The sequence below is a fragment of the Pseudorca crassidens genome, chromosome 12 (assembly GCF_039906515.1).
Source record: "Pseudorca crassidens isolate mPseCra1 chromosome 12, mPseCra1.hap1, whole genome shotgun sequence".
Lineage (NCBI taxonomy): Eukaryota > Metazoa > Chordata > Mammalia > Artiodactyla > Delphinidae > Pseudorca > Pseudorca crassidens.
The window spans coordinates 77,129,498-77,408,526 of NC_090307.1; the positions used below are offsets into that span (position 1 = coordinate 77,129,498).

The 279,029-nt window shown below is 52.0% G+C and overlaps 10 protein-coding genes, 1 long non-coding RNA gene, 1 other non-coding gene and 1 pseudogene across 32 annotated transcripts; 6 read left to right on the forward strand and 7 right to left on the reverse strand.

Moving 5' to 3' along the window:
* Positions 1-918: 918 nt before the first annotated feature.
* RITA1 (RBPJ interacting and tubulin associated 1) lies at positions 919-21,838 on the reverse strand. Of its 5 annotated transcripts, XR_010933305.1 has the most exons (5): positions 21,487-21,838; positions 20,393-20,758; positions 7,408-7,594; positions 2,427-2,501; positions 919-1,298 (listed from the first exon to the last, which is right to left on the reverse strand). XR_010933305.1 is itself a non-coding variant. In XM_067700678.1 (4 exons), the coding sequence occupies exons 3-4, from the start codon at positions 20,701-20,703 to the stop codon at positions 17,143-17,145; spliced, it is 819 nt and encodes a 272-aa protein (XP_067556779.1). In that variant the 5' UTR covers positions 20,704-20,758; positions 21,174-21,313; positions 21,487-21,769; the 3' UTR covers positions 15,316-17,142. The 5 variants fall into 5 exon arrangements, 3 of the variants coding, with proteins under 3 accessions (XP_067556779.1, XP_067556778.1, XP_067556777.1); XR_010933306.1 differs by lacking the exon at positions 2,427-2,501 and having other exon boundaries at positions 922-1,298; XM_067700678.1 differs by lacking the exons at positions 919-1,298; positions 2,427-2,501; positions 7,408-7,594 and adding exons at positions 15,316-17,650; positions 21,174-21,313 and having other exon boundaries at positions 21,487-21,769.
* IQCD (IQ motif containing D) lies at positions 7,274-14,861 on the forward strand. The gene is made up of 4 exons (XM_067700675.1): positions 7,274-8,002; positions 11,080-11,313; positions 12,993-13,064; positions 14,405-14,861. Exons 1-4 carry the CDS (start codon positions 7,274-7,276, stop codon positions 14,717-14,719), a joined length of 1,350 nt encoding a protein of 449 aa, XP_067556776.1. The 3' UTR covers positions 14,720-14,861.
* Positions 21,839-22,002: 164 nt separating the features above from the next.
* Positions 22,003-42,930, forward strand: DDX54 (DEAD-box helicase 54). The gene is made up of 20 exons (XM_067700664.1): positions 22,003-22,211; positions 24,876-25,005; positions 28,259-28,329; positions 28,931-29,119; positions 29,240-29,289; positions 30,391-30,432; positions 30,558-30,653; positions 31,341-31,462; positions 31,572-31,633; positions 31,711-31,842; positions 33,004-33,214; positions 35,345-35,479; positions 36,452-36,682; positions 36,769-36,842; positions 37,445-37,648; positions 38,782-38,924; positions 39,013-39,126; positions 39,742-39,846; positions 40,145-40,257; positions 42,318-42,930. Exons 1-20 carry the CDS (start codon positions 22,038-22,040, stop codon positions 42,548-42,550), a joined length of 2,631 nt encoding a protein of 876 aa, XP_067556765.1. The 5' UTR covers positions 22,003-22,037; the 3' UTR covers positions 42,551-42,930.
* Positions 42,931-43,862: 932 nt separating this feature from the next.
* On the reverse strand, positions 43,863-53,521 carry CFAP73 (cilia and flagella associated protein 73). Its single transcript, XM_067700680.1, has 7 exons — positions 53,331-53,521; positions 51,665-51,773; positions 50,649-50,753; positions 50,129-50,329; positions 49,370-49,610; positions 48,947-49,122; positions 43,863-44,230 (listed from the first exon to the last, which is right to left on the reverse strand). The coding sequence occupies exons 1-7, from the start codon at positions 53,384-53,386 to the stop codon at positions 44,153-44,155; spliced, it is 966 nt and encodes a 321-aa protein (XP_067556781.1). The 5' UTR covers positions 53,387-53,521; the 3' UTR covers positions 43,863-44,152.
* Positions 53,522-63,203: 9,682 nt separating this feature from the next.
* On the forward strand, positions 63,204-93,528 carry RASAL1 (RAS protein activator like 1). 8 transcript variants are annotated; one of them, XM_067700665.1, is made up of 21 exons: positions 63,210-63,829; positions 67,909-67,965; positions 70,430-70,543; positions 70,702-70,763; positions 75,781-75,910; positions 78,197-78,278; positions 78,422-78,553; positions 80,343-80,431; positions 80,691-80,808; positions 80,942-81,095; positions 81,473-81,537; positions 81,830-81,942; positions 84,004-84,196; positions 86,896-87,033; positions 87,595-87,739; positions 88,946-89,118; positions 89,983-90,354; positions 90,442-90,577; positions 91,312-91,432; positions 92,412-92,488; positions 92,749-93,528. In XM_067700665.1, the coding sequence occupies exons 1-21, from the start codon at positions 63,765-63,767 to the stop codon at positions 92,886-92,888; spliced, it is 2,676 nt and encodes an 891-aa protein (XP_067556766.1). In that variant the 5' UTR covers positions 63,210-63,764; the 3' UTR covers positions 92,889-93,528. The 8 variants fall into 8 exon arrangements, 7 of the variants coding, with proteins under 7 accessions (XP_067556767.1, XP_067556768.1, XP_067556766.1 ...); XM_067700669.1 differs by having other exon boundaries at positions 63,214-63,829; positions 90,217-90,354; XM_067700667.1 differs by lacking the exons at positions 92,412-92,488; positions 92,749-93,528 and having other exon boundaries at positions 63,209-63,829; positions 90,217-90,354; positions 91,312-91,877.
* Positions 93,529-94,512: 984 nt separating this feature from the next.
* DTX1 (deltex E3 ubiquitin ligase 1) lies at positions 94,513-131,799 on the reverse strand. 2 transcript variants are annotated; one of them, XM_067700674.1, is made up of 9 exons: positions 131,541-131,799; positions 113,411-114,089; positions 98,654-98,715; positions 98,133-98,294; positions 97,769-97,830; positions 96,980-97,138; positions 96,718-96,879; positions 96,538-96,627; positions 94,513-95,831 (listed from the first exon to the last, which is right to left on the reverse strand). In XM_067700674.1, the coding sequence occupies exons 1-9, from the start codon at positions 131,797-131,799 to the stop codon at positions 95,607-95,609; spliced, it is 1,860 nt and encodes a 619-aa protein (XP_067556775.1). In that variant the 3' UTR covers positions 94,513-95,606. The 2 variants fall into 2 exon arrangements, with proteins under 2 accessions (XP_067556775.1, XP_067556774.1); XM_067700673.1 differs by having other exon boundaries at positions 98,654-98,736.
* Positions 131,800-135,272: 3,473 nt separating this feature from the next.
* On the reverse strand, positions 135,273-135,867 carry LOC137203823 (small ribosomal subunit protein uS8 pseudogene; annotated as a pseudogene).
* Positions 135,868-146,068: 10,201 nt separating this feature from the next.
* Positions 146,069-174,021, forward strand: PLBD2 (phospholipase B domain containing 2). 2 transcript variants are annotated; one of them, XM_067700681.1, is made up of 12 exons: positions 146,069-146,432; positions 157,062-157,155; positions 159,273-159,431; positions 161,237-161,337; positions 161,556-161,770; positions 167,396-167,493; positions 170,178-170,338; positions 170,934-171,029; positions 171,290-171,361; positions 172,025-172,180; positions 172,799-172,961; positions 173,065-174,021. In XM_067700681.1, the coding sequence occupies exons 1-12, from the start codon at positions 146,143-146,145 to the stop codon at positions 173,230-173,232; spliced, it is 1,773 nt and encodes a 590-aa protein (XP_067556782.1). In that variant the 5' UTR covers positions 146,069-146,142; the 3' UTR covers positions 173,233-174,021. The 2 variants fall into 2 exon arrangements, with proteins under 2 accessions (XP_067556782.1, XP_067556783.1); XM_067700682.1 differs by having other exon boundaries at positions 146,070-146,432; positions 172,028-172,180.
* A 2,738-nt stretch (positions 174,022-176,759) lies between these two features.
* SDS (serine dehydratase) lies at positions 176,760-184,937 on the reverse strand. Of its 2 annotated transcripts, none has more exons than XM_067700684.1 (8): positions 184,799-184,937; positions 180,988-181,142; positions 180,652-180,691; positions 180,316-180,452; positions 180,126-180,217; positions 179,146-179,373; positions 178,223-178,347; positions 176,760-177,523 (listed from the first exon to the last, which is right to left on the reverse strand). In XM_067700684.1, exons 2-8 carry the CDS (start codon positions 181,135-181,137, stop codon positions 177,315-177,317), a joined length of 981 nt encoding a protein of 326 aa, XP_067556785.1. In that variant the 5' UTR covers positions 181,138-181,142; positions 184,799-184,937; the 3' UTR covers positions 176,760-177,314. The 2 variants fall into 2 exon arrangements, with proteins under 2 accessions (XP_067556785.1, XP_067556784.1); XM_067700683.1 differs by having other exon boundaries at positions 180,316-180,455.
* Positions 184,938-194,442: 9,505 nt separating this feature from the next.
* LOC137204267 (small nucleolar RNA SNORA70) lies at positions 194,443-194,579 on the reverse strand. The gene has a single exon (XR_010933502.1). It is a non-coding gene; the product is annotated as a small nucleolar RNA SNORA70 (small nucleolar RNA).
* Positions 194,580-196,400: 1,821 nt separating this feature from the next.
* On the forward strand, positions 196,401-207,227 carry SDSL (serine dehydratase like). Of its 6 annotated transcripts, none has more exons than XM_067700689.1 (9): positions 196,401-196,494; positions 199,456-199,578; positions 199,871-200,115; positions 200,256-200,295; positions 201,584-201,723; positions 202,887-202,975; positions 203,710-203,937; positions 205,667-205,791; positions 206,820-207,227. In XM_067700689.1, the coding sequence occupies exons 3-9, from the start codon at positions 199,942-199,944 to the stop codon at positions 207,011-207,013; spliced, it is 990 nt and encodes a 329-aa protein (XP_067556790.1). In that variant the 5' UTR covers positions 196,401-196,494; positions 199,456-199,578; positions 199,871-199,941; the 3' UTR covers positions 207,014-207,227. The 6 variants fall into 6 exon arrangements, with proteins under 6 accessions (XP_067556790.1, XP_067556789.1, XP_067556786.1 ...); XM_067700688.1 differs by having other exon boundaries at positions 199,921-200,115; XM_067700690.1 differs by having other exon boundaries at positions 196,425-196,494; positions 199,499-199,578; positions 199,921-200,115.
* A 14,531-nt stretch (positions 207,228-221,758) lies between these two features.
* On the reverse strand, positions 221,759-230,327 carry LHX5 (LIM homeobox 5). 2 transcript variants are annotated; one of them, XM_067701443.1, is made up of 5 exons: positions 229,810-230,327; positions 227,733-227,956; positions 226,755-227,032; positions 225,888-226,053; positions 221,759-222,126 (listed from the first exon to the last, which is right to left on the reverse strand). In XM_067701443.1, the coding sequence occupies exons 1-5, from the start codon at positions 229,980-229,982 to the stop codon at positions 221,759-221,761; spliced, it is 1,209 nt and encodes a 402-aa protein (XP_067557544.1). In that variant the 5' UTR covers positions 229,983-230,327. The 2 variants fall into 2 exon arrangements, with proteins under 2 accessions (XP_067557544.1, XP_067557543.1); XM_067701442.1 differs by lacking the exon at positions 229,810-230,327 and having other exon boundaries at positions 227,733-228,308.
* Positions 230,328-230,483: 156 nt separating this feature from the next.
* LOC137204175 (uncharacterized) lies at positions 230,484-278,274 on the forward strand. Its single transcript, XR_010933450.1, has 3 exons — positions 230,484-230,540; positions 275,384-275,545; positions 277,185-278,274. It is a non-coding gene; the product is annotated as an uncharacterized lncRNA (long non-coding RNA).
* The last annotated feature ends 755 nt before the right edge of the window (positions 278,275-279,029 follow it).

The following is a 279,029-nucleotide window of genomic DNA, read 5'->3' on the forward strand; positions in this document are numbered from 1 at the left end:
CCCTCAACATATAATCATCATCATCACTCCCCATTGAAGAAAGCTTTTAACACTCCAAAGGGCTTTCCTGTCTATTAAACCATCCCTTCTCCACTCAGCTCCCTTTTGATGTGGCTAAGACAGGTGTTGTGTCACCAGGTGCCAAGGAGATAAGGGACTTGCCTAGACTTATTCCAAGAGCCCCTGACAGGAGAGAGTCATGCACCCAGGGCTCCTAAGACCCAACTTGTGAATCTGATCTTGATTCTGTAACTGATGGTGGCTTTAGATGGTGCTGAGGTCGGCTCGTCAGACAGAGCTGGGCTAGGCTTGGGCATGCCTTCCTTTGAATCTGGATAGAGCACTGGACTTAGCATGGGGGAGGCCAGGAGTTTTACAGGGAAGCCAAGCTGCTGTGGTCTGGACCAGTGGTTCTCAACCAGGAGCACCCCACCCACACTCCACAGGGACATTTGGCAACGTCTAGAGATATTTCATCTCCACCTGATCAGAGCTAATGGTGGGAGAATGGTGCTACTGGCATCAAGTGGGTGGAGGCCAGGAATGATGCTAAACATTCTACAAACACACAGGACAGCCTCCACAGGAGAGAATTATCTGACCCAAAATGTCAGTAGTGTGGAGATTGAAAAACCCCGTTCTGCACTGGTATTTTCACACAAGACAAGTGCTACACACACACACACACACACACACACACACACACACACACACACACACACACACACCCCTTTTCCCTTCAGGCCCTAGTTAGTGGAACTGAAAGTAAAAGGGATTGAAAATCAAGACCATTTGAAATACAGAGCATCAAGGAAAAGTATCTCTTTGACCTTAGCTCTCAAATAATCACAGCAGGTTATATCCTATGACCAATCAAATGCCTTTAATATGGGGGCTTTTGAACACAAGTTGTTTTTGTTTTTGTTTTTGCCTTTTTGGCTGCGTTGGGTATTTGTTTCTGCGCACGGGCTTTCTCTAGTTGCGGCGAGCGGGGGCTGCTGTTTGTTGCAGTGCACGGCCTTCTCATTGCGTGGCTTCTCTTGTTGCGGAGCATGGGCTCTAGCCGCGTGGGCTTCAGTAGTTGTGGCTTGCAGGCTCTAGAGCGCAGGCTCAGTAGTTGTGGCACACGGGATTAGTTGCTCCGCGGCATGTGGGGTCTTCCTGGACCAGGGATCAAACCCGTGTCTCCTGCACTGGCAGGTGGATTCCTAACCACTGCGCCACCAGGGAAGTCCCTTTTTTTTTTTAACCACAAGCCAGACAAAGAAATACATTTTCCTCCTTGATCCAGCAGACGCCTGTTTAAATACAAAAGAATACTTACTACATGCAGTGCACTATGATATTTTCTATTCTATTTCATTTATTTTTAATGCTAGTCTCAACAGGCAAATTGATTCCACCACTCACTAAAGGGTCATGGTTTAAAAAAGACTCTCCTACAACATAATCTGTCAGTCAGGAAAAGCCAGTGTTTTACATTTGCTAAGATTACGATTTAAATACATATGTATATTTAAGTGGGGGAAGTTTATTTTAGAAGAATCTAAATTCACTGCTAAGAAATTCTTCCTTATGTCTGAAACAACCTAAGTGATACTATCCACAGTTGGATATGACCAGAAATAAACACATCGAAAACCACACTGCCAAAAGAGGAATCAAGGATTGTGATGAATTAATTTGTAAGGGGGAAGAGTCTGGAAAATGGTGAGCAGTTTAAGGGATCTCTGTCCTCCTCCATTACTAACTGAAAGTCATGAATAATGCAGAAACCTGCAAAATTAAAAACAGAAATAGTAAAAAGGAGTAAAAAATGGATCCATGTTGGCTCTTTATAAACCTTTCTGCACAAAAACAAATATATATTATATTTGGAAAAATACATGTTCTATTTTTAAAAGTATTCAAATGTTAATATTAAATTGTATCATTTGGAAGGTCATCCTAAAATCTCAACATGATTGAGTCAGGACTTCATTTCACACTCACATCAGTTTTATCAAGCGTGGGTTCTGTTACTGTCCCCACATTACAGGTGAGGAAGCCGAAGATGCTTAGAGACGTTCATTGACTTGCCTGAAGCCACACAGCAAGGAAGTGTTGATCCCCTAGGACTGAACTTCAAACTTGCCTGACATGGGAACCCACAAACTTAATCACTGGGCAGCAGGCTCATGTTTTCCCATTCAGCTTCAGAGATGAGAGTCCAGAAGGTCAAGTGAATTTGCTCAGGGCTATAACCGTGGCCAGTGGCCAGTAGAGAGTTGTTCATTATAACCAGCAGCTTAGAGATCTGTCCCTGGGAGCACATTCCCTCCCAACCTCAGTCACTATTCAGGGTCCTCTGTCGCCAAAGCACAGAATAACGCTGGAGCCTGCGGCCACAGAGCCATCACCACCGATGCAATCCAGTCTGTTAATACCTGCAGTGTTCACTGCTTCAGCTCCAGCCCCGGAACCTTCTGCAAGCCAAATGTCATCCATGAAACATGGGTTCTCTAAAAGGACAAGATAGGATTGGGTAATACTTCAAAAGCGGTGATAGAGGGAATTCCCGGGAGGTCCAGTGGTTAAGACTCTGCACTTCCACTGCAGGGGGTGCGGGTTTGATCCCTGGTCCCTGGTCGGGGACCTAAGATCCTGCATGCCGCACAGCGCAGCCAAAAAAAAAAAAAAAGTGGTGATAGGAGAAAAAATGCAACTAAACCATGAAAAAGAGAAAACAAAATATATTTAAATCTTTTACCTTAAAATTCCAAGCCCTGCGTCCAGGGATGGGAAACAACTCATATAGGCCAGATCTTGGCCCACCACTTTCACTATTGAAATGTGACACTATTTTCTGGTTCTAATTCAGGACAGAACATATCTTGTGAAATAACATTATCCTATGATGCCAACAATACCCTGTGGGGAAACAGAGCTGTTGTTGAAGCTGGGTTTGCCATCTCTCCATTTATTCAATAGTGCTTTCCTCAGCACCTACTGTAGGATAGTTGCTTGGGAGATAGCAGTCTTCATCATGAATGTCCTGCCCTTTCCAGCCCCTCACCTTCCCCGCTCTAGACCTGGAAGGCTCACATAAAGCCTAGAGCGTTCTGAAAAAAAGCTAGCTGGGTGGTTCACAGGCCAGTTGGATCTTCCTGAGGCTGAAAGGAAAAGTGCTGCTGCTTCGAAGGCAAAACCTCTGCCCATTAACCCAGCAGGTAGGTGGAGGAATCGGGACTAAGCGACCAAGAGTCCCTTAGCCATCAAGGACTCCTCTGAGTCATAAGCAGAACATCAGGATACAGGTGAAAGCACGGAGTGTAGGTCTTGAAGTCGTGGGGTGGGTGAGAATTGTGCCTCTCAGAAACATGGCAGAACTGTCAAAAGCACATGAAGTCAGCTAAGCAAATTATAACATCCACAATGTGTTATCAAATTGATGGCCATAAAGTTCGTACTATTCCTTTGTTATCATTTTAACATCCACGGGATCAGTAGAAATGGCCCCTCTTTCTTTCCTGATATTAGTACCTTGTCTCTTCTCTCTTTTTCTTAGTGTGTCTTTAACATCTCCCTACCGCTTGCTAATCTTGCCTTTTTAGCAAGACGGAGATCTGGTCTCAGACCCATCCTTCCTGGGTCACAGTATCTAGCTGGAATGAAATAACACCAGGATGTAGACATTGTTATCTCTGTTTCATGAAAGTGAAACAGATTTTCCAGTTATAGCAAGGTATAAAGTTTCCTTTTTAAGGAAAAGTACTTAAGGAGGAACATGAACATGTATTTAAAGAAAACAATTGAGTTGATAATAGTACAGCTTGGTCTAGAGATTTGGCAGAAATCACAAAGGTGGCATTCCAGCGAGAGAGATTTGGGCAACACTGAATTAGAACCAACCATCATGAAGGCATCTTTCTTGCCCCATCAGTTCTGCTCCAACAATCCCCATGTCGTGATCAGTTACGAGGTATGTCTTGGTAATTCGCTGATAATAAAGTTCCAAAGTATGTGAATGATTGACTCCAAAATATAAAAATCAATGAGAGATGATTCAAAGCTTACCCTAAAATAATTTAATCCCTCTCCCTCCTTCACCCGCATTCTGATAAGCTTTTTTTTTTTTTTTGCCACGTGGCTTGTGGGATCTTAGTTCCCCAACCAGGGATCGAACCCAGGCCCATGGCAGTGAAAGTGCCGAGTCTTGACCACTGAACCTCCAGAGAATTCCTGATAAGCTTTCTTAAGTGAGGAGAAAGCAATGGGGTGGCAGCTCTGCACTGTGAACTGTGTCTAATCCCAGGTGTACCCATGGGAACGTGACACCGGGAGGAAGACTGTGAGGCACTAGACAGAAAGGTGAATCAAGTCTAGCATTTATATTTATAAGTAGTATAATATAATATGAAGTAATGCAATATAATATAACGTATTATATTATATATGCACATATAACAACAAATATGCATATTCGTGTTAAATAGATTGAATGCTATAGGAATCGAGTTGTGAACCCATCTCTTCTCTACACCTCTACTTAACAGGACTCACTGAAACTGGACCAGCAAAGAATTAGTCTATAAATCATGATTCTAATTTTTCCACCATAGAAGTCAATCTTAAAATCAAGAGGCTGGACAGAATAGTGGTTATGGGATGCGGACTCCTAAGACAGACTGCCTGGGCTGAAATCCCAGCTCTGTGACTTACATGCTGTAAACTAGTAGAAACAGCTAACCTCCCTCTGCCTTCCTTTCCTCTTCTGGAAAATGGACGTAATAAAAACACCTACCCCAGGAGGCTCTTGTGAAGAATAAAGGAGTTAATTTGTGTAAAGCATTTAGAACAGTGGTCGGTACATAGTAAGTTCTCAAGAGTTAGTTCGTTTTTTTGTTTGTTTTTTGTTTTTTCGGGGCCACACCGCGTGGCTTGTGGGATCTTAGTTCCCTGACCAGGGATCAAACCCAGGCCCCTGCAGCGAGAGTGTGGAGTCCTAAGCACTGGACGCCAGGGAAGTCCCAGGAATTAGCTAGAATTTAATGGCATTTCTTAAAATGAGATGCTCCCCACCCCCACATAAACCTCTCTTTCTCCCTCTCTCCCTCTCCCTCTCTCTCTCTCTCCCTCTCTCTCTTTCTCTCTCCCCCCCACCCCTCTCTCCCTCTCTCTCTCCCTCTCTCTCCCTCTCTCCCTTCAATTTGTTTTTTCACACCCTCTGACTTCTCCATGGACCAGTGCTGGATTTGCAGGGTACTTGTAGGGTAGTTGGGTTTTCTTCTCCTTTTTCTCCCCGGGGGAACAAAATATAATTTACCTCAAACCTTTTTTTTTTTCTTCAAAATGTTCCGAGAGGGAAAGTAAAACATCCAACAAGCTTATCTGAGTGAAAACAGGTATAATTTGCATGATAAAGATATATTTCCATTTATAAAGTTCATCAGCAGAATTAATGACAAATAAAGGGAAGATCCAATTAAAGTCCCCCCTCCATTAACAACCTTGTTTCACTCTTAGGGCAAGAATTTTAAAAGGAGAGGCTTAAGTTGGAAATGACTGAGATATTAAGGTTCGTGGCATTAATGAAGTGATCATATTAGAATTCAAGGAAAGGAGATTCTCCAGTGATTTTTGTAATCAGAGTCAGATGCATTTCCCCCAATTCCAGTTCCACCAGCTTTTTCTTGTTCACCCAAATGAGCTGTCAGGAACTGAGGGGCGTCATCATAATCAAAGAAAACAAGTTTGCCCTTTAAAGCAAAGAGGTAATTTGGCTGAAAGCAAATTGGAAACATTTCCCATAACGTTGCATTTGCAGCCGCAATCTCTAAAGAATTTGAGAGTTTTGATTTATGCTTGAGAGCCTTGGGGGACCATGGGGAGAAGTGAGTTCATTAAACACTTGGTTCACATTCATTCTGTGGCCCATAGGGCAGAGATCCTTCATTCCCCGGGGAGGCTGAGGAAGCTCCATGGCTGTCCCTAAAATGTTATTTTCAGGAAAAGCCTTAAGGAACTCACAAGATTGATTGGGGAACAGGAAGCAGGTGGGAATCAAGGAGATGCAAGATAATGCCCTCTGCCCCAGTCCTCAGCCCCCAGAGGCTTCTGGTTTGTTTTTTTTAAAAATAAATTTATTTATTTATATTTTTGCATGCATTGGGGCTTCGTTGCTGCATGCGGGCTTTCTCTAGTTGCGGCGAACGGGGGCTACTCTTCATTGCAGTGCACAGGCTTCTCATTGTGGTGGCTTCTCTTGTTGTGGAGCATGGGCTCCCAGCGCACGGGCTTCAGTAGTTGCGGCATGTGGGCTCAGTAGTTGTGGCTCGTGGGCTTAGTTGCTCCGTGGCATGTGGGATCTTCCCGGACCGGGGCACGAACCCGTGTCCCCTGCATCGGCAGGCGGACTCTCAACCACTGCGCCACCAGGGAAGACCCCCACCCCGATTTTTTTAATCCATTCTTAAAAGCCAATGCAAATGCGCTGTGCTGGTCCTCATGCTGTTCGCTCTCGGCACCATTATTTGCTTGTCCCTCTTCTGCTCTGTCTCCAGCTGCTGACCCCTGCGGGCTGCATTGCCCAGGCTCCCTTGTCGCTGGTTTCCCACTGGATTTGGTCAGTGGGAGGCACTGATGTTAGATTGGAAGGCTGGACAAAGGGAGAAACCAGATTTCTCCTCTTCTCTCTGCTTTGGGCTGCATTTCCGGCAGTGGCCACAGCTCCACTGGGGCTATAGTGACTCCTGGACAGGAAATGGCTGTGGCTCCAGCTTCCCCTGGGTGGCCCTGATCCCCAAACCCACCGCTTCCTCCTCCTCCACAATTGTCAATTGTGGTTTCCTGCAATTGACAATCGCTGGGTGGCTTTCCCTTCCCCTGATTGGCCTCTCAATTCTTCCATCACCCACGTAACTGGTTGCTGTGTTTGAATACCTAGAATGATGTCTGTATTCCTGGTTGGTCCCTGCCTGACACATGTGCCTGAGACCCAGCTCCACATATGGTCCCCTTACCCTTGGGGCCCTGAGCACTGTTACAAAGCTAAACGCGGCTTTCCTTGAGAGGTTCTGTGTAAAGGCTGCAGAGCACCTAAGACAAACTCTCCACGTCAACAGTTTACGGCTGCTGTGGCCACACCAGCCGTCCCGAAGTCAGCCTGACTCTGCTGACTACCTACTCCTTCCTTTTTCAGGGTTGCCAGAGACAATAAAAGCAGGAAGCCCAGATAGTCTACCAAAGTCTCAATCTCTCAGGGCGTACAAAGGCGAAGAAGACCGCTCATAAAATGGCTTTGGACATCCTTGCCGTGGGCCCTCTCTACGAAGACCCTGACGTCAACAGAGTAAGGCTGATAGCACAGACAACCAAAAACTCCACCGCCCCGCCAAAACGCTTGCCTCCTATCAGGACCAAACTCACCACCATCGAGACCAAGAGGATCATGTCCGTCCTGGACGAGACCATTCACAAGGTGGAGTTGGTGACCCTGCTGTCATACGTGGCATCCAGTTCCAAGAATTCGGAGGGGATGCTGGGGGAGGACATCATGAAAGCAGTGAGAGAGCACCAGGACCTTTGCCAGATCCTCGTGGATCGTGTCAGTTACCTGCAGGAGGAAGAAAGGCAGTTGCAGGAGGAAGAAGAGTTCGAGGATGAACCGTCGTTCCGAGACCGTGTCCTCTCCATAGAGGTGCAGAAATCCCACCTCCCACCCCTTATGCAGCAGATCAAAGGATCCACCAAGAACATCGTGAGACTCCTGCTCAGTAGCCCCCAGGCTGCCAGGCTGTTGCAGGTGCAGACCCTGGGCAGAAGTGTGGAAGCCCAGAGTTTTATTGATAGCCTGGTAGAACTCCGAGGTTTCCTGTTTGAGAAGCTACTCACTAGTCCCATGGAAGCCAGAGACAAGACTCAGTTCATCCAGGACATCACCAGACGGAATCAGAGGAACCAAGAAATCATCGGTACTCTGGAAAATGAATTGGCAGCCTGCGTGAGGAACAGGGATGCAGAGGTATCACTGCACAGTATTGGTCAGGTTATAGGAGGAGCCCCAGGGAGGAGTCCAAATCTTTTGGCAGTTGGGTTTTTTCCTCAGTGATTTAAATAGCTGTTTTCATTCTTTTACTCCATAAATATTGTTTTGAGCACTTACCGGATGCCAGGTCTTATAAATGATGAGTCCACATGGTCCCAGCCTCATGGAGTTCATGATAGGGAAGGTAGGTCTTAAAGAGCTGATTTAATTACAGTTTTGAGAAGTACAAGGAAGGGTAAGTATAGGATGCTATAAGAGAGTGTTATAGGAGACCTGAACTTGGAACTCAGGGATGTTGAAGCCAAGACATGGAGAATGAGAGGGAGTGAACCAGGCGAGTGAGGTAGAGAGAGACCTTCCAGGCCAAGGCTGGGTAGTAAATACTTAACTTAAGGCTTTGCTCGCAGATTACACAGGGCCTTTGAGGCCTAATCGAGGAATGTGGTCTTTGTCCTGAGGGTAAGGGGCAGGTAGGAGGGGTGGAAGCTCTAGAAGAATTTTTAAGAGGGGAAAGGATAACATGATCCCAACCTAACAAGACACATACTACGTGTTATTCTTCTTTTGCGGAGCACAGGCTCCGGATGCGCAGGCTCAGTGGCCATGGCTCACAGGCCCAGCCGCCCCGCGGCATGTGGGATCTTCCCGGACCAGGGCACGAACCCGTGTCCCCTGCATCGGCAGGTGGACTCTCAACCACCACCAGGGAAGCCACCAGGGAAGCCCCTATGTGTTATTCTTTACACACATTTTCGCACTAACAGCTAGCAAAGTCCCTGGGAAGTGGCGTGTAAGTATAGGTTTGGCTGCTAAATCAGAGACCCCAAATAATAGTGGCTTAGTCAAGCTGGTGGTGTATTTCTGTTTAACAGAGAGCTGGCATGGAAGCTCTGCTTCATAAACTCGTCAGGGGCCCAGGTTCCTTGCTGCTGGCTTCTCTGCTGCCCCCCACATGGGGCTTCTAACTGTGGACCCAGAAGGTTGCTCCAGCCTTCCACCGTCATGTCACCACTGGTCCAGCCAGCAGGAAGGAGGAAAGGGGAGGAGGGGACTTTGTCCTACCCTTTTGGGACATCACCTAGAAGCAGCGTTCATATAGTTCTTAGCTACACCCAGTGCTAGAGATGCTGGGAAAGTGGTCTGTAGCTGGGGCCACCTTCCCAGTGAAACATTCTGCTCTACAGCCTTTCTGGGGAGAACAGGTCCTGGGGGACAGCCAGCACTGTCACATTTTCATCGCCCTGTGATAGATGAGAGATCAAGGCCACGCTCCCTCCCTGATGTACTAGCTCGGGGGGTCCCCCCTTCCTTATGTTCTCTCCGACTTTGTCCTGTACAGCATTCATCAGGGTTTGTTGATGACTGTGTGATGATTTGATGATATGATTGGGGTCTGGCTCCCCCACAAGAGAACAGGGACCTTGTCTCTCTTGGCCCTCCACTGGGTCCCTAGTGGGCCTGGCACAAAAAGGGGGACAAGGTAATTATCTGCTGAGTAGAAAGATGACAGGCTCCTGGGTGCTCAGGGGAGACCACTCATAGGTTGGAGGGGTGTCACCTAGGGAAAGGAAGAGGACTTCCAAGTGGCTTTGCTGGTCTCATTCGGGTAGTGGAAACAGCTTGGGGCTGCCAAGTTGGACAGATCTGGGGTCAAATTCCATTTCTGCCAGGTGGGCAGATTTCATCAGGTCACTGGATCTCAGTGTAAAATGAGAGGCTGACACCAATAAGGCATGTTGAGGGGTCCACAAGAAAAGCTCTGACTGCGAATAGTACTGCCTGCTTCAAACCCAACCCCTGAAGGCTGAAGACTTGCCCACAGGACAGGCTTGCCTCAAACCCCTCCCCACCCCGCCTCCCACTCCCTGAGTACAGGAAGTGAGCTCAGACCCGCTGCAGCCCTGCTGCCAGCTGCCCCCAGCCCGAGGCTGCTGGCCTGAGCCAGCCACAGCACCGGTGTGTTCAGAGGGACACCCTAGCACTTGTGATCAGCCTTTGGAGTTTATTTACGAAACAGCGGTGCCCCCCAACCCCAATTCCTGTTTTATTTTACTTTATTTTATTTTTATTTATTTATTTATTTTTAACATCTTTGTTGGAGTATAACTGTTTTACACTGGTGTGTTAGTTTCTGCTTTATAACAAAGTGAATCAGTTATACATATACATATGTTCCCATATCTCCTCCCGCTTGCGTCTCCCTCCCACCCTCCCTATCCCACCCCTCTAGGTGGTCACAAAGCACCGAGCTAATCTCCCTGTGCTATGCGGCTGCTTCCCACTAGCTATCTATCTTACGTTTGGTAGTGTACATATATGTCCATGCCACTCTCTCACTTCGTCCCAGCTTACCCTGCCCCCTCCCCATATCCTCAAGTCCATTCTCTAGTAGGTCTGTGTCTATGCCCGTCTTACCCCTAGGTTCTTCAGAACCTTTTTTTTTTTTTAGATTCCATATATATATGTTAGCATACGGTAATTTTTTTTCTCCTTCTGACTTACTTCACTCTGCATGACGGACTCTAGGTCCATCCACCTCACTACAACCAATTCCTGTTTTAGAACCGACTGAGGGTCACGAGCCAAGCCAGGCCCTCAAGGGGAGAGCGGGGTGGGGGGGGCAATCCCTGCGGTGTGTGTTTATCTCACACTTTCATGCATCGCGCCAAGTGTCCCTGGCAACTAGGCACTCCCCTGCTGTGCCCCGGCAGGAGCGTCGCGCTGTCGCAGACCTCTCCTCCTGTGACCCCGCTCAGGCGCGCCTGTGCACTTCACACACGCCGGGAAATAGAGGACGGTGGCCAGACAGCCTGTCTGGATCAGACAGACCCGGCTTCAAATTCCATCTCAGCTGCACAACCCCAGACAGACTCAACCCCCGTGAGCCTCAGTTTCCCGGTCTCTAGGCAGGCTGTCCCCGTCCTCCGGGGCCAGGGCTGGGATTTGGTGAGGTAGTAGCGCCCCGTCCTGAGGGGGCTGCAGGCACGCCAACCTCTCCTGCGATGGCTCATGATCGCGGAGGTATCCTGGAGCCTCTCTTCTTCCTGGCCCAGGTGGAGAAGGAGAACGTCGTGATCCAAGAACTGAAAAACCACCTGCACCAGCTGCCCAAGCTCTCAGAGAACAGCCTCCTTCGCACCAAGAAGGAGGCCAAGAAGCAGCAGAAGGCGGACTTCCGGGCCTCACAGGCCCGGGTGGCCAAGACCCAGCAGGAGATCCTGCTGCTGCAGGCGCAGTTCAACAGCCTGGTCATGGAGAACTGGGAGGCAGAGCAGGCGCTGAGGAAGGTGCCCCGGGGAAGCGGGGTGGTGGGGGCAATGGGGCCACTGGGGCAGGGGAGGGGGCGAAGGGAGGGCCAGGCGCAGGGCTTGGGGTGGGGGGCAGGGCTGCTTCAGCCGCCCGGGGTGCAGCTCCCTGGGGAGAAGGGTGCAGGGAAGCCCAGGATGGACACAGTATCCCTCGGGAGGCAGGAGGGAGCAGCACACAGGCCAGGGACTGGGGGCAGAGAGATCAGGTCCTGCTGCAGGCCAGCTCTGTGACCTTGGGCAAGTTCCTGAACTCCTCTGGGCCCCACAAGGAGGATGATACCCACCTGTCCTGCAAAGGAAATGAAGGCGCACAGAAACCTCTGGCAAATCTCTTAACTCCCTCTGAGCCTTAGTTTTCACATTTTTAAAATGAAAGTGATTGAATAGGCCTTAAAGAGTTGCTATGAGAATTAGATGGGATGATGGGTAGGCAGCTGGTAGCACCTAGTCGGTGCTCAATAAATATCATTTTTTCATCTGCCTTCTCCATCGTCTCAGCCAGGACCCAGGCCCAGCATGCACCCAGTTTGCTTCCGAATCCCTTTCCTCACAAAGGGCACCCTTTCTAACACTTGTTCTCAGATTCGTTTTTGTTTCACTACACTTTTGAGCATCTAATGGAAGCACCGGGCCTCTCCCCCATGAAAAGGCACAGAAGCACATACCCATGGGGCAATGCTTGGGTTACAGGCCCCCTGAAGCCAGCCCATCCGTGGTGCCCAAGTTATGACCTCTTGCACTGTAGGACTAAGGAGCTGATTTTTTTTTTTTAATTGAGGTGAAATTCACATAACATAAAATATAACCGTTTAAAGTTATTCAGTGGCACTTAGTATATTCACGATGTCGGACAACCACAACCTTTATCTAGTTCCAAGATATTTTCATCACCTCCAGATAAAACCCTGTACTCATTAAGTAGCTTCTCCACCCGCCTCCCCCCAGTCCCTGGCAACCACTCATCTACTTTTTATCTCTATGGATTTGCCTATGCTGGACTCTTCACGTAAATGGAATCATACAATATGTGGTCTTTCGTGTCTGGCTTCTTTCACTTAGCCTTGCACTTTCAAGGTTCATCCACGTAGCATTTACCAATACTTCACTCCTTTTTATGGCAGAATAGCATTCCACTGTACGTACAGGAGCTGATCTTTTAAAAACAAAATTAGATCACGTTCCTCCCCTGTCTCTAAATCCACCCAACAGCTTCCACTCTCCCTCACGTTAGACACCAAACCCCTTGCACTGCTGACACTCCCTCTGTGACACAGCTTCTCACTCTGAGCTCAGTGGGACCATTCTCCTCCCCGGCCACGCCATTCCAGCCACACTGGCTCAGTTCCTACTCTTTAAACATCACCAGCTTGTTCCCACCGCAGGGCCTTTGCACCTGCTGCTCCCTCTGCCTACAATGTTCTGGAGCTGGACTGCTGGCTTCAAATCCAAGCTCCACCACCCATCAGCTCTGTAATCTTGGGCCAAGTGAGTTAGCACATCTGATCCTCCGTGTCCTTGCCTGTGAAATGGAGAACATACCTTGTGATGTGGATTCAGGAGGCGAGGCGTGAGGCAGGGCCTGCTGACGCAGAGCGGGCTGAGTGCTTTTTATTGTTAATATTAGTCCATCACACAATGACTAATTGAATTTTTTTTAGAAAAAATATAAAGTGGAAACGGAAATTGAGAACTGGATCCAGAAATACGATTTGGAGATGAGTGAAAAGCAGGTATCTGTCTGCCTAAGTCTCTCTCAAGTGTGTTTCCCAAGATCCTCTAGGAATGGGGGTGAGGGGTGGAGAAGAGAAGCCCTAGTATGGTCCATGGTCTATGCCAAGTTCTGGGCCTCTCCAGAGTGGCTTCCCTGCCCCTTCCTTAGGCTCAAGGGTTTGTCTAGCCTGGGGCAGTAAGGGGAGCCATGGGAAAGGAAGGAGCCAGAAGCTGTGAGCCACTAAGATGTGCTTGACACCAGGCCCGAAGATCCTGGCTCCATCTACTGTCAATATCCTAGACTCCCTGTTCCCTTCTGCTCAGCTCCTGCTAGCAGCCCCCTAAGCCGGGACTCATCCCCATGGGGTTCAAGCATTCACCTCCACCACTTCACTCAGGAACTTTCTACCGAGTGTTTAGATGTGCCCGGTGCTGGGCTCCAGCGGTCAACAAAGTCCCCATTGTCATCTGGAGGTTCTACTCTAGTGGCACTTACTCGCTGTGTGACCCTAAGCAAGGAACTTGACCTTTCTGAGCCCATTTCTGCATGTGATCACAGTAACACCCACGCTGGAACCATGGTGGGGATTTAACGAGTCACTGTTGTCACAGGTGCTTGTACAGCACAGGATCTGGCCTGGAGGGGGTGCTCCAGGGAATAGTAGCCTAAAAACGGGGTGCCCTTAAGCCTCCACCCAGCTCTGTGATAACATCGGTGGCCCACAGCCCCGACTTTGGGGCAGGGAGGCCTGGTGAGCACTGGAAGTGACATAGCCTCTGAGTGGTCAATGTCAGGTGTGCTGTCTGATCCTGAGTGCTCTATGAAGGGGGAGACTGGAGGCTGGGCTCTTGTTTCTCTGTTCCCAATGAGGGTGGTGGGTGAATGATGGCAGAGACCGAGTCCACTTAGCTCTGTGTTTTCTGGAAGTACTTTTCTTCTGGTAGATGCCTGGTGGGAGCGGGGGGGATGGACGTTGCATCCATCCTGTCATTTAATCCTGGAAATAGCTCCCACCCCTGCTCCTGGGTTTGGAATTGTCCCCATGTTTCAGATGAGGAAAAATGACGGCTTGAAAGGTGAAGCCCCTCGAGATGTGGCTGAGCTGGGATTGGAAGCCCAGCCTGCCCAGCCCACGAGCCGTGTTCTTTCCTCCTTCCTGACCTATTTCAGCTGGGTCCCACCGCAAACTCAGATGGACCGCATCAGCTCTCCCTTTCTCATCTGGGCCTCAGATGCAGAAAGGCTTAGCGTAGGCGGTATTGCTGGGGGCGGAAGCGCCTTCGGGAAGGGTGGGAACAGAAGAGGGTGGCAGGCGGTGCTCTGTGCCTGGAGACACCTACCCCCTGCCTGTCACCCCAGGATGAGTACGAGGAGTTGGATATCATCCACAAGGAGGAGAAGCTGCAGCTGGAGGAGCTGAAGAGACGGCATGACGTGCTGGTGGAAGAGTTCTCCCAGATCCAGGCCGAGCAGGAGATCAACACCAAGAAGAGGCTGGAAGCCGAGCAGGAGATGGTGCACATGGTGCGGGCTGCCATGCTCATCCAGGCCCTGTGGAGGGGCTACCTGGTCCGCTCCATGCTCAGGTCCAAGAAGAGGAAGTGGAGCAAGAGCAGAGGGAAGAAGGACAAGGGCAAGGGCGAGGGCAAGGGCAAGGGCAAGGGCAAGAAATGAGTCCCTCCCCCCAGCCTGCCCAGACCCCTGCCCTCACCAAGATCTTACCTCTCACTCAAGAGCCGGCCTGGAAGCCCCTGGGATGTGGAGCCCTGCGATTCATGGCCTTAACACTTTTTCAAAATTAAAAACACTTTTAAACCACAGCCTACAAATAAACTTCACTTTACCCAGGGCCATTGGGTGCGTGTCCATGCTGCAGGTGCCGTTTCCACGAGGGGAACACACAGGCTGGGTGTCAGCACGTAACCATTCCTTCCTTTAGCCTCGCTGGGAAGCTGGACCTTGGGCTGCATCTCCCTCGGTCCCAGCCCAGAAGCTGCCATGAGTGCGATGGACACATCACCCACCAGGACAGCTGGGTGTGGGTCACAGCTGCCCACAGGGGAGGGCGGGGCAGGCAGAGAACTCCAGGAGGAAGAGGGAGGGTTTCAGGCTGCACTCTGCCCCTGCTCTGGATATCAATTTGCCCACAACCTCTCCCTGGTTTAGCACCGTGAAAGCTCAGGGGTCCTGAGGTCATAAACCAGCAACCTCACATTAGCCTTATTTGGTGTCCAGGTAGTTGAAGAATATATTTTTTAATTCACTACTGGTGTTTTTTTTTTAAGTCTTTATTGAATTTGTTACAATACTGCTTCTGTTTTATGTTTTTGTTCTTTGGCCGTGAGGCATGTGAGATCTTAGCTCCCTGGCCAGGGATCCAACCCGCACTCCCTGCACTGGAAGGCAAAGTCTTAACCACTGGACCACCAGGGAAATCCCCACTGCCGGCATTTAAAAAATCAGAGGCTACTGCTTAAAAATGACTTTTCTGGAAAAATCTCATCATTCAGATAGCCCGGGCCTGCGTGTCTTCTAAAGGTGAGGAGCGCCCCCTTTGGGTGGCAGACAGGTTGTCCCAGTCGCCACCACTCCCAATTGTCTTCCAGCCATCATGGCCTCAGCGTCAGTCACCCCTTATCATCATACTTGGGCGGTTGCTTCCCTTTTTTAGTACGGTTTGGAGGAAAGAGGTATTTGTGGCCAATGTCTACTAAAACATAGGGGCAAGGGATAAAGGCAAATGAGAGCTGAATGTTTCAAGTAAAACTGAGGAGGGAGGGAACTAATTCTTTGCAAGTGTTCTAGGAAATTTAAACACCCTACATGTTTAAAATGCTGTCTGTGCCAAGAGCATGGCTCGCTTGCATCCCTCACGGCCCACCAGAGCCGTGTAGGCGTCTGAATGTGCGCCCCTGGTCCTAGGCACTGTTGGTCCCTCCCAGACTGTTCCCCGGGAGTGTCTGCTCTTCCCTTCCCCAAAGGTGGAGGCACAGAACCAAAGATGTGGCTTCCAGCTGGCCTCTCTGGAATCCCGGTGCTTCCTGGAGGTGCAATCCACCAGGATGCTGGGATTCTGGGTGCAGCTCCATCAGAACAAAGGCTTTGCTGTTCCTCCTGAGGGGCCTGACCCAGGATGGTGCGGGGCAGGAGGCAGGCGGGCCCTGACCACTTAGGCTTCCTCCCCGAGTGCTCTCCAGGTGCCATGTGAAAATTTCTGGTCTTCTTGGACCCCTCAAAGTCCAAGCAAATCCTAGTCACTGTGGGTTTTTTTTTTTTTTTTTTTACGGTAGGAAATGTATATCATATATATATATATACATATGATTTCAAAACAAGTCAACTATAGCCCATATTCTGAGCTCAGGAAGAATCAGCTAACCCCCCAATTAGTGGTATTAGCTAGAAACCAACACAGGAGGATTAGTTGCCCACCTGCCACTGTCATGATTGCTATGTTATTTACCTTTGTTATTTAAATCAACTCAGACCTAACACTGGCCTTTATCCTAAGGAAAAAATTAGCAAAACTCACGGCTTCGATGAGCTGATATATTTAATACATGAAAATAAATACATGACTATTAAAATTTTAAATGTCCACCCACATATCACCTTGTGTTCCCTGCTGGTCCACATACTGTGCCTGGGAAAATTCCTGAGGCGTCCAGACTCAGCTGGAAACTCATCCTGAGCAGAAGCTTGGCTTGAAGGGAGGGAGAAGGAACCCTCCGGGTTGGCGATCATACCATTTATTCACACTTGGTGGCGAGACAATGTTGTGGGTGTGATGGAGGGAGTGGGGGGACCCTCCCGGGGGACACCCCTGGGTTGGCACTGATATGCCGTGTGGCTATGACAGAACTTGAAACAGGGATCTCCAGAGGCGGCCCTCATATCCACACCAGCGGCAAAAGCAGGGAGCAACCAGAGGTTGTCAGAAGAAAGGGCGGCACTGCCCACCCTCTCTCTGTCTGCCCCCAGGAGTGCTTTGCCAATGCCTGGTGGTCTCCCCAAAGGCCCGCCCACCAGTGCCATCCTCTGAAACTCTGCCCTTTGCTGTGACCCCATGGGCAAACCTGCAGAAAGGACCAAGAAATTCATTTCCAAGGTGGCTTTGGTTTCTGGATGGCTCCGCCTCGTCGGGGGGTAACTGGCACTGAAACACTGACTGAATGAGCCCTGGGAGTCACCAGGGGGCTCCGGAAGGTCACTCCTGACGGGGAAGGTCTGGGATCTCGAGGCCCATTTGTGCAGGGGGTACTGGTGGGTGGGTGACTCGTGCTGGGGACATTAAGGTGGGTGAGGGAATAAGAACGCTCCCGCCTCGGAGGGCGTGGAGAGTCTAACCCGTCCACGGACAACCTCCGGGAATCTGCCACCACCCGGCGCTCTGTCTTTGAGGGACTAGCTGGGTGAATGGCTCGCACTGGAGTCTCCCTGGGGCGGGGTGAGTGGCTGCCCCTAGGGGTAGCTGGGGGTGTCCAGAAGAGGGCATGGAGCTTTGCAGCATCCCCCTTCGCCATCCACGAGGCCTCCCAGCCGGCGCCCTCAGGTCGGGAGCCAAAGAGCGACTCATCGCAGTAAGAAGGAGTGTGGCCAATCAGTCTGGCAAGGGAAGAGAAACAGTGAGCTGGGGAAATAAACCCTAAAAACCTTGCCCACACCCACCCGCACCCCCTGCCAGGCGGCTGCAGCAGCAGAGGGTTGCCTACAGGTCCCAGAAGTCCTTGTCTCCCAGCCTGGCACCTGCAGCGAGGCCACAGCCCTCATGTACCACTACCCCCATCTCTGCTATTTTTCCCCTGCCAAGTACCCAGTCCCCCTGCATCCTGCCCCACCCCACCCCCACTCCCTGGCATGTGCCCCAGGCCAGGCCAGTTTGCATATCCCATCCTCCTGACCACACTGATTGGCTCAGGAATAACCACATGACCCATTCTGCACAATAAGGGTCTGCCTTAGGACCTTTGCAGAAACTACTAGGAGAGAAATGTTTTTCTTCCACCTAGCCCTGAAGAACTGGCAGGATATAAGGGCTAAGCACCAGTGGCCATCTCCCCTGGGATGTGTAGGGGAAAGCTGCACTAAAACAGAGACAAAATCCCAAGAACGTTTTGAGCCCCTGTTATATGAGCCCCAAATGCCCTTTTTCTGCTGAAGCCAGTTTGGGTAAGTCTTCTGTCACTTGCAACCAAGAGTCCTGATTAATATAACCTTAGTCTTTATAGCTTTCACTTTTTCTCTTAACCCACGACTTTTCCCTTTTTGTAGTGGCCTCGTCAGCGGAACCCTCTGCAGTCATGTGGCCCTTCCAACTATATTTGAAATTGCACAGCCCAGCACCTGGCATGTAGAGGGTTCTCAGTTTGAACTTCTGTGGTCTGGCCTCACCACCAGAGCAGCTTTTAAAATTTTTGCATATTTACTCAGGGCTTTTCATGTGTAGGTCCAGGACTCAGCATGTCACTTGTGTGTCATCTCATTTCTCACAACACCCACAAGGAGGGCGATATAATCCCATTTTACAGACAAGAAAACTGAGGCATAGGAAGGGTAAAAAGGAGGGTACAGACAAGATTCAAATCCAGCGCCCTGCTCAAAGACCCAAGCTCTTGATCACTAAGTCAGACTTAAGTGCCTTCTAGGCCTCTCACCTTTAATTAGATTCATTCAGCAATTTTTTTTTTTTTTTTTTTGCGGTATGCGGGCCTCCCACTGCCGTGGCCTCTCCCATTGCAGAGCACAGGCTCCGGACGCGCAGGCCCAGCGGCCATGGCTCATGGGCCCAGCCGCTCCGCGGCACGTGGGATCCTCCCGGACCGGGGCACGAACCCGCGTCCCCTGCATCGGCAGGCGGACTCCCAACCACTGCGCCACCAGGGAAGCCCAGCAATTTTTTTTTTATTAGTCCCACAAATATTCATGGCATACCTATGAGGTGTCAGGTCCATGGTTTTTGGCCAGGACTAAAAGTGCTTCCATTCCCAAACTGCAAGTCTTTGAAAAGTCACTTGATTTAGCTGTTCAAAACCATACCTGGTTGATACCTATGTCTGTCTGGTACCAAAGTTGCTGCTCAATAGCATCTCTAACTCTTACGTACCTTCTAACTTGACACCCTCTACTTGTCAGCGTCCAGCATAAAACTCCATCCTCCAGGAGAGCATGCGGTTGACTGTTATCTGCCTTGTTTAGGAAACCATACTTCTGTTCATACAGCCTACGCTGACACCAGCGTTTTCAGCCATGTTGTAGCTGTCAGTGCCGCTAATGTCAACCTGAGCCTGCCTTGTGGTCCACGGCAATTGCCAGGTGGACATGATAATAATGGGGACTTGCTTTTATCTCTGTTGAATTTTATCTACTTAAATAAACACTATTCCCATTCTCAACTACTATATGTGCCTCTTGGCTCAGAATGGATCCTAAATATGATTGGCTAGTTATTATGGACTGAATTGCATCCTCCCAAAATTCATGCTGAATTTTAAAGAGGTAATTAAGGTTAAATGAGGCCATAAAGGTGAGGTCCTAATCCAATAGGATTTGTGTCCTTATAAGAAGAGGAAGAGGCACCAGGAGTGTACATGCTCACAGAGAAAAGCCCATGTGAGTTCCCAGTGAATAGGTGGCCATCTGCAACCCAAGGATAGGTAGCCTTCAGGAGAAAGCAGCCCTGCTGGCGTCTTGACCTTGGACTTCAAGCCTCCAGAACTGTGAAAAAATAAATTTCTGTTGTTTAAGCCCCCCAGTCTATGGTATTTTGTTATAACAACCCTGATTGACTAATATACTAGTCTTCCATGTTTTAGTTCAAGACACTGATGACAGTAAATAAGACAGAGCCCTGAGACCTCCCTCCAGGCTGATATTAATCGAAATAATCCAAATAATCTAACTGGAACCTACAATAACCACTGGCATTAGATCCTGTTTTTCTAAATTGTTCGTGAAAATGCAGCAAGAACCATTTTCAAAATGACTTGCTGAAGTTTGGAATCATCACATTTATGTCATTTCATGGATCAACCAAACTAATAATTTCATGCAAATTGCTGTGTGATCTTGGGCAAATCACCTGACCCCTCTGGGCCTCAGAAGCCCATTCTAAGACATTTGGGGATGGGTATTCCACCATCACAACCATTATCACTACCATTTACTGAGAGCTTCCTAAGTGTCGGGTTACCGTGCCCAGCACTGTACATGTCTCATCCCATTTAACCTTGTCAATAACCCCATCAGGTCCCACCTTCCACTGTGAGGAAACTGTGGCTCAGAGAGGTCAAAGTGCTTGCCCAAAGTAACACGACATGTGAACAACAGGGCATCTCCCCATCCTGTTACCTGTATTTGTTCTTCTTCCTTGGTGCGAGGGTCAGGGTCTTGTCCCTGGAGGAGGTAGTCTCACAGCTCCCGTTGGCCCCTGAGGCCTGTGATGCCCCTGTACCCACTCCTCTGGTTCTGTTGGCCTTCCCCATCCACGGTGGGTCAAAGGCTGGTGGTGTGGGCTGGGTGCCTGCAGGACTGCCAAACAAAGTCTCATCCACATATGACGGCCTAACCTTGACCCGGCAGCTGCCCCGGCAGCGGTGCTGAACGTGGAGGGTCTGCATCCCACTCACGGCCAGCTCCACCGGGGTCTTCACGCTGTTCATGGTCCTGGGTGACAGCAGGTGTGCTCTGCCTGCCAGCCCCTGCTTCCAGGTCTCCCTATGAAAAGTGGTCACGGTGGCAACCATCTGTCATCAGCAAAGACTGGCAATCTCTTAAGTCCCCGTCCCCAGGGCAAAAAGGTCACGTTCTCCCTCAACCAGTCCTCTTCAAAGGGGAGCTGCCAATCCCAGGGGACATTTCGGAAAATTGACTTTTTTTGAGTTGTTGTAATGACGGGGAGAAGGGTGCTACTGGCAAGTATTTAGTGAGTAAATATGCATTCCTAGCATACAGTGTGTACTCAGTAGATATTTATAGAATGCTAAGGGGGTGAAGAATAGATTGGGCCTGTGCCTACTTTAGCACCAACCAGAAGACAAACTATGGTGGCGGGGGGCAGACAGGGCAGGCTCCTATATCCTGTACGTATCTATGGGGCAGGAATAATAACCTGCATAGATCCCGTGCCTACCTCCTGCAAAGATCTCTACAAGTATTCTCATTTAATCTTCTCAGCAGTCCTGTGAGGTAGCTTCCACTATGTCCATTCTACAGATGACAAAACTGAGGCTCCAAAGGATGAAGTCACAAGTTTAAGTCCCACCTATAAAGCTAAAACAGTGGAAATAGAATGTGAACCTGATAGGAGTCTAGAGCTTGTGTACTTAACCATTCTACTACTGGGGGATTACACTCAGCCCGCCAACTGCCCCACATTCACCGATCCCCAAGTCAATGTCCCGGCTGATGTTCGAGGTGCCCGCATTCTGGAGTTATTTTCCTACCTGAGCATCTTGGTTGGCTGACGTCGGCGGCCACCCACAGCGCCCCCTCCCCCCAGTCCAGGCCTGGACTCCTTTGCGGGGACGTTTGGGCACCTGTGGAGCGCGGTACATCCGAGATCTGCAGCTCTGAATCCCGGGAGCACGCGACCCCTGGCAGCTCAGGCCGCCCCCAGCCCCCGCACGGGGGACCGCGCGGGCCGACCCTTCCCGGGAAACCCAGCCCTAGCTATGTATGCTCCACGCGCGCATCAAACAGCAACCCGCGAGCGGTAAGGCGGGGCGGGGCGGCCAGAACCATTCTCTCCCGGGGGGGGGATTAGGTCACCCTGTTCCGGATGCCCCCGGAGCTCCCCAAAGCCTCGGAGAGGGGTCTTCCGCGCCAATGAGAGGAGTGTGTGCGTATGCGTGCATGCATGCCAAGCCTCCGGAGGCTCCAGAAGGTGAGGGAACGCAGTCTGGGGCGCGTAGAGGCGCCCCCCCCACGTCCTGCAGCACCGTTGGTACGTACCCTCAAACTCCGCCCCCTCCCGGTTCCCTGCGCCCCGGCCCGCATGGCTGGCGGAACGCGTCCGGCGGCCGCACCGCGGTCCCGAGCTGCCATGGCCCAGTGGAGGAAGAAGAAGGGGCTCCGGAAGCGCCGGGGCGCGGCCTCTCAGTCCCGCAGCAGTGACTCGGAGGACGGCGAGTTTGAGATTCAGGCAGAAGATGACGCCCGGGCCCAGAAGGTAGTAGCGCTGGGCTTGGACATACGTCAGAGCCGGAGTCCCGGCTCCGCATAGCGTCCCGCGGCCTCAGTTTTCCCAGCTGGGGAGTGGGCACGGCTGAGGGTGGGGAGAGGTCGGCTGGCCGGGGGTCGGGGCAGGACCTCCGGCCTGAGCACGTGTTTCGGTGTCCGACACGCCCAGGGTCCTGACGTCCCGAGCCTCTGTGCTACGGAGGCTGGGGCCTGCGGGCCTTCCGGCCTTCCGGGCCGGCTCTTGGTCTTGCGCTTCTCATTGGCTACTTCCTGGCCAGGGGCGGGTCCCGGTTCCCATTCGTCCAATGAAAAGTGCGGGTGATGAAGATCAGACTTTGAGAGGGGGATTCTTGGGAGGATGAATTAAGAGAAGGCTGCACCTCTTGGCTTGAGACAGTGACGCCCCCAAACCTCTGGGAAACTAAGTTAAACTTGGGTTTGTAGATAGCTTACAGTGTGCTATCCTCCGTGCTAAGAGCTTTGCAAGCCTTATCATTTAATCCCCACACCAACCCTGTGAGCTAAGTAGTCACACTCATTTTCCAGAGGAGGAAACAGAAGCCTGGAGGGGTGAAGGAACTTGACCAAGACCTCACAGCTTGTGAGTGGGAGAGCCAGGATTCAAATCCCGGACTGTGTGGTTCCAGGCCCTGTGTTATTTCCACTACTGAATGCCAACTGTATGCAAATGAGGGGGGGTCAGGTGTGAGCACCAAGGGGGCAAAAGAGTTGTAGCCCATTATTTCTCACAGCCTTGTGCTTAGCGGGTACCTGGCACAGAGAAGACTCTGGGTAAGTAGATGAATGAGTGGGGCTTTATATGAAGAGAGAGGTCTACGCTCCTCTGAGGCAGGGACCAGATGGGGACCTTATTCCACACCATCCGAGTCTCACACAGTAGGTGCTCTGTAAATATGGACCAAGGCACAGCCCTGTGTTCAAGTTCAACCCAACCTTGTACTGGCTGTGGGACATGGGAGAAGTTGCTTAACCTCTCTGTGCCTCAGTTTCCACATGTGTAGAAAGCTGTTGATTATGCCTCAAAAACTGTGGAAAGGATGGAATGACAGTGTTCACGCATTCTACTCTACAGTAAATATTGCTGGGGCACCAGTGTGTTCCAGGCACTTTGTTATCATGTGTCTAGAATGGGGGTTGGCAAGGTTGGCAAGCTTTTCCTGTAAAGGACCAGATGGTAAATATTTTGGCTTTGCAGGGCCATATAAGGTCGCTGTCTTCTTTGTTTGACTTTTTACAATCTTTTAAAATTTAAAAACCATTCTTACCTCACAGACTGTACAAGACAGGTGCAGCTCTGACCTAGAGGGTTGGTGGAGGACCATAGAGGGTCTCATAGGAAAGAATATAGACTCCGAAGCCAGGGTTCAAATCCCTTGCTGGCCGTGTGACTTTGGCAGGTCACTTCACCTCTTGTGCTTCAGTTTCCTTCTCTGTAAAAGGGACTAAGTAATAGCACCTACTTCACAGAGTTGTTGTGAGGATTAAGTGGGTTAATTTATTTTTTTAATTTATTTTATTTTATTTTATTTTGGCTGCATTGGGTCTTTGTAGTTGCACGCGTGCTTTCTGTAGTTGTGGCGAGAAGGGGCTACTCTCTGTTACAGTGCGTGGACTTCTCATTGTAGTGGCTTCTCTTGTTGCGGAGCACGGGCCCTAGGCGTATGGGCTTCAGTAGTTGTGCCTCGCGGGCTCAGTAGTTGTGCCTCGCGGGCTCTAGAGTGCAGGTTCAGTAGCTGTGGGGCATGGGCTTAGTTGCTCCGCGGCACGTGGGATCTTCCCGGACCAGGGCTCAAACCTGTGTCCCCTGCATTGGCAGGCAGGTTCTTAACCACTGCGCCACCAGGGAAACCCCAAGTGGGTTAATTTATATGAATGCTTAGCACAGCACCTGGCTTATAGTAAGTACCAGGTAAGTTTTAGCCATTATTATGAATTAGTGCTTTTATAAATGTTATTTCTGAGAAGAAAGGGACAGCGCTGTAGTCCAAGAAGACTCCCCAGAGGCAGTGTCTGAGTTTGATTTAGCTATTGCTAGAACAAGTGGGTGGCAGAGACGAGGACAGGAATGAGAGAGACCAGAGCTGGGGAGGGATGATGGATCAGAAAGGGGATTGGGGAGAGGGGAGCTGGGCAGATTGGAAGAGTCTAGTATCTCACACATAGTAGATGCTTTGATTGGCTCCCTAAAGTTTGGAGGGCTTTGAATGCCAGGCCAGGATGATAATTATGATGATACCACCACCTGGGCACAGTTCTAAGCTTTACACGCACCCATTTAGTCTTCACAACATGCTATGAGGCATACGCTCTTGTCATCCCCATTTTCCCAATGTGGGAACGCAGCTCTGGGAGACGAAGTCCCTGGTCTGAGGTCTCACAGCTGGAAGTGACAGAGTTGGGATTGAAACGCAGGCTGTCTGTCTGCAGAGCCAGCTCTCTGACCCTGTGCCCTGTCCTGGTCCGGTCAAAGGAGAGCCCTTTAGCAGAGAAGTCATGTGATCTGGCAGGATCATCATCATCTTGAATGGAGCAAGGTTAGGGGCGGGCACTGGCAACAGGACAGCCCCCTTCCTTGCCCCAAGTGGACTCACTCTACCTGGAATGATGCTGCCTCTCTGTTGCTCCCTCCCAGCTGGGACCCGGCAGACCCCTACCCACCTTCCCCACCTCGGAATGCACCTCGGACGTGGAGCCGGACACACGGGAGATGGTACGAGCCCAGAACAAGAAGAAGAAGAAGTCGGGAGGCTTCCAGTCCATGGGTGGGTGAGCCAGGCATCCGGGGACTCTGTGTGTGGGGAGCAGTGGGGGCTTATGACCTTCCGTGCTCTGCTCTGGACCCAACACTGTGATGGGTTTGGGGGGTTGGAGGCAGCAGATAGTCTCCAAGCCACTCACGGCCTTCTCGTGGGGGCAACGGGCCTGACACGATGAGAGAACAGTTAGGGCCGGACTCAGGGCGATGCTGGTGCAGTAACAGGCTCAGATGTCTGGGGATTGAGCGGCGTGACAGAGCCGCATTTCAGAGCCGAGGGTAAGAGATGAGATAGTTGGGTGCTGTTGGTACACCTGGCCAGCCGGAAGGAAAGCCGGACTCTTTCTTGGCTCTTTACATATCAGTAGCATCTGGAGTGAAGATTGAAACATCAAGGTGAATAGTTGTATAACCTGAAAGGAAAAGAAGCCTAAGTGTGACCTGAGCACTGTTTTATTTGACTTTTTTTCTATTTAGATGTGTGTATGCCAAAAAAACACTGTAGACTTAAGTAAACACTGTACCAGGAATATATTTGCAACTATGGGACAAAGGGCTGATAACCCTAATATACAAAAAGCTTTTACAAATCAAGAAGAAAAAGACAGACACCCGATAGAGAACTGGGCAAAGAAAATAGCTCACAAAAGGAATCTAGACAGCCAAGTGTGCTAAAATTCATCAAAATCAAAGGAAAAAGCCAAAACATCTACATGTGGCTATTTTTGGCCTTTCTGAATCTCTAAGATGAAGGATTGACCAAAAAGCAGCTAAAACCATGGTGCTTCCCTGTCTCCAGGCCTCCCACTGTCCTCCCATCTCCACAAGCCCAGGTCACATGGAGGCTCCAAAGGCCACCTTCTCCCTCTCGCAGTACCACGTGCTTCAGCTGTCACACCCGTGCCTGCACCCATCACAGGCCCTTGTCACTTAAGATCCTTTTCTTCCTCTTTCCTTCCTTTCTTTCTTTCTCCCTCCCTTCTTCCCTTTCTTTCTTCTTTCCTTCCTTCTTTCTTTCTTTCTCTCTCCCTCCCTCCCTCCCTCCCTTCCTTCCTTTCTGTCTTTCTTTCTTTCTCTTTCTCTGTCTCTCTCTCCCTCCCTCCCTCCCTCCCTCCCTTCCTTTCTTTCAACTTTTTTTTTCTTTTGGCCACGCTGCACAGCATGTGGGATCTTAGTTCCCCGCCCAGGGATCGAACCCGTGCCCCCTGCAGTGGAAGCATGGAGCCCTAACCACTGGACCACCAGGGACTTTCCGACACCTTTTTCTTTTAATTATGAAAAATTTCAAGCATATAAAAATTAGAAAACAGTGAGTCTCCACATACCCATCACCAGCTTCAGCAGTTTTAACCACTGGTGTTGTTTTATCCACACCCTACCCACTCATGGCCACCATCCCAGAGGATTCTGAAGCGAATCCCAGGCACCCCCTCCTTCTATCCCGAAATACTTCCCACCTGCCTCCAAGAGAGCAGGACCCTCCTACACCTAAAACAAACAACAGTTCCTCAGTATAATCCAAGGTCCCATCAGCATTCAGACTCCCATTGTCTCATGGCATTAAGAGCTTTCAAATCACAGGAATAAAGACGCAGACGTAGAGAATGAACTTGAGGACACGGGGAGGGGGAAGGGGAAGCTGGGACGAAGTGAGAGAGTGGCATGGACTTATATATACTACCAAATGTAAAATAGATAGCTAGTGGGAAGCAGCCACATAGCACAGGGAGATCAGCTCTGTGCTTTGTGACCACCTAGAGGGGTGGGATAGGGAGGGTGGGAGGGAGACGCAAGAGGGAGGAGATACAGGGAAATATGTATATGTATAGCTGATTCACTTTGTTATACAGCAGAAACTAACACACCATCGTAAAGCAATTGTACTCCAATAAAGATGTTAAAAAAGGGCTTCCCTGGTGGCGCAGTGGTTGAGAGTCCGCCTGCCGATGCAGGGGACACGGGTTCGTGCCCCGGTGCGGGAAGATCCCACGTGCCGCAGAGCAGCTAGGCCCGTGAGCCACGGCTGCTGGGCCTGCGCGTCCGGAGCCTGTGCTCCGCAACGGGAGAGGCCACAACAGTGAGAGGCCCGCGTACCGCAAAAAAAAAAAAAAGATGTTAAAAAAAATTATTAAATGACACTAAAATTTGAATATTCTAAGGAAAAAAAAGATGGGCTTTTTTTTGTGTGTGTGGTACACAGGCCTCTCACTGCTGTGGCCTCTTCCGTTGCAGAGCACAGGCTCCGGTTGCTCAGACTCAGCGGCCATGGCTCACGGGCCCAGCCGCTCCGCGGCATGTGGGATCTTTCCGGACCGGGGCACGAACCTGTGTCCCCTGCATCGGCAGGCGGACTCTCAACCACTGCGCCACCAGGGGAGCCCAGGCTTTTTTTTTTTAATGTAAACTTTTGACTTGAATATAACATACTGACAAAAAATGCACAAATCATAAGTGTCCAGCTGAATGAAGTTTTACAAAGTGAATGCACTTGTGTAACCACTATCCAGATCAAGATAAAGAGCATTACCAGCACCCCAGAGTTTCCGTGGCCCTTCCAGTTATTACTGTCCATCAAATGTAACCACTAGTTCAACTTCTGTCACCATAGATTTGTTTTGCCTATATTTGTAACTTTACATAAAATGACTCATTCAGTATGTGACAATTTACGTGTCGCCTGTCTCTTTCAAACTTAGGTTTGTGAAATCTAACCATGTTATTAGCTTTTTCAAACTGTTCAGTTTCATTGATGTATAATATTTCATTTTATGAACATAGCACAATTATTTCTCAGCACAGTGAATGAAAGTTCCAGGTGCTAATACCTAAAATTGTGATCTTTCTTCCTTTTAGCTGTTTTGCTGAGCGCATAGTGGTAGCTCATTGTGGTTTTCATTTGTATTGATAGTTCTCTAGTGACTAATGATGTTGACCAGCTTTTCATATACTTATTAGCCATTTATACAGCTTCATTTGTAAAATGCTTATTAAGGTGGGTTGTTTTTGGTTTGTTTTGTCCATTAAAATTGTTATGTCAGTGAAAAAAAAAAGCTTTCAAATCAGAATCCAAATGTGGTTCATACCCCACAATCAGTAGATTTGTTTTCTAAGTCTCAGTTAACCGATCAGCTTTGCTCTATCACTTTTCTCTTTTTCTTGCTATTTATTTGTTGATGAAACTGTCATTTGTCCTGTGTAGTTTTCTGTCATGTGTCATAGGGGCTCCTCTAGCCCCCTGGCCATTCCCATGTCTTTCCCAGGCTTGAGCTACCCAGTGTTCAAAGGCATCATGAAGAAGGGCTACAAGGTGCCAACACCCATCCAGAGGAAGGTACGGGGCGGGGAAGCTGATGCGGGTCGGGAGGTGGGGATGGCCAACCTGGCCCTCCTGCCTGGCCTCTTGACCTCCACCCCTTGTCCCATCTGTCATATCTGTCGTCCCCTCTTACTCTGGCCGAAGCCCCAAGAGCCTGCCCATTTCACAGGTGGAGAAAGTCAGGCACGGCAGAGCAGAGGTTCGACCCTGTGCCTCTTTGCCACTTAAGCTGCCCACTGCTGAGTCCCTGCCCGGGCAACTCGCAGGCACCCCATCATCACCTGGGTCTCATCTTTGTTGTCCTCAGACATTTAGCCAAGAGAGAGATAACGTTTCTCTGGGATCCTGAGGAGGGTGACTAGATGGGGAGATAGAGTCTGGCTTAACCTGAAGAAGGTTGTTCCAACAGTAGAAAGAGTTGGGGGTAACAGGCTGCTCATCCCCGGAGGTGTGCAAACAGGCTTTAGCAAGAGTGGGATCGGGGCTGGGGGACAGGCCCCATCCCTTTCGCTGAGATGCTCTGGTTTGCCCACTCCCTGCAGACTTGAAGCTCTGGATCATGTGGTGCTTGGGTGCAGGAGCTGACCCCTCCCCTCCCCCACTCATTCCCCTGCAGACCATCCCAGTGATCCTGGATGGCAAGGATGTGGTAGCCATGGCCCGGACAGGCAGTGGTAAGACGGCCTGCTTCCTCATCCCCATGTTCGAGAGGCTCAAGACCCGCAGCGCCCAGACCGGGGCCCGCGCCCTCATCCTCTCACCCACCCGAGAGCTGGCCCTGCAGACCATGAAGTTCACCAAGGAGGTATGTCCGGGCGCAGGGACAGGGTGGCTGGGCTGAGCTGGGACCAGTCAGTGAGGCCCGAGTGGGCTGAGTCAGCTCCCATCGGTGGCTCTCAATCTCTCTCTTTCTTTCTCTCCACAGCTGGGCAAGTTCACTGGCCTCAAGACTGCCCTGATACTGGGCGGGGACAAGTAAGAGCCCCCTCGGTGCCCTGTGCAGTGGTCCCCCAAAGCAAACATGCCCCGTGCCTCCCCATCAGATGGACTGAGCTTGCGCTGCTCATTAATAACAGCAACTTCTCTGCATATTCTTAAAGTACCAACAAGGGGAAATATACAGTAAAATACTGAAAGGAATTTCACACACAAAACTCTGACACAGGTTCTGATGCTTCTAAAAGAGAGCTGGTAGTGCACTGGGTCACCCAAATGGGTCACTTAGTTGTGTATGTTTTAATATGCTTGATTTGGGGCTATTTAAAGTGGAATGCACACAGATGGAGGACGTTTGTAATAGCTCAAATCTGCAGAATACTATATTTTTCCTCATGTGCTTGCCCCATCCTTCTAAGGTAGCAGGCACCACACCTGTTTTACAGATGAGCTAACTGAGGAAGTGATGGGCTCAGAGAGCCGCACAGTGGTCTGGTAGTAGAGCTAAGATTAGAACCCCTGCGCCCCGCCCCACAGTTTCTCCCTCAAAGCGCAGCCCCTTCCTCATTCTTTTCTCAGAATATCACTGTCACCAGTCGTTTTTGATTCTCACTGAGAGTGTTTTGTTTTTCAGTGCTCTTTTGCCTACATTATAATTTATTATCTCTATTGTTGTGACTGTCAGAAATACCTCCATAAGCTGGACCTGGCCCAGAATTCTGACTCCTGGTTCCTACAGGTGTCCCAGGGGTGTTTTCAGAGGAGAACTAAAGTTAGGGATGTGTGCTCAAACGGTTTGGGAACAAGGACACAGATCCAGGAAACCTGCTTCTAGGTGGAGCTGGCAGTTCCAGGGTTAGTTGCTAGGTGGTGCTGTGGGTCAAAGTATGAACGGAGTGAATGAGATGGGTTCCGTGGCTGAGTCTATCTTTGGAGAACTTTGTTGTTATCAGTCCTTTTGTGTGTTTGAACTTGTAGTTCTTGTCAGGGCAATGCTTTTGCCTAGTAGCTCAGCAATAGCTTTTCCCCATTTCTGAGCCTGGGGTCAAGGTGTGGGACTCAGCTGAGCATTTGGAGATGGGAAGGGAGAGAGATAAAAGAGACCTGTTCTATCAAGCTAACACCTCTTCTTCTTCCTAGGATGGAAGACCAATTTGCAGCCCTGCACGAAAATCCCGACATGTGAGTGTGTGGATTGGGGAAGATGCTCTGGGGTCCCTTCCCAGATGGCCAGGGTCTGGGGAGTGAGAGGAGGGCTATGCTGGTGCCCTGGCCCTGGGTGACCTGGCCTGCACAATCACTTCCAGAATCATTGCTACCCCTGGGCGCTTGGTCCATGTGGCTGTGGAGATGAACCTAAAGCTGCAGAGCGTGGAATATGTGGTATTTGATGAGGCTGACAGGTAAGGCTGCAGGTGCATCCCCGGGCACTTGTGTCAGGGTTGGCCAGGAGGAAGGGCTCTGCCAGAAGAGACCTATGCAGTCGAGATCAAAGCAGCGTTTCCCCAAAGAGGGCCACAGACTGTAGGCAGTGCCAGAGCTGATGGGGCTCCCTGGACCAACAGTTTTTTTCTTTTGTATTACTTTTAGGAATATTGAAAAGAATAGTAAAACAACAAACACATGATTTGAAAGAGATAAAAAATAGCACAAGGTTGAAAGCACAGACTGGAGCCAGACAGGTGGGATCAAATCCCAGCTCTATGAACTTGGGTAAATCCCTGAGGGTCTGCAGGCCTTGGTGGCCTCACCTACAAAGTGGGGATAAAATAGCATGTACCTCACAGGGCTGCCGTGAGGACTAAAGGGGTTGATATTTTATAAAGTGCTTAGAACCATGCCTGGCCCAGAGTGAGGGCTGCTGTCATTTATTTCACCATGAATTTGTAAGAAACATAACTGAGAGCAGACCTAAGATTTCAAGGTCATTATTGCTTAGGATGAGGTTGTTGAATAGCGAAAAAGTGAGCTGAGTTTAGGAAGCACCTGTCCACGTAACAGAAAGTGTGATGGGGGCAAGGATGACAGGTTTGGAACTCATTGGAATGGAAGCCCCTCTCCTGACCCTGCGCTTCCCTCTGCCCTCCCAGGCTCTTTGAAATGGGGTTCGCAGAGCAGCTGCAGGAAATCATTGCCCGCCTCCCTGGGGGCCACCAGACTGTCCTGTTCTCTGCCACGCTGCCCAAGCTGCTGGTGGAGTTCGCCCGGGCTGGTGAGGGAGCCACAGGAGTGGGGCCGGGGGCTGGGACGCGTGTCGGCGCCTGGGAGGGGCTTGTCCCTCAGCGACTCCCCCTCCCATCCTCCTCTCTTGCCCACTTCAGGCCTCATGGAGCCCGTGCTCATCCGGCTAGACGTGGACTCCAAACTCAACGAGCAGCTCAAGGTGAGGCTCCACCCGTGCCCCTTCCCGGCCCATGGCCTGGACCCCGTGAGCCAACCGAGTGACCCTTCTCCCTGCAGACCTCCTTCTTCCTCGTGCGGGAGGATGCCAAGGCTGCTGTGCTGCTCTACCTGCTGCGCAGCCTGGTGCGGCCCCAGGACCAGACAGTGGTATTTGTGGCCACCAAGCACCACGCGGAGTATCTCAGTGAGGTGAGCTGGGGGAGGCCCGCACCTGCCCCGGGCCTGGGGACCAGCACGGACTGCATCACCACCTCTGAGCTGCGGTTCCATGCTCAGCCACCAGAGAGCAGCACCAGAGCAGGGCTGAGGCCTGGCCAGCGCTCTGTGCTTTTTTATTCTGTTAAGTTTTTCTTATAAAAAATTTCAGACATGTAGCAAAGTCAGAAAACAGCATAATGAGCTCTCAGGTACTCAGTTATCAACTCACATCCAGTCTTGATTCATCTAATATTCCCTGTTCCATGCAGGGTATTTTGAAGTGTATCCCAGCCGTCCTGTCATTTTTCTGTAGATATTTAGTGTCCCATGTGTTTCACGTTTTTCAATTGAGGAATAGCCTGCACGCTGTAACCTGTGTAAAGTGCCCTGATCTTACATGAGCAGCTCGATGAGTTTTTCCACACGTGTATATCTGTGACCCTCCTGGGAAGAGGTCCACGAACCCCCAAGGCTGCCAGGGCCCCTCCTGAGTCAATGCGGCTGCCTTGGGTCAACCACACCTGAGTTCTGTTATCTGAGGACACAGTTCACTGGGTTTCACTTATATGACACACATTTACCGGTGCTTCCTCTGTGTAGCTGCTGGGGTCACTGATGAATAAAACCAAAGTAGTAGTTTTTAAAGAGCAGTTAACACTTTCACAGTGCTTCCTGTTTTCCGGGCCCTCTTCTCAGCACTGTGTGTATATTGGCTCATTTAATTCTCATAACAAAGCTACAGAGAGGCAACTGTTATTCTCCCTGTTCTACCGACAAGGAAAGTGAAGGCACAGAGAGGTTAGGGAACTTGGGCAAGGTCACAAAGCCTGTTAGTGGCAGAGGCAGGATGAGACTTGTGTCTCGGGGCGGCACTTGCAGCCTCCCTGAGGGAGACCTCTGCACGTGCCATCTTTTTTTGACATTCAGACAACCCTGCAGAGGTGAGAGGTGATATGAGCCCCATTTATACTGATGAAGACCAAACCGAGGTCACCCAGCTGAGCTGGGGTTTATATTGAGGGCGCCCGACTCCAGAGCCCGTGGTCTTACCGCCATGTCGTGGCGCCCACTGCCACGGCCCAGCCTCCTGTCCTCTCCCCTGTCCGTCTCCTCCTCACCCCTTTCCCTCCCTCTGGTCTTCACTCTGGGCAGCTGCTGACGACCCAGCGGGTGAGCTGCGCCCACATCTACAGTGCCCTGGACCAGACGGCCCGCAAGATCAACCTGGCCAAGTTCATGCACGGCAAGTGCTCGGCCCTCATCGTGACTGACCTGGCAGCCCGGGGCCTGGACATCCCACTGCTGGACAACGTCATCAACTACAGCTTCCCCGCCAAGGGCAAGCTCTTCTTGCACCGCGTGGGTAAGGAGCCTGTGGCTGCACTGGGCACCGGGGGGGGGGGGGGTCCCAGCGGGAGCTGAGGGCACAGGGCTCAACTCCTGCCACTGCAGGTGGGGAGCGTGGCCCAGGCCCGTTCTAGTGGGCAGCCCTAGACTCTAAGGAGGGGATGCTCCCGCTTTCTGGGTTCCCCAGGCTGGTGCTTCTCTTTCCCATCAGGAACTTGATGACGCGGCCCCTCCTCCCCACAGTCATCTCCCTACAGCTCGCTCTTTCTAGCTCCTCTCCTGGGAGCAGCCTTTAAACAGCATCCCGACCCCCCTCTGCCTCCTGCTCCATCAACTGCAGACAGTCTCCTGACTCCCGGCCTTGTCCCGTCAGCCTGTCAGGCCCCACCTTCCCCTCAGCCCACCCAGGCCAGCTCACTCCATTTAATTTTTCAGTTATAAAAGTAAGGCCCGCACGTAGTAGGAAAATTTGAAAGTGGAGCAAAGCACCGAGAAGGCAGGAAGTCACCCTCCCCTCACTGGTGATGTGACGGCCACAGGTGCTCACCCAGCACTCCTGGTGGGCCCTGGTCCACGTGTTCTACTTGCTCCACTGGTCTTCACAACAACCCTGTGCAGTGGGTATCAGCAGCGTCAACTCCATTTTACAGATGAGGAAACCAAAGCAGGGAGGTTACGAACTGGTCAGGTGTCTCAGACGTAGCAAAGTGGGGCCACTGGCATTCTTTTCTTCAATTGTGGTGAAATATACATAACATACAATTACCATTTTTACCACTTACAGGTGTAAGTTCAGTGGCATTTAGTACATTCATACTAATGTGCAACCATCACCCAGCTTCCACCTCTAGAACATTTTCGTCTTGACAAACTGAAACCCTGGACCCATTAAACTCATTCCCTCTTCCACCTTCCCCAGCCCCTGGTAACCACCAGTCTACTTTCTTTGTCTTTTTTTAACTCATAAATGCGCGTGCCATGTTTATAAATACAAGTAAGTTAAATAAGTGCGTGTGAGAGAAGCATCTGGCGGGCAAGTTCCTTGGAATTGTTCTGCGGATGACTGAACATCGTCAAATGAGTAAATTCTGGCTGCCCACAGTGGGCTGGCCGTGGGCAGACCTTCGGGGTGCGAGGGAGGCCTCCACCTGGGTCTCCAGCCTCTTCTCCCTGTTGGCAGCTGCATGCTGTGCCCTGAATTCTGTTGCTTTGGGAGGGCTGGCCCTGCACATCCCTGAGGCGTCCTCAGAACCCCCAAAGGGAATTTCTCATGTGCCGCGTGACCAGCAGTGTGAATCGGACTACCGCAAACGAATCTTCCGAATGTGGTGACACTTGGTTTCTGCAAGATGCAGAAACAAGCCAAAGCGTAATGCTATTCATGGACTGACTGACCACAAAATTAGAATCACCCTGGACATTCTTCTTGCCTCTGTATACATCATGCATGTTTTTCATTCACCATTTAAGCATCATTCTGTAACAGGGGTCAGCAAATTGTTTCTGTAAAGGGCCAGATGGTAAATATTTTAGGCTTTGGAACCGTTTAGTCTCTTAGAGATCTCAGCCCTGGGAGCATGAAAGCAGCCACAGGCAATATGTAAATGAAGGAGCACAGCCGTGTGCCAATAAAACTTTATTTACACAGGCTTGCGGGGGTGGGGGGGGGGGCGCTGGATTTGGCCAGGGGCCACAGCTCGCAACTCCTTTGCTCAGCTGTGTAATTCCCACCATGTGGTCATCAGCTAATTAACTAACGCTCTGTCCTTAAGTCTTTAAGTGGTTTCCATTTGGGGGCTGTTCTGGGCAGAGCTGGAGTAGGTGTCCTGTGGGTGAATCTTTGCACCCTGGGTTATTTCTGTGGGTAAAAATCCCCCAAAGTGGGGCTGCTGAAACTTGTGATGCTGATAAAGAGCAGTGTCTTGCCTCTATTCCTGCCAGCCTCCCAGAGCACCATGTGGGCTCACGTACTCTCAGGCAGGTAGCCCTGGTGACTGTCACTGCCTTGCCCTCTTTTGTAGGTGGGACACTGCTCAAGGAGGTGGGGCTGTGGCCTGGCTTGCACCTTTAGGGTCTGGCACGTGGGACTCGTGCTGGGCTGTGGGGTCCTTTGCCTTTGCTCCTGCTTGACTACCTTCTCCCGCAGGCCGTGTGGCCCGGGCTGGCCGAAGCGGCACGGCCTACTCCTTGGTGGCCCCAGATGAGGTCCCCTACCTACTGGACCTGCACCTGTTCCTGGGCCGTGCCCTGACCCTCGCCCGTCCCCACGAGGAGCTCTCCGGTGAGTGGAGGCTGGGGAGGGGCTGGGGTCCCCCCTGGAGTTCATGGTATGGATGGGGGTTGGAGGTGGGCCAAGCTGTCCTGGCTTGGGAACTTGACCCCAGGGGAAGATCCCTGTTGTTTTTTTTTTTAAATTTATTTATTTTATTCATTTATTTTTGGCTGCATTGTGTCTTTGTTGCTGTGCATGCAGGCTTTCTCTAGTTGCGGTGAGCGGGGGCTACTCTTCGTTGCGGTGCGCGGCCTTCTTATTGCGGTGGCTTCTCGTTGCAGAGCATGGGCTCTAGGCGCGTGGGCTTCAGGAGTTGTGGCTGGCGGTTTCTGGAGCGCAGGCTCAGTGGTTGTGGCTCACGGGCTTAGTTGCTCCGTGGCATGTGGGATCTTCCTGGACCAGGGCTCGAACCCGTGTCCCCTGCATTGGCAGGCGGATTCTTTTATTTATTTATTTGTGGTACGCGGGCCTCTCACTGTTGTGGCCTCTCCCGCTGCGGAGCACAGGCTCTGGATGCGTAGGCTCAGCGGCCATGGCTCACGGGCCCAGCCGCTCTGCGGCACATGGGATCTTCCCGGACCGGGGCACGAACCCGTGTCCCCTGCATCGGCAGGTGGGCTCTCAACCACTGCACCACCAGAGAAGCCCAAGATTCCTGTAATTTAAAGTCAGTAAAGAGCCAGATAGTAAATATCTTAGGCTCTGCAGATCACATGATCCGTGGCAGCTCCTCACCCGTGCCCTTGTAGTGCAAAATTAGTCACAGACAACACAGAAATGAGTAGATGGGGCCATGTTCCATAAAACTGTACTTGTAAAAACAGTAGGAGCTGCTCAGTAAGTGATGGTTTCTGTTGTGGGGATTATTTTGTAATTCAGGACCCAGAGTGGGGCTGGGGAGGGGAGGTGGGGCCCTGGGCAGGTGGCTGGGCCGGAAGGCCTCTGACCAGGCCTCTGACCGAGCTCCTGGCGTGGAGGCAGGCGCGGGCGGCGGGGACGGCGTGCTGGGCCGGGTGCCGCAGAGCGTGGTGGACGATGAAGACTGCGGTCTGCGGACCAGCCTGGAGACGTCGCTGGAGCTTCGGGGCCTGGGCCGCGTGGCCGACAATGCCCAGCAGCAGTATGTGCGCTCACGGCCGGCGCCCTCACCCGAGTCCATCAAGAGGGCCAAGGAGCTGGACCTCTCGGGCCTGGGCCTGCACCCCCTCTTCAGTGAGTCCCTGCGTCAGGCGGGGGGGGGCTGGCGGCAGGCCCCGTGGAGCCCACTGCAGCTTCACGTGTCCCTCCGTCTCCCCCAGGCTCGTGCTTCCAGGAGGAGGAGCTGCAGCAGCTGCGGCTGGTGGACAGCATCAGGAACTACCGCTCCCGGGCGGTGAGTGCGGGGCCTCGGGGCTCCGGTTGAGCTCCTGACCCCCTGCAGGTCCCCAGCAGGGATTTTCTCAACCCGCGGCTCTGGCCGTGTCAGCACCTCTGTAGCCACCCCTTGTTCTGGAACCATCCCTGCTGGTCCACAGCAGGTTTCCCACCCCTTCCATACAGTTGGGTAGACTGAGGCTCACAGAGGGCAGTGACACACCCTAGGCTGTCAGAGGCCTGAGGAGCTGGCTTTCGATAGCCTCTTCTCTCCTCCTGATTCCCTTCGGGTGCCCCATCTTGTGCCTCTGGGAGGTGTACCCAAAAGCAGGAAAGGCCTGCCAGCCAGCGTCAGGAGAAAGGGGCTGGAGCCTGTTGTGGTTAAGGGCACTGGTTTTGGAGCCAATGAACCTGGGTTGAAATCCCAAATCTGGCTTGTCCCAGCTGTGTGACCTTAGGCAGGCTACTCGCCTTCTCTGGGCCTCCCTTTGTAATTGTGAAAAGCAGGTAACTAGTGTAAGGGAATTGGGAGGAATGCTGGACAGAGCACACCAAGCTGGGGAGGGTAGAGTTGGGGAAGAAGCGGCCAGTGGGTGAAGGCCTTGGGTGTCCCCTCCACAGACCATCTTTGAGATCAACGCTTCCAGCCGGGACCTGAGCAGCCAGGTGATGCGTGCCAAGCGGCAGAAGGATCGTAAATGCATCGCCAGCTTCCGGCAGAAGCGGCAGGAGCAGCAGGAGGGCCCGGCCATCCCAGCCCCGAGCCTCCCAGCACCGCAGGAGGAGCAACCTGAGAAGGAGGAGGCGGCAGGAGACAGTGTGGAGGTGCAGGCCCCACCCTGGGGACCCTGGAGTCTGGCCTGGGGCTGGGGGAGCAGTGGGTCAAGTCCCAGCAGCCCGTGGGGCAGACCTCAGGGCTCTGAGCAGTCACTGGGGGTGGATGCAGTGATTCCAGTCCAATCTCCGATGCTTGTGGAAATCAGTGACCCAGCCTCAGCCTCCCCATCTGCGGAATGGGATCATAGTCTCGTCCACCATTCCTTGCCTGAAGCCCTGGGGGCCAGATGTGATTCGGGATTCAGAATCTTTACGGTGGGTCCACTGTGTATGATGTAACACCCTCAGCAGGGTCTGGGGTGTCACGGTCGTCAAATGCATCAGTTTCCACAGTGAGACCCACACCGAGAGGATGGACAAAGCCTCTTTTCAGCTCAGGTCAGCTTTTGCCACCAAGTGAATCTCAGGAAAGTTTGTTTTCAGAATGTTGTGGACTAGGGCTTTGCAGCCAACTGACTGTGGTACCCGCTCCTGGGTCCGCTGGGCAGATTCAGGATGGTACGTGGAGGATTCCCACAAGCCTAGGTAGCCCTGTCATTGTCATCATCATCGCCTTGCCTCAGCTTGGGGTCCGGCAGGTAGGAAGGGGCAGAGCCGGGACTGTTGGTGGCAGTGGGGGCATGACTCAGGCAGGGTCAGGCACTGGGTCTTCATGGCGAAAAGCAGGGCTGGGGGGCCAGAGTGTCCCGTTCGCCTGGTGGGTAGGGCCCTGGGCCTGCTCGTCTTATGTTTGATTTGGACAGAGGGTACAGTAGGCAAAAAAATGCACTTGAAAACCCCTGGACTAGTCCACGTCATAGAGAGCAAGTCCAGACCCAGAGAGGGACAGGGCCTTGCCTTGGTCAGATGATCTGGGGGACCAAGCTGGGACTGGAACGTGGTGGGTCTCATCCTAGTTGGCACTCTGCCCTCCCCCACTCCCACCTGTCCTGCCTCTGCTGGTGCTTGAGGCAGGGGTTGTTGTGCTGCATGTGCAGATGAGGAAACGGAGGGTCTCAATGGCAACACCAAGCTTTCAAAGTCCCAGCAGCCCCTGACCCTCAACCCTAGCTGGGCTGGTGGGTGGGGAGGCCAGTCCACTCCCTGGGGCCTACAGGTGACACTGGGCCCCGGTCCACCAGGACCTCTTCACAGAGGTTGTGGGCCGGAAGCGGCAGCAGCCAGGACCCAACCGAGGAGCCAAGAGGCGGAGGGAGGAGGCCCGGCAGCGGGACCAGGTGTTCTACATCCCCTACCGGCCCAAGGACTTCGACAGCGAGCGGGGGTGAGTGGCCGCTGGTCCCGGGTGGGGCAGGCGGGCCTGATGGGCCCCCCTCCCAACCCCGTGGTATCTCCCCACCCTCCCTCTGCAGCCTGAGCATCGGTGGGGACGGGGGTACCTTCGAGCAGCAGGTGGCTGGCGCTGTCTTGGACCTGATGGGGGACGAAGGCCAGAGCCTGACCAAGGGCCAGCAGCAGCTCAAGTGGTGAGTGAGCCAGTGGGCACACCTCTTCCATGCCCGCCTGTCTGCCGCTTGGTCCCCACAAAAGGTGACCCCCTCCTATCCTAACTCCTGTTTGATCCCCTAGAGCAGGAATTATGACATCCTCACCCCTCATTTGGTCCTCAGCACAGATTATGACGCCCACCCTGTCCTGCCCCCATGTGGTCATACACAACAGGGATCTTGACCCCATCTGTCCTTTTGGGGGGCTAGTCTTGCTAGACAGGGGCTCATGACCCAGTTTGCCCATTTGGACTCTGGTTCTGGAGAAGTGATGTGGCTCAACCCAGGGTCACAGAGCCAGGAGGCGGCCAGGTGGGGGTTGGGAACCCTCCAGGGTCCCTTGTCCCTGACCCAGGCCCCCAGGTTGGAGCTAATCCCCTGACTGCCACACTGCCTTTTGAGACCTGGGCTGCCAGGGAGTGGTGAGGAGGGCCAGGGAACGGGCCTTTATGGGGCACCTGCTGCCTGCCAGACGCCCGGCACGCTGCTTTCCTTGAATCTTCCAACAACCCAATGAGAGGGTCAGGGGGAAACAGGCCCGGAGGGGAAGCGGGCCACCTCCCTCCACAGCACACCTCCCAACTCTTCCCACAGGGACCGGAAGAAGAAGCGGTTTGTGGGACATTCGGGACAGGAGGACAAGAAAAAGATCAAGACGGAGAGTGGCCGCTATATCAGCAGCTCCTACAAGAGGGACCTGTATCCTGGAGCGGGGTGGGGGGCAGAGGGGGTGGAGCCAAGCGCCTTCTATATCCACATCTATTGTGGGTGGGGGGCGGGGTCAGGAAGGGGCGTGGTCTGGCTCCTCAACCACCCCAGCTCCTACAGGTGGGGGCTAGAGGGGGGGCGGGGTCGAGCGGATTCAGCCACCAGACCCCCTATAGGTAAGGCCTATATCCTCTGGGGGGTGGGCGGGGGCGCCCTGCTCCCAGCCCACGGTTGTCTAGGGCATCTTTCTCTGGATGCTGTACGCAGCTTCCTTAATGCAGCCTCCCAGCTACCAAAAGTGGAAACAGAAGCAGAAAATTGATGATCGTGACTCAGAAGAAGAAGGGACATTTGAACGGCGTGGCCCAGAGCGAAGAGGTGGTAAGCGCGGCCGAGGGCAAGGTGAGAGCCGGGGTAGGATCGTCCTTAAAACGCAGGTTGCCAAGTAGCACATTTGGTCATCTTGGGGGCTTGGTCCTCTTGATCTGGCCTGGGTCCCTCAGTGGGTGACACGCTAAGGTGGGATTTGAACTCAGCTCTGCTGCAGGAGCTTGTGCTCAGTGACCTCGGCTTGGGCCAGCTGCCCCGCGTGCCAGGACCTCGGTCAGCCCCTCAGGGCAGAGGAGCACCTGGGGAGTGGTGACACTCGTGACTCTGAAGGGAGGAGACTGGAGCCTGGGTCCGTCCCACTGCAGCCCCACCTTTGGGGCCAAGCTTGCTGTCAGAGAGGGGCTCCCGCTTGCTGTCTGGGGCCAGGCTGCGTGCTGGAGCCTCGCCGCACGTGACCTGGGGGCGAGAAGACTTGAGAATGGCCGGCTTTCAGGCCAGGAAACAAGTCGCAGTGACTGGCCCTGGGTCCCCCGCCTGCCTGCTGCCTCCCCCGGCCACCCCTGCCAGGGTTGGGGAGCTTGAACCTGTCCTGGGCCTCTTTCCGCTGGGCCCTGGCCCTGCTTGTCTCCCCCGAGCCCGCAGGGCTGCTCACTGCCTCTTCAGCATCCGAGTCTGTGTCCTTCAGCCTGGGGACGCTGTCTGTCACGGCTCCAGGTGGCCCTCTGCTCTGCCTCTCCCAGGGCCTCCTCTGTTCTCTGCACGTTCCCCCTGTCCTCGTTGACATTTCCTCTGACGGTGGATACCTCTTCTGTTTCTCCCTGTTTCTGTCTTGGATTTTCTCCGACGCATCCTCTCTCTGTTGTTCTGTAGGTCTTTCTCTCCAGGTCTCTGTTTCTCTTTTTGCCTCTGACTCTGTATCCCTGTCCATCTCTCTGTCTCTTTCTTTGTCTCTGTTTCTCCCCATCTGTCTCTGTCTTTCTGTATCTCTCTCCATCTCTCTCATTGTTCCTGTTCCTTTCTCTCCACGCACACACGCACACGCACACACATGGGCGCACACACACACCCCTCCCAGTCTCTGTCTCTCCTCCTCTCTTTGTCTTTCTGTGGGCGTGTCCCTGCCTCCCCCGGACCCCCTCATCCCTCAGTCCTCAGCTCCCAGTTTTATCTGGAGTGAAGCCGGCTGCTGCTGTGGGCTTGCTGGACCCGGGGTGGTGAGGATGGCCTGTGAGCTTCGGGAAAAAGCAGCTGTTCTCCCCCTGTGCTTTGTCCTCACTGTGTGTGTGTGGGGGTCCCTGACAGGTGGCCTGGCCCCTGTGGCCGCCTTAATGGCCATCTGTGTGGGAGCCCTGCAAGGCCACTGCTGTGGGAGGGGAGGAGCTGGGTGAGGCAAGTGAGTACAGAAGAGGAGGGGCCAGGCCTTAGTGGGGAGCCAGGGGCTGGGGGGCAGACCTGCCCGCCCAGAGAGCCGGGAGGTGGCGGGTGGGGCCACCAACCACTGCTGCTGCTGCTGGTGCCGCTTTGCTGGGTGACCTTGGATAAGTCCCTTCCCCTCGCTGGCCTTCTCTGATTTCTCTCCTGCCAGAGGGAGGTTAAGCTACAGCCTGTTTTCATCTAACAAGCCTAGAGCATGTAGTCCAGAGAGACAGGGTTTAGAGTCTGTCTGGGTCCCCAGTGCCTGGCATAGAGGAGGCACTGAAAAGCCTTTGTTGAATGATTTATGATTGTAATAGTTACACTTAGGAGGCCATACTGTGGGCTAGGCCTTGTTCTGAACCCTGCACACATAGTAACCCATTTACTCCACATTAGGACTTATGAGGTAGGTGTTCTTATTCGTAATTCATAGGAGAGGAAACTGAGGCACAGAGAAGTAAGGTAGTTGGCCCCAGGTCCAAGAGGTCACAGCTGGGACTTGATCCCTGGCAGTTTGGGCTAGAGGGTCCATGCTATTGCCCATTACAGTAGACTACTTAAGCTTTATTAAGCACTTACCATCTGCCACATGTTGGGGCCACAGCAGTGAACACAGAACGAGAGCGGGGACAGGGGAGCATCCCGGAGGCTTCTGGGAGGAGGAGACATTGGGAGTCGACCCAAAGCCTGAACTCCCTGAATCTCCATCCTGGCAGGTGCATCCCAGCCCCGCACCCCTGGTGCCCCCACAGGCCGCGTGCGCTCAGAGCTCAAGACCAAGCAGCAGATCCTGAAGCAGCGGTGCCGAGCCCAGAAGCTGCGCTTCCTGCAGCGTGGAGGCCTCAAGCAGCTCTCTGCCCGCAACCGGCGCCGCGCCCGGGAGCTGCAGCAGGGCGCCTTCGGCCGGGGCGCCCAATCCAAGAAGGGCAAGATGAGGAAGAGCCTGTAAGGAAGGTGATACAGCCCCGTGGTTCCTCACCTGGTCCAAGCGTGGACATAAGCAATGTTCCCCGTGTACCACTGTGTGCCTGGCCCTGAGCTGGATGCTGGGGGGCTCCCTGCAGAAGCCGTGGTCCATGCAAAGGAGTGCTTGCTATACGGCCGCAAAGGGGCAGCAGCTGCCTCTGCCTAAGACAGGGCACGTTTGAGCAGGGTGTTGAAGGGTTCATAGGAGTTTGCCAGCAAGGCCAGGCAGGCCACGATCTGAGTTGGCAACTCGGCTGCTGCTGCTGTGTTCTGGATTCAGAGGTGGTGGCCACATGGGTGTGAGCCCTGAGTGCCTGAGGCCTAGTGATGTATTTTTAATGTAATAAACCTTTATTGAGCACCTCCAGTGGACCAGGAGCATTGAGTTGGAAGGGACAGACCCGGGTACTAGAGTCCCAGCTAGTGTGCGGATGAGCCGAGAGCATGTGGGCAAGTCCCAAGTGGGTTCTGCTGGAATCTCCATTTTGCAGATGAGGAAAGTTAGGCTCAGAGGGTGGGTCGGTTGCTCAGATGGGAACGCCCCAAAGCTGGCAGTCAGTCCCCTTCCTCCCACCAGGACAGGCTTGCAGCTGGGACTGGACGGTGGGAGGGAGACAGCACGTAGAGTCTGGGTGCAGAGGGTGCAGTGTGCTTCCTGGATGTGAAGGAGTTCACACTGTCCCCACACACCCAGAGGTCAAAACCTGTCCTGGCCTCTGTCCTGCTTTAAGCCCTGTTCTCCTCAGCCCCTGTTGGGGGTCCTGGGAAGGTCAAGGGCAGCCTCCAGTAGCTGGATTCTCAGAATGGCCATCACTCAGCGCCAGTCCACGACGGAGGAGCCTTTGTGAGCAAGCGCCCCAGGATTGGGTGTCTGCCGTGTGACCCTCTTGCTGGTCCTCCTTTATTTTACTTTACTTACCAAACACTCATCTAAAATTTAGCAGAAATTTTGCACCAGGCCCCATTTCAAGCATCTGACAAACATCAGCTTGTTTAAATACCCCCAACTGGGACCTCCCTGGTGGCGCAGTGGTTAAGAATCCGCCTGCCAATGCAGGGGACATGGGTTTGATCCCTGGTCCAGGAAGATCCCACATGCCGCAGAGCAACTGAGCCTGTGTGCCACGGCTACTGAGCCTGGGCTCTAGAGCCTGTGAGCCACAACTACTGAAGCTCGTGCACCTAGAGCCTGTGCTCCACAACAAGAGAAGCCACTGCAATGAGAAGCCTGCATACCGCAACAAAGAGTAGCCCCTGCTCGCCACAACTAGAGGAAGCCTGTGCAGCAACAAAGACCCAATGCAGCCAGAAATAAATACGTAAATAAATTTATTAAGAGGAAAAAAATCCCCCATCTGCCCTGGGTGGGAGGACCAGGTCCCAGGTCCCATGGTGGATGTGGGATTGGTGCCCTCCATGTAGCCCACATTCACTTAGTATTTGCTGTGTGCTCCTCATGCCCACCCCACTGCAATCTGAGCGGGCACAGCCCTCCTGTCTTTCTCGTGAGAGCCACTCAGCCCGTACCCCGCAGGAATTGTGTACCTCCTGGGGGCCCCTCCCCCACTGCTCACCTGGGTCAGGGTCAGGAGGCGGGGACGGCGGGCTTGGCCTGATGGAGGCCGGCCAGCATGGCGGAGAGGTCCAGGATGAAGAGCTTCACCTGGGGGTTCCAACACAGCCAGAGTCAAATCCCAGCCTCTTGAGTGTCCAGTACCCACCCACCCCCAAAACCCCAGAGGCTGCAAAGCAGGGGTGGGGGATAGAGACCCTCATTAGACAGCAATGATGGTGGTTCCCTGGGGCAGTGAACCTGGCCTAAACCATTCTGGGTTTTTTTGTTTTTGTTTTTTTTGGTGGTACGCAGGCCTCTCACTGTTGTGGCCTCTCCTGTCGCGGAGCACAGGCTCCGGACGCGCAGGCTCAGCGGCCATGGCTCATGGGCCCAGCCGCTCCACGGCATGTGGGATCTTCCTGGACCGGGGCACGAACCCGTGTCCTCTGCATCGGCAGGCGGACTCCCAACCACTGCGCCACCAGGGAAGCCCCCATTCTGGGTTTTTGAAGCCTCAGTCCAAGCTTCCCAAACAGTTGATTCGCGGGCACCTTCAGTTTTCTAGATGGCTATCACCTGTATTATAGTTGAATTAGTATTTTCACTTGCATCAATTTTTTTTCCTTTTAATTGGATTAGTCATGTTCACTGGTATATGACCTACTCTTATCTTCTCCATGGGGCACCCTCCTTTATTTTAATTAACCTATTTATTGGTACAAACTTAGTGAACACCCACGGATCCACTGCCAAGACCTAGAACTTGATGCAAACTTATCCTTGGGCTCTTCCTTCACATTTGTCACCGAAATAAACATCTGACAAGGAAACTCTATCTCTACCAAAAGTGGAAAGAGATTAAATTACTCCTTGCCGTAAGTAAGGGGTAACTGGAAAAATAACGAAATGAAAATGAAGCCTGGTTACTCAATTCTGGCAGCTACCATTACCCACAGAGGGTGTGAGCCCCCAGGCCCTGGAGACCAGGGAGTATTATGAGGTTAAAGGCATAGTTGCTGCCCCCCCGCCGCCATTGAACCTTTCTCCTTGGTAAGATCAGATGGTTGGTTCAAAAAGCACTGGCTTTCCATCACTCTGATACCAAAACCAGAAAAAGATATCACACAAAAAATTATAGACCAATATCACTGATGAACACAGACGCAAAAATCCTGAACAAAATACTAGCAAACAGAATCCAACAGCACATTGAAAGGATCATACACCATGATCAAGAGGGATTTATCCCAGGGATGCAAGGATTCTTCAATATACACAAATCAATCAATGTGATACACCACATTAACAAATTAAGGAATAAAACCCAAATGATCCTCTCAATAGATACAGAAAAAGCTTTTGACAAAGTTCAACACCCATTTATGATAAAAACTCTCCAGAAAGTGGGCATAGAGGGAACCTACCTCAACATAATGAAGGCCATATATGACAAACCCACAGCAAGCATCGTACTCAATGGTGAAAAAGCATTTCCACTAAGATCAGGAACAAGACAAGGCTGTCCACTCTCACCACTCTTATACAACATAGTTTTTGAAGTCCTATTCACAGCAATCAGAGAAGAAAAAGAAAAGGAATACAAATTGGGAAAGAAGAAGTAAAACTGTCACTGTTTGCTGATGACATGTTACTATACATAGAAAATCCTAAAGATGCCACCAGAAAACTACTAGAGCTAATCAATGAATTTGGTAAGGTTGCAGAGCACAAAATTAATGCACAGAAATCTCTGGCATTCCCATACACCAACAACGAAAAATCAGAAAGAGAAGTTATGGAAACACTCCCATTTACCATTGCAACAAAAAGAATAAAATACCTAGGAATAAACCTGCCGAAGGAGGTGAAAGACTTGTACTCAGAAAACTATAAAACACTGATGAAAGAAATCAAAGATGACATAAGCAGATGGAGAAATACACCATGTTCTTGGATTGGAAGAATCAATATTGTGAAAATGACTATACTGCCCAAAGCAATCTACAGATTCAATGCAATCCCTAGCAAACTACCAATGACATCCTTCACAGAATTAGAACAAAAAATTTTACAATTCGTATGGAAACACAAAAGACCCCGAATAGCCAAAGCACTCTTGGGAAAGGAAAATGGAGTTGGAGGAATCAGGCTCCCCAACTTCAAACTATACCACAAAGCTACAGTAATCAAGACAGTATGGTACTGGCACAAAAACAGAAATATAGATCAATGGTACAGGATAGAACGCCCAGAGATAAATCCACGCACATATGGCCACCTAATTTATGACAAATTACAAGAACATACAGTGGAGAAAAGACAGCCTCTTTGATAAGTGGTGCTGGGAAAACTTGGACAGCTACATGTAAAAGAATGAAATTAGAACAATAAACATAAACAAAAATAAACTCCAAATGGATTAAAGACTTAAATGTAAGACCAGACACTATAAAACTCTTAGAGGAAAACATAGGAAAAACACTCTTTGACATAAACCGCAGCAAGATCTTTTTGACCCACCTCCTAGAGTAACGGAAATAAAAACAAAAATAAACAAATGGGACTTAATTAAACTTAAGAGCTTTGCACAGCAAAGGAAACCATAAACAAGACAAAAAGACAATCCTCAGAATGGGAGAAAATATTTGCAAATGAAACAATAGACAAAGAATTAATCTCCAAAATATACAAACAGCATACGGAGCTCAATATCAAAAAAAAAAAAAATCCAGTTAAAAAATGGGCAGAAGACCTGAATAGACATTTCACCAAGGAAGACATACATGAAAAGATGCTCAACATCACTAATTATTAGAGAAATGCAAATCAAAACTACAATGAGAAACCCCCTCATGCCAGTCAGAATAGCCATTATCAAAAAATCTAGAAACAATAAATGCTGGAGGGCTTCCCTGGTGGCGCAGTGGTTGAGAGTCCGCCTGCCGATGCAGGGGACATGGGTTCATGACCCGGTCCGGGAAGATCCCACATGCCGTGGAGCGGCTGGGCCTGTGAGCCATGGCTGCTGAACCTGCGCGTCCGGAGCCTGTGCTCCACAACGGGAGAGGCCACAACAGTGAGAGGCCTGCGTACCGGTTTAAAAAAAAAAAAAAATGCTGGAAAGTGTGTGGTGAAAAGAGAACCCTCTTGCACTGTTGGTGGGAATGTAAATTGATACAGCCACTATGGAAAACAGTATGGAGGTTCCTTAAAAAACTAAAAATAGAACTACCATATGACCCAGCAATCCCACTACTGGGCATATACCCTGAGAAAACCATAATTCAAAAAGAGTCATGTACCAAAATGTTCACTGCAGCACTATTTACAATAGCCAGGACATGGAACCAACCTAAATGTCCATCAACAGATGAATGGATAAAGAAGATGTGGCACATACATACAATGGAATATTACTCAGCCATAAAAAAAACGAAATTGAGTTATTTGTAGTGAGGTGGATGGACCTAGAGTCTGTCATACAGAGTGAAGTAAGTCAGAAAGAGAAAAAGAAATGCCATATGCTAATGGATATATATGGAATCTAAAAAAAAAAAAAAAAAAAGGTACTGATGAACCTAGTTGCAAGGCAGGAATAAAGAGGTAGACATAGAAAGTGGACTTGAGGGCACGGGGTGGGAGGGCGAAGCTGGGGCGAAGTGAGAGTGGCATTGACATATACACACTATGGAATGTAAAATAGTTGGCTGGTGGGAAGCAGCAGCATAGCACAGGGAAATCGGTGCTTTGCGATGACCTAGAGGGGTGGGATAGGGAGGATGGGAGGGAGGCTCAAGAGGGAGGGGATATGGGGACATGTGTAGGCATATGGCTGATTTGCTTTGTTGTGCAACAGAAACTAACACAGTATTGCAATTATGCTCCAATTATGCTCCAATAAAGCAATTATACTCCAATAAAGATTATACTCCAATAAAGCAATTATACTCCATAAAGCTCTATTAAAATAAAATAAGATAAAAAGGACTGGCTTTTGCCTGTTGCTTCATATCAAGCCTCTGTCCCTCCTAGAGTCGTCTTTTGTACCTTGGGGTACCCGGGCAACACTTGAGAGAACAGTGGTGTACATACGAATCCACCCGACTCAGGATGTGGCACAAAGGTAGGCTCTGGGGACCCAGTTCTTGGCATTTGGTTGGAATTCTGGCTGCAGGACAGGAGTGGGATGGGATGGGTTAAAGGCAGGGGTGTTTCCTCCACTTCTCAAAGGGGCCATGCTTTGGGAACCCACTAGAATCAACAGAAGTGTCCAAAGTCAGAAACCCCCTGCCTCTGTTGTAAACCATGTCACATGTTCTACCACCTTGCAAACCCGAGTGAATAGAAAAGCCGGGCATACTTGGTACACAATGACATTTGTAATGCCATCGTACAGAAAGAAAAACCACTGTACAACGCTGCCCTCACGCTTCCCAGGGAAGCCAAGACCTGACTGTGTGGGAGCCAGAGGGTCAGGGACTAATTAAAGGTGAGTCTCCATCTCCTGGTTTCTTGTCGATGTCACGTTTGTGCTTTTGATCCTGAGACAGAAGAACTCTTGGCATAACTGTATTGTACCCATCAGTATATACCCCGGCCTCCTGCACAGTGAGGGCACTGAGACCCAGAGAAGATCTTCTGACCTCATAGCAGGTGACCAGCAGAGCCGAGACCAACCCAGGGCTCCCGGGCAGGGGCCCGGGCGGCCACGGAGCTAGGAGACTGGGCTCTGATCGCAGAGGATCGCAGAGAAGGCGGGATTTCAGGCACCATGATGTTCCCAACCCTTAGGGGGCAGGAGGTGACATAAAGAGAGATCCTCACCTGCTCCAGCTGCCCCTCGGTGTCCTCGATGTCCAGGGCAGGTGGGCGCCTCTGGTGCTGGCACACTAGCTGGAACAGGTTGAGTGCGGCCATCCTGGTGCGTCCCAGGAGCAGGGTCTTCTCAGCCGCGGTGTTCTGGATCTGAATATACTTGGATTCCTGGAAAACACCGCCCCCTTCCCCATTAAGGTGTGAGCTGGCCTGAGGAGGGCTGGGACCACATTCGCGTCCACTTCCCACCAGTCATAGATGCCCCTAGGTGCTATCAGGGAGAGGAGTGCTGGACTCGGGTGTCAAGTTCTCATAGGAAGGGCCTCCTGCGCCCTAAAGTGCTTTCCGATGCCTGAAACCTGCCCATGAGCGTAGCGTTGCCCCATATGGCACTCCTCCCGGCGGTGGGAGGCTGGGGTCCCGGGCGCCCACCTCCTCCCGGCGGCGGTACCCAGTGCAGCGTGCGCTCCCGCGCCGCCTCCAGTTGCTCCAGCAGTTGCGCTCGTCGCTGGCCCTGCCGCAGCAGCTCGTCCTGCCAGGTGTCCCGCAGCCGCCGCAGCCGCGCGCGCGCCTCCTCCAGCTCCGCGAGCCGCTGGCGCTCCGTGAGCCTCAGCGCCGCCTGCGTGTCGGCCAGGCCGTCGAAGCGCGCCATCAGCTCGGGGACCTCTTGGAACTGGGATGGGGTCGGGAGGGGGACTCACCGGGACTGCAGCCCCCCTGCCCTTCCTCGCCCTACCATCCCCCGCGCCTCCTCATCCCAACTGTGAAATGGGGACATCACACAGCCCCTGCCCCAGAAGTGTGATTACTCCGGCCCCTCCCCACCTCCACCATCAAACCTAGCTAAGCTTCACTGCCTGTGATTAATACTAAGTCACTGTTTCATTCAACTAATACTGAGTGTTTGGATTCCCCCTCCCCCCACCTGCCTGTGTGTCCTTGAGTAAGTTATCTTTCTGAGCCTCAGTTGCCCATCTGTAAAATGGGGTTGGCAATAACAAGACTCACTTCACTGGACCTTGGAGAGAATTCAAGAACAAAGCGTGTTCCTGACATACAGTTAGTGCTCAATAAGTGGTGACTCCTGGCATACAGTTAGCGCTCCAGTAGTGCACACTTCCAAAGCCGTCCCTGAGGCTGCCTGGGGCTGCACGTGGCGCTGAACACCAAAACCTCCTGCAGGGCGCTCACCTCGGGCAGCTGCTCCAGTACTTGCCCCAGCAGGCGCGCGCAAGGCTCGAGGCGCCAAAGCAGGCGCTGCAGCCGCGCGCGCTCCCGCTGCAGCTCCTCCAGCTGAGCCCGAAGCCGCAGCGCCTCCGCCTCCCGGCGGCCCGCCAGTTGCCGCTCCTCCGCCGCCCTCCGCAGTGCGCGGCTGCGCCGGGCCTCCGCATCCTGGGAAGGAGGGATGGAGAGGAGGCGACGACCCCCAGGACTTGGGAGCCTGCGGAGCTTGTCGCATCCACTCCACCCCAACATTCGCACGCTGAGTCACGGGTTGCAAATAGATGGCCCACGGGCCAAATCCAGCCAGAATCTCTGATTTTGGTCCCACTCCTCTCCCACGCTTTTTAAAATGCTTCAAGCAGTAGTGTGTATTTCCCACCACTCCCTTTTGTGTTGGTAAGCCCACTTTTTAAGTTTACGTCTGGTTCCTTTAGGATTGTGACTTTGTGACCCTCTGCCCTGCCTCCCCCCAGCAGGCTCCACCTACCTGCAAAAATTTTTCAAAGCGGACAAAGGACCCCTTTAACTCCTGCTCTTTCTGTTCCAATTGTTCCCACCGCTGTTTCAGGGATGCCTGCATAGTCTGGAACACCTGGGGGGTAAGGAGTGGGTGTCTGTGTTTGTTTGGGGTTTCAAGTCATCCAGCGCTTTCACGCTCACACTTAACCTCGCTCACCTTTTGCCCTTAATCTTTTTTTTTTTTTTTTTTTTGGCTGCTGCCTTGCCGCGTGTGGCATCTTAGTTCCCATGCCCCCTGTGGAAGCGCGGAGTCCTAACCACTGGACCACCAGGGAAGTCCCTTTTGCCCTTAATCTTGTCACTGCACCCTTGCTCAAATCCACCCGTGGCTCTCACCACCCACGATGAAACCCAAATTCCCTCCTGTAGCCCCTGCGTGTCAGCATGCCTGCTCTTCCTTGGGGCCTCATCTTACCCTCTCTCCTCTGACACTGTCTTCTAGCCTCTTACCCACCTGTGTTTTGTCCTTGCCTTCCTGTCTTTGTATATGTTGCTCCCTCTGCCTGTTTCTCCCTCCTCACCCTGTCCCCCTTTGCTGGATAAGCCGACTTGCCCTTCAGCATTCCCTAAGACATCACTTCCTCCAGGAAGTCCTCCATGACCACCCCTGTGTAGAGATAGGGGCTTTCTCTGGGCTCCCACAGCCCTTGCTCAGTGCTTCCCCCCTCACAGCCATCACCACCTGGACGCTTGTCTGTCCGCTTCTCTAAGCTGTGAGCCCATGAGGGCAGGGCCTGTGGTGAGACCTCTAGATCCCAGCGCAGTGCCCTGCATGCAGTAGCTGCTCAGTGCATATTTATTTGCACAAACCACTGATCTCATTTGATCCCCCGTTTGACAGACGAGGAAACCAAGGCTCAGGACGGTGATTTGTCTCAGACCTTGTAGGAATAAGTTGGCTCCATCACTTTCCCATCTTTTTCTTCCCATCTTTTTTTAACTTTTTGTCCCCAAAAGTTTCAGGGACTGCATTGAGTGGCTCACCTCCTTCTGGGCCTGAAGGCCCTGGTCCGCATCCACCAGTTCCTGCCTCTTCTCCAAGAGACGCAGCAGTGGCGGTGGGACGTGGTCCACATTCTGCCCCTGGATCTTCCTGGAGGGGCTCGAGGAAGAGGTGAGGGTGAAGGAGGCAAGAGTCAGGGCCCCCAAACTCCCCACTGGTGCCTGACATACCCCAACTAGCTACCTCCTGGCTGTTGAATTTTTCATTCATTCAACAAATTGTCCCGAGCACCTACTCTGTACCAGGCACTGTTCTGGGCACTGGGGATGCAGCCCTGATCAAGACAGACAGATCCCTGCCCTCCAGGAGCTGCCGTCCTGCTGGGGACCACAGAAAAAAAGCTAGCAAATAATAATAAATAATGCTAGGACATGGCAGGTGCTAAGATGAAAAATTCAGCAGACTGAAGGGACTCTCTCAATAGGAAGATAGAAAAGTCTCTGTGGGGGGGACATCTGAGCAGAAGCTTGAAGGGGAAGAGGGAGGGAGCCATGAGGATACCGCAGGGAACAGATTCTAGGCCGAGGGAATGGCCTATGACAAACCCCGAGGGAAGGACCTTGGTGTGTAGAAGGAGCTGCCAGGAGGCCAGTGCAGTTGGAGGGGAGGAAGGAGCAGAGAGACGGGAACTGAGATCAGGGAAGTTGTGAGGGTGACTGCGGTGGGCCGTGATGAGGGGGTACTTTGGCCTTGACTCTGAGTGAGGTGGGAGGCCTGGGAGGGTTTGGAGCAGAGGAGGGAATCCCCTCTGGCTCCTGTGGGGAGCAAGAACAACAGGAGGGGCAGGGCAGCTGCAGGGGACCAGGGACGGGTCACAGGATAATGCGGAGAGGATGGGGCTCTGATCTGGGTGGGTGCAGTAGAGAGGTAAGGAGGGGGCGGTTCTGGATACCACTGGAGAGCAGAGCTGATGGGGTGACGAGAGGGGGAGAAAGGAGTCGAAGGGGAACCTAGATGCTGGAAGGTCGTTGCTGATAGCGGGCTGAGTGGGAAGCAGGGAGATCAGCTCTTCGCTAAGGCCAAGTTGAGACTGAGCTGCCTATTGACCTCTGCGGGAAGGATCCAGGGGGAGGCTGGGATCTGGAGCCAGGCTCACAGGGGAGAGGAGGGGCTGGACACAGCTCCGCAGGGTCGGCCCTGTAGGGAGCAGAAGGGATGCACTGCCATTCCACTAGGCAAGGCTCTCCCAGCTCTGGTCCAGGGGAAACCCTCCCATTTTACTGATTCTGAGACTGAAGATGGGACCCCCGGCCACACTGCTGAAACAAGGCAGGCACCGGACAAGCTTCCTCCACTCTTCCTTTAAAATGCAGTTTGCAGTGAGAGGGGGCAAGAGCTCGAAGAGTAATTCCTTCCCACCTTGGATCAAATGATATAATCTCAGCTGGATATCAACTAGGGATGGGGATCGAGAACAGGTTAGAGACCTGGGCCTTTGACCCAGCTCTGCCCTAATTACCCCTGAGACCTTGAGGAAATTGCCATTTCCTTCGGAGCTTCAGTTTCTTCCTCTATGAAGTGGGGGCAATAATCCCCCACCAAGAACTGCCCGAGGAAGCCAGAACCCAGGGGTAGGGGGAAGGGAGGGATCTTCCCACCTGCTCCTGCCCTCCTTTCAGCCCCCCCCTACCACCCCACGCCACTCACGGAGACAGTTTCTCTTGCAAGGCCAGTCGGAAATATTTCTCCCAGGGCACTGCCATTCTCCTGGCAATTGCCCCAGGCTTGCTTTCTTTCTGGAGTTTGCACTAGCCTAGAGGAGGCCCTGGAGGGTTCTGATGGAGGGTTTGCACGCTCAGTATTCCCGGAAGGCAGCCACCCAGCCAGCCTCGGTCGCCCGGGCAACCAACGACACAACATTCCATTGCCTGCCTGAGGCCTGGAGAATCCACCCGGAGAGGGAGAGAGAGGGGGCTGCAGGGAGGGGAGCATCTTCTGCCCGGTCTGGAGGAGGCTTGAACTCCCAATCTAAATTGGGGTGCAGTGAACAGGACGTGGGTCTCTTGGCCAATAATTTGCCCCTCGGTGCCCCACGTCTGGTCAAACCTCTTCCTGCATGGGTGGGATGGGGCCTCACTAATGTGGCTGTGTGCTCAGATGTCTGTTCAAATGAGTAATTATTGGACACCCACTGTTTGCCAGGTCCTTGGGGGGCAGGCATTCACTCCCTGGCAAGGTGCTGAGGTCCTACTATGTTCCAGCCCTTTGATGGTCCACTCCCATTGCTGGCTACCCTAGCCTTGTCTCACGGAGCCCCCAGCCTGGTTAGGGAGATAAAGCAGAGGGGCCATCAGCACTACCCTGTGGAAACCAACTTGGAGGGACCCAGAATCTGCATTTGGAGGATGGGGGGTAGGGGAGGAGGTGACATAGCTTGCGCAATTACAGTGGGTCAGACACTGTCCTGAGTACTCTACTTACGGTATCTAATTTAATCTTTAAAACAGCACTGCCGGGAGTGGTAATAGAGAAAAGTACCCAGAGTAATATTACAAATACTCATGCATCCGCCAACTGGAAATAACAAACACGAGCGTCTTGTCCTCTTTGCTTCCAAGCGTCTTATTTTTCCTTTTTAAATAATTTGTTTTTTCATGTAAGGAAATGTATTTTCTTTTTGTAGAGTAACACTATTTAAAAAAAAATTTTATTGAGGTATAAGTGATTTATACTGTTGTGTTAATTTTTCTGTACAGCAAAATGATTCAGTTATATATGATTCAGTTGTACATATATATGTATACTTTTTCATACTCTTTTCCATTATGGTTTATCACAGGATATTGAATATAGTTCCCTGTGGTAGGGGAACAAAGTAGGACTTTGTTGTTTATCCATTCTATATATAATTGTTTGCATCTGCTAATCCCAAACTTCCAATCCATCCCTCCCCTACCCCCCTCCCCTTTGGCAACCATAAGTCTGTTCTCTATATCTGTGGGTCTGTTTCTGTTTCTTAGATAAGTTCATTTGTGTCATATTTTAGATTCCACATATATGTGATATCATATGGTATTTGTCTTTCCCTTTCTGACTTATTTCACTTAGTGTGATAATCTCTACGTTCATCCATGTTGCTGCAAATGGCATTATTTCATTCTTTTTTATGGCTGAGTAGTATTCCACTGTATATATGTACACCACATCTTCTTTATCCATTCATCTGCTGATGAACATTTAGTTTGTTTCCATGTCTTGACTATTGTAAATAGTGCTGCTATGAACACTGGAGTGCATGTATTTTTCAAATTAGAGTTTTGTCCAGATATATGCCCAGGAGTAGAATTGCTGGATCATTTGGTAACTCTATTTTTAGTTTTTTGAGGACTCTCCATACTGTTTTCCATAGTGACTGCACCAATTTACGTTCCTACCAACAGTGTAGGAGGGTTCCCTCTTCTCCAGACCCTCTCCAGCGTTTGTTTCGGGTTTTTTCCATAAATTTTATTTATTTATTTTTGGCTGCATTGGGTCTTCATTGCTGCGTGCGGCCTTTCTCTAGTTGCAGCGAGCAGGGGTACTCTTCATTGTGGCGCACGGGCTTCTCATTGCGGTGGCTTCTCTTGTTGCAGAGCATGGGCTCTAGGCATGCAAGCTTCAGTAGTTGTGGCACTCTGGCTCAGTAGTTGTGGTGTGTGGACTTAGTTGCTCCGCAGCATGTGAGATCTTCCCAGACCAGGGCTCGAACACATGTCGTCTGCATTGGCAGGTGGATTCTTAACCACTGTGCCACCAGGGAAGCCCCAGCTTTTTTATTTACAGATAATTGTAGATTCCTGTGCAGTTTAAGAAATAAAAAGAGAGATTCCATACTGCTTCACCCAGTTTCCCCCAGTGGTGACATCTTGCACAGCAACGGTCCAGATCACAATAAGGATATTGACATTGATACAATCCCCCCACCTTATTCAAAATGCTTAGTTTTATAATCACTTGTGTGTGTGTGTGTGTGTGTGTGTGTGTGTGTGTGTGGGTATTTAGTTCTATGCAATTTTTACAATTTTATTTATTTATTTGGCCATATAGCTGGCTTATGGGATCTTAGTTCCCTGACAAGGGATCAAACCTGGGCCCCTGGCAGTGGAAGACCGGAGTCCTAACCACTGGACCGCCAGGGAATTCCCTCATTCTATGCAATTTTATCACATGTCCATTCCTATGACTGCCACAGTCCAGATACAAAGCATTCATCACGAGGATACTTCAAGCTAACCTTATATAGCCATACCCATCCCCTCCCTCCTGCCTTCCTAATACCTGGCAACCATTCATCTGTTCTCCATCTGTATTACTTTGTCATGTCAGGGGTGTTGTATAGTAATTGGAATCATATACTATGTAACCTTCTGAGATTGGCTTTTTTCAACTCAGCATCATTCTCTCTCTTTTTTTCATGGATGAAGAAATTTTATTTTTTAAAAAATATTTATTTATTTATTATGGCTGCACTGGGTCTTCACTGTGGCACGTGGAATCTTCACTGCAGCACGTGGAATCTTCACTGCAGCATGTGGGACCTTTTAGTTGTGGCATGTGGAGTCTTAGTTGCGGCATGCATGTGGGATCTAGTTCCTCGATCAGGGAATGAACCTGGAGCCCTTGCATTGGGGGGCATGGAGTCACCCACTGGACCACCAGGGAAGTCCCTCAACATCATTCTCTTGAGATCCATGCTGGTTGTTACAGGTGTTTGTTTTTTTGATTGCTGAGTAGCATTCCATGGGATGGATATGCCTCAGTTTGTTTAATCACTCATGTTGGAGGATATTTGGGTTGTTTCCTATCTTTGGCTATTATGAATACGGCCACTGTGAAGATTCCTGTCCTGGTTTTTGAGTGAACGTAAGTTTTCATTTCTCTGGTATAGAAGCCCAAGGGCACAATTGCTGGGTCATATGGTAAGTGCCTGTTTAGGGTTTTTGTTTTTGTTTTAAATTAAGAACCTGCCGTATTCTTTTCCAGAATGGCTGTCCCATTTTATATTCCCACTAGCAATGTATAAGTGATCCAGTTTTTTCCTACATCCTCGCTGCCATCACTATTTTTTGTTTTAGCCATTCTGATCGGTGTGTAGCGATATCTTTGTGGTTTTATGTTGCATCTCTCTACTGGCTAATGATGATGAACATATTTTTATGTGCTTATTTGCCATCTGTATATCCTCTTCAGCAAAATATCTGTTCAAGTCTGTTGCCTATGTTCTAACTGGATTTTTTTTAACTGTTGAGTTTTGAGACTTCTCTGAGTATTCTAGATACGGGTCTGGGTGTTCCAGATAGCCCTCTCTTGGATATTTTCTCCCAGTCTGTAGCTTCTCTTCTTATTCTCTTCACATGGTCTTTTGCAAAGTTTGAAATTGTGATGAGATCCAACTTGCCACTTTTTCCTTTGTGGATTGTGCTTTTGGTGTCAAGTCTAAGGTGGGTTTTGAACTCAGTCCATCCGGGTGTGGAGTCCACCCTCTTAACCACAACACTCCACATAGAGTTGAGCCCTTTTTGGATCTTGTCCTCCTTAGACCCATTCCCTTCCTTCCATCCCTAGAGAATACCATCATCTTGAAGCTGGTGTGAATCTTCCCTTCTTAATTTCTCTTCTTTTAGAGGTGTTTTTTTTTTAACAGTGTTTATTGAGCACCTTCTATGTGCCAGGCACTGTGTGAGGATACAGCAGTGGATAAGACAAAACCTGTCTTCATGGGTCTTAGAGGCTAATGGGGATGCCAGATGAATCAAATCGCCCTGCAAATATGTCATTACATGCTGACAGGATTGCCAGGGGAGGTGCAGAAGTGCAAGGAGGGAGTCAGGGAGGCCTCCTTGAGGAAGTGACATGTAAACCCTGAAGGGTGAGGAGGGGTGAGTAGAGGAGAGGAGGGGTATTCCAAGTATTGGGAACAGCATGTGCAAAGGCCCTGAGGCAAGAGGATATGGCCCCTCCTAGAAGAGAACAAAGGTCTGTAGGTTGGTGTGCAGAATTCTAGGATGAGGGTGCAGGTCAGGACTGCACAGGGCCAAGGAAGGGCAATACCTGGGCTAGAAGTGACAAACAGGGGATGGTGGTTCAGCGGGGATAAGTGACTCCTCCGAGAGCACACAGGCTGAGAGGTGCTGGGCCCTGGAGTTTGTTTATATAGAGATAACCCATCCCTGCTTTGGAACTGCTCATGGCTTGGAGGAGGTGAGGTCCCTACACACTTGTCTTCAGAGGCTGGAGCTGTGGCTTTAGCTCTGCGGCCAGTGGATCTACCTCCCCACCCCAGGCCACAGCATTCCTCTCTGTTAAATGGGGCATTGCTTCCAAACGCTTCCGGGGCTCCCCTGCCAAGCTGCTGAGGCAGGCCTCCCCCCTGTCTCTGTCTCCATGTCCTGGGGGATGGGGTGGGCGGAGCTGCTGAGTGACAGCAAGACACAACTTCTCAGCTGGCCTTGCCCTTGGCCACAAAGCCACAAGCTCTGGAAATATCCACTCTCCCCACCCCCGCATTCCCCCAACCCCCAGTCTCACGCTTGGGCAGCTTCCCCCTTCCTACTTCTCCATTCCAAAGCGGGGGCAGGGGAGGGCACTTTGTGGAGTAGGGCTGAGGAAGGAGGAAGCCGGGGTGCAGCCTGCAGACGCACACCTTGTCTTCAGGCTGTGGGAGGAGGGGACTTACAGGCCCTGCTTCCTGGCAGCCAGCCCGCAAGAGGGGCTTTGGAAATCCTGCCCACTCCTCCCACCGCCACCTCCTGTCCCACGTGGCTTCCTGCCCGGAATCGTGCCTGGCACTCACCAACGAGGCTTTGTGTTCCCGAGATAAAGAACACGCTCCTCACCCCCAAACTGGTCCCGGGTTGGTCTGTCTTGTCCCGATCTTGGTGGTCTCAGAAGGGATGGTGCCACTTCCCAGCAGGGGAAACCGACGTCTAGAGATGCACAGGTCTGCGGAGCCAGAGGAGGGGTCTGTCTCCCGCTTTGGGGGTGAAGGTGTAGCTGAGAGGTGGTGAGTTGGCAGTGTTAGGGCGCCGTGGGGAGAAAGGAAGTAAAAAGGAATATGACCATTGCCACAAGGAGAGAGGCCAGATTCCAGCCCTCGAGGGGAATTGGATACTATGCAACCCAGAGAGTGTCTTTTGAGTCCTTCTTATGTGCCAACTGGTGTGGGAGGCACTGCATGAATCAGTCATTGTCCCTGACATTTAGGAGATAAGACAAGCATGTAAATCCCCACAAAACAAGAGAACAAGAGACCAAGGTCACAGAGAGGTGCCAACAGGCGGGCAGTGGGGGGCGGTCAGCACTGCCTTCCCTGCCACCTTCCAGGCTTCCCGGAGGCTGTGAGCAGAGCTACAAAGCAAGGGCAGCGGGGCTTTCAGAGACCAGAGGAAGTACGAATTATTTTCTGATTAAAAAGAAGCACATGCCATTATGTCAGAGAAAGCCCTCCAGTTCTGTGCTTGCTGTATTGTCTACATATCACTTCGTACTGCCCACTGAGAGTCTGTTCCTAGCTGCCCATTACTTTTGTCTGTATCACCCTCCTGAGAGCCCATGAGAGCAGGGCTGGGCTGTGTGTACCTCATTGTATCCCCACTGCCTAGTACATAGTAGGTGCTCAATACACATCTGTTAAATAAGAAGAGAATTTCATATATAATATGTAAACATTTTATATATATGAAAGGAATAATACAAGAAAAGAATTTTATATATATATATAATACTTTATGGCATCAGTATCATGCCTATATAAGGTTGTATATACTGTGTTTTTCCCACGACTTGCATTTCTTTTTGGCTGCACCACTCTGCTAGTGGGATCTGAGTTCCCAGACCAGGGATCAAACCCATGCCCTTGGCAGTGAAAGCACGGAGTCCTAACCACTGAACCACCAGGGAATTCCCTATGACGTGCTTTTTTTTTTTTTTTAAAGCACTTTTCCTGTTATTAAATAGTGTTCAAGAACATAATGCCATTTGCAGCTATATATAGCTGGGACTTCCCTGGTGGTCTAAGACTGTGCTCCCAATGCAGAGGGCCCGGGTTCGATGCCTGGTCAGGGAACTAGATCCTGCATGCCGCAACTAAAGATCCTGCATGCCGCAACAAAGATCCCACGTGCCACAAGTAAGACCTGGCGCAGCCAAATAAATAAAGAAATATTGAAAACAACCCACACAGCTATCTAGTGTTCCATGGCACTGCTCTTACATTATCTGCACTTTATTTCACCCCACCCGTCCTAATTTTTATTTAATTGTATCTGTGGGACTTAAACCAGGAAATAGATAGATAAAGGGATGTAAAGGCTTTCCTGGTGGAAGGATAGGGCAAAGGTAGGATCAGGGGGTGGGCTGGGGGTAATATGAATAAAATCTTAAAGGTGTTGAATTCAGGAATGGGGTCGAGAGGGCCATGCGGCCAGGGAATCCTGGACCCAGTGGTGTGTTGTTAAATTGCCTCTCCAAAACAAATTGTAGTGTTTATTTGCTGATTTCCATGGTGCAAATTCTCCTCCTGTGGTTGATTTCAGTTTCCTGATGCGGCATTGCTGAATACGGGGTTGGAAGGGCGTGGGCGCAGCCGGCTCTCAGGGACCAGTAGGCGCAAGCTTCAGCACAGCCCTGTCAGTGCCCAGGCCTGATCCCCACTCTGGTATGAGGAGGCCTCTCCACTCTGTGTCTGTGAGCCCTCCCTGGGCCCCAGGCCCAGCATCTCAGATGAAGGGGGTGGGACTCGTCCTGGGTAGTGAGGCCCATCGGGGTGCAGGAGCCCAATCTTGAGATCTTGCTATCAGATTTCACAGCTGGGATGCAAACCCCCAGATTCCCCAGCTCAGCAACTTGGAGCCGCACTGGCTCCACTGAAGTGTGGCTGCTCCATCCATCCCTGGAATTTAGGGCTGGGCCTGGTGCTCTGCTCCAGCCACAGAGTCCTTAGGACCCAGCCTCAGAGCTCAGCCACCCAGTGGGGCTCAAGGTCAGGCACAGTGGTGGGATCAGGATGTTCCATTATGGCCGTGACGCTTATGAGCACTTGCTGTATGCCAGGCTGTGCTGAACGTTTGACGTTTCATTCATCGCATCTTCACACCCAGCCTATGAGGTGGGCGCTGGTTTTATTCCCAATTTACTGATGAGGAAACTGAGGCACTGAGAGGGTAACTCACTTGCCCAAGAGCATCCAGCTCATACCTGTAGGTGCCAGGATTCAATCCCAGGTTGGCTGAACGCTAAAACCTCTGCTCTTAAATCCTCAGCCCAGTATCTCCTCCCACTTGGCTTTACGAAGCACCTGCTATGTGCATCCCGTGGGCGGTAGACTGTACAGAGTTGACAAGAAGATGATAGTGGGTCTGTGTTGAAGAGGCTTAGAGGATGGGGAAGGGGAGGCAGCTAACCATTTCTTGAGCACCTACTATGTGCCAGGAAAGATGCCAGGTGCCTTACACAGCCGTCTTGATTAACTCTACAACAATCTCACGAGAAAGGTGAGACCCTTTCCACGTGACAGCCCAGGCCTGGGCTCTCAGGAGCCTGTCTTCTTCTTTCCCAAATGGCCTCTAGCAGGTCACACTCCTCTGGGCCACATTTCCCCCTCTGGTTCCTTGACAGGAACTGCCCTAGGAGACCTCAAACCCTCTGCCAGTTACAGGTCAAAGCTTCTCAGAACAACAGGAGGTAGCCAGGCCATTTGGAAAGTATGGAGACTGTGGCCACAACTCCAGGCAAATTGCAGGGCCAGACGCTGGATATTGGATAGGTGACAGAGCTAGCTCCCTGGAGGCCTGGCTGGCACAGTCCATAGCCTTTGTAACCCCCCTGGGAGCCTGGGGAGGGGCGTCTGGGAATGTGGCTTCCTGCTCAGCTCCGGAAGTTGGGCCAAGATGGCTGGTGGTGGTTTGGTTGGCATCCCAGGTGGCCCTAGGACAAGGCCCCCAGGTTCCATCAAGGGTCCCTGGGGGCTGGATAGCCTATCTGAGGTCTCTTTTTAAGAAGAAAAGATTTCGCCACAAGCTCCCACCTAGGTGAGTGGGGGCGGGGAGAGGCAGGACACCTGTCTTGAAGTAGCAGTCGCATAACAAGTACCATTTTCCCCTCCTGAGGATCTGGGGTAACTGATAAAGATTATGGGAGGGCTTTAACTACTCCTCAGGGCTACCACTGCTCTGGAATCAATGGTGCATCACCCCTCATACCCTGTTGAAGGATGTTGCAATACTTCTAAGCCTTGGGGCCAGCCCTGCTAGGCCCATTTCCCAGATGGGGTAACTGAGGCCCAGACTTTGGAAGGACTCACCAGATGGAGGCCAGCCAGGGAAAGAGTTCCAGGGATCTGAATTCCTCACCAGCCTGGCTGGGGTGCTGGGTGGGAAGTCAAGGAGGGAGACGGGGAAGCAGATCACGGGGCTACTCCTGTGGCTGGGCAGGGCCCTTCCGGAATTGCCAGTCTGGGCATTGACTCCTGAAATCAGTAAGTAGAGCCTTCGCGTTGGTGCCCAGCCCTGGGTTGACCTGACCGGAAAGAGTCCCTTCTGAGAACTCTTAGACAGGTAAACAACAAACTCATGGGGAGAGATAGTGTGTGTGTATCTGTCCGGGACAGGCCTTTCCAGTCACATTATCACATTTAAAACTCGAAAACTGTGCAAACCTGGAGCTGTGGGAGCAGAGAAAAAGGGGAGAAAACCTCTGCCTGGCATGGGAGGACATCCCGGAAGACTTCCTTGGAGAGGTGATATTTGAACTATGCCTTGAAGAACAATAATAATAATAGCAAACACTTTCTGAAAACTTCTTATGTGCCTGTCGGTGTTCTGAGATCTGTATCTGCTTCCTTCATATCTGTTTTATCTCATCTAATTCTCTCAAAACTCTGTGAGCGAGATACTATAATAACATATGAACCGATGAGAAAACCAAACCAGGGCACAGAGAGGTTAAGAGACTTGCCCAAGACCACACAGCTACCAATGGCAGAGTCAGCATTCAAATCCAGAGAGGCAAATCAATGACTGACTGTAAGACCTTCCGAGTGCTATTTAATCCCTCTGAACCTCAGTTTGTGTATCCATACAAGGGGGGGGGGACTAGTACAATAGTAAGTAATGCATAGAATTATTGTGAGGACGAAGGTGAGCTAATCCTTGTAAAACGCTTAGAACAGTGCCCGGCACACAGTAAGCGTTCAAACAATTGTAGATGACTTTTATCATTGCCGTGGTGATCTTCAAGCCCTCCCCTCCCCCTCCGGCCGCGGCTTCCTCCCCCGCAGTGCCAGCCAGTGACGCGGGATCTGCCACACGCACAGTCTGGGTTTAATTGGAAACTAAAAGAGATGGAAGGGGATGTTCGCGGCCCCTCCCTTGACTCTGAAAAGGACCCCCAGGGAGGGTGTGACTCTCTCTAGCGACGCCTCCCGCCATCTCCGATACTGCTCCGGGATGGGACAACGAGGTCGGACCGAGAAGGCGGCGCCGGGATGGTAGGCAGGGGAGAGCCGGGGAGGTGTGAACGTGCTGGAGGCAGGGCAGGCAGGGGACATACTGTGTCTTCTGAGCCCGATGCCAACTCACTAGGAGCCTGCGGCCACGCCCATCATGGCCGTGGGCGGCTCTCCACCTGGCAGTCACAGCCTCCAGGCGCCCGGGGCTCCGAGGCCGGTGCGCTCTGGCACGCTTGGCTGGGGTGCCGGCAGAGGGCGCGCGAGGGGGCCCGGGAACTGGCGGGCGGGGTGCCCCGCGGGAGGCGGGATTGCGGGGAGGGCCCTGGGCCGCCCCTCCCGCCCCCTGTCCTCCCCGCCTGCCCACCGGGAGCGCTGGACTAGGAGGCAAGGGCTGGCGGTGTCCCCCGCGCGCTCAGCCGGCTCGGCGCCCAGCTCCTACCTGTAGAGTCTGGCAGGGGCGCCCCCTCCCCGGACACCTATCCTTTCTCCTCCTTCGGAAACCACTCGCTCAGCTACCCGCGTGTCGGACAGGCGGCGCTGGGATCCCGGGACAGGGTGCCAGGCTCGCTGTTTGTGACACGTAGACGCCCTCCCCGCCGCGGTACAGCCTCGGAACCTGGACGTCCTCCTGGCCGGAAAGTTTGGGGCTGGGCGCCATGGCCAAGAGCAGCTCCCTGAATGTCCGTGTCGTGGAGGGCCGGGCGCTGCCCGCCAAGGACGTGTGAGTACCCCCGGGGCCAGTCGGGGATGGGGGGCGTTCCAGGCATGGGATGGGGCGGGGGTCGCTCATTCCGCGTGCCAGGGAAGGTCGGTGAAGTGGGCGGGGGTTCTTGTCTGAGACCGAGTATTGAGGCAGATCCACCTTCATGGGGCGAGAGGCCCCACGCCTATCGCTTCATGGTGGGAGGGGACACCAAGACTTAGCAGATGCCCCGCCCCGCCCCCAGGAAAGGGGTGTCTTTGTTCCTGGGACGTGCTAAAGGGGGTCTTCCAGGGCTTCAGCCCTGGGGATTAGAGGGTCGGATTCTGTCAGAGCTGGGGAGGGGCTTTAGGGGTGGGGGGCTCTCTTTCTTAGTCCAGGCAGATGTTGGAGGTGGGGTTTCTCCAGGCCTGGGTGGGCACCTGTTAAGAGAACCCTGGGGAGGAGCCCCAGAGGGCCTGGGATCCAGGTGGCCCCAGGATTCCTCTGTGTGCATCTTGTATTTAGGTTTGCAGAGTGTCACCAAGTGGCCCACCGGCCAGGCCTGGGGGAAACTGGGGTCCTCTTGACCCAAAACCCTAAGCTCCCCAGCCAGCAGCTCCCAGCCCAATGGGGACCTTCCCTGGATGCTAAGCCGCTTGAAGAGCCAACTTCCCCCTGCAGCCCCCTCCCTAGCCAGGTGTGATGGGGCTGGAGGACCCTCAGGTTCCCCTTAGTACCAGTCCTCGCTGTGCTTCCCTCAGGGCTAAGTCAGCAGTTGCCGAGTCAGCAGAATGGGGGGAGGGGGCCCCCTCCTGCCTGGCCTGGAGCCCAGAAGGGGCTCTAAGGGTGTCAGCACCTGAAACAGGTGTGGGATCCTTGGCAGGACATTGGCTGTATGACCTTGAACCTAGTCCTGTTTGGGTTTGGATTTCCCATCTGGGCAATGAAAACCCTGGACAGGAGTCTCCAAGCCGCATGCAGCTGAGGGTGGAGAACCTCTTAGCATTTACCTGCTGGCCAGGTGAGCAGGACCGTGGATTCTGAGCCTTCGCACAGGCTGGGGCTTAGCTGTGCTCTGACTCCCCCAGCTGTGGGCCCCCAGTGAGGAGTATCCTACCTTTGACTTCATGAACATCCCCCCTCCCCAACCCTGCAGCTATGTCAAGGGGGAAGCTGCAGAGAGCAGTTCTAGCTCCCCGCATCCTCATCAGCGACCTCAAGAAAACACGCACCTGGGGAAGGCAGAGAGCTCGCTTGCTGTGCAAATGCAGCATCTGGACGAGCCCCCTGATTCCCCTCTTATGAGATGCCCTCTCAGAGCACCCGACAATTAGTGATTCTGGAACTGTCGAGGCAGTGAGGTCAGGACTGGGGACCTGCCAGCTGCTGACCTGGCCAGCTGCTCCGGCCCCTCCACCAGTCCCCGGTGAGGGCCATGAGGGAGTGACGGATGTTGTCCTTGGACCCGGCCATGGCTCGCAGGGCTCCCTCTGCCTCTTCTGCGGAGGGAGTTGACTCATACCTGGTCCCTGCGTCTCTTGGCCACCCCTCCTCCCCCAAGTTCCCGGGCCAAGGTGAGCTCTGAGGTGGGCCATGCCCCAGAACCAGAGAGGAGAGTGACTAAGCCCCAGTGGGGGATCCAGCCACACTGCCTCAGTTTCCCTGGCTGTTGGTGCCCTTCAGAGGGGCTCCCTCAGAGCGTGCTGGGATCTCCATGCCTGTGGGGACTCTTAGATGGATATGTCCTCTCTTCCCTCTCCTAAGGGAGAGGGCCCAGATTCTTCCTGAAGCCTCACCCGGTTTGAGGGGGTTTGGGCCTGGCTTGGGAGGAGGCCTCAGCTGATAATTTGAGAGTTATTTCTGTCATTAATAATAGCAGCTGTTATGTCTTTGACGGCTTCCTATGGGCCAGGTCCTGTGTTTAACACTTCCAGTAGTCCTATTAGCATTTCCATTTTACAAATGGGCAAACCGAGGCTCAGAGAGGCAAAGTCACTTGCCCAAGGTCACAGAGCTGGGATTTGAACCCTGACTGCCCCCATGCCCCAACCAGACTGGGCAGGCAACGGCAGATGGGCCTGCTTTCCCATGCTTGAGGTGGGGCAGGAGCCGTGGGAGAGGCCAAGGGTCTAGAGAGATTGAGGGTCTGGAAGGGGCAGCTCCCTTCCGCCACTGTTGCCCCTGCCTGATAGGAGCCTGATAAGGCCCTTGTGCGTCAGAGTCCTGGAGCTGACGTGCTTGGCTCCCATGAGGGACCCAGGGGTCAGGCTGGGTAGACGGGAGGAGGCGTGGCTCCCAGCCCTTTTCTATGGATCCCAGCCCATTTGCCCCACATCTGCTGCTGGGGAAACTGAGGGATTGGAGCCCGCCTAAAAGAAGCTCAGGGAGAGAGGACCCAGAGAGAGAAATGAGATAGAGGGGGTTACCAGCCACGGGCATCCAGGGGGGTGGAGCCCGATGGGAAAACTGAGGCTCGCAGGGTTACTCCGCCCAATGGGTTTGGGATAGATCAGATGGGAAAACTGAGGCCTGGGGCACTACGCAGAAGGGAGGTCAGAGGTAGAACCCAGAGAGGAGTTCAGGGACACAGGACACCAACCAGTCTGAGGTGTGCAGGGATGGAGAGCAGATGGGGGAATGAAGGTACACCCGGCAGAGGGAACTAGAGGAAGGAGTCCACAGAGGGAACCGAGGCATGGGGAGGGCTCAGCCAGCAGACGAGGTTGGAGCAGCTCCCGGTGCCAGCGGCCCTCTTCCTGGGAATCCCCGAGGCATTTGTGGATCAATGACAAACGGAGCTGAGAGAGGGGGCAGAGAGAGGTCGGGGGCTGGGGTGTCAGGGGAGGGGGCCATCTGGACAAGGGATCGTGAGCTGGGGTGCAGGCATTGGTGAAGAACATGTGTGCCGAACCCCACAGACCTGGGTTCAAATTCTGACTCTGCGGTGGTGGGAGGAGGTGAGGGTGGGGAAATACAGCTCCTCCCCCCAGGAAATCAGATTTCGGAAGTTGCAGGTAGCCATGGAGACAGACACTAAACGGAGAGAAACGGAGCAAGATGATTTCACATGCTCAGAGGGATCGGAGATCAATTTTACACTGTCTACTGTTGGAGGACAGTGGTGATCAAGGACCACCTCTCTGAGGCGGTGACTTTTGGGCTGAGGTTTGAATAATAGGATGGAGCCAGCCATGACAAGATCAGGAACAGAGCGGGTGTCTTAGTTAGGTGGAACAGCAAGTGCAAAGGCCCTGAGGCTGGACTGAGCTTAGTGGAAGACAAAGGAAGCCTGTGCGATGGGAAGGGGGCGGGGGTTGGGGAAAGAGATGAGGGCCCCTGGTCGATAGCTTGGGATGGACTAGTAACTCTTACTATGAAGCGGGGCTGGAACTGGCTTTGGTTGGCCTATGGCTCATGGCTACTCAAGGGGATGGAGCCCATTTCTCCTACTGGTTGAGTTTTGAGGTCTGGGTGCCCTGGTCTGTGCCTGCAGTGAGAGCAGCTGTCCATCCTCGCTGAAGGCTGAGCTATGGGGAGTCCCGTCCCAGGGAAACTCCCAATGGAGAGGGCAATGCTTACCCTGAGGGTGGCGTTCAGGCACCTGTGGGAAAGCTCTGGGGTCGGCCATGATGCATCGCACCGTGCGTTAGCTTCTTTAGCTCCTCCAACCACCCTAGGGGGTATGTGAAAATATTACACCCGACTTACGGAGCAGAGAAACTGAGGCCCACAGAGGGAAGGGGTCTTGCCAGGGTTCCACAGTTAGTAAACTTGGGGCCAGGGATGATTCCCTAGCAGAGCACGTGCTCTGGACCACCGCTTTGGGCTTCCTGTGACCGGGACTCCAAATTTTCTGGCTTCATGTCTCAATGTTCTATTTCTTTGGGTGGAAGCCCAGGGCCCATTCAAGGAGGTCCACAGTGGGTGGGCTGGACAGCCATGACATCGTCTGCTGGTCCCCAGAGGTCCTGCCTCCACTGAACTTGCTGTGTGACCCTGGGCAAATCCCCTCCCCTCTCTGGGCCTTAGTTGCCCCCATCTGTAAAATGAAGGCAGATTGGGATCCCCACCCACGGCTGCTCCCCCAAGCCCGCTCCCCAAACCTCCTCCTTCTGCAGGTCTGGGAGCAGTGACCCCTACTGCATAGTGAAAGTGGACGACGAAGTGGTGGCCAGGTAAGGAGGGGAGGGCAAAGGGAGCAGGGCCAGGGGACGGGGCTCCATCTTGACCTGGGGAGTCCAGGCACAAGAATTCACGTTGAAAAGAGGACCTGGGGGAGGGCAACATTTACCCCAAGGGGATACTCGCGGGCCTGATGGTGGGTGCTTTGTACCCTGGCCATGGGCCCAGACAGAGGGGGCGCCGGCTCCCCTCTCCATCTGGTCCCACCAACTGGCCGACATCTTCCCCCTTCCCTCTTGTCCTGATGATGTCCCTGCTGGCGTCCTGGGCTGACTCAGTGGCGGCCAGATTGTACCTTCCGCAGTGGCCTCCCCGGGGATGGGCATCTCACGCTTGGCTGGGCTGGCTGGTTCCGGGCCTGCTGGGTGCTGCGGGCACCGGGGTGTGTACGTGTGTGTGTGCGGGGGGGTGGGGGGGCGTGCATGTGCGCCCGGCTGGGCCTGCTTGTGAGTGTGTGTCGGGATGTCGGAGGGCTGGTGTGAATGCCTGCGACCACTGGTGCGTGTCCCTGGGGGTGTGCAGGCTCAGAGGTTCATGTTGTGTACCAGCGTGGGGGGGTGTACGTGTGTGTGCACACGTGGGCTGCCGTGTACATGCACGTGTGCACCAATGCCTGCTTATTTGGGTACACAGGCGCCACTGTGAACACATGTGAGGATGTGAAGATGTTTGGTGTGTGTGAGCGAGTCTCGGGCTGGGGAGACATCGGGCTGTGCTGTGCTGGGCTGGACTGAAGGACGGCTCTCAGCCCCCGCAGGCCTGAAGGGTGTGGGTGGGCCGGCGGCTGAGGCCTCGGTTCCTATGGAGACAGCAGGATTCAGCATCCTCCTGGCACCAGTTCTGGTCCAGATGGGCCGGGAGCTGGGGGCAGGGAGCCCGTGTGGAGAAGGGTAGCCTGCAGCGCACCAGCCGACCAACCCCCATCATTCTCTCTGTGCTTGTGTTGCCCCTTATCGCATGCTGTGACCCCACCCCCAAACCCACAGACTGACTTTCCGTGTGACCCCAGGCTCTCACCCCCTCTGGGCTCTGAGGAGCTTCTCAGCTCGGGGGCTGGGGAGCCTGAGGGGCCTTCCAGCCGGGAAGAGGTCAGGGTAGCGGGAAGAGGGTGTTTGGAGAGAAGAGTCCGTCCGATGCTGGGGCCCTGGGCTGTGTGTGTGTGTGTGTGTGTGTGTCCACGTTCATACTCTTTGCTGGGGAAGGGTGTGTGGAAGGAAGGAGGAAGACAGTGGCAGGTGTGCAGACCAAATTTTGCAACCGTAAATTTTGGTGTGTCTTCACTGGGCAAAGTAGGTTCTTTTCTCCCCATTGTGTAAAGGGAAGTGCATCTGCAGAGGTGTTGGGGTGAAGATGTATGTGTGTCTGTTTCTGGGTTTGTCTTGGTCCCCGACCCTCCCGGGGTTCCCCTTGCTTACTGAGTGCTCTGGCCTCTGCTGACTTCATGGTCTCCTGGCCCCTCACACATCCCTGCCTCCCAACCACCATCTTCTTGTTCCTCAAACTCACCATTCCTGCCTCAGGGCCTTTGCATGTGCTCGTGCTCTTCCAGCCATGCGGAATACTTGTTCTCATCCTTTCTCCCTGCTTTGCCTGACTAGCTCCTGCAGGAAGCCTTTTCTGACCCCTCCTGTCCTCACCCCAGTGGGCACCACTGAGCTAACCGATCACAGAACTTCTTTCACTGTGTCACAAGGGCTCAGGAGGGAACACCAGTCTGCTGAGCAAGGCTCTGTGGGGGTGGGGACCTTGGGTGGGGACCTCTGATTCTCCATAGCCCCCAAGACTTGGCACATAGGTCAGGGTGAGTGTTTATGGAGTGAATGAATGAATGGATGGATGGAATCGTGTGTCTTGTCAGTTACTGTGTGACAGTGTGATTCTGCGTGTGTATCTCTGCTGCATATCACCCTCTGTATGTGAGTGTGTGTCTGTGGGTCTATGTGTGTCTCCATGTTCGGGCATTTCTTTTCTCTGTGTCTCTGTGTGAATGTTTCTGTTTTCTCTCTGTGTGTCTGCATGTGTCTATATGTAGAAACACACAGATATGTGTTTCTAGAAAATTTTGAGGATGCATATGTATATCTGTATATGTGTGAATGTGTCTCTTTGTGTCTCTGGCTTCCTTGGTATATCTGTGAATATTTCTGTTTCAGTGTGTATCCCCATGGGAGTGTGTGGTGTGTTTGTGTGTGTGTGTGTGTGTGTGTGTGTGTGTGTGTGTGTGTTGAGGTCCCTGGGTGTGTGAGGGTCAGGGTTTGTGTGTGTATTTGTGTGTGTTTCCATGCCTGGATTCTTGAGTGTATGAGTGTGTGTGTTTGTAGCTGTATTTGAGTGTATTTGAGTAGCTCTGGGTGTGTATGTGTCTGGATCCCTGTGTGTGTGTGTGTGTGTGTGTCCCCAGGTATCTGCTGCCTGTGTGGCCTGAAGGCCCCCAGCCCCCCATGTCCCCTTTTGCAGGACAGCAACCATCTGGCGAAGCCTGAGCCCCTTCTGGGGGGAGGAGTACACAGTGCACCTGCCCCTGGATTTCCACCATCTGGCCTTCTATGTGCTGGACGAGGATACCGTGGGGTGTGTGTGCTGGGGACCCAAGCCTGGGCATCTGAGGGAAGGCGGGACACCCTAATACACAGTACCCACCCACCCAGCCGTTGATGCCTTGCCTCCACCTCTCCACGGGCGGGGCAGGGGTCGCTAAGTTGGACCCTCATCTGCCTGCCTTTCTGCAGGCACGACGACATCATAGGCAAGATCTCACTGAGCAGGGAGGCCATTACAGCTGACCCCCGAGGTGGGTGAGGGGCACTGGCCCCCAGCCGGGCAGAGGGCAGAGCGGGTGGCAGTTGTAAGGGCGTAGCCAGCAGCACGGGGCAACACAGAGCCTTCAGGGGAAAATTATTTTGGTTGTTGCTTTTGTATTTCATTTTAATTTAGTTCGTGTATTGAGCGGTTAGCTTATTTACATAGGTCAAGATTCAGAAGATACAATTAGCCATGAAACTGTCCCTCTTACCCCAGCTACTCCATTCTTTTTTTTTTTTTTTTGGCCACACTGCATGGCATGCCGGATCTTAGTTCCCCAACCAGGGATCCAGCCCACACCCCCTGCAGTGGAAGCGGGGAGTCTTAACCACTGGACTGCCGGGGAAGTCCCCCCAGCTACTCCATTCTCATCCTCAGTGTTGTCAGTTTCTTGTATGTCCTTCTAGGGACATTTTAAATATATGCAAGCAAGTAACAATAGTAATAGCAGCAAACACTTATATAGTGCTTACTGTATGCTGAACACTTTCTAAGTGCTTTACACGTATCAATTCACTTAATTATCGTGATAACCCTAAGAGATAGGTACTCTTGTTATGCCCACTCTATAGGTGAACAAACTGAGGCACAGGGGGTTAAATAACTTGCCCAAGATCACAAAGTTATTAAGTGGGACAGCTGGGATTTGAACCAAGTTGTCTAGTTCCAGAGTCTGTGATCTTAATTTTAATTAATTTATTTATTTTGGCTGTGCTGGGTCTTCGTTTCTGTGCGAGGGCTTTCTCTAGTTGTGGCAAGAGGGGGCCACTCTTCATCACGGTGCGCGGGCCTCTCACTGTCGCGGCCTCTCTTGTTGCGGAGCACAGGCTCCAGACGCACAGGCTCAGCAGTTGTGGCTCACGGGCCTAGTTGCTCCGCGGCATGTGGGATCCTCCCAGGCCAGGGCTCGAACCCGTGTCCCCTGCATTAGCAGGCAGATTCTCAACCACTGCGCCACCAGGGAAGACCCAGAGTCTGTGATCTTAACTCTATACTATATGTGTTTTTATTCTCTGCTTATAGGAATGGTAGCCTATTAAACTCATCTGTTCTGTACCCTGTGTTTTCACTTCACCATGTACCTTGGAGATCTTTCCCTAATGGTGTCCCCAGAGCTTCCACATTCTTTGATCTTCGTATGACTCCGTGGCGCTCCATTGTGCCACCCAGTGCTGGCTGTGCCATCATTTATTTGTCTGGTCCCCTCGTGATGGACACTTGGGTTGTTGACAGTCTTTTCCTAGTTCAAACAATGCTGCAATGACTAGCCTTGTACAAACGTGACTGCACACATATATGCAAGTTACATCAATCAGCTTGATAAATTCCTAGAGGTGGATTTGCTGGATCAAAGCGTACCCACATTAGCACATTTGATAGTTATTATAGTAATTAAGTTACCCTCCCTGGAGGAGTTAACAGTTTAACCCATCCTGTACCCTTGCCAACAAATACCAAACGCTTGGATCTTGTATCTGATAGGTAAAAAAAAATTGCCTCTTAGCGTGGGTTATTTTGCATTTCTCTATGAGTGAGATTTTTTTTTTTATTCAAACAGAAAGTCACAGAAATTATAATCATCCTCATCAGTTCACTGAGTCCCATGTAATTAAGTTTTTTTCATCTTGATCTTTTGTTAGCACTTTTATGAATTCATCAGTTTTCCATTAGAGTTCTGAATCTATGAGTGAGATTGAAGACCTTTTTATATATTCAAGAGTCACTTTATTTCCTTTTTTGTCTATTGTCTATTCACATTGTATGTGTATTGTTCACCCACTGAGTTGTTGCCTTTTCTTACTGATTTGTAGGAGCCCTTTACATGTGAGGAAAATGTCATATTAGCTGCAAAATGTTTTTCTCCCTTGTGGCTTATATTTTGACTTTGATTACAATTTTTTCCAGAAGAAAATTTGTTTCTTTTTTTGTAGTCAACAATTTTTTTTGGCTTTTGATTTTCTGTGATACCTAAAAGGCTTTCTCAACCCTAAGATTAAGACAATTATTTTTTACATGATTCTTTCAAGCAACAATTTGTTTCCTTTTTTTTTTTTTTGCCGTTAAGTCTTTCATCTATTTGGAATTTACCCAGATACAAAGTATGGGGTAGGGACTAAACTTTACTATTTTTTGTCTAGATGACTACTACTTGTCTTGACACCATTTATTGAATAATATAATAATATATTTTTTCATTAGTGAGCGTTAGTTGACAGCCTATGTGCCAATCATCATAATCATCACTCCTATTTAATGAGGGCTTATTATGTGCCAGGCACAATGCTAAGTACTTTACATTTAGTCCTCACAACACCAAATGAAGTATGCACCAGAATGATCTCAAATTCACAGCTGATGGGAAGTGAGGCTTGGAGAGGTGGGGTGACTTGTCCCTCCTAGATGTTGCAGAGGTGGGAATTGACACCAGGCTGTGCCTGCCTCCTAAGTCTGTGTTCTTAACCTGTCCACTGAGCTGTCCCCAGTGTGCCTCAAACATCCACCCAAGGGGGTGGAATTAAATTAATGACATCTAAGGCTTAACTTCAAGGAACTTATGGACAGATAGAAAAATAAAACACATTTACCCAGAACAGGGAGGAAGAAAAATTCGGAACTGTCTTGTGTCTGTGGGTGCCTTTTATTTTTTAAAACGACTGCAATGTGGGGTGGAGGTATGTGAGGCATCACTGGCATGATAGAGGGCAGTGAGGGCTAGTGTGGTCAAGGAAGGCTTCCTGGAGGAAGGGGAATGAGTTAGTTCTTAAAGATGCTTTGGCAAAGATGCTAAGGCACATCTCCATGGATCCTCTTCTGAGGTCAGGTGTGAGCCAGGCCAAATGGAATACTCGATGGGGGTTGATTGGGGAGGAGGCCAGAGTCTGGACTTTCTTCTGGAGACACTAGGGAGTCATCGATGGTGCCTGAGTAAGACAGTGAAGAGATTGGAGCCATAATATCAGAGGATGCACTGACAGAAGAGATTAGATACATTTTCAGAAGGTTTCTGTGCTGCTGTGTGGATATGGGATCACAGTGGGACAGGAGTAGATGTGGGAGATCAATTAGGTATCTGTTGCAATAATCAAGTGAGAAAAACTGATGGCATCCTGGACTTGGGGGTAGCGGTGGAGCTAGAGAGGTGAGATGCAACTTACACTTCCAGCAGCATGAGGGAACTAGATCCTCAGAAGGGCCCTCCTGCCACATAACAGTGAGATCCGGAATTACATGCAATTCCTAATACATTGTTGGAAGGATGTAAAGAAGGAAAAAACCCTCAGCATTCCTCCCCCCACCTCCTGCAAATCATGAGCTAAAACCTAATGGGGAGTGGTGAGCAACAAGAAAGGAAATCAGGAAGGAGTTCCCTGAAAGTAAATGTCAATATCAAACTCACAGTCAACAAACAGACTGAATCTTAGGCTAGGGGGAAGGCAGATATTACTGAATCTGAGAATTCCCCATTAGATTGAGACCCTTAAAAGGTTCCAGAATAAGCAGCCACCACTGCCCTCAGGGATAAGCATCTTCACGTTGAATTTCCCACAGAGTGAGCTCCAACAAGCATGGCTTCACAATCAAAGAACACCACACACTCAAGGAAGTGTGCCATGCCACCATGAGCGAGAGTCAGCAGAGACAATGGCCCTCAGATCTAGACCCATAAAGGCTTTAGATTCTGTATTTATGATTATAGAAATTTAAAAAATTCAATAAGTTAATCACCAGAAAGGGCCAGCAATAACCATGATAAATTAAAGCAATACCTTAAAAAAATAGACTGACTTGGAAAAGAACCAAATCAAACTTTTAGAGATAAAAAGTACAATTGTTGACACTGAAAACTGAGTGGCTGAGTTCAACAGCAGATCGTTCATTCAGAAAGAAATTATTTAAACCTTAGCGCAGAGAAATGAGAAGGAAAGTACAAAAGAGAAGTTGAAGGCATAGAAAATAACTGAGAAGGTCTAACATTCATTTAATTGGAGTCCTAGAAGCAGAAGATAGAAAAAGCTGGGGAGAGGAAATGATAAAAAAAATTGACCACATGGAATTTTCCAAAACTCAAGGAAGGGCATGAGTCCATAAGCAGGAGAAGCACAACCTGTACTAAGCAGGATAAAAAAAAAAAAAAAAAATCCTTACCTAGACACATTGTGGGTAAACTGCAGCAAACATCAAAGCCATAGTCCTTAAACTTGGAAAAGATAGACTATTCACACAAGATCAATTATTAGGCTGAAATGACTTCCCAATAACTACAATCAAAGCTGGAAGTCAGTGAACAATATCTCTAAAGTGTTGAGAGAAATGAGGGAGAGGGAGAAGGAGAGAGGGAGAGGTTAAGACTGAGACTAAGATTGACTTGATTGATTCAAGCAGAGAGCCTGAATGAAGGCTCAGAGATAGGAATGTCCAAGTTTTTTTTTGTTTTTTGTTTTTTTCCGTGGTACACCGGCCTCTCACTGTCGCAGCCTCTCCCATTGCGGAGCACAGGCTCCAGATGCACAGGCTCTGGACGCGCAGGCTCAGCGGCCATGGCTCACGGGCCTAGCCACTCTGCGGCATGTGGGATCTTCCCGGACCGGGGCACGAACCCGTGTTCCCTGCATCGGCAGGCGGACTCTCAACCACTGCGCCACCAGGGAAGCCCCCAAGGTTTTTACTGAGGGGGGAGTATATTGGGACTAAATGATGCGGGGCTTTATGTATCAGGATGAAGAGTGTGATAGTACATGGTTAGGGGCATTGGCCCTAGAACTATACTGCCTGTGTTTAAATCCTAGCTCTGCTGTTTACTAGCTGTGGGATCATGGGCAAAGCTCCTTCCTCGCTGTGCCTCATTTTCCTCATCTGGAAGTAGGGATAATTACAGTACCTACAACAGAAAGCTAACATGAGAGGTCCAAGACTCAATACCTTTTTAATGTTAATTGAATTTTTAAGTAATGCACTGTCTAGACCACGGTAGGTGCTTAATGAATGTTAGTGCCTGCGCCCTCCAGGAATTGATAGCTGGATCAACCTGAGCCGTGTGGACCCTGACGCAGAGGTGCAGGGTGAGATCTGCCTGGCCGTGCAGATGCTGGAGGATGTGAGGGGCCGTTGTCTTCGCTGTCACGTGCTCCAGGCCAGGTATGGTCATGATGGGGGATTGGATGGGAGGATGGTCTGGGATTGAGCAGAAATCCACTGGGTCCTCCTGCCTTGAGACCACCTCTCTCCTGGCACACTTCTGGGCTCACAACCAGGATCCTTGGCAGGCAAACGGTCCAAGCTCACCAGGTTGCAAATTTCTTGGGTTAAAGCACAAACAAAATCTTTGTTGGGGCCCCAGTGACTAGCAACCAAAGGCCAGATACTCAGGATGACCAGACAGATGAGTGTGGAGGTGTATTAATCAAATTGTAAGTGATAGACACCCAGTTCATACTGGCTTAAGCAGATTGGCTTGTATGAATGGCATGTAGCTTCAGGCATGGCTGGATCCAGGTGCTCCAACAGTGACATCAGGACTCTGTAGAAATAGATTCCTTGGATGTCTTTTGTATTAACTTCATCCTCAGACAGTCTCTCCCCCAGGTAGGGGCAAAGATGACCCCAGAAGCCCCAGACTGGCATGCTATCAACTTGGCAGCTCCAATGGAGAAAGAACTTCTGTCTTTCACCATTTCCAACCAATATCCTGGGACTAATTCTTATTGACCCAATCTGGGGTACATGCCTATCACTAAACCAATTACACTGACTCTGACTGGTCAGGCCTGAGTTCCAAGCCCATTCCTGCAGTGGAAGGAGGGATCAACTCATATAAGTCATGTGGACTGGGAGAGAGGGAGGGATAGGTCCTGTCCCAAAGAAACATAAGAAGGAAGACGGATGCAGGACCAGTAAAACCCACAGATGAACCTCCAGGGGCAGCAGCTTCTGGGATATTCATCTTCCTTCTTGCCTATTTATCACTCCTCTCTGTTTCTCAGCTCCCCCATTCCTCTATTTCCTTAAATACTTCCACTCCTCTTTTCCCTCCCATCTCCTGTCTTGTTTTCTGCCTTTTATTTCAACACCTTACTCCCTCGACCCTTACTTTTAGGCCAGTCCTTGCCCAGGTTGGGCTGGATCTCTGTTTCTAGTTTGCTCTGTGACCTTAAAGCCCTATCTTGCCCTCTCTGTGCCTCTCCTACAACCTCCAGATTTCTGTCCCCAGCTGGGGCTCCCTGGAGTCTGGATGAAGTAGCAGGCAGGCATAGAACAAACAAAAGGACTCAGTATGGGGCAGGGACACCTCATCTGCTGTGTGCCTATGACCTCCTCCCCAGCCACAAAGCTGTGCAGGATCCTTGCAAGCAGGAGAGGGACTGATTGCAGTCGCTTAGCAACTAGGCTGGCTCCTAGGAAACCAAAGAAGGCTTTGGATGCCGAGCAGGGGTGGGAGAGGAGCAGCGGGAGGAAACAAGCAGCCCCTGGGTGTGTGTGTGTGGGAATGTCCCTGGATTTGGGGGACCTTGGGAAGGAGGGGTGGGAGAGGCTGACTGGGGTGAGCCTTTGAGTTGTCGTGGCAACCAGAGGCAGGCGGTCCCTGCTTCATGCCTTTTCTTCGTCCTAGGCACAGTGTGGGCATGAGTGTTTGTTGAGTGAATGAGTGAGCTGAGCACTTACCACCTGCCGGCTGCTATGCTGAGCCCTTTACACATATTGTCACATTTAACCCTTGGCCCTGTGACGTTGGTCTGTTATTACTCCGATTTTCCAGATGAAGAAACTGAGGCTCAGGGAGGTGAAGTAAATTTTCCCAGTGTCACCCAGCCAGTGAATGGGAGAGTCAGGTTTTGAACCCTGGCATCTGGCATCTGGTCTCCCATCCAGGGGCTCCAGGGAAACTGAGGCTCCCTTCCCCCTCCTCACTGCACCTTCACCTGCTGCTTTGTGATGTTCAACTTGACCTTTCGGTGCCTCAGTTTCCTTCCCTAGAAAATAGGGGCGTAGTAGTGTGTCCTCGTAGGGTAGCATTAGTCAATAGGGAGATACTAGGGGCATAGTAGTGTGTCCTCGTAGGGTAGCATTAGTCAACAGGGAGATACTAGGGGCATAGTAGTGTGTCCTCGTAGGGTAGCATTAGTCAATAGGAAGATACTAGGGGATAGTAGTGTGTCCTCGTAGGGTAGCATTAGTCAATAGGGAGATACAAGGGGCATAGTAGTGTGTCCTCGTAGGGTAGCATTAGTCAATAGGAAGATACTGGGCTTGGATGGCTCTGGTGAGGGATGTTCCTCACTGGATCCCTACAATGGGGTAGTTCGTTGCCTTGGAAACCAGCAGCCTTTGAATGGTCTACCCTGAACCCCCTTTCCAAGGTCCAGCTTGGGTCTTGCTCCTCAAGGGTCCTGTGACCCCCCCACCCCTTACTTCATCTGTCCCCAGGGACCTGGCCCCCCGAGACATCTCCGGCACATCTGACCCATTTGCACGTGTGTTTTGGGGCAGCCAGAGCTTGGAGACTTCGGTAAGTGGTGTAGCGGAGCCGGGAGAGTGGGGCATCAGGTGACCTTGGGAAAGCCACTTAACCTCTCTGAAGCTCAGTTTTACCATCTGTAAAATGGGGACAGTGGTCGCATTAGCTCTCTCTCTCACTCCCTCCTTTCCCAGACCATCAAGAAGACTCGCTTCCCACACTGGGATGAGGTGCTGGAGCTGCGGGAGATGCCAGGTCCCCCATCCCCGCTGCGGGTGGAGCTCTGGGACTGGGACATGGTTGGCAAGAATGACTTCTTGGGCATGGTGAGCACGCCCCCCCCCAACACCCCCCTCCCCTGACACCCTCCATGGCTTCCCATTGCCTCCAAGGGGGAAGGGGGAGATGGGCTGGGCATCTTCAGGCTTGCTTGGAAGGGTAGATGTGAAGACTGCCTCATCAGGTCCCCTGGCCAGGCCTGGGTGATGGAGTGCCATTGTTCCATTGGTGCAGGAACCTGTCCAAGGTCACAGGGTGGGCCCAGATTCTTATTCTGGGATGAGAGTACCCAGGATGACTGTGTGCTAGCCCTGTGCTAAGTGCTTCTCCAGCATCACCTCATTGGTCATCATCACCTGATGGCCACTGTTAAGAGGCTAGGACCATTGTTGTCCCCGTTTTACAGATGGGAAAATGAAGGTTCAGAGAGGTTAAGTGGCTTTCCCAAGGTCATATGATTAAGAAATGGCAGAGTCAAGATTTGAGTTCAGGTCTCTCTGATTCCAGAATCTAAGTCTAACTCTTACTCCTGGAAGCACTGGGCTCAAGGTCTTTCTCTTGGAACCTCAGTCTTCCCATCTGTAAGATGCGTGATTTTTCTTGCCTCTCAGTAGTAGTGGATGTATACTCAGACTTGACAGTTTTTGGGTTTTTTTCAGCCGCACTGCGTAATCAGGGGTTGAACCTGGGCTGCGGCAGTGAAAACACTAAATCCTAACCACTAGGCCACCAGGGAACTCCAAAGGCTGACAGTTTTTAAAAGGAGGCAATATTAGAGCAAATAAGAGGAAGACTTGGTTATGCACTCCTGGTGGGACTATAAAATGGTGCAGTGGCTTTGGAAAATGGTCTGGCAATTCCTCAAATGATTAAAGATAGAGTTACCACATGACCCAGCAGTTCTACTCCTAGGTGTGTACCAAAGAGAAATGAAAATTTATATCCACACCAAATAGGTTACATTAATGTTCATAGCAGCATCGTTCATAATAACCAAAAGTAGAAACAGCCCAAATGTCTATCAACAGATGAACGAATAAACAAAATGTAGTATATCTACACAATGGAATATTATTCAGCCATAAAAAGGAACAAAGTACTGACACATGCTACAACGTGGATGAACTTTGAAAACACAATGCTAAGTGAAAGAAGTCAGTCCCAAACCTCCCACATCTTATATGATTTAATTTATATGAGATGTCTAATACGAGCGAATCTATAAAGACATAAAGTAGATAAGTCGTTGCCAGGGGCTGGGGGATGGGGAGTGATTGCTAATGGGTATAGGCCTTTTTTTGGTGGGGGAACTGATAGAAAGCGGACTGAAATTAGTGGTGATGGTCACACAACTCTGTGAATATACTAAAAACCACTGAATTACACGCTTTAAATCAGTGAATTGTATGGGATGTGAATTATATCTCTGTAAAGTTGTTATTTAAAAAGAGAGGGAGGTGGGGCTTGCGGGCCTTCTGGACTGTCTTTATTATTTATTTAGTTACCTTTGGCCGCGCCACTGGACCACCAGGGAATTCCCTTTATGCCTTTTGATAGATGCAAGTTTCGTCCCTAAACAGAGCTGAAAATACACTCAGTCCAGACATGCTGTCTCTAGCAGCTGTGTCACCTCGGGCAAGTCACTCCACTTCTCTGAACCTCAGTTTCCTCAACTGTAAATTAAGTGTCCCCTGGAGGCCCTCAGGATACGGTATGGGAGGAGGAGGTAGCCCTTGGCGGGCTTTGCCGCCCCTCCTTGGGTGGGCAGCCCGACCTCTTCTTCCAGGGCTGGGTGGGGCAGAGCTCTGCTGAGGGTCTGTGTGTCCCCCCCCACAGGTGGAGTTCCCCCCGCAGGTCCTACAGCAGAATCCGCCCAATGGCTGGTTCCACCTCCTGCCCTTTCCCAGAGCGGAGGAGGATTCTGGGTAAACGTGGGTGCAGAGGGAGGAGGCTGGGCTGGAACCATGTTGGGTACCACCTTCAGCTTGTATTATTACAGTATTTATACCAGTTGATATCTGTTCACACCTGTTTATACTGGCCACACCTGCCCACACCTGTCCACACCTGTCTTGTTTTACAAATATCTATGCTCTTTACCCGTACTCACACCTGACTATCTTGGCTCACCGCGCTGGCCCATACATACTTACGTTCCTTCACCTGTGATCTGGCCCTGGCCAGGGGGAGCCTGGGTGCTCTTCGGCTGAAGGTGCGCCTGACCGAGGACCGCGTCCTGCCCTCCCAGTACTACCAGCCACTCAGGGAGTTGCTCATGGAGTCTGTGCTGGGGCCGGCAGAGGTGGGTGCGTCACTGCGGGTGGGCAGGGATCTGGATCATGGCCTCCCCTTGCTTCAGGGATGTCTAGCTGGGCTTTTCTGCTTTGGGGTCCCAGGGCCCCAGGCCACCTCTCCTGCCTCCTGTCCTTGTGCAGGAAGATGCTGCCAGCCCCCTGGCTGTCCTGGAGGAGCTGACCTCGGGGGACTGCCGCCAGGAGCTTGCCACCAAGCTGGTGAAGCTCTTTCTTGGCCAGGGCCTGGCTGGGCCCTTTCTGGACTATCTCACCCGGCGTGAGGTGGCACGGACCAGTGAGTTGCCTGCATGACCCTCATGCATCACTCCCCAAGGATGAGTCTGCAGCGCGTCTCTGGGAGAGAAATGGGGGGGCCTCAGGCAGAGGGCAGGGGCTGCTGTGTCTGTATGTGTCGGAGGTGGCACGGGCTGTGCACTCCCAGTCAGCTGGGAGCATGGTCCTGGGTTCAGGCCCTGGTTTTGCTACTCATGAGCTGTGTGACCCTAGGCAGCTCACTTAACCACTCTGGGCCTTTGTACTGTGAACGGAGTTGACGTTGCAAATCTCCTCAATTCCTGAGGCTGGAAGAATCATGACCCCCACCTTGGGTGGGTGGGGTGAGGTGGATTCAGCCACCCAAATCCCAGCAAACACTTCCCTCTGTCCTCCCAGCTGACCCCAACACCCTCTTCCGTTCTAACTCCCTGGCATCCAAGTCAATGGAACAGTTTCTGAAGGTGAGTTGGTGAAGGCCTGGGGGGCCCGACAGCAGCTTCCTCAAGGGAACTCCCTTCCCAGTGCTTACTCGGACCCCAGAGCTTGGCCAGCCTCAGGTAGCACTGGGTGACTGAGCTGCGGTGCTGGTGGCTGGTGGCTGGCCTAGCCCTGAGTCGCACCCCAACCCCAGCCCTTGGGCAGGCCCCCGCCTCGCTCTGAACCTCTCCCTGCGCGGTCCCCCTGACCCTCGCTCACGGGCACACCCTGGCCTCGCCCTCAGCCCCGCCCCGTGTGGTGCCCCCCTGCCCCCAGCTCGTGGGCATGCCCTACCTGCACGAGGTCCTGAGGCCGGTGATTAACCGCGTCTTCGAGGAGAAGAAGTACATGGAGCTGGACCCGTGCAAGATGGACCTGGGCCGCACCAGGTGAGCCAAGCCTGAGGGGTGAACCGTCCACGGGCCCCTTGTCTGCCTGCAGCCTTGTCAGGCCGGGTCTCTGCCGACTGCCCCCCACCCCTCCCTCCAGCACGACTGCTCAGGAGCCCCGCATTCTACCTCAAAGCCTCCCCTGCAAGCGCCCAGCCCCTCAGACGGTGTCATGCAGTGGTTATGGGCAGGACTCTGAGACATGAGCTCCCGGGGTCCAAATCCCAGCTCTGCCACACCTGCTGGGCAAGTTACTTAAACCCCCGTGAATACCTACCTGATGGATTGTCATGAGAATTAACTGAGTTATATACACAAAGCCCAGCATTAACTAATACTCCATAAGTACTAGTTATTTCTGTTATCGTGGTGGTGGTGGCTGAGGCCCTTGGGGGAGGGCCCCGCGTGGGTCTGCGAGCAGAGGTGGCATCCTGCAGCGCTCGATGACATGGGGTTAGGGAGCAGGGCAGTGACGGGGTCAGGGGAGTCAGTTCATGCCTCCCTGGGCTCCTCCTTTCTTTTTTTGTTTTGGCCGTGCCGTGCAGCATACGGGATCTTAGTTCCCTGACCAGGGATCGAACCCGCGCCCCCTGCAGTGCAAGTGCAGAGTCTTAACCAGTGGACCGCCAGGGAAGCCCATGGGCTCCTCCTTTATTGCCAGGACTTTCCTCCTCCAGCTAGGGCGGGCGGGCTTGTTCCTGCCAAGCCATCCGAGCCGGTTGCTGGGCAGTCCATTGGGGACCATGGTGGAGGCAGGAGAGGGTCTTTCCTTCACTTTGGGCCTTGCCCAACAAGTGCTGCCCTCACCTTCCGACCACCCCGGAGGCAGGTATTAGGACCCTTTTTACAGATGAGGAAACTGAGACTCAGAGAGGGGAGGTCACCTGCCTAAGCTTGCACAGTTGGGAATTTGCAAAGTGGGGATTTGAATCCAGGCCCTGAGCAGAAGGGCAGAGTCCATCTGTGAAACCCCTAGGCCGGGCTTTTTCCAGCACCCCTGGCAAGGATGGTGGGAGTCAGTGGGCGCCCGCAGGGAGCTGGAGCATCCAGGAAACTGGGCAGACTCTGGAACCGGCAGTCTTGAGTTATAGTCTCTGTTCTGCCACCTATTTGCAGGGGGACCTCTCTGAGCCTCAGTTTCCTCATCTGTTAAATGGGAACAATCAGCCTACTTAATCTAACATTGGGTTGCCATTAGGATTAAATGATTCAATGCCAGAGACAATTAGTTCAGGGCTTAGCTTGTTGGGTCCAGGGCACAGTGGGGCTGAGAACCCCCAGCCTGGCTTCCATGGAATTCACAATCTTAGGGTAGGCAGGACAGACCCTAAACCTGCATGGGGACAGGAAGGAAGGCAGCAAGATCATTGCAGGTAGAAAAGTGCTATTCCATCGTCTATTCAACGAAACAATTGTTAAGCACCTACTATGTGCCAGGCACTGGGCTGAAAGCTGAGTTCGTAGCAGGGAGAAAATGGACACAAGTCCCTCTTCTCGGGGGAGACAGATAATAAACTAAAGAAGAAGGTTATTGCAGGCGATCAGTGGAAAGGAGGGAGATAAAGTGAGGGAGGGTCCTGGCAAGAGCCAGGAGCAGGGGAGGGGCTTGCGATATTCCGTAGGGTGTCACAGGGACAGCCTCCCAGAGAAGGGGACATGGAAGCAAAGACTTGGAGGAGTTGAGGGAGGGAGTTGTGCACAGATCTGCTGGAAGAGTGTTCCAGGCAAGGGGAACCGCAAGTGCAAAGGCCCTGGGGCAGGAGTGTGTGTCTGGCAGGTCCATGCTGAAAATGCACTGAACCAGGGTCCGTGATGATGAGCAGTGGGGGAGGGATGGCCTCTTTGAGGAGGTGATTCCCAGCAGGGGGATCAGCAGGTACAAAGGCCCCAAGACAGAAATAAGCTCCGTGTGTTGAAGCAGCTGCAGTGGAATGGTAGGAGGGGAGGCCATGGAGATGGGATGGGAAGGTGGGTGCTCTCTGAGCTCAGTTGGGGCCCATGGAGGGTTTTGAGCAGGCAGATGCCAGGCTCTGAGGCGGAGCCCTCCACTTGCTCCCCCAGGAGAATCTCCTTCAAGGGTGTGCCCTCCGAGGAGCACGTGCGGGAGGCCAGCCTGGGACTGCTGACGGGCTACCTGGGGCCCATCGTGGATACCATTGTGGGCTCCGTGGGGCGCTGCCCGCCCGCCATCCGTCTCGCCTTCAAGCAGCTGCGCCAGTGCGTGGAGGAGCGCTTTCCCCAGGCAGAGCACAAGGTGGGCCAGGCACTCCCATTGGGCAGATGGGGAGACTGAGGCTGGGGAGGGGCAGTAGCTTGTCCAGGGTCACAGGGAGAGGAAGGGCAGGGGCGGGACAAAACCTGAGCTGCCTACGCTGAAGTGCTGTGTGTCTTGGCAGAAGTGGGGACAGTGTTCTGATAGGATCTGGGACCCAGGGGTGATGATGATGATAATGATGATGATGATGATAATAATAGCAGTTAACACTATATATAGCCCTTTCTAGGAGTCAGACCTTGTTTTACGTATTTATTACCTCGCCTAGTCTTCACTTCCACCCTACGAGCCGGGTGCCAGTATTATTCCATTTTACAGAGGAGGAAACTGAGGCCCAGGGAGGTTAAGTTACACAGCTAGGAGCGGGTAGTGATGGGATAGGCACCCACCCAGGCAGACTCCTGAACCTGTGCTCATGACCACCAAATAATACAGTCTGGCGCAAAGCAAGTGCTTCTTAAATTCCAGCTATTAGAGAGACAGGGAGACAGAGAGACAGAGAGACAGAGATGGCTGGCACACAGGACTCAGTAGCAGACACCTAAAATAAAGTCTAAAAAGAAATCCCTGCACATGCTAGTGCTTTTCCAATACTGATACAAAAGCTGAACTCTAGGTGCTGTAGGGTTCAGGCAGGTGAGGTAAATGAACAGAGCAGTCAAGGTGTTGTACAGTAGGGAGTGGTAGGGACTGTGGCAAACTGGAGCTCCCACAGCTTGTCTTAAAGGGGCAGATCCAGACAATCAATTATTGCCATGTAGGAATGGGGACCCAATATTGCCTGATCTTCAGAGTTTTTTTGTTTTTTAATCCAACAGTCTGGATTTTATGTGTGGAATCTTATTTTTTAAATTTTGGCACTAGTTTACCTAACAACAATAACACAACAATAATACTTTGAGCCAATCATTACACGTTTGCAGCTGGACTGGCCTGTGGGTTGCCAGTTTGAGACCCCCAGGTTTAATGCTCAGCATGCCTTCCGAGGTGGCAGTCACGGTCCTTGCTTACAAATGACACCGAGTGAGGCTAGGTCTTACGCAGCACTGACATAATAGAAATGCAGACTGGGGTTCGCTTTGCAGAAAGATCTAGGACCCGCTAAATGTTGGAGATGTAATGGCCCAACCCCTAGAGCCTGGGTTAAGAGGTCCTGATTTATGCCACACCTCTCCCCACTTACAGATGGGGAAACCGAGGCCCAGAGAGGTGAGGCACCTTGGCCAAGAGTCGTGGACTCGAGGCTAGGCCTCCAGACCCGCAGTGGGAACCGCTTCCTTCTTCCCTCATCCCCACCTGCGGATTGAGCTCTGGGCCTCCAAACTGGGACATGGGTGATTTACCCCACAGCTGCAGGGCTCTTGCCTGGGTTGCCAGTGGAGGTGCTAAGTGGGACACAGCCAAGGCAGGGAGGAAGGGAGGGAAGCGGGAGGCCAGCGCCCCAGACAGCCTGGCCCTTGTGGGAGGAACCAAGATCAATGACACCCAAGTGTCGCCCAGTTTTCAGCCTCCATGGTAGGCAGAGGCCACGGGCAGGGAGCAGGGACTTCCTCAGGCCCACGAGGATGGGTGGGGTCACAGGAACCCAAGGGAGCCCCTTTCTTTGCCGCTCTGATACTTGTTCCTCCTTAAGAAAGGAGGAAGTTGATGAGCTGATATCAAAGGCTAAAATTACCCTGGAACATAGTGGGCTGGGGGGGCAGGCTTGGGAGCAGTTCAGGGTTCCAGATGAGTGGGACCTCCACCCTCACCTCTGGGCAGCTCCAGGTGCCCAGCTCCTGTCAGGGCTCACTGTCAACTCAGAGGTGCTCCCAGGAAGTTGGCACACACCCAGAGAGGGTATTGTCTTATGTGTGAATACAACCCCTAAATAAACACTGCAGCACATTCTCGGGCTAAATATAGCTTGGTGAGTGTGAGGGGTAGGTGAGGAGGCCCCTGGGGGGAGCTTGCACCCAGGATAGAGAGACACCTTCTCCCCAGGTCCCCTCTGCTGGAGCTGGGGGCACCAGCCTTACGTGCATGCAGGTGGGCCAGGCCTGGGTCTCACACAGAGGGGCGCCATGCTTTACAGTTTGCAGGGGGCAGAGGCTGGCAAGGGAGCCAGCTGAACTGGGTTCACCACTGAGCCTCAGTTTCCTCATCTGGAAAACAGAGATAATAGTATCTACCCCCATGGGATTGCTTTAGGAGTAAAGGTGACAGTTCAGGCTTAGTTTTTGACACTCCATAGCTAGTGTTGAATGCAGGAGAGTGTGGTGAAGAGCAGAGTTCAAATCCTGCCTGGGTTCAAATCCTGGCTCTGCCACTTATAGCTGTGTGGCCTTGGGCAAGTCACCTGACACCTCTGAGCCTCTGGTTCCTCAGCTGTAAACTGGGAATAATGATGATGCCTCTTTCATAGGGCTGTGCCCGTAGCACAGTGCTTGGCACAAAGCAGACTCTGAGGCTGTTTGGCTAATTCTGATCGTGCAGGATTGGTATTATTACTCCATTTTCCACGTGGGGAAACTGAGGCCCAGAGAGGAAAAGCCTCCTCGGCAGACCAGGACGGCCTCCTGACCTGTCTCCCATTCTACTTCCCCTTGTACCACCAATCTTTAGTCCTTGCTGCCTCAGTTTCCCCAGCTGAGAAGTGGATTTGAGGGACCCCTCTCACCTGCCGCTCCTCTCCGCAGGATGTGAAGAACCTGGCCATAAGTGGCTTTCTCTTCCTGCGATTCTTCGCTCCTGCCATCCTCACCCCGAAGCTGTTTGACCTTCGGGACCAGCACGCAGATCCCCAGACCAGACGCTCACTGCTGCTGCTTGCCAAGGTGCCGGCAGTGGAGCCCCCCCATCTCGGGTGCCCTTAGCCAGTGAGAAGCATGGGAGGAACAGAGTGGAGGCCGGACCCATGGAAGACCCAAATGAGGCCCAGAGAAACCTCTGTTTGAAACGGCACCATTAGCTTTCCATCCTGAATGTGAAAGCATTCATTTCTCTTTCTAATTCCCTCTTTGGAACAAAACCCCTACCCTTCCAGGGGGAAAGCGGGAAGCAGGCTAGCAGTCATTTATGCCTTAGTATGAATTAGACCATCCTTTGCAAAGGGGCCACATTCTGAGGTTCTGATGGGCTCGAGTATGCATGATGGCATCAAGCAGTCCTGAATGGGGTTATCTGGGTTCAGGAGGGGACAAAATAAAAGCACTGGGGATACATATCTGTGCACAGAGAGGGACAGATACCGTCTAAAGCAGGTGCTGCTAGGAGTTTTCTCCTTTTCTTGAGCACTGATTTGGGAGCCAGGACTCTGGGGCTCTGTTCTGGGTCTACAGAGGGCCTTCCTCACTGCAGTGACCTTGGTGCTGGCATCCCCTGCTTCTTTGCTCCAGGCTGTGCAGAGCATTGGAAACCTGGGCCAGCAGCTGGGCCAGGGCAAGGAGCTGTGGATGGCCCCCCTACACCCCTTCCTGCTGCAGAGTATTTCGCGTGTGAGAGACTTCCTGGACCAGCTGGTGGATGTGGATGGGAAGGAGGGTGAGTTCCTGTGGCCCTGCCACAGCCAGCTTGTCATTCCACTGGACCCTCGGGACCTGCCCTTCTACCACCCCTCCCCCACCCCTAGCACTGAGACCGTGGACCTGTGGGTCAGCTAGTCAGTCAACAAACATTTCCTGGCACATACCGTGCTAGGTCCCACAGACGAACAGACTCAGGCCCTCCAGACCATTCCAGCCCGTGTGGAGATGTGAGTGGGAATCGTGGCATGGTACTCATGCAATTGACAAATATCTATTAAGTGCCTACTTTGTAATAGCCACTGTTCCAGGTGCTGGGGAAACAGCAGTGGACGAAACAGAAGAAAGTCCTGCTCTCGTGGAAGTTTTATTCTAGTGGAGACAACAAGCTGTACACAAGATTAATTACCAAATCACATGTGTTAACGGAGTGATAAGTGCTTAGGAGAAAAAATAAAAGAGAGAAGGGAATATTGGGCTGGGGGTGGCAGGTCATTCTTTTAGAGAGGGTGGCCAGGAATGGCCTCACTAGGGTGATATTGGAATAAAGACCTGAAAGAGGACAGAGAGCAAGCCATGAGGATCCTGGGGAAGTGTTCCAGGCTGGGCACAGCATGTGCAAAGGCCCTGAGGTGGGGACAGAGAGTGACAGTGAGGGGGCCAGTGAAGAAGAATGAATGAGAGGGAGTGAAAGAGAGATGAGGGGGGCAGATCATGTGGGGTTGCTGGAAGGATTTTGGCTTTCACCTGGAGTGAAATGGAACTACGGGATAGTTTTAAGCAGAGGAGTTGGGGGTGAGTCTGTATCAGAGTGTGGGGCCCGGGTTATGAGACAGTTGGGTCCAAGTCACATAGGAGCAGCCTGTCCAAATGTGGAGGCCTGGTTGTGGCCTGATGAGGTCCCTGTGTGCTGGGGAGGGCCTGTGTCTGGACCCCTAAGGGTGGCTAGATCCAGGGCACTCCCTGGACTGACTCCATAAGGCGTGGCTCCCCCTGCTGGCTGCCTGCACATCCCTCAAGCTGGAAAGGGATCGCCAAGGCCAGCTTTGGGCCCCCCACTCTCTGACACCCCCAGCCCCCATTCCCTATGGAGAAAGTGGAGTCCAAAGTCATCTTCTCCATCCTCCTGCCTCTAGGGGAGCCAAGAATCACGCTCCTCCATGAGGCCCTCGGCAGGTTGAGCCTGGGTGGAAAGGGTTCACAGTCCCCCCTCCCCATTTCCCAGAGCCTGGGGGCCCAGCCAGGGCCCTGGTCCCGCCCTCGGTGACCGTTCGAGAAGGCTACCTGCTCAAGCGCAAGGAAGAGCCCGCCGGCCTGGCCACACGCTTTGCGTTCAAGAAGTGCTACTTCCGGCTCAGCGGGGAGATGCTCTCCTACTCTAGGAGTCCTGAGTGTCAGGTGGGGCTCCAGCCCACTGTGGAGGGTTTTCCAGGGGTGGCTTCACTCATAGAGCTGCCTCTTTGTACCCAGGGAGATACTGAGGTCCAGGAGGGGACAAGGACTGCCCAAGGCCCCGTGGCAGCTTAGCAAGTCCAAACTCTGAGGCCAGGCTCTGCTCATATCTTTGGGTCAGTGTGGGCACAGGACACGGACAGGCAAACGCCTACACATAGCATCAAACATTCTTCAGAACAGGCACCTCTGGTGGCTGGGACGTATCCTCCCAGATGTGGACATGCACAGGGCATGGACACTGCTGAACCCCACTCAGATGTGACCACCTAGGTCTCTGCCCACATACCATAGAGACTCACAATTGGATCTGTTCACCCAGAGGTACATGCCCGGCTGGACAGGCACTCACATCCAGACATTTGTTCACTCATTCATTCATCCATCAGGCATTTATTCGAGCACCTACTGTGTACCATGCAGTGTTCTGGTCACTGGAGATACCACAGTAAACAAGACATAAACTCCCTGCCCTCATGGGGCTGCCATTCAAGCCTAGCACAAACTGAGACACACACTGGATCTACCCATTCTGTGTCTGCACATGTACAGACCATAATAGCTAACACTGGAGAGGGTGCCCACAACTTACTCTTTCTACTTTATCAGCAGAGTGTAGATTCTAGAGTTCAATTCTCTGGGTTTCAATTCTGGCTCCACCAGCTGAGTGACCACAGGAGGGTCCTTTAATCCTCTTGTGCCTCAGTTTCCTCATCTATAAGTTGGGAGGAATAATAGACCCAGCCTCAGAAATGTGTTGTAATGATGAAATAAGTTGAGAAATGTATCGTGCTTAAACTACATCTCAAGCGCTGTGTCGGGGTTGCGATGGTGGAAACTGCTGTCCAGAGACGTTGTCACTTAGAGAGTGATGGGCCGGGACTGCAGGACTCACGGAACTGCCAAGTGGACACGCACATAGCACAGATGCGCGGGGTGAATGTCCCCACGCCAAGGCACACACCCACAGGAAAGCTGTCCCTGGGCACAGCCACGCCAGCCCCAGCCCCCGGCCGGCCCGGCAGCGACAGTCCTCTCTCACAGACGCGATCCTCCATGCCGGTGTCGCACATCCGCGCCGTGGAGCGCGTGGACGAGGGCGCCTTCCAGCTGCCGCACGTGATGCAGGTGGTGACGCAGGACGGCGCGGGAGCGCTGCACACCACCTACCTCCAGTGCAAGGTGAGGCGCTGCGAATATGAGGGAGGAGCGGAGGGAGCCCCTTGGGTCAAACCCCACCTCTGACCGCCCCCCACCAACTCCCTGAAGAACGTGAACGAGCTCAACCAGTGGCTATCGGCCCTGCGCAAGGCCAGCGCCCCCAATCCGGACAAGCTGGCCGCTTGGCACCCCGGTGCGTTCCGCAGCGCGCACTGGACCTGCTGCCTCCAGGCCGAGCGCTCAGGTGAGGGGGCGGGGAGGGGCGGACTCAGGCCCCGCCCTCCACACCTGTCTATCAGAGAGTGTCCCACCTCATCTGGGTTGGCGCTGCAACTTTGGGCGAGTTCCTTAACCTCTCTCTTGCCTTGAAGTCTCCCCAAGTGTGAAATGGGGTTGATAATAGTGTCCACCTTGTAGGGCTGCTGTGAGGAGTAAATAAGTTGACATATGCAAAGCGATTAGAGCACTGCCTGGCACACAGATACCTTTCAAGCACCCACTAAACACCGGGCGTCTAGTGGTACACAGACATCAGGCTTGCTCTCAAGGAAAACAAGTGAATAACCAGACCATTGTAATACAGTGTTACAAGTGCCAAGGTGTGGCTTTTGAGACTCCAGAGAACACCTCTGACCCAGCCCCAGGGTAGGACAGCAAGAAGGGCTTCCTGGAGTAGGTGCCACTTAAATGTGACCTGAGAAGGATAAGAGTTAAGTAGTGAAGTTGGAGGAAGGAAGAGTGTTCCAGGCAGAGCAAACGTGGGCTGAAGGATTGAAAAAGGTCTGTGGCTAGAGCGTAGAATGTGGGAGGGGGATGGAGAGAAGTGAGACTATGGCTCTTCTGGGCGAAGGTTGAGGCGGTGGGGCTGAGGGAAGTAGTAGGTTTGAAGGGTGATTTTAGAGGCAGAGGGGCAGGGCTTGGCCATGGGGCTTCTGAAAGGGGAATGGGAGGTTAATGATGATGCCGTGTTCCCCTCAGCTGCCGGTTGCAGCCGCACACACTCAGCCGTCACCCTGGGGGACTGGAGTGACCCGCTGGATCCCGACGCTGAGACCCAAATGGTGTATCGGCAGTTGCTTCTAGGGCGGGACCGGCTCAGGTGGGTCCTCCCCACCACTCAACCCACTTCACTATGCCCTGCTGGGGCAGCTACCCACTGTGCCCTCCCACGTCCACATGTTCTTTCTTTCCATGTGCATCTGATGAGCTTCCGGGGGCGCAGGCTCCAGGGAAGGACAGGGAAGCATCCTCAGGCGGACCCTAATGTGGAACTGGATCTTGGGATCTTTTTTTTTTTTTTAAATTTTTACTTTTTGGTCATGCTACGCAGCATGTGGGGTCTTAGTTCCCTGACGAGGGATCGAACCCGCACCCACTGCATTGGATGCACAGAATCTTAACCACTGGACCGCCAGGGAAGTCCCATGGATCTTGGGATCTTTTGATACCCAGGACTCCAGAGACACAGGGCACAGAGCTTGGATGTGTCCCTCCACCTTGCTGGCTGGCCTCAGGATCACTGTCATTCAGTGACGGAGATGTGTTCCAACTCATAGTGTGGATTCTGAAGCTGGCCTGCCTGGGTTCAAATCCTGGACTGGCTACTCACTGGCTGTGTGATCTCGGGCGAGTTGCTTACCTTCTCTACCTCAGTTTCCTCATCTGGAAAATAAGGGTACCAATTGTACATACCTCATGGGGTTGTCCTAAGGAACAAATGAGTTAATACAGGTAAAGCACTTTGTAGGTGCCTGGCCACATAATTAGCTTTCAATAAAGGGTAACAATTATTATTATGCTCTGTGACCTTAGGTAAGTTACATTACTTCTCTGTGTCTCAGTGATCATCTGTATAATGGAGCTAACAGTAAGTACCTACATGTGTTTTGTGCTAATTAAATGAGTTTAAACATGTAAAGGGCTTAGAATAGGATCTGACATGCTATAAATGTTTGCTGTGATGATGAGGATGGTTTAGTGGGAACCTGTAATGTCTCCGTCAACCAGCAGAATCTCTGGGTTCGAGAGCAGCATTGGGACTCAGGAACCAGCTTGCTTTTCCCCCTCTTAACTTTCAGGATGAAATTCCTGGAGGATTCCATCCTGGATACGACTCCCGAGGCAGACACAGAGAAGGGCTCCAGTGCCACGGAAGGTAAGGGGATAAGGAGGTCCCTTTTCTTTGCCCTCTCTGATACCTCCCACAACTTGCTCAGCACCCCGCCCTGTCCTCCCCTCCCACTCTCCTCTTTCCAGTCCACCAGCAGGCCAGTGGCTGTGTGTATGCGGCCCAGGCACATTTTAGGATCTCAGGGCACCAGGCACATATGGGGCCTGAGGAAGCCACTGGATCTGAATTACAGCAGCCTGCCCTGGCCTCGCTGAGCCCCTGTGGCCTCCTTTTCTTTCTCCCAGGGGCCTGTCCTGCTGCCCTGGCTCACCAGAGAGAGGCAGCTGCCCGTCTGCTGGAGGTGCTCGCAGACCTGAATCAAGCCCACGAGGAGTTCCAGCCTCAGGAGCAGCGGAAGGTGGCCCCGGGCCCCCTGAGGCCCTGAGGACACGCCAGAGCCAGCCTGAAAGGAGGCGAAAGGAGCCGGTGGGCCCTTCTCAGCGTCCCCTGGCCCAGGAGTCTCCTCGTGGCTGTCTGGTACCTCGTGGCTGCTGTGGCTTGCAGGCTCCTGGAGATATCCTAATCCCATGTGTCCTAAGCTGAGAACCCAGGCATGGAAACCCTTTGGCAGGGGACCATCCTTGCACTGAATGAGTCTTACCCTCTGGGTTGAGGCACTCTGGAGTGGATGGAATAAGGAACCTGACCCACTTGTCTCCGCCTGAGGTTTCTGCTTCACAGGACTGGCCTCTGCCCACACTGACATGGCCAGCCTGGCCCTGAGCTGCTGGATACGGCTGTACCTGAATCCCTGATGCCCATGTGGCCTTGTTGGCCCAGATAGGCACTAAACAGGCTCAGCCCTTCTGTTTTCATGTCTGCCAATCCCTGTAGCCACATTGATCCTCCTGAACCCTGTCCTTGGCCGAGAATCCTAACCACAAGCCTCCAGAATCAGGTGCCCTCGGGAATAACTGAGGCCGAGAGCCCAGCGTGCGTGACTCAGACCCTCGGGAGACTTTGGACCAGGCTCTTTCCCTCTCTTTGAGCCTCAGTTTACCCTGTATAAAATGAGGAGGGAGTGAGTCTAGATGTGTGGTTTTCAAAATGGGTTCCATGGGGATAGCGTGGGAGCCAGGGAGGGATTTCTCAGACTGTGGTTCAAAGCCCACCCTCAGGTTGTCTGCTAGAAATGCAGATTCCTGGCACCGCCTCCAGATCTCCTGAATCAGCATCTGAGGGAGCGTGAGGGCAGGAATCAGGGTTTGAAACAAGTTCCACAGGTGATGTGGTTGCACATGAGATTTGAGGACCATGGGGCTGGGTGGTTTTGTATATTGAGGTGAGATTTTGTTTGAGAATTAATCACAGAAGGTAAAGTGTTTGGGAACACCCAACTGGCAGAATTGGAAGGGCCTCCAAAGACTCATTTCCAGTTTTGTGTGACTAGAGGGTAGGACAGAAACCTAAGCCTATCTGGCTGGGGGAGTGGGGTGTGGTGGCGGTAACATGGACCAGATGCAGTGCTATCCTGAGCGTGGCCGGAAGGGGTCGCCTGGAGCCGTGGCGTCCACCACAGCTTCCTAGCATCCTGGGATGTTGCAGAGACTGACAGGAGACTTGCTGCAGATCCCGGGATACGTCCCTGTCTCTCTCTAGACAGAACCTGGTCCTCCTCCCTGAGGGCAGAGGCTGGGGCGCTGAGGTTCCAACGAGCCGATCACGGCGTCTCCCAGCTCCTCCATATTTTCCAGGAGGCTGGCAGCTCCCAGCCTGAGTTCCTGGTTCCTAGTAATTGTACCAGGGAGCAGCTGTGTGCATTGCCGTGCGCGTGCTTGAGAGCAGAGCTTTCACCTGTGCCCTCTTGGGGACTAGGATTGGGAGGGTCTGCCTCTGCCACCATCACACCCCCTGCCTGCCCCAGGACAAGAGAAGTATGGGGACCCTCCATCTCCAGCTGCCCAAGGCTGACGGGGCAATGGTCCTGGGTCATTTTGTTGCAAGCGCCCCCATGGGATGGACCGAAAGCCCCCAGAAACAGAGCCACGCACACCCCTTCTTGACAGGAAAAGACCCAGCGGAGGAGGAGAAAGACCATTTATTTCTCCATCCACAGTGGGACTGGTAGATTTTCAAAAGAGCAATCACTGGCGTCCCTTTAAATCTTGGCTGACTTCCGCCGTGGCAGCCAATCAACAGAGGCAGAGCTGGTGAGTTGCCTGGGCAACAGGCCCCTGGTTGGCCGAGACCATCAGCCACCCCGCTGCCCACTTCCAAGGAAAGGGAAATGGACTCTTTGCTGTCCGGTCTGCTTTTTAAACCTGCTGGCCTAAGCCAGGCCCTCCTTGTCTCACTCCTGAAGCCAGATGCTCCAGCCTTTGGATCTTGACATTGGGAGCGATTTGGTGGAGAGAATGGGGTGGGGAGGAAAGGAAAACAGTGCCTTTATCAGGGACAGACATAAGGCCTGGGGATGGCAGGGGAGAAGAAGGAGGTCAGGGTCGCAGAAGGATGAAGAGACACAAGCACAAAATAAGATTCTCCTCGTCTGTCTCCCTGGCCCGCCCCTTTGCAAAACTGCTGAATATTCTGGGAGCTTCCACCCTGTGGGCCCACAGCTGCCCATCAGCGGGTGGCAGAGATGGGGGGAGGCTGAGGCTCCCAAGTGCCCCCTTTTCTCCCGGACCCTCACCAAGCCCCCAAGTGCTTGACCCGAGTCCTTTTGTTTGCAGACAAGCCTGTACAGATGTGATAGAGACACAGATGGGAATCCACATGGAGTATCATCACAGGGGTCTTTCTGTCTCTTCCCCCCCAGTCTGGGGGTAAGTAGAGGCACGTGGGTGTGCGTGCATGTGTTCAACAGGACACGTGTGTTTGCGTGAGGGGGTGGGGCTCTCTGTCTTTTTGGTAGGGAGGTTGCTGTGGTTTCCGGTACACCCTTGCGACCCTCTCAGGTAGCTAGGGTCGAAGCCGGCTGGCCCGCCGTCCTCCCATCATCCCAACTGCTACAAGCCAAATCCCGGGAACGCTTCTGGTTCCTCCTGCAGGCTCCTCCCCAGCCCTGAACCTGGGCCGCCAGGACACACCTGGCAGAGGGAGGCATGTGCTGCATGTGCTGGACCAGGGGCAAAGCAGGAGGGAAGGTGGACAGCCTTGGGCCTCAGGCCTTGGCCACAGCCTCGGACACACCCTGGGCTGTGAGCTCTGCCAGCACGTTGTCTAGGTAGCTAGCGTCTGGGTAGCCGTGGCCCGTGAGGTTGGATCCAAACTCGGTCTTGTGGTGGATCTCGTTCCACACCACGGTGTCCGACTCGCCCGTGGTGTTGGATGTGCCGATGGTGAAGATAAGTCTCCGCTCCCAGGCGGTGATGAGCAGCCTCAGCACCTGGAGGGCGGGGCAGGCAAGGGTCACAGCCAGCCCCACCCACAGCCTGAGTCCCTCCCTGACCACACTGTGGCTCCCCTGCAGGATTCCCTGCGGCTGCCCGGCTTGGCCACTTCCTTCCCTAGACTGGCTCCCACTCTGAGCTCCCTCAGTAAAAGCACTTTCCATGTTATCAGCCTGTTTCTCTGGGGCGAAGGGTCTCAAACTGATGGCCCTCAGCTGTGTTTGGTTTGGACCTCATGCTGTATCAAAGAGCCACTTTGTGACTTCGTTGGCAATATTCAAAAACCTGGGGATTTCACGTGAAAATCAGAATTTCTGGCTTCTCTTGAAAAACAAAAAGTAAAAGCAGACAGTCTCTAGCGTGGCAGTGAAGAACCTAGACTGCTTGGGTTCAAATCCAGGCTCCACTGTTTGCTAGCTGTGTGACCTTGGGCAAGTTACTTGCCCTCTCTGAGGCTTTGTTTCTTTATCTCTAAAATGAGGTCAAGACCTTGACTTCAGCGGGCTGGTGAATGAGATGAGGTGTGTGAGGCGACTGGCAGGGCTAGACACACAAACACAGACACACAGACACACACACACACACTGGGTGGTTATAGTCAGTGCTGGTGCAGGGACTGGGGAGAACGGGGACCACAGGTCCAGCTGATGGCGGCTGGGGGCCCAGCCTGCTCCCACATCCCCGCGCCCTCACAGCACCCACCTTCCGGCCCTTCTCGTTGTTGGGCAGATAGCAGTGGCGTGGGAAGCCTCTTGCAGTGAACTTCTTGCCTGGGTTGGGGTGCTCGGGGCCCTGTGGGAGAGGCAGCAGGGGCTTGAACCGCAGACAGCGGCGGTGGCGGTGGCCTCGGGAGGGCTCAAAGCTAGGGGCCTGGGGGCTTACCTGGATGCCTGTGGGGATGTCGTAGACGATGCGGATGGTCTGGGTGTCAGCGAAGCCAGGCAGCGAGTGGGGGATGAGGTGAAACTCCATCTTCCCGGGTGGCTGAGTGCCCGTCTTCTCCCCATAGATGGCCTTGCAGGTGGGGCACTGCAGGCTGCCATCCTGGGGTGGGGGAGAGTGGCCGTGAAGTCCCCAGGTGTCCTAGCCCCGCCCGGCCCCCCCCCCCCCGCCTACTCCCCACCCACTGCCCCACCCAGCCCACCTTGTTGCCATTGGAGTACATGGCCACGAGGCACAGCAGGTGGTACATGTGGCCACAGCGGCCCAGGCGGCCCACGAGCTCAGGTCGCACGCCCTTGTGCCGAAGCACGCCCTCGTAGCCGGAGGCTGTGACCAGCCGCTCCATGCAGATGGTACAGTCCTGGGGGAGGGGGCACAGACGGGAGACTGAGGACTGGGGAGGGCGGGACACCCTTCCCCAGTCAGCGCTGCTCCTGGGCAGGGGCCAGACCCCCTATCCCCCAAGGGCAAGAGACCGCCCCCTCTCTGGTCCCCATCTATCAAAAGGAGAGGACACCCCCAGGTACTGAATTCAGACACATGCAGAGGAAGAGATGGCTTGCTCACACGCCCCTCCAGAAGGATTAAAGGCTTAACGATCAAAAGCAAAACTTAAACACATTTGGTGGAAAATATGGGTAAAAATAAGCTGCAAACAGGAGGGGCTGCTGCGGTGAGAGGCCTGCGTGCCGAGGCAGGAGTGGCCCCCGCTCGCTGCGGCTGGAAAGGACCCACGCGCAGCAACGAAGACCCAACGCAGCCAAAAAAAAAAAAAAAAAAGCTGCAAAACTAAGATTGATCAGTGTGATTCTGTTAAACGTAGCATTTCTGTTCATCAAAAGACGCTGTAAGAAAGTGAGAAGGCAAACCCACAAACTGGGAGAAGAGACTGTAACACCTAGAACCAGGTGAGGAGGTGAGGGCTGGGCTCTCCATCTCTGGAGGTGAGGCTGCCTGTCCCCCGCACAGGTACCCTCCTCTAGGGGCTCACCTCATCAGGTGGGTTCTTCACCTTCTGCATGTACCTTCGGACCACATCCTCAGGGTTCTTACCTGCAAGGACAGAGTGGGGGTGGGCTTGAGGGTACCCAGAGTCTAGTCCTGAGGGCTTGGCCGAGGACAGGGTCACGGGTCAGAGGGGTGGGGTCAGAAGCTGTAAGGGTTGGCAGGAGTCACATGTCAAGGGTTGCTCGAGGTTTGATGTAATCGGAGTTGGTGGCGAATGGGGTCAGGGAACCAGAACTGAGATGGGATCACAAGTCTTTAGACCAAACTGGAGTTGAAGGGCCCGAGGGGTTGCGGTCAAAGGTTAGTGGGGTCAAGTTCGGGGTCAGGATCGGGCGCGGGAGGCATACTCTTCTTGAGGTGCTTCTTCTTGGTCTTGCGGCACACCCCGGGCACGCCTGGCACGGGCTTCACGTCGCTCTTGCTCACGGGCGGTGGGTGCAGGATGGGCTTGGGGGCCCGCGTCAGGCACACGGGCAGCCCCGCAGCGCAGAGCAGGATCCCGGTCATCCCTGGGGGGCGGCGGCGACAGTCAGGGGGCGGGATGCTCATCCGGGTCCCGCCCGCCCTGCTCTCCCAACATCGCGTGGACCCATGGGGTCTCTCCCCAGACTCCGCCCATCTGGTAAGCCCAGGAATCCTCAGATGGGTGGGTGGGGTGCCCGATGGGCCCCGCCCACTTTAGCTCCCACCCAAGGTTGAAGCCGAGTGGAGTCCCTTCTGCGGGCCCCATGGACCCCAGTGTTATGGCCCAAAGGCAGGGGGTGTGTGCTCTTGGCCACGCCCTCCAAGGGGACGGGCCAAGGGGCCGAGAGGTGGGGCTGCCACCTTGTGGGCCCCGCCCTTCTTTCCCGTCCTGGACTGGACTCACCTGCCAGGGCCGGGTGGACTGGCCCCGTACCATTCAAGTTCTTCACCGGGAGCGCAGGGACCCTGAGGGGAGAAGAGAAGAGGCTGCAGCCCCCCCCCGCACCAGAAGATCAGGGGACTCTGCTTTGCCTTCTGGCTCTGGCTCGTGGCCATACTCTGACCCGTTTGTGCCTGTCCCAGTTATCTAGAACGACCACCAGGGAACTCCATTCCTACTCTGACATCCTTCTATTATGGAGTTCGGTGTGAGCAGGACCTCCGCGCCTGTGATAACGGAATGAACCCCTAGACTTAGTACTGACCCTCCCCTACTCCACAGCTGGCCTCCTCCCTGGTGAGAGCACTTGGCTCCCAACTGCTCCCTTTCATTGGCCACTGTGCCTGAAACCCAACTATTTGTGATTTAGCCATTCTAGCTGCTCTCAAACTTTGCTATATGGAGCACTGATCCCCATAAAAGGTTCTGGGAAAGGAGGATTTAGGGATCAGTTAGGAAACACTTCACTGTCCCACTTGGAAATTCACAACACATATGGGCATATTAAAGGCTCTGATAAGTCCTGCATAAGGAAATATGGTTAGCAATGGTAAATCCAGGTTTCCCAAAGACATTTGATGATGAACATTTCCCCCCTCTGGAATATTTACTGATGTCAGTTCCTGTGACTAAGGCACTGTCACCTCTTCAAATGAAGAGGCCCTAGGAAAATGTAGCCTGCTTCCCCTCTTTGCCCTTCCCTCCAAAGAGGCCTGGCTTTTGGAATCATCCAGAGCTACTTTCATATTTCAGCTCGACCGTTGAGCAGCTGGATGACACGTCATCACACCTCTCATAAACCTGTTTCCCCATCAGTAAAATGGGGATAATGTGGCGCCTTCCTTAAGTTTGCTGTGAAGAGTCAATGAAATTCTGCATGTCAAGGGCTGAGCACAATTCCTGGTACCTAATAAAGACTCTAATAGCTTTAACCATCGTCACCACCATCATCACTATCGCTGTGTAATCCTGGCTAATTTCACCTCTCTTGCACCTGAACCCAGTTAAGTTACAGTGTAACTTCTCTCCATCTTGGATAGGAAACCATGAAAGTATTGCAGTGATAAGCTTGGGAGAGTCACTTAACCTCTGTGATCCTCTGTTTTCTTATCTGTAAAATGGGGATGACAATAAAGGAGAAATCTTGTTGTGATCTGTACAGTGTGCCCGCCTGAGTCTAGACTTCAGGGCTTAGTTTTGTGGATGAACTGGTATCTTCCTGTTGATGGGCATGGAAGGGTGAGTTTTGATGAAGAGAAGGAGTGTAATAAAAGCCACAGGGCAGCCTGAGGGGCTTGGGGATGTGCCAGGAGGAAGTGCAGGAAGGGATGCGGGCAGTGACAGCTGGGGAAGGAGCTGCTGCAGCCCCCTTTGCCTGCCTGCTCAGGTCTGAGCCTGGCCAGTGCTGCCTGGACACCTGCCCCAGCAGGTACAGTCGGCACCAGGAAGCTGGCTGGAAAGTGTCTTTAAGCAAATAGTACGTTTGGCAGGTTTTCATGCTGCTGCAGTGGGTCCAGAAACACACACACACATACCCCTGGGGAACATGGGCTATATATACATGCACACGTACACTTGGAGAACACGCCAAATGCACAAGGACACACACACACACACACACACACAAACACAGACGGAGAACACTGCTCAAACAGGCACACACTCCTGAAAACATGCCCCCCATGCATGTACACACATGCTCCAGGGAACACACGATAGATACACGCACACACAGGCATGCACACACAATCCAGGAAGCCCCCTCCCTGTACACAGATACAGACACAGGCACACATATACTTCGGGAGCGTGCCACACACGCTTGCATGCAAACACACACACACACCAGGCAGTACACACCATGCATGCATACATACAGAGGTACACAGAGACACACCTCAGGGAACACACCCCATGAACACACACAGGTTCATAGAGATACACACACCTCTGCATGGAGAACACCATACAAACATGTACACACACACTCCAGGGAACAGCACACACAGAGATACCACGTGCACACACCATGAGGACAATGAACTGGACAGGAGAAGAGTCAATGGACTCTTCTCGTGCCACAGCCGCCCCTCCCCCAAATTCGGGGTAAAGGCACCTTGGTCCTCACAAGCACCCAGCAGTCTGCAGCCTGCAAAGGGACCCTGCCACCTGCACGTGGGGACACACAGACACCATGACCCATGCTCCCCAACAATGACAGGTAGACGCTCGGCTGGGGGACTTCCACTTTACACACACAGTAACACACGCACACGCACTACACACAGCCGTCCACTCTGTGGCTGCCCAGCGGCACGGGCTTACACCTGGTCGGCCAGGGCACTCCTCCCAGACCCCTCTTACTGGGGGTGGCAGCATCTGGAGCAGACATCAGGGTCACCAAACACTCTGGTGACCCAGAGTTGTGAGGGAGGTGCAGCAGAGGGTAAGTACCCCTGGGGGCCCCCAGGGGCTGGACAGCTGAGGTGTGGGGGGGGAAAGATGCTGTGCCTCGGTTTCCCCATCTGTAATGGGGATAGAGTCTTGTGGAGGTTCAATGAGTTAAAACACATAAAGTTCATAGTTTGGTGCAGGGGTGAGAGCGGAGGTGTCCTAATTTTCTCCTTCAGCAGCCTGCTGGGACCCAAGGGATGGGGGCTGAGTACCCATCTGCCCCTTCACAGGGTTCGTCATAATCCCCCAGGACCTTCCTTGCAGGGGCATTACCACCCTAGTCTCATCCCTCCCCGTCCTCTTACAGGAAAGCGTGGAGGCACCTCCAGCTTCTCCTCCTCCTGAACTGTCCTTCAAAACACTACTAGTGTATTATTATTTTATTTATTTTTAAAATTTATTTATTTTTGGCTGTGTTGGGTCTTCGTTTCTGTGCGAGGGCTTTCTTTAGTTGCGGCAAGTGGGGGCCACTCTTCATCGCGGTTCGCGGGCCTCTCACTGTCGTGGCCTCTCTTGTTGCGGAGCACAGGCTCCAGATGTGCAGGCTCAGTAGTTGTGGCTCACGGGCCTAGTTGCTCCGCAGCATGTGGGATCTTCCCAGACCAGGGCTTGAATCCGTGTCCCCTGCATTGGCAGGCAGACTCTCAACCACTGTGCCACCAGGGAAGCCCTTCTAGTGTATTATTATTAGGCATGCAGGATCTTAGTTCCCTGACCAGGGTTTGAACCCATGCCCCCTGCGGTGGAAATGCATAGTCCTAACCACTGGACCACCAGGGAAGTCCCTAAAACACTTCTAGTGTAGACACACTGTTAAGGTCCTCTACATATCCAGGTCTTCCCATCCCCTTCCTTCCTTCATGTCTATCTCATGAGAAAACATCCTTCCTTCTCTCCAGGGCTATCTGTAAAATGGTGGAAAGAAAAGTATTTGGCACAAGTACTACCACTTCTTGTCTCCTACCTGTGGCAGGCATCACTAATCCATCACAGCACTTTCTCAAGCCAAGCAGAATCATCAGCACAGCTCTCCAGGCAGCCTCTACCAATCAGCAAGGACAGTTGGCTACCCCAGGTCTATATAATGCCCGAAGTCTGGTCCAGCTCATGACACTGGTCTTGCTGAGCCTTTGCCAGGGAGTTAGGCAGGAGGGACCCCAGAAGGGGAATATTTTAGATCTTAGCAGCCCTTCAATCTCAGGCACGCTTTAAAAACCATGGAGCCCTGGGTTACAAAAGTCAGTCTTGCTCCTGGGAGGAGGGTTGTGAGTGGGGCGTGATGGTGGGGCTGTTTTTTATTTACCCGTCGGCAAGCTGGGGGACAGTCCCCAGGTGGCCCCCAGCGTCTCTCAATCTGCGGGCCCCCTGCGAGAACCCAGGGTTGCTGGGTTCCCACGATGCCAGAGCGTGGGAGCCACCCAGGCCCCTTTTTGATGTGGGATGCGCTGTTTCCTCCGAGTCAGTGAGAACATCCTCCTGCCCTGGACAGGAGACTGCTGCCCACAGGCCTCCCGGAAGGGGGGCCGGCCTTCACTCTCTGCTCCGCCCTCTTGAGGCCCTGCCTGGCAAAGGGTCAGAGGAATCCTTCAGGCCTTGAAATCTGCTCTGACCAGAAGCCAGCCCTGGCCGCCCCAGGGCAGGGATGGGTCCCGCTGCCTTGCCCACCCCTGCATCAGATCCTGTTCCTCCCGCTGCCCTCAGCCCCCTGTGGCTCTTACCTTGCTTAGAGTAAAATCCAACCTCTTTACCACATGCAGTATAGCCAGTACCTACCCCTTGAACTCTGTTTCTCCTGTGCTCACCCCTCACCCACTCCACCCCAGCCTCCCTGGTCTCCCTGCCATTCTGCAAACATACCAGGCCCATCCTCACCCCAGGGCCTTTGCACTCGCTCATTACTCTCCCAGAATGCTCTCCCCCAGATTATCCTCATGCTCTGCTCCCTCACTTCACACAGGGTTCTGCTCAAATGTCACCCTATCCGAGATCTTCCCTTCCACTTCATTCTAGAGAAGCCCTCTGCCTTTGCCCTTACCTTACTTAATGTTTTTTGTCATTGCATTAATCACAGCCTGATATTATAAAGTCTTCAGCATGACCAGGCCCTCCCTGCCTCTGTGACCTCATCTCCTACCCCCTCCATCTCTCTACTCCACACACCTCTGCTCTAAAATGCTGAGCCCTTTCAAGGCCTTTTCACTTGCTGTGCCCCTCCGCCTGAAGGCTTTTCCCGCAGATGCTGAGTGGCTCCCTGAGGTCTGCTTCAGCGCTGCCTCGGTAGAAAGACCTTCCTCACCACCTGCCATCGCCGCGAGTACATGGCACATAGTAGATTGTCAAGAAACACTTGTTGCACGAAGGAAGGAAGGAAGGAAGACTGGATTTTGCGGGGATGTTCCAAGCCGATGACTCACGCTCACGTGCTCGGGCGCCGTCTCCCCGTGCATTTTTTGCACACGTTGGAAGTGAGCCTTGAAGCAGCTGCCCCAGAGAAGCCCCTCTGAAGCCTTTAGCCCTCGGAGACTCTGTGCCAACTTTCATTCTGAAGTGAGCACACTAAGTGGGCATCCGTGGGAACAGCACGAGCAAAGTTTCTCTAAGAAGTTCCCAGAAATGCTCCCCATCCCACTCAAGGCAGAGCTTCCATGGCAAGGTTTGGGGGAACCCAGACATTTCCCGGAAACTGTCTCAGTGAACATGCCACACAGAGATGGGCCAGGGGTCAAAAATTCCAAGAGCTCGCTATGTCCCAGACTCTGTTGTAGACCTTCCCTCCCTCATCTAATTGTCCCAATAAGTCTGTGATATCCCATTCTACAGAGGGGGAGACTGAGGCCCAGAGAGATGAAGTAACTTGCCAGTAAGTGGTAGAGCCCAAATGTGAGCCCAGGATGTCAGACTCCAGAGTCTATTTTCTCAGCCATGTGACACGAAACCAAGTTCTCTCACCCTGGCTCAGAGACTGAGGCAGGAGGCTGTTATCTGAGGAAAAAAATCTCCCCAGGACGACTTTGGGGAAGAGGGTTAGGGTGTTTGGCTTCCCTCTCTTTCTTCTGCCACAGAAGAGCAAACAGAGATGCCTCATACCTGCCCTGGCTGGGAGGCAATGTTCAAAGGCAGGATGAGATAACTTGGGGAGATTTTCCTAGTTGCTGTTCCTCACACTGTTCCCTGCCCTTTCCTGTCTGCGTACCTTTGTCACACTGTTTCCCCTGCCTGTCCATACTGTCTATTCCCAATTCGCATCTTCCCTTTGAAGACAGGTTCAAAGGTCACTGTCTTCATGAGGCTTTTTCTGATCGACCTCAAGCAAATACATAACCACTCCTTCTTTGAATTCCCAGGGGACTGTGTTTATCTTTTGTTTTTTTGAGGACACATTTCCTGTCTTGCTTCCTAGTTGTGGGGTTCCACTCTTATCTCTTCCACCAGACTGTGAGCTTCTGACCCAGTCCTGTGACCCCAGGATTGAGGATGAAACGTGGTGCAAATCGGTACTCAGTAAGCACTGAATGGAGGAGTTGAGCCAATTAAGGAATCGGTCTACTAGTTCTCTGGTCTCTTCAGAGGGGTGCCTCGTGTCCTTAGAAACAGTAGTTCTTAAAAATAGAACTACCATATGACCCAGCAATCCCACTACTGGGCGTATATCCAGAGAAAACCATAATTCAAAAAAACAAGAGAAGCCACTGCAATGAGAAGCCCACGCACTGCAACGAAGAGTAGCCCCCGCTTGCCACAACTAGAGAAAGCCCGTGCGCAGCAACGAAGACCCAATGCAGCCAAAAATAAATAAATAAATAAATTTATTTATTTATTTATTTTTTAAAAAAACAAAACACATGCACCCCAATGTTCATAGCAGCACTACTTACAATAGCCAGGACATGGAAGCAACCTAAACGTCCATCAACAGAGGAATGGATAAAGAAGATGTGGCACATATATACAACGGGTATTACTCAGCCATAAAAAGGAATGAAATTGGGTAATTTGCAGAGATGTGGATGAACCTAGAAAGCGTCATACAGAGTGAAGTAAGTCAGAAAGAGAAAAGCAAATATTGTATAATAATGCATAAATGTGGAATCTAGAAAAATGATACAGATGATCTTATTTGCAAAGCAGAAATAGAGACTCAGATGTACAGAACAAATGTATGGATACCAAGGGGGAAAGGGGTGGGAAGGGAGGAGGAATTGGGAGACTGGGATTGACACATATACATTATTGATACTATGTATAAAATAGACAACTGATGGGAACATACTGTATAGAACTACCTAATGCACTGTGGTAACATAAATGGGAGGGAAGTCCAAAAGGGAGGGGATATCTGTACTCGTATGGTTGATTCATTTTGTTGTGCAGTGGAGGCTAACACAACATTGTAAAGCAACCATACTCCAATAAAAATTAATTTAAAAAAAAGAAAAAAAGGAAAAGAAAAAGAATCAGTAGTTCTAACACCAAATGTGCCCCCAGAGACAAGGTTGGAGCAGGAATGGCAAATACATGACATAGATACCATTACTGCCTATCTAGCACCCATGGCAGGCATCACCAATCAATCCTAGCACTCCTTTCCACTAAGCTAAAATGCAACTTCAGAATCCTTGTCAAGAGTGCTCCAGGAAGTCATTTCCATTCAAGCAGAGCCAGCCCAGGAACTGAAATCTGTTTGTCATTTATCTTGCAAATGATCGGAATGAGGCCCAGAGAGGGGAAGTGGCTTCACGATGGTCAACCAGCTGGTTAGTGGTCCTGGAGTTTCTGAGTCAGAGGCCAGAGCTGAGCCCACCAGGAGGATCTGTGGGGTCACCTGGAGTTGAGCCAGCCTTCTGAGCCCTCTGTGCCCTAGAGGTGGGCCAAAGCCTTTGACCTGGACCCTGGAGCTGGCTCAGGTTTGGGGGGCCTGCATTGAGGGCTTCACGAGTGGATACATTTGCCTGCTCTGGCCACTCCTCTCTGTCCCAAGCAACAAGGGGGTTCAGGACCCCAGAAACGCAGGAAGTCACAACCTAGGCTGGCCTCCCTGTCCTCTCCCTCTCCTCCATGCCCCTGGCAGGCCCCAGGCATGTCACATTCTCTGATGGTGGTTTCAGGTCCTCTGATTGGCCTCAGATGCTCTCCAGACACCTGGCACTTACCCCATGGCCCCTTGGGGAGCCTCTGGAGGGTCATGCCTCAGTCATATGGGTCCAAGTGGGTGAGGAGGGGGCAGAAGTGAGAGCGCCATGTCATGGGGAGAAGGAAGTTGAATAGTGCATGGGCCCCACCTCCCCTGTTCCTTGGGCCTGCTCCTGTCACCTGCCCCCATTCAGTGCCCACTCGTCCTGTACCTGAACCCCTGACCCCCACAGTCCGGGGTCAGCGAGGTCTGCACCCCCAACCCCTCTGCAGAGCCTGAGAACATCACGGCAAGCTCCAGGGAGACAGGGTGCCCCATGGGTCCAGCAAAAGCCACAAACCATCAAGCGGCCTGGCTCGCTTCCCCTTTCCTCGCTCCAGCCATCCCCGCCCACCCCCTGCCTGAACAAGCTGCTGAGCTTCTATGGGCCTCAGTTTCCCCTCTGTCAACTGGGACCTCTCACCCCTGACCCCGTCCACTCCTAGGGGTTCAACGGTACTAAAGTCCCCCTAGAGCGATATTTTGAGGGGTGGCTGTCATTTAGGGCCCAGGTTTATCCAGAGGCCTGGGGGCTCCGTGTCACCCTCCCCCACCCTCCTGGTCTCCCTGCTCCGTCGGCGCGGCCCGGGGTGGAGCCCAGGCAAGGGAAGGGAGGGGAGGGGCGGGCTGTCGGTTGGTTCCCACGGCCGGGCCGGGGGCAGACACGTAGACAGGAGTGTGTGGTTTGGCCTCCCAGGGAGCAGGGCAGGAAGTGCTTCAGGTCTGGGGGGCGGGGGAATGGGGCAGTTTGGTTTGACCTTGCGGTGAGGCGCTCGGGGAGCCCAGCGAGAGGAGAGGCAGGGTGACAACCAAGGCACTCCAGCCAGGACAGGAAAAGGGGGAGGGTGGGCAGGCCAGGGGCCCCCTGAGGACACGGTGAGGGTGAGACTTTTCATGTTGTGCCTTTCGGGACTTTGTTACTTTTGAAGCATTTAAAAGTAATACCCAGGAAAGAGCCGGAGAAACAAAATGTGGATTCTTTAGAACATAAATGCAAAATCACTGCAGGAAATAAAAAGAAGAAGGAAAACACCCAAACACACCCACCACATCAAAGCCCACCTCCCCACCTATTCTCCACATCCAGACTGAACCTGTGACAACAGACTCACGCCAGTCTGGCTCCAGCTCCCAAGCCCGCTGGCTACCATCCCACGCAGAGTGAAAGCCGAAGTCCTCAGCACAGCCTTCGGGGCCCTGCAGGACTGGCCCCATTTCATCTTTGGCCTCTTCTCCCACCCCACATCCCCTGTAGCCTCTCCAGCCACACTGGCCTCCTCGAACATACCAGGCCTGCTCCTGCCTCAGGGCCTTTGCACAAGCTGTCCCCTCTGTCTGCAATGCTCTCCCCCCAGTTCTCTGCGTGGCTTGCTTCTCAACCTCCTTCAATCCTTTCTCAAATGTTATATTCTCAGTGAGGCCTTTTCTGACCTCTTCGTTTACAATTGCATCCCTCCCACCACCCCCTACACCCCTTCCTTTCTTTATTTTACCTCTGTAATCATGACTACTCTCTACCATACTCTAGAATTTATTTATTTTGTTTATTGTTTGTCTCTCACTAGAATGTGAGCTCCAGGAGGGCAGGGATTGTCTGTTTTGCTCATGGTTGTATCTCCAGGGCTCCTAACAGTGCCTGGCGCACAGTAGTTGCTGAACATAAAAAGATTAACTAATTAAAAAGCAAACATAGGCTATAAAGAAGATAAAAAGAAATAGCAAACTGGGGAAAGATGACAGTTAAAGGGTTAATACCCTTAATGCAGGAGAAGCGCTTGCAAATCAATAAGGAAGTAATAGAGAGTCCAAGAGAAGGAGACGCAAAAGAAAGAAACAAGTGATTGGTAAAAGAAGGAATCACTGGTGGCCAGTAAACAGGAAGAGGCTCTCAGGCTAAGAACCAGAGGTATGAAAACTCAAATGGCAGGACTTCCCTGCTGGTCCAGTGGTTAAGAACCCGCCTTCCAATGCAGGGGACGCAGGTTCGATCCCTGGTCGGGGAACTAAGATCCCATATGCCGTGGGGCAACTGAGCCCATGCGCCACAACGAGTGAGCCCACGTGCTGCAATTACAGAGCCCATGCGCTCTGGAGCCTGCGCACCGCAACCAAGAGCCCATGCACCAGAACGAAAGATCCCACATGCGGCGACTAAGACCCGACGCGGCCAAAAATAAATAAATAAATAAATAGTTAAAAAAACAAAACAAAACTCAAATGGCATCTTGATGGCGCTGATTAGGGTGGCAACACTGTAGTCTGATAGGGACGTACGGGCAGGGCCAGATTTGAAAATGCAGGCGCTCTGATATCTGCCCCCACGTTGGTCTTTGTTGCCAGCTCCACTCCATAGGTGCAAAGACAGGTCCAGAGAGGGCGATAAGCTCCACTGGGGTCACACAGTGAGAGGAGACACAGAAGCTGGGCCCAAACTCAGCCTCTGTGGGTCCATCTACTCCCTGGACTCCACAACACCTTGTAGAATCAGGGCCAGGTCTCTCTGGGACCCTGGCTGGAAACTTGGAGTGGGCAGACAGCGGGGTGGGGTATCCCAGTACCGTGGCCGACTGGGGTTTTTGAATCAGAGTCCTAATCACGTGACCTTGATCAAGGGCCAGCCTTTCAGAGCCTCAGTTTCCTCATCTGAAAAATGGGGATAATAGGACCTGCCACCTTGGGTTTCTGTGTGCATCAAGAGAGGCGATGCATGTAAAAGCCGTGAGATGGAGCCTGGGACGTACTGAGCGCTCAGTAAATGGAAACAGGCCTGCAGCTGTCCCCCTCCCTCTCCCCTCCACCACGTGGGCTGGAAACTCTGAGTCTGTCCCACAGCTGTGTTCCAAAGTGCTGGATGCTGCCCTCTCAGGTGACAGGGTGGGTCTTTCCCACCCCTCTGTGTCTGTCCCCCAGGCCCCGGCTGCCAGCTGGCTTCTCGCCCCGTCACAGGGGGAGTGGAAAAAAACCCTGGCCGGGGGACACTCTGGCCCCACTGGCTGTGTGGCCTGGGGGCAAGTCAGTGCCCCTCTCTGGACCTCTGTCCTGAGATGAGGATGGGAGGTAAGAAGGATGACAAAGAATGATGTCAGAGTTCACCCCTCCCTTGCACACGAATCATGTGCGGTGATCTGAAATGCATTTGCACGCGCATCAGCTCTGCTGAGCCAGCACGTGTGGACTGGGGCGATTTTAGCTCCGTTTGGCAGATGGGGAAACTGAGGCCAGGGAGGGTGAAGCCATGCACCTCTCTCGGCAGGAGAGAGGTAGGGTGGAGGGAAGGGAGCAGGGGAGGGAGAGAGCTGATGAGAGGGAAAGAAAAAGGCAGGAGAGAAGGAACAAGAGACAGAGACAGACAGAGACAGGGAGACACAGTCACAGGGAGAAAGAGAGAGACTGAAAGGGAGGCTGAGACTCAGAAAGTGTAACAGGAAAGTCACAGACACACGGCTGTGGCTTGAATTGTGTTCACCCCAGAACTCAGGTGTCGAAGTCCTAACGCCCCCCAAGCCCCCAGACACTTTGGAGACAGGATCTCTGAAGAGGTGATCAAGTCATGAACAAGGTCATTAGCTTGGGTCCTAATCAATATGGCTGGTGCCCTTATAAAGAGGGAATTTGGACACAGGGGTACAGAGGGTAGGTGATATGAAGACACAGGGAGAAGGTGCCCATCTGTAAGCCGAAGGAGAGAGGCCTCACCAGAAACCCACCCTACTGACACCTTGATCTCAGACCTCCAGCCCCCAGAGTGCGAGACAATACATTTCTGTTGTTTGGGCCCCCCAGTCTGTGGCAGCCCAGGCACAGTGACAGACAAACACAGAGGCAGAGAGACCGTGAGAAGGGCCATGAGGGGCTCTGTGGGGTTTGGGGATCAGGGTGGAGTGGGGGGCCTGGCTGCCTAGCTCCTCAGAGACCCCATCCCTTTCCCATCATGGGCTGCGCCAGGGCCTCAGTTGCCTTGGCAACGGGAAGCTTCAGTCTGGAGGAACCAGGGTCTGCCATCCCCATGCCTCCTTCCTCCCACTCCCCTCACTCAACAGGAGACTCCACGTGTCCTGTACCTACCCCCCCACTCTGAACCAGGGGTATTTTTAGCTGGAGTTCCTTGGAGATGAGGGTTGGGGGGCCTCCACCCAGGCTTGTCTGGCTGGGGAGGGTCTGTTAGAGGGGCAGGGGTGAGACTGGGCAGGGTCTACATGGCCAGGGAGGGACGAGGGAGCCCCATCAGTCCCCCATGTCCCCTTTTCAGGCCAATGTCTGGTCTCAGAGAGGGTCAGAAAGAGCTCCCAGGAAGGGGAGGGGGAGTGATACAGACTGGGTAGGGGGCACATGGCTGGGGAGAGCAGGGTGCTGGCAGGTCAGAGGAGGACATGTTTAATGATCAGCAACCCCAGGGAGAAATCTTTCTTCTCTCCAGAGCCCTCGTGAGCTCAAGCACACTCTATAGCTCCCTCCTGCTGGCAGCACCAAGCCCAGGCCCCACCTCAGGCCCTGCCATCTGGCTCCGTACTCCCAACATGGAAAAAATCTCAGCCCCTGCCGTTCCACCTCCATCCCTGCGCAGTCTCCAGAACCTGCTGGATTCATTCTCACCCCCGCCCCTTTGCACTTGCACTGCCCCTGCCTGGGATGCCCTTTTCTGTTCTCACTGGCATCTCACACTCCAGGCCTCCCCACACCTCTAGCTCTTCTCTAAACGTGCCGTGTCCTCTAAGCCCCATTGAAGCTGTGCTTGCTGTTCCCTCTGTCTGGAACGGCCTTTCTCCAGGCCCGGCTGCCTACCTCCTCGGTGGGGTCTGCCTTGACTATCCCGTTCCCTCTCAACCACACCACCCCATCCCACCACCTTCCGTAGCACTTCCCTCTCTCTCCAGCAATTGTGTTCATTTACTCGTTTGCTGGCTGTACGTCTGGCAGTTTGGACCCTGTTTGTCTTGTTGGTCTCTGTAAACATGCACCCACAGTACACATGTGGAGAACCGATACTGAGCAATTCCCAGCTTGCCCTAAGACAGTGGCTTTCAAAACTTTCATCAGTGACTAAGAAATTCATTTCACCTGGCGACCCATTAAACACATGTAGAAATCATGCGAAAGGTTCATGGAACAATTCTTACTGTTACTATGTATGACACATGCCAATATTTTCTTTTCTATTCTATTCTATTCCATTCCATTGCCAGGAAATTCTGGTTACAACCTTCTGATTTCATAATCCACTAGTGGGTTTCAACAATATAGCCCCAGAGAGAAGGTTCTTGAATTCTTGCTGCAAAGGCCCCTGGGACTTTCCCGCTTCTGCCCCCTCCTGCATCTACTCCAACTTGCTGTTCTACTCTTCTTGTCATTCTGGGGCCCTCCAACCCTCTCTTTTCATAGGGGAGCCAGAGCCAGGTCGCAATTTACAAGGAGCCACAGTGAAAACCTGTCTGTGATCCCCAGATGGGTAAGTCCCTCCCGCACTGCTTCCCCGAGATGCTTTCCCTGACCTCCTCAGGGCTCCTCTCTGTGGGCACTGGGACGGTCGGGCCATAGAGGAATGGCCTGGAGGGGAAGGTGGCGAGGAGGGGAAGGGAGGGCGAGGCTGGCAGGCGGTGGTTGCTGTAGTCCTTCCCATGGAAAATCACAGCTCCCCTGCCCCCCACACCAGCCCTCCTCCTGGATAACAATGGTAGTCCTGGCTGCCACTGCAGGACTATTGCGACACAGGTGCTACGATCAGGCACACAGCTTCCATTTCACAGATGAGGAAACCGAAGCTCAGTGAAGGGGAGGGACTTGCCCCAGACCTCACGGCTCGTAAGTGGCTGCCAATAGGGGATCTGAACCCAAGCAGTCAGATTCTCAAAGGTTCAGAAGGGCAGCCTAATTCAGAGTCCCTTCCCTTCCCCAGGCCTCAGTTTCTGTTGGTGAAAGGGGAGACCTGGATACGGTGACCTCAGAGGTTGTCTCCATGCCTGGCCTTTGCTGAGGTCAGATCAGCACGGTCGCTCTCCTGGGCCGTGCCAGAGGAATTAGAGCAGAGCTGACTTTTGGTGCCCGTTCCGCCTTTTGGGCACCACGACCCACACCCCAGCTGCTCTTTTCCCTCTGGTCTATCTCAAGGTCGAGGTCTTTGCCCCTCCCTCTCTCTCCCACCACTTCAGGGCCTGGTCCTCTGCTGAGATCAACTGAACCTGGGCTCCAGGGTGGGGAGCTGACAGGCTCGCTGGGTCCCCATCCCGGGGCCTGGATGCCTTAACCCAGGGACTTCCAAAGTTGGTGTGAGCCGGGTTCCCTTCCTCAGTGAAATCCTGCTGGGAAAGCCAGTTCACAAAAGAGATTCCAAAAAGGGCTGCTCTGGTTAAAACAAGAGCAGAGAGGCTGGCTCTTGTGTGCCTGACCTCTTAACCACCACCCTCTCCTGCCACTATCTCGGGTCACCCCAGGAGTCCCTAAAGCCCAGCTTGAAAATCACAGTATTAGCCCCAAGTGATGGTGATATTTAGACGTGGCCTATAGGGGAAATGTTTCGGACAAGGGCCTAATGCTTGCTTTGAGCCTCCACATGAGATGGGTATGGACTGGGGCAGGGGTGGAAACCCTCCAAAAATTCGAAGACAACACAGCACAGAATCCTGGAATTGGTGTGAATTCCAATCCCTGCTCTCCACCTGGGTGGCCCTCAGAAGGCGCCGTACCTCTCCCAGCCTCAGCCTCTCCATCTGTAGCAGGGGCATGGTGGAATTTTGGGGTGTGTGTGTGTGTAATAAGTGAGGTGGTGTAGATAAGGAGTTTAGTAAATAATAAACATGGACTGTACACCATTATAGTTGCTGCTATGGACCCATCACTGTGAATTGTGCGATCTGGGAAATGTTACTAACTCTCCCCGTGCTTCAGTTTCCTCATCTGTAAATCGGGGATGATGACTCTCCCTACGTCACAGGGTCCTTACGCCTGGAGATAAATGAGCGTTAAGGTGCTTAGTTAACGCTTGGCACAAAGTGAATACTTAATAGATGCTAGATATTACTTGTGGTTATTATAATTATTATTGTAATTCTTTGTTCCTAGCCCCAGTGGGCAGCTACCCCTGCGCCCAGGGCCCGGCTTACCCCGGCGGGATGGAGGCGCGTGCGCTCACGCTGGTGGCGCGCTGGGGCCCGGGCCGGTTGAGGTTGTTCTGCCCCGGGGTGGGCGCGCCGCTGGGGGCGCTCGGGCTCCGCGGGGACGCGCTGAGGGGCTGCGCGGGCTCGGCGGGGCCGGCGGCGGGCGCGGCCCAGAGCGCGGCGCCTGCGAAGGTGGCGCTGGGGCGCACGGCGAGCGTGCCCGCTGGTCCTCCGGGCGGCGGCTGGGGCGGCGGGGGCGCGGGGGGCGCCTTGCGGCGCTGCGAAGCCAAGATGGCGTTGGAAGCGGCGCGCGTGCTGTTGACCAGCAGGCACTGCTGGCACGAGCAGGGCTGGCCCGAGCTGGCGCCCACGGGCCACGACTGCGACTTGGGGATGGAGCCGACGGTGAGCGGGTAGGCGAGGTCCAGGCGGCGGCGCAGGCGGCGGCGCCGGCGCGTCTGGCGGTTCATCTGCGACATGCTGTTGAAGTAGATGAGGTAGCAGAAGCCGAGCGACGAGAGGTCGAGCCACGGGTGCTGCTTCTCGTAGGCGTTCTGGATGGTGATGCAGATGTCCATGTCGTAGGCCGTCCACGCGCCGCCGTCGTTCTCCCACTCCCACACGATGCCCTTGCCCGGCGCCGACGACGGGTCGTAGAAGTTGCGCCGCACCGGCCGCATGGTGCCTGTGCTCACAAGGGGGACGGGAGTCAGGACCGGAGGGCCGTTAACATCCGCGGCCAGGGGGATCGGGACAGGCCGGAGGGGCGGGGGACAACACCGGGGTCAGCACGGGCTGGAGGGTCAGTACGGGCAGGGGCGAGCTTGAGGGTCAGCACATATGGGTTGGGGCGAGAGGAGAGCGGGCCCGGGGAGGGGGGCGTGGAAGGCAAGGAAGCGGGGTGTCAGGACGGGGATGCAAGTCAGCAAGGGGGGCAGGGGTCGCAAGCTGCCCCCACCACTGAAGGGTCAACACAGGCACTGAAGCAGTGGCCCATCACAGGCCCTGGGGGAGGAGAAGGGAGAAGGAGGTGTGGGCTGTTCAGACAAGGAGGGGGTGGGAAGCAGAGTCAGAGCCTGGGGTGGGAGCCGGGATCCACAGAGGCCACGACCGTGCCGACACTGACGGTCCTTCTTTCCTTCATTAGTTCACTCATTCAGTAATCCGTTCATCAGCCCATCCATTCATTAATTACTTCAAGCACAAGTTCATTTATGCATTCCTTAATTCTTTCATTCGTGCATTCCTTTATTCATGCCTTCCTCAGTTCATTCATTCAATAATTCTCTCAGCTCATTCACCCGTGCCTGCCACCATTCATACCTGCACTTATTCTCCTTCAGCAACTTTATCCATGATTTCAATCATTCCCTCACTTACGACCACCCTATATAAAAATGTGCACCCTTCCACATTCCTACTTTCCCTTCTCTCCTTCCCTGTTCCATCTGGTATACTTTATATGTTACATATATATCTTGCTTTCTGTCTGTCTCCTCCCACTAGAATGTCAGTGCCACAAGGCAAGGACTTCGTTTTATTCACTGCTGTATCCCCAGCGCCTGCACACAGTAGGTGTTCACTGGATATTTGCTGAATGTGTGAATGAATTCATTAGTTCAGATATCGATCCATTCTGAGTTCGGTTATTTTATTCTTTCATGCCTTTTGCTATCCTTGCATTGGTCCATTCCTTCATCCACTTATTTATTCCTTTTTTCATGCATCTGTTTGTTTATTTGTTCCTTCTTTTAGCAAACATGCTGCCTCTCTGCTCTGTGGAGGGCTTCGCGCTGAGCGGTCATTCAAAATGAACATAACCACGTGACAGCCCCAGCCAGGTGGGTAATCATGCTCCCATTTTAAAAACAGGGGCCCTGAAATTTGGCTCCCAGCCTCTGCTCCGTGCTTCCCAATTCTAGATGCTTTCTGAGAGCAAGGCTCCATGGACACTGGGTTAAAAAGAGATGAACAAGGTCCAGGCTGCAAGACTTTTCAGTGCCTTTAGGCTGCCCTGTGCCTTGGGGCCAGCGTGGAGAGATTCTTTTGGTTCACGTGGCACACCGGCAGGAAGGCTGCACGCTTGACTGCTCCTCAACTGTGGGCAAGTCCCTTAAGTCTCCCTAAGTCTCGGTGGCCCCATCTCGAAAATGAAGGTGATGGTAATCCATGAGCCACCCCTCCCCTCTCACACGGGGCTGCTGGGAGGATTTGGTGAGAAGAGCCACAGAGCACAGGGTCTGGGTGGGGCACCAGGGCTGGGAGGCAGACAGACCTCATTTCAAGCCCCAACTGCCCAACTTTCCAGCTGTGTGTCTGTGATCAGGCAACTCAATGGCTCTGAGCCTCAGTTTTATCATCTCTAAAATGGGCACAAGCACACCTTCCTTATAAGGTTGCTAAAAGGATCCATCAAGACAAATAGTGTCTCTACTCTGATGATTCCAATGTCCTCTGCCCTTAGAGCCAGACTTGTGTATCCAAGTGCTCCCTCTGCACCTTCCGATGCAGGTCCAATGGGCTTCCCAAACTCAGCTCTGCCATAGCAGAGCTGTGGTCTTCCTCCACCCCAAACCTGCTCCTCCTTCCTTGTTGCAGTTACTGGCAGCTCCATCCTTCCTTTTGCTCAAGCCCCAAACCCCCAATCCTTGGATCCATCCCTGACTTCTCATGTCATGCCCCACGTCCAGTCTATCAGTAAATCCAGTGGTCTCTATCTTCAAATACATCCCACATCTGACCACTTCTCCCTCTCCCCATCGCACCAAATCTGCCTGGTCCAAGCCACTGTGTTTCTCTCGCCTGGACTATTGCAGTAGACTCATTACTGGTCACTGCTGTCCTTGCCTTCTGTCGTCTCTTCGCCACACAGCAGCCAGAGGGATCTCATTCAATGCAAGTCAGATCACGTTCTTCTTTGACTCAAAATTCTCCCATGGTTCCCTGCTTACTTGGAGTCAAAGTCAAAGTCCTGGCCATGACCTACAAAGCACCACATTGTCTATAAAGCCTCTACAAAGTCCCACGGGTCTATAAAGCCCACCTCTCACTCACTCCCTGGCCCCACTGCTGTTCCTCAAACAACTGAAGCAATGTCCAGCCTCAGGCCCTTTGCATTTGCTGTCCCCTCCCCCTGGAATATGACCTAGCCACTCCCAGACGTTCTCACAGTTTTCCCCCTCCTTTCTTTTAGGTCTCTGTTCAAACATCCCCTCGTTGGAAACGCCACCCTTCCATGGCCCTCCATTGCCACCCTCTTCCCTTGCTCTATCTCTCTTCCTGGCACTCAGTGCTACCTGCATGATACATGCATCTGCAGACTTGCTTTACTCTCTGTCTCCCCCGTACAAGGTCAGGGATCTTGTCTGCTTTACTCCTGGCTCTATCCCTGCGCCTAGCACAGTGCCTAGCACGCAGTGGGCCCTCCCTACGTGGGGAGTGTTTCCACTGTCAACTGGCACAACCCCAGGGTGCCTGGCCCTGGAATCTGCAGCCAGATGGATGAGGACCCATCATGGTCCATCCTGAGGACCCCCTCCTTCCCCTGCCTTGCTTAAGCTTCTCTCTCCTGGGCACAGACTCTATCTGACCTTCACTTGGGTCCTGACCCAGGGCCGAAACAGCTAGTCCTCTGCTCTCACTGTTTGAATCCCAAGGGCTATGGGCTACCCCCTGCTCTCTGTCAACCTCCCAGACTCCGAGAACTGGGGAAGTCGAGGCACAGAGCTGTAGCTGTAATGAGAGAGGCGTGGTGGGCGTGGAGTCCCCGGGCTCCTGTGCCAGTCAGTCGTATGAAAACTCCCCCCTCCCAGGCCTCCAGGGCAGCCTCATTCTCCAGTCTGTTTATCGTTTTAATTTAGCGTGTGCATATTGACTTTTTCCTTGACGACGGTGTTCTTCCAGGGCAGGCCTGAGAGGGGATTAGTTAGAGGGAAAATCTGGGATCCTGTTCCCATCTGCTCCCAAGTCCTGGTCTTCCCCTCTCAGAGCCTCAGTTTCCTCATCTGCAAAATGAGGGCTCGTGACAGATGATCTTCAGGTCCGATGTGTCCAAAGTACCACCATTAGCCTCCCAGTTAAGGGTTGGGGTGCTGTGTTACATGGAAGGTGTGACCCCTGAATGGGAAGGCAGGGGGTGGGAACTTGCTATATTTAATCACCTCCGTGTGCCAGGTCTTGAGCTGGGCAGGGCAGGGTCAGGGGCGGGAGGGGCAGAGTGAAGTGGTTGAGAGAAACAACTCAGAAGTCTCACAGGCCATGTGCCAGTCCTGGCTCCACATTTAGCCTCAGTGTCCTCATCTGTCAAATGGGGTATTAATACCCACCCCCAAGGGATGACTGTGGGGCAAAGTAAGATTATGCACATCACAGGTGCTTGGCGGAGCGCTTGGCTACGGTAAGTGCTTGAGGAATGTTAGCTAAGACGCTGTTATTAGTATATACATTACCCACCTTTTCCCAGCCCTTGGTCACTTGGCAAACTCCTATTCACCCAAAAAAACCCTCTACATGCCCACCTCCTCCAGGAAGCGCTTTTCCGTTCTGCTGCTATAGCTAGCACATGCTGCTTTTTACTGCATGTATATCTTTGCACTATCATTAAGTGATTTGTTTTTGTTCTTAATCTCCCTCACTGGCTGATGACTTTCAGGAGGACAAGGACCAGGTCAGATCTATGTTTTTGTTCCCAGCACTAGGCACAAGGCGCAAATGAGGCATCTGCAACTGAAACAGGCAACCTACTTGGCATAGGTCGGGGCTCAGAGGGAGTGGGAAAGAGGAGGGGTTGGTCTTTTTTTTTTTTCTTTTCTTTTTGCGGTACGGGGGCCTCTTACTGTTGTGGCCTCTCCCATTGCGGAGCACAGGCTCCGGACGTGCAGGCCCAGCGGCCATGGCTCACGGGCCCAGCCGCTCTGCGGCATGTGGGATCTTCCTGGACCGGGGCATGAACCTGCGTCCCCTGCATCGGCAGGCGGACTCTCAACCACTGCGCCACCAGGGAAGCCCGGAGGGGTTGGTCTTGCTAGAGAGGGAGTGCAGACTGGAGCAGAGGCCAAAGTGCACAAGGGGTCCCCAGGGAAGGAGGGACAGGGTTCCTAAGGTCAGCATTGGCCAGCTCGGTAACAAAGGACTCTGGGAGCTCCTCCCAGCCAGCTCAGGGCCAACCAGCCCAGGCGTCCCTCTCTCCAGGGCTCTATTTAGCCGGTATTGATTTTCCTGCCTGTTTACTGGTAGTTATTAAAGGCTGCGTCCCTGGGGTCCTTTTCAAACGAGATCGGAACCTGGTGAGCTGGAGTAATTAGGGCAGCTGCCGTCCTCCCCGCTGGGCCCTGCACCCTGAAGCGCCCAGTGTTGCCTGCCTGCCTGTCCGTCCACCTCCCAGCTCACGCTGGCCGTGGACCAGGCCGAGGGGGGCCAGCTGGTTCCCTGGTGACCTGCCTGGGCTGCGATTTCGAGATTTCCAAGGGAGCAGCGGCGGAAACACTCTTTCTCTTCCCCAGTGGCCCTGGCCTAGATTTTTGGCCAGAACAATGGGTCTAAGATGAGGCTGGAGGTTCCTCAGCCTGGGAGATGGGAAGGGCCTCAGACTGGTGGCCTGAACGCACGGCTGGTCTTTCTAACATGGACCGGCTCTGCTGGGTCCACTCCCCTTCTCTGGCCTCACGGGTACCCAGCTGCACTGGCCACCAGGGTCCGTGTCCCCATGGCAGTTAGGAACCTGTGTCAAGCACGTACTATTTCTGGGCCTGTTTCTGTGTCTGCTTTTGTTCCCTGTCCCCCCACCCCCTCCTTCGCTTCTTAGGAATGTTTGGTTGAAAAATTCCAATCTTGTTCCAGATGAACTGAGGGGAAAGGGGCTTTGGCCAAATGTCAGCTGGAGGATTGCAGGAGCTGGGCCCCTGGAGACCGGGTGTGGGGACGGCCGCGGCCACTGCAGCCAGTGACCAGTTCGTGCCTGGGGCAGAGACAACCAAAGAGAGATCGAGACACAGGTGGGGAGAGCAAGAGACAGGGAGAGAGGGGACTTCCCTGGAGGTCCAGTGGTTAAGACTTCACCTTCCAATGCAGGGGGTGCGGGTTCGATCCCTGGTCAGGGAGCTAAGATCCCACATGCCTCGCAGCCAAAAAAACCAAAGCATAAAACAGAAACAATATTGTAACAAATTCAATAGACTTAAAAAAAATGGTCCACATTAAAAAAAAAACCTTAAAAAAAAAAAAGAGAGGGAGAGAAAGGCACAGAGACAGAGACACACATGCACAGAGGGCCGAGATCAAAATGGGAAATGCTAAGGCAGATACAGGAGAATGGGGGGCAGAGAGACTTAAAGAAACAGAATCCTAGGACTTTCCTGGTGGTCCGGTGGGTAAGACTCCACGCTTCCAGTGCAGGGGGCCCATGTTCGATCCCTGGTCGGGGAACTAGATCCGGCATGCTGCAACTAAGACCCAGTGCAACCAGAATAAATACATAAATAAATAAATATTAAAACAAAGAAACAGAATCCTGAAGCCTAGAGACTGAGACAGTCAGGGACAGTCAGGGAGAATGAGAGAGCTAGGCCAGGAAACGGAGGAGCAGAGAGGGGGGACGGGGTGGGGGGGAAGACCGCAGCTACAGCAATACCAATAAAGCTAACGTTTACTGAGTCCCCACTCTGTGCCAGAGGCTGTGTTCAGTACTTTCCTTGCACTAACTCATTTTATCCTCACACGGTTCCTTCTAGGGAGGGACCAGAATTATTCCCATTTTACAGGAGACAACTGAGGTCCCAGAATAGTGAAATCTTGGGAGGGTTGGGGATAATGCTTTATTCACGGAGCCAAGGAAAGGCCAGGTTAGACTGGTTCTAAGGGGTTTAACTCAGCCAAGTGGTAGCCCAGCCTAGGATACCTCCAGCGACAGGGAACTCACTACCTCAGCTTTGCCCTCAGTTGTTTTGCTGTGAGAGGTTTCTGGCTGGAGAACGTGGTCCTGATCTGACCCCTCTGCCTGAAGGCGGGGTGTGTGGGTGTCTCAGCCCTCCAGCTTTTGGCTTTAAGAAAAAGCTGACTCTGTAGAGAGACGGGAGGGTTCTGAGCCCTCCTGTCTGCCTCTCTAGTCTCCAAAGTGTTCCTCCCTGGGCTGAGCCAGTCCTAAGGCCCAGCAACAAACCACTCCCTCTGGGGGTGGCTTCCCGGAGGGAAGTGACCTCAGTTTGGGGGCACCCAGACCCTGACGGGAAGGGGGGCCCGTGGGAGGCAGTCATGGGACATCCTGTCAGGTGGGGGGAGTCCCGCTGCTGGCTGAGGCCTGTGACTGGGGGTTGGGCAGTGGGTTAAGCATGAGTTCAACACCCACTGGATGCCAGGCCCCAATGGGGTAGTTTCCTGATTCCTCCCCCAACCCAGAAGTCATCATAACCATCATTCTCGCTCAGAGAACACACTTTTGTGGCCCAGGCTCACGTGAACTCATTTAATCCTCACAGTGGCCCTATGAGGTAGGGGTATTACCATCCCATTTTATTTCTTTTGGCCGCGCTGTGGAGCGTGAGGGGTCTTAGTTCCCTGACAAGGGATGGAACTTAGGCCCCGGCAGTGAAAGCGCCGAGTCTTAACCACTGGACTACCAGGGAATTTACCGTCCCATTTTAGAGGCAAAGAAATAGAGACACAGAACAGGGTAGGAACGTGTCCAAGGTTATCTGCAAGGAAGTGGTCCAGCCAGAAGCCATCCCAAGACCACCCGGTTCCAGACGTTCCCTTCACTGCTCCACTTGTACTAGCCCATGTTCCAGGGGAGGAAACTGAGGCACGGAGGTTACACAGTAAGTAAGGGACACAGCTGAGGTTCAAACCCAGACTGTTATATGGCCTTCTGGAATAGCGGCCCTCTCCCTTAACCCCTCGACAGATTATCTGCGTGGCTGGCCAACCCCCTGACAGCAATAACAGTAACCATCCTGCTTTATCGAATTCTTCTGTGCCAGCTACTGTGCTAAGGGCTTATGTGCGCCCTCCAGTCCTCGCAATAGCCCTAGAGGTTTTGTGCACTACTGTTAGCCCCATTTGGCAGATGGGGAAACTGAGGCTCCTTGGGAGGACTTGGAGGTCCACCTGGGGGTGGTGGCTGGGCTGGGATTCGAACTGCAGTCTGCGGACCTGGGGCACCTCCCTCTCCCTCCCGCCCTGTGATCAATAATCCCGCAGTGTTCTGTTTCCCTCCAGACTCTCCCAGGGGACTTGTCAACAGAGCCACGGCCCATTAGCGGTTTCTGCACATTTGAAGCTGGCCCAGGCTCCCCAGGGTCTGCTGGCAGCTGGGCAGGCGAGGGGAGGGGGTCTCCAGCCCTGCCTGGGGAAGGCTGAGGGGCTGCACGGCACTCGGAGAGGCTACCACCTTCAACTTGGTTTCAAAAGGCCCTCGCTCTGGAGGCTGCTGGCAGCTGCAAGCTGGCTTTGCCCACTTTATGGGCTGTGTGTGTGTCTTCCCAGTCACCTGGCTTCCAGCACACTCGGGTGCAGACCCCCAGGCATGGCAGCAGCAGCTGAGAGATGGAAACGAGAGGGTAGGAAGCAGAAGGAGCAGAGAGTCCTCTATCCCCTGGAGCCCTCATGGTGTTGGGCAGCTGCCCTGACCCTGCCAAGCCTCTGCTTCCTCATCTGTGAAACAGACATCCTCATCATCACGATGGTAAACACTCACAGAGGGTCTGCTCTGTGCCAGGTACTGAGCTAAGTGTTTCACATGTTAAATCTTTTTTTTTTTTTTTTCGGTACGCAGGCCTCTCACTGCTGTGGCCTCTCCCGTTGCGGCGCACAGGCTCCGGACGCGCAGGCTCAGCGGCCATGGCTCACGGGCCTAGCCGCTCCGCGGCATGTGGGATCTTCCCGGACCGGGGCACAAACCCGCGTCCCCTGCATCGGCAGGGAGACTCCCAACCACTGCACCACCAGGGAAGCCCCACATGTTAATTCTTAATCCACATGACACTCTACAGAACAGGTACCATTATTATCATTGCCTTGTACAATTGCCAAAACAGAGAGGTGAAGTGATTTACCCAAATCACACAGCTAAGTTATTAAGCCAGGATTCAACCCAGCCAGATTTGAACTTCTCCCCGCTTCCACTGCCACCACCCTGGTCCAAGCCACCATGACTGCCTGCACAGACTACTGCAGCAGCCTCCGTCCTATGTCCCGGTTTCCACCTTTCGCACCCCGTAATGCATTCTCCCAAGGCAGCCAGAGGATCTTCCACAGACTCAGGTCTGACCACATCACTCCTCTGCCCAACACCCATCAATAGCTCCCTAGTGCCCTTAGGAATGAATCAGTCTAAGCTCTTTAGCTCATCTTCAAGGCCCATTACAAGCTGTCCGCACAGCTTCACACTCTAACGACACCAAACTTCTAGTTATTCTCTGAACACATCACGCATGGCTATGCCTCGGTGTATCTGCACATGCTGTTCCCTCTGTCTGGAATGTCCTGCAACCCACACCACCCCACTTCCCTCCCTGCCGAGTTCCTACACACTTGTCACGGTTCAGCTCAAGCACTGGCCTCTTAAAATCGTCTCTGCCGCCCTCAGGGAGAATCACTTCCTCCTTGGGACTCACACAGCACCTTCCACCTACAGTACCGCCCTTAAAGCACAGAGCTCACTAAGTGTTGAGGCGTCTGTGCCCTCCAACTTGGAAGCCTCTCAAAGGTTGGGCTGGCTTTCAGCCACCTTAGCATCCCTTTATAGCCAGGAGCACAGGGAAGTAGGTACTTGGAAAATGCTAGCTAAATGAATGAATGAGTCAGTGAATGAATGAATGACCGAACACACACAAGTGAACCTACCTGAGGACTACAAATGACTCGGCTGGAGATTGCAAGTTGAGGGGGAATTTGATATTGTCTTGGGCGCCACGCTATTTGCATCTTGTAAATATAATGACGAGGCATTTAAAAACTGGGGTGGACTCACTCAAGTCTGGATTTCAAAAATCACCAAGTATCCAAAGAGGCAGCCCCACGGCAACAGTTAGCAGAAGCTGAGTCACAGTCACTCCGTTCATGTTCTCAAGTATTTACTGAGTGGCTACTGTGTACCAGGCGCTAGAGAACAACAGTTGAACGCCGTTGCCTTCCCAGCCACGGCACACACTTCTATTGGCTGCCCGGGTCCTGGAAGCATCTGAATTTTCAGCCTCTTTCTAGATGGAGAAATTGGAACCCAGAAAACGAAAGCGGCTTTGTCCAAATCACTTACAACTTAGAGATAGATGTTGACCCCAGGCTCCTTGACTCTTATTTTCACAGCCCCAGGTGACTAACGCCTTGGCATGAATGAACCTTTGTTCCCTAGAAGAGAGGAACCTGGGGAGGGCTCCATAACGTGCAATTTCAGGTGAACCCTACGCTTCCCCTGGCGTGCCCTGCTTGCTCTGCTTGCAGTGGGCAGGAGAGGGCACAAAGGCTCAGTGGCGGCGGGGCCCAGCCTGTCATCGGCAGAAGAGGTGGCTACGCTGCAGCTGCTGGCAGGACTGTCCCGGTCACCAGCGCTGCCTTCTTTTTTTTTTTTTTTTTTTTTTTTTTTGCGATACACGGGCCTCTCACTGTTGTGGCCTCTCCCGTTGCGGAGCACAGGCTCCGGACGCACAGGCCCAGCGGCCATGGCTCACGGGCCCAGCCGCTCCGCAGCATGTGGGATCTTCCCGGACCAGGGCACGAACCCGTGTCCCCTGCATCGGCAGGCGGACTCTCAACCACTGCGCCACCAGGGAAGCCCCAGCGCTGCCTTCTTTGATTGCTTCCTCCTTTGTTCTGCATTTCAGGGCGTTCAGCTCCACGGCCCAGTGCCAGACTCCCTCCCATTGCCCATCACCCGCCTGCCACTCCTATTCAGGCAGGTGGAGGTGGCAGCCTGGAGCAGCTCCAGAGGGACGATGGGAGGAGCCCAGAGAGGGAGAGGTGCTTGGCCAGGGTGACAGAGCAAGGATGCAGCTACACAGGACCTGGGGGAGACTCAGTCTCCAGCCTGCCTGCTCCTGGAGCCCAGAGGTCAGGAACAGCCCCATATCCCCGACCTCCTCGGCGTCCGGCCACCTGTATCGTGCCCATCACCCCTACCAAAACACAAGGGCTTTGAGGCCAGCGATTTGTATGTGTCCTGTTCACCGCTGCATCCCTAGTGCCTAGGACGGTGTCTGGCCCATAGTAGGTACTCATTAAATTCCTGCTGAATGAATGAACAAATTAGTACTGACCACAATCCCATGAGAGAGTCCTGCTGTTGGACCCATATTACAGAGGAGGAAACTGAGGCTCATGGAGAGAGTGTGGTTTACCCAGAGTCAAAAGCCAGCACCCCCTCACCCCCTCACCCCACCCCACAGTTACCAGAGGGCTGCGAAGGAGGGAATCTAGAGCCTGGGCCGCACCAACAAGGCTCCCTGAGGCAGCCAGTTCCAGATTTGGGGCCCCCTGTTCTCAGCTGGTATCAGCAAGGGCAGCTGGCAGCTGGTGGGGTGCCTCTGTGGACTGGGAGGCCAGGGGGACTCATGGTGGGGGCAACTGTCTTGGGACCTGGAGTCTGTCCTGCAGAGTGGCTACCACTGGCTGTGATGCAGGAGTGAGAGGAAGGAGGGAGGCCCAGGGAGACACAGGTGTGCGGGGAGGGAGGCGTGGGAGGGCTCTGGGCACCTTCCATACCCTGAGAATACCACCCTGAGGAGGGAGCTAGGGATCCCACTGCCCACAGCCTGAATGGGCAGCTCCACTGTGACCAGTCCTGCCCCATCACCTCCCCATCCTGGCCCCTCCTCATTACCCTCCCATCACATCCCCCGTCACCCCCTCTGTAGAACCCCCATGCCTCCCCCTTCACTCCCCTCCATCACAGCCGTTATTACCCTCCCCATCACGGTCCCCTTTATCACACCCCCAACTCCACCCCACCATCAATGGCCCCAGTCATGGTCCCCAACGCCTCCCCGGCCCCTCCCCCCTCCACGGCTCTCATCACCTTCCCTATCACCTCGCCTACTCCAGCCCCACACTTCCGCATCACAGCTTCCGTCACCTCCTTCATCTCTAGGTCAGACCCTAGCTCCCTTGGACGGATGCGGGGGTGGGGGGGCGGGGGCGTTGGAGAGAGCAGGAAAGGATGGAGAGGGGAGGCAGGGTACATGAGAGGAGAGAGAAGAGGCTATGGGGAGGATTTGACCCGGGATCTCTCACACCCACACCCCACAGGACTGGTCCAGCCGTGGGTGGGCGCTGTCCAAGGTGCTGGGGCAGCCAGGCCTGGCGCAGTGGGCGCTGCAGACCACCTAGATCTGAATCTCTGATCCATCTCTTCCTAGCTTGGGCAGGTGGCTCCCCACCCGCTGAGCCTCACCTTTGCTATGTATAAAATGGGTCAGGAAGGGCCTACGTCAGCCCCTGCCCAGCCTGCTTCAGCTCTGGCCTCCAAGGGCCCTTGATTAACGAGGCTGGTCCTGCAGTGTGACTCTGGGTCCCCTGGGGCCTGGCCGCTAAAGGGTGACAGCTGGCAGCCCGGCCATGCCCGGTGGGACTCAAGAGGCCTCCCTTCCGCTCCTTACCTCTTCCCACTTCTGTCACTGCCTCCGTTTTCCACTCAGGCCTGGGTTTCCTCTAGCCAGAAGTGTTCCTTAAACCATACAAAGTCTTGGAGGATTCCTCCTCCAGGAAGTCCTCCCTATCAGAGGCCCCAGGCACACACTGCCCACATCACTTGGCCAAGGGTAACCTGTACCTCTCCTATGAGGTACTTAGATCTTTTTCCTACTTCAGCATGAGTACTACGAGCAAAGCAATATTCCCCATGCTTTTACCTACATTACCTCATTCAGTCCTCACGGTAATAATCCTCTCAGGTAGGAACTATTCTTATTCCCATTTTACAGAGCAGGAATCTGAGGCTCAGAGAGGTTAAGGGGCTTGCGCATGGTCACACAGCCAGCAAGGGGCCAGGCTGGAATTCAGATCTATATCTGAATCCAAGAGTTCAACTGCCGTTCCCATGATATGTATTGATATTTGTCTTTGCCTTCACTAGACCCTGAAATCAGTTTGGCAGCGGCCTTGTCCTTCTTTCTGAGTTCCTAGGAACCAGCCCAGGGCCTGGTACTGAGCAGGCACCAGTGACTGTCAAATAAAAGTGATGATGAATTTATGGTACCAGAAGAGACTCCAGGAGCCAGACAAGCAGCCAGAGGCAACAGGATGGGTCTGTAAGGGTGGAGGTGCAGGCAGTGTGACAGGTGGTGGTGGGAGACACCCCCGTACGGACTAGTTGGACCTGCGGCCACCAGTGGACGGACCCTTCCCAGTCCAAATGCACATCCTTCTTGCCCCTGGTGTCAGGCCCGGCCCCCTGGGGCCCTCCAGGTTGTCTGCGAGAGGGTCCCAAGGGGTCCTGTAACCGGGTAGCTGGGCCCTGGAGGCCTCTGGGGTTGCACAGGCTGTTTCTGCTTTGGTACAGAATCCGGCAACAAGCCAGAGCTCTCAAGGGAGAAGGGGGAGGGGACTCTCTCAGCTGGCTCGTTGAATGTCACCTTATTCTCCACCTTGAGACCTGTCTGAGAGGCCTGGGTTCCAGAAGAGTGATCGACTGTGTGACTTTGGGCAAGTCACTCACCCTCTCTGGGCCTCTATCTCTCCATCGATACAACGACCTGCCTAGGAGTCTAAGTTCTGGCGGTGCCTTCCCCAGTGATGGCTGCTCTTCCCACTGGGTGGCCCCACCTGGTCTCCAGCAGCCTAAGTGTGTCTTCAGACAGGATGTTCCCATAAGGGCACCAGGGCTGAGTGGTGCTCCAGCTACCCAGAGAAGGGATGATGTAGGCTTGGAAGATGCTGAAACCAGCCGCCACCTGTGACTCCAGCCTGACAGCTTGGGAGTGCCAGGCACAGCTGTGCTTTGAGTCGTGGGGACAGTAGTTGTGGATGGTCCCCAGCCTGGCCTCACCCAGCCTCAGCTGTCCCATCTACAGAATGGGCAGAAGGCTGCCATAAGTGCCCCCAGCAGCAGTGGGAGAAGAGAATGGGCGTCGCCAGTCAGTCGGAAAGGTGGCCCTCCCTCTGCCCCCAGCCGTGTGAGCTCAGGGAGAAATCTGGAAATTGCCTAGGAATTGGTTAGGTCATATGCCTGTGAAAGGAACACCAGGGTCACAGCATCCCTGCCACTTGGGTTCCAGACCTGCTGGGCTTCAAAGGGAACCTCACCCCCTGTAGAGAGTGATGAAAACAGCCCAGCAGGGGAGAGGTGACGGGGCACCAGCTGAACAAACAGCAGCCCCCATGGGAGCAGGCCTGGCCCTTCCCTTGTGGTCCAAGCCTGACATGTGGTCCAAGCCTGACATTCTTCCGCTGGCCGCATGACAGGCATATAGACAGGGCGTTTGTGGGTCAAGCAGATTGGTGCTGTGTGCGTGTATGCACACACGTGTGCACCTCGGCACACACCACGAGGGGAGTATTTCTGTACAGGCCACACTGGGCATGCCGTGGGACCACCGCTGTCCTACCCCATGGGCAGCTTAAAAACGTATTAGGGCAGGGGTTGGTGAACTGCAGCCCGCGGGTCAAATCCACCCACTGCCTGCCTTTGCACAGCTCACGAGCTGAGTGGTTTTTACATTTTCAAATGTTTGGGGAAAAAAAAAAAGAGTTCATGACCCGTGAAAATGATATGAAATTCAAATGTCAGCGGCTGCAACTAGTTTTATCAGGACACAGACACATCCATTCATTTGCATACTGTCTGGCTGCTTTCAAACTACAGCAGGAGAGTTAAGCTACAGCAGCAGTTACAATAGAGACTGTAGGGCCCACAGAGGCTAAACTATTTACTATCTGACCTTATCAGAAAGTCTGCAGCTCTGAAGTCAGGGCACTGGGGCATGCTGCTACCTCCCACAAAAACTTAAAGTTTGGCTTCAATGAACCTATCGAGAATTTTACAATTAGAAAATCTAGAGAGAGGTTGTGTCCATTTCAGTACATGCATGTGAGCTTTGGGTTTTACAACTTTATATTGTTTGTGCGTGTGTGTGTCTGTGTACCATGATCTTCAAGATGCAGGATCTCCGACTCATCTTTCATGCATCTGTAGTGTTCAGCACATGCTAGGCTCATGGTGGGTAATTAGTTAAGGTCTGTGGGATAAAATAACGTGTGGTTCTCTCCATCAACTCAACAGTCCTGCTAGCAAAGCGATACTCTTGCCCATTTCACAGATGTGGAAACTGAGGTCTGGACAGGTGACAACGCCTGCTTGAGGCTCTTTCCTGGACCATTAATTATGAGGACAAGATGTCCTTCCTTGACTTTGTATTGCTCCTGGGAGAACTGGGCGATCATGTTATTACACGTCTGGTGGGAGACATCTTGCCCCTCCCTCTAGCAGTTTTCCAGGCATCCTAGGTCCCCTGCCGGCCCCGTAGGTTTCCAGGCCTTCCTCCCTTGTTGGGGGTCTTGGCAAGCTCCCAGGGGCCTGTGGAGGGATGAGTATTTTTTTTTCCCTTTTCCGGCAAACAGGGGGCAGGTGTGGAGTGAGCAGCTCCCGGAGGGGGCAGTGGGAAGACGACTGAAGCTGAACTTCTGGGGGATCCGGCGAGGCTGACCCATAAGAGGGGTGCCATTGAGAGTAAGGGACCTGCTGAAAGGGGGAATGGAGGGAGTTTGGGGCGTTAGGAGCCCAAGTGGGGGTGTGGGGATAGAAAAGGAGCCCCGAACAGGAGTGTGGAGATCAAAGGCAAAGTGGCCAAGTTGGCAACCTTGGGTGGGGCTTTCGCTGCTTCTGAGGGACCATAAGTCACGCCCTGGAAAATCCGCCCCCACCCCCCCAATAGCTTTGAACCTACAGAACGCAGACCACCGAGCCAAGGAGAAGACACACTCCTTCTGCTGTCAGACCCCCGCCCTCCACCAGAGACGGTTCCAGGATAAACCAGAGAGAATGGGGCAGGGGACGCCTAGCAATTCGCCACCAGGGACTCTGCCTCTCTGGAAGGATTGGCACCAGGATTCAATGGTGACTTCCTCTACTCTCAGGATAAAATCCAAAGCCCTTTTCACGGCTGTCCAGTGCTGTACGTCTGGTCCCTGCCCCAGCCTCATCTTTTACCACCTTTCCCTCATCCACTGCACTCCAAACGCAATGGATTTGAACGTACTCTGCTCCTTCCCACCACAGGGCCTTTGCACTGGCTGTTCCCTCTGCTGGGAGCACTGTCTCCCACACTCATTCCTTAGATTTCTATTCAAACCTGACTTCCTCAGATTAGCCTTTCTGACCACTCCTAGACCAAGTTCATTTCATGTTCTCAGACCTGCAACTGATTATCTGTGTGGTTATGTGTTTGCCTGCTTACCGACTACATTGGAATCTCCCGCATAAGTCCTCCACAAATAGACCTCTACTAAGGACCCTGGCTGTCTTTTTTTTTTCTTTTTTCTTTTGGCCGTGCTGCGTGGCTTGCAGGATCTTAGTTCCTTGGCCAGGGATCGAACCGGGGCCACGGCAGTGAAAGCACCAAGTCCTAACCGCTGGACCACCAGGGAATTCCCTGACCTTGGCTGTCTTGCTCCTTGCAGTATTCTAGGGCTTAGCACGGGGTCGAACACACAACAGGAGGTCAGTAAATCGATGATGGCATGAATGAACGATTGGTACCACCAGTGACTGCTGCCAACACCTGGTGTTTTGGAACACAGACGTACTGAAAAGTAACATCAACAAACCAGCTGTTATGATTTTGCCTGTGTTTCCACACTTGGTGACCACCCTGTAGGCACCAAGCAATGGTCTAGAGCAGAGCTATCTACTAGAGCTTTCTTTGGTGATGGTGATGTTCTGGATCGATGCTGTCCAATACAGTAGCCACGAGACACACGCAGCTATTGAGCACTTGAAATGTGGCTAGTGGGACCGAGGAATTAAATTTTACTTAATTTTAATTAAATGTAAATTTAAATTGCCACGTGGGCTTAGTGGCTACCATATTGGACAGCCCAGCTCTAAGAGAGAAGGAAAGTGTCCTCCTGTCCCCAAGGTTGCTACATGCAGTTTTGTCATCTAGGGATTCACTGTAATTCCCTCAAACCTCCATCAGCTGGTCCTTGGGGGTGAACATGCCAAGGATTCCTTGGTAGCTTCCATGAGGCAGGACCTCACCATTCCCCACTGCCCACCGAGCTTGTCGTAGAGACCACCAGGCAACAATGACTAGGGAGATCTCCGCAGTGGTGGCAAACAGAAATGCTGAGAGTGGGACATCCCCATTTTTACCACCATCATCACCTGTCACACAGCACCAAGACTGCCACCAACCTTATCCTCTCCATCATTACCATCACACCACTCCCAAGACCACCACCAACACAGCCATCAACACCACCACCACAAATTTCACAATCAATACTACCACTGACACTATCTTCTCCAACATTACCCGCCCCCCACCATCAAGACCACCAACACCCTCACCCCCCCATCATTACAACCACCATCACATCACCCCAACAATACCAATACTTAGAGCCAATATAAGATACCAGTTAAGAGTTTCGGTTCTGGAAATCAATTGGGCTTAAATCCCAGCTTTAAGTTTAAATCACTCAACTTCTGTGAGACTCAGTTTCTTCATCTGTAAAATGGGATGGCTACTACTACCACTACTACCACTAACATAATAGTGAGACTGGCTGTAACAGTTGGAAAAAATCAAATGAGGAAGTGCATGAAAAGCCTTTTTACTATGATGATTGAGTGCTAATGATCTTCTAGGTTCTTTGCTCAGTGAGCACAATTTTATTGAACCCTCACACAGCTGTGAGAGACACTGACCCATCCATCTTGCAGATGAGGAAACTGAGGCTCAGAGAGGTGATGTAACTTGCCAACAGCCCCACTCCTAATATGAGAGGCTGGACTGGAACCCAGGTCTTCAACAGGACTTTGCTAGACTGTCCCTTTTGGGGGGAGGGGGTCGGATTAGCAGATTGGCCTTCCGCAGTTCTGTGCTCCCTCTTCAGGGATGCCGGGGGGCATTTCAGCATCCCGCCATGAAAGGCGGTATTGTGGTGGTGATGGTGGTGGTGGGGTGGGGAGGGTAGCGAGTCCACTCACCTGTGTCCTGGCGAAACTGGTGCATGGACTGCAGGTCGATGATGTAGGGCACCAGCTGGGCATCCACTTGCCCCAGGACCACAGAACCACGGGCATCCTCCTTGAGCACGTTCTCGATGTGGTGGCACACGGTGGCTGTGTAGGGCCGCCAGCGGCTGTGCTCATTCAGCCACTCCCACACCACCACCCGGGCTACATTCTGCGGTGGGAAGCCCAGCCCGTTCACGGGCATCATCACACCCTGGCCTGGTCGTGACATGGCCGCTGCTGCCTCAGGGGCCAGGACCCTACTGTTACTGGCTCAGCTCCTCCTGGGCCTGGGAGCAGGTGGGGAACTTCCTCTCTCCCCAGGGCGGCAGCAAGGACTCTCCGGCCTCCTTTCTAACTGCCGGCCCTCTCTGAGGCCCAGAGGCCTCAGTTAAAGGCGTGTGGGCTGGTGTTCCGGGCGCCAAGACCCCTTCCCGCAGAGCCGTCTCAGGTAAAGGTGCTGCTCCGGAGAGCGAGTGTCTTTCTTACGATGGGAAACGGTGCTCTAGATTCCTTGGTCCCCTGGGCTCCGATAAGGGAGTGAAGCAGCCGCCTCTACTCTAGGTCCGGGCTCTTTACTGCTGGTCTCCCGTTCTTCCTGGCCGAGCAGGGCCTGTCACCAGGCGGCCCGGCCCCGGCCCTCTGCGCTCCCCACTGCGTCCCAGACCCTGCGCCTGGCTCCAGTGGGGCTGCTTGCCTTGTCTCAGGTCCGCCCCCCCCCGACGGCTCCCGCTGAAGGGGGCGTCCCTGTCCCCGTTGTCCCCGATCCACGGCGTCCTGGAAGGCCTGGGTGGCTGAAGAACGCACGGGGGAGGGATGCGGCGCGTACTCCCTGCCCTCCGGCCGGGGCTGCGGCTCCGGAGCTGGGCTGGGGGAAGAGGGGGGCGGGGGCCCGTGGGCACGCCCCACCCCACTCGTGCTCGCGACCTGCCAGGAGACAAGAAGGGGAGAGGGCCCTTTAAGAATAGAGCGCGGCACCCCCTCCCCCCTTCCCGGGAGAGCGATGGGTTGAGAACAATGGGGAACAGATGGGGGGGGGGCAGCAAGGGGGGCTAAAGGGGGTCGCCTGGTCGCGCTCCCTTGGGGCAGGCCTGAAGGGAGGGCTGGGGCCGGGGGCGCGATTTCCCGAAACTCCTCGCCTGCTGCGCCCCCTCCTCAGTTCCCTGAGCGCTCCCCTCCCCCGGGGCCCGCTCCTGGCCGAGGGATGCAGGGTGCGCGGGGATGTGCCAGGATGCGCGGCGCTGCAGGCTCGGCCCAGGGCCCCTCGGGGGTCGCGTCACCGAGGAGGCGAAGCCGGGAGCTGGATCGTCTATGCCTCCCTCCCTGGGGGAACAGCCCTCCTTCCCCAGCCCAGACCTCCCCAGAGCGCGCGCGGGCCTCCCAAAGGAGCCGGGGGTGGGGTCCCTAAGCGCCCCGCGCTCTCACCGCCTCTCCTCTGCTCTGCCTCGTTCTCCGGTTCACGCTTCAGCACCGCCGCCTCCTGGGCTCCCCCCGGAGTGGGAGGGAGCCGCTGTCCCCCCTCCGTGCCCTTTGCCTCCCAGGCCGCGCACCGGGGCGCTGGGCTTTCCGCACGCTTACAGACTACCTCGCCGACCGACGGACGCGTGAGCCTGCTGCCGGCCGCCGGGATCCCGCGGGTGGGAGGCGGCCTCGGCAGTGCTCAGGGGAGGGAAGGGGGAGGGGGCGGAGAAGGAGGAAGGGGAGGAGACAGATCGCGGCCCTAAGCGCCAGCGGCGCTGACACGCGAGTCGCCGGGCGCCCCATATCCTCGGCTAGGCCCACCTGGGACCCCGCGAGGCCTCCTGACCCAAGCAGGATGCAAGGCATGGAGTGGGGTGTCCACTGGAACGCCTGCTTGAATCTTAGTCATCTTTACATTCTAGTTGCCCAGTCCAGGGCCTGGTACAGAATAGATGCTCAATAAATGCTTGAACGAATGGAATACGATCCAGAGATTGTTTGAAGAAAGATCTTAAAGCGTTCTAGGGTAGGCTTCTTTTCTCCTTCCACTATTCTGGGGGAGGGGAGTGAGGAGGGGCTGGCAGAGGGAATCATAGAATCTGAAGTGTAAGTATGGGACAACTGAGGCCCATAGAGGGTAAGAAATAGGCCCAGGATCACACCGCAGCTTGGGGCAGTGCCCAGACAGCACCCTGCACTGATTCTCCTCCCAGTACCCAATTAGCCAGCCGAGAGCCCACTTCCCCAAGGCAACAAACCCACTCCAGGTAAGTGTGATGGCAACAACATCTTGCCTTCAGGAGGGTGGGGTGGACCTAGGCCAGGAGGCAGAGACCTCGGAGGAAGGTAAGGGTAGGCCCTCCGTCATCTCATTAAGGGATGCCTGCAAACAACAGGTGCTCGATAAATGCTCGGTGAGGGTTGGCTGGATGGAAAAGGAGGCAGGTGGTGGCAGCAGCTCAAGTGTTAATGGGATGACCAGCTCTCCCTCCTCTGGCAGGCTGAATGCAACTGAGAACACACATCATCTTGGAGGGGGATGGACCACCCGGGGCCCGCGGGTGTTTAGATTAGGGAAGATGAAGGATGCGTCCGGGAACTCCAGCCTGGGTGGCAGACGGAGGTCAGCGGCCTGTTTGGGAGTCTGTCCAGAGCAGCCCACGCTCCTCTTCCTCTCCAGGGCAGCTGGTGATAAACTAGAAAAGGTCAGGGGCAGATTGCTCAGGGGAGGTTTCCCAGAACCGAGTTCTGACTCCCCAGACAGCTGGAGGGATCTCCCCCCGACACCGCGCCCCGGGGCCCCTGCTATCTCCTGCTGTCCAGTGCTCAAGGGGCTTTTCCCGGTTGGGCATGATTCTCTTTGCTTCTGCCTGCTGCAGGCTAAAGACAGAGGCTCTGTATAGAGCCAGCTCTGCAGTGCTACCGCTCCAACAGGATGGCTGAGCTCTGGGATTTTAGTCTAGGGTTCACCGATGGCTTTGCAGGGGTCCACGAGCCCTGTCCTCCCATTTACAGGCAAACTTATATGTCTGTGCATTTTTTCTAGAAGGGCTCTGGCTTTCATCAGATTTTTCTCAAAGGAGGCTGTGACCCAAAAGATTTGGAGCTGATGCTAAACAACCTTATGCTACAGAAGGGGATCTGGACCTCAGGGTAGAGAAGAGACTGGCTCAAGGTCACATGGAAATTTAGCAGCAAGTTGGAAAGAAGAAGCCAAGACTCCAGACTGTATAATGCTATTTAAGGTCTGACTAAATGTCACCTCCTCCAGGAAACCTTCTCTGAACTCATCCCATCTTCCTCTGTGTTCCTTTGCACATACCTTGATGTGACACCCTATATCACAACTAGCCGCTTCAGTGGAATCTGTCCCTGCTAGAGTGAGACAGCCATGAGATCAGAGACTGTGTCTTATTCATCTTTGTGTGGTGTGGCTGGTGTGTATTACATAAGCATTGTCGTTTATTGAGTGCCTATTATGTGCCAAGGCACTTACATAATGCTCACTCCTCTTCGCAGTTGTCCTGCAAGGTAGGTAATATTGTCCTCATTTTACAGGTAGAAAAAATCTCCTGGAGCTCAAAGGGGTTAAGTGGCTTGCCCAAGTTCCCACAGGGAGTGAGTGGCAGAGCTGGGATTTGAATCCCAAACCCTTTGGCACCACCCACATCACCATACTGCCATGGTGTCTGTTCAGTGACGAATGAATGGCAACCACCTGAGGATCTGGTGCAGCGTGGCCCTCATGGCCCCTCTCAGCTAGATTGTGGAGCATCTGGAAGTACAAAGCCCTGCTCCCCAGGCATCCTGGGAGAAAGGGATTCCAAGGAGGGGAAAGGAACCTGGCCTTCAAGGAGCTCACAGTCCACTGGGGAGATACTCAGACACCAGTGGGGAAGCCAACAGAGGAGAAGCAATCCATCATGAACTCTTTTAAAAATGTATTGTATGTATGTATGACATCCCTAGTAGAAGAATCCCAGGATTTTGTCTTCTGTGTGTTTCTGTCTTGCTTCCTTGAGGCCATGATACTAGCTGAGGTCATCAGTACAGTGAGTTGGGAAAAGATGATTCTGCCACTTTTCCAGATCTTTGAGTGACACGTCAAATCCGAGGCTGATCCCACTTACTTAACCTGTGTGTGAGTTTCACACTGACTTACTTGCTCTGTGATCATCAGTGATTTCAAATTTGCTGATGTAGCCATGCTTCATCATCACAATTAGAAACCAGACGATGACTCTGGAGCATGACCTAAAGGAACTTGGAGTTTTTCTTTCTTCTCAGCATTGTTGATGCTCTTAAGAGCATTGGCCAGGATGTTCATGTGCACCATTATAGCAGCATGGGAGTACGGCAGAAAGAGATGACTCACTTTTTGTTCTCCTGTCCATCCATCTGTCCATCCAACCATCCAGCCATCCATCCATCCATTCATCTGTACAAGTACCCTCCCTCCCTCCCTTTCTCCTACCTACCCATCCCTCCATCCATCTATCCACTCATCTATCGGTCCATCTATCCATCCAAAAAATACCAGACCCAGCCCATGAGCCAGGCACTAGGCTATCTAACCCAAATAGCATGGTTCTTGCTCTCCTGTTTCTCAGACTCTAGTGGGAGAGTGAGCTGTGAATCAAAGAATCACATAAAGTATGATTAAAAATTTGCAAGAGCCATGAAGAAGTTCAGGATATCATGAGGGCCTCTACCAGGGGTCCTACCAGGTCTAGGGAGTCAGGGAGGGCTTCTCAGAGGAGGTGACATTTCAGCTACTCCCCGAAGGATCCATAGTCTTAATGTGGCTAAGCCAGTGGGAGGAGGAGCAGGAATGTGCGAAGGCCCAGAGGTGGGAAAGAGCTTGGTGTGTTAAAGCAACAGAGAGGAGGCTGGAGTGGCCATTGAGAATGGATCAGGGGTGAGCGTGGGGCAAATCGAGGTGGGCAGGGCCACCATGCAGAGCCTAGCATGGGTTTGGGATTTTTATCCTGAGAGCCATGGGGAGTTACTGAAGGGGATTTAATGCAATCTGAGTTGTGTCTGAAAGAGCCCGACAGTAACTAGACTTTATTGAGCACCTACTGTATGCCCAGTGCTGGGCTAAGTGCCCCAGAGGGGGAAGTGAAGATGTGGGAACCGTTTTCTCTGGGACACAGAACAGGATGGGTGACCCTGAAGACCATACCAAGGTCAGGTATAATCGGGGCATGAGTCCTGCGAGGCAGATGGCACCCCTGCCCTGCACCCCGAAGGGCCAAGTGAGTTCAGACTTTTCCGAATTCTTCTCTCCAGCTCCCTACATCCTGGTGCGTGGACCAGCTGTGACCTTTCCTACAGCAGCGGGGGGAAAGTTTAAGTGGGAAATAAGAAACAGAGCAAGAAAGATTGTTTGGGTGTCTTGGGGACTGAAACAGGGCCCCTGGAACTCAGAGCGTTCTGCTGAAAACAGGGGACTTCCTCCGGCTTGCAGGATGCAGGTGGGGTGGCGAGTGGTACAAGGTCATTTGCTGCCAGCCGAGAACCGGTGGTGGAATTAGAGAAACCCCAGAATGGTAACATACACAGCTGGCCCTGGTGGGCGAGGAGCGTCCACGGGCACAGCGGCCAGGGTGGGAGCTGCTCTGATGGCCACACGTCCAGGTCGTGGGGTTGCTGCCGGGTGAACACAGATCCCTGAGCTTCACCCTAACATTTGGATCCAGCGGGACTTGCGTGGGGCTTGAGTATCTCTCAGTGAGACAAATGGCTTACCTTAGAGCTCTGGGCCTCACTCCGGATGCATAGGAGAATCTCCTGGGGAGTGGTTAAAAACTATCCATGTCCCAAGCCCCACCCTCAGGAACTCTGAGTTAGTTGGACTGGGGGTCCTGGCATCAGTAGTTTTTGGCCAGTGGTCCTTTCCTGGCTTGGGGCGATTGAAACTGAGAGAGGGTTAAATCAGCCCAGGTAACTGGGCCGATAATACATAGTATGAGCTCTCAGCTCTCGTTCTGGGCCATCCGCTTGTTCGTCCAATCAGAAGATGTTTATCGAGCATCTACTATGTGCCACACACTGATCTAGGCACTGGGAATACAATAATAAACAAAAGAGTCAAAAACCTCTGCCCTCCTGGTGCTGACATTCTAGTGGGGTGGAGGGCAGAGATAGACAGTAAACAAAGACATAAGTAAAATACATAGTATATCAGAAAGTGTAAGTGCTGTGGAGAAAAATAAAACCTTCTTAACATCGCTGGTGGGGATGTGAATTGGTGCTACTGTGTTGGAAAACAGTCTGGCTTTATCTCCTAAAGCCGAGCATGTACGTATCCTATGACCCAGCAATCCTACTCCGAAGTAGGCACCGTGGGGAAATGCTGGCCCATCGACACCAGGAATCACCTGGAAGAATATTCATAGGGGCGCTGTCCACTAAGTGTCCACAACTGGGAAACACCCACATGCCCATCTATGGGAGAGCAAATGAATAAATTCCCATGATGAAATATTACTCGGCAGTCAAAACACAGGAACTATAGCCACACATTGCAATGTGGATGGATCTCTGAGAAAGAATAGCCAATGAAAAATGTCCCATTACATAAACACGATATCCTTCCTATCAAGTTAAAAGCAACTAAAAGCATACACACACATATGCAATAATAAACTATAAAGAGGAAACAAGGGAAGTATCACTATAGGATTCAGGATGAAGATTATGGTGAGGGGATTATCATGGGGCGGGGGGAACCATCTGGTTAGATGCAGGTTATTGTCAAGGCTATAGTTTTTGTTTCGAGTGGTGGTTTCACAGGTGTTTATTATATTATTAAATTTAATAATTAAATGCTGATGAGAGTAGGCTGTGAATCAAGGGTTATGATTACCCCCTCTTTATTTTTTGTGAACTTGGGTTAAAGAAAAAAAAGCAAGCAAGCAGGAGGGGCTAGAGCACGCTGCTGGTGGGAGGTGGATTGCAATTTTCTTTCTTTTTTTGGCATGTGGGATCTTAGTTCCCCAACCAGAGATCGAACCCGCGCCCCTTACAGTGGAGCCCCTTGCAGTGGAAGTGCAGAATCTTAACCACTGGACCGTCAGGGAAGTCCCAGTTTGCAATTTTCAATCAGTTAATCAAGGAAGGCGCCACTGGGGTAACATCTGAGCCGAGACTTGAGGGAGGGGGTAGTGAACCACAGGAGAGATGTAGGGAAGGGTGTCCTAGGCAGAGGACAAAGCAGGTGCAAACGCCCTGAGGTGGGAGTGTGCTTGGCATGCTCTAGGCATGGCAGCGGGGTCCGTGGGCTGGAGGGAGGGAGTGTGGGCACTTGTCCTGCATGGAGGAGAGAATAAAGCAGGCTTCGGGGAGGGGACAGGGAGAATGGTCCAGGGTTCCCCAAAGAGCCCAGATCCTGGATCTGCTCTTCTCAGCAATTTGCCTTTTGATTTTTTTTCTTGGATTCCATGAGACACTTCAGTTTCCTTGAGGTAGTTTAACTGAGTTTCTATTACTTGCAACCCAGTGAGTCCTACTTGGTTAAATCACTGACCCTGTCTGGTCCAGAAGACCGTGGTGCGGGTTACTTCGGGAGAGGTTTCTCAAGAGATAAGTGCAAACTCGAGAGTGGATGCTGTGCAGTAGAAAACCACCCGGAGATGGGAGGAGACCCAGGCCAGCATCAGATACGGGGCATGGAATGGTGATTAGCCCATCCACCGAGTGCTTTTTAAGCATCAGGGATTTTATTAACTTCTTTCCAGCCTCCTGGGTATTAATATAGATTTTACAGGTGAGGAGACTGAGACCCAGGGAGGTTATGACATGCAAAGTGAGCAGCCGAGTGGGAAAACCCCATGTCTGTTTGACGGTGAAGCCCCTGCACCTGGGATACGAGGTTTCTGACTCTTTTCCATTGGTGTGTCCCCTCATCTTTGGGTAACTTGGGGGCAGGTGAGTCCTTGTCACTTCTCCCTCTTTTCCAGCCCCTGGGCAATCTGGAGGCCCGCGGGCAGCTAGGCGTGGTGGGCGCAGGCCATCCCAGGACCAGCTGTGTCTCCAGCACGGAGGGAGGGAAGGGACCCAGAGAAAGAACAGAGTTCAGAGTCGGCTGTGGCGGGCATGTGGCAGGGATGCGGTGCAGCTCTGGGGTTTATGCAAAGCTGGTCCATCTGAGGAAGGCGGGGAGCAGAGAGGAGCTCTGACTTTCTCCAGGATCCTAGTGCATTTTTTTCCCCCTCTAGAAACGGCCAGTTTCGTCCAGGGGAGGGAAGGGCGGGGAGGGCTGCGAATTGAAATGGAAGCATAGCGCCCCCTGGTGGCCTATTTTGGGTCATTGCTCTAATGCTGGAGGGATTTCCCGGTAATTCATTTTATTTTTGTCATGGTAAAAACGCATAACATAAAATTTATCGCCTTAACCACTTGTAAGCATACAGCTCAGTAGTGTTAAGCATATTCAAATTGTTGTTCAACCAATCTTCAGAACGTTTTCATCTCATAAAACTGAAATTCTATACCCATTAAACAACTCCCCATTCCTGCCTCCCCCCAGGCCCTGGCAATCACCTTTTTACTTTGTCTCTATGAATTTGACTGCTCTAGGGACCGCCTATAAATGGCCTCATACAGTATTTGTCTTTCTGTGATTGGCTTATTTCACTTAGCATAACTTCCCCAGGATTCTTTCATACTGTAGCCTGTGTCAGAATCTCCTTCCTTTTTAAGGCTGAGTAATATTCCACTGTATGTACACACCACATTTTGTTTGCTTCCACCTCTTGGTTATTGTAAATAGTACTGCCATGAACAAGCGTGTGCAAATATCTGAGATCAAACTTTCAATTCTTTCCAATCTATACCCAGAAGTGGAATTGCTGGATCATACGTGCTATGGACTGACTTGTGTCTCCTTCCCCTCCCCCAATGCATTTGCTGAAGCCCTAACCCCACAATGTGACTCTATTTGGAGACATGGCTTTTAGGAGGTAATTAAGGTTGAACAAGGTCATATTGGGGTCCTGATCTGATAGGACTGGCGGCCTTATAAAAAGAGGAAGAGACAGAGTTCTCTCTCTCTTTTCCCGGTCTTCATTCACACATTGAGGAAAGGCCATGAGGCCACAGCGAGAAAACGGTCTTTTTTTTTTTTTGTGGTACGCGGGTCTCTCACTGTTGTGGCCTCTTCCGTTGCGGAGCACAGGCTCCAGACGCGCAGGCTCAGCGGCCACGGCTCACGGGCCCAGCTGCTCCGTGGCATGTGGGATCTTCCTGGACAAGGGCACGAACCCGCGTCCCCTGCATCGGCAGGCGGACTCTCAACCACTGCGCCACCAGGGAAAGTGGTCATTTACAAGCCAGGAAGAGAGCTGTCACCAGAACCTCACCAAACTGGCACCCTGATCTTAGATTTCCAGGCATACATTTCTGTTGTTTAAGCCCCCCAGTCTATGGTATTTTGTTATGGCAGCCTGGACTGACTATTACAGTTTGGTAAATCTACTTTCAGTTTTTGAGGAAGCGCTGTATTGTTTTCCACCGCAGCTGCACCATTTTACACTTCCACCAACAGTGCAAAAGGGTTCCAATTTCTCTGCATCCTCCCCAACACTTGTTATTTCCTATTTTGTTGATAGTAACCATCCTCATGGGTGTTCCAGGTAATTTTCCTCCTGACCATTCAGTGAAGGCTTACGTGTGCCCAGTACCGGACCAAGTGGGTTCCATGTTTGCTGTCATTTAATCCTCATGTTAGCAAGTGAAAGTGTTAGCATCGTCCACATTTACAGATGAGGAAACTGAGGCACAGAGGTTGAAGGGACAAGTAACTAACTTTAATGTCACCAGCCAGTAATATTTACATCAAGGCCTCAAACTTAGTTGTGTGTCTCTCTACAGCCCAGGATCTTGACAGCAATCCTATTCATCTTGGTGATGATGGTGGTGATGATGACAGCTAGTGGTCACAGAGCATTATGCCTGTGCCAGGTGCTGTCCTCCACTTTTTAACATATATTTTAACCCATTTAAGTTTTACAACAATACTATGAGATATATTACTATCCCCATTTAACAGATGGTGAAACGGAAGCACAGAAAACTCAAGTTGCATGCTCAATGTCAGATGGCCACTAAATAGTGGCCAGGATTTGAAGCCAGTGTCCTATTCTGCCTTCCTATGGGCACACATAGCTTCCAGCAAATCCTGTTTATAAAAATCCAAATCCTCCCAGAGTAAAAATGAGGGAAGGAGTATTTGCTGTAATAAAAGCATCACTACCACAACTCTCCCTCCTGGTGTGTATGTGATGCTGTACAGTTTGCAAAGGATTCTCACGGCTCAGAGGGATTAATCCTCATGCCACCTTTGTTGAAAAAGGACTGGTTTTGAGTATGAAAGGGGCCGTGACTGATCTGAGATCATCTCTGGGTTTCTGGGAGCTGGTACTCCAACCCTGGGCTCCCAAGGAAAGCTCAGGCATTTGTATCAAACAAATCAAGTTTGTACCTGGCTCCCTTTTTCTTTTTTGTTTAAATTTTTATTTTAAATTCATTTTGGGGGGCTTCCCTGGTGGCACAGTGGTTAAGAATCCACTTGCAAATGCAGGGGACACAGGTTCGAGCCCTGGTCCGGGAAGATCCCACATGCTGCGGAGCAACTAAGCCCGTGAGCCACAACTACTGAGCCTGCGCTCTAGAGCCCGCAAGCCACAACTACTGAGCCTGTGTGCCACAACTACTGAAGCCCGCACGCCTAGAGCCTGTGCTCTGCAACAAGAGAAGCCACCGCAATAAGAAGCCCACGCACTGCAACGAAGAGTAGCCCTTGCTCACTGCAACTAGAGAAAGCCCATGTGCAGCAACGAAGACCCAATGCAGCCAAAAATAAATAAATAATAAATAGATTAAAAGAAAATTATTTTAAAAAATTCATTTTGGACTTAAAGAGAAGTTGCAAAGAATTCAATGAATTATTGTATATCCTTCACTCAGAGTCTTCAAATATTACCATTTTACCGTATTTACTTTCTTTATCTCTCTCTCTCCAGTTGATTGGATGAGGCCCACCCTCATTACAGAAAGTAATCTGCTTTACTCAAAGTCTTCCAATTTAAATGCTAATCATGTCTAAAAATATCTTCACAGCAACATCTCAACTGGTGTATAACCAAACATGTGGGCACTATAGCCAGGCCAAGGGAACACATAAAATTACCCATCCCAGCTATCAAGTTTCTTTCATCCTTCTGCTTTTCTGTCCTAGATGTGTTGACATTTCAGCCTTAGCATTGTCACCTCAAGGTTACAAGATGGCTGCTGAACTCCAGAAATCACAATCTCAGACAACAATACTGTCCAGAGCAGTGGAAGTCTTTTCTTTGCCCATCTCTCTCTTAATAGACAGTCTGGGAATAGACTGGAAGACAGTCTTCCCAGAATCCCTTAGCAGACTTCTCTCTAGGTTTAATTGGACCGAATAAGGTCACATGTCCACCTCTAGACCAATCACTGGAAAGGGGACACAGGATGCCAGAATTGGCTTAGACCAATCAAGACTCATCCCCTGGGACCAGGTGGATGAATTTGGGTAGCAAGGGAAAATAGAGGAATGACTGCTGGGTAGGCAACCAACAGTGCTGGTGTGTGCTCGATGCTCATAAACGCTAAGGAGTGAACCAATGGATGACTTAAACTTGGTAGAGGCAAGAGTCCGATGAAGGAAACCAAGTGTGTAGAGAGTTGGCTTGGGTCTCCTTTGCAAGCTTAGCATTCATGGCTTGCCCAGTGCCCTTGACGATGAACAGGCTATCTGGGAGACCCTAGCTGGTCAGGTAGACAGGGCAGCCCAGTTGCAGAGGAAGAAGTGGCCACCACCAGCCTTTGTCCTCTCTGATGTGACAATCTGGTTCCGTCCCATGGCCTCCCAGCCTGGGCTCTGGCCAACCCTCTGACACCGGGACAGCCATCTGCTGTTCTAGAAGCTGACTCTGCAGGCGGGAGACCGTGGAGATTTCCCCAGCAGGGAGTAGGGGTGGAAGGAGAGAGGGAAGAAGGGGAGCTCTCCACCCCAAAGCTAACAGCCAGTAAGAGAGGTCAAGGGTGGGGACACGGCTCGGGTCCAGGGCTCAGGGGACACGGGTTCGTGCCCCGGTCCGGGAAGGTCCCACATGCTGCGGAGCAGCTGGGCCCGTGAGCCGTGGCCGCTGAGCCTGCGCATCCGGAGCCTGTGCTCTGCAACGGGAGAGGCCACAGCAGTAAAAAAAAAAAAAAAAGAGAGAGGTCAAGGGTATCCTGAACCGGGTTGGAAAATTCAATCCTCATTTATAGGATACTCTCCAAGCCTTTTCACATTTACCGTCTTAAGTATCCCCACAGGCAAGGGAGACAGATATCATTCTTCTCATTATATGGATGAGGTCCTGGAGGTCCAGAAAGTCAAAAAGCCTTGCCCAATGCATTTCCTATTGCTGCTGTAACAAATGACCACAGACTTAGTGGCTTTAAACAATATAAATTTATTATCTTACAGTTCAGGAGGTCAGAAATCCTAAAGTCAAGGTGTTGGCAGGACTGCGTTCATTCTGAAGGCTTCAAGGGAGAGTCTGTTTCTGTACCTTTTTCGGCTTCTAAAGGCCACTGTGTTCCTTGGCTTGTGGCCCCTTCCTCCATCTTCAAGGCCAGCAGTGTAGCATCTTCCAATCACGCCGCCTTTCCTCACTCTGACCTCCTGCCTCCCTCTTCTAAGGACGCTTGCGATTGCATTGGGCCCACCATCTGGATAATCCAGGACAATCTCCTCATGTCAATCACATCTGCAGAGTTCTTTTGCCTTGTGTGCTAACATATTTGTCACTTGTGGGGATCAGGATGTGGACATCTTTGGAAAGACATTATTCAACCTATCGTGGTTACCCAGCTGAGGAGAGACCGAGAACTTCTGAGCCCCTACATTGCTCCTTTGCCCTTCTCCTCAGCAGTTTCACTGTGGCTGCAGTCACTGACAGATCCTGTTTGTGCCTTGCACACCCCAGTGGCAGCATTTCAGTGGATCCTGCATTTGCCTTTTTTTTTTTTTTTTTTTTTTTTCCGGTACGCGGGCCTCTCACTGCCTTGGCCTCTCCCGTTGCGGAGCACAGGCTCCGGACGCGCAGGCTCAACGGCCATGGCTCACGGGCCCAGCTGCTCCGCAGCATGTGGGATCTTCCCAGACTGGGGCATGAACCCGCGTCCCCTGCATCGGCAGGCGGACTCTCAACCACTGCGCCACCAGGGAAACCCCTAAAGATCATTTTAACATCTTTTTTCATGAATTGTCTGTTCATAGTTTTCGTCCATTTTTCTATCTGTTTTTCACATTTTCCCCTCAAATTTAAAAGGTTAGTCATATATTAGTGAGAATGGCCCTTTACCCATGATACATGTTATAAATATCTTCTCCCAGTTTGTCACTTGTCTTTTGACTTCGCTTATGGTGTTTTCGACATGCAAAAGTGATGAAAGTTTTATGTAGTCAAATGTACTAATCTTTTATTGCATTTGGATTTTGAGTCATAGTTAGAGGCCTTTTTTTCCCACACACAAGTTATGGAGGAATTCACCCATACATATACATCTAGGAATTGCAGTTTCATGTTTTACACCTAGATGCTCATCATTTAGGAGTTTATTCTTTTTTTTTTAAATAAATTTATTTATTTATTTTTGGCTGCGTTGGGTCTTCGTTGCTGCATGCAGGCTTTCTCTAGTTGCGGCAAGTGGGGACTATTCTTCGTTGTGGTGTGCGGGCTTCTCATTGCGGTGGCTTCTCTTGCTGTGGAGCAGGGGCTCTATGTGCGTGGGCTTCGGTAGCTGTGGCTCGCAGGCTCTAGAGCACAGGCTCAGTAGTTGTGGCACACGGGCTTAAGTTGCTCCGCGGCACGTGGGGTCTTCCCAGACTAGGGCTCGAACCCATGTCCCCTGCATTGGCAGGCGGATTCTTAACCACTGCACCACCCAGGGAAGTCCCAGGAGTTTATTCTTGTGTGTTGTGTGAGGAGTGGATACTGGGTCAAAAGAAAAGAAAAACAGAGAAAGTATTTTTGGGACAACTGGTAAAATTCGAATAAAGACCCTGTATTAGACAATAGTATGAAGTAAATGGTAAATGTCCTGAGTGTTATAATGGTACTGTGGTTATGAAGAATAATGTCTTTTATCTTATATGACCACCTGCTGTCTTTAGGGTTGATACGTCACTGTCTTCAATTAACTCTCAAATGGTTGAGCAAAATTACATATAAGTATGAAGAGACACTTAATAAAATGTGACAAAATATTAGCAATTGATGACAGGCATATGGATATTTATTATCCTTTACTATTCTTGCAACTTTTCTTCAGGTTCAAACTTTTGAAAAATAAAAAGCCAGGAGGAAGCGTGCCACTGCAAGGTTTGAGTAGGCTGACGAGGGCGTCCGGCCCCTTTAAGACGGCCCCGTCCCTTACGTCCCGCCCCCGGGCCCCGCCCACCCGGAAGGGCTCGGCCCAAGTCCCGCCCCTCCACCGCCAACCTCCTTTTCCAGCCAGCCCTGGGCCGGTCCTCCGCCTCGGAGTGGAGTCACGTGAGCCGGGCTGCGGCGCCCCGCTCCGCACCGTCATGGTGGACCCGATGTATGGATGCCCGGGCGGCCGCCTGGCCCGGGCGCTGACGCGGGCACTGGCGCTGGCCCTGGTGCTGGCCCTGCTGGTCGGGCTGTTCCTGAGCGGCCTGACAGGCGCGATCCCGACCCCGAGGGGTCACCGGGGACCGGGGAGGCCGGTCCCACCCGCCTCCCGCTGCCGTTCGGTGCTCCTGGACCCTGAGACGGGCCAGCTGCGCCTGGTAGATGGCCGCCACCCTGACGCCGTGGCCTGGGCCAACCTTACCAACGCCATCCGCGAGACCGGGTAAGGGTTGGCCCGATCTCGCGCGGACCAGCCGGGGGAGGGAGTTGCGTGGGCGCCGGACCTCGCCTGCCCCTAGGACCAGCCTCTTGCCGGTGACAGAGTCCCATCCTTGTCTCCCTGGGGCTCAGTGTCCCACCTCTGAGGCTGCTGCACCGTAGTTGGGTGGGGCTGATGCAGCATCCCTCAGCTCATGGGGACCAGTCCTCTGCCTTCAGCCAGGGATGACAGTACCTCTGTTTCCCTAGTGATACAGTAACTCTTATCCCCACGTAGGCTGGCACTCTCCCCCTCAACCCTCATCTCACCCCCATGACCAGAGGGGTGGTAATGGCTCTCCAGGAGAGATTCTCACTTCCTTGGTTTTAGCTTAACCCCATGGGTGCCAGCCCCCCTGCCTTCTTTCCAGAGCCAGAGCAGCAGGACTGAGCTTGGATTCCAGGCCAGTCTGAAAACAGAGGGTCCCTAAATTCACAAAGACCCAGACTGTATCATTGCTTGGCCTCTGCTCCTTGCTTCCCTCCTCTCTCCTGGTCCAGGGGAAAGTCGCTTGGCCAGATACTTAGTATGGAGTCAAGCACTCCATCTTTGGCCGTCACCGTCTCTATTCTTATCACCGGGACCCAGGCTGTCATTCTGTTGTATGGCTCTTACCTAACTGCTCTGCCTGTCTGGGCTCTCATTTCCCCATCTGTGACTTGGATTTTGATGATGTGCTCTGACTGGGAAGTTGGATGGTGCCCCTCTCAGGCCTTGTACCAGGGCTGGTGCCCATTCATTCATTCACTCACCTGGTGCTCTTGGCTATGGGGACACAGAGCTGAGGGGGTCCCCATTCAGTCAGGGAGACAGTGCCAGGAGGGAAAATCCTGGGAGTGGGGAACATCTGCCTCAAAGCCTTGTCAGCAAGACCCAGACCCTGGATCCACGCTGTGTTGGGGAATCTTGGGGAACCCTGTGTCCCCCCCACCCCCTCCCCCACCTGCACTATCCCATCCTGGGGTCATCCCAGTGCTTAGAATACGTTACCCCCTCCAGCAGGCAGGGCTTCTCCCACTGCTGCCGCCATCCATTTGGCTGGCTTGCATTCATTTCTGCAGGTGTTGGGGTGACATAGGACACTGTGGACACCCCCGTTCTGGTGCTTTGTGGCACTTGGGAGTATATTAGATAGACAGACCAGAGATTGTGGGGAGAGGATTTGCTGCAGACACAGGAGCTGGGTGCGGCTAATCTGGGAAGGCTCCCAGGGAGAGGAAACCACAGAGTGGGCTGGCGTCTGTGGAGGGAATCAGAACTCTGTGGCGACGTGACTCTGGAATCTGGTGACCCAGTCTCTGCTGACTCATATGTTTTGGGCCCCCGCTTAGCAGAGCTAAGAGAGATGACAGTCTCTGGATACTAGGGAGGAGGCACAGAGATAAGGCTCAGCATGGGGAGGGGCTTTGGCCCCAGCACTTCCCCGCTAGGCTGTGTTGCTGTCAATTATGGAAAACAGAGAAGTGGGGAGAGGGCTCCCCTGCTTGTGCTGGATGGAAAGTTCTTCCAGGCTCAGCTCTGGCGCTGTGTGACCTTGGGCAAATCACTTCATCTCTCTGAGCCTGTTTCCTTCCTGATGGTGGAGCTCGAAGTGAAATTCGGGGGATCACAGAAAGCACCTCTGTTTATTTACTAAAGGAAGGAGTGAATGAAAGAGAAAGGAGCGCGTGTCTTCTGCCCCCATTTTGCAGGTGGGAAAACTGAGAAGTGAGCCCTGGTCTCTTCCACACTTCTTGCTCTCACTTCACTGTTCCAGCATCTTTTCTGTCCAGTCTGCCCCTTTCCCTGTGGGTTTGACAGCATTTGGGACTATGATGTAGGGAAAACTGTATGGGAAGCCCCCATTTTATAAGCAGGGATACGGAGGCCCTCAAAGACACCCTCTTGAGAACTCAGGAGTGAGATGTAAGAAAGACATCTGGGGTGTCCTGGCGCCCGAGCAACAAAATCGCTGATTTGCAGGTGACTGTCTTATTTTTTGGAGGGTGGAAATCATGGTTTGACTCTTCTGTTCACCTAGAATTGGGATCCTTCCTCCTTTCTGGCTCCCAGATTTCACCAGATCCTGGGATTGTCAGGATAACTTGCACGTCTCCTTCCCCCATGATCTTTCCTCTTACTTGTGCTGTATCTGACTCTGGACTGACACTCCCCATGGAGCCTGAAACATTTAGGATTTAATGCTAGGGGATCAGAGATGCACCCAGAGGCAGCACCTGCTCCAGCCTCTCTCTGGTCTTGGTCCTGGGGAGGCCGAACCCTCCAACCTTACCTTTTCCTCCTTTTCTGACGTGATGCCCCCCAACAAGCTGATTGACCTAAATAGCCTTCGAGTTGGGAGAGGAAGTGAATACCAATAAGAGGGAACTAACCTATTAGGAAACTGGGAAACAACCCAAATCTACCACCCAACAGGCAGAAGCCCAGCCCAGTAAAATGGATAAATACCACCCAACCATTTCTTTATCTATTTTTTTTGTATTTTATTTAATTTATTTTTTATACAGCAGGTTCTTATTAGTCATCCATTTTATACACATCAGTGTATACATGTCAATCCCAATCTCCCAGTTCATCCCCCCACCCCCCCCACCCCCCCACTGCTTTCCCCCCTTGGTGTCCATACGTTTCTTCTCTACATCTGTGTCTCAATTTCTGCCCTGCAAACCGGTTCATCTGTACCATTTTTCTAGGTTCCACATATATGCGTTAATATACGATATTTGTTTTTCTCTTTCTGACTCACTTCACTCTGTATGACAGTCTCTAGATCCATCCACGTCTCTACAAATGACCCAATTTCATTTCTTTTTATGGCTGAGTAATATTACATTGTATATATGTACCACATCTTCTTTATCCAGTCATCTGTCGATGGGCATTTAGGTTGCTTCCATGACCTGGCTGTTGTAAATAGTGCTGCAGTGAACATTGGGGTGCATGTGTCTTTTTGAATTATGGTTTTCTCTGGGTATATGCCCAGTAGTGGGATTGCTGGGTCATATGGTAGTTCTATTTTTAATTTTTTAAGGAACCTCCATACTGTTCTCCATAGTAGCTATATCAATTTACATTCCCACCAACAGTGCAAGAGGGTTCCCTTTTCTCCACACCCTCTCCAGCATTTGTTGTTTGTAGATTTTCCATGATGCCCATTCTAACTGGTGCGAGGTGATACCTCATTGTAGTTTTGATTTACATTTCTCTAATAATTAGTGATGTTGAGCAGCTTTTCATGTGCTTCTTGGCCATCTGTATGTCTTCTTTGGAGAAATGTCTGTTTAGGTCTTCTGCCCATTTTTGGATTGGGTTGTTTGTTTTTTTAATACTGAGCTGCATGAGCTGTTTTTATATTTTGGAGATTAATCCTTTGTCCGTTGATTGGTTTGCAAATATTTTCTCCCATTCTGAGGGTTGTCTTTTTTGTCTTGTTTATGGTTTCCTTTGCTGTGCAAAAGCTTTGAAGTTTCATTGGGTACCGTTTGTTTATTTTTGTTTCTATTTCCATTACTCTAGGAGGTGGATCAAAAAAAGATCTTGCTGTGATTTATGTCAAAGAGTGTTCTTCCTATGTTTTCCTCTAAGAGTTTTATAGTGTCTGGTCTTACATTTAGTTCTCTAGTCCATTTTGAGTTTATTTTTGTGTATGGTGTTAGGGAGTGTTCTAATTTCATTCTTTTACATGTAGCTGTCCAGTTTTCCCAGCACCACTTATTAAAGAGACTGTCTTTTCTCCATTGTATATCTTTGCCTCCTTTGTCATAGACTAGTTGACCATAGGTCTGTGGGTTTATCTCTGGGCTTTCTATCTTGTTCCACTGATCTATATTTCTGTTTTTGTGCCAGTACCATATTGTTTTGATGACTGTAGCTTTGTAGTATAGTCTGAAGTCAGGGAGTCTGATTCCTCCAGCTCTGCTTTTTTCCCTCAAGACTGCTTTGGCTATTTGAGGTCTTTTGTGTCTCCATACAAATTTTAGGATTTTTTGTTCTAGTTCTGTAAAAAATGCCATTGGTAATTTGATAGGGATTGAATTGAATCTGTAGATTGCTTTGGGTAGTATAGTCATTTTCACAATATTCATTCTTATAATCCGAGAACATGGTATATCTCTCCATCTGTTGGTATCATCTTTAATTTCTTTCATCAGTGTCTTATAGTTTTCTGCAAACAGGTCTTTTGTCTCCCTAGGTAGGTTTATTCCTAGGTATTTTATTCTTTTTGTTGCAATGGTAAATGGGAGTGTTTCCATAATTTCTGTTGCAGATTTTTCATCATTAGTGTATAGGAATGCAAGAGATTTCTGTGCATTAATTTTGTATCCTGCAACTTTACCAGATTCATTGATTAGCTCTAGTAGTTTTCTGGTGTATCTTTAGCATTCTCTATGTATAGTATCATGTCATCTGCAAACAGTGACAGTTTTACTTCTTCTTTTCCAATTTGTATTCCTTTTATTTCTTTTTCTTCTCTGATTGCCATGGCTAGGACTTCCAAAATTATGTTGAATAATAGTGGTGAGAGTGGACATCCTTGTCTTGTTCCTGATCTTAGAGGAAATGCTTTCAGTTTTTCACCATTGAGAATGATGTTTGCTGTGGGTTTGTCGCATATGGCCTTTATTATGTTGAGGTAGGTTCCCTCTATGCCCACTTTCTGGAGAGTGTTTATCATAAATGGGTGTTGAATTTTGTCAAAAGCTTTTTCTGTACCTATTGAGATAATCGTATGGTTTTTATTCTTCAATTTGTTAATACCATGTATCATATTGATTGATTTGCATATATTGAAGAATCCTTGCATTCCTGGCATAAATCCCACTTGATCATGGTGTATGATCCTTTTAATGTGTTGTTGGATTCTGTTTGCTAGTATTTTGTTGGGGATTTTTGCATCTATATTCATCAGTGTTATCTGTCTGTAATTTTCTTTTTTTTCTAGTACCTTTGTCTGGTTTTGGAATCAGGGTGATGGTGGCCTCATAGAATGAGTTTGGGAATGTTCCTTCCTCTGCAAATTTTTGGAAGAGTTTGAGAAGGATGGGTGTTAGCTCTTCTCTTCTCTCTTTAATTCTTTAAAAAAATTTTTATTGGAGTATAGCTGATTTACAATTTTGTATTAGTTTCAGGTGTACAGCAAAGTGAATCAGTTATACATATATCTACACTTTTTTTTTTTAGATTCTTCTCCCACGTAGCCCATTACAGAGTATTGAGTAGAGTTCCCTGTGCTATACAGCAGGTTCTTATTAGTTATCCAACTGTTTCTTTGAAAAGTCACAAAAGATAAACTTACACCATCAAGAATGGAAAAGGAGTGATAGCCACAGATGAGGTGGTACATCCCGCATAGTAGCGGGTGTCCAGGCCACACTATACACTGAAGGGACAATGATGGTGAGGGGAGATTTGTGACCCCTTGCTCATCTCACAAGAATGGTCTGGCTTTTTCCAAACATGGCCTCTTCATTAGATCCTGGAGTCATCTCAGAGGTATTAGCTGTCCCTGACATAAAACCACAGTGTGGCCCATACACCTTCCAGAAAAAAAAAAAAAATTGGGGGAAATAGATTCAGTGCAGCCGACTTTTAATTTTTGCCAAGCAAGTGCATTAAAAACAAACCAGAACAATATTTATTGATCTCTGCCCATTTCATCTAATAAAAGATGAGCTATTTTAGAACCAAACAAGCAGGAAGGACATGATCTCTGAATCAAGAACCGTCTAATGGGGACATTTTGCTTTAGAAACACATTCTTTCCAGTGGTTTGGTTTTTTGTTTTGTTTTGGCCAGGGACTGGGGTAGAGTCTCCCAAAGTTGTCAGCCAGCACAGCAGTGAGGGATTCCAGAAGCCATTTGCTGATGTCCAAGCCTTCCCGTTTTACAGATGGGGAAGCTGAGGCTGGGAGAGCGTGGAGATGTGGTATGAGGCAGGGTTTCAGGTTTAACATGAGAGAGATCTAGGTTCAGATCTCTGCCCGGACACTTCCTACAGGTGGCTGTCGGCAGCTGCCTCACCCCACTGGGATGAGGATGGCGCCAGCCTTGCAGGGGCCTGGAAGAACATCATTTGATTAGGGCTTAGGGCCCGAGGCAACAGAGGGATCTTCAGAGATCAGCCAGAGGGGCTCTAGCACTGAAATTCCCTCATGAATGGGAATCTCTCTCTTTCCAAGGTATTCTGGAAAGATAGGCAGACACCTACATAGCCAGGTTTTCTGAGAACTCGAGCAAAGTGCACAAACTCCATCCAAACCGAATCACCCCAATCGCCCTTTGGAATAAGGCGGTTCAGAGAGGAATGCAGAAGGCACTCTCTCCAACAAGGGCAGTGACTAATTCCATATTTACCGTACTGTGGCCTGGCTGGGGGTGGGGGTGGTCGGGGGGGAATTGTCACTCTCCACTCATCCTTTTCCTTTCTGTCCAGCTTGAAAGAGTCACACTGCTCTCTTTTAAATCTTTGTAATTATTACACAAGTGCTTAACTTTCCATGGTAAGAAAGTTTAGAAAGGTGAGGTGGAATGTGGGAGGTAAACTGCGCTCCCCACTCTTTCTTTTTATATATAACCACTGTTAGTTCTTTCTTCTAGAATTTTCTATGCATAAACAGGCCTAAACGTACATACATACATACATGTGTACACGTACTGGTATGTGTGTGCGTGTAATGTTTTTGTACATGGGGTTATCCTGAGTCTACCGTTTGTCCTTCTCTAATCTTATTTTTTTTAAAAAAACTTTGTGTCTGACATCTCATCAGCACACGGCGGTCTGCCACATGGTTCTAGAAGCCCACCGCATATATGGATAGATTATTGTATCAGGCCCCTAACATTGGATGTTTTGGGAGGGTCCTGTTTTCCTCAGCTCTAGTCAAAAATGGCTGCTGTGAGCTCTATTTACAATAGCCAGGACATGGAAGCAACCGAAGTGTCCATCAACAGATGAATGGCTAAAGAAGATGTGGCACATATATACAATGGAATATTACTCAGCCATAAAAAGGAACGAAACTGAGTTATTTGTAGTGAGGTGGATGGACCTAGAGGCTGTCATACAGAGTGAAGTAAGTCAGAAAGAGAAAAACAAATATAGTATGCTAACACATATATATGGAATATTAAAAAAAAATGGTCATGAAGAACCTAGGGGCAAGATGGGAATAAAGATGCAGACTTACTAGAGAATGGACTTGAGGATAATGGGGAGGGGGAAGGGTAAGCTGGGACAATGTGAGAGAGTGGCATGGACATATATACACTACCAAATGTAACATAGATAGCTGGTGGGAAGCAGCCGCATAGCACAGGGAGATCAGCTCGGGGGTTTGTGACCACCTAGAGGGGTGGGATAGGGAGGGTGGGAGGACGGGAGATGCAAGAGGGAAGAGATATGGGGACATATTTATATGTATAACTGATTCACTTTGTTATAAAGCAGAAACTAACACACCATTGTAAAGCAATTATACCCCAATAAAGATGTTAAAAAAAAATGCTGCTGTGAACAGGGATGCTCACACACATCCGTGAGGGCTGTGTGAGCCCCGGTCCCAGGGTGAGTTCCTAGCTGCTGCCTGTCTTCAGGGCCTCAGCACTGTGGCCTTGACTGCGCCTGCTCCCTGCAGAAGGAGAGCTTTTAAGCAGTCGCTGTCTGGAAGGCCACTGGCCTCTCAGTTATAACCAGGACTTGGCATCTGAACAGCCTTTTTGGTTTTATGTAAGTTGTGTATGTTCTCCCTTGATTCCCCCGCTTTTTTTTTTTTTTTTATCACAAGGGGAACTACATTCTGTACCCTGTTTTAAATTTCTTCCCATCACCAAGTCTACTGGATTGCTCCAAACCTCCCCTCTCAGGTTCATGATGAGACACATTTACTGAGTATAAAACGTGAGTTCTCTTCTGGCACCTGCCATGGAAACCCTCTGAAGTGGGAATCGCTTTGCCCATTTTACAGGTGAGGAAACTGAGGCCCAGAGAGCTTAAGCAATTTGCCCAAAGGTACACAGTTGATAAGAGAGAGACCTGGGGATTCAAACGATGCCTGAGGGACCCACAATCCCAGACTCTTTGTCCTCCACTCTCCTTGAAATATAAGACCTTTATTCTAGTCTCTTGTGTTTTTCTGTCCATATCTGTGATTATATGTGAGTCATTAGCCGGAAGTTCATGGCTCTTAGATTTGTTTGATAAGAACTAACTCCTTCACCTTCAAGGACAAAACAATCCCCCACAAAACTCAGTTAAGGCAGAGGCTCAGAGCACATCGTGCTCTGTGATGTTAGTCTCAGCTCTGTTGGGCAAGTGACTTCACCTCTCTGAGCCTCGGGTCCCACAACTGTAAATTGGGAGAATCAAACTCATGTCATAGGGTCTTTGGGAGAATTTAGAGAGAGAAGTAGACATGTGATGTGCTTAGCACTGGGGGCTATTGTTATCCACCGTAGCAGGGCCTCATTATCAGTCCCCACAGCTCCATTTTATCTTGTAGCTCAAGTTCTTTGCTTTGGAACTCTCAGACCTCAGGCTTCCTTCTTTTACTTTCCCTCTCCTCCCCCCCAACCCCCCTTCTCCCTGCAAGCTCCTACTTAAACTTCAAAACCTGGAGCAGCTGTCACCTCTTCTGTGAAGCTTTCCTAGATTTCACTCAGTAGCAGCAGGAGCGTACTCCTCAGGGTACTTTATTCCTTTTCTCGTCATAGCAGTTACATATATTCATTCTTGTATACCCTCGGTGTCTGGCACCCAGTAGGTGCTCAAAGAAGCTTGATTGCCGAAACTATTGGGTGTGAGTATTTTGATAGTCATTTCCTCTCCTGTGTCTTCTCTAGGGCAGAGCTGTGCCTGTCCTGGAGCTCTTTGGTGACTTTATAGCCAAATTCCTGTGAGACAGTCCTGGCTGAGCCTGGCTCTCCGTGTTGTGTAGCCTCTTAAAGGTCTCATTAGTGTCTTCTGTTGCCCTCATTTTCTTAATAGAAATTGCCTTCCAAGTGTTTTCCTTAGTTACAGAGTCACCTGGGTGAATATTCTTTGTGTACTTGGAGCAAGGATGAAATCCAGAACCATAAAGGAAAGACTGACAGGACGAAACTGAAAACTATCATATGGCAAAAACAAAAGCAGAAATCAATTAAAATACAGGTATTTTCAATATTAGTGACAAGCCAAGGGCTAACATGTATATAGAGAATTTCACCAACCAATAAGAAACGGCGATGGGAACTCCCTGGTGGTCTAGTGGTTAGGATTTGGCGCTTTCACAGCCGTGGCCAAGGTTCAATCCCTGGTTGGGGAACTGAGATCCCACAAGCCACGGTGCAGCCAAAAAATAATAATAATAATAAGATGAAAAAAGCCACGGTAGAGAAAAATGAGTAAAGGACATGAACCAAAGAACTGTAAATGACCAATAAGAAATAGGAAAATATATGTAACTTAACTCATTAAAGGATTATAATTACGTGATTGAATTTTTCAACTGTCACCTTAGTAAGGATGAAAAAGATTGATCTTAAGCAGGGAAGTGCACAGACAGGAGTTCGTATGTTGTAGAAATGCAGTATATACCCCAGGCATCACCTGGGAGCTGGCTTTACCCCATACCTCCTGATCAGAATCTGCTTCCTGGGAGCCAGCCTGCCTGGAGTTGAATCCTAGCTTTGCCCTTTCTTAGCTCTGTGACCTCTGGTATATCAGCTAGTACTGGGCAACAGTGCTGCATAACAAACTGCCCCCAAACTCAGTGGCTTGGAATGACAGCCGTTTATGCTCATGGATCCTTGGAGCAGTTGGGGCAGCTCTGCTTCATGCTGTAGTTCTGCAGACCTGGTCAGCAACATGTGTCTCTCATATTCTTGGGACCAGCGAGCTGGCCGGGTATGTTTCTCTCGTGGCCATAGGAGGGACACAAGTGGGAACACGGGAGGCCCTTTGAAGACTAATCTCATAACTGAGACAAGTCACTTCTACCGCATTCCATCGGCCAGAGCAAGTCATATGACATGACTGAGCCCAAATCAAGGGGACAGGGAAGGACATTTGGCCAGTGGTGGGAGGGATGTAAAGCCACCCAGCAAAAGGCATGGACGTGGGGGGAAGAGGCTGCGATGCCATCTACCACTGCAGGTGCGTAACTCTGCTTGAACTACCTCCCCTTCTGTACGATGGAGACAGTAACGGTGCCTGCCTTGCAGGACTGTGGGATTGTCATGAGGACTAGTACATGAGTTAATAGATATGGAAGTGACTAAAACAGTGCCTGGCTCAGAAGAAACCCTCAGTAGATATTAGCTGGTATTATCCTGGGGGAGGGGCGGAGAATGAAGGTTAGTACAGCCCTGGGGGAGGCTGTTTGTCAGTATCTATTCAAATTAAAAATGCATGTGTCCTTTGACCTAGCAGTTCCTCTTTTAGGGATTTAGCCTGACACGTGCACAGAGACAGACCGACAGACATTCATGTGAATGACAGTTCGTCACTGCGTTGTTTTCTATGGTTTAAAACTGCAGACAGGTGCATGCCGAGCTGAGGGCCCGTTTCACGCTTGCCCCCTCGCTGACCAAGTGTCCCCTCTCCTACCCCTGCAGGTGGGCCTTTCTGGAGCTGCACACGAACGGCCACTACAACGATAGCCTGCAGGCCTACGCAGCGGGCGTGGTGGAGGCCGCTGTGTCCGAGGAGGTAAGGGCCAGACGCGGGCCAGACAGGGACCCCGGGGTTTCCCCCGCCCACCAAGTGTGTTCCCCAGGGAGCTTTGGAGGGTTCTGAAATATGTGTAGAGGGGGCTCTCCCACCCCCAGCCTTCCATCTAGTTGGGGAGAAAAGGCTCACATGTATTTGTTAAAAATTTACACTGGGTACTATTTGATGCATATAAAAACTACACAACACATTCCAAGTTACGAAGCTTAGTAATAAAATGAACACCCACCCAAACTAAACCCTGGAATGTTACTAAAACCATTGAAGCCCCCTTTCAACCCCATTTCCCTGCCTCTCCTACCCCAGAGACACCCACCACACTACATGTGGTGGCTGTCATTCCCTTTCATTCATTCATTCATTTATATTGAGATAGAATTCACATGCCATAAAATTCACCATTTTATAATGTACAGTTCAGTGGCTTTTAGTATATTCATAAGGTTGCACAACCACTACCACTATCTAATTCCAGAACATTCTCATCTCCCCAGAGAGAAACCCCATACCTGTTAGCAGTCACCTCCCTTTTTCCCCACTCCACCCGGCCCCCGGCAACCGCTCATCTACTTTCTGTCTCTACGGATTTGCTTGTTCTGAACAGTTCCTATGAAGGGAATCATCCAATATGTGGTCTTTTGTGGCTGGCTTCTTTAACTTGTTTCCACGGTTCCTCCATGTTCTGGTGTATGTTAGTACGTTATTTTCTTTTATGGCCGAATAATATTGCATTGTAGGGATAGACTATTTTCTTTATCCTTTCATCAGTGGGTGGACATTTGAGTTATTTCCACTCCCTTCCTTTGGTTAAACTAGTTTTACTACATGTGATGAAGCCTTAAACAACATATTATTTTGCATTACCTGCTTTTGGGCTTTTTAAAAGTGATAATCACAGATTTCAGAAGGCAGACCGCATCAGGAGTGGGTGAGGCCGTGGTGGGCTGGCCATGCTCCCACACTGTGCGTGAAGGTGTGACACCCAGGTTGGAATGTAATTTGGTGTTAACTTGTAGAGTTGAATACACACATGCCTTAGGACCCAGGGGCCCCACTCCTTAGGTGTGTATCCTAGAGGTGACCCAAGGGGTTCAAAGCAGCCTCGAGGCAAACACACTCAAACGCCACCGGTGGGTGCACGGGTAACCGGATTGCAGTAGTGTCACACAGTGCAGGATCATAGAGCAGTGAAAATGAACGAGCAGAGTGGATGGGTGTGAGATGCATGGTGGTGAGAGGGACAGAGCACGTCACAGGAGATGGTGTACAGTGTGACAGCGTTTAATAAACTCCCTCTCCTCATTCTGACATCCAGTTGCAGTTTGAGATGCCCTCCTGGGACCTCAATGTCTGGGGAGGTGTCAGACACTGGGTCAGACCGCGTGTTTTGGGTGCTTGGTGGTATTTGAGACAAGATTCCATCCCTCAAGGGCCCCGTAGCCTGAGCCAGGAACACTGAGGCAAGGCCCGACGTGGTTCTCACGTGAGGAAGCCCAGACACACGTGCCAGGGGCTTTGCCCACGTTACCCCTCTGAGCTTGCACACCAGCCCCCGAGGGAGGCTCTCCGTCTGTTGGGGTGACGGGGACTATGGGCTCATATGATCTTTCACCCCCCAGCAGGCTGGCCCAGCTTGTTCATGTGACATCGGGGTGGGGAGGTGGGGAAGGCCTCTTGAGGGCTGGTGGAACTGCCACAGGATTCTCTTGCCAGGTTCACTGCTGTGTCCTCAGTGCTCAGGACAGGACATAGTAGGTGCTCAAAAAAAAAAAAAGGTAGTTGAGTGACTGAATACATGTATAGATGGGGGTGGCGGTCCCCAGTAACAGAGGAGGCATAATCTAGGACAGACTGTGAGTGCTGACGGCTTTCAGAGGAGGGAGGCATCCAGAGGCATTGGGCCCTGGTGGGGGTGAGAGCTGGCTGGGTGAGAGAAGCCAGCGTGAGCAGAGGTGCGGAGGTGTCATCACCAGAGCTCCTCAGCTCTTTGGAGACCTGGATAGGAGTGAGGACTCTGAGCCCGAGTGGGGGCCAGTGGGGTCCTCAGGGAAGAGCGCAGCCCTGCTGCCCCGCCCCTGTCCTCGCCCACCCTACAGCTCATCTATATGCACTGGATGAACACGGTGGTGAATTACTGCGGCCCCTTCGAGTATGAAGTCAGTTACTGCGAGAGGCTCAAGAAATTCCTGGAGGCCAACCTGGAGTGGATGCAGAAGGAGATGGAGTTGAACAATGGCTCTGCTTACTGGCACCAGGTGGGCATGGCCCCCGTGCTCAGAGGGCTGGGGCAGCAGGCTGGGTCTGCTCTGGGGACCTGCTACCACTGCAGCTGCTACTGTTCCAGCTGGCCAACCTATCTGTCCCCTGCCCCTCTTAGCCAGCCCTTCCTCCCTCCCTCCCTCCCTCCCTCCCGCATCCATCCACCCATCTACCTACCCATCCTCCCATCCATCTACTCATCCATCCACAGATCCATCCAGTCTTCCCTCCCTCCCTCCCTCCATGTCCATCCTTCCCTTTCTCCCTCCCATACATCCGTCTGTCCATCCACCCACCTACCCCTCCATCCATCTACCCATTCATCCATCCATCTATTCATCCATCCATCCATCCATCTAGTTTTTCAGCACATTCATCCACCCACCCACAAGTCTATCCATCTTTCACTCTCTTCTTCCCATTTATTCATCTGTCACCGAGCTGCCCATCTTAGCCTAGTTGTCAGATATTCTATCCACCCGCCTTGTTGATGTACCCCATTTGGTTGCCTGTCTCTCTCTCTGTTCATCATCTACATGTCTGTCCATCTACCCTCCCATCTACCTGCCTAGCCATCTTCCTGACGGACCAAGTTCCCTGTTTCATTCCACCTCTTCCTTCTGGCCAGAGCCTAGGCACCTCTCAGTCTGTCCATCTGTTGGTCCATCCCCTCTGCTCTGTCTCTGCTGCTCGTACATCTCGCCAGAGGCTGCCCAGTTCCCCAGGGTGATGCCCACACTCCTTAATGTGGCCTCAACACCCCCCTGCACCCTCTCCCTCCCCAGCCTCATCTACTGGCCTTCTCAATCTGTGCTCCAGCCTCCCTGGCCTCCTCCCAGTTCCTTGAACAAGATGTTACCTCTTCACTCAGGGCTTTAAAGTGTGCTGTTCCTTCTGCCTGGAACACTTTTCCTTCTCCCCCTCTGCCCGGCTCACCCCCACCATTCCTCACCTCCACGTCCCCTCCCTGCACTTCTTTGTAGCCCTCTTGTGAGGCATTCAGATTCTGTCTTCAACTGGACTTGGGCCCCATGAGGACAAGGCAAGGACCACATCTGCCTTGTCCACTGTGGTATCCCCAGTACCTAGCACAGGGGCTGGCACATGGTAGGCGCTTTATAAGTGAAGGTTTGTTGAGTATTTACAGATGAAGGAGTGAATCCATCTGGTCCCATCCATCTACTTCAGCACCTGCCTGAACATCTATCCTTTTCTTCACCCTCCTGTCCATCTAGATGATTGCCTTTCTCTCTGTCCTTCTCTCGTTTAACTCAGTAGCCACCATCCATCCATCCATCCATCTGTCCTTTTGTCTATCCATCTTACGGATGCTTGCTAAGTGCCTGGTGTATGCCCAGCACAGGCCAAGGCCCGGTGGGGGACACAGTGATATACTCCATGGTTACAGAACAATGACAGTGACAGTGGGGAGAAGTCAACCACATGACACAAGTTTGCTGAGCCAGCAGCACAGCCAGTAAAACTCAGAACAGGGAGCAGCCAGCAGTGGGCCTGGGCAGGCTGGGAGGCTTCCTGGAGGAGGTGGATTTGAGTTGGGTTCTTAAGTGTGGTGATTTGGGGTTGCCACAGGATGGAGACGTATAGTTAAATGATGGCAGGAGGGTGCTTGGCATGGAGGGGTGGGTGGTGGTTATGGGGGGGGTCAGGGTTGGCTGGAGCCTAGAGGGTGCACCTGAGCCTCCCTTGCTGAAGCCCCTCCCATTGCAGAAGGCATGAGCCTGGGGGAGAGGCCTCACCCTCCCTCTGCCCCCTGCCCCCTGCCCCCTCCCCCTCCCCCTAGGTGCGGCTGACCCTCCTGCAGCTGAAAGGCCTAGAGGACAGCTATGAAGGCAGTGTGACCTTTCCAACTGGGAAGTTCACCGTCAAACCCTTGGGGTTCCTGTAAGTGCCACCCCCAGAGTGGACAGGGCAGGGGGAAGTGCCGCACACCTATAGTCAGACAGACCTGGGTTCCAATACCAGTCCTGCCACTTCCTGGCTACATGGCCTTGGACCGGTCGCCCAACCTCCCAGTGCCTCAGCTTTCTCTTCTGTGAAATGGGTATGTAATGGTGCTCCCAGCAGGCATGGTAACCCTCCGGCACTCTGACCCTCCTCAGCCTGTTGCAGATCTCTGGGGACCTCGAAGACTTAGAGCTGGCCCTGAATAAGACCAAGACCAAGCATGCTACGGGCTCTGGCTCCTGCTCTGCCCTCATCAAGCTGCTGCCTGGCCAGAGTGACCTCCTGGTCGCCCACAACACCTGGCACTCCTACCAGTACATGCTGCGCATCATGAAAAAGTACTGGTTCCAGTTCAGAGAAGGGCCCCAAGGTGGGTAGATGTGGGTGGGTCTGTGTGTGAGCATGTATGTGGGTACACAGTGGGCTTAGTACTGGGAGGTGTGGGCCTCAGCCCCGTATACACTGGGGTCACCATAAGGCCAGTCTAAGAGTTCATGTTATTTTTAACATGTCTATTTCCTTTTAATTTTTATCTCACAAGACGTATCAGTAAGCTACTGCTGTGTAACAAATCACCCCAAACTTAAAACAACAAAGGTTTAAAACATAGCCATTTATTTTTGCTCACATGTCCATTGGTCTGCTGGGTGGTTTTGTTATTCTGGGACAAGCCTGCTGATTGTGGCTGGCCTCACTGATGCTTCTGTAGTCAGCTGGGGTGAGCTGGCTGCCCTAGGATGGCCTCGTCTGCACGTCTGGGGGTTGGCTGTCATCTGGGAGGATGTGACAGCTGGGCCACATGGTCTTCCATCCTCCCACAGGCTAGCTCAGGCTTGTTCATGTGACATCTGGGCAGGCAAGTGTGGAAGGCCTCTCGAGGGCTGATTGAAACTGGCACAGCATTCTGTTGCTCAAAGCAAGTCAAGTGACCTGTGCAGATTCAAGAAGTGGGGAAATAGACCCGACCATGTGATGTAAAGAACTGCAGTCACATTGCAGATGACGTGGATACAAGCATGGGGAGAGTTACAGCCATTTTTGCAAACAGCTACACAGGAATGGATGAATACGTTCTTCCTGTCAAATGTGAAAACCTTGCCACTAAGGCCCAAGTGCCAGACAGTGTGCCCGTCATTCCTGGCCCCAGTGTTAAGTCTAGAGGTAGCCACTGCCAGATGTTTGCAGTGCCTCCTTCTTGGCCCAACTTAAAAAAATTAATGTTGCCAGGAGGTGGCGAGAGGGTGGGGAAATGTATACCCTCATTCACTGCTAACGGGAGTGGGATCTGGCACGGCCACTTTGAAGTGGAGCCCAGCTGGCGTCTAACAAAATTTAAAATCTGTCTCGCCTGTGATCCAGCAGCCCTCTGGCTCAGATCTGTCCCTGGAGAAACATTTCTATTTCTGCAAGGGGATTGTGTACATGGCTGTCAGCTGCATTAGTGGTTCGGAAACAACCTAATGCCCATTAATTTAAATTTAAACTTCTACATTGACATTTGTACAGAAAAGTGTGGGCATCATAAGTGTACAGCTGGAATTTTTGCACGTTGAACACACACCTGTGTGTGTAGCATCCAGACAGAGAAACAACATTCCCAGCCCCCAGAAGCTTCCTTCCTGTCCCTTTCCAGGCACTGTCCCCAGCCCGTAGTGACTTCTCACAGCCTGGATTAGGTTCGATGGATTTGGAATGTTTTGCGAATGGAATCATGCAGCATGAGCTTGTTTGCACCTGGCTTCTTTCACTCAGTGTAACGTCTGTGAGTTTCATCCACGTTGTCCTCTGTAGCTGCAGATCTGTCGTTCCCATTGCTGTGTATCCACTATCATCTTAATATCTGAAAAACCTACATAAGTCATACATGTATGTTATAGAAAATTGGAAAATGTGGCAAAACACACATACACACAATGAAAGTCACTGGAACACCCCACATCCCACAAGAGGTCATTTCTGCAAACACTTGGTTGTTTTTTCAGACTTTTAAAAAACGTACCTCACTTTTCCATTTGTTTTAACTTATCAATATTTTTATTATACTATTTATATGTAAATACATCCTCACTGGCACAGATTCCAGCAACGGAGATGAAGAAATACATCTCCCTTGATCCCTTCGTCCCAAATTCCAGATCTCTCCTAAGAGGAAAGCACTGATGCCATTTTGGTTTGGATCTATCTAGATTTGGGGGGATGCATTTATATGTGTGTATATATGGACCTTTTAAAAATTAATAGACTTTATTTCTTAGAAAAATTTTACATTGACATAAATTGAGTAGACAGTACAGAGTGTTCCCATATATCCCCCTTCCCACTTTCCCCTGTTACTAGCCTCTTGCATTAGTGTGGTTCATTTGTTGCAATTGATGAACCAATATTGATACATTATTGTCAACTGAAGTCCATGGTTTACATTTGAGTTCACTCTTTGTAGAGCTTTATGGATTTTTGATGAACGCTCAATGACATGTATCCGCCATTACAGTATTTACAGAATAGTTGTACAGCCCTAAAAAGTTTGCTTTCTGGGTTTTTAAAAAAAAAACATAAATGAGATCATCCTATATGGGTTGTTTGCCACTTGCTCCTCTTGCTCCACGGCCAGCCTTGGAGAGCTTTTGATATTGTCATGTTCGGTCCACCTTTTAACAGCTGGACGTTAAATTGTTTTTTTTTTTTTTTTGCGGTACGCGGGCCTCTCACTGTTGTGGCCTCTCCCGTTGCGGAGCACAGGCTCTGGACGCACAGGCTCAGCGGCCATGGCTCACAGGCCCAGCCGCTCCACGGCATGTGGGATCTTCCCGGACCGGGGCACAAACCCGTGTCCCCTGCATCGGCAGGCGGACTCCCAACCACTGCGCCACCAGGGAAGCCCTGGACGTTAAATTTTAATTAGTCCCCAGTTGAGGATGTGGGCCATTTCCAGGTCTTTGCTCTTCCTCCCTTCCTTCCTCCCTCCCTCCCTCCCTCCCTTCTTTCTTCTTAAAAAATATTAATTTCTTTATTTGGCCACACCGTGAGGCTTGTCCAGTGAGAGCAAGGAGTCCCAACCACTGGACTGCCAGGGAATTCCCAGGTCTTTGCTGTTTCAAACAGTACTACAGCAAGCAAGTGGGCCCCCAGATGTGTTTCCTGGTGGAAACGCTGGGTTAAAAGATGAGTATAATTAAAATTTTAGTTTCTAGATAGATAACAGCCAAATTGCCTCAAAAAATGGTTGGGCCAATTTACACTTCCACCGCCATTCTGTGGATATGTTGTCTTTCCCCACAGCCTTGCTAGCACTGGGTATTATCGTTCACTTCACATTTTTTTGCCATTCTACTGGGTGATAAATGATGTCCCGGACTAAGTTTGTTCTGGTTTTTTTTTTAATTCACTTTATTGATGGATAGCTTAAATACACATTTAGAGCATATAATTTGATGGGTTTGGACAAACATGCAGTCATGTAAACACCATTCCATAAAGATATAGAACATTTCCATCACCCTAGAAAGTTCCCTGTGACCTTTGCAGTTAGCCTCCACCCCTCTCCCCAGGCAACCGCTCTTCTGATTTCTTTCCCATGAGGTTAGATTTGCCTGTTCTAGAACTTCATATAAACCTGCACTAATTTTTAAAAATTTTCTAAGGGAATTCCCTGGCGGTCCAGTGGTTAGGACTCTGCACTTCCACTGCAGGGGGCACAGGTTTGATCCCTGGTCAGGGAACTAAGATCCTGCGTACCTCACAGTGCAGCCAAAAAAAAAAAAAAAAAAGGTTTTTTTTCTAGTTTTATTTATTTATTTAATTGAGGTGAAATTCACATAACAAAATTAACTGTTTTAAAGTGAACAATTCAGTGGCATTTAGTACATTCACAGTGTTGTGCAACTGCCACTCAGTCTAGTTCCAAAACGTTTTCATCACCAAGAGAGGAAACCCTGTACCCACTGAGTAATCACTCCCTTTTCCCCCTCTTCCCAGCCCCTGGCAACCACTACTTTCTATCTCTGTAGATTTGCCTGTTCTGGACATCCCATAAAAATGGAAACATACAATGGTGGTTTTCTTACGACTAGCTTCTTTGACTCAGCATCATAATTTCAAGGCCTCTCCATGTCGTAGCAGGTGTTAGCACTTCATTCCTTTTTCCGACTGCCTAATATTTCGCCGCGTGGCGATACTACAGTTTGTTTATCCATCCATCTATTGATGGATATTTGTGTTATTTCTTTTTGTATTCTAGACTAATTTTCAATAATTAGAACAAATTAATCAAGTCATACATGTTCACTGTAGGAAGTTAGAAAATAGAGCACAAGGAAGGAATAAAAATCACTTGTAACCCACCCTGCCACCAGCCCCTGAAAAACCACCATTGGTGTTGGTTGTTTTCCCTTCCAGTTTTAGCTGTTCATTGATGACTTTGCCCTTTTTACTTTTATCTATTCATCAGTTATATAGAAATAGCTCCTTTGGTCCACCCCCTCATCCCTAGTGGCCCTCATCCCCACCCCAGAACACTTTGTACCGAAAGTCCATCCCTTGACAAGTGCTGGTCTGGTTACGCAGTAACCTTGATTGTAGGCCTAGTGGGTACCCACTGTTGTGCTAGAAACTACCTCCACGATCTTATAAATTAAATCTTTACAACTGCCCTGTGTGGGATGAAGGATTATTATTCCCAGTTTGCAGATAAGGAAACTGAGGCTCAGAAAGGCTAAGTAACTTGACATAAATCAAACAGTTGATAAGGGCCTGAACCGGGATTCTGCCCAGGTCTCCTCCCCGCAAAGCCTGTGCTCTCATCTGATCCATCCATCTCACTTCCAGGAAATAAAATCTTGAGGAAGTGTCTGCACTCCTATGTTCATTGCAGTATTCACCATAGCTGAGATATGGAAACAACGTAAATGTCCATAGCCAGACAAATGGATAAAGAAAATGTACACGTACACACACACACACACACACACACACACACACACACAATGGAGTATTATTCAACTGAAAAAAGCAGGAAATCCTGCCATTTGCGACAACATGGGTGAACCTGGAGGCCATTATGCTAAGTGAAATAAGTCAGAGAAAGACAAATACTGTCTGATCTCACTTTCATGTAGAATCTAAAAAAGTTGAACTCGAGGCAATTCCCCGGCGGTCTGGTGGTTAGGACTCTGTGCTTTCACTGCTGCGGGCCCGGGTTCAGTTCCTGGTTGGAGAATTAAGATCCCGCGAGCTGCGTGGTACGGCCAAAAAAAAAAAAAAAAAAAAAAAAAAGTGAACTGTTATAAGCAGAGAGTAGAATGGTGGTTGCAGGCGGCTGGGGGGAGGGGGAAATGGGGAGATGCTGGTCAGAGAGTACCATCTCCCAGTCAGAAGACAAGTGGATTCTGGCGTCTAAAGCACAGCATGGTGACTGTAGTTAACAACACTGTATTGTATACTTGAAACTTGCCAAGAGAGTGGAACTTCAGTGTTTTCACCACACACACAGCAGAGGTAACGATGTGAAGTGATGGCTGTGTAAATTAGCTTGACTGTGGCCATCCTTTCACAGCATCTACGCCTATCCAAACATCACAGTGTGCACCTTAAACACAGACAATTTTTGTTTGTCAGTTATACCTCAGTAAAGCAGGGGATAAACCCTCCCCCCACCCCCCAAAAAAACAAAGTCTGTGCTCTCAGACTTCCTGGGTATTTGCTCTGTGAATTAGCTTTTTCACAATAGGTTTTTGCAATTAAAAAAAAAAAAGCCAAAAAAAGGTACAGTAATCAAGACAATTATATATATATGTATGTATGTATATATATTGCTACTAGCTTTTACACAAATGGCCTGGTTTGCTGATTCTCAGAAAGAATGGAGTAGGGGCTTTCTCTGAAGCCTGCTGTTCCACCTGGAGACTCCCAAGTCTTGCTGGGAGGGGGAGTGGGGTTCTCCGTATGTGCTTGTCTGACCAGGCCCCCCCCGCCCCCGGGCTCACTCTCCCGCCTGCAGAGCAATCTACCCGGGCTCCCGGCAACAGGGTGATCTTCTCATCCTACCCTGGTACCATTTTCTCCTGTGATGACTTCTACATCCTGGGCAGCGGGCTGGTGAGTCATCCTCTGGTGTCACTTTTCTCCCCCGGGCAGCTTTGCACCCAGAAGCTTAGGCACAGCAGGGGGACGCAGACTCCCCCATTCCCGCATCACCACCACCCCAGGGCCGAGGCCAGGAAGCGCTTGTAAAATGTCGCTCCCCAGGTCACGGCCGGGCCTCCAGACCCTGCAGCTGGCCTGGGACTCTGTATTGTCCTGCAGCTCCTCAGAAATCCCTGGTTTGGGCCCTTTTGAAATATCCGTGGCCCCAGTGACCTCATTTTGTGTTTATGTATTTAGGACGAGCCATCTCTCTCCCTACCATGACTCTGCTCTTTCTGCCTTCCCTTTTGCTTTCCACAAAACCCCCTCTAAACCTGGCTGGGTTTTCTGAATAAATGTTGTTTACAATGTGTTGTTTTTATCGGTTTTCCTGGCTGGGCTCCAAACTCATTTAGAAATCTGTTCCTGGCACCCCTCTAGACACAGCAAGCCCTGTAGTCGCCAGGGTAACACTGCAGAGGAGAAAAAACATCACTTAAAAAAAAAAATCCTAGACGCAGAAGACGCCAACTCTGGGGAGGGGAGAGGAAGGGGCTCTTTTTCTTCTATTACTTTGTGAGAGGAGCGTGGGATTTAGTTCCCTTAAATGTGGGAAGAAGCATGAAAGGGGCCAGGCAGTGGGTGAGGGGACCCCCTTGCTGCGGTCTGGGGTGGGGAAAGCAGGAGTGAAGCCTGGGGAAGGACAGTTGAAATAGTTTCATCCAGTTACAAAAAGTGTCCGGGAAGGAAATTTACCTTCCATCTGGGTTCTTAACTATTTTTACGCCACAGACTCCTTTGGCGGTCTGGGGAGCCGTGAACCCCTTCTCAGAATAATGCTTTTAAATGCACAAGCCAACATATATGGGATTATAAAGGAAACCAAGTGTATCGACATGCATTTATCGAAATATTATATAAGTAAACTTTTAATGTAATATACAAGTATACCTCGTTTTATTGAACTTTGCAAATATTGCAGATTTTACAAATTGAAGGTTTGTAACAACCCTGCATCGGGCAAGTCTGTCAGCACCATTTTTCTAACGACATTTGCTCATTTTGTGTCTCTGTGTCACATGCTGGTAATTCTCACAATATTTTAAGGTTTTCATTATTATATTCATCATGGTCATCTGTGATCAGTGATCTTTGATGTGACTATTGTAATTGATTTTTTGTTTTGTATTTTTTTTTTCTATTTTTAAATTGAGGTATGTACATTGGGTTTTAAGACATAATACTATTGCACACTTAATAGACTATAGTATAGTGGAATCATAACTCTTATATGCACTGGGAAATCAGAAAATCCACGTGACTTGCTTTCTTGTGGTATTCGCTTCATTGCAGTGGTCCGGAACAGAACCCGCGATCTCTCTCGGGTCTGCCTGTATGTGCTGCTTTACTAGCACGTTAAATAAGAAACTCCAGGAACTTCCCTGGTGGTCCAGTGGTTAAGATTCCGTGCTCCCAGTGGAGGGGGCACAGGTTCGATCCCTGGTCGGGGAACTAAGATCCCTCATGCCACAAGGTGTGGCCAAAAACAGAAAGAAACTCCGGTCGCAGGTGGGCTACCTGCCATAATTTACAAATAGTGAGGAGCATAAACGATATCTTGAGATGTGTGCAATCCTGTCCTGTGGTGGGAAAACATCTGTGATTTCTGTTGGTGACGATCTCAGTTACCGCTAATAACACTGTCATGTGTCACCTCATTAGCAGTGGAAGGAGATGCTGCATTTCGGTTTGACATTAGTGGAAATAAAGATGTAATGTTTCCCCACCCAAGTCTGCAGACTCCCCGAGCACTGCCCCAGGTTGAGAACAACCCCTGGCGCAGAGAGAGGAAACTGCCCTCCAGGGCTTCTGAGGCCATGCGGGTCTGAATCCTGGCGATGACGTGGGACACTAGAGGGATGAGGAGGGTACAAGTGTGGAGGGAGTAGAGAAGCTCTTCCTACCTGGGCATCGCTATTGAGAGGCTTGCTTTGCACATTCCTCTTTGAAACATATTTATGGCTACTGCTGTCTCTTAGTTGTTTTCCAGCTTCGTATAAAAAAGGAAGAAGCATGCTAATATCCTGCTGTAGGGGAGCAAGCCCCGATTTAAGAGTTGGAAGTCTGAGGGTCAAATCTTGGCCCATCCACGTAGCGGCCATGACCTTTTGGCAAGTCTTTTAGCTTCTCCAGGCCTCAAGTTTACCTTTCAAGAAGAAGGGGGCTTAATAGCAATGCTGTGTTTTCCCCCGGAGGGCTGTAAGAGTTGATGGAGATTGTCCATCAGGCTACCAACCCCAAGCCTCCCAGCTTTCCCTGCGGAACTGCAGGGAAGGGGTAGAGATGGGATGCTATCTCTCTGGGGAAAGAGTTGACCCACTTGGTAGGGGGAGTGGGTCCCGTAGGAGCAACACCCTGGGCTCTCTTAGGGGCTGTTTCCCAGGGCAAAGGTGGATGCACGATCTTGATCACGAACCCCCTCAATGCTCATCCAAAGAACTAGTGAGGAACACGCACCTAAGCCAGGACATGAAGTTTTAAAAAACGAGTCAACAGATTTGAACCACGATTGATGCAGCGCTGCCACTTGGTGACACCATGCCCCGGTTGTGAGTGAGGGGGCCCTTTCGTGCAGCGCCCCCTCGGCTCTCCCACAGGTGACCCTGGAGACCACCATCGGCAACCGGAACTCGGCCCTGTGGAAGTACGTGCAACCCGAGGGCTGTGTGCTGGAGTGGATGCGAAATGTTGTGGCCAATCGCCTGGCCTTGGATGGGGACTCCTGGGCCGATATCTTCAAGAGGTTCAATAGTGGCACGTGAGTGGGCTTCTGGAACTGTGGCCGTCCCACCCAACCTCCCCGCTAATGCTCAGACCCTGGGAGACCTGATGTGGCACGAGGGCCACACACCCCACACCCTCTGCTGAGTCCTTTCCTTGTTTTATACGTGGGGAAACAGGCACGGGGAAGGAAAGGATTTGCCCCCCTCTTGCAGGCTTCTCCACCCAGGGAAAGGCTCCCAGAGGAAGGACAGGAAGACACTTGGAACTTGAGAGCTCTGGGGACAGTGGAGAGGGCCGTCTGAGGAGATGGACATGGGTGGATGGGGGCCCCATCAGCCAGCGACGCGGGAACTGGATAGGGCAGGGTCTTAGAACATTGCGCAGAATTGACCTTGGTTCCAGTAAGCACTAGGGAGCCATAGACTCCTCTGGAGCAGGTGAGCAGCATGATGAGAGAAAAGCCTGAGGACACCTGGTCAAGCTAAAGTGTCCGGGTGACAGTCGGATGGCCGGACGTGCCCAGACCACCCCGGCCCCATGATTCCTGACTGTGTGTGGCCCTGGGGGCAGGGGGAGGCCGGGGCAGTGACCCCAGGGTCTGTTCAGCCCTCCTTCCTTGGGCATGGCAGGTACAACAACCAGTGGATGATCGTGGACTACAAGGCATTTGTCCCCGGCGGGCCCAGCCCTGGGAGAAGGGTGCTTACCATCCTGGAGCAGATCCCGTGAGTACCCGGAAAGGGGCAGGGCGTTCCAGCAGAGGGAACTGCCAAGGCAGAGGCCTGGAGGCAGCTGAATCGTGTGTGGGAGGGGAAACCTCAGGAAGGCAGTACTGGAGGAGAGGGCAGCCCCTGATTGCTAGAGATTGGGAACATAATCTAGCTCCAGGCAATGGGGAGCCAGCGAGGGTCCTTGAGCAGGGCAGCACCCACAGGAGCCCCCTTTCTCACCACCACTCCTGCCTCCTGTCCCTTCCCGGTTGCAGGGGCATGGTGGTGGTGGCTGACAGGACCTCGGAACTCTACCAGAAGACCTACTGGGCCAGCTACAATATCCCGTATGTCCCCCCTTCTTGGTATTCCCCACCCTTTGCTCAGCTCTCCGTGCTGGGGAGGGGTGCTTCCCAGGAGATTCTTTAACTCCACAAAGAAACCCACCCTTCCCCCTTTTTCTCCAGGAAAGCCCTGGCGGTTTTAGGGTACAGTTGGGAGGTCGGCATCCGTTCAGCCTCCCAGTCCGCACCCACCCACCGCAGGGTGGTAGGGGGCGGCCTGGCTCAGGTGCCGACCCCTGCCGTGGCTCTCCAGCTGGCGCTGCTTTAACTGGGCTGCACAGCCAGCACCTCTTGACCCTCACTGTGCTTTACCTGGGTCATCCCCTTTGATCCGTACAGCCACCGTGCGTGGTAGCCACTGCTCCTATTCCCATTTCACAGATGATGAAACTGAGGCCTTGAGAAAGTACCTGACTCGCCCAAGGTTCCATAGGTGGCCAACAGTGAAGTCAGGATTTGAACCCATGCCTCTTGGACCCCAGAGCCCTAGCTTGGCCACCCCACCAAGCCACCCCACAGCACAAACAAAAGACATGATTATTGCTATCCCGACTGTTGTGGTTGTTGGTGTTAATGTCGTGGCACGACCGCCCCCTTCCCCTCCCTGGCCACGGTCACGGCCAGGTGAAGTCAGTGGAGGTCGTGAGTGACCATCCTCGTTCCCAGCAGGTCCTTTGAGTCTGTGTTCAATGCCAGTGGGCTTCCGGCCCTGGTGGCCCACTTTGGGGACTGGTTCTCCTACGACGGGAGCCCCCGGGCCCAGATCTTCCGGCGGAACCAGTCCCTGGTACACGACCTGAATTCCATGATCCGGCTTATGAGGTACATGGGGGACCATGAGCTCAGAGTCACGTGGTGGGGCTTTGTCGTAACTCATTTCAAGTTCCCGACAAGCCCGGGGGGGCGGCAGGGGTGGGGTGCAACTGTGTAGCAGCCAAGACGGCAGAACCGGGGCAGCGCTCAGCTGAGCCCTGCTGCTGCCCTCATGTCGTGGGTGAGGATGACGGACAGCCGTGGAGTGACCGCCCTGTGCCGGGCTCCGCGCTTGGGACTGGGAAACGGGCACAGAACGTGTCCCCACTGTCCTTGGGGAGCACCCTGTCCTTTGGGGGATGCAGAAATCCCTCCCGTACTCACACTGATGTGGACGTGTAACGAGAACCGTCTGAGCTCCAGGAAATGCTATGAAGGGACAAAACGGGGCCTCTAGCCTGGCCTGGGATGGGGGCCCAGAGGGATTCCCGGAGGGAGGGATGGCAGAGCCGAGGCTGAGTGATACCTGTGGAGTGACCAGCTGAAGGGGGAGGTGGTGGCTGAAGCCCAGGCGGCGGGAGGGAGCTGGGCACACTGAAAGCAGGCGGCTGGGTTAGGGGCTGCCGCTAGCAGTCTGGCCTCCCCCGCTCCCCGCACGACTGAGGTTTCCTCTCTTTCCACATCCAGGTACAACGACTTCCTGCATGACCCCCTGTCATTGTGCAAAGTTTGCAACCCCAAGCCCAACGGGGAGAATGCCGTCTCGGCCCGCTCTGACCTCAACCCAGCCAATGGCTCCTACCCCTTCCAGGCCCTGCACCAGCGCTCGCATGGGGGCATCGACGTGAAGGTGCCGGGCCTGGGGCTGTGGATGGGGTCCAAGTTGGGGCAGGGAGCAGCAGAGACTCCCAGGTTGGGACAACTCAACGACCTGCCCTCCCCTCTACCCCCAGGTGACCAGCACGGCACTGGCCAAGGCCTTGCGTCTCCTGGCGGTCAGCGGCCCCACGTGGGACCAGCTGCCCCCGTTCCAGTGGAGCAGCTCGCCCTTCAGCAGCCTGCTGCACATGGGCCAGCCCGACCTCTGGAAGTTCTCACCCATCGAGGTCTGGTGGGACTGAGGCTCCATCTCTACTCTGCTGACCCCAGCAGGGCCACCCGACTGGCTGCCACCCTGCCCTCCTGCCTGGCCCCCCGCCCCGGTCCCCCGTGTGAGCGTTGCCACTGTGCCCAGGTTGGGGACCTGGGTCGGCCAGGTTCACTCTCGTCTGGGTGGCCTCCTGGGTGGGGAACGGAACCCGATGGGACCCAGGACTGACTCTGTCCCCCTAAGTGGGTGATGCCATCCCCGTCTCCCTCTGCCTCTCTGCGTCTCTCTCTCTCCCCCTGCTTTTCACTCTTTTCCAGCCTTGGGCCCCCTCCTCATGCCGCCCCTTCCTGAGGGCGGGAGCCGGATCCTGGGACCAGGTTCCGGGGCCCCTAGTGGGGCCGGCAGGAGAGGCCTGTTCCAGTGCCTGCTTCCCAGTGCTGTTTCTAACGGCGGCTCTGGAGCTCCAGCCCCCGAGACCCGGGCGTTGCCTCTGGTTGGCATCTCTCCTCCCAGCTCCCGACCCCAGCCCCACTCTGCTCTGTCTGGGAAGTAGCTCCCCTGTTTCTCCTCCTGGACAGCCCCCTTGAGGACAGGAACTTGAAACCAAACAAGAACCAAAGTTTCTGGCCACTTGTGGGTGGAAGGGCCTGAGTGTCCTTCTCTCTCTGGGGGCAGGCAGGAGTGTCAGCCCCCTGCTCCAGCCTCGGCCCGTGCCCCCTCAAACCCAGGCCTGCCCCTGGCCTCAGGGCATTGCCCACAGGTCCCCTGCTACAGGAACCAAATTGCAGGCTGTGCTGCCATTAAAAAGAGAGGCCATGGCCCCCGTGCTGTGCTTCTTGGGGCAGTGGGGCAGGCTGGGTTGGCGCCCTCTCTCTTCTCAGGTTTGGGTTCTGACCATTCACCTATGCATCCTCCTGTCCATCCTTCTGTCTGTCCATCTATACCTTCATTCACCTGCCAACCCACCCACCCCTTGTCCATCTGCAGTCATCCATCCATCTATCCTTCCATTTTCCAATCTTCCATCCGTCCATCCGTCATCCAGATACTGACCCATCTACCCATTCATCCATCCATCCATATCTATCCCACCATCCGTCTATCCATGTGTTTATTGAACACCTACTTTGTTCTGGGTCCTGTTCTAGGGCTCTCTTAACCACCAAGACCTTCCCAAATCCTACTGGTGGGGCGGGGACAGATCAACACAACACAGAGTCCCTCCCCACCTGATCTTACCCAAAGCCTACAGTGGAGACTCGCACAATGCGATGTGCTTCGGGAGAGGAAAGCACACAACCCGGGAGTCCGAGGCCTGGGTTCGAATCCTGTCTCCACCTCCTACTAGTTATGGGACTTAATCTCTCTGAGCCTCGGTTACCTCATCTGTAAAATAGATATAACCACGTGAGCAGCATTTTCCCACGCGTGTGTGTGCACGTTTGGTGGGAGGAGGGTGAGGATTTGCTGCAAAGGTGGCTGTGACGTAGCCCACACGGGGCCTCACACACGCAACGTTCATTCATTAGCGAGAATTTATAGAATGCTTAGAACATTCCAGGCACTGTTATAAGGTCCTGGGGATACCTCAGAACAACAGGTATCCCCCCCCCCCAAAAAAAATCCATGCTCTTGTGACATTTACATTGGGGAGGTAGATAGTGAAAATAGACATACAGCGTGTAAGATGCTGGTAAGTTCTCTGGAGAAACTAAAGCGCAGCTGAGGGCCGGGGATGGGTTTGCTATTTCTTTTTTTTTTTTTGGCCTCGCTGCGTGGCTTGTGGGATCTTCGTTCCCTGACCAGGGATCGAACCTGTGCCCCCTGCAGTGGAAGCACGGAGCCCTAACCACTGGACCGCCAGGGAAGTTTGCTGTTTCTCACCATAGCTTTACAATTCTTGTTATCTGGGAATTGACAGCTTCTGGGTCTAAAAAGTAACTTTTCTGCTGGTACATTTCCCAGCTCCCTTAAGAGTGTTGTCTTTCCCAGGTCTCTTGAGCTCACAACAGCCCTGTTAGGCGGGGTAGGCCGGGATGTTCACATGTGGTGAAAAGGTGCGGATGCAGACTTGGAGAAGGGAAGTGACGTGCCTGAAATCTCCAGTCTTGGGCCCTTCGGAACTAGGACGGGGGCCCAGGTCTGCAGACTCTCCCATGGGACACAGCTCTCCCTCCCCACCTCCTTGTGATGGCGCAGGCCCCAGCAGGACAAAGGTCACCACCCCCCACCACCGTGCGCCGGCCACTGGATCTTCCCAACCACTCCTGAGGCTGAGGCTTTTATGAGACCCATTCGGCAGATACAGTCAGTGGCTCAGGCTGGTGGAACTCAAACAGGGCCACTCTCTAGGAAGGGGCAACTCTTGTCTATTCCCTAGGACGATTCTGGCCCCTCTTGCGGCTTTTCAGGAGTTAAGGGTAGGCGTGAAGCTAAGGTGACTGAACAGAGGATGCGGGGCCATGCAGATGGCCCCCCCTTGAGCTTCAGCTGATCCAGTAAAGGCAGAACCCACCTTTGCAGGGGCAGCCTGAAAGGCAGTTTCCCTCAGCACCGTTGCCCTGGGGGTTTCCCACAATCTTCAGCTTCAAGATGGCAGCCGCAGGCTCATCTGTGACTTCTGCCCTCCCCTGCAGGACAAGGGTCTGGCCAGCTGGTCGACCCTGGCCCACAGCGGCTCCTCCTTTAGTGGGCAGAGATGTCTGCCTCCCTTCTTTGGGGGTTTTGTGGAAGCTGGAGACTCCTGGGGCTGATGATTTCCCATCCCTGCCTGCCCTTTCCTGCTGTCCTCTCTCCTGGGTTTTTAAAGTACATGTGCTGTCCCTTCTGGCTGGAAATCGGCATGTAGGCCTGTCGCTGGGATGGGTTTTCCCTGAAATTTCACAGCACCTGCTCTTTGTCAAGGCGTGCAAGCCCATGTGGATCTGTGTGGTATCCCAAAGGGTTAGGTTGGTTCTCAAACTTCACTTTGGACTTGGGGGTCCACTAGTGTCCCAGGGGCTGCTATAGGTAGTGCAGGGGTGTTCCTGAGTGGCTATGCGGGACTCCCTTCAGGACCTCCAGGCAGCCCCGGCAGTTCCTCTTCTGTCCGTTTATAGGCTGGCTTCAGTAATGTGCTGTCCTTGGAAGAGAGGGTTTGTGTTTGAGAGGGTTTGCTTGACGTTGACCAGACATGGGTGTCCAGTGTCAGTTTACAAACCCCCACGAATGGGGGGCTCACTACTCCGCTCCCAGTGGTTCTGTGATAAAATCATTCTGTTATCAGGAAGGACTTCTGAACAGAATGAGGTTGGACTCTTCTGCCTCCACTGGAGGCCCGCATCCCATCCCAAACCCCTGGTGTTCAGCACAGCTCCCCCTCACCTGCTCCCTGCCATGCAGGGATGCCCCCTCCCGGCAACAAGCCCAGCGGGAGTTGGGATCCTGGCCTCCAAGTGGGAGCCCGGGGTTCCCAGGGGTGGGGGTGGGGTGGAGGATGTAATGGTGCTCAGTGTTGAGAGCTGGGGGTGACAGCAGGCATGGTGGGGTGGGAGGGAGGGAGGGAGGAAGACAGCCATGTTGGAAAAACTCAAAGGAGCTTCATTTCAATAAATAATGCTTTTCTTCTTCAATGAAAGTTTGCACATTAGAAAAGTGAGTAAGGATGGACTTTGGGCTTTCTGGGAGGACAGACAAGATGGTTCTTCCACCCTGGACTGTGGCCCTGTCCACCTTCCCAGGGAGAGGTTACCACAGCTGCAGAAGATGATGCTGGGGCGTCTGCATCAGGGGACATCTCATCTTGAGGAGGCCCCGCTGCTGTGGTTCCTGTCCCTCCTGCCCACCCTCTCTGGGTACCTGGTCTATCCCACGTGGGCAGTTGTCACCCTAGCAGGGGTGGATAAGAGCGGGGGGCGGGGAGAAACCACAGAGCAGTCACACAGATACCAAAGAGTGCAGTTCACAGCCTTGCTAGCTGCTTCCCTTCCGGGCCTTCTGCACAGTGTTCTCATGAGAATGAAGTTACCGGCTGGCCCGGGCCACAGGCTCCCAACAGACACGAGAATAATATTTCACAAGTCACTGGATAAAACTCCAGCCCTTCCAGGGGTCTCCCGGGTAGGGGAGGCGTCCTCACTGGGGCAGCCCGCTCTTCATGCCCAGCTGTTTCTTGAGCTCCGGCAGCTGGGCCAGGCTAATGTTGCTGCCCCCACAAACGATGACCACGAGGGAGGACAGTGGGGTACAGAGCTTCCCCTCTCCTTGCAGCTTCTGAACCACGTTGCTGTAGATGGCGGCCAGGGCTGCCCCACAGGCGGGCTCCACCAGGATCTTTTCCTCATCTGCCAGAGGAGGGGGATGGTGAGGGTAGAGCCAGAGTTCCGCAGGGTGCAAGGGAACAGTCGGGCCACTGGTAAAGCATAAGCCACTCAGCTCTCAGCCCTGGGCACAGACTCTGGTCCAGGACCAACCCCACCTGCCCTCATTACCCTACACTGAACTTCCAAGGTCTGAGCCAGGGCTGAGTTTCATCATCAGTGCTAACACTGAAAAGATGATTGTAATTTCCTGAGCACCGTGTTGAGGATTCTGAGGAATCATCTGAGCAAGAATGCCAGGGTTGATTAGCCAAACTAACTGTGAGTATAGGAGAATTAAGTGGCAGCTTAAGTGTGTGTGTGTGTGTATGTTTGTCATCCCTGTCCCAGGATGAACCCGGTAAGAGTCCAACTTAGTTACAGACCCACCTCTGAATCCAACACTGAGGCCCATAGTTTCCTTTGTTACCCTGGCTACCAGGGAACTCAGAGCCAACATTTTAAATACTTCGTTATTTTTCCTTGCTGTTATGTTATCAGACTTCTTCATTTGTCCCTTTGGTCTTTCTATTTTTACCACTGCATTGCATTAACTTCCATTAATGGGAAATTCCAGGGAGGGACGGGAGACAGAACTGTGAATGGGATCCCTTGGCACGCCCAGTGGACAGCCACTTAGGTCCTGAATCAGCAGGTCGGGTCTTGAAAGGACTTGGCACGTACCCACAAACTTCTCAACAGCGGCCACAGCCTCCTGGTCCGAGACAACTTCAGAGAAAATGGGGTGTTCCTGAAACACCTTCATAGCCTGTGCTGTCACAGTGGTCACGCCCAGGGCTTTGGCAACACTGGGAGAGGCAAGGGTGGAGAAGCGGGGGGAGAGATAGGAGAGAGGAGGGAGGCAGACCATGTGACTACCTTCTGGCCAATGAGAGGTAAATGGAAGTATCGTGTCTTTAAAGGGAGGGGGCATAGCTTCTGCCCTGACTTCTTCCTGCTAGATGGAGTATGGGTGTGATAGCTGGCACTTAAGCAGCTATTTTGGGCCATAAGTCTACATGATAAGGATTATGGAGAACAAACTCAAGGATCCTGGGCCCCTGGCTTCGTGGAGTTGCCCCTGGACTGCCTACCTCCAGATTATTTTTATATATGAGAGGAAATAAAGTTCAATTTTGTTTAAGCCATTGATATTTTGGGCTCCTGTATAATGTGGCCAAACCTAATCCTAATCAAACACCATCTGTCAAAAGTTTGGGGCTGGGATAAGAACTCCTTGGGAGCAGGAGCTGTGTTTATTCACCACTGTCTCCCCAGGATCAGCCAGTGTCTTGCACATATTAGGGGCTCAGTAAATGGTTGGTAAATTAGTGAGGTGTGTAAAACCCTGCCACAGAGGAACCCAATAAATGATTAATCTTAGACTTTTCATGCAAGGAAGTGTGATGTTGGTACAGAGTCACACAGACTTGGGTTTGGTCCCAGCCGTACCACTCACTGGCTGTGTGACTCTGGGCAAGTGACCAAAGCCTCAGTTTCTTCACCTATAAAATGGGACTGGCATCGGGATCTGCCTCACAGCCAGCACCGAGGGGAGAGCTCCCCAACGCTCACAGAACATAGTGGCAGCACCCCTGCCTACTTACCTGGTGATCTGGGGCAGGGTGACAAGTTTGCCGGCCTTGGTGGAAGCGTGGAAGCTGTTGGCTCCGATGGTCTCCATGGTGATGATGGGCACGTCTCCCCAGCCCACCTCCACCAGCCCCTGGGCCACTCCGCACAACAGCCCTCCACCCCCCACCGCCAGCACGATGGCCCCCGGCTTTGCGCTCATCGTCTCCTTCAGCTCCTTCACGATAGAAGAGTGGCCTTCCCTGGAGGAGGGGGGTGGCAGGTCAGGGCTGGGCTTCCTGGAGACCCCAGGCAGCCCTGAAGATGCCACTTACCCTCTGTATTTGCCCTCATCCCAGGCGGCTAATGGGCCTCGGGGCTGGTCACCTCGTCCCCGACTCCGCCCTGATTTCCAGCTGGCAGAATCTGCATCTCTACCTGAGGGCTTTCTCTGACCACTGGAGCACTATGACTGTGGCAGCTGGCGGTGCCAGGAGACGAAACCCCCTGAGAGCAGCCCTCAACCAACTATGGGAATTAAGAATTACGGGAGTCGATGCACAGACGCCCCAGCATCATCTTCTGCAGGTGTGGTAACTCTGGTTCATGTTCCACACTGGCTTCCAGGGGCCCCCGAGGGACTGAGCGCCAGCTGCCCACAGTGGTCACTGGCCCATCAGTGCTTTTTATTGGCTTCCCTCCTCACTCCTCTAATGAGTCACCTCCCAAGTCAACTGCTTTCCCTGAAATCTTTGTCTCGGGGTCTGATTCTGGGGGACCCGATCGCACACACCTGTGTATCTGAGCCCATGTGTTTGCTCACGGTCAAGGAGAATGGGCATTGGTGCACGTGTGTGTGGGCACCAGCTGCCATGCCTGTGCGTGTGCTTCTACATGGTGATGTGCACACACGTGTACACCGCTGTGTGTGATGGTGTGCATCATGGCAGGTGTCTACTCGGTGGGGTGGTGGGGTGGTCACTACCCACCCCGGGTGACCCTGGGCTCCACGTACCAGATGAGGGGGTCATCGAAGGGAGGGATGTAGATCCAGCCTGAGTTGTTTTTCGTCAGGGCCTTGGCCACCTTGACAGCCTCATCCAATGTCTGCAAGATCACAGAGGAGGCGGGAGGGGTGAGGGGCTGGGGGACCTGGCCCTGCTACCAGGTGCCCTCCGTGGCCCCTGCCCCAGGTTGGCACTCACCTCACCCACCACCTTGACCATGGCGCCCTCATTCTTGAGCCGCTGGATGGTGAGGGCGGGCGTGGTGCTGGGCACGACGATCGTGGCGGGAATGCCCAGCTTCCTGGCCGCGTAGGCAGCTGCCATGCCCGCGTTGCCTGCTGCCAGGGGTGGGGGGTGGAAAGTGTTAGTGGGACTCCCTGACCTCCAGGCTCTGAACCCTCCCTGGGTGGCTGCTGGCCTCCAGCTGGAATTCTAAATTGGGACTTCTGCAGATGTTTGCAGGGCCCAGAGAGGTGGAGCCCCTGGCCCCAGGACACACAGCAGAGGACAGGAGGAGGCATGCAGGCCACTTACCCGAGGAACAGACAAAGTGTTCACAGCCTCGCTCAGCCCACTGTAGAGACAAAGAGGGAGGGGATCAGGCCGTACATCTTCCCTCCCCAAAGAGACTGGCTCAGGGAAGGGTGAGGGAGAGTCAGGCCACTGATGGCTCTGGGATCAGTCCACAAGGGGACCCTCTGCACTGGCACCCCTTAACCAGAGGAGGCATTAATGGTGGGTGCTCAGGCCTTGCAGGGAAGTTGCAGGGCCTAGCCTGTATCTCCTAGGATTTCACACGGCACTGGCCCTGGCCTGTCCAGAAAGAGGACCTGCTGCACTCTCCCAGATGATGCAGAGCCCGTGCTGTACCGTCTTGCAGAGATGTCCGATGCCCCGGATTTTGAAGGAGCCGGAGGGCTGGGCACTGTCTATCTTGAGATAGACGGTGGTACCAGCCACTTTGGACAGGGTCATGCTGTCACGGACGGGGGTCTTCACGTGCAGGGGTTCGCCTGACATCGTTGCTGGGAGAAAGGAAGGAAACCCAGAGGGTCAGGGGAGCTGGCCCTGGTGGCAGCTGCTGCCATTCAGTAGGCAGTGTGGCTGGGAGGGACCTTGTCTCTAACTTCCCAGGAGGCCAAGGACAAGGCCCAGCTTATAGCAACCTGGAGACCTGAGCTCAAATCTCAACTCGGCCACCTACTTGACATGGGACAAGGAATCTCCCTTCAGCCTCAGCTGCCTCATCTGTAAAATGGGCATAAGGGTCATCTGCCCCCCACCTTGCCCACCCCAAGACACACACACGCTATGCTGGGAAGCTATGAACATCAGAAATAACATCCAGGGAATTCCCTGGCGGTCCAGGGGTTAGTACGTCTCGCTCTCATTGTCGAGGGCGCGGGTTCGATCCCTGGTCAGGGAACTAAGATCCCACAAGCTGCATGGCGCGGTGAAAAAGAGAAAAAAAAAAGAAAGAAAGAACATCCAGACTTTGTAACTTTTGAAGAGCATGAGGTGGAAATAGATTTGCAGGTGCTGATTCAGAATGAGCCACAGGATGGCTAAGTGGCTGAAGCAGGGGCGGGATATCAGATCTAGTCTGTGCAGGGACACACTCACACACACACAATCCACATGCTCCTGTGTGCACAGAACATCTCAGCAAACACACAAGAAACCAGTCAGGGTGGGGACCTCTGAGGAGAACTGGCACTCGGCATCCCCTTATGTACAATTTGAATGTTTTGCCATGTGCATATATATTACTTATTTAAATATGCATTTTTATTTTGTTTTATTTTAAAAATTATTTATTTATTTATTTATGGCTGCATTGGGTCTTCGTTGCTGCGTGTGGGCTTTTTCTAGTTGCGGCGAACCAGGGCTACTCTTCATTGCGGCGTGCGGGGCTTCTCGTTGTAGTGGCTTCTCTTGTGGAGCACGGGCTCTAGGGCACGTGGGCTTCAGTAGTTGTGGCTCACAGGCTCTAGAGCGCAAGCTCAGTAGCTGTGGCGCAAGGGCTTAACTGCTCCGCAGCATGTCGGATCTTCCCAGACCAGGGATCGAACCCGTGTCCCCTGCATTGGCAGGTGGATTCTTAACCACTGCGCCACCAGGGAAGTCCAAAATATTCATTTTTAAAAAAACTAACCTTCAGAAAGCCCTGTACCCAGTTAGGGGAAGCTTTTTATTTTTTTTAATTTTTATTTATTTATTTATTTTTGCAGTACACGGGCCTCTCACTGTTGTGGCCTCTCCCGTTGCGGAGCACAGGCTCCAGACGCGCAGGCCCAGCGGCCATGGCTTATGGGCCCAGCCGCTCCGTGGCACGTGGGATCTTCCCGGACTGGTACACGAACCCGTGTCCCCTGCATCGGCAGGCGGGCTCTCAACCACTGCGCCACCAGGGAAGCCCTATTGTTATTTTTTATAATAATTATTATATTATTTAATAATCACTTCTAAAGTGATTACCATGTGCCAGACACTGTCTTAAGCTTTACAGATATTAACTCACTTAATCCTTTTAACAGTCCTAGGAGGTGTCATTATTCTCCAGTTCTGGGGAGGAAACGGACTCTGACTCTGTGTTTCAGTTTGACCACATGTACCTCTTCTGATGCGACATTGACACTTTTCTAGATGGGAGGTGGGGTGGGGTCTATGCTTCCTCCTCTTGAACTGGGTCGGAGGTGGGAGGGGCGCTGTGGCTGCAGTGGAAGTGACGCTATGTGACGTCCAAGCAGTGAGGTGCTGGTGAATATTTAACTGTGGCTTCTCCGAAGGAAAAGAAAGTCCTGATTTCTAGTGTGTGGCTCTAGCCCAGTGTGGCTCTCAAGGCTGGTCCACGTAAGGTGACCCAGCTTCCACCTGGCTGGTAAGCTCCCTGTCCTAGCCCAGACGCCATGATGGGCGCAAGCCCAGGCCGCACGTGGAGGCCACAGGTAGGTGTCCCGCCCGACAGTTCCAGCTGAGATTCCAGCTGATGGCCAGACATGGGGTCTGACTTGGGGATGACTCTAGCCCAGCTACCGTCATCACACTGCAGCCCCCAGGTGAGACCCAAGTGGGAACTGCCTAGCTGAGTCCAGTCAAGCCCCAGAGTCATGACAGGTAAAGAATGTCTGCTGCTGTTTTCAGTCACTCACCTTGGGGCACTTTGTCACACAGCAATAGAGGCTGGAGTATTGACTTGCCCAAGATCACACAACTAGGGAGTAGGGGAGGCAGGACTTTTATTTTTTATTTTTGGCCATGCCGCGTGGCTTGTGGGATCTTAGTTCCCCAACCAGGGAATGAACCTGTGCCTTTGGCTGTGAAAGCGTGGAATCCTAACCACTGGACTGCCAGAGAATTCCTAAGTGGGGGAGACAGGATTTGAACCAGGCAGTCTAGGCCCAGAGCCAGGCTCTCTCCAGGACACATGGGTGTGGCTCAGGGTCTCCTGTCTGCACGGATTCTGGGTGACTGAGAAACTAAGGTGGCCCAGATTCTGACCACGCCCCCTTTCCATCCTGCCTCTCCTGCTGAGTCACAGGGGAAACTGATTCTCCCCAACTTGATCGGAGCCAGAATTGATCAGCGGGTGGTTGAACAGCCTATTTGCTCCTCCCCTCCCCCCCACCCCAGAAGGCCAGGCAAGGGTGGCTACTCCCTCCCATCCCCCCACTACGTTTCCAGTGACTCCACTGGTCCAGCCCCTGGACCTGGGTACTCCTGGCCCAGGCATCCCCCCTCCCGGAATGGTCCAGGTATGCCTGGCTTGGAAGAAAAGTGGGGGATGGCGTTCTGACCACCCCAGCAGCCTTAGCACCCCCCAAATATGGGCCTCCCATGTCTGTCTGAATTAACTGACATTCAGGGCCTGGGAGGGGGGAGCCCAAACACACACCACCTCTCCCCTAGATCTGCTGAATAAAAGTCAGAGACAGGAGGCACTCCAAACCAGGGGCATCCCCAGATCTGTTTGAATTAACTTTTAGTTCCTGGAGGTTATTCCTCAAACAATGGCATTCTTGTTCTGACTGACTGGACCTTAAGGTCTTATGCAGGTCTTATGCAGGTAGCCAAGTCCTGGCCTCAGGGAGCCCTCCTGGTGGGGGTGGGGGAGGCACCCACCCCTTTCAGGTGGATTCGGAACACCCGCCCCCAACCCGTCTCCCACTGTGCCATCGGATGCCCTCAGGTGAGGGGGCAGGGTCCCTCCAGCACAGTGCCCTGTGGAAAGGGGGCGTCTGTAAACTGCACTGGGCAGCCATTCCCACCTGCTAAGACTTCAAAAAAGGAGGCTGAGCCAGGCGCAGAGGAGAGAGAGGGCGCGGGAAGCTGCAGTCTGCCTACCTGTCACCCGGCAGTCAGAAGTTACAGTCTCACGTGACTCACAGTACGAGCTCAGTAAAAATGAACTATTATTATACATGGACTGAACACTTTAAGTGCACTATCTCTTTTCACCCTCACAACAACCTTAAGAGGAAGGTTCTGTTATTATTACCCCCACTTTACAGATGAGGAAACTGAGGCACAGAGCTGGCAGTGCACCCAGACAGTCTGGCTTCAAAGCATGGGTTTTTATGCTCAACTGACTCTACCTCCCCCTCTTCCCCTGGGAAAACCCAGGCTGGCCGCAGGCACTCCAGTCGCAGGGATGGAGCTGAGGATGGATGGGGCCGCTTACCCGGCAAAGGCGATGAGCTGGCGGCTGCACAAAGCGTGCGAGCAAGGGAGGGATAGATTGGAGATGGTCTAGATGGGTAGACGGCCCACGGACAGATGAAGTGCAGAACAGGTAGAGAGTGTCTTCAGAATCGTCCCGGGGCTAACGGGTCCGGGCTTTATCCCCCCAGGCGCCTCCGGGCAGCCAATGGGGCCCCAGGACAGGCCACACCCCCTCCAGGCCCCGCCCCCTGGCCCAAGGCCGGGGGCTTCCAGGAGGGGAACCAGCAGCTAGCGGCGCCTCTCTGGCAGCTGCTTCTGTCTTTTTCCCAGTCCCGCTAGCCACCTCTCCTTCCCCATCCACAACCTCACTTGCAAATGAGGACAAATACCTACTTCCCTAGGGATTTTAGGAGGCTGCTGGAGGAGGGTGTGCGATAACGCACTTAAAGTCGCTAGCGCGTGCTGGGCACTTCGTAGGCACCCAAGAAACAAACAGTGGAGAAAGTGGATACTGTTATCATCCCCGTCCTACAGAAAGGGAAACTGAGGCACACAGTAAGAGGGATGAGCTGGCACTTGAACGCAGCAGCCTGACTCCCAAAACTGCAATCTAAACACGGTTTTTAAAATTGCCGTCCCCTGTCATCCTTTATGACCCCTTTGTCCTAAAGGGGCAGACAGCCTTATGGGTAAGACCCAGGAGGGTCAGGGTTCAAATCCTGCCTCTGCCCTTTACTAGCTGCGTGGCCCTAGGCAAGTCACTTTGGCTCCTGGGGGCTCTGTTTGCTCATCTGTAAAATGGGGATGATAATGGTACCTCCCTCCTAGGATTAGATGACATGATAACGTATGTATGTATGGAATTGAGTGTGAGTGTTCAGTAAGTGCTGGCAGCCATCACCATCATCTTCATCATCACAGAAGTGGAAGGTCTTGCCTCCCTGCCCCATGCCAAGCCTCGGATCTGTCGCTGGCTGTCTGCAGGGGTCTGCATCCCCACAGGGGTGGTGCGCATGCGCGCGCGCGCGCGCGCTCACACACACACACGCACACGCACACGCACACGCACACGCACACACACACACACAGAGTCGGCTTTCTCCCTGGCCCCTTCAACAAAGCTTTCTTGTCCAACTGGCCAGGACGAGAATATCGATGAGACAGAGGGCAGAGAGGGCACAAACAGACCACACAGCCATCCCCCTCCATGCGACAAGCTGTCCCCCTCTGACTATCCACAGGCCATCCCTGTAAGGCCAGCAGGTCCGGGGAAGGGCCCAGGGAGCCAGACGAAACCCCCACCAAAGTGGCTGATGCAACCGACACCTGACATTGCCACACCACTCGGCCCTGGTCTTCCCACTCCCCGAGGGGCGGAACCAAGGGCTCTGAGACTGATGCAACCGACACCTGACATTGCCACAACACCCGAGAGATGACCAAAAAAGGGCTGCTTCACACAGCAAGCACCTCCCCTGCGTCCATCCCTATAAATTTTGTTCGCGCCCACACCCGGGCGCGACTTCTCTGGCCCCTTTCTCTCGGACCAGTGAACCTCGCCCGGGAGCGTTCCCAAATAAAGCTTGCTTAAGCTCTCCTCCATTTTTTGGTGCCGTTCCTTACAGTCCCGAGCCCCCCTTCCTAGTGGGACATCCACAGCTGTGTGTTGGGGATTCAGGGTGGCGGAGCTGAAGGGACGTGAGCATCAGGAAGCTCACGTGTAGCCACAGCCTCCTGGTGTGCATCTGAGTGTATACAGCTGGCGCTCACTTTGCCCGAGTATCTGCTTGTGCCTGATTCCATGTCAAGTGTTTCCTATGTGGGTTTTCACTTAACCCTCAGACAGCTAGGGGAGTGGGCATTTTGAATCCCACATCATAGGTAAGGAAACAGGCTCAGAGGTGAAGTAAAACTGCCCAAGGTCACCCAGGAGGCAGGGATGAAAGGAGTCAACTGAAATAAAACCGCACAAGGTGAGAGCTGTGAGTTTCAGTTTTATTTGGGAATTTACTGAGGACAGTAGCCCGGGCGGGAGACATCCTCCCAGATCGCTCTAAGGAACTGCTCCAAAGAGGTGGTGGCGGGAGCGGGTGGGAGGGGGGGGCGCGGAGAGGTCAATACATATAAGATTTGGTGAAGGGGGTGCACGCAATCCAGCAAACATCTCGGTACAGCGTTGCTGCTATTCACCAGGAACAGACATCTCCGTTAATGACTTTAGTGCTTTTCTAGGTATGAGAAGATACAAGAAATTGGGTTCCTAAAAATTTTTCCTGGAAATATCCAACTGTCTGAAGGCCTGTTCTGCCAATTTTCCCAGAGCACAGAGCGCCTCATTCCTGATCACAGCCCTGAACTCCTTTTGGGCAGGGTGTGTTGAAGGTCAGAGATTGCAGTGGCTAGCGACGTCACTCTTGTAGAACCAGGTGACCAGTGACATTTTTTAGTTGTCAAGTGCAAATTCAGGAATTCTGAGTCCTTCATGGATACAAGGCTGATGGAGGGGTTGGAGGTGGGGGTCAGGGAGGGCATCTGGCCCAGCCTGGTCACAGTCAGAAGTCCCAGATTTAGGCTTTTGATGCTGCCTCCACACGGGGGATTAAGCTCCATTCCAGTGGAACAGCACCCTGACTGGGCGGTGGGAAGCTGCAAGTGGTGGAAACAAGGTGATTAATTCTTTCTTTTGACCTCTATGTATTGGTCCATTAATTTCAACAAGAATGGATCACGGCTGTGATTTGAAAAACACCAAATTAAGAAAATCAATCCTATAAGAACCAAAAAGAGAGGAAAAGACAAAAGATATATCATTTTTGATATACCGTCTGGGCATTTAAAAAAAAAAGTAACTTTACTGGGACTTCCCGTGCTTCCAGTGCAGGGGGCATATGGGTTCCATCCTTGGTCGGGAACTGCATACCATACTGCACAGTGCAGCCAAAAAAAAAAAAAGTAACTTTATTGAGATATAATTCACAAGGCATACAATTCACCCATTTACAGAGTATCAGCTTTAGAACATTTTCATCATCCCACAAAGAAACCCCCGACCCAATAACAATCACTTCTCCTTCTCCCCCCTCCCTCCAGCCCCTGGCAACGACCAATCTGCTTTCTGTCTTTATGAATTCTTCTATCTGGACATTTCATATAAATGGGATAATATACTATGTGGCCTTCTGTGTCTGGCTTCTTTCACTGAGTATTCTGTCTTCAAGGTTCAACCACATTGTAGCATGTGTCAGTGCTTCCTTCCTTTTTATTGTTATTTATTATTTATTAATTTTAATTTTTTTTTTAAAATTCAAGATCCATTTGTTCTCTAGTTCTGCCCACACCCTCCTTGAAAGGGCGTTGAATCCTTCCGTTCACTTTAACACCTTGTGCTGAAAACACGTGTTCCGAGGTTTCGACTATGAGATCCACATTCTTAAAGCACTAATTCTTAAACCTCATCTAGATTTCTCCCCTTGGATGGGAGGAGATGACCCAAACACAGCGAAGAACAGCTAGGACTGTGGGCTCTGCTCGCCCAGAAGACCTTGCGGCTTCCCTGACCACACGGCTGGAGCCAGGATTAGGGCCCTGAGACGAGGGGCACCTGCTGGGCTGCTGCCCCCGCCTCCTGTCCTGTTCACTAGGCTGGCTGTCCTGTTCACTAGGCTGGCTGTCACCTCTAGTTTCCCTGGAGTTCGGGCATTCCGGACGGTCTCTGCTCACACTTCTGTGACACGCCTGCTGCCTCAGCATCGCTGATCCACACCAAGGGGGAAAGGCACACAGAACTGCTTTTCAGCACACCAACGTTCCACACAGAAGTTAAGCCTGCAGGTTCTTTGTCATCAGAGGACATTTTCAAGGCCATGACTTTCCCGGGCTCTCCACTGCCCTTGCCGGCAGACGGGATGCGCGTGGCCGTGGTGCTGAGTGGGCGCACCCCCCCGGCTCCACTCCGGTTCACTCTCCTGGAGAACTGAGGGCGGTGCCCTGGGCTCGTCAGCAGGCTCTACCCTGAACCCAGTCCTAGAGTGACAAGAGCCACACCTGCAGGTCTGTTCCACTGACCAGCTGCACAGGACCGAGCTGAGCCACGGACCTTGGTCTGGATTGTGTTGGCTGGTCGTTCTTGCCTAGGTTCACAGGCCAACAGCCGCTGCCCTCCCTTTCCTGCTCATCACCGCACCAGTGGCTCACTCCTACCTGCTGCCGTCACACGCCTGCCAACCTCGTGTTCGGGGGCCAGCCAAGAACTGAGACCCCAGCAGGCCCCCAGTTCCCAGCAGGCAAACTCCCCATTAAACTACTGCTGCCTAGCGGTGTTCTCGAGGCTTCAGAGCCGGGAGAGTGCGGAGAGCTGCTGGAGGGTCTTAGGGGGAGGCTGGCCGCTGTCATTGTACAAACCTCAGAGAGATCAGTTCATGCCCATGACTCTAGCATCCAAGGCGTGTCCGTTTCCAGATAGCAAGTGAGTCAGTTTCCTGACAGAACCAAGTTCAAATCCAACTTTTGCCATGAACTTGCTTTAACGGATAGTAGTATCCACCCCTTAGATTTGTCGTGAGGATTTAATGACTTAATTGATGTAAAGTTGTAAGGACAGTTGTAAGCCCAGCATATACCAAGATATTTGCAGGGGGTTTCAGTCTCAGAACACAAACCGCATGTGCACCAAATGAAGACTTTTTTATTTTCCTCTAACTCTGCTTAATTTTTATTTCAAGCAGGTAAATAATTGGAGACCATGAGGGGTTTTCCCTCCCCCCTCCCCACTAGGGGTGGCAGTGACATTCCAGGGCTGAGTCAACACAAGATGGGGTGGGGATGCTGCCTGGTCCTCACTTGTCTGACCCCCGCCCCAGCTTGCTGGGGGGGCCCTTCCTCATTCCCTGCCACGTGAATCCTTGTCCCACAGTCTGGGGGCCACGGGCAACCATTCCAGAGAAAGGTTGGAGACTCAAGGTATCTTCACTCCCCTCCCTGTTTTGGCCACTGCCTTAAACTTTCTCTTATCTCCATTCCCTGAGGCAAAGTGCACGGCCCCTCTTCCAGCAGCGGAGTGTGGAGTAGATGCCTATCAACTGTACATCTGCAGGAAAGTTTGAATAAGTCGTTAAACTTTGGTAGCTTGAACTATCCGCTGGAGACTATTGATACCATGAAAATCAACAAATGTTACAAATGAGGACTCCTTCCTTCTTTCCTTCCTTCCTTCTTTTCCTTTTTCTTTTTCTCTCTCTTTCTCTGTCTCTCTCTGAATTGCCTCTTTGTCTCTCAATGTCTCTCTTTCTTTGTCTCTGTCTCTCTGTGTTTGTCTCTGTCTCTCTGTTAGTCTCTGTCTCTCACTGTCTGTCTCCTCCCCAGGGGAGGGAAGTGAGGGGGAGGGAGTGATAAGTTAATATTCTCAAAATATTATTCCTCCATGATACATGCCTCTGCTATGCATTTCCCCTGATTATACAGAAAAATAACTATGGCAAAAGGGAAAAACTTGTTACTGCGGATCCCGGACTGGCTCTTGTTCATTGCCCCCTCTTTACTGAATGGTTGCAGTCAGTTTCTTTTCCAGCTTTTTCTCTGTCATCGGCTAGCTTCTCAACATCTGCGTCCATGCAGTGGGCCTGTTTCTCCCTCCGTTTTAAAACATAGGACTTTAGTCAGTTAAGCTCGCTTTGAATGAGAATGAAAAAAAAAAAAGCACCTCGTTATTTAAGCACCCTCTGAGGAGAATCTTTCTGCAAAGCAAAGAATCCTCTTGTAAGAAATATTGTTATTTTCCACTACTTTTGCAGGTTTGGGTATAGGGACTTAAAAAAAAAAACCTTTTTATTTTAGAATAGTTTTAGATTTACAGAAATGGAAATCTAAAACTGCATAGATAGTACAGAGTGTTCCTATATACCCCACACCCAGTTTCCCCTATTATTAATTTACATTAACATGGTACATTTGTCACAATTATTGAACCACTGTCGATATATTATTATTCAATGAAGTCCATATTTTACTCAGAGTTCCTTAGTTTCTCCCTGACGTCATTTTTCGGTTCCAGGATCCCATCCAGGACGGCACGTTACATTGAGCCATCCTGTCTCCTTAGGTTCTTCTTGGCTGTGACAGTTTCTCAGACTTCCCTTGTTTTTGATGACCTTGACAGATTTGAACAGAACTGTCGTGGATTTTATGTTTTTTCTCATGAGTGGAAGGACGGGGGTTATAGGATTTGGGGAGGAAGACCATGGAGGCGATATCTCATCCCATCCCATTAAGACCATGCCAACTCCCAACATGACTCATCACTGTGGATGCTGACCTCGATCACCTGGCCCAGGTGCTGGTTGTCAGGTGTCCCCCCTGTAACGTTCCTCTTTCTTCCAGGTGTGGAGTGTTTCTGAGCTGCGTCCATGTGTATGGCGCACAGATCCCATATTTACTTGGGGGACTTCCTGTCCCTGTGTTGTGATTGTCCTTCTGTCTGCATGTCACTTGGATCTGTCTGTCTCAGTGGGGGAATCATTACACAAAGCCCAAGGACTGACTAACACGCTTTCCCCTCCCCTGGTGACAGTAACGCCTCTCGTGTTGGGTCCACACTGCCTCCTAGACAGATTCTCTAGCTCATGCTCTCCAGTATGGTAGCCCCTGGCCACCTCTGGTTATTTACATTAAAGTAAAATTTTTATTGAAGTACAGTTGATTTACAATATTGTGTTAATCTCTCTTGTACAGCGAAGTGATTCAGTTATACATATATATATACATTCTTTTCCATTATGGTTTATCACAAGATATTGAACATAGTTCCCTGTGCTATACAGTAGGACCTTGTTGTTTATCCATCCTAAGGTTATTTACATATCGATTAAACAAAATTAAACAAAGTTACAATTCAGTTCCTCAGTTGCAGAATCACAATTCAAGAGCTCGGTATGCATGGGTGGTGAACGGCTACCATATTGCACAGCGGAGATTACGGACCATTTTCATGCCATGTTTCCATGATGGCCCCCGCCTCCTTGCCCCACTCCGCCCTCATCCCCACCTCTCTCATTTCCCCAGGACAAATGATGTTATCAGTATTGTTCTCCATGAACCTACAGGTATTGATGCAATCATAGACTGGTGTATCAGGAACTTTTTGTTCTTGTTGTCTTTTTAAAAGCAACATTGTTGTTTGTTTAAAAAAAAAGTCATCATACCCCTGTTTGAGGAAAGCATCCTAAGAAGTTGTTTGGAAAATCTGGGATTTTTGAAGAATGCACTAATCATTCCATCTCTAGACCACTGTTCTAATCTACAGATCCTGGACTTGAGCTGCAGCATCTAGATTTCCAGTCTCCAGCCACCCTGCTCACTTCAGACTGGCTCCTACTGCCAATCCTAATTGGCAAGAGCCAATTCCTTAATATCTACCCTGCTGCTACTGTCTATCTTGAATTCAGTGCGTTTTATGTACTGACCAACTCCTCGGTCTCAGGTCTGAATTCACAGGGAGCTTCTATCAGTAACAGAGGACCACTCAGTTCAGTCCTGGGTTTTTCCTCCAATCGCATGGCTTGTCCCTACACTTGTGCTATTAAATGTATACGAGTGTATCGAGTTGTACCACCTCCTATATTGTGCAATATTTAATACACTGCACCCTTAAAGCTGGCTATCCATTTATCTTTATTTCAAAAATCTGAACATGGGGCCAGAACTGTTCCCCTTTTTCCTCTGGGCCCCGTTTTCCCCATCCACTATAAGGATGGCTTAGATGGCCCTGACAAATTCTTTCAGCTCAGATATCATGGCTGTGAATTTGTAAGTCTCTTGGGACAAGAACACCTATGTTGGATGTGGGATCCCTCAGTGATTGGTCCCATGGGCTATTTGCTGGGCAAGTGATTTAACCTTTCTGTGCCTCAGCTTCTCCCTTAATAACGGACTCCTTTCCTTATCAGGGCAAGAGGAGAGAGGGAAAGTTCCTCTGCACAGGGTTTCAAACTCAAAGAACTCCAGGAACCAGGCAGGAGCCTTCTGGGTCTTAGGGATGCAATAGAGAAAGATGGGGACAGTGGCAAATAGAACAGTCCCCCACGGGATAGCTCTACAGAGGACAGAGTGAATCAGCTCCGGCCAGCAAAAACGTGGCCCTCTAGTTTGAGACCCTCTCTGCTCTAGAATGATTGATCATCTTGGCAAGGGTCTGAGACATTAGCTAAGACATATTGGGTGTTAGAAGATCCAGGGCAAATCCCAGCTGGGCTACTCAGCAGCTAGACTGGATGCTTGACTGCATGAACTCCAGTTCTTCTACCTGTTAATGGAACTGAACCTCTGTGCCTTGGAAAGTGTATGACGCAGAGTCCAGAGTTAAACCTGCAAATTCAGAGGGCCAGTTAACTGTGTCCAAGACTCCATCCCTCCCCTTTACGCAGTTTCCTTGCCCTGGGAACAAGAAGGCCAGCTGGGGGTGAAGATGGTGAAATGAAGCTTAATGAATAATCCGGGAGACTGGCCAGGGTGTTTGGCAGCCTGAGGTGTCAGGGACAGTGCCTGGCTAACAAATGTGGATCTGGGAGGGGATGGGTCAGTGACTTGGACCCCTCTCCAGCCTCATCTGCTCTCTGATGCAGCCACTCTGGCTTCCTCACTCCATCCTCTTCCAGGTCAGGAGCTCTGGGTCTAAGCCCTGGCTCTGCCCCTGCTGTGTGACCTCAGGAAAATGACCTAGCCTTTCTGAGCCAAATCTGATTCCACAATGTGGAGTTCATTACAATACCTACCTCCCCCAGGGTGTTGTAAGCGTCCTGTGATAGAACGATGTCATGTTCCCAAACTTCGTACATTCACGTGCTGCCTTTGCAATTTTTGCCACACTGTTGTGTCACACCTTTTATAATACTGATAAAGCAACACTAGCAGCAGCAGCAGCAAACACAGGATACTTCCTACTGTTCTAAATAGTTTACATCTGTTAATTTTTTTTTTTTTTTTGGCCGCACTGTGCAACATGGGGGATGGTTCTCTGACCAGGGATCGAACCCGTGCCCCATGCATGGGGAGCGCAGAGTCTTAACCACTGGGCTGCCAGCGAAGTCCCCATCTGTTAACTCTTTTGATCCTCACATAAACTCCACTAGGGAAGCAGTATTTTTTTTTTCTACGCACCAAATGGAAATTCAGTATTATAATCAAAACTTCAAAGTCTTCCTCCCATACTGCTTTAATGTAAGGAAAAATAGCTTTTAATTTAATTTAATTTTTAGACAGGAAAGTAGTATCTATTGGTGGGCATGAGTAAGGAGAGGACAGTGCCAAGGCTCTCATGAATGCAGGACCTGCCATTTGTCCAGGGGGCCACGATTAGGGATGTATTCGACCCCACAGTCATCCGGGATGAGCCACTTTTCTGCCACCATGTTTTCAAATTCATCTGCTTAAACTTCGTAAATCCCCACTCCTTGGAGATGTGAATCTTCTGGGGGCCAGGGAACTTGAACTCAGCCTGTGTAGGGCCTCAATCACATGCTCCTTGCTCTGCAGCTCGGTGCGGATGAACATTATGACTTGGCCAATGTGGACCCTGGCCACTGTGCCCTGGGGCTTTCCAAAGGCACCGCGCATACCTGTCTGGAGCCTAGATTGGGGACCGCATGCCGGACATGAATGTCCACTGGAAAGGGCTGTCTCCAAGGTCCCTTAGGGCAACCCATACAGGCAACAAGCTGCATACACTACTGGGGAAGTAGTATTTTATCCCCATCTTACACTTGAGGAACCAACGCACAGAGAGGTTAAGTAACCTACCCAAGCCACAGCCAGTAAGTGCAAAGCTGGTATTTGTACTAGAGGCTGGCTTCAGGGTCTGTGTTCTAATTGTTACTGCCTCTTCATGCCAGAAACTTACTGCTACTATTTAATATTAAAAAAAGAAAAAAACCTCCATTTTTAAACTTTAATACATGCCTTAGCTTCTTCCTAAGCAATAACATCCGTAAAATTATGTGTATTATTTTATATGCACACACACACACACACACACACACACACACACACACACACACAGAGGATATAAATACCCAACTAGTAAAAAACCTTTGGGAATCTCTCATCAACACAAAAGGGCTGGCATACAGTAGGCGTGCAATAAATGCAGCCATCATGCTTCTTGTCCAAACCTGAACTATATGCTAAGGCGCCACTCCTCCAGGAAGCCCTCCCTGATCACACCCACCCTCAGCTGCCCTATGGGGACCTTCTGTTCTCTGTTCTCCTAGGGGGTGTTAGGGTTGTCACTGAATTAGTGACTTCCTCTCCCCTCCAGGCTGGGGGCCACCTCAGGGCATGAACTGGGTTTATCACCTCTGTGTCCCCAGTGCCCAGGCCAGGACAGGACACCTGTCAAGGATGGTGTTTGTTTAATGTGAGGATGGGGATGAAACTGCTAAAGTCCTCATCAAGGATCATGACCAAGCAGTTCCTCTTGACCCCAAGTGGCCAGGAGTTAATCATCAAACCCGGGGAGGTCACACACAGGTCAAGAAGGGCACAGACCATCTGGGCTGCCAGGTGCTGCCTGGACCTCACCTCCCATTTGATATATAGGGAAACTGAGGCCCCCCCCAAATTAATGTGACCAGCTCAGATTCACCCAGTGAGATGCTGATAGAGACAAGACATGAATGTGATCACATCATTCCCCTGCCTAAAGCCTTCCATGGCTCCCTAGTGCCCCTGGGGTGAGGTTCAGACTCTGGATTGGCACAGGCATCCAGTGGACTCTGGTCCTTGCCCACCTCCTCAGCCCCAAACCCACATGCTGTCCCATCCTTGCCTTTTCTCTTCGAGTCCTCCTGCACATGTCTCTGTTCCTGGAACACCCCATGTTTTTCAGTTTCAGACCTTTGCTTTCCCTGTTCCTGATTCCTGACCCCTCTCAGTCTCCTCCTCCAGGAAGCCTTCCCAGCCCTCAAGGGTCAGGTGAGGTACCTGCTCTGGGCGCCCACAGCCCTACCCCACCTCTTCTTGCCAACATCTGACAGCATTGATCATAGCTGCTCTTCAGTGGTATCTTGGGGCTTCTTGAGGGCAGGGGACATGCTGTCTTGTTTGAAGCTAAAGGTCCCAGGACTTGACACATAGTTGGTGTCCAATAAATATTCTTTGAGTGAATGAATCGGTTGTCAGAGTCATTCATTTGAACAATAAATAATTGTTTGAGTCCCAATGTTGGGTATAAAATATCACAGATGAGGAGGAGCTTCAGAAGAAAACATGCCTTTCTCATGTGACAGATAATAATTGTTCCTTTATCCTTGTTTTCTTGTCTCAGACCTAAGTTGACCTTGACAGTGGTCCAGGGGAAGTGGCTTGGCATTTGGCACAAGCACTGGGCTTGGAGGTGTCTATGTCACAGCAAAGGTGGTCCAGGGTGAGAGCTAAAGGGTGCCCCTCGCTGGCTGGGTGGCCTTGGCTGAGTGAGTCCCCCTCTCTGGGCCTCAGTTTCTTCGTCTGTGAAATGGGACCAGGTAATCACATGTCTCGGACAGCAAACCGGGAGGCAATGAAGGCTGATCTTGTCCCCTTTCTCCTTCAGTGGGGAGCTGTCCCTTTAATACAGGAGGAGGGGCCAAGGCCACAGGAAGCTGCAGGAAGCTGGCAGAGCCAGTGGCCAGGCAGGCTGGTGGGCAGTGGGCTGGGGCTGAGCTGGTTTGGGGACTGTTGAGAAGGAAGGTAAGGGGGTCTGGGGCCCAAATAGGGCCCTGGGGCTCTACGTACATTTGTGAATGTGAGTAGAGGCTAGTCTGGAAAGTTCTGGGGCCAAGTTCCAGCTGAGTGGACAGAAAGTGGGAGGGTGAGACTGTCCGAAGTCCTCCCAGGAACATGGGTTCAGCTCAGGGTGCTTGTGGCCCGTCTGCCTTGGACTAGAAGGCTAGGGATCTGGGACCCTGAGGATCGGGGAGCACGTCCTGATCCCAGTGGGGTGGGGCTGACATTCTGCCAGCCAAGGGGTGGCTGAGGTTTCCCAGCCCTGGCACCAGAGATCTGACTGTTGAGCGTCACCCAGGTGGCCTCTGGGGAAAAGCGTGAGGGACAAGGGAGGTGGAAAAGGTAGTCAGTTGGTCTTTTACCCCGATTCATAGAAGTAGCAGGTGCCCTCCTGGGCGTCTGGGCTTGATAAGGCTGTTGGCAGCTTGGGGTTCACTGACGCCTGCTGTCCTCTTCTGGGCAGTCGGTATAACCAAGAGGGCTGGGGGCGCCTGGGGACTGGACAGGAGCATTTAGCTCCTAAGGACAACCGAAAGTTAAGTACTAAATGCTCACCCCTTTAATGATAATAATGCTAATATAAAAGAGAAAGTAAAGCATGGTGGGTAAGAACACAGATGCCAAAGTGCACTGCCTGAGTTTGAATCCTGGCCATGCCATTTCTAGCTGTGTGACCTTGGACAAGTTACTTAACCTCTCTGGGCCTCAGTTTCATTGTCTATAAAGTGGAGTTAATAATTGAACCTATCTCAGGGTCATTGTAATGATTATATGAGATAAAATATAAGGTGGTTGGTATAGTGCCTGGCTCAAAGTAAGTCCCATATAATTATTAGCTATTATTATATGTGAAGCAGAGTTGATGCCTTTACTTTGTGGTCTCACGTAATCATCACAATGATCCTGTGATGTACAAGCTCTTCTCCCAGTTTGTTGTGTGGTTAGTTCCTTTGCATTTTTCAGGTTTCAGTTTTAATGGTCACCTCCTCCAAAAGGCCTTTCCTGACCTCCTGACCCAAAGTAGGTCCCCTGTTCTTCTCTTCAAGACTCCGTATATGCCTGTTTCCCTTTTAGCAGTTCTCACCATTTCTGATTGTTTGTCTATACAGTTATTTGTTGAATGTCGATCCCCTTCTGAGATTATAAGTCACCCCCAGGAGTAGATATTTGTCTGGTTCACCATGGTGTCCCCAGTTCCTAGGTCAGGACCTACACCTTGGAAGCATTCTAGAGTAACAATGAGCCTACCAGCACTGTTAGAAGACCCCAGTGAGATAATGCCTCCAGAAGACTCAGTCAGTTTCTGGTAATTGGATTCCATAAAGGATAGCTATTATTATTATTATTACTATTATTATTAATCTGCCCCAAAACCTGTGAGTTGGGATGTTATTATTCCCATTTTACAGAAGGGGAAATAGGCACACAGAGGTTGAGACACTTGTCTGGGTCACACAGCCAAGAAGTCATAGCTAGTTTCTAACTTTGGTCTCTGATTGACCCCAAAGCTCACATTCTTGGGCTCTGGGGCTGAGGTGAGGCCCAGGGCTGGGTATGAGGGATTTGGGTGACCCGTGGGCTACCCTCCCCCAATGCCATGCCCCGCTTAAGAATTGTCCTGGATGGAACTGGGTGGAGGTGGTTCAGGCTTTGCCATGCCTGGGGAACCCCAGGGCCATCCCAACAAAGGCCCAGAGTCAAATCCAGGGACAGGAGACCTGGAAACCTCTGAAGCGGGGAGCCCAGCTCTTGACTAAGCAAGGGTGGACGAGAAACTTGGGCTTGTGGTGGGCGGGGGAGGTTGCAGCGCTCTGCCTAGTGGCAAATAATGGAACTGCAGCCCCACTATTGGGCGGCCCAATGCTTTTCTGCGCCAGAAAAAAAAAAGGGAGGTGAGTGGGAGGGCAGAGCGTTTGCTCCTTAAAAAAAAATCCTTCTATTGTTCTCCCTTCTAATGTCCTCCCTCTCTGCTTCTCGCCCTTACACACTGGTTCATTCACTCACTCACTCATCCGCACTCTGGCTTAAAACTTCCCAGCGGCTTCCCATAGCAAGTAGAATTAGAATAATATCTCAACTTTCACCGTGGGCTGGAACGCCCTCCCCAACATCCCTGACCACCTCTCCTCGCTCGCCTCCTACTCTCACCTCCACCAGTCCCTTCTCTCAGCACCAGGAACGCTCTAAGTTCATTTCCTTCAAGGCAGTGGTTCTACCTGCTGTTCCCCCTACAGAACGCTTTTCCCTTGCTTCTCTTCTCGTCATTCATCTCAAAGTTCCCCCTTCGAGAACTTGCAGGTCAAAAGAAAGTAAATTACCTCTCAACCAACCAAAAATGCACAAAACCCTAAACCATCACCAACAGCAAGACGGGTGGTTTATTACATTTAATGAGATGATTGGAAATTTGAACACTTAGCAGATATTTGATGATATTAAGAAATCATTTTAATATTTTTAGACGTGATAATGGCGTTGTGATTACATTAAAAAAAATAAACATCAGTGAGGCATAATTTCCATAAAATAAAATTAGCTTACTCAAGGTTAGAATTTGAAGAGTTTGGACAAATGTATACTGTTCTGAAACTGTGGCTACAATGTTTAAAAAGAGTTCTTTGCTTTTAGAGCTACATGCTGAAATATTTACAGAAGAAATAATATGGGAGGAAATTTATAATAATCATAAAGGAGGAAAAAATAATAATACAGCAAGGAGGATTAGGCACAGATATGGAGAAAACAAGGCAGGCCACGCGTTGATGATTGTTGAAACTAAGTGATGGCTACACGGGAGCTTCGTCAGACAGTTCTTGACACTTTTGCTGTGTTTAAATTTTCCATAATACAAGTTTTAAAAAAAGTTTCTTTCCTGGGAGACGGCTTTGCTGACCACCCTTGCTAAAATAATACCCTCCCCTCTAGGTCACTCCTGTTTGAAATTCTGTGGTTCTGTCTCCCCAACTAGACCGTGAGCTCCGGCAAAGCAGGGGCTGCCTCTGACGTGTCCCCTGCTGGGACCCAAAACCTGGAACTGCCTGGCACATAGTAGGTGCTCAGTAATGTCTTTTGAATGAATAATGAATGATGAATGAATGAATTCTCCCACTCTCATTCATTCATCACCATATTGGCCACGTTCTCCATCCCCAGCGCTGTGAGCAGCCCCAGTTACAGAAGAAAAGAGCCCCTAGTCCAGACCTCCCTGTCCAGCTGGTGAAAGTGAGGCCCAGAGAGGCGCGGATACTTCCCTGGAGCCTCACAGCTTGGCAGCCATATGGCACTAAGGGCGCCAAGCGGAGGAGCTTCTCCCTCTCCCCGTTCCCCGTTCTGGTCACAGGGACTCTTGGCTGGAGCTGCCTGGGCTATGATGTTTGTGCCCTCCTGCAGGCCCTCTAGGTGGTTGCTGTCATGGAGGGCCCTCTGGCGGAGTGCGCCAAGGGTGAGCACTTCCACATCGTCACACCTCTGCTGGAGAGCTGGGCACTGTCCCAGGTGGTGGGCATGCCTGTCTTCCTCAAGTATGAGAACGTGCAGCCGACTGGCTCCTTCAAGATCCGTGGCATTGGACGTTTCTGCCAGGAGGTGAGGGTGTGTGGGCAGGAGGGGAGAGTGAGGTTGTACAGGTGGAAGGGGACAGCTGTGGGCAGGACGAGGGGTGGGGAGAGTTGGCCTCCATGACACCTGCTTGGGTCAGCCCCCACCCACATACCTTGTCTTCCCAGGTGGCCAAAAAGGGATGCAGACACCTGGTGTGCTCCTCAGGTGAGCCCACCCCTTTCTACTTCATGCGGGTCCTCAGGGCTGGGTTGGGGGAGGAGGACCTGGCTGGAGCAGCAGTAGATGTCCAGGGCTTGGCCTCTTTTTTTTTTTGCGGTACGTGGGCCTCTCACTGCCGTGGCCTCTCCCGTTGTGGAGCACAGGCTCCGGACGTGCAGGCTCAGCGGCCATGGCTCACGGGCCCAGCCGTTCCGCGGCATGCGGGATCCTCCCGGACCGGGGCATGAACCCGTGTCCCCTGCATCGGCAGGCGGACTCTCAACCACTGCGCCACCAGGGAAGCCCCTCTTTCTTTTCTTTTTTGTAAATAAATTTATTTGTTTGTTTTATTTTGGCTGCACGTGGGCTTTCTCTAGTTGCGGCGAGCGGGGGCTACTCTTCGTTGCGGTGCGCGGGCTTCTCATTGCGGTGGCTTTTCTTGTCGCAGAGCACGGGCTCTAGGCGCCTGGGCTTCCATAGTTGTGGCACGTGGGCCTCAGCAGTTGCAGCATGTGGGCTCAGTAGTTGTGGCTCGCGGGCTCTAGAGCACAGTCTCAGTAGTTGTGGTGCACGGGCTTAGCTGCTCCACGGCATGTGGGATCTTCCCGGACCAGGGCTCGAACCCATGCATGTCCCCTGCATTGGCAGGCGGACTCCCAACCACTGCGCCACCAGGGAGGTCCTTGGCCTCTTCTTAAAGGTCCAGTCTCATCAAGGTCATGGTCAGATGGCTGCTTTGTATGTCCTCTCCCAGCCCCCTTCCCATCATTCAAGCCTCCTGGTAGTAAGTGATAAAACCGCAATCATGCGGGTTTAAGTTACAGGCTCCAAGAATTGAAGAATTCTTGGGATAATTGGCTTTCAGGCACAGCTGGACCCAGGCGCTCTCCTCTGTATCTCTCCTTTTCTTGGCTTGTCGTTCCTCTGTACTAACTTTACTCTCATATAGACCACATGGTAGCAAGATGGCCATCCGGAGTTTTAGGCTTGCCTCCTACCATCCTACCAACCCTGGTGAAAAGGGAGTACCCCTTCCCAATGGCCTCATCAATCCATGAATTGGTTTTTTTGGCCCAGCTTGTCCCATGTACTCATCTCTGAACCAATCATGGTTCAGGTGAGTGCGTTCTCTGATTGGCTCCACATAGATCATGTGTCCACCTCTGGGGCCAATGGTGGGGCATATAAGTGTCGGGAAGGCGTGACTCCCAAAGGGGAATGGAGGGGGTGGGAGAGCAGTGTGTCAACAGGCTAATGCAAATGCCCACAGCCCCCCCTTCTACTGCCTCCACAGGGGGTAACGCAGGCATCGCTGCCGCTTACGCTGCTCGGAAGCTGGGCATCCCAGCCACCATTGTGCTCCCCGAGGGCACCTCTCTGCAGGTGGTGAGCAGGCTGCAGGGGGAGGGGGCCGAAGTTCAGCTGACGGGAAAGGTAAGGACCTCAAGAAGGGGAGACCAGCTGAAGGGAGCTGTTCCCCCTTTACTCCCTCCTCAGCCCCAAGAGATCCTGTTTCCTTTTCCGTTCTGTGAATTGTGCCTGGGACCCAGTCATCCCCGAGGATGGCTGAGCTGAGGGGTGAGTGGGATGTGTTGTGTATTAAGGGCTGGGATCTGTCAACTTGCCTCTCCCCACCTCGAGGAGACTTTTCCTGTGTGATCCCAAGAGAAGCAGGAGGCTGGTGGTTACCAGGAGTGTATCTGTCTCCCTGCACCCTCACTAACACTTGGTACTATCCACTTAAAATTTTTGCCTTTCAATAAGACAAAAAGTATAAAGAAAGATGGTGACAGCATCATCCCCCATTCTGAGGCCACCCCGAAATGAAAGGATATTCATCTGATAAGGATATCATTGGTTCACTTTGTTACCCAAGAAACAGAGACCCAAACATGTCATCCTTCCCCCCTCCTGGGAAGAAGAAGAAAAAAAATCCATCCATCCATCATCCCTGGAAAACAGGCTTTTAAAAACCATCAAGGTTAAAACTAAAAGCCATATCATGGTACCCAAAAGCTGGTCTCCAAATACTTAGTGTATACAGTTTCCTTCCTGCCTGCCTGCTTTTCTGTCTTCCCTTCTCCTTCCTTCCTTCATATATTCATCCATTCATTCATTCACTCACTCATTCATTCACTCATTCATTCAACATCCTTCCGTCCATCACCCTTTCTCCCTCCCTCTGCCTTCTTTTCCACCCCTCCATCCGTCCATCATCCATCCAACAGATATTCATTGAGCACAGACCATGTGCCTGCACTATGTTAGGCAGTGCTAAGAATACAGAGGTAATAAGACGTGGTCTCTACTCTTACAAAGCTCCAAATATTGCTGGGGAGACTCGCAGGTAACCAGATGATGAGAATAGAACATGATGGGTCCTGCCTGGATTGTAGAAAGCACATGGCATCCATTTGTCCCCTTGGAAGCCTCTGCCTTTGTCCCAGGAGGCTGCTGGGTCCACACCAGCTCTGGTCTCACCCTCGGGGGTCTCCTCAGCCCACTGGCCCCTGGAGCCATCCAGGAGACCTCAGGCTCTGCTCCAACCTCCATAGCCGTCTGACTCCCGTCTTCTGAGGGCCTCGGTTTCTCTTTAGGTCTGGGACGAGGCCAATCTAAGGGCACAAGAGTTGGCCAAGAAGGACGGCTGGGTGAACATCCACCCGTTTGACCACCCCCTGATATGGTAAGGCTGGTGCCCCTCTCCCCATGGAACTCAGCACTGAGAGACCCTCGTTGAGTCAGGGTCCTCCCGCTGGACAGAGGGGAAACTGAGGCCCCAAGAGGAGAAGAGGCTTGGAAGCCAGGCACGTGGAGGTCCAGACCCCGCCTCTGCCACTTGTGACCTGTGTGACTCTGCAAAGCATCTCACAACCCGTGCCTCAGTTTCCACGTGTGTAAAATGGAAATGCTAATAATAAATCCCCTTGACTGAGTGTGTACTTTGGGACACATTCCATCCGTTTAGTCTTCCCCAAAGCCCTAGACATGGTTTTTTTAATGCCCATTTTACAGGTGAGGAAACTGAGGCACAGAGGGGTCAAGCTCCTTGCTGAAGATTACACAGCTAGTAAGTGGCAGAGACCTTGGGTCCCAGGTCCAGGACTTGAGTTGGGCTGGTTCTGAGTGTTACTCTGGTCTCCCCTTAACCAGACACAAGAACGCTGCCTCTTTCCAGCGTTGTGGAATGGATTAAATGGATTGCGAATGTGCCTGGGAGGTTGATGAAAGGCGGAAAGAATGAGTGAATGAATAACCTGAGTGGATGAAAGCTGAGTGAACTAAGCGTGGCAGGGTCTCCCCTCCACGTGCCACGGGTGGGGAGGCGGATGGCGACGCGGGGAGTCTGTGTGGTTGTGAGCCTGTGGGACTGGGGCCTCCCTCACCCCTGCTCCTCTCTCCTGCTCCCTTATCCTGCAGGGAAGGCCACGGGAGCCTGGTGCGGGAGCTGAAGGCAGTGCTGGGGACCCCACCGGGTGCCCTGGTGCTGGCAGTGGGGGGCGGAGGCCTCCTGGCCGGGGTGTCAGCTGGTCTGGCGGAGGTGGGCTGGCAGCACGTGCCCATAATTGCCATGGAGACCCAAGGGGCACACTGTTTCAATGCGGCCGTTAAGGCAGGCAGGCTGGTGACACTGCCGGACATCACCAGGTAGGCATAGGCTGGGGGCATTTGTGGGGCGCTAGGCTGCCCTAGGACCTCCCAGTGCCACTTAGTGGAAGTGGGGCACTCAAGGGGGTCACCTTTTTTTTTAATTAAAAAAAGTTTTTTTTTTGCCACACCATGGCATGCGGGATCTTAGTTTCCTGACCAGGGATCGAACCCATGTCCCCTGCAGTGGAAGCACAGAGTCTTAACCACTGGACCACCAGGGAAGTCCCCTCAAGGGGGGGGTCTCCTTAATCCTGCATGGCTGATCTATAGGACTTTTCATTCCCCGCTTAAACCCATCAGTGTGTTCCCTACGCTCTCAGGCCCCAATCAGACTCCTCCCCATCCCACTTCAGCCGCTGGCCCGTCTTCCTGTCCCTTGAAGGGGTCATGCTCTTTCCTCCCGCCATGCCTTTGCACGGGCTGTGTCCTCGGCCCAGAAGTCCTAGGGTTCCCTCTTCTTCTTCTGGCTGTTTTTTCTCCCCTCAGAGAGATTCTCCCCACAACCCTGTCATCGGGGTTTCCCCTCCCAAGTTCTCCCTCATAGTGTCTGCCTACAGTGGGCATTTACTTACTTGTTCTTGCGTTTCCTTACTCACTGCTGTCTCCCCTCCCAGACTTGGTTCTTGATAACAGCAATAACAATAATTGCAACCGACACTTCTGTAGAACTCACTATCTGTCAGGCTCTATTCTAAGCACTTGAAATGTTTTAGCTCATTGTCTGCGACAACGTCGTGAGCCTATTGTTATTAGCTATTGTTATCAGCTATTGTTATTAGCCCAGTTTTTCAGATGAGGAAACTGAGGCTCAGGGAGGCGAGGTGACTTTTCCAAGGTCACACAGCTAGTTTAGAGCCAGGGTTTGAAACCAGGCAGCCTGGTACCAGAGTCCGTACTCTGGGCCACTTAGGGCTCAGAGCCAGTTCTTATGAGCTCAGCAAAGCCTCTCCCAGGCCTGAAACACTGCCTAGCTCAGGGAAATACCAGCAGGTAGGTGATCCCAAGCACGGAGGTAAAGAGCGTGGACTCTGGAGCCAGACTACCTGAATTTGAGCCCACATTCTGCTATTGACTAGCTGTGTGTCCTAGAGCAAGTTACTCAACCTCTGTGAACTTCAGTTTCCTGACCTATAAAATGGAACTCATACATTTCTAACTCCAAGGGACAGCATAAGGATTAAGACAGAAAATCCAGGGATTTCCCTGGCGGTCCAGTGGTTACAGCTCCGTGCTTCCACTGCAGGGGGCTCAGGTGCGATCCCTGGTTGGGGAACTAAGATCCCACATGCTGCACGGCACAACCAACCAACCAAGCAAACAAACAAACAAAACCCCTGTCGGAAAATCCGAGCATCCAGCACCTTGGAAACATTCAGTGAATATTAGCTATAGCGTAGACACGGTAAATGGTTATTAATGAATAAAATGAAAAAATCATTTTCTAGGCTTGGCTTTCTGGGGTCTGTGCAAGAACAACACAGTCAGGGCTGCAGAGCCAGAGGGGGTGATGTGCATTCACCAGCTGTTCACGGGACACACAATTTCTGAGTGCTGCCTCTGAGCCAGGCGCTGCTCGAGACTCTTGGAATGCTGGGCCCCCGGCCCATTGCAGGATGGGAGGGGGGCCCAGGGCTGGGGAGGGTTGGGGCTGTGCGGGGAGTAGACTTGAGTCCCCAGCTCTTCTCCGCACCCCTGCCCTCCCTGCCCCGCCTGCCCGCTCCTGCAGTGTAGCCAAGTGCCTGGGTGCCAGGACGGTGGCTGCACAGGCCCTGGCGTGTACGAAGGAGTTCAAGGTCTTCTCTGAGGTGGTGGAGGATGTTGAGGCCGTGAGCGCTGTGCAGCGGTTCCTGGGTGAGTAAGCACTGCCCCCCACCCGGGCTCAGAAACCAGCAAAGTCCCTGGATCCCCTGGAGAGGGTGTGCTCTCTCTTGCCTGTATCCTCAGTGCCTATCGCAGGGCTGGATATACAGTAATCATGTAGTAAGTGCACGTTGAGTGGATGGAAAGGGTGGGGGTGAGGAAGGGGTGTGTCCTGCTGTCTCTAGCCTCCGGACTTCTGCACCCACTCTTCTTCCCTCTTGCTGCCCATCCTGGCCCTGCTCCCTATTGGTTTCATGTAACTAAGGGCTACTCAGCTATCATGGCACCTCCTCCAGGAAGCCTCCTCTGATCTCTCACCCCCACCCCACCTGGGTTGAAGACTTCCTATGCACCAATCCCAACAGTCTCATAACTGCCAGATTCTTATCCAACTACATCGCTAGACTGTGAACTCTATGAGGGCGGGGGCTGGTGTGTCTTGTTCATTGTTGTGTCCCCAGGGCCTTCCTAGCACTGGGCCTGGCAGGGAGGGGGCGCTCAATAAATATTTGTTGAGTGAATGGATGAATGTATGAGTGAGTGGAAAGGTGGATAATGAATAGGTGGATGGGTGGGTGGATAGACGGTTGGATTGATGGGCAGTGGATTGACAAATGACATGGATGAAATGGATGGAAGGATGGGTGGACACATTGATTAATGGACACATTGATGGATGGACAGACAGACAGTCAAATGATGGATAGGGGATGAATGGATGGATGGATGAATGGATGGATGGATAAAACAATGATTGATAGATACACTGATAGATGGACAGACAGACAGTCTAATGATGGATAGAGGGAGGGATGGATGGATGGAGAGATGAAAGGCGGATGGATGGAGGGATAGATGGTCAGATTGATGGATGGAGAGAGAGTCAGACAAATGATGGATTGCGAGATGGGTGCCTGGATGGCTGGCTTCATGGAATTGCAGTGCCCAGAGCCTGCTGAGCACTAACTGGTTCTTCCTCCCTTTTCCCCCCTCCACCCCTGTTCCCCTGCTCTGGGCAGATGATGAGCGAATGTTGGTGGAGCCTGCCTGTGGGGCAGCCTTAGCCGCCATCTACTCAGGCCTCCTGGGGAGGCTCCAGGCTGAGGGCCGCCTGCACCCTTCCCCGGCCTCAGTCGTGGTCATCGTGTGTGGAGGCAACAACATTGACAGTGGAGAGCTACAGGCTCTGAAAGCCCAGCTGGGCCAGGGCTGAGGGCTCCTGGTTTAGGAGGGCCGGCTGGTCCCTAGTGATCCCCAAGAGGCTCCTGGACACCCCTGGAGGGGGTTGCTGGCTGAGGGGCCTCTGTGCTCATGGATGGCAGTGGCAGCTGCCCTGTGCTGCTACGCTGGCTGCCTCCTGCAGGAAGCCCTCCTGAACTCCCTTTGGCTTCCCTGCAGCTCTGGCCAATAAACCCTTTCTGAGTTGGGCGTGTAACTCCAGCAGGTCCATTTTTTCCGCCTCCATGAACTCAGAGAAGGCACACAGCAGCCTGATGCCAGCACTCTGATGAAGTGACTCTCTTCACATGACACAGCTTGTGCAACAAAGCCAAGAATTCAGAACTCCGGTTCCTAAGGGAATCCGGCCATGCTGAGCTCCTAACCGGGCTTCCCTTCCCTGGCGGACCTGCTCAGGAAGGGGAGGGGGACATTCTGTCACTTCTCAGGCCTGGGCTGGTAGGACAATATTACCAATCTTTATCAAGTGCTTGTCATGGGCCAGAAATGCTTCTAAGAACTTTCTATTCCTTGGCTTCTTTAACGTTCACAAAGGCACTATGAAGTAGAAACCAATTATTATCATCCCTGTTCTACAGATGGGGACACTGAGGCATGGAAAGGTGACATAACTCACTCGAGGTCACACAGGCTGGAATGTAGCCCGGCCAGTTTCAAACCCTGTGATTTTCGACATGACTCTGTATTTCTTGGACCTCCGCCTTCTTTGTGTGGTGGGACATTGGAGAAGGAGGTAGGGCCTCCAGGTCGGTCTGGACACAAGGAGGGTGGACACTGGTCCTGAAACTGGGCACCTGCAGCCCCTGGGAAGGATCTCTTCAGAAACCGAGAGAAAAGTAGAATCCTTTGTGGCCACCAGGGGGCAGCAAACTGTCTCCAATGGGGAAGCCCGGCTCCAGGCAGGTGAGACCTGCCCCAGGGTCTTCCTTGACTCTACCCAGCCGGGGAGTGCTGAGGTCCCAGAGGCGAATGGGCCCGCACAGTCTGGGCATGGGGGGAGCCCTATCCAACCCCTCCCAGCGCTGCAGGAAACAAGGCTCAGAGAGGGTGGGGGCCACCCTGTGTCACAGCCCATGGCAGAACTCAGCTTCCGGCTCCCGCTGAGGGGCTGCCTCATGAGGGCTGTGTGACCTTGGGCAAGTGCCTTCTCCTCTCTGGGCTTCAGGCTGCCCCTCTGTGCTGGAGGAGGCCCACTTGCTGCTTCCCACCTCCTTTCCTGTGGCCAAACTCTTCCCTCCACCAGGTGTGGCTGAGGATTTGAGAGCAGCAGTGGCCTCCCTCTGCTTCTCCCGCTGCTTCGGTTTCATCCTCCCTTTGACCGTAGACGTCCACCTCGGTTGCCAAGGTTGTCCCTCCAGAAGGCTCCAGGACCCAGCCTTATGTCCTTGTGGATTCCTGGAATAGACACTGAGCGCTCCAGAGCGGGACACAGCCAGGCTTGAGCCTGAACTTTGCTCCTACTCACTACCACAGTGACCTTGAGTAAATGATGGTCTGGTTCAGTACCTCAGTGTTCTAATTAGTAAAATGGGTTGTTTGCAGATTCCGCCTAGGACCCGGCACAGGTGTCGTCTTTCAGTAACTGCTAGTTCTTACCATTTCCTGAGTGTTCCTCCTGCAACAGTGAGGGGTGCAGAGGAACTAGTAGTTATTCTTGTGTTGAGCACCTACTGTGTGCTTCAGGTCTCAGCAGTCATTTCAGTTAATCCTGCAGTAACCTATGTGGTAGATACTATTATAATCTTCATGTTTGCAAATGAGGAAACTGAGGCACAGAGCAGTCAAGCACTTACTCCAAGTCACACAGCTGAACTGGAACGCTGCTATGTAAACACCTGGGCTTGTGCCTCTAACCACGACTGCTCTCCTACCACCTTTCCTTTGCTTAAGCCATGCCTCCTGCATGCCATGCCCTCTACGCTTCTAAATCCTACACATTCTTCGAAGCTCAGTGTAAAGGCAGCCTCCTCCCTGAAGCCCCTGGGATTGCTTCAGCCAGAGACCGTCTCCCCAACCCCACACTCCTCCAGGTGAGTGGCAGAGCCCGTCTCCACTCCAGGTGCTCTGTCTCCCACTCAGGCTTCCTGTCCTTGGCTGCACTCTTGGGAGACCTTTCAGCTGCCATTTGCTCCTCTCCTGGTCTCGGCAAGCTTGAGATAAGAACCCGAGGGGCCTGTTGACCCTGTTCAGATAACACATGTCAATTACCTTGGAGTAGCCCTTCCTGGTTGACATCCAAGGAATGCCAAGGGCAGGGCGGAGGCACAGGGAGAGAGCAGGACGTGGATGGTTGAAGCTGAGGTGATGGTTGTTATGACCTGATGTAGCAGGATGGGCACTGGAGCTGAGAAACTATTGCCATTCTGCCTTTGCCCTCCTGGGCCACTCAGTGGGGGAAATGGGGAGCCTACGAAGAGGGTCCTGGGAGCACGAGATTTTCTGTATTGGTCCAGGGCTCTGTGGAGAGCACTGAACACTGGGTCACCAGGTGTGTGTACCTGCCTGAGATACACCCAGCTTCCCCATCCCAGCTGGGGCCCCTCTCCTGGGAGGGGGGGCCCTTTGGTTCCCTGTGGGTTCTACCAGCCGAGGTTCCCTCTGTCTTCTCATCAGGTGGACTCTAAAACCCCTGCCTCCAGAGGCTGCCTCCGTCTAGTCCTTCACTCCAGCCTTAAGCCAAGGTGACGGTTGAAATCCAGCCTTTGGTTGGCAAAGGGGGTGTTTTTACCCCAGAGCTGGCCCCAGGCATGGCAGGGGCATGGGAAGGCGGACCAGGGTTATGCCACTGCTGCTCTCCTTTCTCCAGCCTGGGCAAGAGCCCAGTACAAAGCAGATACGTGCTCCAGTACCTTCAGAGAAGGGTCTGACCCTCAGTTGTGGACACGATGACTCAGACTGGCTTTATGTCCCAAGTCATCTGTGCATGGCTGTGTGCTTTTGTACCTGTGGGCATGCATGTATGTTTGTGTCCATGTGTGGGAGAGTGCATGCACTCATGTATTTATGAGGCAACACTTGCGATTCATTGAAGGATTTCCCTCAAACCGTGTAGAGCTTCACATTTTTGCACTTGGGACTTATAATCCAGTCACTAGCCAGGCATCAAACTCAGATGTATACGATGAAGCAGGTTGGGGGCTAGACATTAGGGAGTGGTGGGGATTGGAGCAAACGGGGAAGCTCCTATTCTGCCTAAAGGAGGTGGCCACTGCTCAAGTTTATCCAATAGCAGGTCCAGCATAACAGATCCCCTAATTGCTTGGTGTTAGCTCAGATTCAAAGCAATTTAGGAAAAGCCTGCATATTTATAAAAAGGCTCTGGACAGGTCCTGCAGGGAAGGAGGAGGAACCTGTGACCCCAACCTCAGCCAATCCAAGCACTGCATTCTCTCTGGCCATGGTGACTGGTTCAGGGCAGGCCCAGGAGCCAAACTGTCCAATCAGAGCAGCTCTCAGGATGTGAGCTGGGAATTGTTTGGCAAATTCTGGAGACATGTTTGATTGCCACAACTGGGTTGGGGGAGCGTGCCCCTGGCACCAGGTGGATGAGGTCCAGGGAAGTTGCCCGACACCCTACAATGCACAGGATGGCCCCCACGGCAAGGAGTAACTGGACCTTAGAGCAGTAGAGCCGAGGTTGGGAAACCCTGTGTTAGGCAAATCTCATCTCTTCTGGGCCTTTTTCTTGGGAGGGGGGAGGTGTCTCTGGATTATTTCTATTTGTGTATTCCTGGGAGATGGCATGCTGTTTTAATTGTTATCACTTTATCAAGCAAGTACTCAATGCCTGGGAGGAGTCCCTGTCTTACACATGAAGAAAGGGATGCTGAGAGAGAGGCAGAACCCAGGCCCACTCCAGAGTCAAGGACCCTAATTACCATAACAGCCAGAGTAGCCAGGGGTTCCACAGTGGAGGAAAGGAGGCAGGTGGAACCCCGGTCCGCCCCCTGTAGAACCTGGTTCGCTGAGCTGTGATGACGGGCAGGTAGTGAACCCAATGAGGCAACGCATCTCACCAAGTCCCTAAACCCACTGGACTGCTTTTTTTTAAAAAAAAAGTTTATTTATTTATTTGGCAAGCCGGGTCTTAGCTGCGACTTGCCAGCTCCTTAGTTGTGGCAGGCGGGCTCCTTAATTGTGGCATGCGAACTCTTAGTTGCAGCATGTGGGATCTACTTCCCTGACCAGGGATTAAACCCGGGCCCCCTGCATTGGGAGCGTGGAGTCTTAACCACTGTGCCACCAGGGAAGTCCCTGGACTGCTCTGAAGAAGAAACTTCTGGAAAATTTAAATGATCCCACCAACACCTCACCAGGGTAGCGGCTGAATTTACGGAATCCGTTTACAGAAGCTCTTTATATGAAGCTGGGGTTATTGATCCTAGTTTATAGCAGAAGAAACAGGTTTAGAGAAGCAGCGCCAGGAGCCTCCAGTCACACAGCGGGTTGATCTGTTTCCTAAGTGTCTTAACCTTTTGGTTAGTTGAGATAGGATGGTTAAGAAAGCTTCTTTGAAAAGGTGACATTTGAGCTGAGGACTGAAGGAAATGAAGGTGTATGTGGGGGTGTATGGGGGAAGAGCAGAGGGAACAGCATGTGCAAAGGTCCTGAGGTGGGAGCCTGTGAGGAGGCCACTGTGAATGCAGAGGGAAGGGCAAGGGAGAGAAAGTAGATGATGGTGGAAGATGGACAGGGAGGTAAGGAGTGTGCATGGGTGGAGGGAAGGGCCACCAGATCACGAAAGGCCTTGCGGGCTGTGGTCAGTACTTTGGTGTTTACTCTGAGGACGATGAAGAGCCCTAGGGGAGTGGAGCATGAGACCATATCCCTGCCTCCCGTCTCCCTCCGCTCTGTCCCCAGCCTCGATCTTCATCTCCTGTTCTGAGAAACCTTCGCTTACGATTGGTGCTCGCCTCACCACCGACTCGAATCTCCTGGATCAGGCGGGTGCAGCCATGCCCCCCAGCTGCTGAGAGTGTTGGCTGCTGACGGCCCACAGCTGCCCCCTTCCCCAGAGAACAGCCAGTGGGAGCCACTGTGTTCAGAGATGCAGTCTCTCCGGCAACCTCAAGGTGGGGGCAGCTCTGTGGTCCCATCCACAGAGCAGAGCTCCCCGTGGGATGAGGCTGAGACCCGATTCCGCCTGAACCCTCCCCTCCTCCTGTTCACCTCCCATCCCCTTCTACTCTTGATAAATCACGTGCCAAGAACCCCCATCTCAGGCTCTGCTGGTGGAAAACCCAACGTAAATGGGTTTTCCCATTTACCCCCATCCCACTGGCTTCTCCCTTCCCCAGTGTTTGTGCTTTTTAAACTCCACCAAAAATGTCACGGGCAGGTTTCTTGCCTGGTTTCCAAACTCCCTGATAAATTCCACTGGCTGGGCAACCCCAGGAGAGGTTTTCTGGAGCAAGGAACCCCATAAATCACCCTGCTGCCATTCCGGCGTGGGCAATATCTTATGTAAAAAGGTGTTTCTGGGAGCGCCACGGGCAGGAGAATCCTATTACAAGCCGCCCCATTAATTATGAAGAGTCAAGTCGACCCTTTGCTGTGATTTTTTATCTTAAGTCCGAAAACTGATTGCCTTCACCAATCCTTCCCCTTCCAAAAAAACCCTAAAGAATAAAATAAATGTTTGAAGAATAAATACCAAAGTTTCTCCTTTTAGGGGAGAACCAGCAGAGAGACAGAGAGAGAGGGAGAGAGAAAGTGGTGGGAAAGGGTCTTTTTTCTTCCTTTTAAGGTAAAAGTTATCGAGAACTCAGCCTGTGCAGGGCATATTCAATTTTCCGGACTCCTTCACCCCAGGAAGTGGGTGCTGTCATTCGTCCCATCTTACAGATGAGGGAAACTGAGGCTTGCCTGAAGTTACGTGCTAACCCTTTCTTCTGAGGTGGTAAGGTAGGCAGAGAATGGGCCAGGCTGGGTATTTGAAGACCTGGGTTCAAAGCCTACCTCCGCTTCTTACTAGCTAGGACCCTGAGGAGATGAATTAACCTCTCTGAGCCTCAAAATTCTTCTCCTGCAAAATGAGGAATAAAGCCGGGAAGGCTTCCAGGGAGAAGACATGCGACAGCAAACACAGAGGGCAGAAGCTGGGCATGTCCCTTCCCCGGGTGACTAGCAACCTCCCCACGGGCCTTCCTGCCACCAGTTTTGAGGCTGTCCTCACTCCCATCCCCAACCTATTTCGCACTCAGCAGACAGAATAGATTTTTTGGTTTGTTTTTTTTGGATTTTTTTCAGCTGCACCGTGCAGCACGTGGGATCTTAGTTCCCCGACCAGGGATCGAACACGTGCCCCCTGCAGTGGGAGCTCAGAGTCCTAACCACTGGACCACCAGAATAGTCTTAAGCCCAAGGCAGAGCATCACCCCTTCTGCTGAAACCCTCCCGTGCCCCTGGCTGCATTTCAGATAAAGGTCTGACCCCTCACCTAGGCCCACAGGGCCCCATGTCATCTGGTTTTTGTGGACCTTTGGGGTCTCAGCCCCTCCTTCTTTCCCCCAGCTCCAGACTCCCTGAATTGCAGCCACACCAGCGTTTTTCTCTTCCTAGAACTCACCAAGCTTGATCCTGTCTCAGGGCCATTGTCAGTACTGTTCCCTTTGCCTGCCACACCCTTCCAGAGCTCAGCAAAGTTGGCAACTTCTCATTCAGGACTCGACTCAAGTGTCACCTCCTCAGAGAGGCCCTCCTGACCCACTGCCTGCCACTCAGGGCCAGGACGAGGGTGAGGCGAGCAAGGGACTCACTTTGGGAGGAAAATGGAAGGGGTGCCACAAAACTCGAAATCAATTTACAAAAAGGAAGAAAAAAACCTCAGAAATCAAGAAAAAGATTGTAATAAAACAACTTTAAAATGAAAATTAAGGCAACAGAAATTCATGGTGAAAAACATAGGGACATTTTACATAAAGGTAGGATCTCATCTTGCACTTGGATGTCTCATCCCCCCTGAATGGCAGATCTGTCGGATCCTGTCTTTATTTAAAATGTTGCCGTTTTGTTCATTACGGATTATTTTGCATTAATTTTGAGTTTTCAAAATATTATATAAAAGTACTATTTATCTTGACTCCTAAGTTTTTGGTGTGCACCCCCTTTAAATTTTGCACTCAACATGAGTACCCCAGTTGCCTCACCCTAGCCCAGCCTGGCTGACTGCCTGTTTTAACACCCAGTTATTCCCAATCTCACCACCTTCTTTTCTTACCACTATTTGGAATGACCAAGTATTTTCTCCCTTGGTTACTGTCTGTCTCCCCCACTAAAATATCATCTCAGTGAGGGCTGGGATCAAGTCTGTCCTATTCACATCTGTACCCCAGAGCCCAGAAGAGCGCCCAGTGCATACTATTTCAACTAATATTTGCTGAATGACCGAGTGAATGAATGAAGAGCAGATTCAGGAAGGCAGGTAGAGGTCTGGATAACTTGATGGCAGGGTCTTCATTCCATGTCCCATCCCCATTTTTCAGACGAGGAAGCTGAGGTCCAGAGAGGGTGAGTAACCTAATCATAGTCACACAGCACAGCCACATCAAAGCCGGTCCAAAACTGAAAATCCCATGGGACTGTGAGTTCATCAGAGAGAAGTCTCCAGTGACCTGGAGTGGGCCTTTAGGGACCAACTCTCTCTGAGTGCACACATTCCTGAAATATCATCCCCAGACCCATCTTGCCACCTAGGGTTGTGCCAGGTCCATGCATCATCTTTACTATTACCTAATTCACACGTTTCTTGAAACCTTAAATGCTGTTTAGAAAGGGAACAAGTATCACCACTCTAAATGGAGAAACGGTATCACTTCCCAGAATTAGATACATGTAGCAATATATAAAAGGATAAACAAAACGATGCCATTACATGTAGCTAGCTTCTGTCCTGCCGAGACTCCAAGCCTGCCGGCGTAAGCCAGGGTTAGCAAGCTAGCACCAGAGACTCTCCCTAAAACGATCAGAAGGGCTGACAAAGAACTGAAAAGACAGTGACTTGTTCATGAGGCATCAGGCACCTGTGAAAATGCCTGCTTCCTCCCGTGGGTCCGTGTCCCACACTGTTGGTTAAACAATAGCGTGGCAGCATCGCACAATGATACTGATTTTGATCTCAGGGACCCGCAAAGGCATGTGAGGCAAACTCTTCCTCCAGCAATTTCTGCCATTGGGAAGCAGCGACAGCCCGAGTGCCTGCAGCAGGTATGAGCAGAGGTTCCCACGCTCTCTGTTAGGTACCAGGATTTCTTTTTAAGCAAGGTTTGGATGTCCTGTAGGTCCCCGAATATAGTAAAATTGCATTCCTTTTCCCCCCATATTTTTAAAATGAGCTGAACCATAACATAAAACTGATCCTTTTAAAGTGAACAATACGGAGACATTTGTTACATTCACGGGGTTGTGAAACCACCTCCTCTATCCAGTTCCAAGATATCTTCGTCACCCGAAAGGACACCCTGCACCCATTAAGCCATCACCATACCTCCCTTCTCCCCAGCCCCTGGCAACCACCAATCTGCTTTCCGTCTCTATGGATTTATCTGTCCTGGACATTTCATACAAATGGAATCATACAATATATGGTCCTTTTGCAACTGCCTTCTTTCACTTAGCATCATGTTTTCAAGGTTCACCCACGTCTTAACCTGTACCAGTACTTCCTTCCTTTTTATGGCTGAATAATATTCCATGTAGGGATATGCCACATTTTCCCTTTTCATCCATTGGTGGTGCATTTCTTTTTAAAGAGATTGCCAGGGAATTCCCTGGTGGCCCAGTGGTTAGGTCTCCACGCTCTCACTGCCGAGGGCCCAGGTTCAATCCTTGGTCGGGGAACTAAGATCCCATATCCCACAAGCCACGCAGTGCGGCCAAAAAATAAAAAGAAACAGATTGCCAGATTATTCTTCATTAGCCCTTGATCTCTTACTATTCTTATCTCTACAAGCCCTATAATTTTCCGTTAGATAACATTGATATGTTGAGGTATGTTGTGGAAAGTAATAAATTGCATCTCTGTCCAAATGGGCTGTGAAGTTAGTCCTGGATTTAGAATACGTTTTAAGCATTTCTTCAAAGAAGAAAATGGGATAATGATAACAGTAGCTACAGCATCCGATACACAGCCATTGGTATTATCCCTGTATTATTATTATTTCATTCAGTGTTTATTAGTCAATGGTATGCTCCGTGCCAAGCACTATGTTTAGACCATAACATATGAAGACTTATTTAGCCCTTGTGATGACTCTTTTTTTCTTTTTAATATTTGTTTATATGGCTGTGCTGGGTCTCAGTTGCGGCATGTGAGATCTTAGTTGCAGCATGTGAACTCTTAGTTGTGGCATGTGGGATCTAGTTCCCTGACCAGGGACCGAACCCAGGCCCCCTGCATTCGGAGCACGGAGCTTTAGCCACTGGACCACCAGGGAAGTCCCAACCCTTGTGATGACCCTTGAAGTTAGATCTTATTGTGCCCTTTTTATAGATGGCAAAGCTGAGGCTCAGAGAGGTTGAGTGCCCGAAATCAAGTCACATACATTTCCTGGTCTCAAGTTGCTCACAGCCTGGGAATCAGGACACAGACACTGTGTGGGTTTGAGGTGTTATAATGGAAGAAGCAGTGGACACAGTGCTACGGGTGCCTAGGTGGGTGACACTGGTTTGGCCGGCTGCTTCACCTTCACTCGATATGACCGTGGAAGCGGGGTCCCTGCTGCTTCTGAGCAAGGAGAATTTACACCATAAGGTTTTCCTCCAGTGAAAAAGGGATTATTGAGAACCTGCATGTGTTTCTAAGCTAATGCTTCGAAAAACCGAACGTGCACCCTCGTCTCCTGGGGCTTGTGCCTCTTTGGCTCTGAAGTTCTGGGGTGGGGCCTGAGATTCTGCATTTCACTGCTGTTGATACGCGGACCATACTTTGAGTATCAAGGGGCTGGAGATTTGAATTCAGATCCCAACTTTTGCCGTAAACTTTCTCAGGGAACTTCGGCTAGTCTTTTGCCGTCTCTGAGCCTCAGTTTCTTTCCCTGGTCAATGGGGGCATTGCCCTCCATCTGGAACATTCTCTGAGGCATAAAAATAGGAGTGGTGTCATCACTTTCTGCGTGCTCGCCTGAAAGCATGGACGCCTGCTGGGGTGAGAGGTTTCCTCCCAGACCCCCTGGAGCCCATCAGCAGGTGCTGGGGGTGGTCCTGAGCTCCGGCACATGGTGCAGAAAGAGGAGGCCGGAGGCGGCAAGGCCCCGGAGAAGCAGTGGGAGAGGTTTCCGTTCATCACAGAAATGGCCCATTTGCAATGATCGGTTGCCCAGGTGTTAATAACGCTAATGGCATAGGAAGGGTAAACTCGGTCACTTGGCCGAGCAGGAGAAATATGCAGAGAAGTGCTCGGGTTTCCATAAATCAGCCGGATGCAGCACTACGAGGGAGACAGGACTTAAAATTCTGGTCAGGAGATGGGTATTCTCATAATCCGAGCTAGAGAGGTAATTTATTCTGTTTATATCTTTTTACTGCACGACAAGGCTTGGGAGCAGGAACCCTCCACAGCCATTCTGCATTTTAAATATTAGTCCTAAGCACAGTGGGTCAGATCTCAGGCTCGGGCTCCGTGAGGTGTTCATTTCAGCGCAGGAGGACAGAGATGGGGGCGGGGCAGAGCATGCATGCCGGGGGCTGGAATACATGTGGCTTCACTGTCCAGTGCTGGCCAGAATTACAGCCTCGGGGCAGCAAGGGAGAGGCGATGTCCCCCTATTCCCAGAGCTGGAAGGCGCAGCCAGGGGCTGGCTAACCTCCTTACCTGCACAGCTCACAGTATTTTTTGTCCTCTCGGAGATCTTTTATTTTTAAATGATAATAAATACAGGCAATGAGGAGATAGAGGAGATGAACAGATACATTAATGTAGGAGGAAAGGGACGAGGACGGGGGAGAGAGAAAGAAACAAGGACAAACGTGGAGAAGCTGGAAGTCCTCTGTCTTTTGACCTTGGCAATTTTCACTGAGCCCTTTGCCCTTCTGACTGGCTTTGTTTAACCCCGGAAGGGCTTTTAAACAAAATCCAGTGAGGTTGCTACCAGTAAGAATTAGCATTCATTAGAGTCTTTCTTGAAGCTCTTTTTACGGCAGCTGGAGCACATTGCTTTCATTTCATTCATTCGTTCATTCATTCATTCATTCGTTCATGTAGTCTTTAGACACAGAATGAGGTCTTACCTGTGCCGGGCAACGTCCTGGGTCCAGGGACAATGTGGACTCTGGAAGCAGAAGCTCTTGATTCAAAACTACTCCATGTCTGTGTGACCCCAGGCAGCTCATGAGTCTCAGTCTCCTCATCTGTAAAATGGGGATAACAACGCTCATCCTGAAGGGGCGCTGTGAGGACCGTATTAGACTCTGGACGAGACGATTTCAGGCAGAGGTCCTGCAAGTTCGGGAGACTTCGGAAGCAACAGGGGGGCTCGACAAATGTGAAGCATCTTGGGCACCATGCCAGAGAGCAATTCCAGCCGTGAGCCGGGGGCTCAGGGATACGTATTTTTAGCAAGCTTCATCTTCTGCCCACACTTGGAGAAAATGGTTGTGGGTGTGTAGGGACAAATGTCCCTTTCCAACCCTCTTCCTTCTCCACTCAGCCTTCCTTAGGAACTGCCTCCCTAATTAAGTGCACCCAAGACCATGACAGTGACACCTGCAGGGTCACTGCTGCAGGGTGGAGTGGGGGTGGGATTTCTCCTCCCAGAGCCCCTGGGCCCAGCAGGCACTAGGGGAGCTGAAATGAGCTCACAGGAGTGGGGGTGGATTTGAGCTGATTTTGACAAGCGTCCCCTTCTCTCTCCCCTTGTCATCGTCCAAGGAGGCTGGTGTGTGAGTGTGTGTGTGTGTGTGTGTGTGTTTGGCAGAGGATGGAGATGAGGACTGAATCCAAGACCTATATTTCCTAAACCTTGGCCACGGGTTAAATTGCATCTCTCCAATGTGGATGAAATGCCATTGTGAGCCCATTTCACGGTGGAGCAAACTGAGGCTCAAAAAGGTGATGCAGTGACCAGCCAGATAGTCTCCCAGACCCCAGGGCCCTTGTTCTGTTCTTCCCTCATCCCACTCCTAGGTGACCTCTGCTCCCAACCCTCCTAACTAACAAACACTCGGAGGAAGAGCCCCTGGGGAATTAGTCTCAAGTCCGGATCGTGACGCCAGAGATCACATCCCTCCTGGACTCTGGTTTCCGAAGCCACCCTCTGACATCTTGATAGGGCCACCCCAGGGTTATTCCAGGATCCCCTGACACAAGAGTGGGCCTCTCCCATGCCTGGTGCCCTCAGAGTTGTGAGCGTGCCAAGGGCAAGTCTATGCTCTGTGTCTATGTGCGCACGATCTCTAGTCTCAAAAAAAAAGACTGGTAGGAAATGCATCCACTACTTTACTTGAGATTCTGGGTGACTGCCTTTTCTTCCTCTTGCTTATCTGAAATTTCTAGATTTTCCACAAAGAGCAAGTCGCATTTGTCTGATAAAGATAAATACGCTATAAGGAACGAAAAGGAAAAGCCAGGTCACCTCGAATGAATTCTTGTGATGTCCACACAAAAGAAGGACAGATGAGGAAAACTCTTAGCATGTGCCCATTGGTGGTTCACTACCCACCAGTTCCTTGTCCCCCCTCTTTTCCTGCTGCTGCTAAAATGGGCAAGCTCCCCCCACCCTAAGCTTGGGCGAAAAGGCATCTAAACGCGGGACCCTCTTCCATCTATTTTTCTCTCCTCATCTGCTTTTCTCATCTTACAGTGTTTGAGCAGAAAGGAAATGAGGCATAGGAAGCCCTCCCTCCAGTCCCCACTTTTGAAAGTAGGGAAACTGAGGCAGAGAGAGGGAGAGACTTGTCTTTAGGGAGTGGCCTCAGGCCCATTAAGTCTCCTGGAGGACTCCCTTCCGTCATGCTGGTCTACGGAAGGGCACACGCAGGCACTGCATAAGAACTGCAGGGCAAACAGCCTTGTTCTCCCTGGGGGCATTTTCTGTCCTAATACAGCCTTGCAGATAACTAGCACTGGACCTACCAGTCTGTTTTTTTGTTTGTTTGGTTTTGTTTCTGCTACCTGGAATTACATGGGGGCGCAATTAGGAGTGAAGCTAGAATTCTTCTGGGGACAAACAAATCACACATCCATTCAGTCATCAAATATTTTGAAGGCCTCCTATGTGCCAGGCTGGCTTGTGTTAGATCGGGGTATTAGGTACAGGGGGAGATGCTATTGGTGCATAGTAGCAGTCCAAAAAAAAAAAAGAAAAGAAAAAACATGACAGGCACCTTCCTTACCTGGTAATAGCCAAAAGACCCCCCTGCCACCCTTCTAGATGAGGAGAGGTCTTTGCACCCATCAAGTCTGTTTTATGTCAGAAACAGGAACCAGAATAGTTCCATTCACTCTGAGTGACTGAAGACAAGGGCACAACAAACAAACGAAACAAGGAAAGAAAGAAAGAAAACCACACAGCACGGAGGGAAAAAGAATTTTTTTTATTAATCTTTCTTTTTAAAAAAGTTGATTTTTTGTGGGTTTTTTTGTGGGGTTTTTTGTGTGTTTTTTTTTAGGCAAACCTCTTTCTGCTTCCCCTCCCTCATTCTGCCCACCCTCCTCTTAAAAATATAAAATGTCCAACCCCAGATAACTAGTGTACAATAAATAAACAGTAAACACAAAAACATACTTTATTTGTTTCTTCTTTATACAAAATAAGGAAACTAGAAGCGTTCAACTTCCAAAAAAGTATAATACTGTACATCCTGACCACCCAGCCTCCAGGACCCGGGCACGGAGGGTGGTCTGTGGGCCAGGGCCCAAGAAATCTTGGCGCCTTGCCCAGGGGGAGCGCAGGGTGGGCGAGTGTTTGAGTCTGGCCTGGACCCCCGGGGTCAGAATAAATGTCAAAGGAAGGAAGAGGTGGGGGTCTGGCCCTGGGGCGCCGATGTCCGGACCGCCCCCCGCCCCTTCCTAGAGAAGCTGACCGTGATCCTCAAGATTGGCCACCAGGGGGCGCCAACGCGCAGGTGGATCTGTCTTCCTCCCAGTGACACCCCCATCCAAGCGTGTTTCTCACTCTCTCTCTCCATCTTTTCTCTCTCTCTGGCTGGCGCTCTCTCCATCTTCTCTCTAACTCATTTTGCTCCCTTTCTTCTCTTCGATCTCTCTTTTTCTTATTTTTTTTTTTTAAAGAGGGGAAAGCAGAGTGAGAAATAAGATTACAAAATGCCACTCGGATTGCAAGGAGGGGGAAAAAATTGTCTCTGTCCCTTGGCTTCAGCCCTCTCTTGGTCCAAAGAGGTGCGGGGTGGTGGTGGGGGTTCGGGGGAAGTCTAGAGCGTGCTTGAAATCTCTTGACCCTCCGTATTCACTTTGGTCCCAAGAAATTGCTCGCGGCTGCCGAGGAGCGCTGGTGGAGGGCAGGGGGTTCCCGGAGAGTCCCAGGGGTGGATGCAGATGCGGGGGTCGGTACCCCTCCGCGCCCAGCCGAGAAGCAGCTGCCGGTTGAGTTCGGACTCGAGAGAGAGCCCCCGAGGGCGCCCCGCGCCGCGGCCGCGTCGGGCGCTTTGGTTTCGGGAGGCTGCGTCCCGGGCGCGGGGGTGGGGGGGCGTGGGGGGGTGGGGACGGCCGGGCGGGGCCCCAGGGCCGAGCGCGGGGGGCGGGGGGCGGCCCGGCCCGACGGCCTTACCACACGGCGGCCTCGTTGAGCTCGGGGTTGGGGTGCGACAGGGGTCCGCTGTAGCCGCTGGTGCCGCTCATGGGGAAGGGTGGGCTGGGGCCGCCGCTGAACACCTCGCCGGGCATGGGGTGCAGCGCGCCCGGCAGGCCCGGCTCGGGGCTCGGCGTGTCCGGGTGCGAGATCATGTCGGTGAACCTGGGGTTGTCGGCGGCGTGCGGGCCGGCGAGCGGCGGCTCCAGCGCGCCCAGCGGCGTCGAGCCGGGCCCCGAGGCGGCCAGGAAGCTCGAGTCGGCCGGGGACTGCGCCTGCGACGGCGGGCCGTGCGCGAAGAAGTCGTAGTTGCCTCCCGGCGCGTAGTAATCGCCCTGGTAGTCTGCGGACGGGACGGGGCAGGAGAGGGGAGAGTGAGAGATGCGAGATCACCGAGGGACTCGAGGGACCCGGCGGAAGAGACTCGGGGGAGGGAATCCGGGGAGACGAAGGCCAGAGACGTGGGACGTGGTGGGGGCCACCGGGACAAGACGTTAACGGGGGACCGCGCGACACTGATTCGGGGTTAGAGAAAGACCCGTGGAGAGGCCTGCGGAGACCAAGGGAGGCCGGAGGGGCGGAGGACCAGCCCCGGAGCTCGTGCTGGGCAGAGAGACAACCAGAAGTACGGAAAGGCTACACTCAGGGGCCGGGAGAGGCTCAGAGACGATGAGGAACACACAGAGAGGTTCCTTGACAAAGAGAGACGGAGGGGAGACAGCGGTGGCGGGAGGCGCAACACAGTGACGATTCCTGACAGTGTCTTAGAGTTGGTGAGAGATACACAGAGAGCGAGAGTCACGATGACTGCCAGATAAGGAGACAGGGAGAGATCGGCAGAGGACAGGGTGAAAGGGGGTTGGAGAGGGGATGCAGCAGGGAGCCCCCAGACTCATAGTCGGTGTCAAGGCAAGAAAAGCGCCTCAGTCACCGAACCCACGGCTGAGCCGGAGACCCGGCTTTATTCGACTAAGGCAGAGACAGTCTAGGGGACGCAAAGAGAAAGATGAGACGGCCGTGTGGTTAGAGACACGGGAAAAACCCGGCAAGAGACCCAGGAACGAGACGGAAGGTCGGGAGAGACAGAGGCGCCCAGAGATGCGCGAGATGAGTCAGAGAGACGGCCAGAGACGCTGGGGCTGAGAGGCCGGCGAGAGGAGTAGGGCGGGGATGCAGGGGCGACGGACGGAGACCAGAACGCGACGGGACTGAGATCGGCCCGAGACCCCGTCGGGAAGAAGCGCGGCCGGAGCACCGAGGGGCTGGCGAGTCGGGCCCCGGCCGCGGAACCCTGGACTCGGAGCGCGCAAGGCGGCCTCAGCGCCCTCTCCTTCGCCCCCTGCACCCCGCCGACCTGGCGCGGCCCCGTCCGTCCCGGTGAACGTGGGACTCCGACCGTTTGTCCTGGCCTCACCTGGCCTGGAACGGAGGAAGTTGAGGCCCAGACACTCGGGAGAGGGGAAGAGGATGAGAACACCCGCCGGGCCACGTCTAGAGTTCCCTGTGCCTCGGGCCCTCCAGGCTGACCCCGGGCGGGTTTGCCAGGACCCCAAGGTTTTGGAGTATTTGGGGACATGGAGCTCTTTTGATAAGGTGATGATAGCTATGGGCTCTCTCTCCGGAAAAATGCACAAACGCGAATTTTGCCCACAAATTCAGGGAGCACAGGGGCTCCAGATGACACGCTCGCCCATTCTCAACAAAGTGTTTTTGCATCAACCGTGTGACCTCCTTCTAGAGCCCCCTTTCCTGAAGTCCTTCCGCATAGCCTCTTCCCCTCCCCCTGGGTCGGCCCCGAAGGAGTGGGGTGTGGGAAGGCAGGAAAGGAGCACCGTGTAGCCCGCACTCGTGACAATAACCCGCTTTGTACGGCGGGAAAACCGGTGCGCCCGGAAGCTGGGGTCTCCTCTGCAAACCCACGCCTCCTGCTTAGTGTTGGGGGTCTGTCACCCGGGCGAGTTCTGGACGCCCCCTGCCGCCCCCTTCCCTCTCCAAACCCCCCCTGACATCAGTCCAAATGGGGAGTGTCTGGAGGCGGGCTTGGAGACGGTTTAGGCCACAGCTAAAACGGTCGCCAATTACTTTTTAAAAACCACTCGTTCCATTCTCCCCGTAAGGGAAGAGAAAGGTTGGAAGCGGCGAATTTGGGGCCCCTAAGGGACGGGGATGGGGGACGGCCACGGCGCCTAGCAAGCCGGCTAGCCAGGGAGGGCCTCGGCCCCCGCGCGGAGCGCGCCGCCTCCGCCCATATGGCGGCCGGGCCGGAGGTAAATGGAACAAACGCCGTCTGAAAAGCGCACAAAAGCCGCAGCTGGGGCTTTGTCCGCGCTCCCACGGGGAGCCGCCGGCCCCGCCGCCCGGCCCCTTTCTCGCCCGCTGCCGGCCGCCGACGCCGGGATCTCCCAGCACGGATTAGGAGGGGCTGCCTCCCTGGGATTGGGGGGTCCGCCCCCCCCATTCCGGGGAAAGAGGGGCCCGCGTGTCCAGGCCGTCACCCCATCCAGCAGCCGCGCGGGTAGAGGAGGCGGTGGGATTGGTGAGAGGCACACTGGTCCTGGGGGAAACCTTGGTTAATTACCCAGGCGGGGAAGAATTCCGGACTGGTACCGCCCCGCCAGCCTCCCTGCGCCGGGCGGGGATTTTGCGCTCGAGGAGCCAAAGACAGGTGAAGAGAGTTGGTGAGTAGAGGCCCCAGGACAAGTCCACCATCCCAGCTGCCTCTGGTGTCTGAAGCCCCCCAACCTGGGCCCTGCCATCTCTGTCTCTCCCGCAAAAGCACATCACCACATTTCATCCACAATTTCTGGGGCCCCTGGCCAGGCCAGAGGATCTAACCTCCCAGGCCTGCGGATGTACCAAGGCGAGTTATAGGGTTCTCTTCTTTTCCCTTCTGGGTCTGCCTGGGCACCTGGCTCCTGGCCCTCCACATTGCCACCTCTCCCCAGACTGGGCTACTAGCCTCTGCCCCTCCTCCCCCAGGCTGGGTGGCACTGAGCACAGATTCCCCTCAGGCAGAGGCATTCCTGGGGGCTCCCCAAATCCAGAGGCTCTGGAATAGAAGGGGAAGGTGCCTTCCTAGAGTCCACAAGTCTGAAATGTGTCGGATGGTGATTCAGTGCAGTAGTGCCCCCAAAGCAACTGGGTCTCAAAAAACCAAAACCAGAAAACCAACAACAAAAACAAAAAACGAAAAACGGAGGTGAGGGAGTCAGAAGAGGTAATCCAGGAAGGAGAGTGAAGTAAGTTAACATAGTGGGGTGAAGGGAGGAGAGAGGCGGGAAGGAGGAAGGGAAGGGGTGACCTGAGAGGAGATTTCACCCAGGCCTGAGCCTCGCAACACCAACCAGGAAATTCCTCTGTGCAAAGCGGGCTCCTCGCCCTCTGCAGCCCCAGAGACAGAGAATGCATAACTGGGTTGGCTCAATCCGTGCCCACCCCAGCCCTGATGAACCCTGGTGCGCTTGAAGCTGGAGGGTGGGCGGGCGTCCTAGTCCAGGGCAACCGCCAGCATCTGGGCTAACCGGGCCGGATGCTGTGCACACAGTCCCCGCAGCCCGACAGGAGATGCAGACTTGGAAGACAGCAAGGGGGCAACCCCAGATGAATCCTGACCCCTCCATCCCTACTGCCGGTGTTGCCCTCCAGTGCCTGCTTTCCTGCTGGTGCCAAATACACCAGGCTGTGGGCCAGGGCAGCAAGGGCTGTGTATCAGGTTGGGATGCGGTGCGTGCAGAAGTGCCTGACTTGGTATGACGCGTGAGAGTGCCAGCATATCTAGGCGGTGGGGTATACCTGTGCTTGTTACGGGTGACCATGTGTCTAGATGCGTGTCCCCGAGGTCTCTGAACTCGTGTGGTCCTGCATGGGTGAGTGTGTCACTGCTTTTCTCACGTGTTTATTATCTGTTGGTACCACTGCATGGTTGAGTGAACCCACGTGTCTGATTTTCTGTCCAGGAAGTATCTGCGGGTGAGTGTACCTGTGTTGGTGCGGTAGAAGGGAGGGAGGGGTCCAGGCGCAGCCTGAGATCACGGCTATCCGGCCCTGCACCCTCAAGCAGCATTGACCTAGGTGTGGGGCACCGCGTCCTAGGAGGTTGCTTACCTCCGTAGTAGGTGTACGGAGTGGACCCCAACATCTCAGACTCGTCCAAGCGGCCGCCCAACGGGCGCATGCGCCTCGGACTCCGGAAGAAGGCGTGTCTCCGGGCGCCCAGGGCGCTCAGCTGTTTCATCCGACGTTCTTTGGACCGTCGGTTCTGGAACCACACCTGGGACAGAGGAAGGGGTTGTGAACTCTGTTCCGGGTCCCCTTCTCTCCCTGCCCGGGCCACCCCCGCTGAGTCCTAGCGCCTCCTCCGCACCAAGAATGCCCTGAGCCGGGGGCCGGGCCGGATTAGACCAAAGGGGTGGAGAGGGGCCTCGGCGAACCAGCCAAGGATGAAGGATTTCGCGGACCCGTGGGGCGACTCATAAAGACTTGAGCTTCCTGGTCCTCGGCCCATCCGCGGCCTGACGGCTTTATAAAGGCCCGCCGCCCGGCACGGCTCTGGTCTCGGCCCCGCGACTCCCCAGCCGGGCTCTGGCCGTTTGTCTGCCCGCGCGTCGGGCGCAGGGAAGGAGCACGTGAAGAGCATCGCCTCTTTCTCTGCTCAGAGGACGGGAGGACAGGAAAGGTCCTGTCCTTTAAGCGAGGCTTAAAACCTTCCCTGAAAGGGGCGGGGGTGGGATTCAGAGATGTGAAGTGACCCGCCCAAGATGACGCCGCCGGAAGCCAGCAGGGCTAGGCTGAATCTTTTGGCTCGGAGTGTGACCAGCCGGCCCCGATCTCCGGCGCACCGTCTGCCCCTAGAGCGGGCTCGGCGCGCTCCTAGCCAAGGAGGCTGGGTGGGAGGCTCCTCCGAGCTTCACAGCTCGCGGACGCAGCGGGGCTGCGTTGGGGTGACCCGGCCAGAGCCGACCCGGGCCGCACCTGGATGACGCGCATGTTGAGGCCGGTCTCCTGCGCCAGCTGCTCGCGGATGTGGCGCGTGGGCTTGGGCGTGGCGGCGAAGGCGGCCTTGAGCGTCTCCAGCTGCTTGGCTTTGATGGTGGTTCGCGGGCCGCGCCGCTTCGTGCCCGAGTTCTGCTCCTCGTTCTCGTTGTTGGCCGTCTCCTTGTCCGACGACGTCGAGTTGTCCGTCTCCTTGGGATCGTCCTGGAGTGGGTCCTGGAGGTCCGGGGACAAGCTGCGGTCCGTACAGGACGACACTGCGAGAGGACGGAGCGGGAAGGGGACAGGGTGTCAGCGGCGGCCCGAGACCTCTCCCGTCGGGTAGCCTGTTCCTGCAGGCTCAGGCCACCGCCAACCCCGGCGGGTTCCCTCCCAAAGCCGGCAACAGCCCCTCCCCCAGGGGCCCGGCGCACGCCCACTCCCTCCAGGCGGGGCTGGGCCTTTGGAAGCGCCCTTCTCAAGCCCTCTCGGCACTTTTCAGCTAGTGCTTGGGAAAGGGGGAGTCGCGCTCTCTGGAGAGCCCGGCCTTCTAGGAGAGGGGACGGGAGGAGGGTACAGATGCCTTCCGGGCCGGGGATCTTCCTCTCCCTTCTCTCTTTCCTCGAGACCCCAATTAGTGTCCTCCCAGTGCAGCTAGAAATTACCAGGAGCTGAAAAGACTCGGAAAGGGGAAATTGTGCGGTTCCAAACTTGGGGAGGAGGGCAGCTTGGAAAAGCCTCCTGAACTGGAGGAGGGCGGGTTAGAGCTGGCAGTGTAGGCATCCTGGAAGGCTGGCTCCAAACGCTGACTCTCTTTCCCAGCCCCCGCACCTCCCCCCCACCTTGACCTGCCCGGCGCGAGTGGAGAGCTCTGAGCCGTGCACCGCGGGCACGCAGGGGGCAAAGGAGAGGAGCGCAGGCAGGTCTTGGCTGGAGGGCGCTGGGGCCTGGCCTGGGGAGGGGCAGGGGGCCTCCTACCTGAGTTGAGGCTACCCTCCTTGAGGCTAGACGAGCTCAGGTAGTCGTCCTTGCACACGAACTTGTTCTCGTCGATGACGTAGAGCTCCTCGCCCGTGGACAGCTGCTTGTTGCAGACCATGCAGGTGAAGCAGTTGAGGTGGAAGACTTTGCCGCGGGCCTTACGCACCAGGTCACTGGGCGAGATGCCTTGCGCGCAGCCTGCACACTTAGTGCCGAAGCGCCTGCAGACACAACAGGGCCTGTCACCCAGGGCCAGCCCAGTGTCCCATCCTCCTGAAGCCCTGACCTCCCACCCTGCCCTAGCTTCTGAAAAGCCTCCGTTTCCACATCTGTCAAATGAGATCCCAATCCTGTCCTCCCTGGTCAGAAGGCAAGACGTGAGACAAATATCCAGGTCTTTTCTTGGGACTGGGACTGTCATGCCTCGGTCAGGTTTATTTGGACTCTGCTGGGCTTCCGGCAATGGGCGCCGCAGCCTTCAGCCCAGCAGACGGCCCAGAGCACCTCAAGTGGCGCCCCTCCCCCACCCCACATCGCTACCAGATGGGCCGGGGCTGCTCCTGGCAAACTCTGCTCTGGAGGTCGTGAAGCATTTAAAGCCAGGCAGGCCGGGTTTGGACCATTTCTCGGCTTTGCCTCCTGGATCCTTAACAGTCTGCTGGGGTCCAGGTAGGGCCAAGGAGCCTGGCTGTCGGGTCCTAGCGATGGAGCTGGGGGGAGCCCCTCTTCTGAGCTGAACCTTAGCAGGAAGGAGGGAACCTTCTGCTGGTCCTCAGGCAGGCAGCGGGAAAATGTGACCAGAAGGCGATCCCAAACCTGCCCGGCCAGAACACGGGCTCTCTCACATGCCACCTTTTCTGTGTCCCTGGTCTAAATCCTCTTCTCTCTCCCTTGAGCGCTGGGAGACGGCTGGCCTCCCCCGAAATGGATGGTGCAGACCGGCACAGGGAGGGGTGAGGTGCCGGGGGAGGGGGAGGGCGAGGGCCCAGGACGCTGGGGCCCCACGGCTCCTCGTACCCACGTCTCTAAACAGGGCGAATTTGGGTGACGTTGATGTAGTGAGGGCATTAGAAGCCATAAGTCACTTTGGGCCTTATCCGGCAGTGTAATTGGCCACATGCACCTTATCAAAAATCATTAGGTGCTTTGCAAGCACCACCACATTAGGGGCCTCGGGCCTCTGGGGCCGAGGAGTCTACACGTGTAAAGGCGCGTCTGACCTTTTCTCCTATTCAAGTTCCCTAGTGCCAGGTACTGGGGCCGGCGAGCAGCCTTTCTCCAGGGCGTTAATCACGCCCCCCCTTCCCTCCACGCAATTGGCGCTCACAAAGCCGGGGGAAGCGGGCAGGGCTGAGCTGCCAAAAGCCCCACAGCCTCCCAGGCCGACCTTCGGCGTTTCTCAGCTGGGAAAGTGAGGCTCAGAGAAGTGATCTGCTGTGCCCTGCCTGAGGGCGCCCGTGGGCAGCAAGGCTGGACTCCGGAGGTCCTGATTCCAGCTTCCATTTCATTTGTACTTTCAACAGAGGAGAAAATGTTTAAGGAGTTGGTGGGGGGAGTGAGGAGAAGATTCCCTGCCCCATCACCAGGGGAGGCCTTTCTGGCTGAGTCCCCTCAGGAGCTGGGAAGTTTCTGTTTGTCCAGAAGCACCCTGGGGGTCCCACCTGCCTGGAGCCCAGCTTCTGGACTCCGCACTCTGCCTGCCCCTAACTTCGCAAAAATCCTTAGTCTCTCCGAGCCTGGCTGGAAGCTTCCACCTTTGGGGTGGCCTCAGCTAGCAAGAGGCAGAGACGGATGGGCAGCAAGTTTGTCAAGCTTCCTCCCCCTGGCCCACCACCGATCCAAGCTGGCCTGGAAAAGCCAGCTACAAGCAGCCCAGCAGCGTTCTTCTCACTCTGCCTGGGTTCAGGCCCTTGTTGGACCGAGGGCAGGAGGAGAGTGGTGGGCTCCCCGGCTCCCCATTGAACCTGGTGGGCCTGGGAGGCTGGGATGGGTTTCGTGGTGTCCCCTTCCCCGGCGCCCCAGCGGAGCGCCTGCAGGGCGGGCGCTCGGGCAACAGGGCGGCGCGGCTTCTTACCTGAAGAAGTCATTTTTGCAGTAGAGCTTGCCCTCGCGCGAGAAGCACTTCTCCGAGAGGTTGGTCTTACACTCGCAGCACTGAACGCATTTGATGTGCCACGCGCGGTCCAGCACGTTCAGCAGAAAGCGGTCGAGGATGGGCCGCTCGCAACCAGCACAGTGCACCATCATAGCCCCGCGCCCCGGCGGCTCGGGCCGCCTTGCCCTCCCTTTGGGCCCCCGGCCCTCGGGCCCCCTGGCCCCGCCGCTGCTCTCCGCCTCTTCTCTTGGCCGCCGCCGGGCGAGTCCGGTCCGAACCAAGACTCAGCCGGTCAAGTCCTTGGGTGATTGCTGGCCTGGCGCTGGGCTGCCCTGGGCGGGGTGGGGAGTGGTGGCGTTCACAGCCTCATGCCCCGGGCCGCGCGCCCCAGTGTATCTTGGGTGGCCGCGGGCTTCGCCTCTGCCGAGCGGCTTTCCCGGTGGCGGAGGCGCCGGCACTTTCCCCCACTTTCAAGCGGTTCCTATCCTCATCTTTGTCTGGCCGCCGCCTAATTCGCGCATCCTTATTCAGATTTGGTGACGTGGCGAGGCACGTAGGGGGCCCGGCGGCCAATGGGTACGCGGTGGCCATGGCAACCTCTTAAATTTATAGCATATCTAAATTGGCTACAGCGTTGCCGTCCGGACAGAGCAAAAAAAACAAGGCATCAGTATTGTTGAGTATTAGCTTGTACCTGGTTCGGAGGCTAAGTAAGTATTTACCTTCCAGTTTGGGGCTTGGGGCTGGGGGCCGCGCGATCTGAAAACTGCGTCTCTCTTCTCTCTCTTCACACATATTTGGGGGGCTGGGGTTCGAAGGCCTAGTGGGAGGGGGACCTCTGCCCCCTTCACAATCCACGGAACTTGCAGAAGTTGCCCGAGGCCGGGATCGCGCTCTACGTCTGCCTCCTCTTTCCCAGCCCAGCCTGTCGTTTTGGACTCCCCCATCCGCGCACCCCTTGGGTCAGCGCCCTGGAGCTGCGGCGGCGAGGTTCTCGGGACTCCCGGAGGCGGCACCGGCTTCCTTTGTCATATGCGGGGGCTGGGGCCCAGCCCGGCCTTTCTCAGGGAGAGGGAGAGAGAGAGAGAGAGAGAGAAAGGCCGAGCAAGCCCAGACCCAGGTTGGCGGGGGATGTCCTCTGGCCCGGTCTCAGACCGCGGAGTTGTTTCCAGCCGGAGCGCGCTGGCCACGGGGCTCGGGGGAGATGTGGGGAGGGGGAGATCCAGGATGCACCGGTCTTCCCGAAGCCAGCTCTGAAGTGATGTTCACCGCGTCTCCGCTTTCCTCGCTGCACCTTCCAGATCCCGGGTCAGCCAGTCGGGGCGCCGCGGTGAGTGGGTAGCGCGGCCGAGGAGGGTACGCTGGAGATTGCGCGGGGCGCTGTTTGCACACGCTGGGCGTCCGGGCGGAGTGTGCAAGTTCGATCCATCATAGGAAGCAGGAAGTACCATTCCACGGGGCTCGGAGGGTGTGTGGGGCGTTCGCAGGTGTGTGTGGAGGGGGAATGTGACTCTGGTGGGGGGAGGGAGAGGGCCATGCCTCCTTTCCCAAGGTGCCAGCCCAGCGCCTGACCGGGGTGCTCTAAGTTAGGGAGGGCAGGCAGGCAAAGTGGGAATTTTCCCTTCCCGGTCCAGGAAAGAGGGCTAACGGGGTCTGTAGGGCCTGGGCCCACAGGCTGGGGGCCAGAGGAGCATGTGTGTGCGCTAAGGCTCGCCTGTGGATGTGTGTTTGGGCGCATTTGCTGAGTTTGTTAGTATACATTTGCTGTTTGAGAATCCTGTTTTTGCCTCTCTTTAGAGTTACTCATGAATCAATCATGTGAATACGTTTTGGCACGTGTATTTTTGTGTGTTTGTATCTGTGCATAGTTCTGCTAATATTTGTGTGTATTTGTGCGGTCCTGTTTTTGTTGGTCGGTGTGTATATATATATATGTGCATACGTATCTGCAGTCACATGAATGTGATGGTGTTTGCCTGTGTGAGTGTGCATCTGTGTAAGATTATTTGTACAGGTGTGTGGTAACACTGATGTGAAAGTAGACTTTGAAACGTCGGAATCGCGTGCAGGTGAGCGTGCGTGTATGTGACTGACTGAGCCGGGCTGGCTGTGTTTGTGAGTGCAGAAGTTTTTGGATCTGTGTTTGTGGGCCAGTCATTACGTGTGTGTCTGCATGTATGTATTTCTGCAGATAGCAGTAGTTTTGGTTATGTGACTCCTGTCGTGTTTATTTTTGAGGGGAGGTGTATGTTTGTGTGTGCACTTCTAGTGTGCTTGCCTTTGTAGATTTGTGAATGCCTGTATTGGGGCAGTTGGTGGAGGCGCAGAGATGTTCCCTTTCCCCCCTGGTTCCTGTCCAGACCTCCAGCTTCCCCCCACAGTCCACAGTTTCTGTGTGAAGTGATCTGGTTCTGACAGGGAATTGACAGGTGCTGGTCACTGGGTGGGGCATTGACCCAGAAGCTGGGCTTCTGAAAAGGAGTCCCTGGACTGGGCAGCTTCTGCTGTTACTCCAACCTCCAGCTTGCCGAGCAAGGGACAGGTGTGGCTGGACGGAGCTCGGCTCGGCCAGGAAGAAGCAGGCCGGATCTTGTCTGGTCTCCCAGGCTGGGCTGGGAGAGCTCCAGGAGCCCCAAATGAAATCAATTGCAGTTTCTGGCAGTGCCTGGCCCTGCCCTCCTGGGGTGTGAAGGGTCCTTGGGCTCAGACAGGGCAGGGACAGAGAAGCAAGAACCTGAGAGGAGAGAGGCACCCGGGCTCCAAGTGGAGGCGAATTGCGCTGCGTACTTGGTCTTTGTCTCGCTGGGGTTTCTTCCTCTCTCCTGAGTTCTCTTCACTTCATTTCCTTTCTGTCTCTCTTTCTTGTGTTCAGCCTCTGTTCTTCTTCTGTTTCCCTTTCCCGCTGTTGCCCCATCGCTTTCTTTTTCGGTTTCTCTGTTTTTATTTCTCTGCCTCTGCCTCTCTCTGGGCATCCAAGTCCAGCATCTGGCTCAAAGGCTGAGATGAAGGATTCTCACTGTGTTCCAGGCGGATTTTGGGGTGTGTGTGGGGAACTACTCTACAGTCATTAAAAGCCGGCATCTAGATGGGAGGCTTCTCCCTCGCCCTGGACTAGGTGCGCTGAGCCTAGCTGCCACCTCCACCCCCAAGTGGGTATCTGAAGAGCCGGGTCTGCTGTGTCTTTCTAGCCCCAGCTCTGCACACCACGCTGGCTGCTGGGTGCCTGTGTGCCAGGCTCCCTCTAGGACAAATTCACCCACCCTCACCTCCTGGATGTGCTTAAATGCCAGTGCACAGCCTGGCCCCAGCTGCTGCCGTGCCAGGCCGGGGAGGTAGGAGGAATGTGGGCAGTCTCAGAGAGCAGCTCTGAGCCTGGATGCGGGCGAGTCACCCGGGGCTGGATGCCCGGTGGCAGGAGATGAGGTCTCTGCTTCCAGAAGCCCCGGCCTGGCCTCCTCCCTCCAGTAGCTGAGCTTACGCATCCTGTCCAGGTCACAGACCCTTGGAATCGCCCTGGGAGCCTCAGCACAGCCCACCCTCAGTCCAGAACCCCCTCGCTCCAGCCCAGTCTCAGGGGATACTGCTTGGCCCTTGTCAGCCCTCCACCTTCCAGGGCGCACAGCCTCCGAAAAACGCCAGCAGACCAACTATTAAACGAATTATCCCTCCCTAACAGCGCTAACAGATGGCGACCAGGCAGCGAAATCCCCTCCTATATGTAACTAATAAACCGCTTGTGTCTTAACAGGGTAATGCATGGAGACGCAATGTCACTTATACAAGATGTTGATGGAATTTACTATATAAAAATCTTCCTCCTAGAGTAAAGAGTATCAACATTACAACTCGACAGACGGCAGCGGGATAAGTAAAACAGACAAAAGACAAACAAGATAATAATCTGTTTCCAATCACTTAAGCCCTGTAGAGTTAGTAATATGCGGTTTGCATATTCCCCCTTGAGTTTGGTAATTAATTACCGGCGCGGAGGCACACAGCCGCTCGGGTTGGGAGTTTCGAGGCACGCTGAGCTGGGGATTGGGGCTGGGTGCCTTTTCCCGACTTCTGCAGCCTGGGACACGGGGCAGCGGCCGGAATGCGGACTCTTCTGGGCGTTTGGAGCCGACCTTCCCGCAGGTCGTGCAACACCTCCCGGCTCCTCACCGGACTCTCCAGCCTGGGGAGATTCTGCAGCCGAGCAGAAACGGGGGCTTTTCTGGCGGCCAGAGTATCTCCCTTCGCCCCATCTGAAGACAGCCCCTCCCTTTGAATGGACTGGAGTGGCCTGCTTTCTCGGGGAGCGCGCGCGTTGGGGGGACCCGGGAAGCGCGCCCCTCGCCCTCGTCTCCCCGTGGTCTCTTGGGCGACTCAGCCCATCCTCTCCCGCGACTTCCATCATTACCGCCCCCCACCCAACACGCACACTCCACCCTCCCCCCCCCCGCCCCCGCCCTTGCCGGAGCCAGCGCGGCTTTAACATTAAACAAACGCAGCGAGCGCCTCAGAGCTGAGCTCTCGGCCGGGTCTGCGCGGCGGCGGCGTTACAAATTGTAAATTTAAATTGCTCGCCGGATTCATTACCTCCCCTCTTTGATTTCAGCCAGCCGTGAAAAATTATACTGGTGTACCACTGAGAAACTGTTTTGCCGCAAAGAACCCGCGCCTAATCACTGGCTTTCTCCCTCCGACAAAAGTGTAATTATTTTGTTTGGGGTGTAAATATAGGCCGCGCTGCGCACACATACTCAGCGTCCCGCCGCGCCGCCGCGAGGAATCGGCCCCCGGGTAGGAGCGGGCGTGGAGGCTGGGCCCTACCGCCCGGAGGCCGGAGAAGAGCGGCTGGCTTGGCGCTCCGGAGAGACCCAGAGAGCCGAGCCGGCAGGTGCAGTCCACGGTCCCTGCCCTCGGGAGTTCGGGTTTGCCCGATGATCCCCGGACCGTGTGCGCCCAGGCTGGCCTGGGTGGACGTCCACCGGGTGCGTCGCGTGGATCGGGGCGAGGGCTTGGGCCTAGGCATCCGGGCAGGGATGCAGAAGGGACTGGTGGGGGAATGGGAGTGAGGGGGCAGTGGAGGAGCTTTCTGGGATACCCGCGGGGGCGGCCAGCTGGGGGCAGCCCCGAGTCCAGGCTGGGAGAGTGTGCGGGCCTGGGCGTCCCCACCAGGGCAGGACATAGGCTGAACCCTGGAAGGCAGGGGCGACGAGGCCAGTGTGTCCCCTCGCACTCTGCTGTGGACTGCTTGGTTTCCAGAACATCTCTGCGGGGCGCAGGGCCTTCCTGTCAGTTGAATCGTGCGCGGCTTAATTAACGGTCTCGTTAACTGGGCTGGCCCGACCTGGAACGTTTAATCAAAAAGGCAGGGAATCCCTCCCCTCCCCTCCCTCCCTCCCTCCCTTCCTTCCTTCCTCCCTCCTCTTTCCTTCATCTATTTATTCATCCATCAACAATGGCAAAGCTTCTCCCCTCCTTAAACACCCCCTCCCAGCGCTGGGGAGCGAGGCTCTGAGTCCCCAGTCCAATATCTGGGGCGGGACTTTAAGGGGCCTGAGGGGCGTGAGCGGGTGGCAGGAGCTGGGCAGCACTGTTGTGTTCAGTGGCTTTGGGACAGGCACTGAGGCCAGAAGGCGTGGTCAGCTTCATGGGGCAGAGGCTGGTGGGAGTCTGCTGCGGAGCCCTACGAGCCACCAGGGCCAGGCCCGGCCAGTGTTTCTGGGTGGGAGCAGGTTGGAGGCCAGCGGCTGCTCGCACTTGGCCGTTCGGGGAGATCCAGCTCCAGAGTGAATGGGTGTGTGTGTGTGAGCGCTGGCCAGCTTAGAGACCTGGCTGGTTGGGGCCAGGGTAGGGTGGAGCATGGTGTCCCCTTTCTCCTTCCAGCAAGACACCCCTTCCTGGAATGCATCTCTCAGAGGCCCCACCCATCAGGCTGCCTTGCCAGCTCCCGCAGGCTACATCACTCTCTTCGGTGCTGCAACCCAGGGCCCAACTTAGGCAGCAGTAGCAGGGAGGGTGCAGACTGGAGCTGATCCCTGGGGGCCCGAGGGGGGCCTGGGGAGGACAGAAGGAAAGGTGCGAGCCAGTCCTCCAACTTGTGGGGGGCAACGCTGACTCTTTGTTCAGAGAGGGAAAACCCCATACTTTGTGCAGAGCTGGAGGCTGCCCCGACAGCTGCCCAGTGAGGCTCAAATCCTAGGTGGCCAGACTAGCCGAGGGTTTGAGCTGAGAGCCGCTGGCATCTTCCGCATTCTCGCCGTGGCGGTTTAGCCTGGACGGCCGCCCCAGCCCATTGATGTCCGAGAGCAGGCAGCTCTGGGGCGCGTGGGGTTGTGGTCATGGCCTCTCTGGCCCCATTGAGGTAACCGACGGTGGAGGCCATCACCGGAGCTCCGGGAGCTGTTTTTAAGAAGATGCTTGCAACTCTGCTCCACCTCTGGAGCCCAAATGGGGAGCGCTAACCTACAAATTCAGCATCCCGCAGACTTTCTAATTATCCTCCCTCGACTAGCTAGCTAGTCTGAGTTTGAGTCTGTATCTTGCTTCCCCTTTCTTTTATCTTGGTCTTTTCTGTGGTCTCGATAGCATTTCTCTTTCTCTCTCTCGTTCCCTTTCCGGCTCTGGCTCTCTACCTCCTTCTCCTCCTTTCCCCATTCTCTCCCACCTCCTCTCCGCCCCCCCAATATCCCACCTCCTTTTTGTTAGCCTAATATGGGTTCCTTTAGAAATCGCCCAACTTTGGCAGCCCGCGCGCGCTGTGTTTGTGTGTGTGTGTGTGTGCGTGCGCGCGCGCGTGAGTGTGTGTATTTCTCGGCTGCTAATGATTGTGTGTTGATAGAGCAACGCAGTGGCCTCATTAGCCTTTGTTTAGAAGGTGTTAAAAGGGAAATCTGCATCGGAAAGCCGCGGTTTACACCGCAGCCTGGCTGAACAACGCGCTGGAGCCGGCTGGGGGGTGGAGGGGCTGCCCACCGCCCTTGGACCCCGGGAGGGGGGAAGGGCTCCGGGAAGGCGACCCCCAGCACCTTCCTCCCAAGACGAGTATGTTTACCCTGCTGCGCGCCCCTCTGTTCCTCGGGGACCACAGCGGGGATCGCGCTTTCTCTAAAACTCCTTTGAGCTGCCCAACAGTGCGCGGTGGCCTTTCTCCTCCGTTTCTTGGGCGAAGAGGAGGGGAAGGGCAGAATGCTGTTCCGAAAAAAAAAATTCCAGGGATTTTTTGAGGCGGGGGGCGGTGAGAGGTCTTATTTTGGAGGTGAATACCAATCAGTCCGCGGCGGCTGGAGCTGGGCTCCGGGTCTTTGGCTGGTTGGTTTGTGGCAATATCGCTGCGGCCTGGACGCAGGTGTGGAGGCCCCAGGCATTAGAAAGTCTGCAAGAGTTCTCTTTCTTTCCTCCCAACAAATTGGCAGACGGACTGAGGAAGAGTCTTCTTCTCGTGGTTAGACTCATTCCTAAACTTCCCCTGTGTACCCCTACCCTAGGGCTCCTTTAGGGAACGAATTCCGTGAGAGTACATCGTAGCTTGGCTGGCCGACTTCTCTGAAGGTTGGCGGAAGCGTATAACTTTATTGACCATGGGCTGGAGTGTGTGTCTCTGTGTGTTTATGTATGTGGTTGTAGGATTTGGAGAATGACCGTCACACGCGCGGCATTTCCCACTCCCTCGGGGAAGCAAGGTTTCAGGCAGAGGAGAACGTGAGAAGAAATTCTTTTTATTCTGGCTTCTACGAAGGGGCCCATAAAAAAAAAGAGAAAGAAATATTTTGAGAGGCCTCTGTGGGTGAAGCTTGTTGAACTCGGAGAAAGACGCCTTTCCTGGCAAAAGGGAGAAAAAACTCTGCAGAATTCCAGCGGCGGGATGTACAGTCTCCGATCAGAGCATAATTCATTCCTTTTTGCTGGGCCTTGGTTGCATGGGAATCAACCCTTTCTCATCTCTCTGACTTCCCTCTCTGAGCTTCGGTTTCCCCTCCCTTGGATTTGATGCTGCGGGTCTTGGGGTCTGGGTGGTCTTGCGTTTTCACAGCCCCGTATACCCACGATAAAACATTAGACATCGCTATTTCCCCCCTCTTTGGTCGAAGGCTAGGCTAGGTGTTGTCTGGGGACAGATTGTGGGCGGCTAGGGCCTGGGGCAGTGACAGTGAAACGAATTCCAAACCTAATCTGAACTCGCCATGTGAACTTCCCTGGCCCCCAACGCTGTGTAGACAGAAGCAAGGTTCCGCGTGAAACCAAGTTAAAATCGACCGCCGTAATGCAGTGGGATGGGATCAGGGCCGAGTTCGGACGATGCGGGGAGAGGATGAGAAAACCTCTACCTGTCCGCTCTGGTCTTTCTCTCTTTTTTCCCGAAGCAGGTTTGGCGGAGAAGGCAGCGGGTGCGCCCCCGGTCGCAGCCTGGCTACGCGCGGGCGCGGGAGTTTGGACCAAGACAAAGACGGGAGCTGTCCGCGGTGCTGAACCTGACGCGCCGCCGCGAGGGCAAATGGGCTCCTGTAACCCGCCCTCTCCTCCTTTACGCCCTCGTTCTAGCTCTCCTTCACTCTGTGATTCTTGTCCTCTCCTGCGTTTATTTCCCCTTTTTGTTTTTCCTTAGAACTAGCGTCCTGTACACAGATGTGTGTGTGTGTGTGTGCGTGTGTAATCAAAGAACAAAACAATTGATTAAAAACGGTGTCTTCTCCTTTCTTCCCAAATAAATGATGAAAGAAAGGTTTATTGAAAATGTACTCTAAAGCAGATACAAACAGCTATCCCGACCCCCAAAGAAGTGGAAATTCATGCTTAAAACAATAGATACAAATATCCTGAATCTGTCCTTTGCTTTATTCTGAAGAAGAGGTAAGGGGTTTAGAATATTCAATTCCAGGAATATCATATCCTTGGCATCTTAACTTCTTGAGTGGGAAAATATAAGAGCTGGGAGGATTGGTGGTCAAATATGAAGGTGAACAGGCTAAGGAGCTTGCCTGTGAGTCAATAGATGGCTTAGGAGGGTGAAAGCGATGGACATTAAGTTGCCTTAACCCTTTGAGGAAAAGATGAGATCTGTAAGGATAACAACCTTCTGGATTATTAACAGGGAAACGATTCCCTTTGAAAGTTTGGGTACAAAAGTGTTAATCTGGTTCTTCATTTTCTAAATGTGCGCGGTGTTATCTAGACTTCTGGCATGGTGTATAACCAAGCATTGATTCCTCCGCTCATATCTGTATGCAGCACTTGTCTAAAGAAGTTTGCGCAGGGGAGAAAAAAATTACCTACTCCCTCGAAGGGGGGCACACCCATTTTAGTGCACACAGAAGTATTATACACAATCCCTCTGGCATCTCATAGATACACTGCCTCCCAGAGAGCCCAGATGCCCTAGGGCCACCTCTTTATTTGGTCTTCTCAGCACCCTCCAAGCCTCCCCACCAGCTAAGCCCCATTGTCAGCATCACCAATACCTATGGAGAGGGGTCCCTGAGAATTCAATGGAATAGATTCATTCCTTTCCCCACCTGGACATTCCAGAGATAATTTGCCCATAAAGGAAGAGGAACTAGAATTCTCAAATGAGAGTGATTTTTAATAAGAGGTTGCATTTTGGGATTGAGGTAATGGGACCCCAGTTCTTCCACACCCTGACTGTTATCTTCTCACCAAAACACTCACAGATCTTTTATTAAGGCCAAAACAGTCATCCCTTTGGATCATATGCCTTTCAACCTCTTGGAATGCAGAACCTCATCATGCCAGGAGAGAAACCCTGCCCTTGGGTGGGTGAAGGAGAAATGAAAAAAAAAAGCCACTTATTGAATGACCATTATGTACATCTGATTCCTTAGTTTTCATTGCAACTCTGAAAAGTGATAGATATTTATCATGGCTTCATTTTACAGGTGATGAAATAGAGGCTCAGAGATGTTCATTAAGTTGCTTATGGTTACACAGTGAAGACCTGTGATTTTAACCCAGGTCTCATTGGTTATGGGGCCCATGCTTGCTCTAGGGGGCCACACTGACAGTTATACAGGGGATATTCCAGTGGTTACTCTGCTAAGTTTCTTTAGTACAATCCCTTTGGGTTTCCAGGCCATTATGGCCCATGGTCTGGATTTGAAAGTTGGTTTAAACCTTAAATGTGAACGCAAGAAATTAGAATGAAGAGGAAACAGGACTCTTCCTTCATGTGGGTTGGGTGGGTGTTTCACAAAATAAGAATAGTTTTCCATGAAAAGCGTCCTGGACCATCTCCTAAACCCACGCCTAAGAGTCATTCTTGATTCCCCCTTTCTCTCCTGCCTCATATCCAATCCAACAGCAAGTTCAGTTAACTCTGCCTCCAAATATGTTCCAACCCATCTACTTCTCATCTTCTTCTCTGTTATCACCCTAGTCTAAGCCGACATCATCTCATCTGTTTTAGAGCAGTAGCCTACTGACTGGCCTCCCTGTTTCTTCTATCCTTGCCCTCCTCTGCCATCAGAGCTTGTCATTCTCCTGCTTTCAACTCTCCAACGACTCCCCAATGCACTTAGAATAAAATCCATATTCCTCACCGCGATCTGCAGGGGCCTTTGTGATGGGCTCCTGCCCGCCTTTTGTAACACTCCCCCTCCCCTTCAGTGCCCCACCTTGTTTAGCCTCACACACACCTAGTTTTTCTCACCTAAAGACCTTTGCACTTGGTTTGTCCTTTTGCCTCCAGATCCTTACAAGATTGCCTGTGTCTTGTCACTGAGGTCTCGGCTCAAATGTCAACTTCTCAGGAGAAGTCTTTCCTGACCATCTTATCTAAAAGCACCCCATCCCCAGCGACTCTCTAGTCCACCTCTCTGTCTGTTTTCTTTGTAGCCCTCATCAATACCCAGAATTATCCTATTTATATGTTTAGGTGCATATTGTCTATCTTCCTTAATAAAATATTAGTTCCATGAGGGTAGAGACTGTGTTTGTCTTGTTCACTGTTGAATCCCCAGTGCCCAGCTCAGTAACTGGAACATAGCTGTTCAATACGTATTTGTTGACTGAATGAATAATGAAGGAGTAGTACACAGACGACGAGAGAGCTACAGAAATGAATGGAGATGGATGGGCAAAGCTGAGAAGGGACTGAACTTTATTTGCCTATCTTCTGGGCTCTGCAAATGGAGCTGCTGGCTGGGTGGGTTCCCAGCTTGGAAAAAGGAAGTAAGAAAAGTTTGCCCAAGGACCCCAAGGGGGTGTAGTCTTTGCAGACTAGATATCGAGTCAGGATGGAGAAATGGACCTTTGACCTTGGAGAGTGATTTTTATTTGCTCTTGTTGGGTCTGAAACCTTCACTTGGTTACAAACAAAAGGGTGATAATGGAAAAACACAGCAAACCAGGAATTTGTCTAAGTTACAAAATCTTTTTCTTTCTTTCTTTCTTTTCTTTCTTTCTTTCTTTTTTTTTTTAAATCTAACCAGTCCTACTTGCAGGGAAAGTAATACAGTGTTGTGTTATCAGTTCAGACTCTGGAGCCCAATTCCCCAGGGTTAGAATCTGGCTCCGCCGCTTACAGGCTGTGTGATATAGGGCAAGTCATTTAGCCTCTCTGTTCCTCAGTTTGCTCATCTGTGGAATAAGGATACAGGAGTATGCCTGTCTCAGAGAGTGGCCATGTGGGATTGTTTTAGTCTGTTTTCCTTGTGTCAGAGTTTGGTATAGGAGAGGAAAAGGGGAGCAGAGCATGTTTGGGGATGTGGGTTTGGGGAGGTGATGGGGCAAAGAGACTGAATTACAAAGGGAAAAAGATGAGACTCACCTTCAAAAATCTCATTTTCTTCTTCAAGAGCTCTTCTCTTGTCTGTCAAGGTAGAAGAGGGTCTGAAATTAGAGGGTTTGGCTGAGTCCTAACTCCAATGTTGACCAGCTCAGTCATGGCAGGTAGGAACTCTCAGCTTCTCTGAGCCTCAGTCCGCTCATCTGTAAAGTGGGGCAATAACTGTGCCTGCCTCATAGGGTTTCCTGGAGCACTGGGGGAGATGTTCGGGAAACTGGAAAGCAGTAGACGGCTGCTGTTACTGGGCCTTATTCGGTTGGGGGGGGGAACTAATTTCTTTATCCTTTACAAAGTGTCTCCTTGAGCTGGTTAAAGTGAATGAATCCATTTTGTTGGGGCCTGGAATAGATAGAGTAGGAGGTGAGGGTTATCCTCTTGGAGAAAGGGGTAAATAATTATGTGCTTGGAGTCATTAAAGGGCCTTCCAATATCCAGTCCCAGAGCTGGAGCTGGCCCTGCTTCCGACAGAGCTGGCTCCCAGACGCATTATCTGGGCCACTGTGGTCACTGTCACCCTTCAGTGGGAACCATCCTTTACATGCTAGAAGTGCTCTACAAGATGTGTCTCCATCCCATGATGGCCAATGTCACTAGATGTTAAACGCGCTACTGGAATGTGACTTTAAGGTAATTCTCCCGGCCAACAATCCTTTTGTTAAGTTAATGATCACTCCCTAATCTGTAAGCATTAAAAAGTCATTGAATCTTTTGAGGTGCCGGATCTTTTGCTATGGAGTGAGATGATTTATAGAAAACACAGCATCTTTTGGCATTCTCACAACAGCGCTAGGACCGAGGGGCTGTTATTAGCCCCATTTCACGGAGGAAGAAAGGAAGACAGGGGAGTCACACAGCTAGGAAGTGTCAGAGCCTGCCCAGCGTTGTTCCCGGATCTGATGACTGACCATGATGTAAATGTACCTTTCCTTTTTTTTTTTTTTTTTTGTAATAGTTTTAAACAGAAACTGTCACAATATAATATGGACTGTCTGTAAAAGCCTTCTGTAGAGGGATGCAAAAATATTAGTTGTGAATAGAGCAGAAATACTTAAAATGGGGCCCAGCCCTGAAAGCCATACTTCTTTCAATGTGTTTCCGCTGTTGGTGTACCTAACAGACACATAGTTGAAAAGATCACATAATGATGACACTAAAGAGGGACGGTGTCTCCCTTTCTCAGAGTACCTTCCAAGGCAGTTTTCATTCTTCTTCTTGGGTTCTTCTCCCTTTGGCTGACTGCATACACCTCCCATTTTTCACTCAGCATTCTCGTGTTGCCCATCCTTACTGGAGACCCCAGGAGCTGGTAAGCTTGGTGGGGGGCCGGGGTTGAGGCTGGGCCATATTCATCCCTGTCTCTCCCTTACCCACTCCTTCTCATGGTTGTCTTCTATCAGAAGGTTTTGATAAAGGTGTTCTGAGTGAGTGAATGAATAGCCAGGTGACCCTAAAGCATTTTGTCCCCCAGCATTTGTAACGGCCCCGCATCATAATTCATCTGCTGATACAAATAGATCAGGGTTTATCCACCTTGGCACTCTGTACATTTCGGGCTGGGTAATTCTTCATTGGGTGGGGGGCTGTCCTGTGCATAGGAGGATGCTTAGTGGTACCCCCAGCCTCTACCCACCAGATGCCACTAGCGCTTCCCCCTGCAAGTTATGACAACCAAAGGTGTCTTTAGATATGTCCTCTGGGGTACAAAAATCATCCCTGCTTGAGAACCTCTGATCTCAAACCAGATCTGCCAGACTTCTTCAAGACCCAGGATTCCAGAACCTACCCTTTTTCTCCTTGAACAAAACACAGTGATACTGAGCCTCTGCTACGGACCAGACCTGTCCTGGGTCTGGGTGGTGGTGTTTATAAAGGTAAATCAGATGTAGGCAAAGAGCCTTCCTTCATTCGATCGTTTGATAAACATGTGTCGGACTCCTACTGTGTCAGAGGCTGCAGTTAGCATGTGAACAAGCACCCCTTTTCCCCTGGCTCCTAAACTTCTCTCAACCTAGCAGGGGAGACCTGCCATCAACTTGAATTTCCACACGATGTCTACATGTGACTATGGACACATAGGAAGAGTAAGAGCTCTGCTGCCTGTTCGTTTGTTCATTCATTCATTCATTCATTCATTTCCCACAAAATGTATCAAACTGGGTGCTTTGGGCTTAGTTACTTAATCTGTCTGAGGTTCACTTTTCTTATTTGCAAACCAGGAAAAATAATAATGCTAAAAGAAATGAATAAGTTCATGAAGTTGTTGTGAGGATTGGATGAGATGATAAAGGTAATGTGCTTAGCACAGTGCCTGGCGCAAGGCATGTGCCCAAAGAAATATTAAGTAATAAGAACAGTACAGATTTGTTGAATAATTGTTTGGAATGAGTGCATGAGAGTGCCTTGTCTATGAAAAGCAATCAATAAATACTTACAGAATAGAATCATGCCCCCTTTTAAGAAGAATAAGGAGTGATCTCTCAGAGTAAAAGAGGAGGGTAGAAGATCTCTTACCTGGACCAGATCCCTGGGGCTACTAGATGAGATCTGTTAGGGATCAATTCCCCACCACCACCTTTTTTTTCCCCCCTAAAGCCAGCAGGTATCTCTGCTCTCCCTTTCTTTTCTCTCTTTCTACCCATCACTGTTAACCTGGGTGTCTGTTTCTCCTTCCTCTTCTGGGAAGCCCCCTTTACATCAGAGGTTCTCAATCGGAGGTGATTTTGTCTCCCAAGGGATGCTTGGCAATATCTGGAGACATGTTTGGCTGACGCAACTGGATGGAATTTGCTAGTAGTGGGTGGAGGCCAGGGATGCCGCTACACATCCTACAGTGCACAGGACAGTCTCCTCCAACCCCAGAATTATTCCGCTGAAAGTCTCAGTAGTGTGGAGGTGGAGAAACTCTGCGTTACATTCTGAGGCTGGCAGGAAGCCCCCATTCCTCTGCCAAAGGTTATGGCCCTGGTGCCCCAATCCCTGCACTAAAGGCCCCCACTGGGGGAGGGGTGTCATGCTCAGCCAGGCTCCGCCCACTCCCTCCTGAGCCAGTGGGGAGTCCCCCGCTGGTCAGGGTCTCAGGGCCAGTGCATGGGCTTCTCCGGAGGCTCCTCCTGGTAAGTAAGTGTTTATGGAAACTTCTCAGAGCCTCTTTGCCTTTCGCCTTCTCTCCAGGAGGCTTTGACATTTTTGAGGTCTCATGAAACCAGACCTGAGAAGGCTTTGTTTTTAAAGATGCTGTTGGGTCCCTCTCTGCTGGGAGCTGATCCAGCGATTGCACGTGTCTCTCAGCCACACTATGTTCCCTGCGGAATCTTGCAGGAGAGGTCAGGGCAGAGGTGACCAGGTGGTCTGGGAACAGATGCTTGTGAGTTTTAAGGGGCACCAGAAGTCTTGTGGTCTAAAAGATCTCCCAGGGACCTGGGTTCGATCCCTGGTAGGGGAACTAAGATCCTACAAGCCGTGGGGGGTGGGGGTGGCGGCCAAAAATAAATAAATAAAAACCTCTGGACTTCCCTGGCGGTCCAGTGGTTAGGACTCAGTGCTTTCACTGCCAGGGGCCCGGGTTGGATCCCTGGTCGGGGAGCTAAGATCCCACAAGCCACACAGCACGGAAAAAGGAAAAAACAACTGCCCCTCCCCCCCAAAACAACCAACTAACCAAGCAAACAAAAAATCCCCAAACCGAAAACCAACCAGCCAAAAAAAACTGTAAAAGATCTCCCAGCCTTGTGTGTTTCAGTGCAAGGCATTCCCACCATTATCATTGTTCCTCCAGGGCCTTTTGAGAAATAAACAGTGGCAGCAACTTATCTGGAGATTGTGTGTGCTGGGAACTGTGCAAAGCACTTCACGTGTGTCTTCAGGGTAGGTGCTATTAGTCCATCCATTTTGCAGATGGGAAAACTGAGGCCCAGGGAGGTTAAGCAACTTCTCCAGGATTTTATGACCTGTAACTTGCAAAGCCAAGATTGAATCTCAAGATGTCTGAGGCTGACTCACCAAGACACTTTTCCAACAGAGATGCTTTTATTTGATTAATCTCACGCTGCCTGACTCTGCCACTCCCTTGCTGTGTGAGCTTGGGGAAATCATTCTACCACTCCGGGCATGAGTCTGTGAGGTGGAGCCGGTGAATCAACCACCCCGAGCCCACATGGACTTGGACTGGGGAGTTTTTATTTGAATTGGTCATTCTCCACTGTAGACAGTGGCAGCCCTTTCTGGGCTCTGATCTCAACAATGTTTGAAGAGGAGAGAGTAGACATTGGCAGTATCCTGCCCCTCTTGGTGATGGCAATGATTCTTTTCATGTGAATTCTGACTGCTTAAGTTTCAAGCCCTTCCTTCTATTGTTACTACAGGTTTATAGACATCCAAGGCCCGGAGCAGATGGCTGCCTTGGCATTTCCCACGTGGTGGCAAACAGGGCAGGGATAGAAACTCAGATTTCCAAAGGGAAATTCAGGGTTGCGGGCATTATTCAGTCAGTGGTTTGTTTCTCCCCCGCCTCCAACAACTTCTCCTTTTGCACCTCACTGAAGGATCAAAATGAATCAGCAGACATTTACTGAGCTTCCTCGGAGGTCGAGGCACTTTGTGAGGGGCTGGGGAGCAGGAATATGAATCAGACCCAGCTCTTGCCCCAGGAGTTCAGTGAAGAAGATTAAATATGAAACCAGAGAAAGATACAAAGTGCCCCGGGAAGGAAGAGTTTGCGGTGACCAGACTCATCGGTGTGGATAAATAGAGTGATTGCTGACTGTACATGTTCCCTGAAGAAATTGAGAAGACAGGGAGAATAGGAATTTCAGTTTCTGCTCCAATGAAAAAACGCCCTGCCCTTTCCTAGTTGTGAGACTGTGGGCAAGTCTCTTTACCCTTCTACACTCTTCATGGCTTTTCTAATCTGAGACCCTCAAGGGTCCTCAGAGGCAAACTTTGGAGAGTATAGGCAGAGGGAAGAGTGGCCAGTGTTGAGGAAAAGCCACACAGCATCGGGAGGCCCGATTCTGCCTTTGGATTTGCTACGTGGCCTTGAGAAAGTTACTGAACCTCTCTGTTGCACCCCTCAGTCTTTGAATTGGGAGTCCTGTGTCCCCAGCCTAATTTGCATAGACTGGCGCTTCCTGGAGAACTATGCTGGAGCTGTCTGCGGCGTGATGATTAGTACGTGGCAGACACAGAGTTCTGTTTCCTTCTGAGAGCAAATTGATTATGGACAGGGGGAGGCTGACCAGAAACCCACTCTTTCCCACGAACGGGGAGCCCGGGTGGGGGTCATGGGGAGGACTTGGTGCAGTTGGCCCATGGGGATTTAATGTTGTCCTCCATCGTTGCTGTCGCCTAGGGCTTGTCCCCGGGAGAGATGGAAGCCTCACCAACAAATAAATAGTTGTCCTCTGAGCCTGGGTTTATGAGTACAAGTCTGGAGAGAGAACTCAGCAATGAGTCAATCGACAAGCATCTGTTAGGAGAAAATGATGTGCCAGGCATTGAGTGCCAGCTGTTGTGGATGCAAAGATCTTCAAGGATCTCATAGCTTCTTCCAGGATCTCATAACTTAAGGAGAGGACGCCAAGATCTGCATGGACCTTCCAAATGTGAGGCCCGTCTACTCAGCTCTCCTCAAACTCCCTCCCTGCCGTGCCTGCTGCCTCTCTGGGCACTGCATCTGTCCAGCTCCCTGAGCCAGAAATCATGCTGGCACCTTCTCTCTCACTCCCCTTCTAATCTCTCCCAGATCCTGCTTATTCTCTCTCTTCCACGTCTCTCTCCTATTCATGGCCAGACCTTAGTTCAGGCCAGAACCTTCTCTTTCCAGGACACACTGCTCCCATCCCATCTCCTCCAATTCATTCTCCATGTCCCAGCCAGAGCAATTCTGTTGTAGAACAAAATTGACGAGGTTACTCCCATGCTTAAAACCTTCCAGGTGGGGCTTCCTTAGTGGCGCAGTGGTTAAGAATCCGCCTGCCAATGCAGGGGACACGGGTTCGATCCCTGGTCCGGGAAGATCCCACGTGCCGTGGAGCAACTAAGCCTGTGCGCCACGACTACTGAGCCTGCGCTCTAGAGCCCGTGCTCCGCAACAAGAGAAGCCACCGCAATGAGAAGCCCGCACACTGCGATGAAGAGTAGCCCCTGCTCTCCGCAACTAGAGAAAGCCCGTGCGCAGCAACGAAGACCCAACGCAGCCAAAAATAAATAAATAAAATAAATAAATTAAAAAACAAAAAAAAAAACTTCCAGGTGCTCCCTCATTGCTGCCAGGACAAAACCCAAACCCTTTGGTTGGTTTCCAAGCCCCCGGCCCCCAGCCTTCCTCACCTCTTGCCCCCTCCCTCCCCACAGTCCACCTGTCCTGAGCTTTGACTGGATTTGCCAACACGCTCTCTCCCTTCTGAGCCTTTTATTTTGACTGCTCTTCCTTCCCCACTGGCACCTGCCTATCTCACCTTTCACATCCTCCTGGATGTGTTTCTTTCCAGGAATCTGTATACTCCCACAACCCCCTTGTCTGTTTGCCCACAGGGCTCTGAGCTCACTGTGGGCTGGGGATTGTCCATAGCATTCAGCCCAGTGTGTGGCTCATAGTAGGTGCTCAATTAATAGTTACTGAATGAATGAATGCCGAAGTGCCAACAACCAGTGATCAGGCATTTTTAGGAGGTGGGGAATCTGAAGCTTTCGTGGGGAATTGGGTTTTTTGTTTGTTTAGCTTTCTTTAAATCAATGTGTAATGAACCGCGCATGTTTAAAATGTACAATTTGATGAGTTTTGACATATGTATACACCACTGAAGCCGTCACCACAATCAAGGTAGTGAACATACCCAACATTGTGAAAGTCCCCTCACGTCCCCTGGTAATCCGTTCTTCCTTCTCTTCCCCTCCTCCCTGTCCCCAGGTAAGCACAGATCTGTTTTCTGCCACTACGGATAAGTTTGCACTAAAAATGTTTTTATATAAATGGAATCATACACCACGCATTCTTTTGTACCTGGCTCCTTTCATTCGGCATAAAGGGGGAATTGGTTTTGAGTTGTGCTATGAAGGATGGGGGTATGACTTAGAGAGGAAGCAGAGAGAAGAGACTAGTGTGAAGAAAAATTCAAAGGCAGAAAAATGCAAGGGACCTAGACTGGGCTGGATCAAGGGCCACTCACTCATTCATTCATCCAATATTTGTTGAGCTCCAACTACGTACTAAGCACTGTGCTAAGTGCAGAGCTAGAATGTGTGTGTGTGGGGGGGTCTTCTTGCTCCTCTGGATTCATTTTCCATCCTTCTCCACCTGCTCTGTGTTCCAGGAGGCGGACCCGTGTGGACACGGCATCCCTGGCCTCTCTTCCCTCTGGCTTCAGGTTGGGCTTGGCCAGGGGGATCCCTGGCAGGATCAGAGGGACGCTCTGGACTCCTCTCGGGAGCCACAGCTCCCGAGAGCGACTGTCTCTACTGCCTGACAAGCCAACACCCCAGTTGTTTCTCTGGCATGTTGACAGAAGCTGATGCTCACCTCTTGAAATCTTGGTAAAAAAAGCTCTAAAAAATGGTCTGGGGGTAGGGATGGGTTGTTTTCCAGAGTCCTCACCCCTTAGCATCCTGGGAGTCTCCTTGGATGACACTAGACTTGTGACCTCCCAGGGAGAACTTGATGTAACCTCCAAACCTAACTCACTCCAAGACCTTCCCGCAGCGGTTTCTGGGAACTGAGGTCCTAGTCTCACCCGCATGAACATTTTCCAAATGGTCAGAAAGATATTTCTGAATTTGCACCCGGCCCTGTTTTGATCAACACGCTCCTCCCAACAACGCAGCTAGGACTTGGTGCTGAAAATTCCCGAATTGGAAGCAACAGTCCCTTACTCTGTCTTTTACAGAACCAAGTGTTTGATTGGTCGAGCTCACCTGAGGTTTGTCATAAAGACGGTCTGTGACTCCCTGAGTGGACTTCACAGACAAGGACACACATTTTCTTTTCTTCTTTGGAACCAGACTAGTATCTTGCAGAAAGATCCTTTCATCCCTGCATTTTCTGTGACTTGCACTTCTCGTGACTTATTATCCTTCTAGACCATAAAGAAATGTGTTTTCGGTTTTAGGGGTGGTGTGATGTGGGAGGAGAGAGATCGCCCATAAATGCCTGTTAGTGTGAATAGGGTTGTTTCTTGAACACTTTTCTCCCTGATTATGGAAGGAATCCAAGTTCATGGTGGAACATTTGGGATATGAAGCCAGATATCAAAGAATAATAAATGGAAGTGTCTAATCCAGAACAGGCTTACTTCAATTAAAACCTGGTCCTCCCTCAGGAGAAGGGAAACTTAGAAATGAGACTTGTTGAGGAGTCTTGGGAGGTGAAGGTTTTTGAGGGGCTATGGTTTGATGGAGGAATTAGGTCTGTTCAGAGGGGACTTGAGGGTTGGATAAGGGCCGGTGGGTGGAAGCCATGGGGAGGCAGATTTAGTATCCATAGAGGGTCAATCCTGCCAATTGTTAGGTCTGTTGAAAGAGGGAATGAGTCTCCCCATCATGGAGGGTGTGCAAGAAAAGGTTGACAGGATGTAGAGGGGATTCCAGCAGTGACCAAACCAGACCGCTGGCTCCCAAACTCCCACAGACTGGACGCATCAGAATCACTGGGGCATTTGCTGAAAACCCAGACTCATCCACTCATGTATGCAATTGATGTTTATTGAGCACCTACTATGTGCCAGGACTGGGCTTGGCAGTGAGGCCACTATAGCGACAGGACAGATGAGATCCTGGCTCCCACGTAACTTCCATTCTAGTCGGGGACGCAGGCGATAAGACATAAATAAGGTACCTTCTTTGTGTTGTGATCAGTGCTCCAAAGTTAACCAACTCAGGTCATTGATGGAGAACAACAGGGGTGGCAGACCTGCTTTATATTTAGGCTTCAGGGGTTGACCTTTAAGCTGAGACAAACGAGCCAGCCTTGGGAAGATCCAGGGAGAGCGTTCCTGACAGAAGAGAGGAGCGCTGAGGTGGGGGCTTGATAAGAGGTTGTTAGCAGGGGATGGTGTGGGCACGGGCCAGATGGCGTGGCGTCCTTCGAGGAGTCTGGACTTTATCTACTTGTAGTGGAGTCATCAGAAACCCCCTGGGGGTGGTGGGGCTGGAGAACCCCCCTTTTCAATCTGTTTTCCTGGTGATTTTGATATGCACTCAGTTTACTCTTGTCTCCAGACAAGAGGACCTTTGAGGCATCTCCTTATGCCAACTGTCTTTCTCTTCCTCACTACACCTGTCCTCAAGGTACCCAGCATCTCTGGAACGAGCTACAGGGAATCTGGGGTATTGTCCTTGTTTCTTCTCACCCCTCACCCCCTGCTTTCTCTGTTCTTCCAGAGAAGACTTTTAAAGTAGGGAATGAGCCATGAAATCGGAAATGAATAGGACTTGGGGTGACCTACTGTGTCCAGCTCCTTCCGGCCGGGAGTTCTAGGAAGACTTTCCTGCAAACCAGAGCTGGGCAAAGTGGTACTCTTCCTGGGTGAGGGTCTGGACAGGCGGGTGGCAGGACCAGCCGGTGCAAAATGGAAATGAGGGACCCCTTGCTCAACAATTATTAAGAATTTCAGGATGGCGACAGCAGAGCATCGAATCAAGTGCGGGGCCCTGCGGGACTTCACAGGTTGCCTGCCCACGAAGCCCATCCGGGAGGGAGGAGATAAAAGGAGGAGGAAATGAGAAAAGAAGAAGGAAGTGGGAGAGAGGTGAGGGAAAGAGGAGCAGGGAGCAAAAGGGAGAAGGAAGGAGGGAATCCGGGGCTGGTGATCGTGGCCTGGCACAGTGACCCCTGCTCAGTAGTGTTTATGGAGGACTTTCTGCTACTAGGCAGCGGACAAACCTTTACTTACCTTACGCCAGTGAATCCTCCCGACAACCCCTGAAGTAGGTGTTATTATGATTCCCACTCAACAGATGAGACAAGTGAGGCCCAGAGAGGTAAGGTCACGAACCCAAGGTCACACGCTGGGAGGGGCAGACCTGGAATCTGAACACAGGTTCCCAGAACTGGAACCCACACTCTCAGCCACTGCTCTGCTCCTGAAGTCCCCGAGGCCAGATGTTTCCAGCACAGGGAAGGGTGTGGGGGGCAAAGACCTGGGTTTGAGCCCTGGTTCTAATAGGGTTGCTGAGACTGGTCACTACAGCCTCTCGCTTGACAAAGGCAGTAGCCTTCACACTGCCATCTTTGCCCCTTTCATTCTCTACTCAAAAGTGTTTTTGTTTGTTTGTTTGTTTGTTTTTTGCGGTATGCGGACCTCTCACTGTTGTGGTCTCTCCCGCCGCGGAGCACAGGCTCCGGACGCGCAGGCTCAGCGGCCATGGCTCACGGGCCCAGCCGCTCCGCGGCATGTGGGATCTTCCCGGACCGGGGCACGAACCCGTGTCCCCTGCATCGGCAGGCAGACTCTCAACCACTGTGCCACCAGGGAAGCCCCAAAAGTGTTTTATATTTAATTTTTTTGGCTGCCCCGCGTGGCCTGCGGGATCTTAGTTCCCCAGCCAGGGATAGGACCCTAACCCCCTGCAGCAGAAGCGTGGAGTCTTAACTACTGGACCGCCATGGAAGTCCCCAAAAGTGTTTTTTTTAAAAAAAACTGTTATTATTATTAAAACTTGCCATTTTAACCATTTTTCAGGGTACAATTCAGTGTCATGGATGTTATGCCATCATCATGAGTATCTATTTTCAAAACTTCTTCACTCCAAACGTGAAGTCTGTTCCCTTTAAGCAATGACCGCCCCCGCCCTCGCCCAGCTCCCGGTAACGGTAACCTCTGTTCTCCTCTTTGTCTCTGTGGATTTGACCATTGTAGATACTTCGCGTAAGTGGGATCACACAACATCTGTCCTCTGTGTCTGGCTCCTTTCACTTAGCATCGTGTTTCTGAGGTTCCTCCAGGCTGTAGCCTGTGTCAGGGCTTCACCCCTTTTTTTGGCTCCATGTTATTCCATTGTCTGGCCTGCCTACATCTGTTTATTCATCTGTTGACGGACACTTAGGTTGTTGCCACCTTTTGGTGATTGTGAATAGGGCTGCAACGAACATTTACGTTCAAGTATCTGTTTGAATCCCTGCTTTCAATTCTTTTGAGCACATACCCAGGAGGTGGTGATGTTTTTAGTGTAAGTCAGATCCTATCACTTCCCTTCTGGGAGCTGTCGGTGAGGGTGGCTCCCATCACACTTGAATAAAATCCAAGCTGCTTATGTGACCGGTCTCCTCCCTGCCCCCTGACCTCATTCCCCATCCCTCTTCTCTCACCCCTTCTGCTCCTGCCACTTCCATCTCCATGCTGCCCATCACACTCCTGCACATTCTCGGCTCTGGGCCTTTGCACCGGCTGTTCCCTCTGGCTTTTTTTTTTTTTTTTTTTTGGCTACGTTGGGTCTTCATTGCTGTGCGCGGAATTTCTCTAGTTGTGGCCAGCGGAGGCTACTCTTCGTTGAGGTGCGCAGGCTTCTCATTGCGGTGGCTTCTCTTGTTGCAGTGCGAGGGCGCTAGGGCGTGTGGGCTTCAGTAGTTGTGGCTCGTGGGCTCTAGAGCGCAGGCTCAGTAGTTGTGGTGCACGGGCTTAGTTGCTCAGCAGCATGTGGGATCTCCCTGGACCAGGGATGGAATCCGTGTCCCCTGCATTGGCAGGTGGATTCTTAACCACTGCGCCACCAGGGAAGTCCCTCCCTCTGCTTTTAAATCCACTAGCCCCAGGGACTTCCCTGGTGGTCCAGTGGCTAAGACTCCACGCTCCCAATGCAGGGGGCCCGGGTTCGACCCCGGGTCAGGGAACTAGATTCCATATGCCGCAACTAAGAGTTCGCATGCCCCAACTAAAGATTCCTCATGCCGCAACGAAGATCCTGAGTGCCGCAACTAAGACCTGGAGCAACCAAAAAAAAAAAAAAAAAAAAAAAAAAAAAAATCCGCTAACCCTAGATACTCACGGGGCTCAGCCCTGCTCCAGTTAGACCTTGGCTCAAATGTCAGCTTTCCAGAGCGGTCCTCCCTGATCCTTGTCTAGAGCAGCTCCCACCCCTTCCTATCGCACCGCATCCCCTTGTCCTGTGCTCTTTACAGCACCTACGACTCCTTACAAGTCCATACCCCTATCTCACCTACTACGGTGTCAGTTCCAGGTCCCTCTCTGTATCTCCAGGCCTAGCCTGGTATCCAGCACGAGGGACCCACCCACTGAATATTAGGGTGCACCATTTGAACTTGCTGGTATTTGACTATTGTTGACCTTGCAAAAATGGCAATTCCAAGTGGGTCCACCTCATCTTGAATGAATGAATGAACAAATGCATTTCTCCTCTCTGAGCCTCCACCTTCTCCTCTGTAAGGTGGGGGCAGTAATCACGGAGCGCGGGGGACAGGATTTGAGTCCAGACCCCCAGGAGTGGCTGTGGCTACCCCTCCGTGCAGAAGGGGCTGGCGTCCACGGGAGGCCCTGCAGCTGGAGATACAGGCATGATGAATGGGTCGTGGAATAGGTCCTAGGAGGGGACCGAAAGGATGGGAATGACACTATTTAGCTGAGGAATGACCTCCTGACATGCTTCAAATAAATGCAGCCTTGTTTAGAGACGGGGAGGCAGCTTCTTCTGTGGCTGCTGCCTCTGATTCTGGCATAAGAGAATAAAAGGGACTGGAATTGTGTGCGCGTGCGCATGCGTGTGCAGGCATGTGCACAGGAGAGTGTTTCTGTGTGTGTCAATCTGTGTGTCCGTGTGTATCTATGTGTGTCTCTGTGTGTCTGTCTTCTTTGTGTGTCTGTACGTCTTTGAGTGTGTGCATGAGTACCTGCCTGTATTGTGTGTGTCTGAGCATGTCTGTCTATGTGTCTGTCTTTATGTGTCTGTCTTTCTGTATGTCTTTGTGTTTGTGTGTATAAATGTGTCTATCTTTATGTGTGTCTATCTGTGTGTGTCTTTGCGTGTGTGTGTGTCTGTCTCTGTGTGAGTGTGCAGGTGACGGTGAGAACTGCCTGGATGCCCGAAGGAAGCTTCTTTGCATCCCCTGAGCTGTTTACGTTCCAATTTAATTAAAAATTCATTGGCTGACCATCTACTATGTTCCAGGCACCGTATTGCTGGGAGTGACCTGAGAGTAAAACCAAAACCAAAATGTCTGGTTAGCAAAGAGCATGCCCCTTGGAGTCTGACCAGCAAGTAAACAGTGAGTTGTGAACCAACAGTTAGTAATCAACCACTAACTGGGTGTCTCAAGTACTTTATGTGGATGTTTTAAAATTGCACTTCTACTCCTACGAAGTGGAACTATCAACATTCCTACTTTGCATATGGGGAAAATGAGGCACAGAGAGGGGAATGTACTTGCCCAAGGTCACACAGCAAGTGAATGGTGAGATGCGGGGGGAGGTGGTCCAACCCAAGAAGTTGGATTCTACAACTCACATTCTTTTTTATTTACACTCAAGATCTTAACTGATTGACAATAAGAGCAACCACTGGGGAGAATTTGTTTTTCCTGGTTTGGAAGGACAGTTAAAAACAATCCCCCCACCGCCCGCCTGTCCCCAGAACTAGGCAATAAAGTTACACACAGTTGCCCCAAGGGCTGCACGGGAGCCCACTGCTCACAGGCAGGAGTGAGGGGACCCACGGGGCTGGGGTATCGGGGGGAAGGGTCCCCATTTACTCCTTCCAGGCAGCATCCCTCACTGGAGATGCTGGGGAGGAGCCCCAGGCGGGAGATGTCAGTGGGCCAGTCCCAAGCCAGTGCTTAGGCCAGGTGGAGGCAGGAGGGAATTTCAGCTCCCAGGACAGGGCCTCTTACAGAGTGGTCCAAAGACGACCCGTAACCATGTCGCCAAGGATACAAGCTAAAGACGCAGATTCCTGGGCCCACCCCAGACCTACAGCAGCAGAGTCTCAGGGGGATGGGGCAGGAATCTGTATTTTAACAAAGGTGTCAGGTGAGTCTTACCTTCACTTATATGTCAGAACCACAAACATTTGGGGTGTGGGGAGAATCTGAGGGAGGTTAGGTAGTGCCAGGTCATAGATGGCCTTGAATGCTATACGACATTTGGGCTTTGCCCCGAGGGCCGTAGGGAGCCATGAAAGGTGTCTGAGTAGGGGAGGGCCTGGTTTATTTCTCTGGTGGCACAGTGAAGCCCGGTTGGAAAGAAAGAAGGCAGCAGGCACGGAGAACTGATATAGGACATGGGTGCAACAATTCATGTGAGAAATAACAGGACCTGAACCTGGACAGGGAAGTCTGGGGAGGGGGCAGAAAGTTATTAAGCAGATCATCTATGGAGCTGGAGAAGTTGTGGAAGGTCTTGTATGGAGGTCAGGGATCTGGGGGGGGGGTGCAAATGCCGTGATCATCCAATATCGGGCTCTCTTCCGGTTTAGATCCACCTATTGAATGTCACCAAACCAGAGAAGGCTTCCTGGAGGAGGTGATCCTACCCCCAGGCCTCAGTGAGGGGTGAATGCAGAGAGAAAAGAAAAGGGATTTAAGGAGAAATGGTCCAGTGTTCAAAGCTACTCCCTCCTGAGGGGCTTCCTGCATCCCAGGCATTAGAACTTCTCCACCAAGAGTTTCAGAGACCCCTCCTGTGTGTGCCTCTTCCATCAAGACTGGAGAAAGTTGATTAGTGTGGGCAGCAGCCAGGACTGGTGTTTCTAATTAACACGCAGGCAGGGAGAATGCCTCTTCTTCCAGAGTCTGTATTCAGCTGATTGAATATCAGGGTTGGGGCTAAACTATGAATCGTGTGTCAAAAAATAAAGCCGGCACTCTTTCTCTCGTTAAAGGAACAGCGTCCCTGTTTCCAGTCCTCTGCCGGGTTGAGGAATCTGATGGTGTGAGGCTTTGATCCCTGGAGCTGGGTGAGGGGACTGGGGGCTCCGGGCAGGGATGAGAAAGAAGGGGCACTTAGAGGGTGGGGGACACCAGGCTTGGATTGAAATGCCAGAGGAATGTGGAAGAGAACCCCAGGTGGGTTTGGGGAGCTACCGGTTCCGGAGGAGAAGGAAGAGAAACGGGCGATAAAAAGAGAAAGGCGGCTCGCGTGGCAGGGGAGAGAGAGAGGGGCGAGCAAACACAGGTTCATTAATCTGTAGTTCGTCTGCCTTTTCTGTTAGGAGGATGAACTTGATGAGTTAATTAAGTCGCAGTCTGTAAAACCAGTTTATTTGCATAGCAAACTCCTGGGCCAGTGTGCTGTGAGTTGAGTGTGTAGGAGCAGACAATTCGGGGGAAATTACAGCCTCATTAATATGCTAATCTGGTTGCAGGCCTGGAACGGAGTTTTGGGTTGGTGGTGCTCGGGGGTGGTGGGTGTTTTGTTGCTTAGCAACCCTTTTCTCCAGGTAACCCTTCTCTGGCTTGCCCTTGATATCCCCCAAAGGATTGCAATGTGGAAGAGGAGGTAAGCGGGGGAAAGCATTCTGTTGTCACAGAACAGTGAGCAAAATAAAAGGCAAACACACACACACACATTCACACACACATCCACATTATGCCGGTGTCTTTACAAACAGGCTTGGGGAGGGGGCAGGGAAGGCTGTGTGGGTGTAACAGACAGACAGCAACTTGCAAATGCAGTGTGTGGTCTGTGGAAATAAACACAGGGGTAACACCCCCCTACACACAAACACACACACATTTGTGTGTGCACACAAACACAATTGATAAATGCGTTTTGTTTAACAAATAAACTCACATAATGAGATTCTCAGTTTATGTAATAATACGTGTTCTATGTAATGCCCTCCCATCATACACATATGTACACATGCATGCACACACACATGCAGCCATATACTGTGTGCAGAATCTTTACCAACAACACAATAGGTACAAATGCACTAAACACAGTGTAATGTTCAGATTATGCCAATGATAAATAATAATCGACTGTAAAATCACACACACACACACACACACACACTTCACAGAGCTTGTATACATCGGCCCTGGTAGAGATGACAGGGAGGTGTGTGCCTGTGCGGACGCATGGAAATGTCCATGTGCCGAGTATGACGTCTACGCAAATAGACATTGAGCGTAATATACATGGTCATACACACCATGTATGACTAGGTATACCCCCACACACATGCACAGAGACATGACACACAGTCCCAGCCCTTTTCTCTCTCCCTTGTCACTTCTAATCTGAACAAAACCTGCCTTTTAAAAGCACTTTTTAAAAAATTTATTTATTTTATTTGTTTATTTTTGGCTATGTTGGGTCTTCGTTGCTGTGCGTGGGCTTTCTCTAGTTGTGGTGAGCAGGGGCTACTCTTCATTGCCGTGCATGGGCTTCTCATTGCGGTGTCTTCTCTTGTTGCAGTTGCAGAGCACAGGCTATGGGCACGTGGGCTTCAGTAGTTGTGGCACATGGGCTCAGTAGTTGTGGCTCTCGGCCTCTAGAGCGCAGGCTCAGTAGTTGTGGCGCACGGGCTTGGTTGCTCCGCAGCATGTGGGATCTTCCCTGACCAGGGCTCGAACCCATGTCCCCTGCATTGGCAGGCGGATTCTTAACCACTGCGCCACCAGGGAAGCCCTAAAGCCTGCTTCTGTATTGTACACCATTGCATCTCTGGATCCCAGGCTCAGTGACTACCTTTATCCCTGGTTTCCCCCTTCCATTGTCCCTTCCTCCTCCACCCAGCTGCAACATTATCTTCTTTGGCCCATGTGTATCTGATAGCTAGCATGCATGACATCCGGGCTCCCCAGAAAGAGCAAAATATGGGATCAAGGGTGTTAATGCCTCATCCTGCCATAAGGAAAAAAGTACCATGCCCAGATGGTTTTACAGGTGAGTTCTACAAATATTAGGAAGCAGATGCTTCTTGTATTATATGAGTTGTTCCAGAAAAAAAAAAAGAAAAAAGGAAAGCTGCCCAGTTCACAACCTTGACAGTAAGTCTGGATAAGCGTACCGGAAAAGAATCAACAGTAATCTGAGAAACACACTAAACCTAAATGGTATGGAGTGTATTTCTATCTCATTGGTAAAAACCAGAAAGTTGAGAACATCAACAGCTGGTGAGCATGTGGGAGAACGAAATCCCTGATGCATGCTGGTGGGCAGTTTGAGGAGTAGTTTTCCAGTATTTTATGATGTTTAATGTTTGCATACAACATACTGCAGAAATCCAATCCTTGGGTGTTAACCCCAGAGCACCAGTCACGCAGATATATAAGAACACCTGCGTGAGGCGGTTCATTGCAGCGTTGTTAGTGTTGGCAAACAGGCAAGCTGACTGTCCTTCACTAGGTGAATGGACAGAGGAAATGAGGTGCAGGAGGGTGTGGATGATTCTGCAGCGGCCAGAAAAGCAAAGCAGAGCTACACATAGCAATATGATGGCCATAGAATATTTTATATGAAAAAGTAAGAAACAGAGTAATATGTGTAAAGCCCTATCACTTATACAAATTAAAAAAATACCAAAGTCTCTCAACAGTTGAATGGATTAATACACTGTGGTACATTCATACAGTGGAGTACTACTCAGCAAGGAAAAGGAAATGAACTGCTGATTCAGGCCACAACACGGATGAATCTCAAAAGCATTACACTAAATGAAGGAGGCCAGACACAAAAGACTACATGCAGTAGGATGGTTCCATTTATATGAAAGTTGAGCACAGTCAAACCTAATCTACAGAGGCAGAAAGAAAGCTGGGGGCAGGGGTGGTAGAGTTGACTCCAAAGAGGTACAAGTGAACTTTTTCTGGGGTGGTGAAGTGTTCTATGTCTTGATTGTGGAGGTTACACGAGTACATACATTTATTAAAATTTATCAAACTAGATAATCAAAACAAGTACCTGAATTTACTGAATGTAAATTAGTCCCACCAACGTTTACTTAAAACAATATTTTATTGTAAATAATAAAATAAAAAGTAATACTTTAGAATTTTAATGACTATGTATATATTTGTATGTCTATCTTGGTGTCTCTATCTCTCTATGTGTCTATGTATGTATGTATCTATCTATCTATTGGACATACATAAGAGTAGGTGCCTGTAGCAGGGAGGAAAAAGAAATTGTGAATGGGGAATTGGGGTAGATTGGATCATTATTCTTGATCCTCACTGCCTTCTGTTATAGAATAATTCTCCACCTTGCTATCTTCAATATGGTAGAGTGAACTTCTCTGCCCCTTGACTTTGAATTTGGTCATGTGACTTCACCAACGAAATGTTAAAAGATGTGGCACAAACAATGGCTTTGAATGCACATTTGGGTTTGCCCTCTTCTCTTGCACGTCTATGATCTGCCATGATAAACTCACGCTCTAGGCACCTGCTGTCAACTCAGTCTGGGACCCATGGAGCAGACCTGTGCCCATCAGGAAGCCTGGAGCCAACCTGACCCAGCTGGGCTCAGCCTGGATCAGCTAAACCGCTGGATCAGTCAACCTGCAGACCCCCATGTATGAAAAAAAATTGTAAATTTGTTGTTGGAAGCCTCTGGGATTATGAGGTTGTTTGTTATGCAGCAGTATTGCTGTAGCAGGTGACTAATACAAGAATAAAAGAAAAAGAATAATAAAATAAAAAGCAAAGGAGAGCCTTGCATGAATAAATGGTGGCAACACACCCTATGAATTGAGAACGGTCAGCTTAATTGCAACACCTGAGGTTAAGAAGAATCCAACCCACACACTCACAAACTCCCTGTATATATCTGCAGGGCACCTTCACTTCCTGGCAAAGCAACCAGGCCCAGAATCTGTCTTTCCGCATCCTAAACTGGGGAAGTCCTACCTCCCTTCCTACATGCTGGATTGCCTAGTCTTAGAGTCTCCAGTGGTAGGGGAGGAATTTATTTACTTACATCTGTCTGATCTCCCCCAGAAGGCTCTGCACAGCTCCTCAAAACCACTCTCCTTCACACCCCGAGGGCCTTTGCCCAGGCTGTTCCTCTTGCCTGATTTGCAGTTTCCGTGGCTGTATCCTATTCCCCCTTAAGAATCAGATCAAATAGACACCTAGGAAATGTTTGTTATAGTAGATTTCCCCACGTGCTGTACACCGTGTAAAGTACTTCACAAATATCATCTCACTTTATCTTCCTAAGGACCTCATGAGATAGGTACTGTTGCTGTCCCCATTTTACAGATGGGAATCTGAGACCAGAGAGGTTAAGTAATTTGCCCTTGGTCATACAGCCAGCAGGCCATGGAAATCTATGAATCTGACCCCAAAGTCTAGGTTCAAAATTAAAGAACTTTGCTTCGAAATGTCTTTTAGGATTTTCCTCTTCCATTGGGTGTTTCTGTCCTAGCAAGATGGTGGCAGGAGTCAGGGAGACTGTTCCGTGACGAAAGCCTTAATGTGCTTGAACCTGAGAACATCGCCTTGGGGAAGGGCTTTGTACCTTAAGAAATTATAAATATTTCATTTTCCCCTCTTCCCTCCCGCCTTGTCAGTCCCGAGATGGAGTTATCGACAGGAGCCTGGGTGATGGACAGATTGGCGGGGTTCTGTATTGATGAGTTAATAGATTGTTGGCTATTTTTTTCATTCTCTGAAAAAAAAGAAGTCTTGACAGCTGTTTCCCCTGTTGCGGTGGTGGTGGGTGGGAGCAGCTGCAGAAGGTGGTGGAAAGCAAGGCCTGGATCAGGGTGGTGTCCATCAGACAATCATGTCACCTCGACCTTCAACTTTTATCCCAAATCCCACCAGCTTCCACCCTCTCCACTGCTGCCCCTGGTCCCAGCCTCCATCATCTCTTGGCCGGTCATCGCAGCATTCTTCTCACTGCCTCTTAGTCCATTCTACACCCAGCAGCCGGAGCTGTTTCAAAGCATAGGTCAGATCCCATCACTCCTTTGTCCCAAGCCCTCAGATCACCACCATCAAAGCTGAGTCCTTCCTGTGGCCTCCAGTATTCTTGTCCCCACCCCTTACCTCTGTTCTCTTCCTCACTCTGCTCTAGCCACAGCCTCCTTGCTGTTCCTCAAACTCCCTAAGGATGGTCCTGTCCTGGGGTGTTCACACCTGCTGTTCCCTTTTGCCTGGTTTGCTCTTCCTGCAGCTGCCCACCTGACTCTCACCCTCACCTCCTTCAGATCTCTGCTCAAATCACCCCCTGCACAGCCTTCCCTGACTGCTTTGCATAAATACCCCTGTTTCTCATCCAGTTTTATGTTTCTTCATGGCACTTATAACCTCCTGACATTATTCCTAAGTTATTTATTTGTTCATTGTTTCTCTCCCTAGAATGAAAGCTCCCTGAGGGCAGGGACTTTGAATGACGTGTTCATGGATATATTTGGAACAATGATGGCAGATTACAGCCTGTGGACAAAGGCAGCTTGCAGCCTGTTTTTGTAGATAAAGTTTTATTGGAACACAGTCACGCCCATTCATCTCTATACTGTCTGTGGCTGCTTTTGCTCTACAGCGGCAGAGTTGAGTAGTTGTAACAGAGACGGTGGGGTGTGTGAAGCCAAAATTAATTACTATCTGGTCCTTTACAGAAAAAGTTTGCTGATTCCTGACTTAGAACACAAACTGACACACAGTAGGTGTTGAAGATTTATTTGCAGAACTAATGAATATGAGACAATCTTTTTAAGGTTAAGTAACTGAGCGTTATAGCCATGTGCAATCCTTGCCTTGGGGAAATGAATCCCTCATATTATCTTCCTAAAGGACTTCCATGTCCTCCAGAACTTTCTTGGTTGCAAGTAACAGGAAATCCAATCTGATTAACTTGATCCAAAAAAAGGACATTTGTTAGCTCATGCACTGAGAAGTCGAAGGTAGACTCCTTCAGGCACAGTTGGATCCAGGGGCTCATCCTCCTAGGTTCAAGGTCACAGAGAGGGAGAGTCTCTACTTTTTCTGGGAGTGTGATCTTGGATAAGTTGATTACCTTTCAGAACCTCAGTTTTTTCTTCTGTGAAATGGGGGAATATAGTGTGTCTCCCTCATAAGGTAGCTGCAATGGTGAAGTGAGTCAAACCAATTATGGCAGGCTAAAGGAAAAAGATGTCCACGCTCTAATCCCTGCAAACCGTTAACTGATACGGCCAAAGGGACTTTGCAGATGTGATTTAGTTAACAGTTTTGAGATGGAGAGATTATCCTGGGTTATATGTGTGGGCCCAATGGAATCACCAAGGTCCTTATAAGACCGAGGCAGAAGGATCAGAGTCAGAGAAGGAGACGTGAGGATGGAAGTAGAGATCAGAGGGAGAGAGAGAGAGGAGAGAAGATGCTACACTGCTGACTTTCAAAAAGGAGGAGGGGCTACAAGCCAAGGAAAGCAGGTGGCATCTAGAAGCTGAAAGAAGTGAGGAGCGGATTCTCCCCTAGAGCTTCCAGAATGAAACCCCTTCCCTGTCAACACCTTGATTTTATTCACGAGACCCGTGTCACTCTTCTGACCTACAGAATTATAAGATAATAACTTTTGTGTTGCTTTAAGCCACGGGGTTGCGGTCCTTTATAGCAGCTCTAGGGAACTCATGCTCCAGGTAAAGCCCCTATCACAGTGCCTGGCACAGAGTAAGCCCTTGGGTAGATGGGAGTTGCTATTGTTATTGGTCAAATGTTAGCATTCTCCCCACCTTTACCATTAAGGCTCCTGTTGGATCAGCCCAGCTGTTTCAGACAACGCCCCCAGGGTAATTCCCAGTCCCTGAAACCCATCCCGGCAGATGCCAGGATTGGGGTGAGAGAGCCCCAAAGCCTCATCTAGGAGCCACAGCTGACCCGGATCTGCACGAGGTCTGAACGCTGCCTCCTGACTCCCCAGCCAGCGAGCTTTCCTTCCACCAAGCATCCCTGTCACTGCTCCCCCCTCCCTCCCACGCTGTCTCTTTTAATCCCCTCCCCACTAAGCTATTTTTAAACCACTCCCCTTCCCACTCCCTATTGATCGTCAGCCTGTTACTCCCTGAAAGCACTTTGTGGCAGGGGCCCAATAAATGAGTCAGATCTTTTGTCACCATCTGTCCCTTTGCTCATTGAGGTCAGCAGCAGGTGCCCAGGCTGGAGAAGGTATAATCTCTGGGTCCTCCAAGCAAAAGCTTTCAGGGGTTCCACTTCCTGATGGTGGAATGCATTCCCCCTTCAGTGTGCAGGAACCATCCTTCTGGCATTACAGCTGAAGGCTGGCGCCAGAAATGGCCCGTGAAGTCCTGTGTCCTCATGCTCATGGGCTGGGGGCAGCGGGGAGCTTCTGCTCAGAGGGCAGGTGTTTGAGCCTCCGCAGAGGAGGAGGCTGCTGGCAGGGGATGCCTGAAGGAGATGCAGTACATGTATTTATTTATTTAGAATTATAAATTTATTTATTTCACATTTACTCGTATGGCATTTACTTTGTACCAGGCACTATATTTTAAGTGCTCTCTATGTATTAACTTATTTAATCTTCACTGCAACATTGTGGGGTCAGTGCAGTTACAGTATCCTCTCCATTTTCACGTGGGGAAATGGAGGCACAGAAAGGTTAAGTAACTTTCCCAAGGTCACACAGCCAGTCAGGGGTGGAGCTGGAATTTGAACTCAGGCAGGATGTGCGTTTCATCACTACAATCTGTGCATCTCCATCAGTGGTAACAAAAGTTTTTCTTTTTTTTCTTGAGGTGTGACTCTCATTTCTAGTTCTCCTCCTGGCATCCTCCTCTTCCTTACTTATGATGACCCTGCCTCATCTGTCCTGGATGGGTTTCCATAAACCTCCAGTCTAGGGCCAGCTGCCGGGAACTTGCCTGGTGCTCCCCAACCTTCCCTATCATGGTCATTGTCATTTTACAACTTGCCACTGATGGGCTGATCTTCCCAGCGACCCCGGGAAGCAGGTGCTGTGATCATTACCCCCATGTCTCAAATGAGGAAACCAAGGTTCAGAGTGGTGACGCTATTGCTTGCGCAAGGTCATCCAGTTAGGAAGTGGCTGAGCCAGGACTTGAATGCTGGCATTCTGGCTCTGAAGCCGGGATCTGGGCTATGGTGTCCCTCATACTCCAGGATGGCCACTGTGTTAGCTGCCTAGGGCTGCCGTACCACAAAGTACCACAAACTGGGTGGTTTCGAAAAACAAAAATGTATCGTCTCACAGTTCTGGAGGCTGGCAGCCCCAAATCCAGGTGTTGGCAGGCTTCTGTTCCCTCTGAAACCTGTAGAGGAGAATCTTCCTTCTCTATTCCAGCTTCTGGTGGCTGCCGGCAATCTCTGGCATTCCCCAGCTTGTAGAAGCATCGCTGACGTCATCTGTGTTCACATGACATTCTTCTGCGTGGGTCTGTCTCTCTGTCCAAATTTCCAGTCATCCTGGATTAGGGGCCACCCTAATGACCTCATCTTAACTTGAATACCTCTGTAAAGATCCTATTTCCTAATAAGGTCACAGTCGGAGGTAAGGGTTAGGGCTTCCATATATCTTTTTGGGGGGGACATACTTCAATCTGTATCGGCGACATTGTCATGAGATGCTTGGGCGGGGGAGGAGGTTTGCTGAGCACCCTGTATCCCAGGATCTCTCCTTCCTAGGAAAGCGATCAATGGAGTCCTAACAACTGGGTTTTTGTACTCTTTTGTCTGACAGCTTATCTTTCATTGTGCTGTGTGCCCTGTGTTTTACATAGAGACTGTAAGCTCTGTGAGGGCAGGGCTTGTGTCCCCTTAATGCCTAGCACAGTGCCTGGCATTTAGCAGGCCCTCATAAACACTTGAATGAAGGAAGGAATAAGTGAATGAAGGGCCACCTCCCAACCCCAGCGAGCACAGAGTTCCAGTACTTCAGCTCTCCCAGGGCCAAAAGGTAAATTGACTTGTCAGGAGTCCTGAACCCGCAGCTGAGCTATTCACTTTTCAGCATCGTAGGGACCCCTACCCAGCTCTTAGTCCAGCAATGCTGAAACTATTAAACGTCATTATGAATTGGATTTTAATCTCCTGTAAATAGTCCTGCCATTCTAGTGTCATGGGAAGCAGTTAGGACTCCCTCTCTTCCTTCTTTCTTTCCTTCTTCCAGATACAGAGACTTTCTGATCTCCCCAACTGAGTTAGGGGTGGGGACTGATGCCCAAGGGAATTTACTAGTTCTGGCTAGGCATGTCCTCACCTACCCACCCACCCACCCATCTAGTCACTGGGAAGGAGCCCAGGGCAGGGGCTAGAGGGTCTTGTGAGGGTGAGGGTCTAATGGAAGGAGCTGGAGACACCCTTTGTGATGAAGATGAAGCTTCTAAATAAAGGGCTCTTAGGGATCCATGCCAGGGCTTTGGATGGGCACAATGTCCCCTGTAACACTCTGGGTGGGTGTGCGGTGTGTAGATCTCTCCAGCACTGCTGTGATGGCCTCAGACCAAGCCCCCATCACCTTGTCCCTTCCAACGGACCTCACCTTCCTCTCCTCCCCTCCAATCTCCTCTCCGCACAGCCACCAGGCACAGTTCCCACCCACAGAAGCCAAATGTTGGCAGAGGGGGAAACGGAGGCAGAGAGTAATTCCATATGTTAGAACAGAGTCCGGAATGCTTGGAGGAGTCAGGATAAATGGTACCATTTCCCTCTTCTAGTTCTCTTTTATCCAAGCTCCTCTCTGCAAAGGCCCCACCCCAGAAAGGGATTCCTTCCCCTGCTACCCCTGCTGATCAAGGAGGGGCAGGGGATTCTGCGGGGCTGGGGCTGAGAAACAGCAGATCGGGACCTTGAATGGTAGGGACTCTAATGTAGGGGAGTAGGCAAGCCCCTTGGCCATGAATTCAGGAGGTTCAATCTCAACCTTCCCTCTGATGAGCTGGTGACCTTGGTCTTTCCTCTCGCTGACACTGTTTCCCTGTCTGCCAATAGGGAGGCTGATCACACGCCCTGGAAGGTGGAGGTGGGGGAGTTACTGTTCAGCGCCCCCCTCCTTTCTCCCCACAGATATCCCTGCAAGAAAAAAGCAGGACCACTTTTTTTTTTAATTGCGATTTTATTTTATTTTTTTGGCTTGCAGGATCTTAGTTCCCAGACCAGGGATCGAACCCGTGTCCCCTGCAGTGGAAGCTCGGAGTCCTAACTACTGGACCGCCAGAGAAGTCCCCAAAAGTGGACCTTTAGAACCTGAATCTTGGAACACGTGTGTTGAGGGCTTTTGCTCATTCACTTACGTTATGTTTGTGGGATTCACCCATGTTGTGCTGCATAGCTGTGGGTTGTTTTTTTTCCCTCATTGTTGTGTAATATTCCATTGTATGAATGAGCCATATTTGATTTATCTATTCTACTGTTGATGGGTATTTGGGTAGTTTCTAGTGTTGGGCTATTCGTCTATCCTGGACCACCTTGTCTTCCTACCCACATGTCATCTCACCCCATCCCCCTATCTTCCCCAGAGACAGAGCTTGGCCAATTTGCCAATCAACAGTTATCATTGGCCAGAGCTGAGGAATGGTGCCCCCTTCAGGCGGGGCTGTGCTCTGCACTGGCTGTGGTCTCCTCCGCTGCCTGCTGATTCACACTCTCCAACCAGTCTCACTAATCTACTGGCATCTGAGATGGCAAGGGGTCTCTGATCCCTGGTGGGGGCAGCCAGTTGGAGGGAGCCATCCCCCAAGTCCCAGGCCCCTGGGTGTCCCCTAGGGTGCCCAGCTCAGAGCCCAGCCCGAGGAAGGCAGGTGCCCGTGGGGTCCATGGAGTTGGCTCACACGGACCCTCCCCAAGGCTTATCACTTCCAACGTGGGTGCCCAGGGAGGAGGAAGAGAGGGGAGTGGGTGGGTTGAAACAACAGAAAAGTGTGTGTGTTGGTGGCGGGGAGAAAGCAGAGCTCTGTAATTATAGAGGAAGAGGCAGTGCTAAAATGATAATGGGCGCGTTTTGACCCAGGCTAACCAGTCCCGGAGCTGTGAAGTAACTCTGAGACGCGTGATGGAGGGCAAGGGGCTGCTGCCCAGGCTGCAGCTGAAACAGCGCTTTCACAAACAAGACGTAAATTGGATGCAAACATCTAATTAACCTTCCCCCTCAGTTCCCTCTCCGCGGAGGGGGAGGCAGCCCTCCCAGGGCTCCCTGCCTTCCCTCAGGGGCTGGATTTGGGGGAAGAGGAGGGGAGGTGAGAGAGGGAGAGAGGAGGCCAAGCTTTTTTTTTTTTTTAACCAGCTCCCCTCCTGGCTGAGCTAAGCCTCCAGCAGGGTTGGTTTTCTCAGTGGCCTCAGGCTTGATCTGAGATCTGCATTCCTGTTTAATCGGCCCCAATCAGCAGGGCCAGGTATGTGGCCCTGTAATCAGGGAAAACGGAGAATTTGGTTTTTCTTTTCTGTCTTTGGTGGGGATGCGGTGCTGCAGAGCCTGCTTCCTGTGGGAATTCTCTAGGCTTTGAGTCCTCAGAACGCTGAGTATGGGAGTCATCTGATGTAGTAGCTGTAAGAGCGTGCATCTGGAGCTTCCCCAAACTCCACCCCGATAGCTGTGTGACCCTGGGCACCGTGACTCATCTGTCTGCACTTCATTCATTCACTCAACAAATATTTACTGAGCTCCCACTGTGAGCCAGGCTTTGCTCTAGGTGCTGGGAATACAGAGGTGAACAAAACAGATAAAAGACAAAAACCAAACCAAACCAAACCAAAAAAATTGTCTTCCTGGGGCTTTGAAGCGTGTGTGGGTGGTAGGCTGGAAGACAGGCAATGAAGGGTGAACCGGCATGTGTCTGAGAGCATGAACAGCCTGGGTTCCAGCCTTAGTTCTTCCACTTACTAGCTGTGTGACCCTGCCTACATCGTTCAGTCTCTCTGTGATCAGTTTCATTTCTTCTTCTTTAATTTGAAAATATTGACATATAGGAATCTTGAAAAAATAGTGCAAAACTTCTGTATAACCTTAAGTGTTAACATTTTCCTGCTCGCTCTCTCTGTCTCTGTCTCTGTCTCTATTTTTTTCTAAACCTTTTTGAGAGTGAGTTACAGACATGTAATTCACATACATACCTCTTTACCCCTAAGTGCTTCCGTGTCGGTTTCCTAAAAACAAAGATATTCACTTATATAACCACAGTACAACAGTCAAGATCAGGAAATAAACATTGATATAATATTATTATCTAATCGAGATCTTATTTAGAGCTCCCCACTTATCCTGATAACATCCTTCACAGCAAAAGAAATTCTGGGAGCATGCATTGCATTCAGTGTCATATCTTTTCAACTTCGTTTAATCTGGAATCAGTTCTTCAGTCTTTGGGTTTCAAGACATTGACGCTATTAAGACGTCAGATGTTAAGGTCCAGATGTAAGATCTGTAAGATGTCCCTCAACTTGAGTGTATCTGATGTTGCCTTATGGCCGATATTCTATAAGGTGATGCTGTGTTCTTCTTAGTACGTTGTATCAGGAGGCGCAAGATGCTGATTTGTTCCATTACTGGGGACGTTAACTTTGGTCACCTGCTTTGGGTGGTGTCTGCCGAGTTTTCCCACTGGAGACTTGCTATATTCCCTCTGTAATAAGAAAGAACATTGTGGGGAGATGCTTTAAGACGATGTGAATAGCTAGTTACTCTTCAGACTTTGGGTGATTGGTTTTAGCATTGTTTGGTGATTCTTGCCTGAATCAATTATGATGGTGATATTTCCCAACTGTAAAGAAGAGAATTCCTTAATCATTTATTTACTTACTATGCTCAGCATGGGCTCATGGACTCTTATGTTATTAAATGAGCAATAATCCTTTACTATTACTGTTTATTCGGATGCTCAAACGTCCTAGATTTGGCCAATGGGAGCCCTTCAAGCTGGCTCCTGTGCTCTTTGATGGGTCCCCCTCGTTCTTTGAACACTTCCTTACTGTCTTGCACAGGAAGGTATTTCAGACTCACTTTGTGCTTTCCCTGCCCCAGATCTGGAATTAGTCATTTGTCCAAGGGGCCCTGGTTCCTTTTAGTGGGGAATGGTATGTAGACGCCATGGTCGGGACTCCAGGTGTGCTCACTGCTACTGGGGTGCCACTGCATGTAGGCTCTTCCAGCACACCTAGCTGGGTGCCACAGTTTCTCCATCTGTTAAATAGGGAACAATCATCCTTACCTCCTAGCTCGTATGAGAATTAAATGAGCCAGTGCCTGAAATGTGCTTAGAACCATGCCTGGCCCATGGATAGGTATTAAATAAATAAGAAATACACATATTGTTTTAGATAGTGATAAATACTCCTGAGAAAACGCAACTGTGGAAGTGTTCCAATATTATTGATATATAGGATAATCAAGGAATGCCTCACTCAGAAGATGACATTTGAGTGCAGACCTGAGGAGGTGAAGGGAAGCAGGCAGGAGAAACAGCCAATGCAAAGGCCCTGAGACAGGGACATACCTGGCCTGAAAGTAGATGCCAGCTCCCCAGACTCCAGGAAAGCCAAATTTCTAAGCAGAGGCACCATTTTTTGAGACGGGAGGGTAGTCTGTGGGGGGATTTGAAACCTAGAACCTGGCATGGGAACCTCCAGGGACATAGTTATCATGGATCAAAGGCGCACTCTGTGCCTCAGACTGGGCTAAGCATTTCCCATGGATTATCTCACGTAGTCCCATAACACCCTTAGGAGCTAAGCAATATTATTACCCCATTTTACAGTCGAGAAGTTTGAGGCTTAGGCTGGATGATTAACTTGGCCAGGATGCAGCTAGTAAGCAGGGACAGAGCAGAATTGGAAGCCAGTTTATCTGACTCCAGACTTTGCCAGAAATGGCAAAGAGGTGTGAGCTGCTTTCCCATCTCTGCTCTGGTACTAAGACTACTGGCGACGTGGGCCTCAGTCTCCCCGTTTCCCCAAACGGCAGTACCTCATGCCCTGGGTAGTGCTGGCTGGACTCAAATGAAACTAGAAGGCGAGGTGTGCAGGGCGGGGGCAGCTCCTTCCCGGACTCAGCGTTGGGCTTCTCCGCATCGCTTCCCTGCGGCTGCCCCTCCCCCCACGGCCCTTCCGAAGGCGCCCCCCTTCCTCTTTTTCACCCCATCTTCCCCAGGGGCAGCCAGCCAGCAAAAAGAGTCCCTCGGCAGCAATGATGAAGATGGATGTGTGATTGATTCAGCCCCCCTTCCCTCTGCCCTTCTGGTAGAAAATTAAAAGACCATTTGTTAAGGGGCGAAAGTCCTCAGGTGCATCCTGAGGCCGGACAATTTGTCTCTGTGAAAAGGATGCTATTATGAGAGAGGCTGGATGCAGGCGGAGGGCGGGCCGGAGGGGCGGCTGGGGAGGGGGGAGGCCCTGAGGAGTGAAGGGGCTCGGGCAGGGGTGGGAGGAGGCCCAGACAATGCGGGGGGGGGGGGGAAATAATAAATACATCGGAGCGTGCCAGCCGCGGGGCTCCTGGCTAGAGAAGCGTGGGGGGAGGGGGCCTGCTCGGGGCTGGGCGGACTCATGTGCTCGGGCCTCCGAAGCCAATTCCTTTTTCATGACCCTTGTCCGGTACCAGAAGGGTGTCACCCGGGAGCTCTGCCTCCCTCCATTAAGGAGGGTTTGTAAATGACCCTCTTTAAGGAGCGAGTTTCTCTTTATAGACCCCGGTGCGGAGAGGGGAAGGAGGAGGAGGGCCCTGAGTGACCCCCCCCTCCCGCCCTCTTGGGGGTCATTAAGTGATTAGAAGGAAGGGGCCAGTTCTCCAGCCGCCATTCAGGTGAGGGGATGCATTTATCACGAGCGCTGTTATTTATTGTTTTTTTAAAAGGTTGCATTAGGCTCCCCCTGCTGTCTCCTGGCTCCCTTTGTGTGGTCACCTTCCTTCTGGGGCTGCCTCCCTGAGGATCCCCAAGGCAAGGTTCCCTACCACCCACCCTGAGCCCGCACCCCATCCTCTCTCAGTGTCGCTGTCCACCCCACAACATGCCTGCCCTACGCCTCTCTCGATGGCCCCCTGCCCTCCTGGAGGCCACTCGCTGCCCTCCGTCAGCCCCATGTGCAGGATAAGAGGCAACATCACGATGAGGACCTTGCCGCACCAGCCTGGCCCCGGCCCCCTCTCTCGACACAGGATATCTGTCAACTTCTTCATCCTCTCCACCAGCACTGGAATTTTTTTTTTTTTGCGGTACGCGGGCCTCTCACTGTTGTGGCCTCTCCCGTTGCGGAGCACAGGCTCCGGACGCGCAGGCTCAGCAGCCATGGCTCACGGGCCCAGCCGCTCCACGGCATCGGCATCGGCAGACGGACTCCCAACCACTGCGCCACCAGGGAAGCCCAAGCATTGGAATTTTTTGAGGGCAGCAGCTACATGGCTCTATCTCAGATGCCCAGCACAGTGCCTGGCACAGAGTAGACTCCCAGGGAAAGTGTGCTTGCAAGTGCCCCACAGGAGATCTCACTTGCCTCCTCTGGGAATCGGAAAACATTTGTCCCATTGGACAGATGGGAAAACTGAGGCTCAGGATTGCTACAGAGTTGTGTAGACTATGGGGGCAGAGGTGGGACTTGAAGCTGGCTCTTGGCACTCATGAGAGGGAAAAAGACATTTGAAGGAAAGGAGGTCTGTCCAGCCCTCTGATTCTAGAAAACTCTTTGCTTTTGGAAGAAGAAATCTGCAGCCAGCCAGGGCCAGAGGAACTAACTTCTCCATTTTCTCATCCGTGATCGTTGAAACATACTAACTTGAAAGTTTCTCTCCTCTGGTTAAAACCCAGCTCCCCGCATGGCCCACAGGACTGGCTGTCTGACGGCTGTGGCCCTACAGATCTTACTTCCTGTCACTCTCCCTTCTTTCTGTTCCTCCAAGTGGCAAGCTCTTTCAGTTCCTGGGCCTTTGCTCAGGCTGACCTCCTTGGCTGGAAAGCTCTTCTCACTCTCTTTGTCCAACCTGTGCTTCCCAGCTTTGCATATTAGAATCCCCTGGTCAAGTTTCTAAAGCTCACCAGCCCTTGAACCCCACACCAGACCAACTGAATCAGATTCTCTGGGGTGGCACCTGGGTGTGGGTCATTTTAAAATCGCTGTAGGTGATTCTGAAGCTGTGGGAGGGTTGAGAAGCTCTGAGCCAGCCAGTTCCTACTCCCGTGTCTGATCTGCGCCCCCAAAGCCAGCCCAGGTCACCTTGCATTGTCTCCCGGCCTGTTCAGACTCCTCTCTTCATTTCTTTGTAACCACACTCTTATTTGCACGAGTATTTGATTTACACGTGCGTGCCTGCGGCATTCGCCTATGAAAGGGCAGGGACTCGTCTGTTCGGTTAGAAGCTGTATCCTCGGTGCCCGGCACACCGCGTAGTAGGTGCTCATCAAGGTTTTGGTGAATGAAGGAGTAAACCCTGAAATAATGCACGACCTTGAAACAAGACCTTGGAACGGAATCAAAAAGGGGCTTTTATGTGCTTCACTGATGCGCCCTTTCGCTGCTCAGGGGCTGAGGCATGGGTGGGGTGATGAGATGTCCAAATACTACCTTGCTTCGAAGCCTTTTCCAAGTGTCCCTCCTGACCTCCCCCACCTCGCCTCCTTGCACCCCTCTGCTCCGTGCAGCTCCCTTGCCTTCCCATCCCTCTGGCCTGTTCCTGTCATCATTCGCACCCCCAGGCCTCTGCCCCCGCCACTCCCATCTCTGGGGTGCCCTCTCCAGTTCTCTCTGCCAGGGGGTGGGGCTGGGGGCCAACCCCCAGGGCCAAGAAAAGAACCTTCTATACAGTAGGCATTCAATGCCTTTCTGCTGCATAAACCAATAGGAGTTGGATTCGAATCTTGAAGGAAAGAACGGGTGAGGTGTGTACAGTGTGAAAAAGCATTTTCGATCTTGTCATGTAATTTTATAACGTTATTTTATATTTGGAAAGCAAAGGAGAAAAACGTAAGCAGCATAGTGGAAAAATGAAAATCACTGGCACTGGAGTCGGCTGCATGAGTTCAAATCCCAGTTCTTCTTCCATCTATGTGCTGTGTTACTACAGGCAAGGAATCTCTCTGTGCCCCAGGCTTCTCATCATAAAACTGTGGTCTCTGCCTTACGGGGTTATTATGATTATACAATAGTACAGATATTATATATAATATTAAGTAATGGTACTTGTATACTATATACAATACATTGCAATTATTATATGATCATTGTTCAATGAATGGTTATAAAGCCCTTGGAATGGTGCCTGGCACGTATGAGTACTCAGTAACTATTATCTGCATTTTAAAAATCATTTGTAACGTAAACTAATGCTCAGTGGCATCTTCGGAGCTTCCAGGGAGGACTCCTGCCTTTTATGACTCGGAGATCCTCACACCTGGGTGGGGCATCCTGGTGTCGGGGGAGATGGGGACTCGATCCTGATTCCTCCTTTAGTTTTATCAAAAGGGGTATGGCTGAAAGAAGGGCTTCATCACAGCCCCTCATTGAGAATCTGGACTCCATCACACCCCAGGCTGCTCCCCCGACCTCCTGGCCAGCTTGGGTGGGGGTGTGGGGAGGAGGGTGAACAAGGGGCTGATGAAGGGTCCACCCGTCCTCAGAGAAAATAAGAAGATTCAGGACCAAGGAGAGAGCTTTGCACAAAGCTAAATGTATTCAGTACAAAGCATCATCTCTTATTCTGTCCTTCCTACTTTTTTGTGGTGTCAGAATGTCCTTTCTATTATAGTTATGATGATCAGAGCCAGTAGGGTTTTTTTTGGGGGGGGGAACATTTTCAGTCTTGGTGAGATGAAGGGTTGACAATTTTATAATGGTCCCCCATTTTTTTTGGGGGGGAAGAATTTACTAACCTGTAAAATCCATGTGAATCAATGATAACATGACTCATTTATTCAACTTAGTCCATCACAACATCACAGTGATCTTATAAACACAGAAATCACATCATGTCATTAACCTGCCTAAAGCTTTCCTATCTCCTTTAAACTAAAACCCAATTTGTGACCCTGATTGTGACCCTCCATAACCTTGGCCTTTGTCTAACTCTTGTCTTTCCCTGGCTCTGACTGCTCCACCCTCTATTCATCAAAGGCACCAAGTACATCCTACCTCAGGGCCTTTGTGCTTGCTGTTTGCCCTTCTGCCTGGGATGCTTCATGATTCCTCCTTTCACTTTATTCAGGTCTCAGCTTCAACATGTCCTCACGGAGGATTCTGCTAACCGCTCTGTAGAAAGTAGTCCATTCTCCTGATATGAGCTCCTGCCCACATCACCCTGTTTGTTTCCTTCCAACAGTTAGAATTATCTGAATTCACCAAATGCATTTGTTTACTTGCTTACTGTCTGTATCCCACGAAAATGTCAGCTGCCTGTCTTGTTCACCATGTTTTGTTGGGTTTCTGAGCACCCAGAGCTGATAGCACGGGGTTGGGGATGTAATAGGTGCTCAAGACATTGTTTATTGATTGATTCCTGCCGGGAGACATGATTGGAAAGTCCCAGGTTGGCTTAGCCAAGGGTCCCTCTTCTGAAACTACTCCAGAGGGGAGGCAGAAAGGAACAGGGTGGTGTGTTCAACCCAAATGAGCCCCTCCGCTCAATGCATTGTCAGACATAGATGGGCACTTCCTCAGTGCCAGCCTCTGGGCGGGCACCAGGGTATCCTTGTGAACAAGACAAGTGGCCAGTTGGAGCAGGATGGAGGGCTGGGCAAGTTGGTCTTAAGCTCCTTTGCTCTCAGATCCATTCCCCGCCCCCCGCCCCCCTGCTCGATTCTGTTCCACAGGGGAGTTGATGCCTCTGGGCTCCTGGCCAGCTGGCTTTGGCCAGTGGGAGGCACCGTCAAGGGATTGGAGGGCAGGAGGAAGGGAGAAGCCAGGCTATTTCTCTGTCTCTCTCTCTTCTCTGACAGCAGTTGCATCTCCTCTGTGGCTCCAGCTCCTTCTGGAAAGCCTCTGGCTGTGGCTTTAGTTTCTTCTGAGGATCCCCACTGCCCGGGCTCTGATGCTACCACCCTCTTCTTCTGTCCTTCCTGATTAGGACGGAGGCAACTTCCTGCTCTCACTCATCTCCGGTATGTCCTCACTGTCTCCCATGGGCTCTCAACACCCTCCTCACCAGAGTAACCGATTCCCTGTATCATCCCCTCTGCTGTGAACACTTCTGACATCCTTGCTGGACCCTGACGGATACTCAAGGGGGCTATGGGAGTCCCAGGGAGGGACATCTCCCATAGCTGGTGGGACTTGAAGCAGCTTCACAGATGAACTTATACCTAAGTTGAGGGCTGCTGAACCTTTGCTGTCAAGGTTTCCTATTTAGATCTTTCCTGGGCTTGGTCCTGTCACAACACTTAGCGATCCCTTCTGTCAGCATTCCTCAACCTTGACACTGTGGATCCTTCTTTGTTTGGGGGGTGTCCTGTGCAGTGTGGGATGTTTAGCAGAATCTCTGGTCTCCACCCACTAGATATGCCAGCATCCCCCAGCCCCTAGCTGTAACAACCTCAAATGTCTCCAGACATTGCCAGATGTCCCCTGCAGCCAGATTGCCCTGGTTGAGACTCCCTTCCTGATGTCTACGAAAAACATCTAGCCCACTGCGTCTCCATCCTGGCTATGCCCAAGAGTCACCCAAAAAAGGGCAACTTTAAACATACTGATGGCCAAGTCCCACCCCAAAGTGACTGAATCAGAATATCTGGAGAGGAAACCTGGGCCCTGGGGTGTCTTGAAATTTCCAAGGTGATTCGGATCCTTGGTCAAGGTTGAGAGCCACTGGGCTCACCCAGCGAGATGGCACTTCTCCCTCGATTATTTCCTGATTCACAGAGAAGGAAACCGAGGCTCAGACAGTCCAAGTGTTGCCATGCAAGTCTCCCACCAGGTGACGGGAGCAGCACAGACCAGCCATTGCCGAAAGGCTCTTGTTAAACCAAATATCAGATCTGAAGAAAAAAATCCACGCCCTCTAAGCAGACGCATAAACTCACACCAAACAAAACAGCAACCTCTGCTTGGCAAGTGGTGCCGGCCCTTTCTTAATACAGATGACGAAGACCCCCAGGGGTGTTTTCTTCCCCTCGGCAAGGTCTCCATTTCCCAAACCCATTTCATGCTCCGGAACAGCATCTGTGTCCTGCTTTCTCTCCTGGGACGATCGCAGAGTGCCAATGGATGGGAGGTGTTGCCAGCCCACACATCTGTGATGGTGACGACGTGGGGATGGCCGCAGGTCCCACCTCCTCCGGTCCTGTCATCAGCCGGCCAGACACCTCTGGGCGGGGAGTCACGCTCAGCCCTTCCTCCCAGCGGGCTGAAGCCAGGGCTTCTCAGTGGAGCTGGATGTTTCCCAGCTGAGGTCAAATGTTATTGTTTCTTTATGTTCAGCATTTTCATTTTCTCAGGGCACAGAAGTTCTGTCCCGTGAACCTAAATCCGTTAATAGGGTTATTTTTGCTTCTTTCCATGGTTTCTCATCGCTCACTTCTTCTGAAAGTCTTCCTGAGCCATGTTAGGTCTTGCCAGCAAACTCTGGCCCCTGGGCCAGCCACCTGTTTTAGTAAATAAAGTTTTATTGGCACACAGCCACGCCCACTTGTTTACATACTGCATAGGACTGCTTTTGAGCCACAACAGTAGAGTTGAGGACTGTACTTGCAACAGAGACTGTATGGCCCACAAAGCCTTAAATTATGATTTGTTCCTTTACAGGAAAGCTTTACAGACCCTGTTTTAAGATGGTGACTTGGGGTGCAGAGAAGATTGTCTCCCAGGAATCCTGACTATTGGTCCCAATTCCACCAGCTCACTGAGAGCCTGGGCAAGTCATGCTAACTCCCCGAGCCTCAGTTTGCCTGTTTGTGAATGAAGATGATTTATTCTTCTTAGCTTCATCTCCAAATTGTATCCCAAATCAAACATTTCTCTCCATCCCTGCTGCCACTGCCCTGGTCTGGGCGATGGTCTTCCCTTACTTGTACTAGAGTCTCAGCCGTCTCATTGGCCTCCCGGCTCCCACTCCTGGTCCCACACACACTGCTGGAGGGATTTTTGTAAATTATCAGTCAGACCACATCACTCCCAGCTCAGACCCTCCACATCCTACCTTCCTCCCATGGCTCTCAAGGCCTCGCTAGTTGACACCCCGCTGCCTCCCTACCCTTGTCTCCTACCACGCCCCGGCTCACTATGTGCCAGCCATCCTGGTCCCTGAGCTGTCACTCAAACTCACGAGCTCACTCTTACCCCAGGACCTTCGTACTTGCTGTTCTCTCTACCTGGATGGCTCTTCCTCCATCCACATGACTTGTACCCTCCTTTCATGCAGATCTCTGCTCACATGTTGCCTGCCTCCTTACAAAGACCTTTCCCAATCACCTTCTAAAGTACTTACATTATTTAGTTATTTGTTTATTGCCTGTCTCCCCCAACTAGATTGTAAACCCCATGAGGGCAGGGACTACGTCTGTCTAGGAAGGTCGTCATCAAATCCTCAGGTTGGAGAATGGTGCCTAAGTCTGTATGTGCTCAAGAAATACTTGTGGGGGGCTTCCCTGGTGGTGCAGTTGTTGAGAATCCACCTGCCAATGCAGGGGACACGAGTTCGAGCCCTGGTCCGGGAAGATCCCACATTCTGCGGAGCAACTAAACCCCGTGCGCTACAACTACTGAACCTGTGCTCTAGAGCCTGCGAGCCACAACTACTGAGCCCTCGTGCCACAACGACTGAGCCTGTGCCTAGAGCCCATGCTCCGCAACAAGAGAGGCCACCGCAGCAAGAAGCCTGCCCACCGCAACAGAGTAGCCCCCGCTCGTGGCAACTAGAGAAATTCTGTGCGCAGCAGCAAAGACCCAACACAGCCAAAAATAAATAAATAAATTAAAAAAAGAAATACTTGTGGAAATGAGTAAATGAATAAATGAATACTTATCTTGCAAATGTTGTTTAGATAAAACATGTAAAATATTTAGCACCCTCCCTGGCACATAGCAGATATTCACTGGACGGTAACTCTTATTAGTAGTAATAGTTGTCAGGGAGTCAGAAATTTTGTCCAGCCCGCTGCTGCAGCTCCTTGGTGGCCCCCTTCCCTCCCCTCTCCTCATTTACAGACCGAGCAGGCCCGGAGGATTTTTAGGTCCTCCTTTGCTTTCCTCTCTCTCTTCGGATCTCTGCTTCCCAGAGGCACTGCATGGAGGGTCTCCCAGCCCTGCTCCACTCCTTCCCTCTCCCTCCTCTCCCCATCAGGTGTTTTGCTCTTCTTGGGTCCTAATTGAGATGACACATTCCAGGGACAGGACTTGCAGCCAGCTCTGACAGCCTCCCCTGCCAGGGGCAGGAGGAAGAAAACAAAACCCCAGCAATGTGCAGAGCGAACCCCTTTCTGGCCAGTAGCAAGGGAACATCCCGCCTGGCCCACTTGGTCCACTACACGGTGGTGGGGACCCAGGCTGGCTGGAGGCACCAGTGTCCCGGCCAAGAAGCACCTGACGTCCCTTTGCTGCCGCACAGCCACTGCGCCAAGCGAAGGGGGCAGTATTCTGCTAAATGGAGAC

Bases quoted from the DNA above. Each gene is read 5' to 3' on its own strand.
- RITA1 (XM_067700676.1), bottom strand. From the start codon at position 20,787: ATGGTTGCCACCGTGACCACTTTTCATAGGGAGACCTGGAAGCAGGGG. The intron at 17,651-20,392 runs GTAACAGGATGG...TTCCCTTGCCAG, and splicing joins AGGAAGAAGAACAAATACAG to ACTGATTGGCCACACTCCTT.
- DTX1 (XM_067700673.1), bottom strand. From the start codon at position 131,799: ATGTCACGACCAGGCCAGGGTGTGATGATGCCCGTGAACGGGCTGGGC. The intron at 114,090-131,540 runs GTGAGTGGACTC...TTGTGAGCACAG, and splicing joins CCAGTTTCGCCAGGACACAG to GCACCATGCGGCCGGTGCGG. The intron at 95,832-96,537 runs GTGGGTGCTGTG...CCCGCCCTCCAG, and splicing joins ACAACGAGAAGGGCCGGAAG to GTGCTGAGGCTGCTCATCAC.
- DDX54 (XM_067700664.1), top strand. From the start codon at position 22,038: ATGGCTGGCGGAACGCGTCCGGCGGCCGCACCGCGGTCCCGAGCTGCC. The intron at 31,843-33,003 runs GTGAGCTGGGGG...CACTCTGGGCAG, and splicing joins ACGCGGAGTATCTCAGTGAG to CTGCTGACGACCCAGCGGGT. The intron at 36,683-36,768 runs GTGAGTCCCTGC...CGTCTCCCCCAG, and splicing joins GGGCCTGCACCCCCTCTTCA to GCTCGTGCTTCCAGGAGGAG.
- IQCD (XM_067700675.1), top strand. From the start codon at position 7,274: ATGGCTTTGGACATCCTTGCCGTGGGCCCTCTCTACGAAGACCCTGAC. The intron at 8,003-11,079 runs GTATCACTGCAC...TTCCTGGCCCAG, and splicing joins TGAGGAACAGGGATGCAGAG to GTGGAGAAGGAGAACGTCGT. The intron at 11,314-12,992 runs GTGCCCCGGGGA...AATTTTTTTTAG, and splicing joins CAGAGCAGGCGCTGAGGAAG to AAAAAATATAAAGTGGAAAC.
- SDSL (XM_067700689.1), top strand. From the start codon at position 199,942: ATGGAGGGCCCTCTGGCGGAGTGCGCCAAGGGTGAGCACTTCCACATC. The intron at 200,296-201,583 runs GTGAGCCCACCC...CTGCCTCCACAG, and splicing joins ACACCTGGTGTGCTCCTCAG to GGGGTAACGCAGGCATCGCT. The intron at 201,724-202,886 runs GTAAGGACCTCA...GTTTCTCTTTAG, and splicing joins AAGTTCAGCTGACGGGAAAG to GTCTGGGACGAGGCCAATCT.
- RASAL1 (XM_067700665.1), top strand. From the start codon at position 63,765: ATGGCCAAGAGCAGCTCCCTGAATGTCCGTGTCGTGGAGGGCCGGGCG. The intron at 87,034-87,594 runs GTGCCGGCAGTG...TCTTTGCTCCAG, and splicing joins CACTGCTGCTGCTTGCCAAG to GCTGTGCAGAGCATTGGAAA. The intron at 90,355-90,441 runs GTGAGGCGCTGC...AACTCCCTGAAG, and splicing joins CCACCTACCTCCAGTGCAAG to AACGTGAACGAGCTCAACCA.
- SDS (XM_067700683.1), bottom strand. From the start codon at position 181,137: ATGTCAGGCGAACCCCTGCACGTGAAGACCCCCGTCCGTGACAGCATG. The intron at 180,456-180,651 runs GTAAGTGGCCTG...CACCCCTGGCAG, and splicing joins ACACTTTGTCTGTTCCTCGG to CAGGCAACGCGGGCATGGCA. The intron at 178,348-179,145 runs GTAAGTAGGCAG...TGCCTCTCCCAG, and splicing joins ACCCTGCCCCAGATCACCAG to TGTTGCCAAAGCCCTGGGCG.
- CFAP73 (XM_067700680.1), bottom strand. From the start codon at position 53,386: ATGGCAGTGCCCTGGGAGAAATATTTCCGACTGGCCTTGCAAGAGAAA. The intron at 49,123-49,369 runs GTGGGCGCCCGG...TTAATGGGGAAG, and splicing joins GGTACCGCCGCCGGGAGGAG to GGGGCGGTGTTTTCCAGGAA. The intron at 44,231-48,946 runs GTGAGGATCTCT...TGGAACCCCCAG, and splicing joins CCGAGGGGCAGCTGGAGCAG to GTGAAGCTCTTCATCCTGGA.
- LHX5 (XM_067701442.1), bottom strand. From the start codon at position 228,156: ATGACAGTCCCAGTCCCAAGAAAAGACCTGGATATTTGTCTCACGTCT. The intron at 227,033-227,732 runs GTAGGAGGCCCC...GTCCTCTCGCAG, and splicing joins GGAGGGTAGCCTCAACTCAG to TGTCGTCCTGTACGGACCGC. The intron at 226,054-226,754 runs GTGCGGCCCGGG...CCTCTGTCCCAG, and splicing joins TCAACATGCGCGTCATCCAG to GTGTGGTTCCAGAACCGACG.
- PLBD2 (XM_067700681.1), top strand. From the start codon at position 146,143: ATGGTGGACCCGATGTATGGATGCCCGGGCGGCCGCCTGGCCCGGGCG. The intron at 167,494-170,177 runs GTGAGTCATCCT...GCTCTCCCACAG, and splicing joins ACATCCTGGGCAGCGGGCTG to GTGACCCTGGAGACCACCAT. The intron at 170,339-170,933 runs GTGAGTGGGCTT...TGGGCATGGCAG, and splicing joins AAGAGGTTCAATAGTGGCAC to GTACAACAACCAGTGGATGA.